This window comes from Balaenoptera physalus (assembly GCF_965194825.1).
Source record: "Balaenoptera physalus genome assembly, chromosome: 5".
NCBI lineage: Eukaryota > Metazoa > Chordata > Mammalia > Artiodactyla > Balaenopteridae > Balaenoptera > Balaenoptera physalus.
In genome coordinates, this window is record NC_138884.1 from 137,946,623 (window position 1) to 138,190,415 (window position 243,793).

General features: G+C 37.1%; 1 long non-coding RNA gene across 2 annotated transcripts; it reads right to left on the reverse strand.

Annotated features, from left to right (window-relative positions):
* Window positions 1–118,926: 118,926 nt before the first annotated feature.
* Window positions 118,927–243,577, reverse strand: LOC309661022. 2 transcript variants are annotated; one of them, XR_014263801.1, is made up of 4 exons: window positions 243,503–243,577; window positions 235,457–235,516; window positions 157,302–157,368; window positions 118,927–121,978 (listed from the first exon to the last, which is right to left on the reverse strand). It is a non-coding gene; the product is annotated as an uncharacterized lncRNA (long non-coding RNA). The 2 variants fall into 2 exon arrangements; XR_014263802.1 differs by lacking the exon at window positions 118,927–121,978 and having other exon boundaries at window positions 154,341–157,368.
* Between the last annotated feature and the right edge of the window lie 216 nt (window positions 243,578–243,793).

Consider the following 243,793-nt stretch of genomic DNA (forward strand, 5'->3'; position numbering starts at 1 on the left):
GATGAAGCTATACTTTTCTCATACATTAATCAACGTAACAACCACGTTGGAAATTCTACTGCCAAATTCAGTGGCTCTGCATTGCCTTGCTATACAATTTAGATTAACTTGATAACAGACATTTTTTTGGGGGGGTTGTGGATGCAGGTCAGTCTTGGAACTGGTTTTAATTGCTAGTTTCAAATTATGAAGATACTGAGTGAGATTTTCCTGCTGACCTAGAATAGAGGATTAGTACTCTGAGATTAGAACAAAGAGGTATTAACCCCCAAGTTTAAAGAGAGAGCATCTAAGAGCCAGCAACAACTGGGGCCTGAAACCTCCATCAAAGATTATTAGCTCATGAAGCCCAGCCTTCACTCCAGCAGACTGTAGAAAGGAGAACTGAGAAGGCAAAGAGAGCAAGAGCAGCCTCGAGGGCTCGTGTTTCTGTCCTGCAGAATTCCCCTCCTCTCCTCACCGGATAGCTGGGTGCTTGTCAGTTTCTACCCCAGCCCTCTTGTGGTACGGGGGGTCAGGAGCTGAGGGGTTTGGGAGATAAGACCAGATCTAGCTTGCCATCTCAGAAAACTGAGCTGTAGAGAGGCTCCCTAAGGTCTCCTCATAAACTCTGAAAGGCCACCCCTCAGTCCGCACTTGGACTTCTGACTTTCGGGGGGCAGAGATGGCCATTCAAGGTGAGCCAGGAAAGTACTGACAAGCAGTGAGAAGGAGGCTACAGTCATGGTGTTTAGCTTAGAGAACTTTGCACCTCCTTCCCATCTCTTCTCCCACCTACTCCAACCCCAAAGAGGTAAAGCCTTGAAAAGGGACAAGGAGGAATTAGTGTCCCGTCGCCCCTGCCCCCTCCACTCGAAGATGCTAAGAATGAAAGCGCTGATTTCACCCTGCTCTCCACACCCAAGCTTTTGGAGCTGCAGACCTGGCCTTGGCCAAGGGAGGGAGGGCTGAGGCAGAAATCAGATTTAAATGGGATATGAGAGCAATTTTAAACTGGAGAGTGTTCTGATCATTGAGAGTGAACTGAAATGCAAGAGACTTGCTAAAATGTTGGGCAAAACAAGGTTGAAAGCAGTGATTGGGAAAAAAAAGTGGTAGTTTATACCCAAAACGTCAGTTCAATTAATTGTTTGGTTCCTTTGATGGCCTTTGATCTCTTTTTGTAATTTTCTTTTGATTTTAGGACAAAACCACTGAGGTTATCCCTCTTTAAAAAACTAAAATTAAATAAACACAAATGCTGAATTTTTTTCCCAACCCAAAACCTTCCATGTTTCCTACATTTAATGCCACAGTAATAATTTTCCCAAGAAAAGAGTTTTCTGGAAAAAGAGAGCAACAGAAAGAACAAAAAAACTGCCCACGAAACCCACAACATTGTTTTGCCTTCTGCATTCTTATCAATCATTTGAAACAGCTCAAAACCAAGTAAATAGTGTTATAATTAGTTATCTTTTTAGAATGATTAATTTTCTATTTTAGCTCTGGGTAATAAACTCCTTCTTAGCTGTTTGTCCCCGGTTGGGTTTTTCAGGAAGCGGTCTCTGCGGTAGAATTTTGTGTGTGGGAGGTTGATTAGAGAGTGCTTGTCCGGGTCAACAGTGAGGGAGTGAAGGAAGCAGGAAGGAGTACAGGGAGAAATCCAACCATGATGCAGTTACAACAAAGAGCTGTCCTGAATTGGGGCCTGGGGGCTGGGCCTTTAATACTCTCTGCCTAGACCAGTCTTGGATGCAGGATGTCCTTAGGAAGGGGATGTGACCTGACTCAGCTGGGGGCTTGAGCTACCTATACTCCCAAGAGTGGCGCACTGGTAAACCAGCTCTCCGGAAAAAAGAAAAACGAAACAAAACAAAAAACAACCACAAAACCCTTATTTTTTGTTTGTTTGCTGGTTTCTATTGTATAAGTAGTTCCATCATGGCTGATTTCAAACTGCTGTTATGATGCCACTGAATGAGAGTTGGGAAGAGATGATCGCAATTGGCTCTCACGAAGCAGTAAGAGTGGCCCCAGCACATCATCGGTTCCGTCCTCGGGGGAGGGATCTTGGTAGTGCACCATGGCACCCACCACACTGACTTCTTTTCATGTAAAGAAATACTTTTAAAACTTTAAAAATTTTCAGCTACATTGGGCACTCCATAATAAATAGTTGCAAGTTTTAATTCAGTGAAATTAAATCACCCGGAGTGAGAAAGTCATTTATATTCCATGATATCCCAACAGCCTATTCTTATTTGGCAGTCTCAGGCTCTGAACCAACAACAACATCTGCTGGCAATTTATTCTCTATTATCTTCTGCCTACTACTTAACCTACTGGATCAAACAATTCTATGTTCACTGTTCCCTATCCACCTGTAAGTTGGAGTGTTCACTTGTAAAAATTTAAATGTAGCTTTAGAAAATTTTTCATACCCTGATTGGAATGTCGTTTATAAAAATTTCAAATATGTAATCATTATTTTGCCAAATCCACTGCTCCTTTGGCCAATTTATAATTTATTTCCCTACGACTTCAGCCTGATTGACTTTCTGAAGGCTATTGACTTTCTGAAGGCTTAGGAAGGGCAAAGAGTATACAAGGACTGTTGAAAACAAAATGGAGAAGTGCCGAAAGATGGTGCAAGCTGTTGACGTTTTGCTTTACTGGAACCCAGTGAGATCGCTGACCTCAGGGCTTATTTCCTTTTCACACACATTCATCAACGATTGGCCTGTCTTCTCTCTGGGACTCTCTCTTCCCTTGCCCACTGTGGAAATGAACATAGTAATCCAACTTCTCTCATTCTTGTCTCTAAGAAAAGATTGTGCGCTTGCAATGTAGGAGTTGCACACTCAGTATGTATTGTTTTGTTGGATTTACTCTAACAAGTAAAGGCAAGCAGGCAAGGCCTGTGAAATAAGACACAAAAGGGATTTTCAAACCAGGAGGATATTTTCACTCTTTGTAACAATAGTTATCTCTAGTCTTCATTGAGATGTAAAATAGATCCCAGTTTGATTTTTCATCCATTTAATTTCTTAGTTTATTTCCTATGAGTTGGTAGTTTTCTTTACTTCTGGGGATAGCTCCCAGAATTGTCCCACCTTAGACAAGAAAGCCATACAGTCCCTATAAAGGGGAAGAAATGTGGATGTATATTAGCTATGGCAAAGGCTAAGCTGTTATAACAAAGGGACCCAGAAATAAAATAGCTGGATTAAGATAGTTAGCTTTAGGTAACACTTCAGCCAGTTCAGGCCTGGGTGATAAGGGATCACGAAGGACAGAGTCATTGGGGAACCCAAATTTCTTCTCTTTTTTTCTGCCGTGTTCGCCATCCTCTAGATTGATGTACTAATTGGCAAGGCCCTAGGAGGGATCTGGGACGCTAACATGGCCATGCTCCAGTTCACAGGAAGGGCAAGAGCAAGAGATCACTTTTTAGCCAAGATACAATTTACTTTTAAGATGCAAGTGTTACTTCTACTCACATGCCACTGAGGGCTGGAAAATGTAACTTCTAACTGGATGGCCATGAAATTATGCGAGGACAAATTTTGAGGGATGGCTCGCAGTCTGCCACTCTGGCCCCCTAAATATCCATGTTGACATTTCTTACCATCTTCCTGTGTCCCAAGGGAGACAGTCCAAAGTCCCATCCATTTCTGCATCAGATCAAAGTTTAGGAATTCTGGGAGATGATGGATAGTTCTCTTCAACAGGTCCAGTTGAAGTTTTTGTGGCCTGGTAACTATAAACCAATAGACAACTTATCAGCCTAAAATATGATAACTACAATTTGAAACTCTCATTCATAAAATAGAAGAATTGGAAACACAGCAGTCCTTAGTTTTTACAAAGACTTCCTGCCCTAGCAGGGGAGTACAGTTTGTAATTAGCCATCTGGCCACCTCTTTTTGTGCTTTCTGGGAGAGCTACCTTGTCCATTTTCCTCTGTGGACCCCAGCTTTATCCCTTGTAAGAGTCTCACATGTTAGGTTTTTCTCTATCTGGAGTGGGTGTTGAAAAGTAAAGTTTTTGCACGCTGCTGTGCTGCAGGCCTGGGACCTAGAGTGTTGCCAGACTTGTGATTTCTTTGGTAATACAATTTCCTAAAAATTGTACGCCTTCAATCTACTTGCTTCCATTCATTCCTATCAGCAGGTGACTTTAATAAAGGTTTTTTCCTAGACATAGTCCTTATGCCTACTGATTCTCTTTCACTGCTGGCATCATCGCTCAGTCCACCCCCCAGTTCTTCACTTAGGCTTGGCTTGGAAGATAAAGCTCTAAAGATAAGGCCTAACATAGTGTAGGTATCTCATGCCAAGGCATCTTCACAGGAGGTGTTTGAGAGAGGCTCCAGGTAACATACTTATGTTCTGCTGTTCTTGGTATAAACCAATCCAGTTTGTGTTTCCAATTCTGTGAGTCTCCAAATTTCTGGATTCTCAGGTGATTTAGATTTCAGACTACAGGCAGAGAGTCTCACTTAGCGGACTTGTGATTCCTTACATGTCTGCTTTCAAACTGACACATTTTTGCCTGAGTGTATCTCTTTCTCACGTATCTTATTAAAAGTAGCAAGAACAGCTAACCTCTAAATTTCTGGGTGTTTCCCACTACTTCCTCCAGAGCTATAGGCTCCCTGGGTGTGCTTTCTGAGTTGACACAGGTGAGAGTTTTGCTAAATGCATAACAAGGGTTACAGAAGGCCAGCAGGCAATGTCTGGCTTTTCTCTGCCCACCAGATAATTTCTAAACCAGTTTAGAAATGTATTTTAGGTTTTGTTATTTTCTATACTGCTTCCAGGTGCTAATTTCTGTATTAATCAAGCTAAGTCGAGGTAAAGGTTATGTTGCTATAACAAAGAGATACCCAAATATGACTTATGTAAGAAGTTTTAGTTTGGTTGATCCAGGATCTTAAGGCAGTTCTGCTACTCAAGATGACCGATAGACCTAGATTCCTTTCATTGTGTTGTTCCACTAACCCTCACAAATGCCTGTTTTTATGGAAGAGAGGAGAATGGATTTGAGGGTACCAACTAATAGTTTGCCAAACTCATTAGGAAATAGGCCCAAAATGTTTCAATAAGATTAATTAATATCTTAGCAGTCACTACACTTTGCCATCAATCTCATTGTCTTCTTGTTTCACAAATGATGAGACTCTTAAGCCATTCTCCCCAAGTATCTTTTTGACTAGAATCATGAAATCATCCAATTGGATGAAATCATCTAATCAGCTCCTACAGAGGGCACTTGTGGGATGTTTGGGTAGTTGAAATGTCTGGGGACTGTTATTACCATTTAATGCCCAAGAGGCCTGAATTATGATCGAGGGACATGACCTCAAAATAGAGGACTGTCCACTCAAAATGCGTGAAAAACTGCATTTCCTAATTCACAGCCCTCATTTTCAGGTCATTAGTGTCAGAACAGAGACAAGAATATAGATTTTCTGACTATCTGATAGGTTCACTTTCTAAAATCCAATCCTTGAAGAATAGTCTTGAGGGAAATTACACTTTAAAAAAAAGTTTTAAAATGTTTTGCTGTGCTCTTGGCTCCCACCTGTTCTATAGCAGCAGCAACTTACCTGTATAATTCTGTCTTTTCCTACCATATTTGAAGAGTAAAAAAATCTGTTAAAAATAGAATGACAGTTGTAGGGGAAGGAAATAAAACTCTAAATACAGTATCTCTATATGCATATATAAATAGGGATATAAACAGACAAATACAGACTATGGCTATAGCAGTAAGACATTATTCTGGTACGAGGTTTGTGGCATCAGTCTCATTGCTTTATATTCAGGCTTATGTATATGAAGGTACTGTGCTTTCCCTTTTCAAATAAAGAAGGTTGGAGAGTGAAGGTGGAGGCATGGGGATGGGAGCGATCAAGCCCATGGGCACTGGGCAGAAGCCTGCGTCTTGAGTGTCCAGACAGGGGCTTGGTGTCTAAGAGGCTGAGACCAAGGAACCAAGAAGAGGAAACAAGGGAGAGACCCCAAGTCAGGAAGACCTCAGGGACCAGTGCAGAAGCAAGCCAGCCGCAGGCTCGCATGCAGGCAAGTAGGCAGGGAAACAAGCCGTGAGGCACCAGGAAAAGGAGGTCTCAGCCCTGGGACGTTGCCGAGAACCACATAACAGCAACAACAATATAAAGTAGAGACAAAACACGGCCTTATCAGCAACAGTAATAAGTACCGTAACAGGATTCCCAGGGAAAGCCACCTTGTTGCCTGGAAGGGAGAATGAAATAAGGAGTGGTAAACATGTTATCTTGACCAGAGGCACAAAAGTTAGACATAAGAGCAAATTGTGACATATTTATCTTAGCCTGTTGAGTATGCAAAAGAGCATATTGTGACTGCAGGTCCAACAGTGCCACGGAGGAGGGACAATATAACCATTTGTCTTAGTATCTTTGTGTCTTTCCCTTTCACGTATTGTTTAAGCAGTGAAAAAAAAAATCTGATAAAAATAGAGATGACAGTTTTTGGAGAAGGAAATATAAAACTAAATACATTATGTATATTTGCATAAATAGAACTAAAAACACAGAAATATGGAAGAAGATAAAGTAAGAAGACCATGCCACTGACGGTAGAGTCTGTGTCAGGAGAGGGTACAAAGACGCATCGTTTTCTGTAGGTCCCTGAGCTGTTTATTTTAATTTGCTGAGAGGATTGAGAATGTGTGAACTTGCTTGCACTTCTTAGAGTCTGAGACTGTCATATTCTGGAGCTCCTTTGAGTTCCGTATAGTGTTTTGATTTCCCATAGTTTCGTATATAGTTGGGAAAAAAAAAGCATAACTTTTTATTTGCCTCCTTAAAAATCTGTCCCGTCTTTACTGTTACACAGTTGCTGCTAACTGACATTTTCCAGTCTGGTACCAGGGAAAATCACCTGCGTGGACTTTCTTTCTTTTCCCTACTCTTTTTATCAGAACCCTAGCACAACTGGACTTCTGTCTTTTCTCTGTGAATGACACCCTCTCATTCCCAGGCACATAGAATTCTACTTCATTTTGTTTTTTTTTGGACGATAGCTTCAGTTTAACAGCTTACTAGGGGCATGTTTGAAAGATAAGCTGGCTAGCCACTCGCCAACCCACAAAGCACCTTTCTCTTTGTCTGTGTGGTCTATTCTGGAGTTCAAGACTTTAGAATGGGAGGAAGTGGTAAATCAGTAACACAAGATCATTCTTCCTTCCCTCCTTGCTGAAATTTCTTGCTCCCATGAACTGCAGAGCCACAGTTAGCTCGTGACAGCCAGTGTGGCAATAGCTTGTCACTGAAGTCATGTCCATGTCCTTCTTGAGTCTTCTGTGTCACAATTGCTTAGGTCAGCCAGGTATTTCTTTGCCTTCCTCTGGCTGGATTCTAGACTGCTCTGTGTCCAGTGATCAATCTGGCTGCTGAGAGAGAATCAAGAGAGAGAACCTTGGAAAGTTAGAGTTTTTAGGGGACTTACAGCTTATCTGCTTCACCTCTTCTTGTAGACTGGGAAAAGGAACCTCATGAAACACTAGCTGGGGACGCTAATAAGGGCAATGTTAGTCCCGGAAGCCAGGTCTCCTTCTGGTCTATTTCCAACAGGCCATGCATATTTCCTAGCCATAGGCAGGAGTCTACATGATGGTATCCAAGTATTTGCTCTATAAATAGACTTCTCAGGGTGCTTTCTTCTTTATAGTCTATATAATAACACTGTCGCTAGCAGCAATTTTCTGCCACTACACAGTTAGCAAACAGAAGAATGAAAAATCCCTAACCCCTCCTTTTCTATTTTTTTCCTGTTTTGTGACTTTTCTCCAAGGTAGACCTGAAAGTAAAAAGAGGAGGGATGTTTGAATCTCTCTTTTTTGCCCTATATAATTTTTGTTTTTGGAAAAAAAAATTGTAACCTTGTTCCAGTTTCCTGAGAAGACAGTGGATTCCTCTGCCACCGTGGAAATCTCCTTCTCTTCTCTTCATATCAGTATCCTCTTAGATTTAACCTTGAAGTGAAAAATGTTGTCTGACTGCCTTGACTAATATCTCGAGTAGCTCCCGCCATTGTAACTGGAGTCATGGAAATCATTCCTCACAGATGGCTGCGTCCCCTTCTCTTTTTGACAGTGTCTCAGCTGAAGCATTTTCAGGCGTGTTTCCTGCTGGGTGCTTGGGATTGTGACTGCCATAGGCTGTCAGGAGCAACCTCTACATCGATACCTTCTGGATAATAAGGACCCGAAGAACATTTGTTAGAGATTTGTGGGAACCCAAGAGGTCTGGGTGTGCAGTCATAGTGTGCTGTTCTCTCTATTTGTTCATTTATTTGTGCTTTTTTCACTGAGCAGATATTTAGTGAGTTCTACTGTGAGCAGGGTGCTGGTTTTACTGTACTAAATGAGACACAATCCCTGCTCTCCAGGAGCTTAGAGTCTAGCTGGGGAGATGTATAAAAATGTGAATGATTACATAACCTGGTATGATCGTCACTCTGAAAAAAGGCAAATTGAAAGAGTCATAGAGGAAGCACAAAGACATTGCATTTCATTTGACCTGTGAGTGCAGAGAAATCTTCCTGGCATGGTGATGCTTGAGTGAGTGTTTAAGGATAGGTAGGCACAGGCCACGCGGTCAGGGAGGGAAAGAAGCCCCAGCGTGAGTGTTTAAGGATAGGTAGGCACAGGCCACGCGGTCAGGGAGGGAAAGAAGCCCCTGTCAGGGGAGAGAGCAGTGCAATGGCACAGAGGAGTGAGAAAACATGTCCTCTTGGGAAACTGCAATATTTTGGTGTGACCAAGGGGGACTACACGAGAGATAAGTCTGGAAAAACAGTGGAGGGTCCAGATCACAGCCAGCCTTCTCAGCCAAACTTGGACTTTCTTTTCTTGGACTGTGAATTTAATGAAAACTTTTGAAACATTAATATAATCAGATTTATGGATTGGAAAACTGACCTGGGCAATAAGGTAGGTTTGCGGGGAGGTTGTGAGACTGAAGGCAGAGAGATGGGCTAAGAATCAACTGTAGTAGTTTATACAGAAATGTGGATGGCTTGAAACAAGGCTGTAGTAGTTGGGGATAGACAGGGGGGCTCAGAGCTGTTATAGTGTTAAGAGTTGACAGGGCTTGGCAACTGGCTGGATGCCGAGAAGGAAGCAGATTAGAATGCCGTTCAGCAACTGAATTGGTACCATCTAAGGGCAGGTTATCTGATGGGGGTGAGGCCGGGGCTGGGGAACCTGGAGTGAAATGCCTGTGGTACATGTAAGAGAATCTGTCTGGGAGGTAATGGGCTCATAGACCTATAGCCCAGCAGAGACCTTAGACCAGAGATAGAGACTTATTGGTCATTGGCGAATTTTTTGGTGGGTGAAACTCTACATATAGGTAGGGAAACCAGGAAGACAAGCTAAATGAAAACAGTGGGTATGAATCAGGCTTCCTGGATTCAAATCCCAGCTCTACCACTTTTGGGCTGTGTAACTCTGGGCATGTTGCTTCACCTTTCCAAACCTTGGTGTCCTGCTCTGTAAAGTGGGAATAATCATAGTGACCACCTCATACATCATGTGAAGTCCTTAGTCAAGTGCCTGGCACATGGTAAATGCTGATCAATATTGACCGCTATTATTAAACTGAGAGTCTAAGGTTGGAGCTGAAAAGACGATTGCAGATGAGGGAGATTTAGCATTTAGAGAGAAACAGAGTGAGGAATCTCAGGAGTGTTGGAGTAAGCCATGAGCAACTTAGAACCGGGGAGGGGAATACATTTCGGAATGAGTGGGCAACAATGTCAAATAGTACTGCGAGCTCAAGAAAGAGTAGGTTTGGCAAACGGTGTGATACTTTTCGAGGACAAACACAGTAGAGGGTGGAAAGCCTAGTGGACTGAAAAGTAAGTGGAAGATGAGATGATAGAGACTGCAGTATAGAATACTGTTTTAATAAGTTTGGCTGTAAAAATAAAGAAATCTCAGCATTTAGAGCAGGTTTTGAAGAAGAGAGAGGGCTTTTGTAAAGTTGGGAGGAACCTGGCAAGTTCATAAACTGAAGGAAAAGAAATACATGCAGGATGTATAGGTTAGAACTCCATATTGATCTCTCCCTCCTGTGCCAGATAAAGTGTGTTATGTCCCGAAGTCCAAGGTCAAGGGAGAAAGGAGGAAGAGAACAAACTTTAGTTGATTTCCAGGCATTGTGCAAGGTGCTTTCCATTTAATCACTTATTGAAACTTCTTGGAGACTTGGCAAAAAGAGTTTCCTGTTAATAATTCCTATTTTCCTTCGAAAGAAGCTAAAACTTACAGAGAGTAGGTAATTCACCCAAGGTCACAAATAAAAGTTGAGAATTTGGCCATGCTCTGTTGTTTTCAAAACTTGTGTTTCCTGAGCTATTCGGTGGTTTCATTTACGCGAAAGATTTGCGGAGAGTGCATATTTATTATGATGGATGGTTTTAGCAGAGAGTATCAGTACTCTGCCCACATCCCCTTAGATTTCTTCACCATTTTCCTGCACTTTGGCTCTCATTGCTCTTTCCTTGTAGCCAGCAGCTGCACCTCTTTGTTGGAAGGCTGTCCTTGCACTGTAAGAGTATACTTTCCTGTGAAAAGGGCAGGAAATTCTTGGAAAATTAGGTTCACTACTGCCACTGCATACTCCTAGCCCTTAGGCAATGCTTGATGGATGCCATGGTTATAATACCCTGCTCTTTGGTCCCTGATATGAAAACACTGAGGTGTGACTTACACTGTCACCAGATTTCCTGCAGGGAACTGAGCTGGTTACCCTCTCCGGTCCTTTGCTTGATATCACATCTTTATATGGCTTCTGTACTAGTTTCCTATCGCTGTTGTAACAAATCATCACAATTTTCATGACTTAAAGTAACAAAAACTTATAATTAAATAGTTCTGCAGAAGTCCTGTCTGGGTCTCGGTAGGCTGAAAGGTGTTGGCAAGACTGTGTTCCTTTCTGTAGACTGAATGGAGGATCCTTTTCTTTGCAGAAATTCAGTTCCATGTGGTTGTGGTCTTGTTTCCTTGCTGGCTGTCAGCTGGACCCACCCGTAGCTCCTAGAAGCCTCTCTCTGGTCCTTGCATATAACTCCCAACATCTACGAGACAGCACAGGGCATCAGGCCCTTCTCATGCTGCCATCTCCCTGACCTACCTTCTTTCACATTTAAGTACTCCCGTGATTAGATTGGGCCCATCCGTATAATCCAGGATAATCTCCCTATTTTATGATCAGATGATTAGTAACCTTAATTCCATCTGTAATCTTACTTCCCTTTTACCAAAGAAGGCAACATATTCCTAAGTTCTGTGTATTAGGAGGTGGGCGTCTCTGGGGGGAGGTGTTATTCTACCTACCACAATTTCCTCTCCTGTGGTCCCACTTCCCCCAACCCCCCTACTGGTTTCTTCTGAAGACAATTCCGAATAACTCACTTTCACAAGTGATTTATTTGGGGGGGGGGCGGTCTGCTTTTGGGGAATTCAACCCGAGACAATGAGGAATTCTCTGAATTCAAGAATAGTCTTGGTTATTGAATTGGGGGGGGGCCGGTGGGGAGGTTAGGCTAGCACTCCAAGTCCAGGCAGAAAACAACCACTCCTGTGCCTGTGTCCGTACCTGCTGGGCTCACTGGCTTTCTGGCAGTCGGACGGGAAGAAGAGGGGAGACCTCGCTAATGAGATTCTCTCTGCTCACCTGAAATCCTCTGCACATCAACAGTGTAGCACCCGCAGCAGCCCTGCCTACCAGCCAGCGAGTCTGCGCGCGGCATTTCTAAATACAAGCGTGTGGTTCCGCCACAGCTGTCAAAGGCGGCAGCTCGTTAGTGAGCAGCGGATACCAGCCAGGGCTGGCCCAGCCCTGATGCTACGCGGCAAGGCATAGAAAGTGAACATGCCACCCAGTTCAGGGTCAACATGCAAAACAGAAAAGGGAAAAATGGAAGCTTGACAGCCTGTCGTGACGATTATTAGCTGTCTTCCAGAGTCCTGTGGGCTCCCAGCTCCATGTACACACTTAGCCAGTCAGTGGTCTATTACAGCTCTTTAGGACACGCTCCTTTGCTGTGTGTATCCCTTGGGTCTGTTTCATCATGTACCAAGTTCCTTTTCCTCTAGGTACACAGATGCTCCGGTTACACCCACTGCAGCAGGGTCCCCAGTGACGGAGGTACATATATTTAAACTTAGGACATTTTTCTGGTGTTAGCCAGGTTAATCACAGGCTGTGCCAGGTGACAAAAGGAGAGGGGGCTCAAACAGAGCACACCTGCTGAGCAGAGTTTACATCTGGTCCTTGAAAATATCACTTCAGAAACCATTAGTTGGAAGGCCATGACCGAAGGAGGCCCCTGGGTAATGGTGGTAGTAGATGCCCCATGCTTACTTTTCCTTTGCCTTCATTCCCTTTCTTTCACCAACTTCCAGCTCCAATTTATACTTCCCTTTCCCTTTACAACATAATCCTCACTCCCTGAAATTTACACCTACATTCCAGGCTCCACATGAGAGCTACATTCATAATACCACCCATGAAAAGGCTTTTATGATCTTGAATTTTATACTTCTCCACATTTTTTCCCCACTACTTTCAAAATATACATTCCTCATATCCCAACAAAGAGGAGAAGATTAAAAAGAGAAATACCAGGAAATAATTCAGTGAAGACCTAATAAAAGATGCAATCAATCAAGTAAGTGACAGTAGCAGTTTCTTTTAACAGCAAATCTAATGGTTTCTTTTTCTAGTACAAAAGTGCTACATTAACAATGTGAGTCTTTTATTCAGGTAATTCACACGAGTGGTTGCCAGATGTAGTTTATTTTCAGGAGGGCACACTTACAGAAGCAGCACACTGAGCGGAGACAGAGTTATTTCCATCTAACGGACTCTCTAATGACCTTTCAGAGTGCAAGTAGCAGTGAAATCCTAAAAGCGAAGCCCTCAAAATCAGATCCAAGTAGCATTTCACATTTAAAGAGATGGTTGGGTGTCAGGGCTGGTCTGCAAAGAATTGCGGGTGACTCTTTGCCTCGCCATCTGTCCTCAAGGTACAGCCTCGACTTTCCAGAGCCTCCGAGCCCTGTGCAGCCGGGGCCTGGCTCCAGCTTCATCTGTGTTTGACTCCCTTGCTTCAATCAAAACTCACCTTTTGGGCCTTCTTCCCCTCAAACGCTTCTTTGCTACGAGGTACTTCAATCAACTAATCAACAACTAATGTTCACTAATGTATTCACTTTGTACAGTGATTGATAAGCTTCTACTCTGAGTGTCCGTTAGTAAGGGACACCTTTTGAAGATGACGCCTTTAACCCAGAGCAGTGGCTACAACGGTGTCAAGCAGAGGGGGAAGTAAATGGCTTGGTTTCGGAGAGATTTGAGTTGAGATCCAGACTCGTTATGCACTAGCTAGTACCTCTGCATACATTGTCTATGTCCTAGGAGGCTTATGTCTTATTTTGATGAAAGTGTGGATAATAGTGTCTAAATTTTCCTTCTTTCAAAAAAATATGTATTTAGTGTCTACTATTTTTGTTGATTAAATGAGAAGAGGTCGATTAAAATATTTAATACAATGACTAAATGTAATTTCCCTAAAAACATTAAAAAGACGGTGAAAGTTTCTGGGAAGATAGTTTTGAGTTGTGTAACTTTTGTTCTCCTTCAATTCATATCATAAGTTAGTTGGTTAACCAAAGGGGGGCTGGCTTTGGGTGACATGTATCTAAGATGCTTAAGAAGTTGTCTGGGGACATTGAAATCTGATTCTAGTGAAACACAGTAGACAATCCTACCTCAGGAAAAGTTCATCTAAGGTTGAGAAGATGGGCAAGTGCTTTAAGTTCAAGATGACTTCTTAACAGTGAATGAATGAATGGCTTCTTAGGTTAATAACCTTGATGACACACAGATTTAGGGGTAAGAACCGTGTTCTGGGGGTTAGGCAACTAGGGTTTAAGTCTTGGGTCTGTTAGTTAATTATTACATGCCCTAAGAAAAGTCAGTTAAACTTTCCATGCCTTAATTTCTTCATTTGTAAAGTGTTTGGGGTGTAGCAGTTTATCTCTAAGATTGTTTCCATGTCTAGCATTCTCTACAAACTGTGTTCTCGTATCTTCCTTAAACGTCTCATTTTAAGAGCTGCCATTGCACAGATTATATTTGAACCGAGGCTTGATAAAACCTTTGTAAGCATTTCAACTTCTTTCTACATTTCATTTTACTGACTTTTCTCCTTCTCTTCTGTTACCTTTTCTCACTCTCACTCTCTCTGTTAAATCTCTCGTATTGGATAGGCCAAGCTATGAATAGAATTTACTTTATATATGGCTTGCTAGACAATTGCATCCTTGAGGGATTCTGTCAACTGCTTTGTTAGTATAAAGACAAGGAGAAGAATAAATCAGACAAATGAGTGGGATGCATTATGGGAAGAATAGGGAAGGAATGGTTTCTAAGCAATCCACAGTTCTAGGACGAGCGCAAGATATTGTGCTGCACGTTAGCAGAAGGAAAGAGAGCAGAGCAAAGCTATGTGGCTTGTCCAGTAGGGCATAAAAAGAGTAAAGGCCAGTATTTACTGAGCTTTCACCATGTAGAAGGGACTGTGCTTAGTGCTTTACTAAAACCTTAAGAAGAAGATACTCTTCATAATCTGACAAAGATGAGGAAACTGAGGTCCAGAAAATGTAATTTTATTACCCCAAATCACACAGTTCGGAAGTGGCATAATCGGCATATGGATTCAAGCTATGTGGCTCCAAATCCAAGGCTGTTTGTCACTATCGTCATGGCTTTCCAGGACCTAAGAATATGATTTTGGACAGAAATGAAGTATGAACTCTACATGGCGTGGACTTGAATGTGACAGACAGACACAGAGCAAATCAAAAGGAAACTAAGATGTGTTAGATTGGGAAGGACAGTTCTTTCTATTTAATACAGAAGCCTTTTGCTGGGGGCGGGGATGGGGAAGGTTGCTTTATCTGCTGCTTATATTAGAGTAAAAGAGACCGTAGAATATTATCTATACCTTGGCATCCATAGGTTTTCTGAGGTTAGTCACGGGTAGCATGGAAAAACAAAAGGTAAAAATGCATACTAAAATGAGAAAGAATATATGTGTTCATGCGTGTGTGTGTGTGTGTGTGTGTGTGTGTGTGTGTGTGTGTATTTGCTGAGGTGTATTTGGATGACTCACTGAGAAGATAGGTTAATGAATTCACTGAATTTTTCAGTTGTTTAAAGAATAATCTACTCCCTTGCCTTCTGCCAGACTAAAAGGGCTTCCTAAACAGTCACATAAAAAGTAAGATAAAATATACCAAACTGTGTTGTCCTTGAACCTCTCTTCACACACTTGTTTAAAATTAATATACTTAAACAGAATGACCCACCTATCTATGGCACCCAGAGGCTTAGAGCTATATATAACACATATTAATAAATTAGGAGAATGTGGTTCCTGCCACACTCATTTTGTTTTTGTCCTCCTGACGGGGCTCTTGCTGTCAGAGGCTTCTTCTCAGATAATGAAAGGCAATGCAAGGCATGCACATTCATTCCTTCCTCCCCTCAATCCTCTGTCCTGTCATCTCAGAGCAACAGAACCTTCCATTAGTGTTCACTTTATTAAGCCAATTTCTTTGGGTTTATAAGTGACAGCTTTTAAATCAGTGGGGATCCATGCCATTGGGGGTATCTACATGTTGCTCTCTCACAATTAGGTTTTAATTAGCAAGGTAACTGCTAATTTTAAGAGAATGTAGCAGGACCCGTTTCCTTTCCCTCCCTATTTTGGTAATGTCTGGCTGGTAATGGAACCGTATGTTTTATCAGGATATACCTAAATAATGTCAATAAGATCAACAAGGAAGTAAGCCAGAGTGAAGCCCACCAGAACTTCTACATAGATTTCCTTTCTCCTTCTAATTCTGCCCTGTATGTATGTCCTACTTCTGTGACTTACAGATACATATCAAGAAAACTTTGTAAAGTTATGGTTTTTAAACTCATGTTTTCATTTTCATTCCATTTAAGTAGTTCAGAGCTGTTAAGAAAGAAGAAATAAATCTGGGCAAAAGTTACAGGGAAAACCCCAGTTTGTTCAATGAAGACAATCCTTTTTCACCTGGGGACTCAATATGAGGGTACGTCAAACCATGGCTGTTTGCTGGGGCAATGCTGGCCACTCTCATCTTTTCTGTAGAGTAGAGGATGGTTAGTGGGAGCGCTGAGGTTTGCTTTTGTCCTCAACAGCCCGTGTGGCATTTTGTCCCTCCAGTTACTTCCAGAGCACCTGACCATCAGCATCGTTACACCACACGCGCTGTTGGTGGTGGACTCTCCAAATCTCTTTGTCCACAGCCCACAAATCATACGGAGAAGACTTTTGAATTAGCTCAGAGTGGGCTGTGGCGAGAGTATATATCATTACAAACCCCCTGTTTGAAAGCTCAGCTACAACTAGTAAGGGCAGGCCAGCTTCTCTAACAAATAAAAGCAAAAATCTAAAAGTTCGAAAACCATTCATTTCTCTCTTATATAACAGTCCAGGCAGGTGTTCCCAATTTTATGCTTCTTTCAGAATCATCCCATAAAACTAACTTCATGTAAAACTCCTAATTATGAAAGATAAACTACATTTAAAAAAAAAACTTTTCCGCTCTAGTATCATACATACTCTCTTCTTTGAAAGTCCACAAAACACTTGGGTGTAAGACGTTTGAGGTTAATTGCTGTGTTGTTGTGTTGCTTAAAAAATTTGAAGGCTCGGGACTTCTCTGGTGGTGCAGTGGTTAAGAACCCGCCTGCCAACACAGGGGACACGGGTTCGAGCCCTGGTCCGGGAAGATCCCACATGCCACGGAGCAACTAAGCCCGTGCACCACAACTACTGAGCCTGCGCTCTGGATCCCGGGAGCCACAACTACTGAAGCCCGCGCGCCTAGAGCCCGCGCTCCGCAACAAGAGAAACCACCGCAATGAGAAGCCCACGCACCACAAAAAAGAGCAGCCCCCGCTCGCCGCAACTAGAGAAAGCCCACACGCAGCAACGAAGACCCAACACAGCCAAAATAAAATAAATAAATAAAATTTAAAAGATAAATAAATGAAATTTAAAAATTGAAGCCTCAATTTTTTTTGTGAAACAGCAGCAGACTGTCTAGTCTGGAATCCAGCTCTCAGAAATGTGCCCTTTAGAATCAGAAAGGACCACAGATCTAGCCCTGGAGGAACAGAAAATGAGTGAGTGCTACTAGAAAACAAGTTTGTGACTGCAAATTAAAGAATCATTCTGAGATCAGAGTAAATTTCCTATTGGCTATGAATGCATGTTTTCTTATTGGAGTATGATCATCGTTACTGAGGCAATTTTTGAAAATGAATAAAAAAGAATGTGTGTCGGGATTTAGCCAGATGAGTGATGTTCCTGCCTCTCAGTGTCATGGAGGTGGCCAGCTGTTGAAGAGATTTTTGTCAGTAAAGTTATTTCTCATTGAGGTCCCAATCTTCCTGGATTTTCTGTGGCTCCTCCTGGCTGTGTAACTTAGAGGAAGTAGAAGCGTGATTATGTTTTGTCAGGAAAGAAAGCTAGCATAGAATTTCAGCTCAATACCAACAACTTGCACTTTTGACAGTGCCATTCAGCTTTCACTGCAAACTTTCTAATTAATTCAAGCTTCACTGAATTCTGACTTGTATTATTTGGAGCTTGTTTTTGGTTAATTATTTTGCTTTCCAGACCTATGTTGTTGAAATATCAAATGCCTATTTGTAAGTAATGTTGGCAACTTTTCTTCTTTTATGACTGCTAACATTCTTTCCCGTGGAGAGAAGCCACATCTTGCTATCCTTAAGGAAGGCTATCATTTTCTCCAAAGAAGGACTGAGTGTTATTATTACAGATCCTGACTAAAAACTTCGGCAGGAAAAAGTGTGTGGAAAGCAGAAAGCGAAAACACTGCATCTCCCACTGTGGGCTTTCACACTGCTCCCACAGAGCCACTGAACTCCTCCTGAAACTGATCGATTTTATCTGTGAAACAGGTGAAAAATGTATCCCAGCAAGATAAACCCTGAACTGTTCCTGAGTTAAAAAAGCAACACGATATAAGTAGGGCTTTTATTTGAAGGAAAAGAGACACATGAGATAGTATCCAGTGGCAAAGCTGGACGCCAACACAGGCTGAATGCCAGTGCCAACACAGGTTGAATGCCAATGTCAGACCTGTCGAGAAAGCACTTAATGTTGTCGTCTATATAGAGAGACTTTATGTTTACAAGGCAGTCTGGCAAGCTGAATCTTTTTTACTCTATAGCCCTATCGAGACCTCTACGGTGGTAAACAATTAAAGTCAACAAGTAATTATTGAACAACTATTATGAGCAAATCACTGTGTAAGATTCTCCAAGGTTTAAAAAAATAAGCAAGACATTAAACCATGGTGTCAAAGAATTATAAACTTAACAAGAATAGGACAGGCAAACAAATAACGATATAACAAGTCGTAATATGATATGTCCTTAGACTCTATACAAGCATATGTTGTTGGATACTGAAAAGGATTAATGAAAAATATTTTATACAGTTAAATTAAACATCAATTCCTAAGGGGCAAAGGCTATGTTTTACATTCTGTATAACACTGAACACTCAACACAGATGACATAGTTCATAATTTTTAAAAAATCATTGAGGTTGGACTTCCCTGATGGCACAGTTGTTAAGAACCCCCCTGCCAATTCAGGGGACACGGGTTCGAGCCCTGGTTCAGGAAGATCCCACATGCCACGGAGCAATTAAGCCCGCGAGCCACAACTACTGAAGCCCGCGTGCCTGGAGTCTGTGCTCCACAACAAGAGAAGCCACTGCAATGAGAAACCCGGGCACCACAACAAAGAGTAGCCCCCGCTCGCCACAACTAGAGAAAGCCCGCGCGCAGCAACAAAGACCCAACGCAGCCAAAGATAAATAAATAAATAAATAAATTTTTAAAAATTCATTGAGGTTGTATCCATTGGATGTTCATTAGCAACTGTTAACACCAAGAAATTACTGGGAAATAAACGCATCTCATGTAAACCCTTGGATTTGCCTCTGTGAAGAATGCCTCTAGTCATTTCTTTCCCAGATTTAAGTTATAGGGCAATTTTAGGTACTTAAAATATCTTTAAGGGATTAAAAGAGAGTCACTTCTGCTTAGGGATCTTGATAATTTCCTTATGAAGATTACAGTGGAGTGAATTCCAGGTACAAATACGGAGTCAGATTAGGATTCTTAAGTCCTTTGGAATAGTGATATGCCCAGGACTGCGTAGGTCTTGAAGAAGTGGCAAGATTTGGGTATTTGCATCCTAACATTAGCCTAAGGGCAATTAGAGATCCTAGTGCGTGAAAATCCTAAAATAATCTTTGCTGGGCTTTCATAACCATGGATACTTGGGTTACTTCTATTTTTCCAGTTATTCTAGCAGCTTCACCGTGTAATTTTTATTTTTGTTTCTTACTCTCTAAAGTTCTGCTTGAAATATATATCTAGAGGGTAGAGGGGGCACTGGGGCTGGGCTTATGAAATACCCAGAAGGGAGGTGGGGTAAGAGTATTAGCCTTAAGGCTCTAAGTTATTTGAGTGCAAGGACTGGACTTTATATTGTACTAACATTCCCAATGGCATAATTCAATAAATACTCATGTTGATTGAAAATGTCAAAGGTAGGGGCAATCCTGCTGTAGGTATCAAGTCTAGGAATGACAACACTTTGCTCCAGTTTTTAATTAAACTTTTAATTAATTTAATTTAATTTAATTTAATTTTTTACTGTTCAAACAGCCAGTAGATGTCATGCCTTTGAAGGAATCACTGTATTGCATCAGACAGACATTGGAATATGTGTAAGTCTACTTTCCTCACACACTATGTCCCCAAGCTAGTGAGAAAGGCAGATAGCACAATGGTATAATATGGCATTGAGTTCAAATTATAGAATTCAAACTTAAAATATTAAAATATATGTGAAGCTGAATCAGCGTGTACTTATAGCTTGCTAATAAATCACATTTTCCACTTGCTGCTCTGATTTTAAGAACAGCAGTTGGAAACTAGGGGCATAAAAGAATAGGCTTGGAATGAATTTTAAGGAATGATCTAGTTCATTTTTCTGCCATTGGCAGATTTTGGCTAAACTCTTCTTTTATGGGGAGAATCTCTCCTACTTGAAAATACCTGCTGGGAAGGAAATTCTAGCATTCCCTATAATACCATTATGATCCTTGGAAACAACTTGTTTCCTTCAAAAATAAATAGTTTTCTCAGTTATTTTGTTTCTGGCAATACCCATTTCAGGCATAATAAATCCAGTACAAGTGCCACTTTTTTTTTAAGCTTTTAGTAGAATATATTAGTTGGAGAGAAATATGTATTCAACAGAGAAGAAAAAAGTTTTTTCTTCCAGATGAAGGTTAATTCTAATAAGAAAATAGAAAGTCCATTATTAATTCCTTTGCATTAAAGCTCACTTCCTCTCCAGTGATCCTGAAGGATGTTGTTGCATATCAATGTTGTACCAAATGCTTTCATTATCTCTGTGGTTTTGTTTATTCAAATGTTTTCCCCACATGTGATTTCTTCATATATAAACTAAATAGATGCAAATACGTGTCTTTTGAGAAGTCTGTAAATCTTTCTTTAATGAAGGTGCCCTTCAGAGCAATGGGCCTATTTGGAGATTGTTCAAAGATGGGTTTACTTTCATTAATGTTTTTTTTAATTTTACTTTTAGTCAGAGATAGCAAAGTCAGATCAAACAGAAGCAAAATTTCTCCTTTTTGATATTATTCAAGACTCTTCATCTTCATAGTGCTCCAGATGGCTGAGTGTGCTCGATACAGCAAAATTTAGGCCAGTATGGAGAAAGGGTTAGCGTCACCTGATATTGATGACCCAGGAAAACTGACTGAGTTAAGCAGAGAAAAGAACTGTTATTTGGTTAGTTGGCTATATAATTTAAATCACTAACCACATCAGCATGACAATGTGCTGTGACTAAAAAACAAGTAACTCACCCCTGTCAAAAAATGTAGCTTTCTTTTTTCCTAGCAATGAAAGTAACTGTCAATTCATATGCAATCCCAGATAAAAAATGGTGGTGAACCAGATGCACTGGTGCATGAGAATGGAAGTAATTGTTTGTGGTTTTCATAAGAAGATTGTCAGTTTGCAGCATTTAAATTACACACAAACTGCTTTTTACATCTCTAATTGTAGCTCTGTTGTTTTCAGGGAGGGTTGAATTGACATTGACAAACATAGACTTAGAAAGAATACAAAGACATGAAAACAGCACTAAATTTGCCCCAAAAATGATTCGGTGAACAATACTGCAACATTCTGTTTATTCCTTGATATGCCAAAATTTCCTTTTTTCCTCCTAGGAGCAATGCTGATTTTGGTAAGTTGATGAGAAGTAGTAACTGCAGAGATGTTTGGTAAATCAAGCACATGAGTTTCATGAATTATTGTAAGCCTACTTTTTTTTTTTTTCTTAAGAATTGCTTAAATTTAATGTAATCCTTTGCCTGTTCCTTTTCTTTAACTCTTCAGATTCTTCATTTACCTTCAGTATTTAACTCACTGTAGCAGTTTTTCCCCATTCAAATATTTCTGTGATAACATTTTAGCTCTGGGGAAGTATAAAAACAGGGTCCTATTGATATTCTACTCATCACCTTTTGGTTTAATCCCCAACTTTTCTGTAAAATAAGACCACTAACCTCTTGGTCCTAAAGAATGAAAAGCTGGCTTATCAGAGAACAAAACAATGAAACCAAGAGGTAATTTAAATTTTGATTTTGTAAAGCCAATTGAATGTGTGGTGTTAATTCTAGTGTACAGACAACTGCAACAATAAAAAAATGATTTCCAAATCTGCAATTCAGTTTTGGTTTCCTTTGAAAAAGACTTTTGGTTCTTAAAGGGTCATACTGAGTTAAAAATACAGTTAGAAAGATAAACAATAGCTTGGCAAGAGGAAATTCAAGGTACATATGCTGGGGAAAAGGGCCATGTTAAAAGCAGAAAACAAATGAAAAAAAAAATGTAAACTTCTACATTCGGGCATTTCTGCAAGGAAAATTGCCCACATTTTGCTTGGCACAGACTTTTGAAAGTTCATGCAGTGAGAATAATTAGCAGAAACCATTTATGTGTGCACTTCCAGAAGAGCTGGGCCCCTTGCACACGTGCAGAGGACTGTGCTGGGGAAAGAGTTGTCCTTTACCTTTAAAACTTGAAGGAAAGCAAGGAGCCCTTTGGTCCCCTAATGTGCACGTGCTCCGAAGGAAGCAGAGACGCGGGAGACTGACACAGCAAGCTGACTGGATGCTTCTCTAATGATGAGCCACTTGCTGGTTTTCTTTGATTTGTATCTTGATCCAGACTGTGGCTTAATTTGAGTAGCACCAGGGAGTGGAAATTGTAGGATGACAAGCTTTAGCGCAATAAAAGAGACTTTGTGTGTGTGTGTGTATAGGCTGAACAGTTTAAAACTGGAATGGGCTGCCTTGGGGAGTGTGAGCTCTCCATGGGTGCAGGTGCAGGAACAGGCGGGATGGCCAACTGTTAGGGAGATTGACAGGAAATTGAGTGGGAGGACAGACTAGATGACCTATAAAGTTCCTTTCCCTTCCAATTCATACTCTATTTTGGTTTATTTTAAAATTCATTCTCAGCTTTTGCTTTCTTGGCTTTGGGTCAGCTACTATTCCTGGTTCTCTAGGAGCTGTGGAGTGCTGCTGCGTGTGTGGGGTAGAGATGGGGGTGCAGAATCACCAACTGAGCAGTTTCCTAAAAGTTACACTCCCTTTACCACCATCATCCCCTCTTTTTCATGTGTGATTCCAGCAGAGCGGCCACCAGGCTTTGGTATAATGCATTTAAAGAAAGTCACACCGATGTCCCTGGAAACCTAACTTGCCTTTTACTTTTTGGAAACATCTATTACCTGCCAGTCCCACATATGGTTTAGACTAAATCAGCAGGGACTTTAAATTCCAAATTTAATTTGGAAATTATTCCACTAAGTAATTATTATGACCTCTGTGGTTACCTGACAACTCACTCTCTCCTCAACAGAGGATTGTTTCAAGACAATTTGTTTTTCAAACATGATGATAATTCTACTAACCCCTGACTGAAAGGCAGGTGACCTCAGTTTATTTTCCAGTAGATTTTCCAGTAGCCCCTGTCTTTTTTGTTGTTATTATTTGGCTTCTATTTTTATAGAAAAGATGTGGGCTGAGTCACCTGAACTGTCTTGTCTTGGTTTCTTTGTGGCCATTGACACAGGTGACAAGAGACGATTTTTTAACTTTGAGATCTGTGCTTCCCTCTTTTCTTCTCAGGACCTTTCCCCTAGTCAAGCAGATACCTACTTTGTCTCTGGGGAGAAGTAGGATTGTTTCATGGGAATGGAAATAATAAGGAGCAATCAGTCTGGTGTGGTTTTTTTTTTGTTTGTTTTTTGTTTTAACTTTCCTAAGAAGCTTTTGAAAATCAAAAGAGAAAGCCCTGAGGACAGCAGGTTAAAGTGTTTATATCATAACAAGGGTATTGGAGAAATAAAAAGAACCATTCTATCCTAGCCTTCCCCCTACTGTGTGACCTAGAAGGATAACTCTATAACTATATATATATAGAGGGAGATGATTGGATATGACCTGAGGGGAAATCTCTGGTGGGAGATGGAGCATTTCCGGAGACTTTTTGGAGAGGAGCAGCTTAGAAAACTTTTATGAACCAACCTTGGAAGTCAAGCAATATCACTTCCACTGAATTTTACTGGTTAAGGCCGTTATAAAGTTTCACTCAGGTTCAAGCGGAGGGAACACAGATCCCACCTCTTGATGGAGGAATCTCATGGGGAATATGATATATATTGTTACAGTTTTCCATGAAAAATACCATTTACTACAGTGGCTTAGTGTATCCAGAGCACTGTAGATCAATAGAGGACATGGTAGATTCCAACAGTGCACAATGCCCAAAGGAAGACAGCCAATAAAAACTGTTCCATGTTTTATAATAAACTTCTTGGCTATTTTTGTTTTTTAAATTATTTATTTATTTATTTGTTTATTTATGGCTGTGCTGGGTCTTCGTTTCTGTGCGAGGGCTTTCTCTAGTTGTGGCAAGTGGTGGCCACTCTTCATCGCGGTGCACGGGCCTCTCACTATCGCGGCCTCTCTTGTTGTGGAGCACAGGCTCCAGACGCGCAGGCTCAGTAGTTGTGGTTCACGGGCCTAGTTGCTCCGCGGCATGTGGGATCTTCCAGGACCAGGGCTCGAACCCGTGTCCCCTGCATTGGCCGCAGATTCTCAACCACTGCGCCCCCAGGGAAGCCCTCCTGGCTATTTTTGAATAAAGTGACATTCTCCTGAAATAAAGAGAAACTTTCATCAAAACTGACTTTCAATTACATAGACATGTAATTAGTCTTGTAATGTAATAGAGATATTACACATTGTCATGATTTATATCTACCAATTTTATCTCAGGATGCTTTGTTATATTTTTCTACTTTTCCTATTTTTCTTATTTAAATTAATACTTTTTGGTATCTGGGGTGGAAGGATATCTTCAAACTTTTAAGTAAAATTCTTAGGCTATAAGGCGAGAGTCACATTTTATATATTTAATTTTAATACCTATGTGATGAATGCATAAATTATAAAACTGTAGTGTATTGAAATTACCTCAGTGGAAGAAAATTAACTAGTCCCATCTTTTCTCTCTTTCTTTCTGTATCAGCTGGGCTGCTTTAGGCTGTGACCTCTGATAATGGCTTAACCAATGAGGATTATCTATTACCTTAGTAAGAAGAATTCAAGAATCAGGACTTCTCAGGGCATAGTAAGTCAGGGCTGCCCTTCTCTGAGGATCTCTTAGCTCTGCCTCCTCAGTGTGCTGGCTTTATGCTCAGCCCAGTAGCAGTATGGCTGCAGCAGTTCTAGGCATCACATCTACAGACAACAATGAAAAGCACGAAGAGATGATCTCTTCTGATGTTTCCTTCTTAGGAATGAGTAACTTTTTCCAAGAGACCCCCCCCCCCTCTCATATTTCTTTGGCTAGAACTGGGTCACATGCCCACCTCAAACAACTACTGGCAAAAGAAGAGGATAAGCTTCATGGATTTCTTCCAAAAAAGATTTAACTCTAAGAGCTGGGATTGGGTCACACTTCCTAAATCAAGAGATTTACCCTTGGGTCATATCCAGCCTTCTGCCTGTTTCTATAAATAAAGTTTTATTGGGTTACTGCCATGCACATTCATTTACTTATTGTCTATGACTACTTTCACACTAAAACTGTTGAGTCGTTGCAACAGAGACTGTGCCACCTGCAAAGCAGAAAATATTCCTATCTGTCCCTTTATAGAAAATGTTTTCTAATTCTTATCCTAAACCATAGAACAAAATTGGGTTTCTGTAATCAAGGAAAAAGAGAGGATAGGATATTGGATAGGCAACAGGTTCTACTAAATCTTCTGCCTAATTTTTCAAAAAGTACCTTATGGTTAATTTCCACAAACCTCACAGACATTGTTACATGTATATTGTGACATTTTATGCTGTTACCTTATGTCAGTGACCCTGTTAGGTTATTAAGGTTATTCTACTGCTGTATATAAAGGTTTTTTCCTAGGCGCTGGATTTCAGGATATAATCTACTATGACGGGTTAATATCGTACCTTTTCCCTTTGTTGTATAGACTAGCCATGAAGCCGTACTCACCTCTAGCTTTATCAGTAACCAAGTCACATTTTCTACTCAATACTCTACTTGGCCAAAACTTACAGACTGAATTAAGTAGAATGAAACTTCATGAAGGACCTGGTATGTTTAAATTTTAATGTGGGGTTTTGTTTTAGATGTTATTTTTAGAGCAATTTTAGGTTTACAATAAAATTGAGAGGAAGAAAAAAAATCGAGAGGAAGATAACAGAGATTTTCCACATACTCCCTGCTCCCATACATGCACAGCCTCCCGCATTATCAACATCACTATCAGAATAGTGCACTTTTAATCAAGGATGAACCTACATTGACACATCATAATCATCCAAAGTCCATAGTTCACCTAAGGGTTCACTTTTGGTGGTGTATAGTCAATGGGTTTAGACAAATGTATAGTGACGTGTATCCATAATTATAAGCATCAGACAGAGTATTCTCAGTGCCCTAAAAATCCTCTCTGCTCTGCCTATTCAGCCCCCCCATCTCCCACCACTGGTAACCACTGATCTTTTTATTGTCTCCATAATTTTGTCTTTTCCTGAAAGTCATAGAATTGGAATCATGCAGCATGTAGCCCTCTCATATTGGCTCTTTTCACTAAGTAAAATGCATGTAAGTTTCCCTCACATTTTTTCATGGCTTGCTAGCTCAGTTTTTCTTAGGGCTGAATAGTATTCCATTGTCTGGATGTGCCACAGTTTATCCATTCACCTACTAATTTCAAGTTTTGGCAATTTGGTAAACATCTGTGTGTGTGTTTTTACATGGACATAAGTTTTCAGCAAGTTAGGTAACACCAAGGAATAGGATCGTTGGATCCTATGGTAAGAGTGTGTTTAGTTTTGTAAGAAACTACCAAACTCTATTTCAAAGTGGCTGTACCACTTTGAATTCCCATCAGCACTGAATGAGCATTCCTGTTGCTCCACATCCTCACTAGCATTTGGTTCTGTTGGTGTTCCAGATTTTGTTTATTCCAATAGGTGTGTAGTGGTAACTCATTGTTGTTCTAATTTGCATTTCCCTGATGACATACGCTGTGGAGCATCTTTTCATATGCTTATTTGCCATCTGTCTGTCTTCTTTGGCTAGATGTCTATTAAGGTCTTTGGCCCATTTTTAAATTAGGTTGCCTGTTTTCTTATTGTTCAGTATTTAAAAGTTCTTTTTGTATTTTGGATAGCAGTCCTTTATCAGATGTGTCTTTTGCAAATATTTTCTCCCAGTCTGCAGCTTGTCTTCTAATTCTCTTCATGTTGTCTATCACCGAACAGTAGTTTTTAACTTTAATGAAGTCAAGCTTATCAATTATTTCTGTCATAGATCAGATCTCTAGTGTTTTATCTAAAAAGGCATCATGGAGGTCATCTAAGTTTTCTCTTATGTTATCTTCTGGGAGTTTTATAGTTTTTTATTTTACATTTAGGTCTGTGATTCACTTTGAGTTAATTTTGTGAAGGGTGTAAGGTTTGTATTTAGATTCTTCTTTTTTTTTGGCATGTGGATACCCAGGTTTTCCCAGTACCATTTGTTAAAGAAACTATGTTTGCTTCGTTGTATTACCTTTAATCCTTTGTCAAACATCAGTTGACTATATTTATGAGGGGCTGTTTCTGGGCTCTTCATTTTGTTCCATTGATCTATTTGTCTATTCTTCCACCAGTACAACATGGTCTTGATTACTGTAGCATTATAGGTAAGTCTTGTAGTCGGGTAGCATTGTCCTCCAGCTTTGTTCTTCTTCAGTATTGTGTTGGCTCTTCTGGCTCTTTTGCCTCTTCATGTAAACTTTAGAATCAGTTTGTCAATATCCATAAAGTAACTTTCTGAGATTTTAATTGGTATTGCATTGGATCTATAGATCAAGTTGGGAAGAAATGACATCTTGACAATATTGAGTCTTCCTATCCATAAACATGAAATATCTCTCCATTTATTTAGTTGTTCTTTGGTTTCATTCATCACAGTTTTGTAGTTTTCCTCATATAGATCTTGCATATATTCTGTTAGATTTATACCTAAGTGGTTTACTTTTAGGGGTGATAATGTAAATGATATTGTGTTTTTAATTTCAAATTCTACTTGTTCATTGTTAGTATATATGAAAGCCATTAACTTTTGTGTATTAACCTTGTATCCTGCAACCTTGCTATATAGTTCCAGGAGTTTTTCGTCAGTTCTTTCAGATTTTCTACGTAGATGATCATGTCATCTGCAAACAAAGACTGTTTTATGTCTTCCTTCCCAATCTATTTTCTTTTCTTGTTTTATTGCAAGCAAGAACTTCTGGTATAATGTTAAAAAGGAGTGGTGAGAGGGGACATACTTGCCTTGAGCCTGACCTTACTGGGAAAAATTAGTTTCTTATCATTAAGTATAATATTAGCTGTAGGCTTTTGGTAGACCATCTTTATCAAGCAGAGAAAGTTCCCCTCTATTCCTAGTTTACTGAGGGCTTTTACCATAAATGGGTGTTGAATTTTGTCAGATGCCTTTTATGCATCTATTAATATGATCGTATGATTTTTATTTTTTAGTTTGTTGATTTGATGGATTACATTAATTGATTTTTGAGTGTTGAATCAGCCTTGCATATCTGGGATAAGTCCCACTTGGTTGTGGTATATAAATTTTATACTTTTTTGGATTCAATTTGCTAATATTTTGTTGAGGATTTTTGCAGGTATGTTCATGAGAGATACTGGTTTCTAGTTTTCTTTTCTTGTAATGTCTTTGTCTGGTTTTGGTATTAGGGTAACACTGGCCTCGTAGAATAAGTTAGGCAGGATTCTCTCTGCTTTTATCCTCTTAAAAAGATTGTAGAGAATTGATATAATTTCTTCCTTAAATATTTGGTAGAATTCACCAGTGAATTTTACCAAATATTTAAGCACCCATCTGGGCCTGGTGCTTTCTGTTTTGGAAAGTTATTATTGATTCAATTTCTTAAATATATAATATATAGTTCTATTCAGATTGTTTACTTCTTCTTATGTGAGTTTTGGCAGATTCTTTCAAGGGATTGGTCCATCTCATCCAGGTTGTCAAATTTGTGGGCATAGAGTTGTTCATAGTATTCCTTTATTATCTTTTTAGTGTCCATGGGATGTCCTCTCTTTCAATCTGATATTAGCAATTTGTCCTCTCTCTTTTTTCTTAGTTAGCCTGGGTTATCAATTTTATTGGTATTTTCAAAGAATCAGCTTTTGGTTTCTTTGCTTTTCTCCATTGATTTACTGTTTTCAATTTCATTGATTTCTGCTCAAATTCTTATTATTTCTTTTCTTTTGTTTATTTTGGATTTAATTTGCTCTTCTTTTTGTAGTTTCCTAAGGTGAAAACTTAGATTATGAATTCTAGATATTCTTCATTTCTAATACATGCGTTCAAGCAATAAAATTTCCTCTAAGCACTTCTTTTGCTGCATCTCACAAATTTTGATAAGTTGTGCTTTCATTTTCATCAAGTTCAAAATATTTTTACATGTCCGTTGAGAGTTCTTCCTTGACCTATATGTTTTTAAAAGTGTGTTGTTTAATCTTTTTTTTTTGAAGGGGGTGGATTTTCCAGTTATCTTTCGTTATTGATTTCTAGTTCAATTTCTCTGTGGTCTGAGAGCACATATTTTCTTTTTTTTAATTGAGGTATAGTCGCTTTACAATGTTGTGTTAATTTCTGCTGTACAACGAAGTGAATCAGCTATATGTATACATATATCCCCTCCCTCTGTTGGATCTCCCTCCCACCCCCCCATCCCACCCATCTAGGTCACCACAGAGCACTGAGCTGAGCTCCCTGTGAGAGCACATATTTTCTGTTCTTTTAAATGTGTTAACGTAAGTCAATTCCAATCTAAGCAAAGACCAATGCAGAAGAGTCATGACCATTGCCTGAGAATGCCTGGGTGCCCCGGGGGCACACAGAGTCCATTGTTGGAGTGTGTGAGTGGAAAGGGCATTAACTTAGGTATGCATTCCAATTTGGACTTTTTAGATTAGAGAATGTGAAACCTCCCTTCTACTCAAGGATGAACTAGTTATAAGCAGTCTAGAAAACTACTTCCTAGGTAATATTGCCTTGAACATATTGGTCTAAAAGTTTAATTATGAAAAACAATATTAGTTGCTGGAAGATACATAGTCTAGTTGTATATTCCCCAGGAATCTAGATATTTAAAATTTGCATCCTTTTTCAGACTCAAGTCTGAATATCTGAGAACTATATGCTGGGGTCATATTATTTCGACTCTTCTTTGAGTTGTTACCAAAGAATTCTTTGGCATTATGCCCTCATTTGGTACCAAGAAAAGTTGCAAAAATAACCATTTGCAAATCCCTACTGCACAAATTGTAAGGATGTTGTTGAAAATTATGTCAGCTGTACCTCTCTGATAGCTATATGAATTTCAGCATGAAATTGAGCATGAAAATTGTATCTCTCCTCAGTACCTGGAATGTTTTTAAACTTATAGTTGATGAGAGTTTTTTTCAGTATCATATTTTCATATATAGTTACATATAGACTTCAAGAAAAACATGTCAGACCAACAGAGAACCTATGGTTGGAACAGGGTTAGCAGCTGAATATACCCATTCTACCCATCCTTGGAGGCCTGAGACAGTGTTGAGGGAAATCTCAGGTTCTGCTGAGCTAGACTGGAATCTAGCCACAAACCTATTGCATTCCTACTTGGCTTCACCCAAGAAGCTTAGAGTCAAATTTGTAGTCCAGCTTTCAATTGTCTAAGTTACATTAATTGACCTAATGATTTTCCCTCGACTATACCTCTCTTCTGAATTTTATACCTCTAACAACAGCAAAAAGAAAAAATCATTTTTTATGGGGAAAAAAATTATCTCTAGAAAATGCTTCAAATCCTTTTTAAAGAAAGAGTAAGGTATAATTTGATAATTACAAATATTTCTAGGTTTATGACCAAGAGTTTCACCAAGGATTGATAATCAGCTCATTATACAGTTGTTTTATGCAGGGTAATAAGCCCTCTATCAGATTCTTTTTGTAATTTTCTAAACTACAGGTAAACACACAGATTAGCACCTATATTTTAAAAGTGTTTGTTTTGGTCTCCCTGTCACCTGAAAGCACAGCTGATAAAAGGTGAGAATTGTAGGTGGAGACTTCACCTTATAAAAGTTTTTCCTTATTTTTGCATGGACTTTTCTTTTCCCCTTTGAGATTCAGAAATGGTATTCATTCTAGCTTCCTTCATTCTCATGAAGCTAGCTGAAATCCTAGCTGGTAACATGCTTCATCCTTTCCTCTATTAGCTTTTATCACAATGAAAGTGGCAGACCTTTCTAGGGGCTTTCTCGAAAACTCTCTGGGATTTTGCTCCCGCTCTTATAAAGACTCTCGACTTTTGTGAAAGCATTCAGAACCTGTACCATGCAAACCACCAGACACACAGTGTTTGACACTCTTCTATGTGGCATTTCTATATTGCTTACATCTGTAAAATCCCAGGTCTCTTTGGAATCAATTGGAAATAGGAGATATTTCTGAAGACTTTTTTAAAGAAAAGCAACATGCAGATATTGTAGCAAATCCAGCTGTCTCTGGTATAGGCAGTGGGGGAGGTTCAGACACGGTGTCTCTGTGTGATAGTTGGGATGGGAAATAAAATGTGTGTGAGGGTGGGTGCTACCTCGCTGGCATCCTCTCCCCCTGTCAGACACCCTCCCCTACCTTTAAAATCAGGCATTCTGGTGTGGGTCCAGGAATAGTTTCCATGTGTCGGAAGCATTACCTCCCCTTCTCCTTTTAGTTCAGGTGGCTTAAACATTTCTGGGTGTGTAAATGAAATAACGAAAATAGGCTCTTCATTCCTAGATTTGATACTCTCTCTAACTGAACGACTGTATTCAAAGAGTGACAGTTACTAGATAGATTGAACCTGGGCAGATAGATAATATGAAGGGTAATAGAATCCAGATCACTTTCATTTCAACAGACTCCCAGAATAGCTACTCTATCTGAATAAAAAATAGTGCTGGGATTAGCTGCTTTAATAAGGACAGTGATAAACCAAAAAATGTCTAAAGAACAGAATTCAAGATGGGGAAAATATTATAGAAAAATACCATATGAGAAAACGGTGAGGGAACTAACATTTTTACCCAGAGAAGAGGACAAGTGCATGTGTACATGTGGTCTGTGTGCTTGGTGTGTATTGATATGCAGGGGTGACGGAGAGAGAATTTTGAGCACTCTCATGTGGAAGAAGTAGAAAAGATACCATTAGATGGAAACTCAGTGGCTTCAGAGGCTAGTGTATATATGTATGTATATATATATATGTATATATACATATTCACATATATATATTCACATATATATATTTTAGCAATTAGTTGATAACAGATGGAAAGCTCTCACTCAGAAAGGCATGATTTCCTGTCATTGAATTTATATTCACTGACGATTTTTCCAATTATTGTTAAACCCTTCTTAGAGGTGCTGTGGAAGGCATTCTGCATTCAGGTTGGCTTTGGGATCTCAAACTAAAAGTTCCTCCAACTCCAAACTATCCTAATTCTCTAATTTAGAATTTAACTTAGTTCAGATTGACACTTTTTTTCCCTAATTTCACCTAGCCAGAGTTGTGCAGGTTCTAAAATAGACATAACTGTGATACTCTGCCTAGGGTGTTCTTAGATATTATTATACAATTATGAGTGTTCTTTAACTTTTTGGTGATCAGCGGGGTTTCAGACAACTGAAAGCTTCTTTCTTTCATCAGAAAAGAGCTAAACATTACTACTTGTGGCACCTCTTTCAAGGTGGCAGATTGTAGTATTCTTCCTGTGCCTGATTCTTGTATTAGTCACATGTTTCTCATCATGGGCTTCACAGCAACTTCCTTGGTTCTGTAGAGAATTAACTGTTTCCCTAATCATCTAAGTTACTTCCACCAGAGTGGTTCAGGGGATGGAGAGAGCAAGATCTGATACATTCTAAGTGTAAGTATTATTGCCTGCTTCTTAAGGAATACATGCTTAAGTGCACATTTCAAGCAAAAGTACACTATTATTTAGGATATCCAACCACATGTATCAGTCTAGCTCCAAGATACCCACTCAAATTAATATTATTCAAGGAGGATTTAATAAAGATACTTTTTGTAAAGGTGTGGGAAGGGCTCAAAGAAAGTACAAGGAGTAGTGCAATACGCAGGGGCTAGTATAGTGGACCTCTGACAGCTCCTAGGTCTGAAGGGAAGAGAGAGGAGGCAGTTACTACCATCTGGAAGGAAGGAGCCATGCAGAGAGAGCTGTCTTGAGAGGAGATTTGACCTTAGGTTAGAGCTGAGTGTGTAACCGAATAAAGCCTCATGTAGCCACAGCCCAGAAAGCCAAACTCAGATGGTAGGTGTTTGTAGCAAAGTAAGGGTTGATTTACAGGGCACCAAGCAAGGCCATGGGAAGCAAGTCTCAGATCCACTACATCTTGGTCTTTGAATTAGGGATGTTTTAAAAGGGAAGAACAAAGGAACTGGGATTATTGTCTTGCAACATTTCTTTTTTTTAAATTAATTAATTAATTTATTTATTTATTTTTGGCTGCGTTGGGTCTTTGTTGCTGCGCGCGGGCTTTTCTCTAGTTGCGGCCAGCGGGAGCTACTCACCATTGTGGTGCACAGGCTTCTTATTGCTGTGGCTTCTCTTGTTGCAGAGCACAGGCTCTAGGTGCGCAGGCTTCAGAAGTTGTGGCTCGCGGGCTCTAGAGCGCAGGCTCAGTAGTTGTGGCGCACGGGCTTAGTTGCTCCGCAGCATGTGGGATCTTCCAGGACCAGGGCTCGAACCCGTGTCCCCTGCATTGGCAGGCGGATTCTCAACCACTGTGCCACCAGAGAAGTCCCTTGTGACATTTCATAATCACGGTTTCAGGAGTCAGGATGTCTCTGGTTTATGATTCTCTGGCTAGGTGGTCCATGGCTTGGAGGGGGTCTATGAGCTCATCTTGCCCTAGAGAAACAACCTGAGGTGGTATGTGAATGATGATATCTACAACAGCATTTTTAGTACATTAAGATTGACAACAGCAATCTTAGTCATCTGACTCTGGTTGATTATTTCAGTTAGCAAAGGATTGAGGCCAGAGGGAACAAGAAAGGGATTGAGGTCAGAGGAGACAAGCAAAGGAATAAAGTTTTGGATAGAGAGATTAATCATCAACTCGGTAAGGGAACTAGGTTTTAGAGGGACCGGTTTCAAGAGCCAGCCTGAGGCAACCCAGCAGGGAACTAGGAGAACAAATTCCCAGCTCAGTGATCTGTTCTCTGTCCTCTCTACTGCAGGATCCCCAACTGTATATATTGTAACCTCTGAAGCCACAGTGGAGTTTGCATATAATGATAACTCTTCTAATTCTTCCCTATGATAACCCTCAACATTCTCCCTTTGATGTAGTTTGTATGGTCAGGCTCCTGGAACTGAGGAGACCCTGGTGAAGGGTGGAGTATGGATCTGAAGGGGAAAATGGCACATTTTTGACACCCAACATTTGCCTACTCTGGAAGCATGAGTGGATCCTTGGAGGGACCTTGATTACACCTCTTTTTCTTCTTCCTGAATGCCTAGAGAAGACCACTTTGGACCCCTTTCTCCTTGATCCTTTTGTTTTAAATGCCTTCTGAGATAGTATCACATGAGTAATATGAAGGGAAGAACTGGGAAGAAGAAGATTACTTTGTCCCTTACCCTTCTCTCACCAAAATGTCCACTCTCCAGCATAGTGACTTGGGTGGCACCTTTTATTTCCTTGCTGACCTCTGTTGTGACAGTGTTTCACTTTTCCTAAAGGTAAAGTAGAAGGCTATCTTCAGTTTTTTTCTTGACTTTGGATTGAAGACTGTCAGGGGCAGAACCCACAGCTGTCCTGAAATTCTCAGGGAAACCTACTATCCTGAAATTGTGCTAAGAAAATTGACCTGAAAACAGTGCTAGAGCATGACTGTACATCTGCTTCTACTGCCTTTAATGTTATACTGTCCCTTGTGGAAGATTAGTCTGTCTTCTTCCCTTTGTATTCTCATTAGGGAATAAGCATTTTGAAGAGGTGTTGGCTAACATTACTACCTCTGTTTGATATCACAAAAGAGTTTGACATTTGCTTCTTTCTCACGTATTACTGAGTGAGAAATCAGAATGTTCAACTCAGCAAACCCAGGGCAAGAATTCGGTCTATAATGTCGCATAAAATGCCTTGCTGAAAGTCATATTAGGATTTTGAAAATAGAAGTCTTTAGTATATATTTTTTCTAGACTTGAGAGAAACCATGACTTTTTGAGAAGTTGATGGGGATTAATTGTTTAATAAACAAAAATAAAAGTAGTAGGCTGGGAAAGGTATTTGGTAAAAGCTCATTAGAGGTGGCATAGAGCATGTAAGCACCACTCTCTTCTCTTGGTAGAGTTAGATGAAGTAATAATAATTTGTGTGCATTAAAGTGTATATTATTGGTACAAAATCAAAAGTCGAGAGATAATGTACCCTGCAACATGATACAGAAAAATAATCATGCTTGATTTTATATATATATATTTTTGATTTTATATTTTTAAAAGGATTTAAATAGGTCTCTGGCAAATGATTTTTTACTTTTTAACATAGAATTGGGGTTGGCAAACCTTTATGTAAAGGGCCAGATAGTAAATATTTTAGACTTTGCACACCAGATGGTCTCTGTCACAACTATTCAACTCTGTCATTGTAGCTCAAAAGCCACCATATACAGTATATTAATAAGTGGGCATGGCTGTGTCCCACTTAAACTTTATAAACACAGACAAGGGCTGGACCTGGCCTGTAAGCTGTAATTTGTGGACTCTTGACCTAGGTCTATATATTTTTTGTCTGCCATTTCTAAAATTTTAATGGCCTTGGTAAAATTGGACAAAAATTATATATTTTATTAAACTAGAGTTATGAGACATTTCCCAAGAATTCAGAATGTTAGGAGATCATCATATTCTTAGCAGTAAGGACACCTCAGTAGATACTGTCATATTTTAAAGATACTCTGGAACATCTGATGATTTTGTGGTTTTAAAATGAAATGTTCTGTTCTTATTACACACACACACACACACACACACACACACTAATAATAAATAATGAAGGCAGAAGGAAACTTTTGGAAGTGAAAGATATGTTTATGACATAGATTGTGGTGATGGTTTCACTGGTGTATACTTACCTCCAAACTCATCAAGTTGTATACATTAAATATTTACTGCTTCTTTATGTCAATAAAGCACAATAAACTGGCTTAAAAAAACACCTGAGGACTTGTTTCAGGCAAAAAAAAAAAACACAACCAAACAAACAAAATCCCCAAATATGCTCTTGTCAAATAATATATCAATGTGATCCAGCCATGGAGTACATAAAGACATGCATTTCATCTTATTTGAAATGGATCCATCAAAGTACCAAGAAGTTGTATACTAAATATTAATAGGGGAAAATTTTTCTTGAATTTGAATAGAATAAATTTAGTCAATCATGAGTTAAAAACAAGATATGATTTTTCTTCAGTTACTGAATCTCTTTTTTTTTTCTTCTTGCTTTTGGCAATGTCCTTCAGCCAAAGAACACAAGGAACACATCTATAGCTGAACAAGTTGGGTTTATTGTAATTGCAGCTTGAGATAACACACATCATGCGGACTAACCAAGACAAACCTAACATTCCCCTGAGCTTGACTAAACTTTAGATAGGCTTCTTCCTGACTATAGGCCCCTGACCTCCCTTCCTTAGAGCAGTTACTTCAGAAAACTAGCTATTATGAATTCTTTCTCTACCCTTTGAGCTGTAAATCTTCTCCCAGCCTCTTGCCAGTTTTATAACTTTCTCAAGGACCTGGGAGCCATCCCTTTGAAATGGAATCAGCAGGGAAGATAGTGTCCCTATCTCCCAGTCTCTGTGGGAGGGTAGGAGCCAACCCTCGAGAAGCATTAATCAGCAAACACAGATAGTCTAATCACACTGACTGACTTCCAACTAATGTCCTCCAGTACTTTTCCACTAGCTCATCTTGGGCTTAAAAAGGCACCTACTTTTTGTTTTAGTGGAGTTGAACCTCTCTCCCCTATTGCAATAGTCTTGAATAAAGTCTCTCTTGCCTATTTAACTCTATCCTATGCAATTCTTCTTTGATAAGAAATATGGTTGTTTCAATAAAAGGGAGTTAGGACTTACAGGATTTGAGCTTTGGTTGGGCAATTTTGGGGAGGTGGTAAAGAAGTGGGAGCTCACTCTGTGAGAACACAGGGAAATTCTATGAATGAGTATATTAGTAAATCTTATTTATTGGAAGGGAAGACTAGAGTGAGGGCAGAGCTGTAATTGGTAAATAAGCAGGAGTCCCTCATTTAATGAGAGGGGATGATTTGTGTTTTGCATGTTGCACAGTGTCCTTGCTTTTGTCTCACTTTATCATGGTCTCATAGTGACCTTGTCTGATGTTGATGTTCTCTGAGACTATGTCCAACAGGAGAACAAAATGACCTGAATGTGAGCATCAGACCAGCTTGCAATAACATTGAGGGCTAGCTGTGAGTTCTGAACAGCTCCAGAGGCAGAGATCTGCTTGTCTTCTTTTTCACTTTGTTACATAAAAAGAAAAATATTGCTGCTCCATATGTGAAGTTTTTAAGGACAAAACAATGGTTTTGGAATTCATATTTTTAGAAGATCAGAAGAGTCCGATTAGACATATATACAGAAAGATATACATTCTCTCTTTATCTCTTATTCTCATAATAATAGTATCTGATTAACTGTGGTCTTGGTGAACCTGGAGAAAAGCTTTACCTTAAGTTGTGGTATGAATAAAATGGCCTCAAGAAATTACAAGATCAGGGCTATTTTATCTATGCTTACCGTACACCTTTGATTGGTCATTGTTCTTTGAGGTTGATAAGTAGCAATTTTAGGATTTATCTTGGAATGAAGGTCCTGTAATAAATAAATATCCCATAAGTTCATCTGTTTTTGCTGAGTTAAACAATCACTCTTGTGAACAAGGTCTTTGCTGGAGGTGAGATGAAGTTTTCCTGGTTGAATGATATGCCCAAGACTGAATCGTGAGCTGACAATATTGAACGTAGAAGGCCCATTCTTGCTCGGTAAGAATTCACTTGGTCAACTGACTTCAGCAGGTTCACCTTGGTCTTGATGGAATTTTCTTCTTAGCATACTAGATCTTCTATTCATTGTGTAAAAGATACCTAGTGTCTTTTACACTATGAATGGAAGATCACTTCTTCATCTAAGTAAGATTCACTTATTATCCAGAAATATTTACTGAGCATCTCCTGTATAACAGACACCGTCCTAGATACTCATAAACATCAGTTAACAAAACAGACTCTCATGGATCTTAGCATTTATGAAGACAGGTAATGAACAAACAAATCAATAAATAATGTGACAACTATTGTGAATAAAAACATCATAATTGGAAATAATATATCGGAAGGGAGGTGTACAGAATCAGTTCTCTCTGAGGAACTGAATTTAAGCTGAGACCTTAAAGTTGAGAAAGAATTAGTTATGCAAAGATGGAAGTAAAAAATGAGTTCCTTCCTTTCACTCTCCTTCATAATTGACCCATCAACATAGATTTAACTTATAGCCTGATGCTGTTGTTTTGTTTTATTTTATTTATACAATGTTCACTTGTTGGCTGGGTCTGCAACCCTCATTAAATTTTGTTCTTTTACATTACTTTTATACTTAGGTTTTTATTAATATAGTTACTGTTACAGTTTGACCTATAGTATCTCACAAATAGATATTTCCTTTAGGGTTATGGAAGCAGGATACTTAACCTATCTTGCTTTTGAAATTCAGTTAGTTTTCTATGATGTTAAGGACAGTTTTCTTCATCAGAGTTTCTGACAGTGAGAAGTACCAGCCTGTATTTGTAGGTTTGATATATAGATTAAGTTCCAACAGCTTATCACATTTTTATATAGATCAGTACAGCTAGGAAAAACATGAAACCAGGGTTCCTAGTCTGTTTAATCTTTTTGTCATTTCCAATGTCCTGTTGACAAGTTTAGGAGCTGTCTATTGAAAGGGGAGAAAGAGAGAGACACAAAAAGAGAGAGAGATGGGCCTCCTTTGAGGCCTTTTCTTTTCTCTACTGCAGTCTCTATAAGTGGCATGACCATATTTTATTTCCTTCTGATTCTAAATCTTTGTTGTCAATTAGGATTCTCCCTCTCCCTCACTTTGCACATCTAAATACAAAGGCATTGAATTTGTTCACTCAATCTGTTTTTGCTCTCTTTTCTCTGTCATGATCTCTTTCTATCTTGAGTCTGTATTATCCGATAGGATAGTAATTAGCCATATGTGGCCATTTAAATTTCAGTGCAATAAAATTAAATGAAATATAAAAGTTAGTCCCTAAGTTGCACTAGCTACCTTTTAAGTACTTAAAAGTGACATGTGGCTAGTGGCTACCATATTGGTAGAACATTGCCATCACTGCAAAAAGTTCTGCTGGACAATGCTGCCCCAGACTATTACAACAGCCTCTCTGCTTTCACAATTGTGCGTGTTCTCAAGCAAAACCAATCCCATCTTACCCTATAGCTTGTTGCCAAAGTTAATCTTCTTAAAGGGCTGAGTTTGCTTCCTTGATCAAAAATCTTCAATGGATTTCTCATTAACTTCAGAAGTAAATCCAAACTCCTAACCCTTATATTCATAATGCTCTAAGATCTAATCCCATTCTCCACTCATGCCATTAGCAAATATTTTTTGTTAAATGATGATACTCTATTCTGACAAAGGGAACGATGAAACAGATACTCTCACTTGCTGCTGGTAACTTGGCATTTTTCTAGAAATAAATATGGCAAATGTTGCAAGATATGAGAAAGAAGTATACCATTTGCTTCACTAATTTCATTTCTGGTAATCTGATCTTTAAAAACTAGCTAGAGATGTGGTCAAAGATAGGTACAGAAAGGTGCACATTAAGGTGCACAGCTTAATGTTTGGGAAAAACTGGAAATAATCTAAATGCTCAATCAATACAGAAATACTTAAATCAATTATGCTGCATCTATACCAGTGAGCCTCAGCTTTGTAATCTTGATACCACAAAACTATTTATAGCTTCATTTCCTGCTACCTCATTCATTTCTCCATTACTCCTTAACTCCAGGCACATCAAATACTTTTATACTAAACTTTCATTTTTTTTGTATAAACTGTTCTGTCTGCTTGGAATATTTTCTCAGTCCAGATCACCAGATGTCTACTGATGCTTTAAAGCCAGCTCAGATTTCATCTCCTTCATGAATTCTTCTTAGACTTTCTCCATTAGAGATGATAGCTCTTTTCTTCATACTCCCATGTATTCCCATGACACTTGTATAGCATGTATAATGTTATATTTGTAATTCATAGCTTATCTGTCTTTCTCACTCTCTCACAAACTATAAAATCTTAAAAGCTGAAGAGTATTTTTTTTTTAAATCATTGTCTTTTTAGTATGTGACACAGTACCTGGTCCATTTTTGATACTAAATAATGTTCCTGAAGAAATGAATGCAGGGAAAACAAATGTAACTCTAATCACTAATGCCCAGAGGAGTTCAGATCCCCGCCCCCATTTTCTTATGATCGAGTTGGGAAATCAATGTGGGAAAAGAGGAGATAACCATAGAAATGAACTGGAGGAATGTCAAAGGTTTAATTTTGTATTATTGTTAATGTTAATCCTCTTCAGGCTGTGTAAACTTTGTTCAGTTAAGCAAATACTCTGGAAGACAAAGATTTTATATTTGCTGGGAAATTCACAGTTGCTAATGTCTGTGTGTTTTTAGTGTCCTTAGGAACCTTAGCAAATAACTAACAGATTTGCATTTTCCTTCCACCTAGAGTGAAAGGTCTCCAGGTCCCTTACTGAGCAATGACATTAAATAAATACCAGAATATAGGCACTGAGTTGGTAGAAGGGATTTGGGCTGATCTTTGATTTTGGAATAGATTACTCACAGATACTGTAGCCCAGTAAAGAGAATAGAATTAAAATTACATTTATAATTATATTTGTACTCACTCCATATGCACTGTTGACATAAGGTTTTATAAATCATGACTTTTATATATCAGGCAGGTCATGTAATTTTGAAATAAATATTCAACTCAGAGTGAATCAGACTCGTAGAGTCGAAAATAAAGTCCTGATGTGTAACCACTGGTAGCTTAAAAAAATTCATGCATAGTATTTTACCACCAGATCACCCAATTTTATAGCATATGTTTAGGGAAAAGGAGCACTAAATTCATCAAACTTATCTAATTTCGGATGCTTCATAAATAAATAATGAAAGAAAGTCGATAAATCCAAATCTCCTTTCCACATATTTATTTACATAAACTTATACTTTCAAGAATTTACATAATAATTTATATGGGGAAATGTTCTGCAGAGATTTTTGTTATCAATTCTTGTCAGAGCACTTAGACTTTAGCCAAATTTATGAATTTTGTTTTACACATGTTAAAAAGGAGACAGGAAGATAGTGAGTTCCTGAAAGTGACAAATCAAGACACTGGAAACTTGAGTGGAAAAACTTCTCGATTTCCACTTGAAAAGAGGACATCTGAATATCAGTGTTATTGAAGCCAGCAGTGTTATCAATAAGAACGGTGCAGAGAAAGAGGTGATATGGTCCATGGGGTCCTGGGGTCCTAGGGTCCTGGGGTGATACATAGACATGAGCAGTGTTTGATGGAAGGATAGTCTGGCTATTATTTTACAAGCTTTGCTCCATGGAACAAATCTTTATGTACCTATTTCTGATTTTTAATTAGTTTTTAGTTATTTAATTATTTTAAGTGTATGTTTTTGTAGTAAAATATAAGTATGCAATTTTAAAATTTATTTTATTCCTTTAATTAGGTTACCCAATCTTGGGGCCCAGAAACTATTCAGTTTCTGTTCCCAATAACTGGCATCAGCTCACATGTGGTGGCAGCAAAACCTGAAAGATGAAGAAAAACTCTTGACTGGCTTCTGAAAAGCCTAGTTAAGAAGTAGCTCCAGCCTCAAATATAGGGGAGTAAGAATGTCACCGCAGGTCACCACAGAGGCCCTCCCCAATTACACATGACACTGAAGAGCAGGAAGCCTTTGAGATTCCCTTCAAATGGCAGCAGTGCTTTGTTCTGCTGGAGAATAGCCACATGCCTGGAAAAACTCCCTCAGAGTTTGCCTTGAGTAAGTTCAGTAATTGTACTCAGTGGAACACAATTTTCCCAAAGGCACAGGGATTCTCTGAGGGAAACCACTGGGCTCCTTAGAGAGTTTTTAGAACATTTCAGAATTTTCTACTGAGTTTGTATTATATACTCTTGGCCCACTTTAGAAAATAATATAGTATAGTTTTGCCTTTAAATATATTTGATTTTCATTATACTTTCTCTGCCTAGATCCTGGAACTAGGGGACAATTTACCTCAGCAGAGTCCTCTATTTCCTTTTATGCATTACTTCTTTGGAAAGAGGTAAAATCACTTTGCTGACAAAATAATTTCTAAAACTTATCTAAACTGCATTCACTGATGCAACCAGGTTATTCTCATCTCTTAAAATCTTCCCAAATTTTGCTCTTAGTATTGAATAATTTCTTTCCTTTATAACCCTCATCTAGTCTGCATGGTTTGTATTATCTACATTATCTCCTAATGATCCGTTTGTTCTTTCAAAAAACAAACCTCTTCTTTTTGTTCCTTTGTCTGATTCTTTCAACGTGCACTAAATGTCCCCTTTGCTCTTTATATATCTAAAATGAGTGATTTCTCACTCTTCACAGGTACAAACCATCTTCTAAGAAGTCTAGCTTCACTAGTGAAACCAAATGAAGAGCCCTCATTCAATCCACTACGGCTCACCACACTCACTGATCAATTTCTCAATATGACCCTACTTAGCTCCAGGAAATGTTTTCACTCAGGTTTCTTAGATTATTTTTTTAATCTGGGAAGGAAAAAAAGTAAAAATTCTGTTTTGAGTATAAGCTCAGTGCTGTACCCATAATGGTGGAAGGGAGGGGTAGGATAGAACATAGCTACACATCTTATGCTGACTGGTCAAGCATGCACAGGGAAGTCAGACAAATGATCCTTTAACACAGCGGTCCCCAACCCCTGGGCCACAGACCAGCACCGGTCCGCAGCCAGTTAGGAACTGGGCCGCACAGCAGGAGGTGAGCTGCGGTAGAGCGATGGAAGCTTCATCTGCCGCTCCCCACCACTCCCCATCGCTCGCAGTACTGCCTGAACCACACTACCTGCACACCGCCATCCTTGGAAAAATTGTCTTCCACAAAACCGGTCCCTGGTGCCACAAAGGTTGGGGACCACTGCTTCAACCCACTGTTAACTGGGGTGGGCAAAGTGGGATCTATGTGGGATTTCCAGAAAGACCCTTCCATTCTTTAGAATGCCCTCTGGCTCCTTAGAGTGTGCGTCCTTCAATCTCAGAGCTGAGGGCTTTTCAGGGTGGGTTGGAAACCCACTTAGTTCCTGTACCACTGTTCTCTCTTCTCCCAGTCTTCTGTGGTTATCTATGACTCGAATTTATCTGATTCCTCTGTGAATGAGCTGAGGGAGATGGGGAACAAGCTTAGATCACAATGACTGAGTGTCTATCAGACAATCAGAAAATGCACACTGCAACATTGCCTACTTCCCAACACACACCCCAGGCATGAATTAAGCAACGGCTCTGTCTCTTTCTTGTCATCATAAATTGACCCATCCTGCCAGCTTAACTTTGATTTTCATATGCGCCCAACTTCAAAAAGGGAGAAGGGAGAAAAAAAGAAATCCTATTTATAACACTTTTGTAGAGATACCTTTGAACCCTTGAAAGTGGGACTGGCCATTTTCATGTAAATGGGTAGAAAAGCCTGCTGAATTGGGTTCTCATGGATAGATTTAAGGGGTATGTATTACTTCTCTGCTTAAAACCCTCTGACGGCTTCCTGTCACACGATGAAATCCAGTCTTCACCACACTCTACACGCACAAATACTATCATATCCCTGACTTCTTCTCCAATCTTATTTCTTACCACACTTACCTGAACATTCTTCTAGGGCTCCGTTAGCCTGACTGCTGTTCCTTGAATACACCAGATATGATCCTGTCTCAGAGTCTCTGTGCTTGCTACTTCCTCTTCTTAGAACACTTTTCTTCTAAAAGTTTACCTCCCATCTCTTGTCAAGTGTCACCTCCTCAGAGAGGCTTTCCTGATCACTCTACTTAAAATAGCTTTTATTCCTCAGAGTCCTTGTCATTCATTAGCTGAGGTTGTATTATATAAATCATCAGTGCAGAGACTTTATTCTATTCACACTGCCACATTTCCCAACATCTACAGCAATGCCTGGCTCATAGGAGTCAGTCAGTAAGTATTAACTAATTTTGTTTCTATGAATGGGTCACCGTATTAACTACTACTATATCTCATAAATGGGCTATGGTTGAAGTTCGTACTGCCTCAGAAATGCCACCCCTTGGTCCTGAGAGTGATGATGGAATGATGACTTGGAGGCCTATGGAAGATATAAAGAGTAGATTTCACTATAGCACAGTTCTTATCAACCAAAATGGTAGAGAATATTAAAGGCAAAATATGACATGTGGGCTTAATTCATTCAGGAAAAACCATCAAGGTGACACATCTTCAGTCAGTTATAACCTGTGATCCATTGAATTAAGTTTGCATTGATATATTGTCTTTAACAACAAAGTCATCTGAAACATGGGTGGCATACCTTGAGGACAGATTTCTTTACCTCCTCCAGTAACAGTAATTCCTAAGATGAATAATTTTCCATCTTAGAAAGATGTTATAGGGAAAAAAATGACTTATTTCTGTTTCGGGGCTCTCTGCCTTCATCCATTCTGACCAAGAGACAGGTTTAAGAGTCAGTTACTGTGGAAGGTTTTCCAATTATCTTACTGAGGATCAAAAAGTTTAAGGGACTTCCCTGGTGGTCCAGTGGCTAAGACTCCACGCTCCGAATGCAGGGGACCTGGGTTTGATCCCTGGCTCAGGGAACTAGATCTTGCATGCCACAACTAAGAGTTCACATGCCATAACTAAAAAAGATCCCACATGCCGCAATTAAAAAAAAAAGATCCCGCATGCCACAACGAAGAACCTGTGTGTCAGAACAAAGACCTGATGCAACCAAATAAATTAATTAATTAAAAAAAAAAAGTTTAAGATGACTACCTATCATACTCAAATGGATCCACAACCAGAGAAACTTAGTAACATTTATTTAAAAATCAGCAGAGACTACTGTAATAGCAAATAAGCTTACAAAGCTGGCACATGAGTTTCCTAATCCATGCATATGATGGCTTCCCTTTCTTCACGTTTGGACAGAAGGTCTAGATGCCCATTAATATCTACTTTGGGGTAAGGGAAAAAGAAGGCAGGCACAGATGTTTGCTATCAACCTAACATTCTCAAACAGAAAAAGATGTTCTCACATCCAGCTAAAGTCCTAGGAATTGCAGACTGGAAATTACTTTGTCAAGACTGACCTCCTCTTGGCTTATTTCCTCTGCGTTATTATGCTTACAAATCTTTTCTTTGGCTTGAGTTGCAGTACCACATGGCCTTTCTGGCACCATAGTCATGCTCATGCAATGGTAGCAGGTGGAATAGGAAAAGCTGTCCTGCACCACAAAGTGTCCCATGGATTTAAACACATTAAAATTTCTTTTGGCATTCTGATAAAAAATTAATTTAGTTAAATACAAGCTGAAAATAGTACAACTGACTTGAAAAGAAATATTGTGACTTGTATCCCTTTCCATTGTAAGAAGTTTCTTCTCTGACCATGAACTTCATCTCAATAACAACATTAAACTGCCATGTGTAATTTCAATTAGATCCCAATTTTGACTAATATGTATGGCTCTTTATATATTTGAGTAAAAAAACCAAACCCTTTATTTCTGTAAATTACAATCTGCACTGCATCCCAGCAGGTCCAACATTGTTTTGGTCTTTTTCCTTCAGTTGTGAATGTACTCCATATTCTTAAGGTTAGGAACATAAAGCCTGCAATCAGCTCATTAGAGGATTTGGTCATTATGCTCAAATTATACATCAATTTTACCTGGATTACTTGAAGCTAAGTAACAAAAAAAACCTGCCTCAATATCTGCTGCCTTAAAGGTTATTGAATTCAATAGTATTGAGATAATAGTTTTAAATTAACATTTATATTGAACTTTACAGATATGTTATTCTTAAATTACTGAAACCGGTTACTCAAATCATAGAAATGGCATCCCAACTAGATCTTCTTGCCTCCAGCCTTTCTCTTCTCTCTCATTCATTAGCTTGTCACCAAAATTGTTTCTCTAAGTCACAGTTTAGCATATATGTCTTCTTTCTTGGAAACCTGAGATGGTGGCTTCCGAATTACAGAATTAAGTTCAAATCCCTTTGCTTAGTGTTCAAGGCTATTTGTAATCTTAGATCAACCTACTGTTTTAATCTCATCTCCTGCATGCACTCTGCTTCTCCCACATCTACCTCCTATGCTCTGACCTTAACCAACAAACCATACACTTCTAGTCATGTACACACAAACTTTCCTGTCTCTAGAATTGTGTTCATGCTTTTTGCTCTGTCTGAAGTCTGAGATTCCTCCCCTTCTTCATTTGGTTAAACCCAACTCAACCAATATGCCACCTCCTTTATGCAGCCGACTCCAACCCTCTACTCTTTTCCTTACCTCAGAAAGAAGTCATGATTGTCCTCTCCAAGTTTCTGCTTAAAGAGAGAGGTGTTACTAAAAAGTAATAAAGTAAATTTCTTCCTCCTGTACCAGTTGAGTTATTGGACCTATAATATTTTGGGGTGTTCTGTTTATTTTAAACTGAAAAGGCTTCATCAAAGGCTTATGTGTAAAACCTGTGCTCTGTTATTCATGTTAATAGAACATGTCCCATAACTGTTCATGTCGGCTGGGCTGGGCTGTTAGCCCTGTGATTCACCTAAACTGCAATGCCTACCCGTTCATACAGAGGTCGTTCACATAGAGTACTCAGAACTCATTGCTAGGCCGTGTCTGGTTGCCCTGATTTCCTTGGAACTTAGCTATAGCCCTGATCTCATAGACCCATTCTCATCTGCCCATCTGCCCATGTAGAGGAAATGAAGTGTGATTTGTCCTAGGATAGAGGAAGCAAAACGATACAGTGGGATGGTTTTAGAGGGTTAGGGAAAGCTTCCAGAAGAAAGGATCCTTAACTTGAGACTGAAGTAGGAGTCAGTTTAGCAGTTAGTAAAAAAGTTAGGCAAGAGGAATGAGCAAGTCTCAGTGAGACGAGGTAAAAAACACCAGAGAGGCAAAAGTAATTCAGTCTGGCTGGAGCAGTGAGTGTGTAGGTGCATGTGTGTGACTGTGGCCACTCCTGGGGAGAGAACATGAGAACAGAAGAGGCCAAATGTTCTAAGGAACATTTGTATGATAATTATCATACAAGGTAGAAAGTGATAAGTGCCATATGAGAGACAAAAATAAAATGCTAAGGGAGTTCAGAGGAGGGAGAATTCACACATTTATGTGTGGCTGACCTATTTTTACTAACACTTTGATAATCTTAGCTATGTGGCTCATCTCAACCATGGCGATGTTAATTCTGCAACTACTTTGACCTTCTGTAGGGGACAGTCTTTATAAAAACATCCTATTTATAATATAAACTTGGTCCAACTACTGAGTGTCTCCAGGCTGACAGTGTAATGGCATCAAAGCTGGAGAGTTTCAGTGGGTTTAAGCTCTAGATGAGTGGAGGGAACAGAAATGGAGACTTACGTTAATCAGACTTGGGGCTCATAACTGTTAAGTGTGAGCCAGTGTGGAGTTTTAATCACTGGCAGTGGGCAAAGGGAAAAATTGGGAAAATCAGAAAGTATAATTAATGTACAAATGGTAGGCTTTTTTTCTGGGTAGTTGCTAATGCTTTACCTATGGAGGAAGCAAGTTTAATATGTGACGAGACATCCTTCCTTTTACTATAAGACACCTTCTGTGCACCCTATCTGTGCAGACACCACCAAAATAGAGGGACTATACCCCATCAACAGACCCGTGTGCATAGCTGGTGGTCAGCCTCTACTTTCCCAGGCATGTGCAGGCTCAGCTCCCCTAGCTGGTGAGCCCAAATTTGCTAAGCCTGGTAAATGGATGTCCCAATGCACCAGGTGAAGAGATTAGAATTAGTTTTTCTGCTCTGAGCCCAGCTTTGTGCTCAACTGAACTGTGACCATCTCTTTTAAATCCTGCTGAACTCGCCTGGCTTCTAAGACTAAATTTCACATCCTTCCATCTTTAAGCATATCGCGCTATCTTGTCAGCAGACATAATTATTACTTTCCACCTGCCCTGGAAATAATAGTGATCAGAGCCAACATCTTGTACTTAAACCTGAGCCCTCAACAAACATTTCTAAAAGGCAAACATAGCAAATGCAACATAGTGGAAAAGCTCCAGACTTAGAGTTGGAATCCCCAGCTTGCTTTAGTAATTATGATATGCTTTAGAGCATATCAGTGAATCTCTTTGAGTCTCTGTTTAATCATCTGCAAAATGGATTGTTCTGGGATTAAATGTGAAATATAAACATAAGGCTTAAAATGCTGCAGAAGGTAGGGTATTATTTATTGAAGATCAATGGATTTTTGGTATTGAGAAATGCTTTTGCTTTCCCCCCAATCGTGTATACTTGGACATTTATTATAGCCATTCAATCTATAGATCAAAGTGAAGAGTCCATTCTTCCAGACATGCAATTGGAGGCACTTCTATAGAGTGGAGATGAGTGTGATTTTATTTACCTTTTCAAGGCTATAGGCTTGCAAGCTCATTAAAGAAGTGGTCATCTTGTTAAATTTAGTCAGCTGAAAATGAACCTTGTATTCCTTTTCTAAATGGTATATTATTCCATGAAATTCATTTTCATACCTTTCACGTAGAACATGAACATTTAAGTGAAAGAACATTTCAGAAAATAGAAAAAAGGACAGGATAGTAATTACAACCAAACTTTCCTTGTGCTGACAGCAGCCAACTCCTTTATTAAGTCAATGTAGTCAAGTAACAGCAATATCACACTTGATTGAAATCTTGGCCAAGTCTGACAGATGTTCTCTACTCATTGTCAATCTCAAGTATGTTTTAATGTGTTTCAAGTGGCTGGAGCTCCCCTCCGCAGATGCCACTGTTGCAGAGATCATGAACAAATTCTTCAGGGCAATGGGTTTTGTATTTAATAAGTGGTTCGTGGTAGGTAACGGGTAGAAATCATTGCTGGAAATGCAATCATAACTCTGGAAACAGCCGTTCTCAGTCTGCAGTTGACGAGCCTCCTTCAAATCAGTTAAATTCAGAGTAGTGCCCCAAAGCTAGTCTGTGTGTATAACATCTCTGACCTAAAAAGTTGATAAGAGTATTTCAAAACCTCAATCTCTTTGGAGATTTAAGAAGATTCTAACTTTAGGAGACTCACAAGCCATAGAAACATTTTTAAAAATTGCTTCGGTATTTTTTACCATTATTCCTCAATGAAATTGCAATGTCTAAAGGTGAGAGAGAGAAAGAAAGCTTACAAAGTAATTCCTATTTACTTCTATGTATTTCTATCAATACTAGGTTCACTATAAGGTTTTAGATGCTTTTTTTAAAAAACAAGTTTTCAGAGAAATAGTTTGATATTTCTACTGGTTTATAGGTCTGCTCATTTCACTTTAAAAATTATTACCTGTGTAGAGAAAAGCCATGAGGATAATATTTTCTTTGGTCAATCTCTATCTCAAACAAATGGTTTATATATTTTGTATACTATGCCATAAAAATGAATATTGCTTAGCTGCTGTGGTGTATTAGTTTTTTCCACACCAGGATAAATCTACTTCCTATTACTAGTCTCTATCTCCAGTTTAAATGTAATAGTTCATTTCTTTTTTTTTCCCTTATTCTTCTTTATACATCAGATATAAACTTTTTAATGATCTAGAGTGTCTTTACATAATGGTCTGAGTTGAAAAACAATTTCTAAGAAATTACTTTGGTCTTATGATGCAGCAGTTGTTTAAGAGCAGAGAAACTTCTGAGAAAGGTAGGTGTAAACCTCGCTGTAAGTCAGAGGACATGTGTTGAAGTCCTAATTTCATTTATCCAACACATCGTCTAAAGGGAATGAAACTTGCAAATATTAAAGGAGTGTTTTATCAGACTTTTGCTGTTTACAACTTTTCATACTTCATGCTTGATTTAAAATCCAAAGCCTGTTAGAAAGCCAGATGGCAAGTAAGGCCATCTCTGATACATTAATATTGTTCAGCTACTGCAAGGTAGAAAAGGATTTCCTTGTTTTTGAGGAGGTGTAGGGTGGAGTAGAACACCATTGCCCTGAATGTCTTCTGGGGAGTGATGATAGTGAGAGTTTCTGTGAAAAGATGATTTCTTAAAAAATATTTCTGTATTTTTATCTGTTAGGTTTCTATAGCTCCATCCCTACAAGTTTCCAGAGCCTGGTTGCTGCATAGAGCAATTAGCTTGTGCCAGAGAGCTAACGAGTAGTGAGAGAAATCTCTGGGTTAAATGCAGTCTGTGACAAGCACAGTGGAATCTGAAAGAGCTGCTTGTTAGTTAGAAATCAGTCATGGGCTGGCCCCAGGGTTTATGGGTAGTAACTTTAGATTATCCATTCTCATCTTTCTTTGGGCAGCCTTGCCCTTCCCTCAGGCATGGTACATCCTCTGGGGAGTTGTTAATGGCACTGCCAAAACTATAAAACATTTAAATGGAACATCAACTGAGGAAAAAATTCTTTGTGGCTTGGAAAGACAATCAATAAGATGGGTATGGAGGCTGGGAGGAGACCTTTCTTCTCTCCCAAAGAGAAGGGCAGTAAGGGGTGAGGTCACTCACTGTAGGCTGATAACTGAGTGCAAAGATGGTGGGTTGATTGAAGGTGTATAAATAGACCACAGAATCTATTAATTTCGGAGAGATATTTGTGTGTGCTCATTCGAATGTAAAGTTGAAGGGTGGCTTAGATCAACTGTAATATTTAAAGTTATTGTTTACCAAAGCAGCAATCCAGTATCCTTGGCATTCTTTTAATTTGTGGGCAGGATGCATGGGCTGAAAAATTCAACCTCTGAAAAAAGTGCAGCTTTGAAGCTGTAAAAAGCCACTAGCTGCCTTAGCTGATTACATAGCAGGCTCTTTAGACCGCCAATCTCTCGGCAGGCATCCCTGCCTCATGTTTTCCTACTTATTTTTGCTGAAATTCTACCATGGATTTTAAGCTAAAAGAAAAAATAAACATGCAAGCATTTGTTTAAGAAGAATCTGGAAACTCTCTGATACGCTATGTGAGCTGAGAAACACCGGTGTGGTGGTTTATTGTATGCCACCAGCTGTAACCACTTCAGCTGGAGAGCACTTTATATTCTTCTTTAAGGCAATAATTGTTAAGCATATTTTCTGCTTGTAATCAATAGCTTTTATATTCAACATAATATTTCTAAACAAAAAGAGATACTACGTTGAATGTGAAAGCCACTGATCACAGGGCGCAAACGTCACTTCCACATGCCACTCCACATGACTAATACCAAAATTCGATAGCGCTGTACCAATGTGACAAATGCTACTATCATTAATCGGTTCTTCAATCTTTGGGAACCAAGAAAGAAAAGAAATCTCATTCCCAAATTTCCAGTGAAACTTACCGACCCTTTTGAGTAGGGCCCCAACAAGGGTCCTCCTGCCAGGCGTCAAGCCAATGGAAAGAGACTGAGTTCAGTTGGAAGCACAGGAAAACTTTTTTCTTTGATCAAGGAATGGAGAGATGTGAGCTCGTGCTCTAGAGCACAGGCTCCCCGTGAAAGGCGGTGGGCGGGGCTGATTTACAGGGATCTGGGCGGGAGGGGCGGAGTTCTCACCTGTCGGGTGCAGCTGTGCAGCTCACGCTCCAAATCTCGCAGGGCTGGCGAGCGTCTCTGCGCGCGGCCCACTGCCGCCATCTTGAATCGCAGTGCCGTGAGCAGCGCTGCTGCGCGCAGCGTCTGAGGTGCAGCGTCCCGCGCGGCTGTTTCGCACTAGGAGGGCCAGAGGCAAGGCCTCTGCTCTGGGCCCCCTATGAGCAAGGAAAATTAGACGAAGCACAAAGGAAAAGAAAAAAAAAAAAAAAAAAGGTGAGACTTTGTTTTATTACCCAGATTCTATTTTTATTTCCTACGAATCGTTCATGGGCTTTGCGGGTGTCAAAACCATGACTTGAATAGAAAAATAATGTCATGAATGTTATATAAACCAGAAAATATGATTTGAGGTTTTTTTCTAGAGGTAGTGATGAGCTTTCACATACATGTGTGTGTTGTTTGTATGTATGTACATATTTATGAGTGTCTGTGTATGTGTAGGATCTCATGGAACACTTCCCCGGTCTGTTCCAGGACTGACATGAATTGAACTCCCCGTTACATCTACATCTGTATACCATCTCACCCTGTCACGCATATATATGTATATGACATATACGTGACACGTTCCCACACACGTATATTTATACTGACTTATATACTGTTATACCCACTTATCACCTGGTCTTTCACATGACTAAGGAAAAAGATTTCCAATGTAGCTGATTCTTGTCAGCAGTATGGCCTCTGAGTGGAGTTGAAGTTTTTCCTCTGTAAAAGCAAGCTCTGTCATGTTACAGCGTTTGTTTTTTAGCTTAGTATCGCTGGCCAACGTGTAAAGTGGAGGCACCTGGCTGAGTTGGTAAGTGATATGCGGTCCACCTGTAGCTTGCTGAGCTCAAAGCTTCATCCACCTGGAGGAGAGAACACTCTTACCTATGTGAAGATGCCATGGCAGAGATGTGTTTTCATAAAAGGGGAAACCTTTTGATCTGAACATCATTTTATGGTCTAGCAGTGACCTTGCTTGTATCATGACCTATGAATTTAGCTGATGAATTAGGCACTAGTATTTTTCATAAAATTTATAATTCACAAAAAATGATCATTTGTGGGTGATAAAAATCAGACGCAATGGATTGTTTTCAAACTGAGAAAATAATGAAAAGATGTGAAACTTTGTAAAATGTAGCTAAGCCAATAAGAGGTGGAATTCAGATATCAGCAAGGAGAAGTGGAGTAACCAATAATCTTTGAATTAGAAATTGAAAATATAATGCAGCCAATCTTGCATCATAGATTCCATCATGATATTGACCACTGTATACATAGTGAAATCATTATAGAAATTTATTTCTCCAGATTTGATACTTTGGAAATATATTCTGAAATACAAATATGAAGGAGTCAGGTAGATTAGAATGGGGATTCTTTTCCTTATACAAATAGATCAAAGTTACATTAACAGTACATTCTTTTTTTTTTTTTATGAATAGCCCAGTTTGCTTTTTTTTTTTTTTAAAGAAATTCATGTTCTTTTATTTATTTATTTATTTATTTATGACTGTGTTGAGTCTTCGTTTCTGTGCGAGGGCTTTCTCTAGTTGCGGCAAGTGGGGGCCACTCTTCATCGCGGTGCGCGGGCCTCTCACCATCGCGGCCTCTCTTGTTGCGGAGCACAGGCTCCAGACACGCAGGCTCAGTAATTGTGGCTCACGGGCCCAGTTGCTCCGTGGCATGAGGGATCTTCCCAGACCAGGGCTCGAACCCGTGTCCCCTGCATTGGCAGGCAGATTCTCAACCACTGCGCCACCAGGGAAGCCCATCAGTACATTCTTTTAAATGACTCTGTGCCAACAATATTTAATCTCTGGTCTTTTGTCTTAAAATACAAAATAATGTGAAAAACTTAAATAGCATCAATTTTGTACTTTGCTTTACATATGGAGTCCCTGAACTAAATGAAGGTCCTTATAAGCAGCTAATAGCTTATAAGCTGGCCATCTTGAAATTTTCCTCACGATCAGGATTTTTATTTCTAAGTCCACAGTCTCAAAGGCAGGTTCAGTGGAGTCACTAGGGACCAAACAAGATGAGACATCAAATAACCTCTCACCATGAAAGCAGGTCCTTCTCGAAAGGGATACAGAGGAGAGAAGACAGCTCTCTGATTTTACTCGGTACATGAATAGACGAATTCAGTCTCCAAAAGAGACCACCTGCTACCCTTTATAGGTGCTAAGAAATACCAAGCTTAAAATTTAAGAAATATGATACTCTAAATAGAGAAGGGAAAAGACTGGTAATGAACTTTCAGAATAGACAAGTAGATTGCACTGGTTGCTATTAAAATTACACATCCACAGGCAGAGAAATGTTCGCTCAAATTGTACAGGGATGCCGTAGTGCTCTAGGGTAATGCTTTTAACTTATAATGAGGCATTGTGAAAAATATTCCTCTTTTGCACCTGTGTCTATGGGTTTGGGGGCTCACTCATCAGAACGTGAACTGCCTTTGTGCGTGTGTGCGTGTGTGTATGTGTGTGGGAGGAAAATTCATTTGTTTCATAGTGTTTCATTCCTGAGCGAAAGCCGCATAAGAAGAGTTGTTTGTTGTATGAAAGAGTATTTTATACCGTACTAAATCTAGAAGTTTATTATTTTGGGGACAGACTCACATTTCAGGGTAAGACCCGTATGCACCTTAGTGTATTCTGCCCTTTCCCTGGCAAAACATCCTGTAGAGATCTCCAAATAGCAATTACCTCAAGTCATAGCACCAGAAAGTGTCTTATTCTCAGCAGAGAGGCCTTAGTTCCAAAAGACGTTCTGAGCAATCTGATTCAACTGTAAATCTTAATTCTCCTAATGCTCAGGTACTGAGGGGGTTTGTTGATGTTGAATAGAAGCACTAAGTGGAAAGTTATACATTAAATTTTTTTAACTGTTGTACTTGAAAAGTATTATTTTTTGCATAGTTTAGGAAACACATCTAAACCCTACATGCCCCTATTCCAGTGTGATAATCCTAAAAACGTTATTGAACCAGCAGAATGGAAAGAAAATCAATAAGCAAATTAATTAATGAACTGGGTGAATTCATGACAATTTGTAATTCCTTGTACAGACATAATATGGCATGGATATGTCGGTTACAGCAAACTTTGTAACTACCAACCTCATCACAAATATCACGTATACACACGGTGTCTTTTATATTTTTGGAATTTTCTGGTTTTGCACTTCTTAATCTAATCCAAAAAACAACTGTAATTGATTAGAATATGGGAAAAGTACAGCTTTTGCAAGCACTTTAGGGACTTAATTTAATCCACATGGCCAGTGTAAGGTAAAAGTAGAACAGGATGCTTTAAAAACAAATGGCACTTTCAATTAGGGTAAATATATTCCTGCTAATACTTAAACCTGAAAGCTTTCTTAGTTGCAATATGCTGTTTGTGATAACTTGGATTATCACACCTGAGGATGAAACATACTTAACATGTTAGGTGTGCCTCATACGAAAGCTTCACTCTTTCTTTTCAGCTCTGTAGAACATGGAGTTCTAAGTCATCAGGCCACATGCTATGAACTGACTCCTAATGTTTCTCATACTGTGACTCTTGTCTAAAGCTAGTGACCTGCTTTGCATCTGAATATATGTAGTCAATTTATATATACTGATGTTAGAAATGAGAGTTAATGGTTTTTATAAGCGCAGTTGAGAGAACATTCCATCTAAAATGCTGAAAACTCTAATATGTGAAAATGAAGCAGCCAAAAAAGATTTTTTTATATGTTCTAGTCTTCAAGCGGCAGCCTTTCATAAAAAAGGTGAGATGACAGACAGCAGATGGATTTATCTTTTAGCTACAAAACTACAAATCAGTTTCGTATAAACAGATCTCTCAGCCAAAGATAGCTTGACAGTAATTCTCTAAAATTCATCAGATCAAGGAAAATGATTATGTCTGATGACATGAAATAATGTAAAAGTAGAATATATCACGATTTCAATATATGAGACTAGATAATCCATTAAATACAACCATTTTAATGAAAATGCTTTTCATGTACCATTTACTCTTTAGAATGATACATAATTCTAATTATTTTCAGAATAATCTGAAAGCATTAGAATAATCTGAAACTACTAAAATATAGTTTTCAAGTTGCAAACAGTATTAAATGTTTTAAAAATTTTAGGAACATCAGAGGTCAGTGTGAGATTTTAAAAATACTTTTACTTATTAGACTAACATTTGTACTTTGAAACTGTATACGGAATTTAGATAATTAAATTTCTTTTAAGAAAAGATACAAGATGCATTGTGCATAAAACACTTAATCGTTTGTAGTTTAAAGCTTCTTTTACTTCTCTGTAATATTTGGGGGCAGACCCAAACCAACTCCAAAAGTGATGGAGAGAGATTCTGTACATTACAGCAAGGCTCTCAGGCTGCACTTAATTCTGGTATAATGACATCTGGTCAACATTCTAAGATGAAATTTTCAATAAATGCTGGCTGCTAACACAATTCATTATGGTTTCTCCTGGTAAAGGATGTGGGCAAAAATTGCTTTGGCTCTAAAAAAGCTTTCACTTCATTATGAGACTGGATCAATCACCATCAGTAGAAAATACTCATTGGGCTACTTCTTTTGCAGCTGTTATGCACTTTGTTATCAGGGCCTGTTGAAGGCATTAAGAAATTGTTTCTATTAGGCAGGCATTATTGCTAGACTCCTTTAAACTGAATTTGTTTTTAAGTGTATTTCTTTAGTAAAGAGATGGAACAATCAATCTGAACTGAGACCAGTGTGCGATCACCTGCTTATCCCTATAAAAGCAATGCCATTTAGATGGCATTTTATTTGTATTTCTGCACAAAGATAAATGAAAATATATTTTTCCACTAAACTGAGAAAGGGAAATCAAGTTACTCAAAGATCACTATGCATTTGAGACAAGCGGAGAGGTTAAATTTCATGTTCAGCCCCTCTCTCTTTAACTTCTCAAGGAAAATTTTTAAGGAAAATTTAAATGCTGCTATAGATGGAGGTTGCAGTATAAACTAAAGCTTGAAACCATATCTACCTGTCTCATCATTTCATGTCTTTTCCATTGATTTTGTGTCTGCATTTTTGGGATCATACAAGGAAAGAATTAGATAAAACTTGATATAAAGTTTTTCAGACATTGAAATGGGTTTTAATAGTCACCTCACCAAAGAGAATCTGATGTATAAGCATTATTTTGCATTTCACACACGTGGTAAACATAATATATTGTAGCAGATTCCTTTGGACATGCTGTATTTAAATTTTTACTGCTTTCCTCTCTCCTGAGTCCTCTAGAAAAAAATTATAGAATCTTATGTTACCCAGAGTGTCAATCTCTTCAGTCAGATTCCCTTTATTATCAAAGAAAAATTCAAAAGGTCGTCTACCATTTCATAGGTAGTTTATTCTGAATGTGCCTGAAGAAAAGCATATAAATTAGAATATGTGAGCATGTTCAAGGGTTCTCACATGTCAAAGAAGTATGAATTATTGCAAATGAAAGAGATATTTGAAAACAAGCATGCTGCAGTGATTGAGAGTGACAACTAAAAAATTCCAGAATAGAACTTCTGAACCACCCCCAAATATCCAACATGGGATTTTGTTTTGCCACATCTCTGCTAGCAAAATAAGAGAGGAAATTTATCATCACTTGTCAAGTTGCTCAGTATTTCATAACTGCTAAGGCACCAAAGCATTATTGGATAAGCTTATATTATTCAACGTTCTTTAAACTGCTTGGGTATATGGTAAATAATTGGCTGGAAAATATAGCTGGAAAACCTTCTTTAAAGTAGGTGATTCGCAACTCCTCCATAATACCATACTTGTGTTGTATAGGAGTCTTGTCAGAAAATATTATTTTGCTAAATTGGTAGCATATATGGGTTTCTCTACAGGCCCTAAATGGAATAGAACTTTACACGTTTGGTATAGATGAACACCAATTTCACTGTCAGTTCTAGAGAAAAATTGACATTGTTAATGAAACACTTCTGAAGATTTGCTAAGTGGTTAACAAAGAAAATGAAGTAGGTCAGGGAGTTTACATATTTATACTAGTTTAGGTAACATCATGAATATAACAAATCAACATCATATAACAAATGAATCCTAGAATGTTTTAATGGCTCAAAAATATAGAGGTAGTTCCAGTTTGTTGAAGTGCTTTGCCCCACACAGTCATTCACAGATTCAGGCTGATAGAGGCTCTGCCATCTTCAGCTTGAAGCTTTTAGGCTGCCCTGGGTATTGACACCTAGCAGGTAGTAGGGAAAAGAATATGGATGGCTTTAATGGGCCAACACTGGAAATGTGAAGTTTACTTCCACATATATTTTGTTGGCTAGCACTCAGTCACGTTGTCACAGCTAATTAAATGAGGCTGAGAACAGTAGTCTAGATATGTCCAGGAAGAAGAGGTGAGCAGCCATCTGGTCTAGGCAACAGTATTGCACAGTACTCATAGGACCACGGGAAGAATAATAGAACTTTATTTATCTGGATATACAGAGATTGCCATAGGTTATGAGATGGGAATTTTAACTTCTGAGGTTGGGACAAGAAAGTGGAATTAAGCCTGAATTAAAAATTGATGAAAGAAGGCTTGAATTTAATGATTGGCCACCAGCCATCTCATGTTCTCCTTGTTCTCCTTTCTTCTTTTCCCCTCCATTGTGCTGCTTTTTGGAGAATTGTACATTATATCACAAGCTGTAAATACTTTCTAGTTTTATTCAGCCAGTGTTTAGGTATTTTCAGCAATAGTATCAAAACTTAAAAAATATTTATTTATACTTATGTGTTAATATATGGGTCCCTATTAAAATTGAAATATTACAAAGAATCTCAGTTTGCAAATCATGCAAAATTGGACCTGTTTTGGTTGAAGTAGGGACCCAGAGTCTCTCCCATTCAACGTACTCTAATCCCCCTTCCTATCCCATGTCAGACCTTAAAGCATCTCTAGGAGACAGAGTTGAATCAGCTGTTCTACTTTAATATCACCAAGAGTCATATGGTAACAGCCAGTTTTTGTGTACTTAATCCTGAATTCAGCTGCCACTATGTCTCTGAGTTTTCCAACCCATTTGGGTCATTCTGTGATTCAGTTCCTTATCCATCTCAACTTCATATATGGTATACTAATCAATATTTCCAAAGAATATCAGAATCTATTTCTTCTAATCACTTCTTATTCCAGTTTGTTAAGTCTGATGAATTCTCCATTGACCTTTTTCATTTATAATCTTTTATATTTCCTTCTGTTTGTTCTGAGTTGATCCAAATGGGCAATATATATAGCTCCTATGCCACAATTTTCATCTTAATATTCACAAAAGACAATTGTGTGAATAGACTTTTACTGAAGATGAGGGGTCATCTGGAAGAAGGCTGTGTTTCATCAGAGCACAATAGAGAGACAGTTGACTCTGACCATTAACCACCTCCATCCTTAAGTCCTTCAGTGTGGCTAGACCAGCTCCAGGCACTTCCCACTGGCTGTTTCTCCTCTTCATGTCCCAGCCTCCTACCATCTTGCTGGGTTCTCTTCCCTGCTCCTCACATCCCCTCTGGTTTTCCAGGTTCCTAGGACAGCTGTCACCCTCTTTTTATAGGGCAACTAGTGGAAACTCAAATTTTTCCTTTTTTTATTTTGCAGAGTTTTTTGTTTTTTGGTCTTATTCACAGTCTATTCTGGTCATGCCAAGCAAACTATCTATTCATATATAAAATAGCCTTTTAAGCCTATTATTTGCTAGACAATACATTTCTTTACCTAAGAATTTTTCCACCAGATTTTAAAGAAACACTCCCTACTCTTCTCTCCCACCCTAATCTGAGGCTTGTACAAGAAGAAGCTTTAGACCTAAGATTTTTCTCTTTTGCAGCTCATGATTCAAGAAATATATATTGGAATGAACACACAGTAGGACCTGTATACAGAGACAAAGAAATTAGATAAAGTAAGACAATAAAGTCCATGTCTGGATCTCAGTAGAGACAATAAATATACGTGGGTATCATCCTCCACACTGTAGTACCTCCTTTCTCTGCTTTCATTGTGGATACTACCTCTTGGGTTTCAAACTTTCTTTGCATTATTGTACCCTTTGAATGATTAATTTTTAAATAGAGGGGTTGCTCCTCAAATATGTTGAGCAGGAATCTTGACCAGGATGCTTAAAAAGAAAAACTCTTCCTGATATATAACATTTATGATTTTTATTATCTCACTATGCACACATTTCTTGCTCTATTATCGCTTTCTGGGCCCTCCATCTGATTTCCATAATGTATGTTCATAGTGAACATGTTTATTACAACAGATTGCTAAGTTAACTTATCGTGGCTTTTCTGCATTTATATTTTCTCCTGATTCAGAATTTTAAGAGACACCAAGGCAAATCTGACAGTTACCTAATAAAGCTGAAATTCTGTCTACAATGGGAGTACCTTGGGACCCTGACTGCCTTTGGCTCTATAAACACATGCTGTATGCTAGTGTTGCATTGATCAGAATGAGTCTGCCTGCAGTGAGCCCTGGGCATGCTCTGGGCCTTGAAACTTAAGAGGAGTGAGGGACGGTGTAATCATTGTGAGAGCAGCTTAGATACAATCGATCGATGCTCTTGACACCAACAATGAACCACTCTCTAGAGGGGCATATTGCAGTTGTGAAGTCAAGCAAGTATAAGTGTGATGGGGTGGAACTTCAGTTTTTCTCCTAGTAGAGACACTACTCCAGAGGTCACAGCTGATGAATGATCAACTGCTCCATTCTTTGGGTTGTCTGCAAAGATAGGCTGGTGTTTACAAAAACCTATTGATAATTCCATGAAAGGTCTTTCTTAATTCTAAATATACACCTTTCCTTTGGGCTGAGAAAGAAAACTAATAAAAGAAATTTGACTTGCTGCAATCAAATATTGGGAACAATTACACTAAAAAGATCTCTCTTGAAAGTGAGATGCTGATGATCCAGTGGGTTTGGGGTAGAATGAACCTTTAGAAGTTAACATAGCGGCTTCTCCTGTAGTGCTTTGAATGAGTGCTAGTGGCCATTTCAGCCTCCGGGTGGAACATCTCAGTGATGAGGAGCTTACCTTCTTGCAAGACCGTTACAGTGTTATTTCCTTGGAAATTGTACTGAGCTGAAATTTGTCTTCTTATTACTTACAGTTTTAGTCTTAGTTTTGGCATTTGGAGCTACTGCTCAGTTCATTCTAACCTTCTTCTGAGATCTTTCAAATATTTGAATGCAGTTCTTATGTTCCTGCTATACCTCTACATTTCCAGTGTTTGTTAATTCTTATATTCCTCAAATGACATAATTTGTAGAACTTTCATTATTTTTGATAGTCTCCGGATAACCCCAGTGGGTTTTTGAAAATGTGGAATCCAGGACAAAATGCAGTGTTCTGGATTTGGAGGTAAAAATTCACAGAGCAATGGAAGTATACCTTTCCTTTTTTGATACTGATATTTATCTACAACTCAAGTTAATATGAGCTGTTCTAGCAGCCACATCTCATTATTATCTTATGACGGGTGTTTTTAAACAAGAAGTGCTCTCTCACTCTGAAATTGTACATTTGACTTTTTGAGCCGTTATTCACCCATCAAGTTGCATATTGTTTGTTACAATCCACTCGTCTAGCTCAACAAGAATTTTTAAATTTATTGTCAATTATTTCCAATAAATGGATCCATTCCTTAAGTTAGAGTCACCTATGCTGTTAATAAAAATGCCTATCTATTTAGTAAAAATGCCTTATGTGGTTAAGTCAGGTCACTGATAAAAATTGGAACAGGGTAGAGTGAATATATATGTCTCAGCTGATATCAATGTATTATTCACTGTTTGGATATAGTTCATGCAGCTATCAATCCCCTGAATTCTACTGTCATCCAGCCTCCAATTCTCCTAGAGAATCATAGGGAAATTGGTCATATTTCTTTCTGAAATGAATATCTACTCTGTGTAGGTTATTCTTCTTTACTAACATAAAGATTCTATCTCATAGGAAATGAAATTGGCATGAACAAATATTGGGCATTTGTTCTCAGTGGAGCCATTGTAGCTGCTAGTAATTAGTTTTATCTGAAAAATGTCCACAAAACATCTGTTTAAAAGTTTATTCTCAAGAATTTTCAGCTACGGATAAAAGGAAGCAGAGAGGGTTGCAGGGACAAGGGCACTTAGCAGAAAGAACCATGAGAAGTTAGATCTACCTAAAGGACTCAATTCTAATTCTTACTGGTAGGAGAATATTAACGTAATACTTTGTGTCTTAGCTTGAGCTGCTATGTCAAATTACCATAGACTGGGTGACTTAACAACAAATCCTTATTTCTCACAATTCTGGAGGCTGGGAAGTCCAAGATCAAGGTGCTGGCAGATCCAGTGTCTGGAGAGGGTCTGCTTCCTAGTTTGCAGATTGCTGTCTTCTTTTTGTATCCTCACATGGTGAAGAGCAGGGAGAGAGAGGGAGAGAGGGAGAACAAACTCTCCTGTCTCTTCTTATAAGGGCACCAATTCCATTCATTCCACCCTCATAACCTAATTACCTCTCAAAGGCCCCTGCTCCTAATACATTCACATTGGGGGTTAAGATTTAAACATGAATTTTGGGAGACACAAACATTCAGTTCATAATATCTTGTAACAATGAGATTGGTTCTGGAAGGAAGCCTGACCCTGATGGATTCATTGCTGTGTTCTGTGAGGAGCAAGAGTGTAACAGAAAACCAGAGCAGGGAGCAAGGAGGCAAAGAGTGCTGGAGCACATCATGCTAAAATGTCCAAAATCAACTTTCTCTCATTTTTGAATATTGGGGGTAATTTTGACTTTTTCAGTTTTTCTGCATCTTATCCCATTGTCTAAATATTTGCCAATAGCCGTTCCACGGTTGTACGCGGATGTTCTTTCCCTGCCCTTGCATACATTTCATTTCTGCTTGAGACTTAAAGTTAATTTAAAGCAACTTGACTTTCTCTTAATCATCTTCTTATCTACTTTAGACTCCTGTCTTCTGGTAACCAAGTCTGTTCTATCCTTTCCAATTTCAGGATCACTTTTTATTATAGGAAGTGGAAGTAAAGTAGAAATTGAATAGCTTTGCTTTCTCTCTGCTTCTGGTAATCGTTATATCATATATCGTACACTCTGAGGCTGTACCTTGCCTTTTTCCAAGCACTTAAATAAAGCAAATGTTCAGTGTGTGCTGACTCTGTAGCAGATATGGAGCTAAGTGTTTTATTTACATTATTTTTTATTCAATCCTCAAAAACTCAATGTAGAAATATTGTTATTTTCATTTTGCAAATGCAGAAACCAAAAATAAGAGAAATTAGGTAGGTTTGCCAAGACCACACAGTTAAAGAAAAAACAAGCCAGACTTAGAATCAGGTCTGTCTGTCTTAAAATCGTATTCGCATAAGCAGTATATTCTGTGATGTCTTTTAAGAATTTTTAGCATTTTATTTATTTATTTATTTAAATTAATTTATTAATTAATTTATTTTTGGCTGTGTTGGGTCTTCGTTGCTGCGCACGGGCTTTCTCTAGTTGCAGTGAGCAGGGGCTACTCTTTGTTGCGGTGTGTGGGCTTCTCATTGCGGTGGCTTCTCTTGTTACAGAGCGCAGGCTCTAGGCGCACGGGCTTCAGTAGTTGTGGCTCTCAGGCTCTAGAGCACGGGCTCAGTAGCTGTGGCGCACGGGCTTAGTTGCTCCACGACATGTGGGTTCTTCCCAGACCAGGGCTTGAACCCGTGTCCCCTGCATTGGCAGGCGGATTCTTAACCACTGCGCCACCAGGAAAGTCCCAGCATTTTATTTTAAAACTTCACTGTAGGGCTTTTGCCGTCCTAATTATAGTCTTAATCTCCACCCCTACCCCACCCCCCACCCCTCACCGCCGGGTTTGTGATAATGTGTTTTGTCTGTTTTTGGCTATGAGACTTTCCTTCCATTTTTAAAAATACATGCCTTTTAAAAAATCCAAGCTTATTACATTAATCTATCTATAGAAACATTGTTTTCTTTTGATAATTCCCTGTTGTCCTTCATTTAGACTGTATTTTCAGGATGATTTTTAAAATCAGCTCATTCCACTTGAGCCACATATCTAAACTTTAGGAATTGATAACCTTTATAAATTATTTTAGGTCATCAAAGCAAGTCTATACTCAGCTGGAGCCGGTCCCCCCTGGTTCACCCTAGTGCTTTCATTGATAAGATGCTTCATGGGAGTGGAGGCCATTCTAAAGGCATCAAGTAAGCAATGCAGGGCCTGTGACCAACTCCCCCAAAAACTGAAGACTGCATTTACTATAATCACATACAGAGTGGCACACATCTAGACACACTCATCACTCAAAATCACCTATTTAAGTGTACTGGTTACATGAGCATCTACAGGGGGGACGCTAGCGTAATGATAATTATCTGGTTAATTCTGATCCCTGATAGTAATAGTTAGGAGAGAAGAGTGTAGAGGAGGTGACAGATTGTATTGATACTTTATTTTTTAGATTAGAGTTTTGGGGTTGCTCCTTACCAGATTATTACTCAAGCCTCATTTTCAGAATTTTCTAACCACATTACCTAGGCAGAATTTAGGGTTTTTTGGAATCTAATCATTAATAAACTGTTCTGTAAATTAAAAAACACACATAAATTTGCCACTTTTTAGAAATAGCATGACTCTCAAAATTATAATTTTTCATTTATATTAAAGTTTTCTAACTGGAAGAGAACACAATTTTGCAAATATAATCAACAGATACACTTACTTGCTAACCCAATTATTTTGTTTATACCTAAAGGTAGAGTTTTTAACTTCTCTCCCTTTTAAATGGATTCAGTGATTAGTAGTTAGATGTAAATGTATAACTTTCTAATTTTTCTACAGTTGTCATGACAGTAACTCTTTGGGAAGCTCAGGTATTTAGAGGTAGCTTTTTTCAAGCACTGAAACATATATAGCACTTTAATTCCTTAATATCCAAGTGTCCACAATGTATATAAAATGTGACTTATGACACAGAAACAGGCCTGAAGTGAAGCTTCTGCTTAGGATGGGCACTTGACTATCTGACTCTCAGCTGTGAAACAGGAATAATGATACTACTTACTTCACAGTTTAGTGAGGAGTATACGAGAACTCCTTACAGATAAAGCTATAAAGACATTACTTATATAAAATTTGGCCTTGAATTCTGAGCACAACTGATTGCCACTTTAGTCCCACGAAAGGTGTACTGTGTCTTTCTCACAGCCCACATCCAGTGTCTGCAAATCCCTTGCTCTGATGTAACTCAGTAGAGAGTATCATCTTCCCAGTCAGGTATCGAAAGACATGCACAAAGGAGCTTCTCATTGAGAGTGCGTCTCCTATGTAAATCAGCACATCTTGTTCATTAACACAGCTCAGGATAATCAGGCCACAGAGCCAAGAGCATATTGGAAGGGGTCCAGAAAGCTCCAAAGCCAGAGAGATGGAAGCAGATTGGGATATGTCTGGAAACCAGAGTCTGCCTACTAAATACTACCTGCTTTCCCTGCAATCACTGGTTAGGGGAAAAAAAAAGAAGACACTGCCCCGCCCCCCGCCGCCCCCGCTCAAAGAACTTTCAGATGAAGTCAGACAGAATCATCTCCCCTTGCGTTATGTAGATCATAGGAACATTCTCAAATAACCAGCGCTGCATGCAATTTATTTTCTCTTACCCTCTGTTCTTCTGAATGACACCACTTGGCAGGAGGTTTTGCCACTTTCAGAAGGTTCAGGGCCTGAGTGGGTAGCAGGCTGCCTCAGTGGAGGTTTATCATGTAGAATAATTCATTGAGCCATATGTTCCAATGAATGTATACAGAATGTTGTAAATACATCCACTGAATTTCTCATTTGCTACCAGAGGGAATCCATCTTTCACATTTTCCAGCAGAGCACTTGACTGCAGATGTTAGAAAATATTTTGCTTTAAGTTTTGTTCTGACTGTTCCCTCCAGTATGATTTACCTGGTTTTTATTTTCAGCTAAAGTCTAAGCTTTGTGTGAGTATTTCATTTAGAAATGCCATAAGCACCCTTGGGTATTCTTGGGCTGATAATTTCCACCAGAATAATCTCTCCAGGCGTTTGCCCGTCGTAACAGACGCCACCTGTTTAGGCACTTGTTCCGTGTGATGCAGGAAAGGATTTTATTTTAACCCTGAGTTAAAGCAGCACAGCAATATGTTCTTCTAATTGCTAGAGGTCTTTGATACAGATTCAGTCACAGTCAGATAGTCTACTTCATGTGCCTCTTCTATTTCTACCTTCCAGGCCAAGCCTGTGGTTGTTCCCTTTGAATGACATTAACATCAGTTATTTTATTTAGCTAGATCTCAATTCAGTGTCAGCTGAGATCAAACACAGCATCTAAATTTTGATTAGTGACCAAGAGGAAAGGGGGTTGATATTGGAGTGTGGATACTTTTGAGTTTGTCCTAGATAGGGTTGGGCCTTTTGGAGGCAAGCATAATAAAACATAGTCTGGAACTGGGAAGAAATAGAGTTAAGAAGGAGGCAGAGAGGACCAAGGAATAATTGTTTCTGCCTCTATTTTGTAGGAGATCCTAAAGATATAGTTAGTTTCCTAAACATGAATTTGGATGTCAAGACTATTTTAAGGCCTTAAAAATGGAGAACCATTCTTTATTACTTGGTTGAGTCCCTAGTACAAGTTATTTTAATCTTCTGCACTTTCTCAACCTGCTTTATTGATCAAATGCTACTCCATTTTCCATTCAGGATAGATAGAAGAAGATAAATGGAGAAAGTTAAAGCAGAATGAAAAATAGGAGGGTAAACTATTAATGAATACCACAGAGAAAATAAGCCAGTTGTCTTTTTTTTTCCATTTTTACTATGGGACCTCAGCATTCTCTTAAAACCTTTTGATCTTCTTCAAATGCCAAGAGTTGCCAATGCTTCAGAGGAGATTGGATTCATATTGTAAATGAAGAGGAGGGAGACAGTGGAGGTGGAGTGTAAACTGGTTGTGGTTGGAGAGATAGCAAGTTACGTGTGAAACATAATTTAGGTATTTGATTATTCATACCTCATTCCCACCTCTAAGCATGGAGTGAAGACTAAACAACCAAATTAGGAACTAAATAGCTCTCAAGTAGGTATCAGTTATAATTTTCTAATAATAGTTAATAAAACATACCTTTTAATTTTTCACTCTCCCTGCTTCCTTCAACTGTCTAATAACGGAGCATTCCCTCCCATTCATATGTCCCCTGTAGTGATCTGTTAATAACCCAGACCAAAAAAAAATGCTTGCCATTGGTCTACTACAATTGTGTGAAAGAAGCTAGTGACAGCCGACACAGCTGTAACCGAAAAAGACAGTTTGTTGGCAGTCTGACAGCTGTTGACTGAAAGTTTAAGTACCAAGGCCCTGCATGCCCTGCAGTAATCCTATAGAAATACTGGAAACTCACCAAGTTTAAGACACCAAGATGTGACTGTCATGCCTGCCTGTGCCGCCTTTTATCGAATGTAGCTTTATCTTATCAAGTTAATGTCATTTCTGAGGCAGAGAACAGGAACAAAAAAGAAAGTGCCTTCCAGAAAACCAAATTCAAAATAGCACCTGGTTCCCTCATACCACGATTGTCTGTACCTTTAAGTTGCAATTAATGATATGAGATCAGGAACCTGGAATTCATTTAAAAAATCCCACTGCTACTATCATTTAAACCAATTGTAAATGTGCTTTCATCTCCATCTTAAAAATGCCCAGTGCTCAGCATAGTCAAAATAACCATTGTAAAATTTGTTTTACCTTAGAATTTCACAAATGTTCAGTATACAAATGTTACACTATTAAGTAAGAAATTTTATGATTTGTCAAATTATAGGGAAAATAAGAAAATATGAGATTCTGCTTTAGATCTTGAGACCTAAAATTAAGAAATTTATAGATGTGTCTATAGCTCTTTCTATACTTCCATAGAGTAATTGGAAATACCAAATGTGCATTTCTGTAATGTGAGTCTGGTTTACCAATCCTTTGTCACAAGGTTATAAGTAAAATCTATAGTCAAGAGTTGCTAGAATAATATCTTTGTTCTGATTCTGCATCATCTTTTAGTTTCTTGCTGTATCTCAAGCTGAATCAGGCTTTTTTTTTTTTATGTTGTGCTGGTCTCTTTCTTGTAGAACAGAGTGCTACACTAATTGAAAAAAAAATTTAGTTTATTTGCATGCAATTGGTTAATGTTCGGTCTCTAGGACACATCAACTTCAACTGCATTAGCTATTTCTGTGCCTATTTGTTACTACACATAATTGCACGATGCTGGAGAGACAGTTCTTTATGTGCTCTTCAAAATGCATGTAAATGCCTCCAGAAAAAAATGTTTACTGCAGCTGCAATGGGAGGATTTATTTTTTTCAGCCTCCCTGATGTTAGGAGAAAATAAGAATAACTTCTGATTAGATTTCTACCTGGGAGACTTTACTTCATTACTCAGATTTGCGTTTCTGATTGTTTCCCACAATCAGCTATCACACCACTTCTCCACTTCAACCTGGAGTTGAGAGGTTTCCTTGTAGCATCTTCATGATTTTGATACATAATTTAATCCCTGTTGTGTGTAAGTTACATAGAGTACTACATCAAGCATTGTTGGGTAGCCCAAGAGTTAGTTCTTGAAGCATTAATAGGATTTAAGGAGGTTGGAGTGTTGAAAAGAGGAATTATAAGCTCATGACATCTTTCCAGTAAAAGTTCATAGGAGATGAGTGTGGAAGATGATTGTTAAATGGTGAGCAATCCGTGTTGGATGGAGTACAGTTGACTCTTGAACAACACAGGTTTGAATTGCACGTTCACTTATACATGGATTTTCTCACTAAATTCATACTGTAGTACTGCATGATCCAGAGTTGGTTACCCGGATCATGGATACGCAGCTGTGGATATGGAGGGCCGACTGTAAAGTCATATATGGATTTTCCACTGTTTGAGGTTGGTGCCTGTAACCCCTGCGTTGTTCAAGGGTCAACTTATATGTACTTGACAAGGTCAAAAAGAGAAAGCTGGATGGCCGGATGGCTTGTATCATGAAGGGCCTGATTTCGGACTTTATTTAGTCCATTCCATTGGGGATCATTCAGAATTATGTTAGGAAGATTCATTTAGTAGTGGTGCAAACAATGGATTTGAAAAGGAGGGGGACTCCAGCCTATCCTTTCTCTCAGAGAAGGAGCTATCGGAGGTTTCTGTAAATTATGTGAGAGATAAGAGAAGTCTAGGTTAAGATGGTGACACTAGGAATAGAAAGTAGGGGATAAATGTAAGAGGAAACGGGGAGGTATCATTTTAAAAGTTTGACCATTTACTCACAGCCACACAGTTTCCAGCATCAGTGATGGGGAATTTAAATATAAACCTGAAGCGTTCCACTTGTGTTGTTGTAGTGGGGTATTTCCAGAAATAGGCAAGAGAACAATGTAAAGCTCCAAGGACAGAGATAAATAAATTTGTTTTTAAAATGTATTTGAAGTTCCAAGGAAAACATCTAGATGAATATATGAAGCAGGCAGCTGGAAATGTTTGTCTAGGACTTGTGGGGAGAGAACAGAGTTGGGGGTTTGGAAGTGGATGGTGTGGGAGTGAATAGGATTTTCAGGGAAGGAATCAATATTGCTACACATGAGCTATTCATTGGCTTTGATGGTTATTTGAAAGGGCATGTTTTGTTAGGATTAAGTCACTTTGGTTTGTCAATGTCTCATTAAGTAACAGATTAGTAAGTAGGCACATGAAGAGTGTGGGAAGGAGGAAGGGAACATAGGGCCATGTTTTATGGATGGAACCAAATATGCTGGTCTTGAAGACCTCAGCAGATCATTAAAGAATAGTATCCACAGTTTGCTTGGCATTTGTTTGTCTGCTTTTGCTTGCTTGTTTTTGTATTATACTTGGTTTAAATATGAAGAGGATTCTGCTTGGACTGTTATTTAAACAGTTTTTTTGGTTCTACATGAAGCACATGGTTCTGCATGAACTCCTCAAAATACTTAGATCTGGATATTTAATGAATTTTTAAAATTTAGTGGTGTAAACTGAATTGCAACACAGAGTTCATATTTTAGAGTTACTTTTTAGTTTTTTCATATGAGTATAGATAAATTTGGGAGTTAAAAGGATAAGTAGATGATAGAGTATTTGGTAACTGCCTAATATTCACTCAGTTTGATAATTTAAATACCCTAAATTGTTGAAAGAATGAGGTATTCAGAAATTATTGTCATCTCCAAAAATTATTTTTTAGGGACTTCCCTGGTGGTCCAGTGGTTAGGACTCTGTGCTTCCACTGCAGGGGACATGGGTTCGATCCCTGGTTGGGGAACTAAGATCCCGCATGCTGCATGGTGTGGCCAAAATAAATAAATAAATAACTTTAAAAAATTATCTTTATTTTTCTTCATCTTTATTGAAGTACAATTGATAAATAAAAGTGTATATATTTAAAGTGTATAACATAATTTGATATGTGTACACATTGTGAAATGATTACCGCAATCATGTTAATTAACACATCTCTCACCTAACATAGTCACCATTTCTTTGTGTGTGTGTGTGTGTGTGTGTGTGTGTGTGTGTGTGTGTGTGGTGAGAATGCTTAAGATCTACTCTCTTAGCACATTTCAATTATACAGTAAGTATTATTAACTACAGTTACTATGCTGTTCATTAGATCCCCATAACTTATAAGTGAAGACTTCTGCCCCTTGACAAGCGTCTCCCCCATTTCCTCCATCTCTCAGTGCCTGATACTCTCTATTTACTCTCTCACCATTCTACTCTCTATTTCTATGAGTTTGACTTTTTTTTTCTTTTAGATTCTATATATAAGTGAAATCATACAGTATTTGTCTTTATCTGGCTAATTTCACTTAGCATAATATCCTCTAGGTTCATCCATGTTGTTGCAAATGGCAGGATTTCCTTCTTTCTCATGGCTGAATAATATTCATATATATATATCACATCTTCTTTATCCATTCATCTGTTGACAGACCTTAGGTTATTTCCATATCTTGGTTATTGTGAATAATGCTGCAAAGAACATGGCAGTAGAGATATCTCTTTGAGGTACTGATTTTGTTACTTTTGGATATATACCCAGAAGTGGGATTGCTGGATCATATGATAATTCTATTTTTAATTTTTTGAGAAACCACCATACTGTCTTCCATCGTGTCTGCACCAGTTTACATTCCCACCAACAGTGCATGAGGGCTCCCTTTTCTCCACATCCTTGCCGACACTTATATCCTGCCTTTTTGATAAAAGCTATCCTAACAGGTGTTAGGTGATAATGATTTGTTATTTTTAATTGTAAGACCTTGTTGAGGCTTGATTCAAGGGGATGAATCTAATCGTCCATGTTTTCTTATTTCAGGAGGGGCAGACCTGTGCAAGACACAACTTTTTGAAATAACTGACTTTGCGGAGCTACCCTGTGTAAAAGCAAAGTTCTATCTAAACTTTTTGAGTCAAATAGCTGGCGTTAAATACAACCAGATTGGGATTTCTGTTTTTAGCCACTAAACTAAACTGGGATGTGAGGTTTTATAAAATGGTAAAAACAAAATAAACAAAAAAACCTTCCTTACCCTGAAACTTTATTTGAAACATTTTTGACACTTCAAAAATCCCCGAGCTTTTGGAAATTAATGCTTTGGCTCTTTTTCTCCCCTAAGCAAGTGCCTTTGGGATAAACATTTGTGTTCTGTGCTGAATAAAAACCAAACACAAAGTTGATGTATCGCACTCTTAAATAAGAGTGTAGAGTTATGCTTCAGCAGTCCCACTGTTGGGTGTCTGTTCTTGTCTGTTGGCATATGCTTAGCAACCCACTTATGTTTAAGTGATAGTTGTGTGTAACATCCTCAAGGAAAGTTCTGATTGCTACAAAGAAGTAATTGCGTAAGTGACAGTCTCTTCAAAGGCTCAGAATTGAAGTTACATACTCTTTGGTGTTAGGGGTTGTGACGTATTCATGCTAACCACTTACGTTAGCAATATTATGTTTCCTGGCATGGTTGATTTACACTGCATCCTTATAAGATTCTTCTCAACTTTCCATTATAAGCTATGGTGTAAATAAAAAGTTGCTTTTAAATAGATTTATGGCACAATACCATGCTTTCTACCCATGAATCAATCTGTGAATATACACAAAGGTTTTCAAGGAGCTTCACAAATAGGCTCTTGTAAGAAAAGCCCTGTTTTAAGCAGGATTACTGTCAGGAAACCTCACTAAATACTGGAACTATCTGGGCTTTTATTTTTCTACTATAATATCTGTAACTAGAAACTTTCAAACATAAAAATAACAATTATTCAGAGATGTTAAGAATAGCATCAATAATCCAATTATTGTGTAATGTGATAATTTTATTGTTACATTTTAAATCTGGATTATTTTGCTATATATCCTAGTGCGTGGATGAAAATAGGCCTCACTATATAAATTATCAAATGTCTATATTTTCATTCTTTATTATCATTTGTAAGGAAGAGAAAAATGTTTACATCTTCAGAAGTCATTCAGGATTCAATATATTGAGTACAGACTTTTACATTATTTATTGAAAAACCTTTCCATTTTCTGCACTCACTTTGAAAGAGACTAAGTAGAAAGTACAGTATTACACATTAGGAACTTTGCTAATAATATATTTAATCGTGCTACGTTATTGACTTGCCAATATTTAAAATAATACTATGCTCAACTACTTTTCAGTTACTAATGTCTATAGTAAAGTGCCAAAGGGAAGAATTTGCCATCTTATAATGCAGTATTATTAACTTCTCAAGTTCTCTCTGATAATAATAGCACCAGGGTTAATCCAGAAATAAACAAATCTCAACTTTTCAGTGATTTGACTTAACCAACATAATCTGTTGGGTTTGTGGCCAAAAAGTTATTACTTCATATTTTCTCACTTGCCATTTAAATTTAAATCTCAGTTTGGCTACTGCCTTAGCTTGGCTCCCCAGGAAGCAGAGCATGAGACATGACCAGAGCCCAGCAGATAGGTAGTTTACTCAGGAAATGACTCCTGGGAGCAGGAAGGAGGAACAGGAAGAGTGAAAGTGAAGGGGGAACAACACAAGGATGATTACGGGTTTGGTCACAGTGAGGAGTGACATTCTTCTTATCCCATAGGATTTTGACATGTGTCTCAGAACTCTCTGTCCAGGAAATCAAAGGGGTAAGCATTTATCTCTTGGTTCCCATTCCCCATTAGTCAAGGGGGAGTTCTTGGACAGAGGTTAATGCCCTTGCATTTCTGGATTGGACATGTGTGAGTGCCAGTGGGTTCCCATGGGTCTTCCTGAGCCTTGGCCTCAGAAGAGCCCTGGGGCAGGAAACAAGAGGTGCATGGTACACTAGGTGGGTGCTGTCAGGTTGTACCGGCAGAGAGTTGGTGAAAGCCAGTTCTGGAACTGACCTCTAAGGCAGGGGCTGGACTACTAGGTAAAGCCAGTAGGATTAAGTGGTGTCTAAGAGGTGTTCAGTACAGTTGTTTAGATACTATAGCTGATACTGTGACATCATAACCTACTGAGTCACATACATATAAATCTAATTAAGATGTACATGTGAACCATTTTATTATGTTTTCATATTAGCTCTGTTGCCTCTTCCCTAAAGGTGGACAGTTTCTGCTCCTGACTCTCTCTCTCTTTTGTTTATGGCATTGGCCTAGCTGTAAATCTGGGAGTGATCATGGTCTCTCTTCTCCTCCAGTCCCCGTATTCAACTGTCCACCAAGTCTTGAAGATTTTAAGTGCAAGCTACTACCGAAATCTGTTCTCTTCCACCTATTTCTATTAATATGGCTCTCATTAGTGGCTGTTTATTTGGGGCATCTTTCTTCTTTGTTTGTGATGGTCTTGGGCAATTAGACATACAAAATTATTCATACTGTCTTTGCAAGCCTCGACAACTCACCATGATTAGTAGGGAAAGTAAAATCTGTTATGGAGATGATTATTAGAATACGAAACAATCTTCTATTGGGTTATAGGGAAGCCAGCAGACTTGGAAAAATGAAATGAAACAAAGGGCGTGGAAGATAATTCTTATCATAGCATTTCAAGAGATTTTCAAGGTATACACTTCATATTTATCTCCTTCAATGAAACCATCGACCATATATTTCCTAGATACTAAGTTTTCATTTCAATGTATTGGTTACTAAACATTCAAACAGATGGCAAATGACTTTTGAGGACTAAGATACTCAAAGTGTATAAAGAGATCAACATGAAAATTATAGTATTTACCACCTGCATTTTGAGTAAACTAGATGAAAATAATATGCAAAATTCTTAAGAAAAATTCTGTATTATTGGGGTTAAGAACAGTGCCCATTTTATAGGGTTATTTTGAGGATTAAATGATTAAATGAGTTACTACGTGCAAAGTACCTGGAACAGTTTTTGGTACATAGTACATGTTCAATAAATGCTTATTATTATTATATCACTTTTCCTATTTTAGCTGAATATTTAAGATTTTCCCAAGTTTTATTTCATTGGTCAGGAACATATATATTTGAAAATTAGCCATGTGAATCTTTGCAAGATCATCCTCTTTTTCCTTCAAATATGTATCTTGTCTAAAGTAGTCTTTTACTTTGCATGTGTTCGTGTGTGTGTAGTGGGGGGTTGCTCACAGAACTATTTACTATTTAATTAACAAAAGTATAGAGGATTATTCTCTACTTTTTGTATTTCAGAACCTAAAATTGTTAGCTACAATAAGTGCTCAATCCACTGTGGTCATCCTCATGACCAAATTATGAAATAAGATTCTTAATTGGGGTACATAGACATTCTTTTTTTATTCTAGATCTTTTATAATTGGAAATATTGTACACCTAAGTTATGAGGAATTCTCTTTGTATTTTCTAATTTGTTGATATATATATTTTTCTGATTAAACATAATGCTGGTTGAGAAGCATTAGGCCAACTCCAAAACACCCTCATTGACACTTTGCAGAAAAAAAAAAATTTGTGATAGTTGCAGTAGAAAGAAAGCACCTATTCAATTCATTGTCTGGGCAGTTTCCTTGAAGAAGACCAAGAATCTATCTGTCTGCCTACCAGCACATGACTCAAGTCATCCATTCTATTTAAGGTGAATTACTTTCGGTTTCCTTTGGCTGGAAGACTCAGAGGGAGAAGGGTCACAATCATGCTCTGTTGCTCAGTACCACTTCTGCAGTCTTTTCACTGGCACAAGAACATAATACAGTGGAGATATCAATCAATGCACATCTCAGTCCAAAAAGCTTCCCTTGAAAATCAGATAACAGCAAATGCTTCAGTCTAGCAGACTTTTCTACTTACCAGCAGACTGCAAAGGGTGATCACCAAGTGTTTTGTAAATGAAAAGCCTCACGCCCTTAATGCATCCAGGCAGGGGATAATTCTGAAGTGGAATTTAGCAGAAACCATGTGAAACATCACAAAGGATTGTACGATGCCACACAGGTAGCTCCAGGGAACATAATGTGTTACTCACCACTGATGGTATTGCCTCCTGCCTGTCCATTCAACACACGAGCCCAAACAAATAAGTTCTTGCTTCTCTAAAAGAAAGAGGCTTCTGTTTTATTCTTTCCTGATATTTACAATATCAGTTAAAAAAATAAGTAATTTCTAGGAGAAAAATGTGAAATAAAATTATTTTTCATTAGTACATTTCTGATAGTGACATTAACTTAAAGACTTTCAATAATTTGGAGTAGTTCAGGGCAGTGTGGCCTCACAGTGGTCCCATTACTATTAACAGGAATTGTGAGTGTTATTCCATACAAAGTATTTTGAGAATTTACCCCACAGAGTTTGCACACTGTGGAAACAGGAGGTCATTGGTAAAACAGAATCTGGAAATAAAAGTTAACATGAAGAAGTCCATATTTTGATAGGGAAGCAACTTGCGAACAAAATAATATGATGGACTGCAGAAATATGGATGTTCAAATGGATCCTTGATTTCTTAAATATCTTGGGTTTGATCATTATCAGACAGTATTTGATGTCGCCCACCAGAGTGTGGTTTAAGCCCTGTAAAGGAAAAAGCAAACAAGCAAAGAATAGGATAGCATGCTGTTATTGAAATGCAGGAAGTAAGAGCTAGATGTTTGCTAGTCCAATTAAGACTTAAAGTTGAGTTATGACCAAAATGAATTTTTAGTAAACATTTATTGAAAACAAAACAAAGTTTAAAAAAGATAGTAAAAAGAAAAACACTCCAAATTTCAATTTAAGGTTGTTTTAGATTTTCCGTAGTTACTTGAAGCTTTAACCAAGACTTTAAAAGAAATCTTCCACCTATATTATTTACTCTATCAATATTTAATTTCAAGCACTCTTATTTAAGTATTGGTCTCCTCCTCCTTGTAAATTATCATGTAAGGCTCCATATATCTCCTGAAAAAAAATAATCTGTACTGGCTTGAATACCACCCATCGCCCCCACCCCCCATTCATGTTCATTAGCAACCTGTGAGTGTGACCTTATTTGGAAATAGGGTCTCTGAAGTTGTAACCAAGTTACGATGATGTCATAAGATGATTAAGATGGGTTGTAAATCCAATATGACTGCTGTCCTTATAAGAAGGGGGAAATTTGGACATGGAAACACAGACACACAGGAGAATGCCACATGAAGACTGAGGAGGATTACAATGATGCATATATAAGACAAAGAACACTAAGGTTTGCTGAAAGCCACCAGAGGGAGGCATGGAATAGATCTTTTCTCAGAGCCACCCAAAAGGAACCAACCTGCTGACACCTGATTTCAGACTTCCGGCCTCAAGAACTGTGAGGGAAGACATTTCTGTTGGTTTAAGCCACCCAGTTTGTGGTACTTTGTTATGGCAGTCCTAGGAAAGTAATACGGAATCATAGTTTACAGCTTAGTGGGAGAAGTTTGTTCTGTCTTTTTCTTACTGAAAAATTTCAGTCTAAATTGTGACTGCTGACATGCTTTGCTTTGGTTCTTTGAGTTGAATTTCCAATATAATTCCTACTCTGAAAGTCAGAAGAGAAATCAATTCCACTTCCTCAAGGACCATTATAAGAGAAGAGAGTGAAACACATATCTTAGGGTAAGCTAGATGCTGGTATCAACCAGACAACCTTGGAATCAGGCTTTGAAGGGAAGAGATGCTTTTATGAAGCCACCACATTCTCTGTTCCTGCTGCCTGGGACCTTCCTGCATGTCAGGCTTCAGCACTAAGCTTGAGTGTTATTGCCATTTTACCATCTGAGACCAATGGATCTTTTTTACTTTTTGCCTTTTTAGTTCATGTAACAAATATAGAAGTAAGAACAAAGGAATAGTGAAAACAACTTTGTGTGAAATTTTAATAACTAAACAGAGCAAACCCAACTATTCATTCCATATTTTCTGGCTTTTGAATGTATGTAAGCCTGAAATGGATACTGTCCTCTGAATGAAACTAAAGCTTATCAGTTGTTATGCATGTACCTGGAACATATCTGTCTCATAAATACTGATTTCAGATTTCAAATACATCTCTAGTAGATCCTAGCTTATCATCATATCTGTTTTTTCTTGCATTTGCCTCACCAAAATGTATTGCTTGAAGAGCCTTTTGAAGTTTTGACAAGGTAGAATTTTGCTAAAGGTGGCCATCTTCTTTGTTCTCTAATTGAAGAATATTTTCATTTTTAGATTTATGAACATAAGTTATAATGATCAACCCAATTTTTTCTATTTTACATAATTTATATTCTTCCAGTTACTTTTGAATACACATATGCCTTCAGCATTTGTCTACCTATGAACCATAAAATCACAAAAGATGAAAGAATATTGTCACCTGTTCTTTTAGAAAAACAGGATGGTTCAGGTTTTCACTCACCAATCTTGAATATTGTTCACTCATCAATCTTGTTCACTCACCAATCTTGAATTTGAGAAAATTCATATAGAATATCATCATCTGAAGACTCGTAGTCTAGGATTTTACTTATATATCAGCCTCATCATCATCATTCTAGTCTAGTACTGCTGCTTGTCATTTTACATTCATCTTCTGATTCATCTAATAATTGTGAATCATCATTCTCTGTCAGTATTCTTCTCTTGCCAGTATGAGGAGAAAATAAAATTTCTGCATTCAGAATGAAAGAAAAAAGCACTGAAAGCCAAAAGCAGACTACAAAGATTGTCTCCAGGCTTCTTTTATCTTTTCTTAAAAGATAATGATGTAATACTTTGGTCAACTCAGTATGAGAACTTAAAGATGATGCAATAGTGATGATTTTTTTTTTACTTTTGCATCATCCTTCCAGATGATTCCATAATTTTTCTCTTATTTTAATCTTAGCATTGTTGAGGATAATCAGTGATAATAGATGAAGCAATACTTTGATGAAATAGCAAGTTGTTTCGAGATAAAAAGTATCTTAGAGTTATAGAAAGGTTGAATGGACCCATATTGTAATTGTGAGATAGAATGGATTTTATTCCATTAAAAAAGAGTAAATTTTCTCTTTGTTCTTTGCAAGACCTTTAATAAAGAATAAATGTCATGAAATACCAATCCTTACAAATAGTTAGCTCTCATCAAAGAAATTCAAAAGCTAAAATTGGGTTCAGTGGACCCTGGTGGTATATCAAAACTTAAGGAAGTGACGACAAGGGGCCACTAGATAGATGTTTCAATAGATGGCAAAATAAGGATTAAAATTCTTCTCCTCAAGAATGTTGCCGTAGATGTTCCAGACAAAAAAAGGATCCTCCATGATATGGTCTTATACTATCACATACTTCTCCTTAGTAGCACAAATCACAATTAAAACTAATTATTTGGCTAATGCCTGTATATACTCCATCTGTCTGTAAACTACATGAGGGTAGGAACATTATCATGTATTTGTGTTGGTATTCTCAACTACCCAACATAGAACCTGGCCCATACAAATTGCCCAGGAAGAACTGGTAAGTGAATGAAAGAAAAAACTCTATAGGCCATTTTGTTCACCTACACAAATAAGAGGTCATATGGTCAGTCTATGCTTGTCACCTTCAGTAAAGGGAAACATTTTTTTTTTTTTAAGACAATCCATTTGCATTTCAGAGAGCTCAGACTGTTACAAAGTTAAGCCACATAGTTCTGGAGTTCTGGAACAGACTACTGGGCTTCAGTTCTGTCTATGCCCCTCACTAGTGTGACTTTGGGCAAGCTATGTAACATTTATATGGCTCAGGCTCCTCGACTTTAAGTTGGAGATAATATTTGTACCTTCTTTAGGAGTGTTGTAAGGATTAAATGACTTATTATGTAGTGCCTACAAGAGTGTCTAGCTCTTAGTAGGCATTATGTGAGCACTTGCTGTTATTATTATTATCATCATCATCGTCAAGTGTATTATTATATTGACCTGAGTCAGACCACCTAGTACTTTTAACCATTGATTCTCATTCTATTCCTAGAGTCTCCCAAAACTAGTATCTCCAATACAATAGCCATCCAAATACATAGATGTTGTTAGCTGTTTTTCTCTTCCTTAAACTGAATATTCTCCTTGCTTAAGCGTTCCTCAAAAAATTAATGTTTTCTCTTTCTCATTACTCTGGTCACCTGAGTCTGAATGCTTGACCATAATTTGTCTGGCTTCTTCTCAAAATCCAGTGTCTAGCACTGGATGCAGTACTCCAAGGATAGTCTAACCAGCCTGGAATGGGGCCATTCCCTCCTTTGACCCAAACATTTTTTTGTCCATCATCAAAGCTTGGGATTACATTATTTATTTTGGCAGACACAGCCCATTGTTGAATTTTACTAAAGTTACAGTTACATAAAATCTGCATTTTTTCCCTCTTGTATGACTTCTAAGATATATATATTCTATATTCTAAGCTCCCATAATTTTTATTTTAAGTAGGTTATTTTACATTTAATAATAAAAATTATATATGTTTAGCAATTAAAATTTAAATTTTTCACATAAATCATCTTTTTTAATATCAAAAGAAATTCATGTGGTAGAAGTTCTTATAATTTCTATTTTATAGCTGAGGGAACTTGGATAAAGGAAGATCAGGTAACTTTCCCAGGATAATATAACCAAGCAGTGACAGAACTGTAACTATTAACAAAAATAACTTTATTTTTTACTCTATGATTTATGTTTCTATAAACGGTTATTGTTATAATTCATATGATTAGATTTGGCATTTGGCTAGATTTGATATCCCTTCCAGATTTATCTCATCAACTTGGCATCAATGTCTTCCTCTTATATATTATTAAAATGTTGAGCTAACTAGGTCCAGGACCAGGTCAATGTGGATTATCTAGAGGGCATTGTTTTCTTCTTAAATTGAAGTGTAGTTAATTTACAATGTTGTGTTAGTTTCTGGTGTACAGCAAAGTGATTCAGTTATATATGTGTGTGTGTGTATATATATACACACACACACACACATATACATATATACATATACACACTTTTTCATATTCTTTTCCATTATAGTTTATTATAACATATTGAATATAGTTCCTTGTGTTATACAGTAGGTTCTTGTTGTTTATCCAGTTTATATATAGTAATTTGTCTCTGCTAATCCCAAACTCCTAATTTATCCCTCCCCTCCTGCCTTTCTCCTTTGGTAACCATAAGTTTGTTTTCTATGTCTGTAAGTCTGTTTCTGTTTTGTAAATAAGTTCATTTGTATCATATTTTAGATTCCATATATGCGATATCACATGATATTTGTCTTTGACTTATTTCACTTAGTATGATAATCTCTAGGTCCATCCATGTTGCTGCAAATGGCATTATTTCATTATTTTTTTATGGCTGAGTAGTATTCCATTGTATATATGTACCTCATCTTCTTTATCCATTCATCTGTCGATGGACATTTAGGTTGCTTCCATGTTTTTTTTTTTTTTTTTTTTTAACACATATATACATTTTTAAAAAATATTCTTTTCCATTATGGTTTACCCAGGAGATTGGATATAGTTCCCTGTGCTATACAGTATATATATATATATACACACACACACCTATATGTGTGTGTATATATATATATACACACACACATATATACATATACCACATCATCTTTATATATATATACCACATCATCTTTATCCTTTTACCTGTCAATGGACATTTAGGTTGCTTCAATGTCTTGGCGATTGTAGATAGTGCTGCTGTGAACATTGGGGTATCTTTTTTAATTAGAGTTTTCTCCAAATATATGCCCAGGAGTTGGATTGCTGGGTCATATGGCAACTCTACTTTTAGTTTTTTAAGAAACCTCCATATTGTTCTCCATAGTGGCTGCACCAATTTACATTCCCACCAACAGTGTAGGAGGGTTCCTTTTTCTACACCCTCTCCAGCATTTATTATTTGTAAACTTAATGATGGTCATTCTGACTGGTGTGAGGTGATACTTCATTGTAATTTTGATTTGCATTTCTCTAATAATCAGCGATGCTAAACATCTTTTCATGTGCTTTTTGGCCATATGTATGTCTTCTTTGGAGAAATGCCTATTTAGGTCTTCTGCCCATTTTTTCATAGGGTTCTTTGGTTTTTTGTTGTTGAATTGTATAAGCTGTTTGTGTATTTTAGAAATTAAGTTCTTGTTCGTCTTTGAAATCTTCTTGTTGAGTCTCAAACTTTTTTGAAATTTCTTTTTATTTAGAATCTCAGGCCATTGTCCTTTTTGAACTATTTGTAGTCTCAGTTCCAGAATTCTCAGAAATTTGTAGAGAGAATATTTCTTCTCTTTTCTACATCTAAATACAGTCAACCTTGAGCAGTGAATTCTCATAGATTTGCTCATATCATGCTTAAACTAATTGGGAATATACAATGGCATTTATACTCGCTTTTCTGAACACATGTAGAGTGGTAATATACGCAGTGATAAGAACTGTGTGTAATAGAGATATTGTTTGGATTTTTCTCTTTGCATGTGGTGAAAGCTTGTGAATAGACAGGCCACAGAGTCAGATTTTTAACAGTTCTTACATTGGCCTCAATTATTTGTCTGCTTATTAAAGGAAGTTATACTACAGGCTTCTTTGTCTCTGTGGACCCAAAATGTTATGTTTACCCTTTTTGTGCATATGCTGTTAAATTCAGTGTCCCCAAATATTATGTGTACATTATTATTTTTTAAAATATACATCATTAAATCCTACATCTCAAAGAAGTTTTCCTCTGGAGGCCATTTCTGTTTCACCCATCCCTCTGTTACATTTTCTGTACTACCTTGTAATATACCTTTAATTAGCTAGTATCTTTTTATGTATTCACATCACATTTTTGCAAGGTAGATAAAAGAAATTGCTCTCAAGTGATGGGATTTTTACTTGCTGTGTTTCAGCTTAAAACATACTTTTCCCCCACAAAAACTAGTTTTATAAACATTTGCGAAGCTGGCTGCATAAAGGAAATTGCTGACACAACTGCATCTATAATCGTGCAAATGATATGACTACATGCGGAGAGCGAAGAAGATAGAAGCAAAAATTGGGCTGTATTTTCAAGTTAAGTCTCAGTGTGAAAAAAGAGACTAATGCCACTTGTTATAATTTGAAGTATTTGGAATATTTTTACTTTGTTAATACTTGGCCAGAGTGCTCAAAATAGAGATACGTGTCAAATGGAGCTTTGTGTTATATGCCAGTAGATTAAAGGTCTCTAATGATTTGGGAAGAGACAGAACATGCTGTGGTTTGGAAAAATTTACCTAACCTTCAGGTTCATTCTTTCTTTTTTTTTAAATTATGGAAGGAGTATTATAGTGCCTTTCTCTATGGTGCCAAAGGGCTCATTATAATGTCTGCAAATTATATATATTTTTAGATTATTAGACTGTTATATCTGCTCTGTCAGACCTCAGTCTTTAACATAAAATCTATGCATGTGAACAGTTTCTGCAGCTCCAGATATTTATCTCTATTTTTGCAATCTCCTTACGTTAGGATTATAGTCCTTTTGAGTAGCTGTTTAAATCAGGTATTTTTGTTTACTAAATTACTGCTCTAGTGTACAATATCCCTTTCTTCCCCATCAGTATATCAGTATATCTGATTTGTTGGATCTGTAGTCCTTATTAGGTAGAACTGATCTAACCCCAGTCTCGTTTTCACTTACCGCCTGTGTGACTTTGAACAAGTCATTTACCACTTCTAATCCTCAGTTTTTAAGTCTCCAAAGTAATGAGGTGAAACCCAGTCATCTCTCACATGACCTAATCTAACCTCCAAGGATCAGTATGCTGAGTTTCTAAGATTCTGGTAATACTAGTATAACTAATACTTACTGAATACTTAATTGTGTGCTAGGCACTCTTCTAAGTACTTGTATGAAAGCCTTTAGTCTTTGTCAAAACGATGAGATGGATATTATAATTTTTCATTTTATAGGTGAGGAAAATTAGACACAGAAAGGTTAAGGAACTAGCCATGGGTCACACAGCTTAGAAGTGACAGAGCTGGGATTTGAATGCAGAGATCGGGATCCAGAGTTCACTTGCTTACCGGCTGTATCAGAATCCTTTTTTGGTAGCTAGCTATGCTTCCTGTTGGAGCCAGCCTTAGATAAATCACAAAGTAGACCGTGTTCCTTCTACTCCAGAGGGCATTTTCCTTCTTACTTCAAGTTTGTCAAGTGCCTCATGCTGCTCCCCCGTATCCAGAGCTTGCCACTCTGAAACTTTTCCATGTATGGAAGAGGTATGCACTTTTTCTGTTTCCAACCTTGAGTTCTGTTTCTTTAGGATTCTGCTTTATGCTGAAAAACTGCTAAGCAAATTCAAAGCAAGGGCAAAACAACATGTTTAAAGGGGAGAGATGTTTCAGAAAGAAAAATATCTTTCTCTGAAACTAAATTTAAATATATATGTCACTACCTGTGTGATTTAGCATTTGACCCACGTCTGGGTTCTTTTGACACATACCAGTAAAATTAAAAATTTTTTCATGTCCCTTTCTGCCTCCCAGTAAAACCAGAAATGGATGCCAGATGTCTGCCTCTTTTAAAACATCCTGAGTTTTCTTGGGATGTTTTAAATTTCATCTGGATCTTTGGTGCTGCATTGATATGTACCTTGAAAAGAGAAGAGTGTGATTTTAAGCATGCATTCCTTAGAGTCATAATTAGAAATAAAGCTAAAAATTAAGAACTTTCCATTTTAAGTTGTAATATCTTTATAAAAAGTCAAGAAGGAACATTTTATTAAAGTTATTTTACTGAAAGACCTAAGAGGGGTTATAGTTTAAACAAATTTAATATACTTTTAGTCCTTGAGCCTTGTAATTGCAAGCTCACTGAAACACAGTATTAATTTAAAAACTCTTGCAAAACTGTTTGATTTACACCATTCTTGTTTTGTCAAGTTTGTGACTAGATAATCCTTTAGAGACAATTTTGAACTATTTGAACAAGCCTACTCTGAGATCATGTATAAACAATTTATTTATGTGTCATTATACCATCCACACTATTTTCTTTTCCTTTGCTCTTTATTTTTCCAGAGGATTATAGCAGATGTTTTAGATTTTGTGAGAAAGGTCAGGTTGTTCTCTTCTCTAATTGCCATTAGGAAGAATTCCAGTGAAAAGCTATTTGTTATACTATGCTTAGACAGTTGCATTTATACGCTCGAAAATCAAGTTTACTTTGGGACAGTTATGGATGAAGTAATGGCTGCATTACTTAAACTGTGAAGAGTAGGAGCTCTTGATCCACAGTAGAAATAAAAATTGAAGTGCTTCTTTGGTACCTTGTGCACAACTTTGATCTTGGCACTATTCACTCTACTCACATTGCCCATCTCCTTGTCTATCCCTTTGTTACACTGGGAGCTCCTCAAGACAGGAATTGTTTTTACTCATGGGAGCATCTGCCTTTCTCAGCACAGAACCTACAACACCACAAGGTACTCATCCAATGTTTTTTTGAAGGAATGAATAAATAAATGAATTAATTTTTTGCCATTTCAATTAGTAAGTCACATTTATTTTTCTAGCAAACCAGTTACCATATCATGGGTGGGCATGGTGAGATACATTCACAATCTGTTTGTGTGTGTGTGCATGTGTAAGAAATAAAGCATAAGTATTGAGAGGGATGGTGGTTTTGTAAAGGTATAAGATAATATGTAATAGAATACATATGTAATAGAATAACATAATAAAGGTGTATGATAGATTTGGGTGGAGAGAGCACCTGTTTAGGCTATAATTTTCTAAGAAATCAGAAAACGAAGACATGATTTTATATATACTAGTGAAGGCTTGGTTTAGTTTTTCTTTTTTTGTGTGTGACTTTTGAGTATTTTTAGCAAGTAGAGAAAAATCAATCTTTGAGGACCTGTTGTGTTTTGGGAGAGGTATAGCTAAGAAATCAATACCAAATAACTCTAAAGATGTGGTTCCAGTGGTTCTATTGTAGTAAGGATACTCAGGAAGAAAAGCACCCTCAGTTGGTCAAGGGGCTGATGCCTCACTAACACATCTACATCTTGAAATTTCTATGTCTTTTATCTAGCCTGACTTAATCTAACTGGACTAAGCCTAACTTAGTCATCTTAGACAAGCTTTATACTTCCTCCCAGTAAGTCATTTGTTTCAAAAGGAGGGAGCAATTTACGCAGCCTACAGAAGATGTTCGGTTTAATTTATGTTTTTATTTAGTTTTTTATTAATAGAGATAGTCCTCGCTAGTTTTCAGAATTCAACAGGAATGACTGTTGGTGCGGAATAATGAAAGGCATGATGATTAATGGGAAAACTAATAAATCTTATTGACAATTCCCCAACAATTTTATGGTGTCTTCAATAGTACCATCCTCATTTGTAATTGTATTTAGTTTTGATACTTGTCTTTCTCCACTACTAAACAATGAACTCTTTGAAGGCAGGGTCCACTTTATCTTAGCGCAGCGCCTCATTGATTGAAAGGATGCCTGAGGTAAGATAGAACAAGAATATAGTTCCTATTGACAAACTGCTTGAAATTAAACTTAACTTTTGTCTAATGCAGTCGTCTCTAATCATGTGATTATTGCCCATTGCTGGGCTGGCAATGATTGAGACTGCACTTTGTGATACAGTTTAGATCTTGTCAGGTCATCTTAAGGTGAGGTCTGTAAAAATTAAGGAGTTCTTAAAACCTGGAATAGTTCAGACAAACCATGGATCATTGATCCATGATCCTTGGTTACTTCCATAGAAATTCAGTTGGAGGGGTTTTACCAAGTAAACTGGCACATGCTACTCTTCTTTCGCCTTAATAATATCATAGTAAATTCTAACTCATAGCTCCAAGTCTACTTGCTTTCATGCAAGTGAATTCTATAACTATTGTGTGTCAGCTCAGTGACTATAAAATAACCACTGACAGAGAATGAAATTACAACATAGCTATCTCAGCCATTATCACCTGACTTTGTTTTTAGTAGATAACCTAATCTTATTATCTGATAAAGGGCAACCTGGATCCCATGCATTTTTTTCTGAGAAAAAATATTCATGCAGAAGTAGGTCTCAGGGGACTTTTATCATTAAAACTTTTGATAGAAATGACCAAAAAATCAGGGCATTGGAAGGTAATTCCATATGAGATGATTATTTATCTGTGGTTTCTCAGCGCCACTCCTGTCATACTTTTCTCTGCACAAGCTTGGCTCAGATTTTTTTTTTTTTTTTTTTTTTTTTTATTTATTTTTGGCTGTGTTGGGTCTTCGCTTCCGCGCCAGGGCTCTCTCCAGTTGCGGCGAGTGGGGGCCACTCTTCATCGCGGCGCGCGGGCCTCTCACTGTCGCGGCCTCTCCGTTGCCGAGCACAGGCTCCAGACGCGCAAGCTCAGCAGTCGCGGCTCAGGGCCCAGCTGCCCCGCGGCATGTGGGATCCCCCCAGACCAGGGCTCGAACCCATGTCCCCCGCATTGGCAGGCAGACTCTCAACCACTGCGCCACCAGGGAAGTCCTTGGCTCAGATTTTTAATGTACGTTTTCCAGGATCTCTTGCCAGCTTGCCTGCTGCTATGTCTATCGATAGGGGATATTGTTAGAAAATCAGAAGGCTAGAAATTGGGAAAACTTCCCGTTTTGGGCTTCAGTGACATTGTAGTTGTTGCCAGTCCCTGGAATTTTCTGGGAGTTTCTGGAGCAGCAGAAGTGGTGAAGTGACTCTGGACTCCAGTAGCCTGGATAGGAAAAAAAAAAAAATCTTTTCAGTAGTTCCTACCCAGGTCCAGGTGGCACATATTTGACAGATCTGGAACTGACTACAACAGCATCTCTAAAGTGGAGTAGCAGGTCCAGACTAATGGGTTCCAGCCTAGAAGTGTTAGCAGGCTCTGATTTCAACTCTCCTTCTCATTCTTTTCCATCCACCCTTCCAATATAACTCATTCCCTGTATTAACTTCCCTCTGTTTGATATACCTAGAGTGCATTATGGTTTTTTTTGAGCAGACACTGTCCTTCTAGATATCTTTAGATGTCTATTCATTAAACAAAAAATTACCAAATACCAATGTGTACAGTGTGTACAAAGACATATGTATAAGCATGGCTAAATTTCTGTTTGTTTTGAGAATGAATCCCCAGACATGCTGTTGAGTTTTACATATTGTAGAAGCAAATCCCATATACAATTGCATTATTTCTTGGTTCTCTCAATGATAATATCTAACTTCCATCACTGGGTTGTGAGCTTTGGGGGGATGAGAACTGTACTTTATTTTTATAATCCCCAAAATTAACTTAGTGACACAGTGACCCTTTTTCCCCCTTGTAATCCATTCTCAGACTATAGGCAGTGTGGTTTATAGAGTAAATCTTCACTACTTTAAATCATTCCGTGTCTCTTCACTGACGTTAGAATAAAAATCCAAGTTTTTTAGTGTGGCTTGCTTGGATCTTTAAGTTTTGAGCATTGTTTACCTCTCCAGCTTCATCTCTTGCCTCTTGATCAGACTCCAAACTTTTTGTTCTGCCTGGACTGAACAACTTACAGTTCTGCCGAAGTCCCACACTGTGTCTCACCTCTGGGCATTGTCATATAGATGACCCTTTAAATCTGAACACTGTCTTCTCTTATTTCACCCCTGTTTTCCAATGTATTTTTCCTATGTGTGCATAAGTTTTCAGCTTTTTAAGTATTGTTTTTTCTTCATACTTTCCCAAGTCCTCCAGTCTGGCTTAGAAACCTTTCTAAATACTCCCAGTGCATTCTTCCCCTCTGTTATCATAGTATTTAACATACTGCTTTGCACTTTCCTGCTTAATGCAGGGATATCAGATAAATTCCTAAAGGTGAAGAAGATCAGTACACCTGCATTCTAAAGATTCCAGAAATCTGTTTCCAAGCTTCTCTTGCTTTTCAGACTTCCCTGTAATCCTCACTATCAACCCTACTAACCTTTAACCAACCTGCATAAAGAGGAGTCTAGACATCCAGAGGAATGGATGGATGTCTTTTCTTGGTTGGAACAAGAAAGTCAATGAGAGATAGTGTGACATAGACCCAGAAGAAGTACTTTGAATTTTTATTTCTTATTTGGGAGAGAAGTAAAAAGGCAGTCTTTCTCTTTTCAGGCAAATTAAGAAAGTTTGCTGGTTGAGTTTATGTGTCAACTTGGCTGACCACAGTGCTCAGATATGTGGTCAAACATTATTTTGAATATTTTTGTGAGGAGTTTTTTTTTTTTGATGAGATTAACACTTAAATGGGTGGATTTTGAGTAAAGCAAATTGTCTTCTGTAATGTGGGTGGGTCTCATTAAATAAGTTGAAGGGCTGAATAGAAGGATAGACTGACCTTCCCCAAGCAAGAGGGAATTCTGCCATCAGACAGCCTTCAGACTTGAACTGCAGTATTGGCTGTCCTGGGTCTCTAGCCTGTTGATCTTTGGACCAGAACTGCAGCATCAGCATTCCTGGGTCTTCAGTCTGCCAGCCGACCCTGCAGATTTTGGACTTGCCAGCCTCCTTAATCATGTGAGGCAATTACTTAAAATATATACATCTATCTATCTATCTATCTAGATATATATTTATCTTAATCACCTATTGATTCTGTTTCTGTGGAGAAGCCTGATTAATACTGAGGGTTATCAAGGGCTTGAATGTATGTGTAAGCGTGGAAGACTGATATTTCATTCATTGTCTGCATGTTTTCTGTGCTTCACTTGTAAGCTCACCCGAAAAGTAACAGAGTGGAGCACAGCGAGAGAGTTGTTGCCCAAGGAGGTCCCATGGTTCCTGAAGATTAGGGCCACTGAAGAACAGAAGACCAATGCCAACCGCTTTCCTGGAGCATTCTAAAGGCAGGATGTTTGTTGGCTGGAGCAGCCCGCTATGGCAAGAGGAGCAGAAAGGGCAGCAGTGTTGCAGGGTGAAGTCCCTCCATTTGGTGTGGCAAGTATTCCTGGGACTCCTGTGACCATGTAGACACTGTGGAAAAGAACCAGGCTCAAGAACTGCTTGAAGGCGCCCTTCTCAAGGCATTATACTGATGGAACAAGAAGATCTAAACAGTAAAAGTGATGCAGTATACTGTCAGGGCACAGATCCTCTTGCGGTCACTCAGCCTACACTTGTGCAACTCAAAATATCTGTCACATAGGGTTCCTGCCACACAGGGGTGGATTATAACAGTGTCACATAAAACATTTGTTTTCTTTCCTCTTTTTACTCTTATAAACGGAATGAGCCAGAAGCTCCATGATGAGAAAGAGGAAGAAAACACCCTCAATCTAGCCAAGGTCAGGCTTGTCCCAGTGGTATGATAGTAGGACAACTGTTTTGTATTGGATACCATGAGGTTAGCCAACTGTGAGGTTTGGGGGCACAGTACACGCAAGGCTTCTCACCACTGGTACAAATTTTAAATATAAGTGTTTACCTGAACCACTCCCAGTTTCAGTAATTTGTTAGAAGGACTCAGAATTCACTGAAAGATGTTATAGTCACAGTTACAGTTTTTTCCAGCTAAAGAATACTGATTAGAATCAGCCAAGAGAACACGTGCATAGGGAAGAGGAAAAGTACCAAAAGTGGAGGTTCTGTTGTCCTATCCCTATGGAGTCACAACAGCATTACTTACTTGGCACTGATGTGTGACAGTATGTGTGGCGTACTGCCAACCAGGGAGACTCACCTGAGCCTTGTTCAGAATTTTAATTGAGGCTCCGTGGTTGACTATCCAATGGCTGACCTGAATCTCCATCCCCTCTGGAGGTAGAGTGGACACTGTGTGGCCCAAAGCCCTCATCATAAATCACTTGTTAGTCTGGTGGCCAAGGCCCCCAGGTAAACAAAGATATTCTTCTGAGAGATCACCTCCCAGATGAGACAAAGGCAAGACCTCTCTTTGGGTAAGGTTATATTCTTTGCTACACAGATATAAATTTTGATTTAAGAATTTCTGGTCACTGATAGGGGCATGTAGATAGAACATGTTTGAATAAAGGCATTCCTTGAAAGCAGTTTTTACATCTATTGAATTTAGACTTAAGATATACATGCATAACTGGATTATTCTCAACTAGAAGTGAGCTCTGTGAAAATAGGGATGATATCTTTCTTGTCTCCACAGCCCAGCACAGATACTGTTAGTATAGGCCCTAAAGAAATATTTGTCAAATGAATGAATAAAGACCTATCACAAAACACTAAGTAGACTATCACCGCAGAGCGATTCTGGTATGATACAGGTACTCCTGATGCTCATGATAGAGTTATAAATGGTCAGAGCCTCAGTGATAAAGTCACCACCTTCAGTCTAAATAGAATAAAGAGAAAGAAGACTATGATATTCCACTCATTACCTTATTAGCCTTGTAGAGGTAGCAAAAATATCTGGGAGTTACAGTAGAGAGACAACAACTGCTTGTAAGTTTCAGATGCAGCCTTTGTCTCTTCCTTTTGTTTAAAATAATTTATGACCAGAGCCAAGCAGTTAATAACATAGGATTTATGTCCTGGAAGCTTCAAAAGACAGGCGATGCTGCTCTGGAAGGACTCTTTCAGGATGGCTTTAAGCCAGCGTATGTGTGGTGTGGCATGACAAGTGCATTCCAAAGTGTATAGAGTTCACCATTAGGTTTAATACTGACATATGGGGACAGATTGTTTGTAAAGTTTTGACAAAAACGATATTTTATGACTAAGATTCATGAATAATGCCTTTTATTTTAAATAAACTTTCGATTTTAGAATAGTTTTACATTTATAGAAAAGTTGTGAAGATTGTACAAAGAATTCCCATATACCCTGTACCAAATTTCCCTTATTATTTTTTAAAATTTATCTTTGGCTGCTTTGGGTCTTCGTTGCTGCTCGCGGGCTTTTCTCTAGTTGTGGCGAGCGGGGGCTACTCTTCGTTGTGGTGCGCGGGCTTCTCACTGCGGTGGCTTCTCTTGTTGCGGAGCACGGGCTCTAGGCGCATGGGCTCAGTAGTTGTGGCTCACGGGCTTAGTTGCTCTCCGGTATGTGGGATCCTCCCCGGCCAGGGGTCGAACCCTTGTCCTTTGCATTGGCAGGCAGATTCTTAACCACTGTGCCACCAGGGAAGCCCCTTCCCTTATTATTAAGATCTTAGATTAATATGGCACACTTGTCACAATTAGTGAACCAATATTGATATATTACTATTAATTAAAGTTTATACTTTATTCAGATTTTCTTAGTTTTTACCTAATGTTCTTTTTTAGTTTCAGGATCCCACGTTATATTTAATCAACATGTCTCTTGAGGCTCCTCTTGGCTGTGACAGTTTCTTAGACTTTCTTTTCATTCTTTTTTTTTAAATAGCCTTGACAGTATGGCCTCTACACTATTTTGTAGAATGTTTCTCAGTGGCATTTGCCTGATGTTTTCTCATGATTAAACTAGGGATATACATTTTTGGTAAAAGACCACAGAGCTAAAGTGCTATTTTTCATCACATCATAAAAAAGGTGCATGCTATCCGCATAACTTATCACTGTTGACCTTTGTGACCTTGAACAGTAATTTTCAATGAGGATGGAAAGAAACTCACTATGTGCAGTGCACACTCAAGGAGTGGAGAATTATGCTTTACCTCTTTGAGGGTGGGTTATCCGCATATTATTTGGGATTTTTCTAGATGAGATATTTGTTTATTTTCCTCCATGTATTCAATTATTTATTAATATCAGTATAGACTCATAGGTATTTATATTACACATTAAGTTCTAACCCAATCCTGCTTTATTATGTTGCTCTAATTGTTTTCTCTTTAGAAATTGGAACCTCATTCAGTTGCCTTCCATGTCCAATTGACATATCTCTAACATGGTGTTTTTTGTTGAGCACTTCCTTAATTTTTGGCACTGCTAGAAGATCCAGGCTTGTCTTATATATTTCTTGCCCCAGCTCTGGAGCTCCAAGGAGCCCTGGTTCCTTTTACTGGAGGATAGTAGTAGAAACCAAGTGCTTTGTGATAGGTGTGCTTGCTGTTGCTGGTGCATCATTTTTTTTCTGATTTGTCAGTGCAAGGAAATATATGTATATATACCAACCTCTTTATATATACATATCTATATATATTTCTATGTGTATCCATCTTCTATTGATATTAGGCTAAACATGAGTTTGTAATATATCTGGCTCTAATCAATCCATTATATGTTTCATTCAAGCCTTCTTTCCTTGCTTATCACAATCTCCCACTCCAAAGTGAGAAACATGACTTACCTTCTGCCATCTATTTACTTAATTGTCCAGTTCCAGTACAGTGGTTTCAGAATTGCTAACCCATATCCCTATGGAAACAACTTTATTTAGATTACACTGCTTATATGTACTCCTGCCTTTTTACTTATAATCTCTACACTTCTACAAAGTTACAAAGGTCAGCATGTTTTTCCCCCAACCTGTTTAGTGAGATTGTTTCATACACGTGCGATAGGATTAGATCTTTTTGTTATAGTTCAGCCTGGAATACCAGGAACTCCTAAATGAGTTTGCCTATGTACACTACATTGTACTCTTTGTGTTGTAGATTCTATGGGTTTTTACAAATGCATAGTATCGTATAACCAGTATTACATTATCATACAGAATAATCTTACCACCCCCCAAATCCCATGTGCTTCACTTATTCAGTCCTCCTCTTCCCCCGACTCCTGTTCCATTTGCCATTCCTATGTTTTGTCTTTCCCATAATGTCATATAAATGGGGTCATATAGTATGTAGTCTTTTCAAACTGGCTTTTTCTACCTAGCAATGTATATTTAAGAGTACTCCTTTTTTATATATTTTATTCCACACAAATAAAGTCTAGATTTTTTCCATCTGTATTTAGGAAGAAATTTTATCTTAGGGGATATAAACTAGCCCAAAGAAATGTAACACACTGTGAAATTCAGACTATGCTAAATATCTTCTGTTTGCCCTGGCAAATCAACTTTTCACATTTCTCTTCTGTATTCGAATCCTGGAAGGCTGACTTGCGTGAAGTTCATTGATGGCCTCCTTTGTTCTCTGATCTTGAATAGACTAAGCCAATGGGTAGTCCTGCAGAAGATAAAGGGGAGGTGGAGAGCAAGACTATGGTTTTACTATCTTGCTCTCTCTCTGCCTAGCGTCCTGATTACATGTCTTAAAATCACTGTTCTATATACAAGGTGGACCTCAGCACAAAATTTCTCATTCTGGTTTCTATCAATAGTAATCATCTCATCCCCTTTTCTCCTTGGACCTAATGGTGATAAGAGGATAATGATATTGCATTATCTCTTCTGGTTTCTCTAAACCATACCTACCCTTTTATAAACAAATCCTTTATTAAATTCTTTTTGAATTATGCTCTTTTGAGAGTACCATATCTTTACTGTTGGGATCCTAACTGATACATAACCTGATCCAGGCTTTGCTTCATGAATACCCAGACTTGACTTCATGAAACATACCTCCTGAAAAAATATAGGAAGATACCTTGTTTCACCCCATACAACTATGCATGCACTTCACTCCCTCCTTCATGCCCTCACAGATCCAGGATCATGACCAACTTCTCTTAAGGGTATTAACTGAGAGTGAGGCTAGAATACTAGTCCCATCTCAGGCTTTGTCCTTGTAGCACCTTAGTTAAGGTTAGGCACTAGTTGTTCTCTGTCCATTTTTTTACCCTGGTTTTTAATGAGAGGAATTCCTTTGTGCATGAGGCATATTATAAATCCTCAGGATTGAATATTGTGAATGACTGAGGTTCTTGTCTAGTTTATAGCTTGAATTATAAAAGGTTTTTTTTTTTCTTTTTTATAGGGAAAAGGTAGATATCCTGGCTTGATATCCTCTGGCTTGATATCCTCTGCCTTAAGATTTGGAATGCCTCTCTCTGTGGGCAGGGAATGTAAACCCATACTCAAAGTTTATACTGATTCCAATAAAGTCAAATCACTGTCTGCTCCAGAGTAGAAGGTGTCCAATGAAATAGACCTGCCAAGAGGTGATTCACTAATCTTTCCCTCAAATGGTGTCATATCAAGGGCTCAGTTTAATTTTTTCCTGTTGGAATGTTGGGCAGTAGCAGTATTTAGACAAGGCTTTGTGAGGAGGAGCAATAGCTTCTATCTTTGCCATCGTGGTCCTGCTATTCATTGGTCATTATTCAAACACTACAGTGGATGAAGAGTTCACCATAGGAGAGAGCATCATGTTGACTTTGTTAGAGAGAGCCGCCATTGTGGTAGATGTTTTTCTTCATAACATTAACACAAGACACACAGATCTGCATTTTTTATACTCATTTCCATCATACACGTTTTCCCTAAGACTTTTCCCCCATGATTTGCAGCCTTATTTTTTATCAAACTCCTGATTAACTGGCTAAACCATTCACCTCTGCCCAGATTAAGTGCATATTTATACCTCTGGCTATCTTCCTCTCTGCCTTTGAAATGAATATCTAAGTGTCCGACTTGGAGCTCTGTCCACAGAGAAGATTATTATTTACCCTACAGACTCACCACATAACATCCTTACATATCAAGAATACTTCCAGTATCATTGGGTTCCTGAATCAAGGCAGCTTGCTCAGGCTGCAGACTCCTCTACTAATGTGGACAATTCTTTAATTTTTAGCCTTCAAACTCACCATATAAATGGTTAGAGCAATAGTTCCTCAAAATCCGAAGTAATGCTGCCTCCAAACCCCAACATGCTTACTTTTTGCTATGCCTCTTTTTGAGTTGTAGAAAGTTTGAAGTATATTAACTTACCTTTTACTTTATATATAATATCTTATGCTCCAGGCCATTGTAATTCTAAAAACTTAACTGATATGGTAGGCTCCTGAAGGTTTGTGGCGTTGATTTTTTACCCTTCTGCGTACGTGTGTCTTATTAGGACAGTACTATTGGCATGGTGTTGACATCGTGGGCATAGTGTGTGAAATTAAAAGACAACATTCCTGCAGACTGTGTTATGACAAAGAACCAAAGAGTTTAACATAGCTCTAAGGCATTTCTGTGAATGTGTACTGCTGTCCTTGTCATGTAAATGTAAATTTATTCCAGTGCTCCCTGATGCTGTTCATCAGGAAAAGGATATTGGCCATGTTAATATCAGTATATAGGTGTCAGACGTGTTATTGATGTGCTCCATTAAAAATCCACATCTGGCAAAGCAGTTATGATTGAGGCCATCAACTAGTTAAGCATATAATAAATAGTCCACCATTATTTATTTATTCATCCTTTATCTTTGTAGGAATCTAACAGATTAACTGAACAGTTCTTTGCTGTGTGCCATCACCCTATATCCTCAAGCCTTTGATGATGGCATTGAATTCTGTAATTCTTTTCTATTTGAGATATCATTTCTAAGTTACTGCCTTGGTTGTTGGAGGGGGGTTGTGTTGCAGGGATTTCTATTTAATTCTTCCTAATATAACGAACCCGGCTCTACAAACATGAATACAAAGCCAATGTGGGTTCGGCCTGCTTCTAAGTATATCTATCTCAAGTACATATTCAGAGACTGGAAAATAATTTCAGGATGTGTTTTTGTGTCCGCCTTGTTCTGTGCGAGTTAGGTTTGGACCAAACCTGTTTTTCACCTGGCCTCTGTAAGCTCCCATTCTAAGCCAAAAACAGTGTTGGCGGTTTGGATATTCTGGTATTGGTGTCACCTCAGACCTTGGAAGGTATTTAACCTATTTGTAACTTTCGGATATCCTCTCTTCTCCAGTTCTTTGCTGTGAAATGGAAGAATTATAGACTTGCAATCACATTGTACGGGTGTTCCTCAGAGGGACTGGACCTTCCCTTTAGTCGATGAATTCTGAATCTGTAAACTGACTTTGATCTGGAACTGGTGGAGGGAAATTTTCAGTTGTGGGAGTTGCTGCAAGTCTTCTGATCACCAGCTCTTGATTTTTATGCCCATTATTAAGTAGCATTAAGTAACATCCATTAAGCTTTCAAGCTACCTTCCCCCTGGAGCAACAGGATATATTAACTGTTACTATAGATAGCTTAGGTCAAGATATTCCGATTGCTACTCTAGCCTTAATGTCAATTTGGTAATTATCTTCACATTGCCTCAAGTGGTTAAGTTCTGCCAGCACTGACACTTAGGAATCTTAACATTATCACTAATTTTAGGGAGCTCATTTTAATGTCAGTGTTTCCCACTTAACACCAGCCTGCATAGAACAGCCCCTACTAAAGATGCCAGTGCTTTCCTGTGAATTCCTTATCGCCTTAATAAAGGAAGTGTCTTCTGGGTCTTCTTGGAGAACACAATCTAGTGGTTGATTTTCAGATCTTACATAATATCCGTTCCGACAATCTCGCTTCCCTGTGCCTTCTGATCCTTTCTTTACAATTATGTTAAAGACAATTTCAGAACTCCCAACTTATTCAAGTAAGATATGTTCAAGTCCAGGCATGAGGAAGCCATCTCAGGAAACTGTTATGATCAACTCCAAGGGTCCAGACAAGGGAGGCAGTTTTCCTCCAGTAAGTGGAAATGAGCTACTTCTGTTGGCCAGGAGAGTGAGATATAAGGTTCAAGGTTTTCAGGATTCTCCACCCAAAAGTTCCCATCCTAGGTAATAGGCTCCCATTATTTTCCTTCAGAGCCCATAATTTGACACAGGAGATCTTTGAGAACATACTTCTAGTCTCCTTTGCAGCTCTGTCACTTTTATAATTAGACCCCAAGCCTGATTTCCTGCACATTGCACCCTGAAGCTATAGAAGACGAGAATTATTCTGAAGCTTCATAGGAACTTACTGGCTTTGATAATATTCCTTTAGCTGGCAATTAGCTGTCCTGAACCTGTCATTTTCTTTTAGCAAGACCTCCAAGCCATAAAGAGCAGCTGCCCTATACCACAATCCTCTCAATTACTATTGCTCCCATATCAATCACATGCAACTTTATTGTGATACCACTCATTCCAGTGGAATTACCTACTTATCGCCAGCAATGGGGTCTCTAAGATTGATTATGTATTCCAAAAATCCCACCTTGAGGATCAGCTTGGTACAGCCACTCTTGGTACCAATTGTCTTAGCCTGGATTTTCTAGTAAAATAGCCTGAGGCAAAGCACTCAGAGTTAAACATTAATTAATTAATTAGCTAGTTAGTTAATTAGACTTTTTAATCCCAGAGCAGTAAGAGTGAGGGGAAAAACAGAAGTAAGATAAAGAAAAAGAAAAATCAAATATAAGCTAGTGTGTGACTGAGTTGCCATATTGTTTTACAAGAAAATACTACACAGCCAGTTGCTTGGTCACACACAATGTCTCTGGAGAGGTAGTATGATACTACTCTAATTTTCATAAGTCCGTTGTGGGGGAGGGAGGCTGAAGATTTTATCTACTGGCTCCGCCTTGTCTTTATCTCTCAATGGTCAAAGTTCACCTTATAGGGCATTAATTCCCTTACACTGCTAAATTATGTTTCCCTTCCTCTTTGGGGAATCAGAGAGATTTAATGCCAGGTGCTGTGGCTCTTCAACTGAGCATAGAAATGGTGCTAGTAAATAAATCCTCCTTGGATTTATTCAGATAAGACTTGGGCACTGCAGCTGCTCTGCTTCCTGCCAAGGCGGGGGCATGATGCAGGCCAGGCTGTAACCCAGCTCTAGTTACTCCAGTTTCCATCTCCTTAGGTGGTGGCAGCTAGGGCTTTTCATCGAGCGAGTATCAGAGGGTGTTGATTGCAGGTGGGAATGAGGAAATCTCTGAAGACACATAAACTTGCCCTCATACAATACTGAAATAGAAAACTATTAAGAAAATTAATCAATGCAAAAACTATAGTAACAACAAATTATTTTTCCTTTCTGTCTCTTTCAATACTTTCCTAAATTTAGCTAATAAATTAGCTATTTATTGCATATTTATTGTGTACCAGGTATTCTGATAAACCTTTTACATATATTATCTCCTTTCATTTTTTTCAACAATGTAAGAAAGTCCCTACTATTGCCCCCCTTCTAAATATAATGAAGTTAAGACTTAGAGGGGTGAAGGAACATGCCCAAGTTTATATAGCTAGGAAGCAGTGGGGCTGGAGGAAATTTCAACCTAGCTAGTGGGCCTCCAGATCGTCTTTTCGGTAGAGATGTGAGCAGTGCACATGGTTCTTATAGATCTTGTTCACCGTTTGCAGTTTTTCATCTTTATCTTTGTATAAAGCCTAGGAAAAAAACCCTAGAAAGCCTTAAGATAATAAGGTATATAGTACTATAGTAAGGTAAAATTAAGATAACAATATTACTTACATTGTGATAAAGTTGTGGTAAATAAATTAATCCAGGAGAAAAGCTTAGTTTATTTCTGGTAAACAGTAAGAGCTCAGTACCAGTTAGCTATTACTACTTTATTATTGCCATTATTATTACTATTAAAGTTGGTCATTTCTCTTACAGAAATCTAAGCATGCTGTATTAGGTGGACGATAAATAAAGGTCATTCAGAAAGAGTGATGCTTCTTATACTGAGTGATTGATAAAAGCAAATTGTAGATGTTTCAGTCCTAAGAGAGGACATCGTGTTATCCTGCCTGTTCCCGCCCTGGTCACTCTTAACTTGCCTCTCTTTTTTTTTTTTACTGAATCCTAAACTTTCTTGACTCCATTTCATAGAGTCTTGTCCTCTGGCCTTGAGCTTTGTCTCTGTTCCCATTTTAAGACCTGCTTTCTGGGCTCTTATTGCTTGAATGAAATTGTGGGGACTCAATCCTGACCCATTTGGCCCATCAGAACAGAACCCTGGTTTGTACTAGCTCTTGGCTTGGCCCTCCTCTCTTGAGGTTTTTTTCTGTGCATTCCATGCAGTAACATATTGTTCTTTTCCTCTGTGATCCTGATATCAGCAGAGAGGGGGTCACTCAGTCATTCCTCACGCATTACTGTACACCTGCATTTTGACCAGCAGCTTCTAGACTCTGGGCCTTGCGCTAAGCACTTCAGAGGGGTGCTGACACCCCTCTGATTACACCAGTTTTAGAAAAAATTATACTTATTTCTTGGAATCTCGAGTTTAGAACTACACAGGCCCTTCTTGGTAATCTCTGAATGCCCAGAACGTTACCTAGGAACACAGACCTGGGCCCTCAATAGGGTTGTCAAACTTCGCAAATTAAAACACGGGACTCACAATTAAATGTGAATTTCAGATAAATGAGAATTTTTCAGAGTATGAACTAGATCCCAACCATTGCCTGAGACATATTTATACTAAGAAACTATTCCTTGATTATCTGAAATTCAGATTTAACGGAAGTCCTCTATTGTATCTGGCAACCTTATCGCAGAATGGCACCTCCTGTCACATTTATCATTAGAGACAATCGTTTAGGTCCCTGTGACCTGACAACAATTGAGAAATAGTCATTCCTCCTATAACTTATTTTTATCTTGATCTTGACTCTCTATCTCCTTAGGGTGAAACTGTCCTAGGGTGACCTTACATCTTGTTTTGTGTAGAAAGTCTCACTTTGTTTCCGTTGTCTTGACACAATTGCTAACTATCCTCTTTCCCTTTCAGAAGTGTCATGGTTTGGATGATAAATTATATGGTGTCACGGATGCCTCATTCCACCCTCGAATTCCTGCTGACCCTATTGGTAAGTAAATTTTCAGCTTCTTTCACTCAAAGCCACACTCTAATCTCCAGCAGGTGCCACCATTCTGATGAACCCTTACTTCATTTCCACAAAGCACCAGGTTGCACCATGCTGCTTAAGCTAACATAGACAAATAAATGACTCCTGAACAACCATTATTAGTTACAGGATAACTTTCTGTACTGTTTACCATGTGTACAGAGAACAGCAGAACTGAGCAAATGTTGGATGAATTCAGTAAATATGAGCGATAATGCAGATGTCAGGTGAAAAGTATTCAAATGCCATTTGTTTGAAAGTATTTAGGTAATTTGCACTTTCGTTTGTAAACACGTGATGAAGATGATGTCTATGTATGATACACAGCACCAGTTGATTAGACTACATTTTTAGAGTAATTGTGCAGAAGTGAAATAATTTTCTTTATATTGCCTTAGGTCACTATTTCCATTTCACAGTGTCAACTAAACACAATTCTTGTATCAAACAATAAAATATTCAGTCAAATAATAAAGTTGCAGTTTTATTCCTATGAAATGTCAAATAACTTGAATGATTGATTTCTCCCCTTGATTTATCCATTTATATTATATATTCAGGTGTACGTGTGTTTGAGAAAAAGTCTTATAGACACAGACTTTTATGCACACCCATAACAATATGATGCTGAGTCAGAATCATCCTTTTATAAGCATCACATAAATAGAGTCAGGTCCCATCAGAAACCAAAATAACTGTCTCCATCTTTTAACAAAATAATGAGGGAAAAATGCTGCTCTTAGTTAATATGATTTTTTTTACATGTATTGATTTCATATAAGCCAAAATATAGAGTGTTCAAAACAGAAGGAAAAAGAACATCTCTCAGTAAGAATTCATACTGTAAAAATATTTATTTCTAAATGTATCTTTCACTTAAATGTTAAAAAGGTATTTAGAGTTACTAGAGGAAAACAAACATGTCATTATATTTCCTTTATGTTAACTCATCCAATATAAATAAATGAAATGCATTATTATATCTTAGCAACCATGATTGGATTTTATTTTTAGATAGTAAGATAATAGTTGTCTTATTAAATCTAAATCAAAGGCTCTTTAGGAAAGCTTAATCTGAAATATTGCTGCTAATTTTACCAGTATTTTAATGACCTCCAAGGAAAAACTGTGAACATTTTATGAATATTTAGAAATAATGCAGATATTTCAAGAAGAAAAATGGAAATAAAAGGAAAAAGGCATCATGTCATAGTTACTACATCAGTGTAGAGAAGGCATCAGTAAGAAAATTCCAGGTGAATTGAAAATGATCTTATAAGGAGCAAACATTAAGATGACCCCGACTGTAGCATGGAGAATGGATAGGAGGCGGGTTCAAAGGCAGGAGAAGAGAGATCAAATTATAAACATTAAATATACCCAGTCTTTTTGTATATCAGTTTTTTTAATATCAGTTATATTCAATAAAGCTGTTTTAAAAAAAACATTAGAAAGGACTATTGCAGTAATTCTAGTGAAACATGGTTTTGTTTTGTAGCAGAATGATTGTGGAAACGAAGATAGAGAATGATTAGATTAGAGAAATATTTTAGAGGTGGAATTTGTGGGTATTGTGGAATGATTGAGTAAAGAGGGGGAAGTGTAGGGAATGCTGAAGAACCAAGAATGACTTCTAGATTTCTTAAATGAACAGGAAAACAATGCTGGTACCATGTGTAGAAGGGGAAGCCTAGAGGAGGAACACATTTCTGGAGGTAGGAATCAAGAGTTCACTTTTGGACAAGGTAGATCTGCAGCATCACTGATCTTGCCAACAGAGCTGTTGGTTGACCTCAACATACACATGGTCTTTTATATCATGGGGGCTGAAGAGATCACCTAGGGAGAGAACACGGAGAGAGGAGAGAAGACAGCCAAAGCCCAATTCTGAGGAGGGCAGTATTTAGGTGCTGTTAGGAAAGAAGGAATGGATTCAGGAGAGGGAAGTCAGGATGGTTTGGGGAAACCCTAGAGAGTGTGATGAGAATAGAGAAGTCAAGAGGTTGGAAGGCTTCAAAACTCAGAAATCCATCTGGATGGTCTTTTTTTTTTTTTTTTTTTTCCCATCTGGATGGTCTTGTAGGATAAGAGTGGGATATGTGAATTCTTTGGATTCAGGAATTTCAGGATATTGGTGAACATACCAGTACCAGAGTTGGGGGACAGGTTTGACTAGAAACCAGATTGGAGGATGTGAAGTGTGGGTTTGCGGAGAGGAGGAGGAGGTTGCTGTGCACATATAAAGCATGGTCTGTGCTGTCATAGCTCTGCGGCAGGAGCACAGAGAAGGTCTGACAGTTCACGGAAGGCTGCACAGCTGAGGAGGTGACAGCAGTGTTGTGTCGGTACATCCGTCTAGCTTACTATTTTATGTTCTGAGATATACTCATTTAAAATACGTTTATGTGGAGTTGTGAAATGTGTTACACATCCCCTGCCTTCTTCCACTGAGGATGCCAAGCATGATGCAACTGTTGGTCACAGTGACTGCCTCTTTCTTCTCTTTGACAGGCTTCAGGTCTTCTGAGTTAAAGAAAGACACCGAACTTGTATTCTAAATGGTTTCAGATATCTATGCTTTAGATTTCCTGGGTGTGTATTCATATGTATATGCATGTGGGTGTGCACATGTATGTGTGTATGAGAGAGAGAGAGAGGAAAATGCGACCTGGGACTCAAATCCAGGTCTGTCAGCCTCCAAAACCCATGCCCTTTCACTATTCCAGTCCATTTCTCTAACTAGTAATGAGACTTATTCATTCAATAAATATTTTTGATTACTTTCTAAAATAACAAAATAATCATGACAGCTAACCTATATAAAATCTTACTTATGTGGGCAGGTAATGTTTTTAAGTACTTTATATGTATTATCTCATTTAATCCTCACAACAATTATATAAGATTCCTTTCTACAGGTGGAGCAAGTGAGACTTGGAATGAGTATATAAATGTTTAGAGGTTCCACATCTAGGGAGGGGTGAAATCAGGTTTCTAACCAGGCTATTTTGCTCCAGGGTTCTTTACTCTAAGATACTACTAAAATGGAAATTTTGACAGGCAAATGGAAAAGGAAACGCAGAAAGAAAGTCATTATTTCTTGAGTGTAGTAAGCTGAGAGAGGTAAGCAAAGAGGCTGCAGAGGGAGGCAATTGGCATTTCATCACTGGCCTTTTAAGCCCTGTTCAAGAGTTTGGATTTTAATCCAAGCAGTGGCAGTGCCTTGGTGAATTCCGAGCAGTCAGTGATGAGATTTGCTTCTAATCTCTGGTTGGCATCGAGCATAAAATGTGAGCAGTTTCTTCTGTAGAAGTGTAATACACATAAGCTTTGAAACAACTATTATAGACATGGAGGCTTTTCTTGTCCTCATCTTATTTCTTAGACCCTCTCACTGTGTGATGTCTTGGTTAAAACGATAATTACGATTCCAACAATACCAAATGAAGCTACAAATGCAAAAGCGGTTAATAATAGTAATCAGAAACTTGAAGGGAGAAAAGTAAAAGAAATCTCCACACAAAGTCAGCTTAAGTCATAGTTTACACATTTTTTTTTTTTAATTCCTCTTAGGTTCTAAATAAATGTTTCATGAATATGTTCAAATGCAACTTCTTCGGTGAAAATCTTAACTCCCCATTCAGCATTAGTTGCTGCATCTTATGTTTTCTCATAATAATCTGTTTGACTTCTATTTAACCAGTTATTATCCTGTACTATCATTTGTCTGTTTACATGTATAACACAGTTTGTTTCAGTTTGGTTCAGCAAAGATTTGTGTTGCACTTTCAGTGAAGTAGTCACTATGCTAAGGTCTCCACCTCATGTACTAAGTGACTTAGAGGCCTATAATCAACACTGAGTTATTGTAAATAGGATATGCAGATCTTTTAAATTTGTTACCTAGCAAAACCCAAGTATAATATATATGAGAAAATGGAACTCTTTATTATCCTCACTTGATGCACACTTTTTAGAAATATTTAATTCAGTCTTTTAACTTTCTCTTATTTGTTGGTCAAATCTTGAATAATTCCAGAGTCAAGACAGTATACTTATAAATGCATGCATACTTAAAAGGGCAAATATGTCTTGACCTTTAGAAAAGCAAATCCCTGAATTTTGAAAAGGAAGACAAGTTTTAACATTGTATTTTATCAGATAGATATAGCCTGTCAGTAAACTGTCAAATAAGCCCTCCTACCCTTGCAAAATTGGCAAGAAAGAAAAATGTGTCTGTAGTGTTGATTGTCTTCTACTGGAAAGTATAATTATATCTCACTAGGCTAAGTGGAACTTATGACTACCTGATTATGATACTCAGGAAGAAAGAGATTGTCTACTTACAAAGTTAAATTGAAGCATATTGAGTCTTCAGTTACAGATGTTGACATTTCTTTTCAAATGCAGGCCTAGAAAATGTTTATGGTATAGGTAATCTGAGAATGAGAATATCTTAATAAAGGGTAAATCATTATAGAATAAATATAGAGAAAAATGGATTACTGACCAATCTTCCAGTGAGTCTGAAGAGTGACTCATCTGATGTGAAAAAAACGAATTCTGAAGACACAGAGTCAACTCGAGATGTTGTACAGCAATTATGCCATTGTGACATTTATTCAGAAACAATTCTACAGAGACAGAAGAAACTAAGTGTTCAAACTTCTGATTTTAAAATTTCAGTTGTATTCAGTTGCTTCATAAAGGTATAATTTGTGTGTAAAATATATAAGAACCATCTTCTGTGGTGTGGAACTTTGTCTCAGTTTATGGGTCAGGGAGTTTTTATTTTAGGCAGAATCCTTGAGATTGGAATTTTAGACTCTAATTCAATCTACATGTTTTAAAATTATGGATATAGATGATATAAAATAGGAATTTTTACATAGTTATTACATTATAGAAGTTATTTTTTAAATTATAATAAACCCTTAGTGCCAGCTTTTCACATAAATGACTAAATTTTACTGGTAACTGGAGCTTAATGTTTAAATTCCCCAAGTTTATGCATTTTAAACAATACTGTTGGAAAAAAGACTTAAAATAATTTGGTTTTTTTCTTTTTAAAATAGAGGCTTCAAATATAACAGCTCTTAGAAACGATTCAGGAACATTGTTAGGAGCATTCACTATTAGGTTATAATACTCAGCAAAATTTATGATATGTTTTTCAGCTTTTCAGTCTCCCCATTTGCTGGCATACCATGGGTTGTCCATATTCCCTTCTATTATTGTGTTTTCCTCTAGGAGAATCTCATTTCCTTTCTATTTTAATCTGATAAGTCCACTTAAGTCTAGATATCAGAGAATCAGCAGTTTGAGAATTTTGTCTTAAGAGAAAAGCAACTGAGTGGAAGGAGGTCAGAATTCCACTATTGGGTAACAATGAATAAGGGACTCTTTTATGACTCTAGGATGTGTGACATTGTCTTTAGTGTTTTTAGTTTTCTTTCCCCATTATATTCCAGAAGTTTGAGATCCAGAAGGCACTTTTCTGGATAGCCAGGGCATTATTAAATAGTTAATAATAATTAGATAGTCAAAATTACTGTGAGAAATATCCTACCTCCACTAATTTAACAGGTAAGTTATACTTTCATCTGTAAGAGACTTTAAAGTTTTACTTGAACATTTCTAAGTTATTGATTAGATGCTTGAAAAAGACTAGGAAAAATAATACAGGTTTGACAAATTACTATGTGCAGTTTCATAAGCAATGAACAAAAAACAGGCATTTTCACCCATCTTCGGGCAGATGGTGAATGGCAACAGCAGACATTTCAAATATAGATGTAGCACATATATATTGCAAACAGCTGTAATAGCTAAAATACATGCCAGAAGACTTAATCATTCTGGAATTTTTTCCAGTACATGCTAGCGTTCAAAAATAGACTTCTCTTTCCTACAATTGCTATAGAATTCTTTGAAATAGGCAAGTGCATCTATGATATAGGAACTTTGCTGTGTGCTGATTAGGCTGTATTTTCAAGGCTCCTTGACAACTAGTTGATTAGCAAAATTCTCATTAGTTATGATTTGGTATGCATAACTCATGACCAATGTGACTTCTTGTTTTTGCTACTGAGTTGGCTGAATCAAGTCTTTTGTTACGTGTAGACCTTGCCAGTACAAATTATCTGGGTGAAAACTAAAGAGCTGAAAAAACTGCAGATTTTATGTTTATCTATCTGTCATCAGGAAGAAAGGACAGCTAAGATTTTAAGAATATATATATATATATATATATATATACACACACACACACATATATATATATACACACACACATATATATTTATACACACACATATATATATACACATATACATATATATATACACATATATATATACACATATACATATATATATTTAACAGTTATATATATTTAACTGATGGTGAACTTACATTAATATTTTAAATTAAGAAAAATTCTGAGTATGTGTCTCTTAGTTGAAAGAGTCCTTATTTTGTTTGGAATGAAAGAAATAACAAAGTTTCTCAGAAGAGATAAGGAAATGTAATCTATATATATCATTTAAAAATTCTGGAAAAAAATTATCAGCAAACAAAGTCATCACTAAAGTTCTTAGACTACAGATATTATTAGCTTTCCTGGAGTCTTCACGGTAACTTAATTGTAAGAGAAGAGGGTACCTAGGTCAGCTGATATCCATTTGGCAGCAGAGTGTGGGAGAAGGTGCATGGGTTGCCGTCCGTGGATCTGGGTTAGTCCTGTCTGACATGTGTGACCCTGTATGAATTTCACCAAGTATCCTCATCAGTGAACTGGGGATGATGAAAATATTATCTTACCCAGAAAGGATTAAAAGAGTTGATGGATGTTAAATGAACTTTGTAAACTCCAAAGTGATATTGAAATGCTAGTTTATGTGTTACCTAGAGGATGTGAGTCACCATTATTTCTCATTTTTCACAGTTTGATGACATTTCAAGTACATAAGAACTCTGGTTAGATATTGGTTTTTGTTTTTTTTTTTAATTTTTGAATTTTATTTTATTTTTTTATACAGCGGTTTCTTATTAGTCATCAGTTTTATACACATGAGTGTATACATGTCAATCCCAATCTCCCAATTCATCCCACCACCCCCCCCAGCCCTCCGCAGCTTTCCCCCCTTGGTGTCCATACGTTTGTTCTCTACATCTGTGTCTCAATTTCTGCCCTGCAAACCGGTTCATCTGTACCATTTTTCTAGGTTCCACATATATGCGTTAATATATGATATTTGTTTTTCTCTTTCTGACTTACTTCACTCTGTATGACAGTCTCTAGATCCATCCACGTCTCTACAGATGACCCAGTTTCATTCCTTTTTGGCTAGATATTGTTGACATTCCCTTTTCTTCCTGTTGCAAATAATTTCTTCTTATTCTGCTCACTCTGTGATTATTGCTTTTCTGTACACATTCTTCTTTCCTATTTTACCTCTCCTGACCATACCCCAGGCATATCATGATTACCATCTTTATCATCTCAACGACCTCAAGATTTTAGGAAAACTTAAAGTCTGTACTTTTAATCATCAAGAAAATAAGGACTCATTTCAGAGTGGATATAAAGGGTCAAACATTAGGAAGAATAGATTATGGATGTCCTAAATCCAGCATTTTGAGGCTTATGTTCCTAAGGATACAAATTAAATTATGTGAGGTAATTATTATTTAAACAACACAGCATTACTGTGTAGTATTGCTTTAGACCAACAAATGACTTAGTAATTCAACAGGATAGACCTAAAGGGAAGAGTGCTGCCAAAAAGGAAATCATTAAATACATTGGAATTTTAAATATAGAGTCATTTCTTCCATAATGTGGTATGTGTGTTCTTAAAAATAAATACATTATGGAATTTCATGAAATAAAAATAGCATTGGGGTGGAACTCAAATCCTATACAATTTTATAAGGAAATAGAGTTAATAAAAACATAAAATACTACAACATCTTGCTAAAGAATCTTAGATTTCAAATAAACACAGGAATAATACAGTAGATATAGATAAGCATTGCAATTTACTTTGAAAAAAGACATTAAGTTTGCTTGGTATAAATAAATGTAGTGAAATGTATTTGTGGTACCTTCAAGAAATGGAAGGAAGGACATCATTATTATGAAGGCAAAAATTGTGTCACTGGAGTTGACAGATGGTTTTTGCTTGGTCCGGCAAATGAGACTAGATGCTGGATAGTGGCTTTCCGTGGCAGCCTTATGTCTGCACCCCGAATCTTCCATAAGCACACTTCAGTCCCCCTTAGAACAGATGATGGCTGTGGTGTATCCAACCCTTGTTTCAGTTATTTTCCCACTCTGTCTTTGATGGTGTACATCATGGATTTCCTTAGGTCTGTTCCTTCGGAGCTGTAACATGCTCTCTCATTTCTTTCAAAAGGTTTTCTTACTTTAACTTCTCAATATCTAAGACTCTCTGATCTTTATCATATTTAGATTGTGTTATTTAATACTTTAACAGGAAAAGTACATAAACCCAGGAGTTTAGCATAATATATACTTATAGGGCAATACATATAGATAAACAGATTAAGGAAGAATGTAAGATATATGAATATTTTGTGTATGCCTCTGCAGATCACTATGTTCAACTGGGTAGTGTGTTTCTCTTTCACACAGTGTTCTTTGTAGTAGGATGTATAGCCCCTTGTGAAAAATCGGTATGAGATAGCTGTTTTGCTGGTTTTATTCTCCTATTTATCCTCAGCATATTAACAAATTCAACCATTACAGATAAGCATTAAAACAGAAAGAAAAACAGTACCATTTTCTAAAGCATAAGATTCCCCAAGCTGAATGTGATTGATTGTAAAGGAAATCCATGCATCATTTAAGAAGTTGGACTAAAATATTTCATTTGATAATTTATCAACAACTCCCCACACTGTCCCTGTAGAAGATGAGGTAAAAATCCTCTCTGGGTAAGATGGAGAGGCAAGAAAGTTAGATGTGGTTGAGGGTTCTAAGAAGATCTGTGCCTTGATACTCACTCCTTTCCTGGTATACTCTTGAGAAGGGAGAAAGAGATGACACCAACTACATCTGTGGATCTAAAAATAATAGTGAATCTGTTCCAATTTTCATTTAGAAACCTAGAGGCACGATGGCAAGAGAGCCAAGGGGATAGAATTGCCTGAAGGCAATTCATGCGGCCCCATCAAATGCCGTGACCCCAAATAGTCATGAAAGAACACCTAAATATGTATCTGCTCCTGGGAAGGTGCAACAGAGTGAGCGGCAGTAGACCTGAAGTGGACGCGTGGCTGCAATGAGGTCTTGGTGGTGGATGGCTACATGGACCTTATAGCCAGAAAGTAGACATCTCAATTGATGTAGGGAAGCAGATATCTCAATTGATAACAATTTGGAGTGAGTGACAACAGCAGACATCCAGATGGGGTGATATTTATATTTCAGTGGATGCTCTACAGGCAGACAGTGGCAGGGGATGAGCTGCCTTCCTCTATTGTTGTTTTCTTTTTAACATCTTTATTGGAGTATAATGCCTTACAGTGCTGTGTTACCTCTATTGTTATTTATTCATTGAAGAATCAAACATTTATGGAGTACCTAGTATGTCTAGGCACTGTCAGAAAGTGCCTGGATCTACATAAGCCTTTAGATGGCATCCCACAGAGAAAGCATTAACTTCCTGTCATGCAGCATACCATATATTACACATATTTATTTTGTATTATCTGTGTCCCTTCCACTAGAATGTGTGCTCCAAGAGAGGAGGAATTTTTAAGCATTCCTATTGCTTATTACAAAATCTAACACATAGCAGGTGCCCAATAATTACTGATTGAAACAAACTAATGACTCAGGAATAATGAAACTATGTAAACAGATATGAATTATAGAAAAATAAAAACTTTTTTTTGTATATCTGAGTTGATGGCCGGAAGATTACTATCTTCTATAGAGTCAAATAATACCATTAAGTCATAGAACTATCTTTATGTATCTGTCTTTATGTATCTGAAGTAAGTGGCCAGTGAATGAAGGCAGAAAACTTTTCTATAGGTGTGCCCACCTAGTGTTGGGGAACACTAAGGAACACAGTGGGGAACAATGTGCCTCACATGAAGAGATGATGATAATAATGATAATGATAATATAACAACAACTACCTTAACTGTCTTTCCATAGTCAACTCAATATTTATACATACATAAATCTGTGGAAGGATATCTTCGTTTGGTGTTAAGGTGGGAAGATGTTGTGTGTGTATGTGTGCGCGTGTGTGTTAGTAGTTCAGTAAGGAGGAACATAATTAGTATGGGTGGTCTTGACTGTTATCTAGACCTCTGCCACCCATTAGCCACATGCAGCTATGAAGTACTTTACAGGTATCTAATCTAAATGGAAATATGCTCCAAGTGTAAAATGTACACTGGATTTCAAAGACTTAGTACAAAAATATAAAATATCTAAATAATTTTAAAATATTGATTACATGTTGAGATAATATTTTGCATGTATCAATATTTGTTTAAATAAATATATTCCTAAATTAACTTCAACTGCTTCTACTTTTGACTACCAGAAATTTTAAAATTATGTATGTGGCTTGCATTATGTTTCTACTGGGCACTGAACAGAATGGTCTAGACCATTTTGCTCAGACACATTCACTATTCTCACCTTCATACCTTGGACAAGAATATATTCCTGTCACTTGGTCTGACACTGTTGCGCAGTAACTGCCTACTTCCAGTTTGACCTTCTTTTGCACTGGGGAATAAAGAACTTATGTGGACATATCATCTAACTATTCCAGATAAGCTCTAATTACTTCAGGAGTTCACCATTTCTGAATCACAGTTCAAAAAATAAATTAATTGAATGACTAAGTTTCCATTTTATATCTAGGAATTATATATGCTTCTTTATTCTTTAAGTTACTTATTTTCACTCTGGTAGGCATGCATTCTCTGTCACTGTATTAAATATAAAATTAGGAATGAACTCACTAAAAGACAGATGCTTGCTTTTTCCTTGGGCATTTTTTTTTTTTAACAAATGAAACTTCAATTTCAGAGAGAATCATACATGGGTTGAGTATATTATAATTAATATAGACGGTATTCACTTCCACATGGTTTCAATGGCAAAAGTAAGCAAATGAGGGGGGTATAAAGATAGGACTGTAGATACCACAGGAAGTATAATTAATTCAGACGTTTATAAAAGAAATGTATTTCTAACCGTTGCAGGCAGGGCAGAAGCTTACCCTCTTTAATGACTGAACTGCTCTGAACTCTCTGATGCTATTTATCCAGAGTTAGTTGAAAGGATAGTTTCAAGAATTACATGACTAACATGCGCATTTAAAAATTCTATTTAGGAAAAAAGAGTTATGTTCACACAGGTCACCTAGACAAGCAGACTATACTAATCAAATCACTTGGATCATTACTGTAATTTCCACATCTTTGAATTTATATTGTGAAAGTTGTATAACAAGAAAAGTGTATTTGGAGAGAGTTATCTGGTGTATGTTTGTTTTAGCAAAGATGAAAACTAAAGAGGCGAGGTCCAGTGTTGCACGTTGACTAAATGGAACCTAGATTAAAACTAAGGTTTTCTGGTCCTTAGATTTTTTCCTCAGTAGAATCTGAAGGCAGGAAAAAAGTTCCAAATGTCTTATAATCTCCACTGCTCCAAGGACCAAGTTATGTTAGAAAGATTAATTTCTTGTTAATTCTTATTTTTCTCTTTGGCCACCAATATCATGGTTTCTACAATTAGAAACATTCTGAAAAATGAAAAAAAGTTTTTTTCAGGCAGCAGTGTCTCTATTCATTTTACATCCCATTAGCTACTGCTTCCATTGCAAAAAGTATCAGAACCAGATTTGTGTCACATAGATGTTATGTTGTCAGTTTTTCAATGCCTGTAATGGAATTACAGAAACCAACAGGTCTTGAATTCTAAATTTTATTAGCAGTATTCACTTGGTTGACTCTGGTTTTTTTCTTCCTAGTCAATGAACACTTTCTCTGTTAAATATGATTGTTTTCATATTGCTTCATTAATAATTTCTCATTTTCCTTTAATACATACTATAACGTTAAATTTTCTCAAGTCACTGAAATGACTGACAATGGCTATTGTTTTTCTGTTTATCCATTTGTGAACTTTTAAAGTTTTAATTCTTACGATTGTAATTATTACTATTTTCTCATAGGACCTTCCTTCTGATTTAGTTTTCTGTATGGCTTCATAGTTTTCCATTCTCTTTCCTTCCCTGCTCCTAGGAGTCAGTGTATTTGTTGTCATTGTCACTGGAATTAGAAGAGGAGAGGAATATAATTGCCTGAATTTGCCTTAATGTTTGCTCTGAGAATCAGATAATTTATATTTAGTTCTGTTTACCAAATATACTAGCTGCCTATTTTGTGCAAGACACTGTGTTTGTTATGAGAAGGTATAAATGTGAATGATGCTATCAAAAACTACAGATTTATGACAGAAAAACAGAATCTGCATTTTCTTTGCAGAGGCTGAAAGCCCATAACTTGTGTTTTTATTTCTTTTTACAGAAATTTAAACAATTTTCTTAGAATGCAAAGTGAATAGCATTTTTACTTTAAAGATATATTTTTGTGCATTAATACTTAACATTTTTCCCAGTTTTACTGAGAAATAATTGACATGCATCACTGTGTAAGCTTAAGGCATACAGCATAATGATTTGATTTACATTTGTGAAGTGATTATCACAATAGGTTCAGCTAACATCTATCATCTCATATAGATACAATATAAAGGAAAGAAAGAAAATTTAAAAAAATCTTTTTTGTGATGAGAACTTTAGGATTCACTCTCTTAACAGTTTTTCATATAGTATATAGCAATATTAACTATAATCATCATGTTGTACATTACATCCCTAGTACTTATTTATCTTATAACTGGAATCTTGTATGTCTTGACCATCTTCCTCCACTTTTCCTTCTCCCCACCCTCCTCATCTGGCAATCACATATCTGATCTCTTTTTCTATAAATTTATTTATTTATTTATTTATTTATTTTTAAATTATTTTTGTTTTAGACAGTCACATGTATTTTTTTTTTTTAATTACACTATACTAGGTGTGCTTTATTTATTTATTAATGGCTGCGTTGGATCTTCGTTTCTGTGTGAGGGCTTTCTCCAGTTGTGGCAAGCAGGGGCCACTCTTCATCACGGTGCGCGGCCTCTCCTGTTGCGGAGCACAGGCTCCAGACGCGCAGGCTCAGTAATTGTGGCTCACGGGCCCATTTGCTCCGCGGCATGTGGGATCTTCCCAGACCAGGGCTTGAACCCGTGTCTCCTGCATTGGCAGGCAGACTCTCAACCACTGCGCCACCAGGGAAGCCCCTCTATAAATTTATTTGTTTTTGTTTTTAGAGTCCATATATAAGTGAGATCATATAGTATTTATCTTTCTGACTTATTTCACTTAGCATAATGTCTTCAAAGTTCTCCATGTTGTTGCAAATGGTAGGATTTCCTCATTTTTTATGGCTGAGTAATATTCCATTGTGTGTGTATGTATAACTTCTTTATCCATTCATCCACCAGCAGACACTTAGGTTGTTTCCATGTCTTGGCTACTATAAATAATGCTGCTGTGAATATGGGGGTGCAGATATCTTTTAGAGTTAGTGTTTCTGTTTTCTTTGAATATATTACCAGAAGTGGAATTGCTGGGCCATATAGTAGTTCTTGCATTCCAACAACAATATACAAGGGTTCCCTTTCTCCACATCCATGCCAGCATTTGTTATCTCTTCTTTTTGATGAGGGCCTTTCTAACAGGCATGAGGTAATATATCTCATTGTGGTTTAAATTTGCATTTCCCTGATGACCATATTTTCATGTACCTGTTGCCCTTTTAATATATCTTATTTGGAAAAATGTCTATTCAGGTCCTTTGCCATTTTAAAATTGGGTTATTTGGGTTTTTTTTGCTCATGAATTGTGTAAGTCCCTTATGTATTTTGGATATCAACTCATCAGATACATGGCTTGCAGATATTTTTTTACCATTCTGTAAGTCTTCTTTTCATTTTGTTGATGGTTTCTTTTGCTCTACAGAAGCTTTTTAGTTTGATGTAGCCCCACTTTTTAATTTTGATTTTTATTGTCTGTGCATTGTTTCAATTCAGTTATTGTGTTATAAAATTTCTGTTTTTATTTTCATTTTTTGTTGGTCTCTATTGCTTTGTCAGTCTTCTCAGTTTTTGCTCATGTATTTTTTTTCTTAATTTCATTTAGTTGTCTGTCTATGTGTTCTTGCAGGTCATTAAACTTCTTTTTTTTTTTAATTTTTATACAGCAGGTTCTTATTAGTTCTCCATTTTATACATGTTAGTGTATACATGTCAATCCGAATCTCCCAGTTCATCCCACCACCCCCCCACACGACATTAAACTTCTTTACGAGGGTAATTCTCAATTCATTTTCTGACAGGTCATAGATTTCCGTTTCTTTAAGATCAGTTATTAGAGCTTAAGTAGTTTCCTTTGGTGGTACCATATTTACCCTGTTTTTCATGATCCTTGATTCCTTACATTGATATCTGCACATGTAAGTAATGTGGTTCCTTTTCCAGACTTTACAGGTTTGCTTTGGCAGAAGTGGATCTTCAGTAGTCCGTTCAGTTTGGGTTTCTGGGTGTGTCTGCTGGTACTGTCGTTGGGCAGGTGGGGCCTATTATTATGGTCTGTATTTTGGTGAAACAACTGTTCAGACTCAGAGGTTGGGGACTGGGCGTGTGCCACTGGCTGAGAACAGTGGGACAGGACTGCTGGCTTGGTTCCCTACCCAAGTGAGGCTGCAGTGTAGGCTTTGCAGTTGCTTGGATTCTCTGGACAGGCTTACTGAATGGTTGAGGCTGGGTGCTATATTCAGTTGTAGAAGGAGCTATGAATTAGATTCTCTGCCCTGGCAGGGGAGCAGGATGAAACCCTGGGCCTGTGCAGCTCGTTGCTTGGGGACTCAAATCAGGCAAGAGTGTGTACTGAATTCCTTGGTCAGGTGAGGCCACTGGTTTTGCTCTGCAGATGGGAAAAGCCATGGGCTGTTCCCTGTTCAAGTGCCACTGTAAGCAGGGCTGTTGAATGGACTTTGCGGTTTCCCATGTGCTCTGGTTAGGTGCCCTGCTCAGACATGCTAGAGGCCATAGTGTGTAACGAGTGGGGCTACAGATTAGTTTCCCTGTCCAGGCACAATAGAAGCAGCAGCAGCTTCAATGCTGGTAAAGCTCCTTGTTGCTTTGACTCAAGCTGATCTGTGCCTCAAATTCCCTGGCTGAGCAAGTCCACTGGTTTTGTTCTGCTAACCTTCAGCTCTGGCTGCCCTTTTTTGGCTTGAGGGCTGCTGAGCTGCACAGATTCCCCATGTTCTTACCAGCCCTTCCGATCAGATAGGGCCAGGAGCCACAGAGGGTAATTGGAGCTATGTCTCAGCTTCCTTGCCTGGGTGGGAAGGAGAGGGGCCGCTCTAGGAAACTCTCGATTTCTCAAATAGGTTCTCTGGATGGGAGGTTCCAGGAGCTACCCTCAGCCTTGGCTATAAATTAATCCCCTTGCCCTTGCATACCATGAAAATTCTCCACACCCAGTACTGCCTTTGCTCTGCGGGCGATCAGCTTTGCCCGTCTGCCTCTGTGCTTGAGCGCCGCTGGGCCGCGCACTTCCCAGGTGTTCTCACCAGCCCCTCTGGCCGGACAGGGTGTGACTTAGTGCCTTGCCTGGACGTGGGCTCTAGGGATGGCAGAACTCCTTGTTTGAGGATCTGAATCAAGCAGCTCTGCACACTGCTGAGTGCCCTGGTCAGAGTGTGCCGCCAGTTTAGTTCTGCAGATGAGACAAGTTGCAGGCTGGAATTACTGCTTGGACAGCGCAGGTGCAGACGCAGTCCGTAAGATCCCTGTGCCGGTTGTTGCATCCCTGCTCCCTGCTCTGCCACAGTCAGATTCCCCTGCAGTCCCTGTGGGTAAGACCGGAGTGGTGGCTCCCACACAGCCCGGGCAGGGCTGATTGTTCCCCGGGATCTCTTTTCCCAGAGGCTCAGGGGGGACCTCTCTGTGGGTGCTGCAACTGAACTGGGGGAGGGGCAAGGCAGTCAACATTTAGCTGCTTCTCTTACCTTCTAATGCAGTCTGGTGTCTTGTTCTTGAATAGTGGTTAGTTGTTCCTCTTGTGAGGGGGAGTGAAGTCAGGAACAATTTACGTGACCATCTTGGTGACATCGCTCAAAATTTCTTTAACACACACGCATGCATTCCCCCACTCCACTTTTCAACTTTCAGTTTGTGAATAACGCTGATCATTCCAATAACTTACACTAAGAAAACCATTACAGCTAAATGTTTGTCTTATACCTTATGAAACAAGCATGAATGAATAAAAGAAAGCATGGAAATTTAAGGGAACACTTGAAAATATCTGATTTATATTAAAAAGTCATCACAAAGACTGAACATGCTATTCAGGAATTACTCAATGCTTTCACCCCAGGTGTAATTTGCTCTTTTAAAATATAATAAGACATTTTAATTTGCAGCCAGGTCTGAACATGTTTTGTTTTGTTTTGTTTTAAAACCATCGCCATTCCCTGCAGCTAAAAGATAAATGATCAAAGATGGGAATAGTAATTTTTATGACTTCCTTTTTAATTGAAGGTTGCATTGAGGCAGCTTAGTAACTGTGCTTAAATGTGAAGTGGAGTTTTCCATCTCCATCCTAAATCTCCATTTTACCCCTGGTAAATAAAACCATAATAGTATATAGAGTTGTTGATAACCAAAAATTAAGTTTCTAGTTTTGCTTCCCAAAGAAAATATATTGGCTATGGTTATATCTATTCATATAGAATGAAATGGACAACTTAGACACTTAAATGGGTATTTCATTAAAAGTCTTTTTAAAAAATTAAACAATAGTAAATAGCTAAATTGTAATAGCCACAGTATCTTTTTATAGATGATAGCTAATGCTGTTTCATACTTTCATACAGCAGGTGTAGCAGAGTCATGGTTCATCCCTCTGCGGAGTATGTTTTAGATCAGACTTCAATCAGGCAGCTCTGTTCTAGACCCAGAATATAGTATTTCCCTTCTTGGCCACCAGGGCAGAATGAGTAACAAGCGTTTTATTGAGGAAAGCAGGCAGGAAATGCAGAGTGCCAAACCTAGACTTGGAAAGCTATAAGATCACTCACTGCTCATAAGTAACCAGCGGCAGTCATTTTTGAGAGCAGAAAGAAGGAAACCAAAGTCTCCTTAGAAGTACAGTTGGTAAAAACTCTGAACCTAAAGTGAAATATAAGCAATCATCTTTAGAAGAAATGATTTTGCAAGTAATAAGTTCACTGATATACTAGTGAAATGACATACTAATGCAGGTAAAGGTGGGACAAAATGCTATTGAGAAATAAAATGAAAATTAAAAAGTATAAGTGGAACCAAAAGGTTTTTAGCTAAATTCTTTAGCTGAATTAAGGCATTTCATTAGGTCTTTACGAATAGAGATAGGATATTTATTTTATATTTTATAACCCCATCTTCCTTATATTGAGTTTTATGTAATTATGCTAAAGCCAAGTGGTTAAGTGTATAGTAAATTCTACGTGGTTTTCATTTCATAAAAGGATTTCAATCACTCCCGTACCTCCATAAAGTCCTAACTCAAACAGCCCTCTAGAGATGGAGTAGGGTCAGATAACTACAGCAGTTCCCAGCAGACAGCCAGTTAGGTCTGAGTTACTGAGCTAACTTACAGCTTTTTAGCACTGAACCCCATTTATTGTTTCCTTTCAACCTTTATGGAGCCGACCAAATTAAATATTTGACACAGAAGCCTTTAAAGCAAAAACCATTTATTGGATGGCAGCAGTCAAAACACGAAAGGGAAGCTAGCCCTTCTGGGATCCAGAGATATGGTACCTCTCAGAGTAGAGGTGTCTCTAGGTTTGATACAAGGAAACAGCAAATAAATTGGAACGAATTTGTCTTTGACTCATTGTGGTTGCCTGACCAGCCTGGGTCTCCATGGTGGTTTTCCAGGAGAAAATATGTGAGAGTGGAAACGGGTCTCATTTTAGTATCAAGGGAACCCTCACCTTTTTGGTTTTCTGCACTTAGCCTCAAACTGCACAGCAACGCACCTGGGCCCTGTGTATACAATGGAGTCAAGTGTCAAACTGGCCACTTTATCCATTTACCCTAATGTTGAAACGCTCTGACTGTGTCCCTTTGGACTTCGTCTTTGCTTTATATTTGTTGGATGAAATTACTTGACGTTTTTCATGGTGACTTAATGTGGACCCTTGCACACACGCAACTCCCCAACACACAGTTTTACCCAAGCAGGGCTCCTTGACCTTTATTATATCCAGGGAAGACTTCTGGGTTGTCTTCGTCTCCTTCTAATCCGAGGCAGGCCAAAACATGTAATGTTTCCCTGATGTTTGACCAACAAAATTATTTAATTCATCTTTTCTGATTAGATAATTCATGCACAGTGTATACATTTCAACAGACATAAAAAATGTGTATACTGAAAAACATACCTTTCTCTCGTTCCCATAACCCAATTTCCCACATTCCTCTTATAAGAGCAGGTTCTGTCATAGACTGATACGTCACTGACATCAACTTCATCCATAACTTTCTAGAGACTCTATCAACTTTCTTCTTTCTTCTCTCCGTCCCTCCCTCCCTTCCTTCCTTCTTTCTTTCCTACCATAGCATTCTCTACATGCTGCTCTGCAACTTGCTTTTTGTTTAACTTAACATTATGTCTTGGAAATTGTTCCTTATCAGTTTATAAAGTGGCCTAATTCTTTTAACGGACACCGTATTCTCTTGTATAGATAAACTTTAAAGTATTTATCCAATTTCTTACTGATGCTCATTTATGTTGCTGGCAATATTTTGTATTACAAATAATACAACGCTGAATATTTCTGTACATGTGTCTTGTAGCTTTTGTACCTCTAGAGGTAAGATGAAGAAGTTGGTATATTTCTATTAATACTACCTTCTACCTTCTTTTCTCCCAACTTTTAAAATTTCTAACATTTCCCAATACTGGATTTATAGTATTTACATTTGCTTCAGTAATAATAACCTGTCCATTTGTTCTAGTCTTAGTCTTACAGTTTAACAGACTTGGTGTTCACCATCAGTCCTTTTGACATTGTTTCTTCACTTGCTCCTTATTTGACTGAAGTTGGTTCTTTAATAGTTTCTTCAGGAAGGCATCTTGAGAACTATATTCCCTGAGGTATTGTGCATTTAGTGTTGTTTATTCCTTTTATATTTGAGTAACAGTATGAATGCTAATTAAATCCTTGGCTCACACTCTGCTGATCTCTTCAAAGACTTAATTGCTCTACTAGATTTTAGTATTGGATTTTGCCATACAGAAGGAAATGTGACACCAATTTTACTTATTTCTGATTTAAGTGACTTGACCTTTTATTCTGGATGTCCAGAGAATTCTTTATTTATCTTTGATATCCAGTAAATCTATAAGTCTTTATATTATTCTTTATCACTTATTTATTTATTGGTTTATTATTGGTAGGATATGATGCACTCTTCAAACCTGTAAATTTAAATCTCCTTTTCTTTTAGGAAAGTTTCTTGAATTTTATTTTTGTATATTTGCTCTGTATATCATTTAACATTTTTTCTTTGAGGACTCCAACTATTCAAATGTAATATATCCTTTGCTTTTCCTCCACATGTAGCATTTTTTATTATCCCCTTTATCATTTTCTTAATCCTTTGTCTTCCATGTCTTTTACTGCATATTCACAATTGTCTGATATCCTTCTTGCTACTCCCAAAGTAGCCTTCATTTCCATGATAAGCTTAGTTTTTATTATATCCCTTTCCTAAATTGTGCCAGCTTATTTTTTTTTTCTCTTAAGTTGTCTTGTCCTTCATGTTTCCAATCAGATATTTATATGAAGCACTTAATATGTGCCAGGCACTATTCTAGGGGCTAGCGATAGAACAGTGTAAAAGGAGACAAAAACTTATCCTCTCACAGAGCTTATATTATAGTTGGCTTTTGTATCTCTGCTATGATTCTGTCTTATATATGTGATTACCTCATTGAATTTCTATAAAATTCAATCCAGTATTTTTATCTGCCCCGTGAAAAATGATTCTTTTGAGTACAGTTTTTCTACCATCTGTTTTTCCTTTTTCTTTTTAAATTTTTAGTAGCCCAATCTTATACAGATATCTGTCTATTATGGGTCCTTTTATCGCTCATCTTTGACTGACATCATTAATTCCTTCTAGACCAATTATTTACATAATTTTTTTTGAGGGGTGAGAGAGATATCAGATCCATGTTTTAGTCTAGGGGTCAGCAAATTATAGCTTTAATATGGCCCATATCCTTGTTTTGTACAGCCTATGAACTAGCAGTGGGTCTTATATTTTTAATGGATTGGAAGGAAGAGAAGGAGGAGGAGGGGGAGGAGGAGGTTGTTACAGAGACTGTATGTGGCCCACAGAGCATAAAATATTCATTATCTCATCCTTTGTCGAAAAGGTTTGCCAGTTCCTATTTCATGATAACAGCAGTTCTTGTTGTGAAACAAAATAATGTGTTAATGAGTTTGTTAGCCTTCATTTATTCCAAGAAATTGAGATCAGCAGTGCAAAGGAGCTCTCACCAATCTCTCCTCTAGCTTGCCTCAAAAACAGTCTGCTTCCTTCAAGTATGGCTCTGTGTGTGTGTGTATGATTTATCTTTCAGCCTCTCTGTTATTCCCTGTTTTTAGAGACAATGCTAAAGTTGGTCAGAAAATATTTTGCTACCAGCCCATATATCATATACAAATTTCATTTATGCAAATGAAAGATTATTGGTATTGCTTACAAGTATATGTCACTTGCTTTGGAAAATAGTGCTCCAATGCCTTTATCTGAGACCTACAGCCATGGGTGTATTCTCAGCGATTGTTCCTACACTTCTTTTGTACTTTTTCTACATTTTGCAGCCTTCACTCATGTATTGTGATTTGACGTACAAATGTTAAATCAGAGGTATACAATGGATTTCTATTTCTTATTCTCTTAGTTGTATTTATATGATTATTCAGTGGAGAAAAGGAAAACACCTAGCTTAGTCCCATATTTTAAAATGTCTACATTTTTATAAATATACGATATCTTTACTTTGGAATATGTTGTCAGAAAACTTTCAGGAATAAAGATAGTAAAGTGAAATAGTAAAGATGATAGAAGTGTAAGCTGATATTACCGTGAATGAACAGTAAATTCTTATCAGACTGCCTCATAAATATCTAACAAGCACACAATGCTATTTTGGTTGCACACCATGGCAAATCCTTCAAAGTCCTATGTGGTTGGTTAATTAAATTCCACGTAATGATTTAAGTGATGAGAAGGATAATTTAAGAAAAATGTGAATGAGTTGAATACTCTAAAGATCAGAGTTAGAGAGACTTGTTCTGTAAATCAGCAAGTCATCAGTACCTACACTGTTTAAGGCACTGTGCTAGATGCCAGTTTATTCTATACTTGGCATCAAGCAGATCATTACACTCTACCAAAGGCAAGAGGAAATGGTTTCAACTAGAGATGTAATTGATATAAAATGAATCACTTAAAGTGAGAGGTTAAAAAAAAAGAACATATACAGGGAAAACTCTGCAATAGTAATCCTCTTTCGTCTGTAGTTTAATTTTCTGTGGCTTCAGTTAACTGCAATCATCTGTGGTCTGAAAATATTAAAAGGAAAATTCCAGAAATACTTTTAAATTGTGTGTCATTTTGAGTAGTATGATCAGATCTTTGCTGTCCTGCCCGGGATGTGGATCATCCCTTTGTCCAGCATATTCTGCCCATTAGTCACTTAATAGGTATTCCAGTTATCAGATTGACTGGGGTATTGCAGTGCTTGTGTTTAAGTAACCCTTATTTCACTTAACAGTGGCCCCAAAGCGCACGAATAGTGATGCTAACTACCTATCGATAATTACTTTAAACATGAACGGATTAAATTCTCCAATCAAAGTGCTTCCTTTAAGTGAAAAGTTAAAAGTTCTCAACTTAATAAGGAAAGAAAAAATACCGCATGCTGAGGTTGCTAGGGTCTATGGTAAGAATGAATCTTCTATCCATCAAATTGTGAAGAAGGGAAAAAATTCGTGCTAGTTTTGCTGTCATACCACAAACTGCAGAAGTTAAGGCCATAGTAAATAAGTGCTTAGTTAAGATGGAAAAGGCATTACATTTATACAGAGAGATATTTTGAGAGAGGGAGAGAGAGAGACCGTATTCACATTACTTTTATTACAGTATATTCCTATATTCTATTTTATTATTAGTTATTGTTTTTAATCTCTTACTGTGCCTAATTTATAAGTTAAACTTTATTATAGTTATATGTATAGGATAAAACATAGTATATATAGGATTTGGTACTCTCCATGGTTTCAGGCATCTACTAGGGGTCTTGGAACATATTCTCTGCAGATAAGGGGAGACTACTGTATTTGAAGTAATGAGGACCCTGGGAGTAAATAAGATAGTGAAACTATCATGACCATTAACTTTTCTTCTAAGGCTCTTGACGCATAGGGAGAAAAAATTAAGATAGCTAGATGAGTCCATTTGAAAGTGTAAATGGAAAAAAAAAAGAATGAAATTAAGTTCATATTGGAAGTTCGTTTTAGCTGTTCTTCACACATATTAACCTACACAGTGAAGTTAAAACCCTTTAAATTGCAGATTGTGGATCTTACTTGAAATCAACTGGACTTTGATTAATTTTCAACATTTTGCAGTTGCAACGTGTTTCCAATATAATTAAAAAGTAAATTTGTTCTATGTTCTCTCTCCCACCCTCATTTTCATGGAGGACATGAATTCTTAAAAAATTTGCCTGGTAACATTTACTTCTTTTCTGCTCCATGAAGGAATATAATTAAAACAGTGAAAAGCATTGAGCTTATGGTTCATAATGCACTAATTCATGATCATGTATTAGCATTCTGATTAAAGTAAAATACCTAAAGAAACTGGAGAAAGATTTCATTCTCACCCTTCTCTTTATATGTATGGTGAGTTCTGTGATTCAGGCAATGTTGCAGCCGAGAGGCTATCGTAAGTGAATGCTGCTTAGAAAGCTATTCAACGGGAGTTTTTAAACAGCTGTTCCCAAGCTTCATTAAGACTCATTATGAGTTGTCATGTAATGGAGAACTTATATTTTTTGATGATCTCTGCATACCAGTAAAGATAAAAGTATGTCTTAAGGCAGAACTAAAAAGAACAGAAGTTGGTACATATTAAAAATAGATTACTAAAATGCCCTAGTTAGCTGGCACAGACCTTAAAAGCTCAGTACAATCATTCAGATTTAAAGGGAAGGATAAAAAGTGACTAAACTCACTGAGCTTTTAATACATCAACTGTTATATTTTTGGGAAAAACTCTATTCTTTTATATGAAAGGTACCTGGGGGCCCCAAAGATTGATCTGCACCTCTCATGATGGGAATTTAGAGAGCTGGCATGGTCACGGCTGAGAAAGGCATCCTGATGGCTTTTCTAATTGTTACCTTGGTTCCAAATGCAGGTAAGAGTCACATCTTCCCTCCATGCATCACACCCCAGACACCTTTCTCACACCACACAAAGTGAAAGGTGATTTCAATTCTTGGTCAAAGCATGAGGATCATTGATACATCTAGTTCTGTATCCACAGGGATCTCCAGAATGAATATATACATAGAATGAACTTGGCAAGATGCATTTGCAGGGGCAGGAGATTAAGGATATTGGTTTGAAGTTTCAGAGGTGTTTTTTATAGAGCAAGCACACTGTTTTTTACTTACATTGTCAATAAAAGTAGCAAAGATTTTAAAGGGATGTCTTTACAGTTTGTGAAAGGTAAGAAAACACCAAGTATCCATATCAAATGTAAAAATTGCTATTAATTTGAGTAAGATGGTAGGGGTAATGAAAATTAATGATGGTTATTTTAGCACTCCAAACCATTACCTAGAACTGCCATTCTTCCATCAAATGTAGCACTTTCTCACAACAAGCACTGTCACCGTGAGCAATCCTGTCAGGGCCATCTGTGTATCCAGGTCTTCATGGCCTAGTGTCACCTGCAGCCCTCCTTCTCATACCCAGTCACACTCATCCAAAACTCAGTATCCCTTAGAAAAATCAAGAAAATGCCAAGCAAACGTTTTCTTTTGTGAAGAGGAGACAATGTTTAGCAGGTCCACTGCACACTTGCCAGTAGCAAACAGAAGAACCGATTGCCATGAAGTTCAAGACAACTTGGAGCTGCTCAGAAAAAACATTCCTTCATGACAGAGAGCCAGACACGCAAGTGATTTTAGGAAGAGTGCTTTGGGAGCTAACAAGTGCATACAAGTTTATGTAGCCACAAATGCTGCAGAAAGCTGAGTATGAGGGTACCATCTAAGAAAGCGTGCAGAGGCAGAGTAAGAATAAGCTAGATCTGTGTGCACAGCAGTGTAGGAAAAAGTGTCACGTCTCTTTTACTCCAGATTAGTATGAAAGGGAGAGAGTTGGTGTTATGTGGAGAAGAGGCTGGCTCCCCGCTAAGGAGCAAGGTCAATAAAGGGAGAGTGGGTAAGAAGAAAAGAATATTTCTCTCGGTTCTTGAAATGTGCTCATATTGTAACCATTTTGTTTCTGAAAATCTTTCCAAGGTAACTAATTATCTTTTTCAAGTGTTGCAAACCAGATTACTGAACAGCTTCATATTTGATAGTCTTCAAACCAGTATCTTGATATCACCAGTAGGTGTGTTAAGAGTTTGGGGACACGGGAGAATTTAAGGAGCATTTGCCTATTTAATGTACTGAGGAGTTATCCGGGAAGTATAGGAGCTTCTTATTGGAAAGTTCTAATTGCTGTTGAGACTGCTCACAGATTAATTTGAAGTGGCAAATGGCAATATTATTCTTTTCCTAATCCCAGTGCAGCAAATCTAATGTTCTCCCTCACAACAGGCTTTCTCTTCTTTCTATTCTCTCATCACTGCAGAACTTTGAATAGTATCTGCAGTTTCAAACCATGCTTTCATGCCTATTATTTCACAACCCGGTGAAGAAGGTAGGACCAGAATTACAATCCTCATTTTATAGGTGAAGATACAGGTCAAGGAGGCTACGGGAATTGGGCAGGCCATGCAGCTAGTTAGCCACTGACCTGGAACTTCAACACAGGTGTCCTGAATCTAATCTTGAAAGCATGTCCTTTCCAAGATTACACACTGCCACACACCCAATTATAGAAGAGGAGATTCCTAAGGAAGAGATGATCTGTTTTTGTTCAGTCTGTTTTCCAGGATTCCTGAGAAGATTTTTGAGATCAAGCCTAGAATGATAATGATTAATTCTTGCCAACTGAGCAGACATATTTTGGAAGTTCCTGCAGCTATTTTTTGTAGTTGTATTTTATTTTTTTTCAATTATTCCTATTATAAAGAAATTGCCTGTTAAATATACAGTGCTTTTAATAGTAAGGCAATGTCTGCATGACTAGCCCAATATGTGAAAAGATGACAGGCAATTTAACTTGGCTGTGTAGACTCTGGTTCTGTCTTGTGATGGATAATACTACCTTAGTTTTATGCTGCATTTCTCAGTGTTGCTAAGGATTTAACAAACTGTGCATGGCTATGTGAACAACTTGTTCTCCCCATGAAAGGTGGCAAGCATGCTGTGATGACAGTACCATGCAATCAGTTTTCAGGATGGATCCTCTATATTCTGGAAGCAGCTACTGAAATAAGAATGGAACAAAATGGAAAGGGCTTTGTTAAAGTAAAATGGGACTCAGATGCACGGAGTCCCATTTTGCGCATAGTCTCTTTTACTTAGTAAAGAGACTATGACCTCTTTACTAAGAGGTCATAGTCTTTCATTGTATATTCTTATAAGGTTATCCCTGAAGGTTAATGTACAGGATTTTTGTTGCTTTAAATAAGTAGCAGTGGAAATGTTTTTCTTATATATCATGCCTGTGTTTCTCTAATGAAAGTGAACAATTATTTTGCCATGCTTTTCCAAGCAACCTTAATTTCTCCACATGACAAACTCTTTCTTGTATTTCCCAAGTAATTCAGGCTTCCGTTTTGATAATCCTTGAGTTCAGAAGGAGATGGAATTCAGATAAATATCATTTAAATATAGTTTGTCATGGGCTATTCACCGGAATAGGTTTTATGTCCTGTCTGTAGTATTTGACTCACCATCAAAGGTGCAATTTGTTCTCTGTGTTTTCAATTTAGTGTATCCCGAGTATTACATGGTGTGTTAATTTGAAATATGAGTACCACAGGGTATGGCAGGAACCACAGAATTTAATGTGAATGAATTGGAGTCTTAGGACCATGAGTCAGACCAGCCTTTGCCAAGATGTATTCAGTAGAACAGATCCTGTAGTATGAAGAAGGTGGGTAGGGATGAGAGGGAGGAAGGATATTTGAGAAACGCTATATGCCTCTCTTTGCAATTAGTAATACCATTAGCATATTAATGGCCTTAAGAATTCCTAAAGTGGATAATTTTGTTTAACTTTGTTTAATTCAATATTTCTCAAATTTATTTCAGTCAGTCATAACTATTTCATCGAGTTTTTATTACAGGCCAAGCTTTCTTTGAGAAAAACATGTAAAAATCCTTGTCCCTATGGAGCTCACATTCCAGTGGAGGACACAGACAGTAACAAATAAATATGAAAAATAAAAAGTACGTCAGATAGTGCCAGGTGCTGCGGAGATTAAAGAGAGAGAGAGAGGGGATGAAGGAGTGGGGTTAGAGGTGGAAAAGTTGGATATTTATTTAACCAGAGAATCTGTATTATAAATGAGTAATACTTATTAAGGCCTGCAGAACTAGAGTCTGCAGAAAACACTCTGAGAAGCAGAGTTGTATCCTCAGTCAAGAACCTTGGACAGCTCACTTTCTAGGTGCCTGTTTCACGTTTCTTTATAGAACATGATTTCTTTAAAAAGTACCCTATATCCTAAATGTATTTTTCTAAATTTGGCTAACAGTACCTGTGATATGTGAGCTAGTGCTGACACAGTACTTAAACATTTTAAAACCAGCTTTGTCCTTTGAGGGAATAAAATAGGTAACCAAAAGTCAGATTAATAACCACTAGATGTCGGTGTTACCATTGGGTAACAGATATGATCTTAAACCTCCTTAGCAGGCATGGTTGACCTAGATAATTTACTGCATAAGTAGATATTAAAAATTACCTTCCGAGTTTGTTAAAATATAACTGCACAACTTTCACAAACAGTTCCTAGATGATAAAAACAAATAATTTGGAACAAGATTTAAAGAAAACATAAGAATGTAGGCATATACCTGTTGCTCAAGCTAAACAGTTAATTGAAACACATTTTGTTCACATTTCCTCAGTGTCAGTTAATGTATTCAGGAAATCTCTCCTGAGCAACTATAGTATGTGTCAGGTTCTCGACTAGGCACCAAGAAGGGTAAAATTAATAAGCTAACGTCCCTTAAAACAAAGGTAGTTAATGACATAATGTCACTTATATTGGTCAATATATAAGGTCAGTACATTTTTAGAGATACACATAAAGCAGAGGGAGAAGGATGAAGATAAAGGAGTGACATAACCAGCTATGTAGACAATTCAGTGGCAGTAAGGAGGACTGATTTGCAGGGGACAAGTCTGGGGGCATGAAGGCCTTAGGGGGCTTAGGTTGGCAAATGTTTATACTGACTTACTTCACAGACAAATTAGAAGCCGTCAGGTAGTAACTCTGTCAACATCCATCAACAAATCTGCAAAACTACCTGCATATTGACTATTCTTCTTTCCTCTCCTTTTACTATGGCATAGGTACCTCTTTTTCTATGGAAGGCTAATGTGTCTACCTGTCCTTTCGCCCTCATACCCTCCATCAGGGGCCTTGTGGCACTGAGCCTCCTTAACCTTCAAGATCTTCCTCTTTCTCAAGTTCCTTCCCTTCAGGATTTATGCTCTGTCATCACCAATCCTAAAAAACAAAACAAACCAAACTACTCAACCCACCTATCCGTGAACTTCCGCTCTTTCCACAAAACTCTTACAGTTGTCACCTAAAGGCACTGATTACACTTCCCACTCACTCACCCCTCAACCAGCAGCAATTCACCTCTCTTCACACAGACTGCTCCCACCAATGGCTACCATGTCTCCAAGTTCAGTAAAGCACTTTCATCCTTTACTTTGATGGTTTCAGAGCATCTGCCACTGTTGAACATTTCTTACTATTTGAAACATCATTTTTTCACAGCACTACATTTTCCTGGTTTACCTCCCTAATTATTAGCACTGTTTGTCAGACATTTCATTGCCTTCTCTTCCTCTCAGTTATTTAGTTTAGGCTCCCTTCCACCTCCCGGCCCCCATTCTCACTCTTTGCACTTTATCCACAGGTCATGCTTATCTGCCTTGCGTCCAGCCCAGTTCTCCGTCATTTCTCTCCTAGTGTCTTCAGATCCAACCTATTACAAATTAACATCATTTTCTCTTAAAACTTGCCTCTTCACCAGTACATTCCAACTTTCCTGTTGTTCAAATTAGAAAGTTTGACATCATCTTTGATTTTTCTTCTTCTTCTATGACTACATCCAGTAAATGCACATACGCTTAAACTTATTTATTTACTGAGTGCCTACTGTGTGCCAAGTGCTCTGGATATGGTGGCAAACAAGGCATTGCAGATCCCTGACTTCATAGAGCTTACAGATGAGTGGAAGAAGCCGAGAACAAATAGGACAATAAGTTACAGACAACAAGTTGTGATAGATATTTTGAAAAATATGTCGTGAATAAAAGTATTTAGAGTCTAACACTAAACAAGGTGTTCAGGGAAGTGATATTTAAACTGAGACCTCAAGGATGGTAATAAATCAGTTATGGAAATTGGGGAAATAGTGTTTCAGGCAGAGGGGAAACGTGTGAAGGCATTAAGGTGGGAAACATTTACCACTTGTTTGTATCTCTCTGTGCTCAAGCCTCTAAATGCTTAATATGGTTAGTAAAGCCCTTTAGGGTTGTGAGCCTGACTTGTCCTAGCCCTACTTCTTGCTCTGGCACTTCAGTCAGTCGCTTTGTTCACATTGCAAGGGGCTTTGTTTAGTCCCCTCAATATGCTAAGCTCTCTCTGACTTTGAACCCTCCCACAAGCTTTTCCCTTTGCTGCTGGGAATGATCTTATTGGACTCTCTCCTTTATTTGGCTCGTTTAGACTCATTCTTCCGGTCTTCTCAAGGGCTGGCCTTGCTTGACTGGCAGCTCCACCCCCATCTCCTGGTAAGAGACTGTCTCACAGAAGCCCCTATGCTCCTCTTTCATAACTAGTTTTGCTCTTGTTTAGTGTTAATCTTCTACGTCACACTGTAGACTCGATGAGGACAGGGACTCTATCTGTATTTTTTAAAAGTCTTTATCCTCAGTGCCTAGTACTGTACCTGCCATATTATAAGCACTCAATAAAAATTTGTTGCATGAATGAATGAATAGAATGAATGAAAAGATATTTAAAGATAGGCAGATGTAGGGGGTCAGATGATCACCCACAGGTGCTACCCAGATTGATGGACAAGTTTATGTGGGAAAGATATTTGGATCAGTTTGAGAAATTTTGGATTTAAGTTTAGGAGTCAGAATCTTCATGTGTAATATTCTCATTAAAAAAAATACAAAAAAAAACTCATTTGACTCCCCCATCCTTCCTCAGCCCCCATTTCATTTCTACTGTTCTTCTTGGAGAAAAAGTCCTCAAAACAGCTATCTCTAATTTTCTTCACTTCTGTTGTTCTATTAACCCATTTCAGTGAGGCTTTTGTACCCACCACTCAGCAGGACCTGCTTTTATCATTGTCTCTAATAGCCTGCTTGTTTCAAACCCAGTGGCCCATACATCTTACTTAGGAGCACTGATACTGTTCATCCTTCCTTCTTTCTGGAAACACTTTCTCCTTTGGCCTCTGTGTTCTCTTCACACCACACTGTTCTTCACTTTTTTGCTAGATTTACCTCCACTTCCCAAACATCAAATATTGAGGGACCCGAGGTCTCCATCCTCAACTTTTCTCTACCTGTGTGTTTTATCCAATGCTCCAAATGCTTTGAGAAGCATCTATTCCCTGGTGAGTTCCAATATCATATGTGTAGCCCTGATCTCAGTCGGGAACCCCAGACTCACCTATTCAATTTTCACCTTGACATCTGCACTTAGATGCTAGTTAGACATCTCAAATGTAACACAGCAAACGGAACTTTTGAATTTCTTCCGAAGTCTGCTCCTCCAGAAGTCTTTCTCATTTCAGTAAATACAACACCTTCTGCCAGTGGCTTAATCCAAACATCTTAAAGTCAATTCTTGACTCCTCTCTTGCTCTCACATCCCGCATTCCATCTATCCCAATCCTAAATGCTCTGATTGTGAAATATGTCTCCTCACCATCTTCCGCATGGTGAAGTAGGCTAACCAGTCCCTTGATTCTGTCCATGTCCCACAAAGCCTGTTTCTGCACAGCAACCAGAGTAGTGTTTTTTACAGAAGTTTACCAGATCATAATACCTCTGTTTACAAAATCCTCCAGTGGCTTCTTAGCTCACTTTGCCCTTACCATGGCCTTCAAGGCCCTGTATGATCTATCCCCAGTCTACCTTTCTGACTTATCTCATTGTGTTTTCCTTCTTGGCAAAATGTACTCTAATCACGTTGACTTCTTTGCTTCCCTTCAGTACTCCACAACAGCTCCCACTTCAGACCCTTCGCATGGTCTGCTCTTTTGCTGGGGACACTCTCCAGATATTTTAACATGGCTCACTCCTTCCTTTAAGTCTCTGTTCAAATGTTACTTTATCTGAGAGTCTTTTCTATTAATACCTCATCAAAAAGAGACTCTTTCCTCACTTTCTGTCCTACCCACCTTAATATCATAGTACTTACCATGTTTGACACATAATATATTTCTTTATTTTAGATAGTATGCACATAATAGGCACCTAAATGAATTCAATCAGAATTCTGACTAGAATTTAGACTTACGGTTCAGATTTAGACAACCTATTATGTTTCCTTATACATGATTCAAACAAGGCAAGAAACTGAAAGCTTTTTCATATGTGTCCTGTTCTTCAGATGGCATGTGGACTTCTAAGGATAACTGATTATATGATAGGATTATGTGGTTCCTCATTTTGCGAAAAATTTAAACTCTTTTCTTCCATGTCTGTTCCTGTGCTTTTTCCCGAGGTTACCCTGATTATTCAGACTTATTTAACCTTCTGAGCTCATTCTTCTTATTCTTTCAGTTTGGGGCTCCCTGAAAGTTTATTTGCATAAAGAAGGAGCAGCAGCCCTGTCAGTAACTTAGTTTTCTAAGCTAGTCTGATTCTTCTAGAAAAATCCTAAAAGGGTTTACCTCGCTTTTTTAACCTCATGACATTTTCAGAACAACATAACATAGCAGAAATAATTTGTAAAGAGTTACGCAGTAATTTCCCAACACCTCTCAACACCATGTGCCAGCTGGTGCTCTCAGGGTGAATGGCTGGGTAATGGCTCAGTTCCCAGGGAAAAGGAAATGAATATCTAAGCAAGTTTTTTGTTTTGTTTTTCAGTGCAATTAAATTCCCTTAAGGCAGACACTTTGTTTTGTTCCAGGCTTCTTTTTTTCCCTGGGCCTAGGATTGTGCCTTGCATTTTGTGGATATGCTAAAAATAAATCTAAGTAAATGAGTGAATAAATGAGTTAAAATTAGCAAAAGGAGTTCACATAAATAGAGAAGCAAGGTTGTTTTCTGGAAGGAGTCTTAAATATGATGTGTGAGATATGAGTTTTAAAACGTGGTCAGGATAAGTAAGCCACAGGCTTTTGTTCACTCATTTGTGAGATGGAGACAATGATACCTCATAGGACTTGTTGCGAGGATTAAATGAAATAGCATGAAATACGTGGCACATACCGGATACTAGATAAAAGTTAAGTTTTTTATTCAGTCCCCACCAGCCCCCCACCTTCTTATTCTTTGGGTCATTATGTAACAATACTAAGGAGTGGAATATTTATTTTATTGGGAAGAATAATGGGATTAAAGATAGAATTGAACAGGAATAATTATTTTCTTGGGCCATTTCTTCTTTGGTTACTTCATAGTTTCTCGACCTTATTTTGGGCTGGATAATCTTTTGTTGTGGTTTCAGGTTGTCTTTTGCATTATAGGATCTTTAGCTGCATCCCTGGCCTCTACCCATTAGATGCTCAGAGTACCCTCCCAGTTGTGACAACCAAAAATGTCTTTAGATATTGCCAAATATTCCCTGGTGGGCTTGGGATAGAGGTGGTGGGAAATAACTCCCAACTGAGAACACTGATTGACTGCGACCATGGGATGAATTAAAGAGAGTTTCCCAATAAAAGGGTGTCCTACCAACCTTAGAAGAAAACGTGATGTAGGCTGGACCCTAGAGTAACATAAGTAAGGAGGGGGCTATCTGATATTAAGTCATTTTTCTCTCATTTCCTCCTGCTTAGGGGCAATAAATGCAATTCGTGCTTATTGTTGACTTTGGTTCCAGTTTCCTGAAACCGGCAGTTTACAGTTGATATTCTGGTATAATTATTAATAATGCTCCTTTTTATTCTCGGAAGTGTTCCTGTTTGGACAGTAAGTTGTATGGTCACTTTAGCTTATGCAGTGACCACTATTCTAGATGCTGGAAATGCAGTGGTAAAAACATACCCATTTGGAGCTCATATTACAAGTGGGGAGGAAGAAAATAAATGTGTTGTGCGATATTGGTTAGTTACAAGTGTCATAAAAATGCAAAACATGGAGCGAGGGAGTGCCAGGAGTGGGCTAGGATAACCCTTTGAATAACGTAGTTGGGAAGACTTCTTCCAGTAGTGCCGTTTGAGTAGAGACCTCATGATGTGCGGATGTGGATCAGAGTTCTTACGGCTCTCTCTAATCTAGACTTAAGTTAAAGGGGCAAAACCTTCACTTTAGTTTTATTTTCACATCATGCACATGAATCTCCTAGGCCAATCCAGGTTTTGTATGGCGTTAAGATTATACAATGGAGCACTATTAAAAATGTAAAGTTACAAATGGCAATCAGATGAGAGGCCCTAAAGCTTAAGCTTCATTAGTTTGATGCTTAATCCACTTCTGGGGTCAGAGCTAATCAAGGGACTGGGGGCAGAGCGCTGTCTGGAAAAAAGGAATGAAAATGTCCCTGAGGGTTTGCATCTCCTCCAGCAAGCAGGGAGAGTGGTGGGCCTGGTGAGAGAGGGGAGGGTCCTGAGGCATCACTAACACCCCAGATACCACGTTTTTGCATAATATTGACTATTTATAATTTCTTATGGCTGGGTTATACTACCCCTACCCCTCACCAGTTACCCACAACATTTGATTGTGGGTCAGCAATTGTTTGTCATTTTGTGAGATAGTCCACAAAGGAAGCTTTGAGGAATAAGTGATTTTTAAAGTGTCATTAATGTCTCTAATGATAGCTGACAAGTAATTAGCCTCAAAAATATTCTAACCAAGTGGGTTGAGCAATTAAACCTGTCCAGGAAAAGTAAAGGATGTCTCATTTGATAAGAAAAGAGTAGGTTCCATGCAGTTCATTCCATTAAATGAGCTACTTCATTGTAGGCAGATTCAGAAGCTCTTTGTTCTTTCTCTTAAACCCCATAGCTTCGCACTGTGGTCCTATTTGAAATCTGTCAGCTGAGGTCTTAACCATAACACCAGTCTTATCTTTTCAAAAGGATTGGATCAAAATAGCTTAGTTTTCATCTGAGTTTAACAGGGATAATGGCCCGTGGCTGTCACTCTATAATGAGAACTTTCCCTAGTGGCCAGCACTAAAGAATACAGTGATGTGTTGACCTCACGTTTATCATCAGAAATTCTAATCTCTAAATATGTAAAAAAAATCATAGCTCTTTAGAGAAGTGATATGAGTTTGTAATATAATTCACTATTTCACCTGTGAGAAGAGCTTAAAGAGAACTAAATATTTCTTCAGACTAGGTCAAAATCAAGAGCAGTGGCTCATGTCATATATCCTTAAACATCAAACGCTGCTCCAAAGAAGCAGTGTATCATGGAACGAACAGTTTATGTTCATGACAGACTGCATTACTAGATATTATATTGGGAACAAAACAAATCAAATTTAGGCATTTGTACAAAGTTTGAATAATGGAATTTTCCTATGAGCTCTGAATTAGTATTTCAGCTACCAAACCGGAACTACAGTCCTTGTTTTCACATTTTTTCTTACATTATCAACAAGCGTAAAAAATATTAGTAGTTTTTGATTTGAATTTTTCCCTGATGGAAGTATGTCCTTTAATATGCAAGGAAGGTGTTTGTGTTTGTCTTCTTTCTGTCTGAAAACTTGGAGAAGCTGAGTTTTTATTTTTACTTGGTAGATTATTTTACTCTGATATTTCAGTTGGCATTTTTTCCCTCTATCTTCAAATATGTTAGCATGTAGAATTTTGGAAATATCTTGTACCAGTGCAAGTATTGGTTTCATTATGACACTGTGCATATTTATCTGAGTGAGAAATGGATCTGAAAATTGAATGTGATTAGAATAATCACTTGTAGTAGTGTCAGTCAGTCTGCCTAGATGGGAATATAAAACAGTTTGGAATTTCTATAAAAAATGTTTTAAACAAATTGTGAGCAAAGCTAGTATGTGGCTACATATATATACATGTGTATATATAACAATTATAGACAGGAACTACTTCTATATTTACTGATTGTTTCACAATTCTTCAGAGAATTAAAATATCATATAATGGTACCAGGTACAAAATTTACATTTGGTTCTCTATTTTGACATACATTTTCCCTAAAATTAAAAAAAAAAATGAACCAACTCTTTATGATTTAATATCTATACTGAATTTTGAGGATTTCAGTATAATTAGGATTACCAGGTGGTTTAGATATGAAAACACATTTAAAAAAATTGAATATTACATAATAATATATATATAAGCAAAAATTTAGAAGAAAGCAACATATTTAATAAACAGGGCTTTTGTTAAATAAGTTACTCCTTACACATAAAACTCTTTGAGGCACAGACTCTTAGCTCCTTCCCTTTATCTATTCCTCCCTTCTCACTTTGTAACAGAATCCCAGATACTAAGTGCATACAAACACATAGCTAATAAGTCGACATTTCTCAGAGTACCTTAAACTGGTGTGACTAAGTTCTTGCCAATGAGGTGTAAACAAAGTGTTCTATGGTGCTTCTGGAAACTTTTCTTAAAAAGGTGGGGCCTTGCCTCTTTTCTACCCTTTGACCAACTCATTCTCTGTCATATACATGTGATGATTGGTGTTCTGGGATCCATCTTGGTTGACAAGGCTGAAAGCAACATCTCAGAAATGGCAAAAAATTGAGCTTGAAGGGGTTCAGGGTGTTTATGGACTTTACAGAAATGCTCTACCAACCTCGAGCTATCAACCTCTGGAATTCTTTTGTGTGTGAGAAAAATAAACTTATATTTTGTTTGAACCACTGTTGTTATTATTTTTTGCACGTGGCCCAATCTCTTCCCAAATGGTATGTAATATAATCATGTAAATCCTGTTTTTAAAGAATATTTAATGGCATGGGGAAATTAAGGTGGTATGTTAAGTAAAGTAAATAAATTAATTTGTTAATTAACAGACAAATAAACCAAGCTGCTGACAGCTTTTATCATTTTTACTTTCTTATTTATACTTTTCTGTATTATTAAAATTTTCTAAAATAAATATGAATAAGTAACGCTGTGAAGAACATTTTGGTACATAAAATTTATATACATTGTTGCTCACTTCCTTATAAAAAAGTAGTCCACTCAGAAGTGCAGGGTTAAAATGATTTTTTATACATTTTGGCAAATCAGTATCTACAATGATTTAATCTAATTTGCCCTGAAGCCAGTAACATAAAGAAAATGCTATTTTCTTGCTTTATAACAAAAGAGTATTATTCTGAAATGTTAAAAATTTGACTATATATTAGGCTCATGTTTTTTCACGTTTTTAATTAAAATTTGGATTTTTCCCCTATAAAAATTATTGGTGAAGCATTAATAACCTGAACTAGTTGTGTGAAAGAAATAGAGGAGTCAAGGACGATTCCAGGGTTTTCAGCTTGAGCAACTGGAAGTATAAAATCTGATGGAGAGTGGTAAGTGTAGAAAGAATCCTACAGACTAAATTTGGGAAGGATATCTAAAATTTAGTCCTTTTTAAAAAATGGAAGTATAATTGACCTACAACACTATGTTAGTTCCAGGGGCACAACATAGTGATTCGCTATTTCTGTACATTACAAAATGATCATCACAATAAATCTAGTTACCATCTGCCACCATACAAAGATATTACAATATTATCGACAGTATTCCCCATGACTCTAAAATTTAGTCTTGAGTATGTTAAATGTGAGATGTCTTTTAGAAATCCAAGTGGAGATGTAGCATGGGAAGATAGATATGAGTTCGGAATTCAGGAGAGAGGCTTAAGCCAAAGATATAAATCTGGGATTCGTCTGCTAGTAGATGATATTTAAAATCATGAAGTGGATGAGATCATCATGTCAAGGAGCATGTAAAAAGAAGAGATGAGAAAAAATGAAGCAAGAGAAGAATTAAGAGGCTGTGGACTCCTGGAAGTCATGTGAAGGATTTGCGTTAGGAAGAAAGGCATGATAAAGTCTTTCAAATGTTGATGACAGGGCAAATAAAACAAGGGCACAGATGTATTCAGCATGTGGAAGTCATTGGAAACTTAATGAGTGGTTTGGTGAGGGGTGGGAACCAAAGCCTAATAGAGGGTTTAAGAGAAAATTGTAGGAGAGGAAACTTGGAGAGAGTGAATATAGACTGCTCCTGCATGGAGTTTTGCAGTAAAGGAGAGGAGAGAAGTGGGGGCAGGAGCTGGCACAGAAAGTGAGGTCTAGAGAAAATTTTTCTTTGTTTTGTATTAATATGGGAAAAATAACAACATGTTTTTATACCACTAGCGGTGATCCAGGAAAGACAGTAAAATGAATGAAGCAGGAGATAGAGGGAAGAAGGGCTGGGAGTATATCCTTGGAGAGAATGTGATTAAGTATGCATGTGGAAAGACTGGCTTTAGAAAAGAAGAGTTCACTTATAGGAAGAGGCAGAAGGGCAGGTTAAATGGGTGCAAATACCAGTAGGTGGTAGATATAGGGGTGCTTGTTAGCAGACTCTCCTTACTGATTGCTTCAATTATGTTCAGTGAATTGAGAGGCAAGTTCATCAACCGGGGAGTGAGGGTAAGCAAAGAAATGTTTGAAGTTTGAGGAAAAAAGATCAGTGTGAAATATGAGCTGGTGATAGCGGAGAGTGAATGGACCAAGGAAACACAATATGAATGACAAGAAACATTAAGGGTCCACCTGAGGTTTGTGGTCATAAATTTAAAGTGGAGCCAGTCAGCATGGTTATGTGTTTTTCTTGAGTCACTTTCATCTGCTTGGGTGCAGGCATGAAGTAGGCTGAAAATTGGATTTAACCTGGGTTTTGGTTTAGCCAAAGGAGTATGAAGAAGGGAGAAATGACCGAAACAATTTTGTGAGAATTCGAGGAGATGAATATAGTGAATGTCCATGGAATTAAACGGAGTAAGGAGAGAAGGAGGCATGTTGAGTGGGTGAGATAAAAAGAATCAATGAATTGAAAATCCCATTTGGATAGAAAGATTGTAGGATTTAGTATACTAAAGGGAATGAATTGGAAAGGTAAGGGATGGTTACCTCAGGTATAACCGCAGGAGTGAGTAGCTAAGGTGGGGTGGAAGACAGGACAATAAGAGGAGTTCAGGGAACTGAATTTTAAAAAAAAATCTTGAAACTTGATTATTTTATAATTTCATAAACTTTTAATGATAAAATTGGAAACTTCTTTAATATCATCATGTATGAATTAAGGAGGTAAGGCTGTAAATTTCTGTTAGCATCAGTTTAGGGAAAGAAATAGGATATCTGGATTTTTTTCCTAGAAATGAAGAGCTGGAAAGTAACACTAATTTTGATGATAGTTTGATATTTTATAGGGTTGAACCGTACAAAATTGCCGATATTCAACTATCTTTAACCTATAAAATGGCAATTTCCTATGTTTAACGTATTATATGTATATGTATGCCTACAGTTATGTACGTGCATCAGTAAGGTAGAATTGCTCAAACAAAAGTAAAAGAAAAACAGGTCTGAGATTCTGTTTGTAGAAATAGACTTTCTGAAAAAGAAACATGAGTTTCTCTTTTAAGAAGAAGAAAAATTAAGGCAGAGCAGGCAGACAAGAAATGATTTTCATTTTGTATCTTTACAGTCTTCCTCTCTGGGCTCATTCTCAGCAGATTCATTATCAGAAGCTAGATGTCACTGATATTTTTAATATTTTGGTTATAAAAATAATACATGAACACATCTTTATTTTCAAAAGATGCAGACAGTATAAAAATTTATGTAGTAGAATATGAAAGTTATTCTCTCCCTTTCCTTCCCAAACTTCAGCTGCTTTTCCCAGAGGTAACGTCTGCAAAATGCTTTTAGTCTCCTTTCTATGCGTTGGTCTGTATCTAGCTATATATATAAACACATGCCTCCCCCCTCCTCCTCCTCCTCCTCCACCTCCCCTTCTCTTCTTCCTTCTCCTTTCACATAAATGGAAAAATAATACAGGCATATTTTTTAACTTGAATTTTTCATTTAGTGATATATTTTATAGATCTTTCGACGCCAAAACGTATAAATCTACTTCATTTTAAATGGTTACATTTGTACAATAGTATTAATGTATCATAATTTATTTAACCACCTCTATTTATGGATTTTAGTTTACTAGAAATAAATGATAATCATAATCCGACTTTCAAGGAATATTGTGAAAGCTGAAAATGTTAATATATGTAGAACATTTATCAGAGTACCTGGCATGTAGTAAGCACTCAAGCTAACACTTGACAAGGAGAATTTCTTGGCTTAAGAACACTCTCCTGTGCCAGGACACTTGAAGCCCATCTTATATGGTTCTAGTGTGGCCCCTTGAAACTTAAACATGATGATGGTCTTCAGTAAATGAGTTGGAGATGCATTAACTATCTTGTCAGCATATTGAAGAAGGGGTCAGAGGAGAGGGAGGAAAGAATATTAGAATGTATTTTTTTTTATGGGAGATTAAAAAACCCACTACTTTACCAAAAAAGTCCAGAGGACCCTTCCTTCAATGAAGTAATGAAGAATGGACTTGTGAGGAGAACACTAATACGGTCTGGGAAGCTCAGTGTTTGTTATCTTCTGAAGGCTGGTACTAACAGTGGAGTAGACTGCCATGGAACTGGACTCACGATGATAGATTCGTGGGAAATCAGGCTAAGAGGTATTTCTTAGGCACTGGAGGTGAGTGGGATATAATTACTATGATGGTCAGCAGGGTTAGAGTGGTAATCTGGTTGGCTTAATCTACAGTGATCTCTGGTAATGACTGTTAGACCCTGGTGTTTCTAGGGTGAGAGAGATGGGCAATCAATTAGGGTATTTCTTGACTTGTATAAAATATAGTAATAAAATAAAATAAAATAAATAGCAGGATGGAACAAATCTGTTTTTGACACAGTGAAAAATCCAGTGCCTCACCCTGGTTCAAAGAGTGGGCCTGTTCTCACTCCTAGATGTAATCAATTGAAGAAAAGGCCAGGTCTCCTTGAGGAGGATTTTGCAACATCATTACAAGAATATACAAAAAATATTCCCTTATTTTCCAGTGACACCTGTGGCAATTAACCAGGTTGACTGCATGTAGGAGGAAGGAGAAATTCCTAGGTTTTTGAGAGATGTGGGATGCAGAGTTTCAGTTGACACTGATACTGAGACATCCAGAATGCTATCACACCTCTCTGGTTAGAGGTAATAAATGGACTCACTGATTAGTAAATCCAAATGAGTCTATAAGCCATCCTATCCCTGGTCCCCAAATGGAATTTCAGAGATTGACACTTCCCTTAAACTTAAAAGATACAAGGGTGGTGGTTTTAACATAGTCCTGTTTAGTTCACCTGTGTGATTTATACAAAAACAGATGAATTATAGCATATGTGGGTAAATCACTATAAGCTTTACCAAATTGTATCAGCAATTGCTGCTGTTGCACCAGATGTGGTATTTTTATTGGAGCAGAAACATAACCTCTGGTACTTGATGTGTGACTATCGATCTGATAAATATGTTCTTTTCAATCTGTATCTTTAATGAGGATAAAAATGGGAAGGACCACAGTACATATTCACTTTGTTTCTCCAGGGCTATGTTATATACGTGGTTCTCTGCCACAACATAGTCTGAAAAATCTTTGATAATTTCGACATTCTACAAAATTATCACTATATTGATTATCTAAAGAATCAGACCTTATAGAAAGGAAGTCGCCAGTACCCTGGATGCTCTACTAAAACACGTGTGTAAGAGAGGATGGAAGATGAATCCTGTAAGATTCAGGGACTTGTCAAATAGGTGAAATTTTGGGGAATGGTTTGGGTGGGTGGGGGGGCGTGTGAAACATCCCATCAAATTAGAGAACAAATTGTTGCACCTTCTACTCTTCAACTCTGAGAAAAATGGACAGTGCTTGGCTTGGTACACTTGGACTTTTTTGAATTTTGGAGGCAACACCATACTTGGGAATAATCCCTCTAATGGCTATTTGATTACTTGGAAGAATGCTGGTTTTGTGTGAGGTCCAGAGAAAGAAAGGCTTCTTCACCAGCTCTAGGCCATTGTATAAACTGTCCTGCCCTTCAGAGTGTATGACCCAGCAGATCCAATGGTACTAGAAGTAAAAAGCCCCATGAAAGAGCTGTTGCAATTCACCCAGACACCTAGAAGAAGGTGCTGCCTTCAGCAGCAGAAAACTAAAAATCAGATTTTGGGAGGCTATTGAGCCCTTTTAGAGACTGAGTCCCTTTTCATGATGCATCAAACAACCATGAGACTGAAGTGACCTAGTAGAAGGGTTTGTCAGATCCACCAAGTAATAAGGTCTGGCAGATACATAGCAATTTATTGCATGATGGAAATTTTATAGTAGGGATTAGACCCAAACAAGATCAAAGGACAGGCAAACTGATGCCTCTTCCTCCTCTTATACTTCATGGAACATTCCTTTTAGCTAGCTGATGGAGTAGCGGAGAAATTTGGCCCTGTAGACTGGCTCAGTAGTTTATTGTGAACCAAAATGGATACTGGTGCACTACAGGCCCACTCAAGGGTAGTTCTAAAAGACATTGATGCGAGGAAATTATTTCATTGGGCAGAACTGTGAGGAGTATACCTAGTTTTCCACTTTATCTAGAAAGAAAACTGGCCCGAAGTAAGACTATGATTTCCCCTGCAGCAGAGCATGGCTTTGATTGTTGGTTCAAGGCAGGGGTTGGCATGTCCCGAAAGCTATACCTGCTCCATTGTCTGGTTTTACATAGCCTGTGAGTTAAAAATTGGTTTTATATTTTTAAATGGTTGGAAAAAATTCAAAAAATAATATTTCATGATGTGTGAAAATCATATGAAACCCAAATTTCAGTGTCCATAAATAACATTTCATTGAAACACAGCCACACATTCATTTATGTAATATTTATGGCTATTTTTGTGCTATGGAGGCAGATTTGAATAGCTGCAACAGAGATTGTATGATTCAACAAATCTAAAAAATTTACTATATGGACCTTTTATAGGAAAAGTTTATGGACTCCCTGGTCAATGGCTTGGGAGAAGAATGACTAAACTATTACAGGCAAGGATATTTTTAAAAGAGCTATATGGATGAACTCATGGGGATGGATGCATGGATGTGTCATGCCAATGCCTAGCAAAAAGAACTCACTGCGGAGGAGACATTGAACAACCAGTGGACAGGATGTTTCATCTGATAGATGTGTGCCACCCTTTGTCCTCAGGCACCTTATTGCTTACCATAAGGGCCCATAAATTGAATAGCCACGGTAGTACTGATGAAGGCTATGCATGGCGCCAGCAGCATGGGCTTTTACCCAGGATGCTGTAGCTGCTGTCACTGCTAAATGCCTGATCTATCAGCAGCAGGGATCAATTCTGGGTTCTTGACATGGTATATCACTGAGCAGACAGCTCTCCATTTAGTGTCATGTTGTTATAGAAGATCCTTTCCAGCCTGGTGGGGGGAGTGATTCATTATTACTAAAATTGACACTCAGTCCCTATATGAATTTACCTGTTCTGTGGTAGTGTAGTGTACTTGTAGTGTAGAACACCACTACGTGAGTTTGGAGAAAGTCAGACTTACTGATGTGGGATACATCAAAACAAATCCTCAGACATGACTGTGGGATCTCTTCATCAAGCAGCCAATCTGATGAGTAGATCCTGCTCTTTGAAATAATCTATTTTAATCTCAGCAATGGCTGCTTGGAAATGATGTACTGTGTAAAATTAAACTACTGTCCTTCAGGATGCATTATATGATTTGACCAAATATTTGAGGCCATATCTTCAATGCCTAGAATATGTGGATTCAAGGACAAAGGGGAGGATGTATGATTGATCCTTCTCAATATGACTTCAGTGACCCACTCTAGAAATTTGTGCTTTTTTCCCCCACAAATCTAAGGTCTGTGGATTAGAACTTTTGGTTCCCAGGCTTCTACCAAGGATACAGTTAAGATTCTACCTTCACTAAAGTTCAGACTATCGATGGACAATTTATAATTCCCCTTTTTAGGGCCTGACAAGAACCCTAGGATTTAAGCTTGGGAATTCTAGAATTGGTGGTAGAGAAAGGAGAATATTATGACTTGCACTTGGCTATCGCTCTGGGTGCCATAACTTATTCCACTAACTCTTTCGTATCAAGCATTTTTTAAAGACTGTGGCTAACCACCAGTTTGAAAAGTTAGTGACAGAGTGGTTTTAATGTGGGACACCGATGACTAAGAATGGTACAAAGAGTAGACTGCAGCCAGTGCTTCAGTGTGCTGTCACATCTCATTGATCTACATCTGATTTCAACCCTAGCATGTTGGAAACTTCTGTGCACACTCAGACTCACATGGACTGCTTTTCTCCCTTCTTTCTGAAGTCATTGGAACGCAGTCAGTGTGTAAGTCAGCCCAGAAATATGGGGAACTTAGTGCTCTGAGGGTGACCCTCAACCAAAGTGGGGCAGGAAACGGTATATAAATGTTCACTTTCCTATCTTTTTTCATGAGCAGTTTGGGGAGGCATTATGGGAAATTGAGACTCCATTGCCTACCACATCAGCCTCCAAAAATTCCATACCCTTTACAGTCACTTTTCCTCATTTTCTGTGTCCCATTTCCTTACTCCTGTTCTCTGTGATAACTTTCAACGTAAATTACCTACATTGAAATTTCTTTCTCATGCTCTCCTTCGCAGTAATTCAAACTAAGACAGTATCATCTGAAATATTAAAGTTTAAACAGTTTTTATGTGTTCAAAACTATTATTCTTTTCCTTTATGGCTTCTGTGTGTTGTGCTTTGCTTATGAAGCCCTAATTACAAAAATATTGGTTATATTTCCTTTTAATACTTTTACAGTACATTGTCTAACCACTGATCGATCATGTACTTTTGTCTATTTTATGAGATATGAATTCAGTGTTATTCTTTAATAAATATAGTCAACTATCCTCTCACCATTTTCTGAACAGTTCATTCCCTTTACAAATTGATTTTGAATGTCACTTGTATAATATACACGATTCCTACATAAATTTTATTATGGTTTATTAGTCTATATTTATATCACTGTGCTCATATCACAATATTTAATTATGTATAGTATATTTTGATATCTGATTGGGCAAGTTCTAGTTTTAGTGCTTTATTTTTTCACAATTGCTTTGACCATTTCTGTACACATTCTGTTCAATATAAACCTTACTATCAGCTTTACAAATTCTATTTAAAAATCCCTTTGAGGTTGAGATTATTGATATCGCATTGAATTTATATATTGATTTGTGGATGTATAACATCTTTACTGAACTTTCCCATTCAGGAATTAATCTACTTAGGGTTTCTTTTTGACCCTTAGTACAGTTTTACTCACTTACTTATTTTCTTACTCTACATACTTATATTTCTTGTAAGGTTTATGTGTATTTTATAGGTTTTATTTCTTTTTACATAGTTTGTTAATGTGATCTTCTTTTCTATTGCAGTTTCTAGTTGTTGGGGAGTGTGTAGGAGATGTGTACTAGAGAACTATTGCTTTTGTAGGTTGACATTGTATCAGGCCGTCTTACTGAAGTCTCTTATTTTATTATATTTTTTTGTTCATATAGGTGGATTTTCAAGGAATATAAATTATATCATCTGCAAGTAATGAGAATTATTTTCTTATTTTCTATTATTTTTACACAAGGGAGAGTAGACACGTGTACTAAATGGACCATTTTCCTCACTGACTTTTAAAAAATATTTCCAGATATGGACCAAGCAAATTTTGAGTCTATATGAAGATAAATCCTGTGTTCAGGAAGACTAAAAACTGAAGCTAACATATAAGAATAGGAATCCAGACAGGAAACTGAGCTGGGGAAGAGCCAGGAGTCAGAGAGTGACCAGAATCTGGTCTCAAGACACAGTAAGAATCAGCAGGGATCAAAATCAAGGAGCAGAAATTCAAGCCAAGATACAGGAATGCTGAAAAATTATTCCTTTTCTGTGACAGAGTGTTTAATTTGAAAGGCAGATATGAGGTGATCAGAGGTTGGAATGTACTAGCTGGGAATTGAGGTATTGCTAGAATCATAACAGTGGAAATCTATAAGGGATAAAGAAGGTAAAGGTCCAACTGAAACGTTCAGAATGCTCTCTACTTTTGTGGGATGTCCTTTTTTCCCTAGTCGTCGTAGGGGCTATAAGCATACTGCATATGTAAGTTTTGCTTTTTTCCCTTTCTGTGAAGAGTTTGCACAGAGAGTCTACCCAGAATTGCTATTGGATGGCTAAGGCTTGGATTTAATAATTGACTGCTAGTAAAAAGCAAAGTAGAAACCCTGTAATTTTTCGTCACTGTTAATTATCATTTTGAGTAAAAAGGTGAAATCAGTCTTAACCTCCCTTCCAAAAAAAGATATGATTTTTTTTTGAGAAGTAGAGTAATATAACTAACAATCAGCTTCCTTATTTCCATAATATCAGGTGATATCTGTCAACTCCCAGCTTGAAGTGTAACTCAGGAGCCTGTGACTACACTTAAGTACTAGCTTAAGAAAATATTTATAATATTCCTATTACTATATATTAATAATATAATTTAGAAAATATTATTTCATATATATTATCCCCATGTTTATGTTTATTTATTGCAAGCATAGAGATAGACAGGGTAGACCATATTAAATGTTCAGAAGAAGAAAAAATTCTTACACGTGGATGAAATGATAGGAATGAAGTAGTACCAGCCATACTAATTAAACTAATACAAATGAGTATAAATAAAAGTATGAAATAATAAGGGTATATTTTCTGACATGGCAGTATAGTCAAAGAGACTCTGGGAAAAGTGCCATCAGCCCCATTAAATATAAAACCAGAAAATAGTTTCAGTCACCCTTGACAGAATAAGAAATGTATTGGGAAAAGCCAGCTGCGTAGAAAATTTGAAAGGAGGAATTGATGAATAGAGAGGACAATCAATGAAAAACTATTATATTGAGCAGGTGGTTCACTAGTCTGTAATAAGTAGAGTGAGAATAATAAAAATGTTTGTATTCAGTATTAACAAGAATATGGCTGCGGCTTCCCTGGTGGTGCAGTGGTTGAGAGTCCGCCTGCCAATACAGGGGACATGGGTTCGAGCCCTGGTCCGGGAAGATCCCACATGCCATGGAGCAACTAAGCCCGTGCGCCACAACTACTGAGCCTGCGCTCTAGAGGCCGTGAGCCACAACTGCTGAAGCCTGCATGCCTGGAACCTGTGCTCCGCAACAAGAGAAGCCACCACATTGAGAAGCCAGCACACTGCAGCGAAGAGCAGCCCCCGCTCGCCGCAACCAGAGAAAGCCTGCGTGCAGCAATGCAGACCCAACGCAGCCAAAAATAAAATAAATAAATAAATTTATAAAAAAAAAAAGAATATGGCTATAATGGAAAATGATCTGAAATAGAAAATCGTAGAGAGAAAAATGAGGAGCAAACATAGATAAACCTTCATGTTTTATTATATTGAAAAGATGAGTTTTAAATGAAATATTAGTAAAAATAAAAGGGAGATGACTGAAAAGTATTGATATTATAGAACTGTAAAATTACAAGTATATTTTAGTGAGAATGAAATTCTAGAAAAAAGTTTCTGACCTGAACACATTACAAACTGATTCATCATTGTTAATTCTGCTATGATAAATACCACCATGAAAAATTATGGTTCATCCATTATTTTAAAGCTTTTGGGAAAAGGTCTTATTTGTATATCAAGTATGTAATGTGGATCAGTATGTAATTGTTGCCAATACAAGAAAATTTAGGGTCAATTGTAACAAATAAGTTTAACATTGACCTTTAATGCATTGTTTTCTTTAGCTTATTCAGGAAAATCTGTGTACCATACATTTGAGTATAGAGAGGAATTTATTCTTTTATCAGGAAGCATTAAAATATTTAGTGCTTTAAGGTTAGAGCCAGGGCCAAAATTAATGAACAATTTGCAAGTTTAGCAGTTGTAACAAGATTCAAATTTCTTTTCAAAAGATAGAATTGAAATGATCAACACCTATGAATAATTAGCTTTTATGCAAAATAGTAATTGCCAGAACTCTCGGTATTTGGGAAATAACTGTTTCTCACTTTGACAATGTGAAATGTACATAATTGGTCATGCATTGCAATTTACTTCTCCAAGAATTTATCTATGTCTATTTATCATATCTTCTTTATTCCCTGTCAAATGCATTATAAAGTTATACTAGCTTGATCATAATTGGTCCAGAAGTGACATTTTATTTTATTTTAGTTTTAGTTTTTACTTTTCTAGAAGTTTCATCAGCTCTGGGAGGGATGTTTTTTTTGTTCAGATAGAGGTGAAATCTGTGGGGCAGAAGCTCCCAGGACTTTATCAAACAGAAGGACCTCATGTTTTCTGCTGGTCACTTAGTTGCTACCAGTGAAGGAATGAAAGGGTACTTCCTCCTCTAGAATTGGGCCATAGTCCTGCAGTGTGGAAATTTTAGAATGTCAGCTACATTCTGAAGTGTCCAGCATCTCTAAGCTAATTTCACCACCGTAAATATGTATCTTGTCTGACAAATTTTCAACTCTCACAAACACGTGTATGTTCAGTACTCAGAGATATGTAGGAAATATCACGACAACAAAAGAGGTAAGAGAATGGTAAGCACATAATTGAGAAAGGCAAATCATAACATGACGTTACCAAACTCCTCTGAAAGATTTAACAATATTTTATCGAAACTATCTATGAGAAAATGAAAATCAATGCTTTCCTCTCAGGTAGTATAGGAATAGTTAATAAGTGACACCACTGCAAATCAATGGCAGAAGCAGAATTAGAAATAAGCCACTCATTCTTATACTTTGGATATAAGCAGAACAAAGATAATGAAAAATAGTCTGTTCTTTCATAACACTGTAGTACATTCCTAAGAAACCACACGTTATCAAAGTTGTGTTATAAAAATTTTAACAAGAAAAAAATGATTATGAGATAGAGTTTCAGATTTGAAATACAACTGTTTAGCTTTTAAAAATTAAGTATAATTTGTGGTTCTATTTTGTTATCATAATTTACAATTAACATTCTGGTTGATCAATACTGACAAAAAATAACTTAAGCGCCACTAAGAAAATCCTGAAAATAACTCTAATGAGGTCTTTGATCAAAAGTAATGGGCATTTCATAACAATGGGGATGGGTACAATTACAAAACAAACAAACAAAAACAAAACAAAACAAAAAATCTCCGAAAACAAGTGTTGGTGAGGATGTGGAGAGGTTGGAACACTTGTGCACTGTTGGTGGGAATGAAAACTGGTGCACCACTATGGAAAACAGTATGGCAATTCCTTACAAACAAACAAATAAATGAATTTACCATATGATCCAGCATTTTCACTTCTGTGTATATCCCAAAAGAACTGAAAGCAGGGACTTGAAGAGATACTTATAAAGCCATGTTAATAGCCGCACTATTCACAATAACCGAAAACCAGAAGCACCCTAAGTGTCCATTGTCATATGAATGAAAAAACCAAATGTGGCATATACATACAATTAAATATGATTCAGCCTTAAAAAGAAGGAAATTCTGACACATGCTATAGCATGGATGAACCTCGAGGACACTATGCTAAGTTAAATATGTTAGTCACAAAAGAACAAATACTGTATGATTCCACTTATGTGAGGTACCTAGAGCAGTCAAATTCATGGAGACAGAGTAGAATGGTGGTTTCCATGGACTGGGGGAGGAAGGGATGGGGAGTTTTCTAATGGGCATGAAGTTTTCAGTGTTTCAAGATGAAAAGAGTTCTGGAGATTGGCTGTACAACAATGTGAATGGAATTAATACTACTGAGCTGTACACTTAAAAATGATTAAGATGATAAATTTTTTGTTAAGTGTATTTTACAAAAATTTAAAATTTTAAAAAATGTTACAGGTTTTTACGATTACCATTAGCACAAGCATAAATACATCATTGCGTATATGCATTGTCATTACTATTACAGCAGAGTCCGCACTCAAAGGTAGACAAAAATCATGAATTTACAATTTGATCGCTCAGCCTCTCATCACCAATGTTCTCAATTATCAGGTAATGACTAATAGCAGCCTCTGTAAAACAAATTCCAGTTCAGAATTAATCTATTTTGTTTGGGGCAATTTGTATTATAAAGACTTTTACACTATAGGAGAAATATTTTGGCTGAAGTAATTTTGTATCTGGGCTTTCATTTCAATGATACGTAAAATGTTTATATAAGAATACTTTGGTATGTGAATGGCTACTTTGTAACTAAATACTCCACTCTGATTTCAGTACCAGCATTTGCTTTCATGTTTATGATTACACTGGGACCCAGTGGTTACCTGAAGTGACAGCATTTTTACTTTTATATATTAGAGGACATTATTGGCTGCCACTAAATTGATATATCCTAAAATTAAAAAGCTAATACATATTCTACATCTACTATTGTATTCATATCAAATTATTTTGACCAGTTATTTGAAAACCTTATTTTTTTGGCAGTAATTTACAATGGGTAGTCATCTTCATAGACTATGGCTTGATTTTTAAGTTATTCAATCAATTCAGACTTTGATTTAATACCACAAAAATAGCATAGTATAACAGAGTAACTGTAACAGGCTAATGAGTAAAGAGAGGCAAATTTGATCTAAGAAATGATGCATCTGAGCCAGAGAAGTCCAAAGAGCTCCACAAAGAATTTTATAAAAGGACGTTTCACATTTGTTTGAATAGTGAAAAGCAGTGAAAGAATAACTAGAGAAGTATTAGTTATGCTGAGCTCAGAAGACCCGTGCCTTAGCGTTTAGTACCACATTTGCCTTGCGTGAATTCTGTCTTTGTGGGTACTCACCTATATAATTGTTCTATTATCAGTAAGTGTAATAGCATATTCCCAGTGAAGAATTTTTGAGATGATATTTTGAACATTTCTTTCAGAATTTTCATGTGTATATTTTGGTGTACATTCTCAGATTGGTTCATCATGATATTGAATTAGTATATAAAAGAAGCTCATTGTTTAGTTTCAGCAAAACAATATTGTCCAAAATATTAAACTAGTACTATTAATTTAAATTTTATTAGGTGCATTATTGTGTTTGTATTTGATTTTCATATTTTTATCTATGAACTATAAGCACTAGAAAATTACTGCTGGCTTTATGTTTATATTCATTTAAGAAATATTATAATAAAAATAACAAGTTAATACTGGCAGCCCGCCAGAATTTTTACTTTTAAAGGGTGTATGCATTTGTACACGAACTAGGATACAATGGAATATTCTCATGTTTAATGTTAGAGAATATCATCCCTGTGTCTTTTGTGTTTTTGTAATGTAAAGTTACTTTGTCTTTGGGAATCACAGTGAACTTATTCATCCAGAGCTATGTTTCATGATTCTTAGAAGAAAGACTAAGGAAGTTACAACAATATGAAAATAGATATGCAATTATATTGATACATAGAAAAGACTACTAGGATTTCAGCCAATCGATAGATGATTAAAAGATTCATCTATGATGAAAGGCATAAGTTATTTGATAAAGTACTTCTTTGCAGTTAGAAGTGACATTCTAAGAAAATCAGTAGTACACTCATTTTTAAATTTTGCATTTAAATGATTTGGACAAAAGGTTTCTCTCAACCTATTAGCCATTTTAAAAGGCTTGGAATGAGTTTAAATATTTTGAACAGATCTAGATTGTGAAATAGGTCTTCAGATTTTGCAGCCAAAAATAAAAGATTGAGGCCAAAGGGTAAAGGACAATATGGCTTAGACTTTAAATGGAAAGAGAACAGAGACAAAGAGAAAATGATCTGGCATTATGTGCTCACATCAGTGGCAGTAATTAAGCTTTTCAGTATCATTAGATATGATGACAATAATTTATAGCCTTTCATGGTATTTCACATGCTAGGCATACAGAAGCATATGATAGCAGGACCCTTAATATTTCTCATTGTTATTTTTTCTATGGAAATAATGTGATTCAATTGTCATGAATTGGGGAGATACACAACACAAACTTGGACCCTTATCTTCAGAGGAGAAAAGATGGAATGTCTTATGCCTTTTAACCATCTGCAAAATATATGGCAGTAGTAAAATGCTTACAAGATATTGAGGTGAATATTTCTAAGAGTACAGTATTTAAATTTATTAAAGTTAATTTGGCATTATATTAAACACTGAGTTAATGTACCATCAGCCTAACAACTGAACTATAGCGTATTATGCCATAGTGTTAAATTGAACCAAGATATTCCAGGTTTTGATTGTGGGAAATCAGTCATGAATATTTTCTAATGCTGTGGTTAGTGCAGAGGAAAATCCCTGCGTGGATACTTTGGGAATTCAGTCCCAATGACAGGAAAGAGTTAAATATTGAATTTAAATGAATATGATGGTCAGCCTTAATGGATAACTATGTTTATTTTCTCTCTTGAACATTAACTTAAATTGAAGATCCAATTTTTATTTGGTTTTCAAGGCATATTTACAAAGAACTTTATAATAAGTAAACTAGATTTTTTTTCCCTTGGTTTTGAGCTGAGTCTTCACTTCAAACGACCAAGTTGATTATAGTGAAAAGGCAATTGCAATTTCAAACTTGATGTTTGAGTCCAAATGTTATCAGTATAGACAGATTCTTTTTTTTTTTTTTTTTTTTAACATCTTTATTGAAGTATAATTGCCTTACAATGGTGTGTTAGCTTCTGCTTTATAACAAAGTGAATCAGTTATACATATACAATATGTTCCCATTTCTCTTCCCTCTTGCATCTCCCTCCCTCCCACCCTCCCCATCCCATCCCTCTAGATGGTCACAAAGCACCGAGCTGATCTCCCTGTGCTATGCGGCTGCTTCCCACTAGTTATCTATTTTACATTTGGTAGTGTATATATGTCCATGACACTCTCTTACCCTGTCACATCTCACCCCACCCCCTCCCCATATCCTCAAGTCCATTCTCTAGTAGGTCTGTGTCTTTATTCCCGTCTTGCCACTAGGTTCTTCATGGCCTTTTTTTTTTTTTTTTTTTTTTTTTTTTTCCCCTTAGATTCCGTATATATGTGTTAGCATACTGTATTTGTTTTTCTCTTTCTGACTTACTTCACTCTGTATGACAGACTCTAACTCCATCCACCTCATTACAAATACCTCCATTTCATTTCTTTTTATGGCTGAGTAATATTCCATTGTATATATGTGCCACATCTTCTTTATCCATTATAGACAGATTCTTTAGCATAGTGCTCTGCAGTTTTGAAAATCTGTCAGATACCAGTTTTTGAGGAATTGCTTTAGAGAGAGTTGACTCACTAATCTCAAAGGACATGACACAAGAGCGCAAGGTCTTGTACATTTCACAGGGTTTAAATATATTGTAAAAGTTATAAAAGGTCATGTAGCTAATTTTATCTTGCAAAACAGATAGCTAGAGTATAACCTGTCCTTGGGTTATGCTCAGGGGACATTTTTGTTCATTCCATCCAACAGTTTTTGTTCTCTGGCTGTACTTGTAATTCAGGTAATCTTCTCTTTGAGTTTAAGCCAGAAAGCTAGTACAGAAGCAGGAGAGCTACTCTGTGTCATCTAGTTGTTATAATAATAACATAAACACTACTTTTAGCCACATTTCAAGGTACCTTTCTACTTATTGATAACTCTCTAAAAATTTACATTGATAACATCTCTAAAAAGTGGTATATAAGTGCCATAAAATCCCCTTTCCCCAGTTGCTGAGCTGACAGACTCTTTTTTTCAAAATAAAGCTTTAAGTTCACAGACGTTAGTCATAAACAGGTCTAGTATGTCCAATAGAGGCTTTTATTTTTTTATTTGCATTGGATGAGACTCAGTTTTTTGTTGTTTTTTTTAAAATTTTTTATTTATTTATTTATGGCTATGTTGGGTCTTCGTTTCTGTGCTAGGGCTTTCTCTAGTTGCAGCAAGTGGGGGCCACTCTTCATCGCGGTGCGCGGGCCTCTCACTATCGCGGCCTCTCTTGTTGCGGAGCACAGGCTCCAGACGTGCAGGCTCAGTAGTTGTGGCGCACGGGCTTAGTCGCTCCGCGGCATGTGGGATCTTCCCAGACCAGGGCTCAAACCCGTGTCCCCTGCATTGGCAGGCGGACTCTGAACCACTGCGCCACCAGGGAAGCCCCAATAGAGGCTTTTAAATGAGGGATGTAGTCACAGGAGCATCAAGAGCACCTGCTAAATAAGGAGGTCGAATGAGAATGTAAAACAATACACTTACTCATATTTATCTGTTTGGGACTTCCAGACTTAGCAAAATAAAATCCTTACTCCCCAAATGACTTACTTTTCTCAACAGACATATTTAATTCTCACATCTAATGCTATGCAATCTGATGATGTATTCAGCTAATTCTTGATATCTCAGGGACTAAGCATATAAGATGAATATTATCCATGAATTCCCTCACCTTGTTCCCAGTTAAACCTTTTAATATTTGTTCATTAAAGTATAATTTTGGGGGGTAAAAAATGGAGTACTGGGAGTGTTGATATTAATCTGAATTCCAATGATGGCTGTCATGATGGATAGACTAAATGGAGATATTTGGGAGGAAGTTTAGGAGGATTTGGAGACTGATTGGATATGGGAGACGAGGCAGACACTAACTGTTCAGCAGTGAGGAAAAACAGTGTAATTTAGTGAGATGGAGGATATAGAAGGAAAATAATAGAGAAGAACAGAGGAATAGGGATAGTGGGAGGAGGAGGAAGAGGAGTTCAGATTAGCATGTTGGCTTTGAAGTACCTCTGCCACATTCAAGTGGAGATTTCATAAGCAGTATGATATACAGACTTGGATTTTAAGAAATGGGTCTTGGTTAGAAGAATAGATTTTGGATTTGTGAGTATAGAAAGGAACTGAGTTTCCAAATGTGGGAGAGATTGACCAAGTACAGTGTGTAGTTGGCAAAAAAAAAAAAAAAAAAAAAAAAAAAATTCTGAAGAACATCGTCTTTAAAATAATGGGCAGAGGAAAAAGAGTATCACAAAGGAACTGAGGAGAGACCTCCTGAGAGTTCCTGGCTACAAGGGAAGTATTTTCCAAACTCAAAGCCCTTAACAGTCAGTCACACCTTAGCTTTCTGGATTTATTTCTGGAAACCTTCCTGTTCACTATTCACTCCAGTAGGATAAACTCTTTGTTGTTTCCCTCACATGCCATGTACTTTCTTTCTCTTTTTTTATTGTGGTAAAAAAAACAAAATAAAATCAACATATAACATGAGGTCTACTTTCTTAAATTGTTGTATACAGTACCATATTGTTAACTATATGAACATTGTTGTAAAGCAGATCTCTGGAACTTTTTTTTATCTCGTATGACTAACAGTCTATATCCATGGAACCATAACTCCCCAATCCCCACACTCCACTCCCAGCCCCTGGCAACCACCAGTAGTCTACTTTATGCTTTTATGAGTTTGTCTACTTCAGATATTTGTATAAGTGGAATCAGGCAGCATTTTTCCTTTTGTGGCTGGCTTATTTCACTTAGCATAAAGACTTCAAGTTTTATACATGTTGTAGCATAGAACATGATTTCCTTCTTTATTACAGCTGAATAATCTTCTAATGTATAAACTTACCACATATTCTTTACCCATTTATCCATCAATGTACATTAAGGTTGTTTCTACCTCTTGGCTATTGCAAATAATGCTGCATGAACAAAGGAGTGCTAATATCTCTTTGAGATCCTGTTTTCAATTCTTTTGGATGGATACCCAGAAGTGACATTGCTGGATCATATGGTAACTCTGTTTTTAATTTTTTGAGGAACCTCCTACTGCTTTCCATAGTGACTGCACCTTTTTACACTGTCAATCGCCATTGAAAGTGCCAATTATCAGGGGTTACAATTTCTCTACATCCTTGCCAACACTTGTTATTTTCTTTCCTTTTTAAAATATACATAATGGCCATTCTGATAGGCGTGGGGTGATACCTCATTGTGGTTTTGATTTACATTTCCCTGATGATTAGTGATATTGAGCATCTTTTCAAATACCTCTTGGCCATTTTTATGTCTTCATGGGAGAAATGTCTATTCAAGTCCTTATCCCATTGCTTAATTAAGTTATTTGTTTTCTTGCTGTTGAATTATAGGAGTTTCTTGTACATTTTGTGTATTAACCCCTTATCAGATATGGTTTGCAAATATTTTCTCCTGTTCTATAGCTTCCTTTTTCATTCTGCTGATTGTTTCCTTTGCCTGCACAGAGGTTTTTCTTTGATGTAGTTCAGCTTATCTGTTTTTGCTTTTGTTGTCTGTGCTTTTAGTGTCATATCCAAAAAATAAGTGTAAGACCAATGTTATGAAGCTTTCTCTCTGTTTTCTTCTAGAATTTTTCCAGTTATAGGTCTTATATTTAATTCATTTTGAGTTGATTTTTGTATATCATTTAATATAAGGGTCCAATTTCATTCTTTTGCATGTGGATATACAGTTTTCCCACACCATTTTATTGGATAGACTTTCCTTTCCCCATTGAATATTCTTGGCACCCTGTCAAAGATCATTTGGTACTATATATGTTGGTTTATTTCTGGGTTCTGTATTCTATTCCATTGGTCTATAGTTTGTCTTTGTGCATTACCATACTGTTTTAATTGCTATAGCTTTGTAATATCTTTTGAAGTCAGGAAGTATGTGACCTCTAGCTTTATTCTTTCTTCTCAAGATTGTGTTGGTTATTTGAGGTGCTTTGTTGTTCTATATAGATTTTAGAATTGTCTCTTTCTGCCCAAAAAAATTCCACTGGGATTTTGATAGAATTCCATTGAATCTGCTGTTTTGGGTAGTATGGACATTTTAATAGTATTAAGTCTTCTAATCCATGAACATGGGATATCTTTCATTTGTTTGTGTCTTTGAATTCTTTCAGTAGTGTTTTGTAGTTTTCAGTATACAAACCTTTTGCTTCCTTGGTTATGTTTATTCGTAATTATCTGATTCTTTTTGGTGCTATTGTAAACGGGATTGCTTGCTTAATTTCTTTTTCAGGTTGTTTATTAAGGCCTCCCCAAGTACTGTCTTTACCTTACTAAAAGAAGAGTTTAATGGCTCAATAAAAGTCCTTCCTTTCAAGATATTAAACCATAGATGAAACATGATGAATTTAGGTACTTTTCATAGAGATGAAAGCAATGTAGATTGCTTTAACATTATTGTTAAATTACCTTTATTTACCTTTAAAAACATCATGAGGTCTCATAGTTAGGCTGAATTGCATAGGGCTCTCAGATACCACAGATTTTCTCAGGAAAGAGGCTCATGTCTCAGCACAAAGGCTCAGAACTGAATATTCATAATTGGGTAAATGTGGTTTACACCAATGACAGTGAGGAGATCATGAGAGAAAAAACAGAGAGAGATAGACCGAGAGACAGACAGAGACAGAGAGAAAGAAAGGAGATATATGATAGTAAATATTTTCCCAGTTAGAATTTTATGGCTTTGAGGGGATTATAAGAAACTACTATGAACAACATATGCCAACAAATTGGATAACCTAGAGGAAATAAATTCCTAGAAACATACAACATATCAAGCTCGAATCATGAAAATAGAAAATCTGAACAGACCTATACTTAGGTGTAAGGAGATTGAATCAGTAACCAAAAACCTCCCAAAACAAGGAGAAGCCCAGGGATACATGGCTTTACTGGAGAATTCCTTCTCAAACTCTTCTGAAAAAATTGAAGAGCAGAAAACACTTTCAAACTCATTTTATGAGGCAAGAATTGCCCTAATACCAAAGCCAGAAAAAGACACTACAGAAAAGAAAGCTATAGGCCAATACCCCTGATGAATACAGATGTAAAAATTCTCAACAAAATACTACCAGACTGAATTCAACAACACACTTAAAGACTCATATACCATGACCAAGTGGGATTTATCCCTGGGATGCAAGATTGGTTCAACATAGGAATATCAATCCATGTGATAACAGTACATTAATAGACCAAAGGATAAAAAGCACATGATCTGTCTTAATAGGTACTAAAAAAGCATTTGACAAAATTCAATATATTGAATATTTTTAGATTCAATTTTAAATATTTTAAATGTTTAAAAACAAATTTTTCAGAATATCTGAGTATGATCAATCTACAACACTTACCTCACTGTCAGTTCCTGATAGCCTGAGAACTAACTCTCTGAGGGCCAAGACATTGCAGTATCCTCAACTGTAAAATAGAAATATCTATATCATGGTGTTGCTGTGACTATCAAAAGAGACAGTATGTGTAGGGACTTACCTTGGCATATATCAGGGGCTCAAAATATAATAGATAATAATAATGATGGTTATTTACTCGTCTTTGTAATTTCAGGACTTCAAAGATTCTCAATAAATTTATGGATTTGAATGGCAAAAAGTTCAAAAATAATTGATATGTAATCAGTCATAGTAATCCATTCACTATCAGAAACACAATGGTATTTTCATGTAACCTGGATACAGAAGGTATTAATATTCTTCAAGGCTTTTAGATAACTACCCAAAGATTTATAACTTTTTTCCACTGACTTTCCTAAGGTGGTGAGGTTTTTCTTTTGTCAGGCAGCTACGTCTTCAATAAACTGCAAACATAGGATTAATGTTAGTGCTACTGAAAAAATAGATACAGGTGAAGACAGCTAGCTGCATACTCAGAAAGTCAGTATTCCTATCTGAGGTTATCTTCCAAGGGAGTAAAAAGGAAACCATTTAGATATTCCTATAACTTTGTCTTCCTTCCAACCTGGCTTACATTATTTTTAGATCTTTCTACATAATGAAAGTGAGAAAAAAATGAAAGAAAAATAAAACATTTAGGAAGCACCAGAGTATTTTAAGTGTTTGTTTTCAATTCCATGTAATTCCGAGTATGTTATGTTTCTTAATTGTGTATTTTTCTCCATTGTTACTAGTGAGGGTTCTCAGCATTACTCAGGCTATATGAATTAGCACACAGTCGGGGTGGGTTGATTCTTCCTTAGGTTATTTATTATAAGATGGTGTGCTTGCAGTGCTGACTATTTAAGTTGAAAAATTATATTTTCAAAACATGCAGGGTAATTTAACAAAAAAGAAAAACTTAAAAAAAATTTACCATCAATCTAAACTCCAAGTGTGTCTTGAAAAAATGTCTGTTAGATGAAATTTTTATTGGACATAAGAGCTGATGAACTTGTTTCTGTAGCTGGGATGTTAAAATTAGAAAAAACCTGAAGCCAATTTTCTTTGATGGCTTTGAAGGGATAAATCTGATAAAAAGCCTTTTATCCGAGAAAAATATTCTTTGACAGAGAACATTTAGCTTGTATGGTTTTATAATTACTGGTGGAAATTAGGAGAAAAGGAAGAGAGTAGTATACTGCTCAGACTTTACTCTGGCTCTGTGGTCCCCAGACACTCCTGGATGAGATTGCTTATGAAAACTTATATTTGCCCTGGTGAATCCACTGTTGTGACAACTGAACACAAGCCTCAGGCACTCTGTTGTTAACTAAACTGAGGAAATGCCACTGTGATTCCAACTGTAATCACTGGAATGTGGAGCAAAATGAACTGCAGCTGATTCAAGTGAGCCATAAGGAAAAAGCAGTTTATGCAAAGCAGGAGGGCTGCTGTGGTTTTGTGTGTGATGCATGTTCATACATATGGTGGAAGAGGCTATCTCCAGTCCCATCTAACGAAAATGGAATGAGGTTCTGAAATCAGGGTCTATCAGCCATGTCCCTGTACAACACAAACCAACAAGTCAGCCTCAGAAACCAGCTTCCTAGGTAATGTTATACTTTACTTTGTTCTTTTCTTTTTATCCACAAAGAATATGCATTATTTCAAAAGAGTAGATAGGGAGATGGGTTTTAACCTATTATGCTGATACCCTTTTTATACCTGAGAATGAGTTTTGCCTAGCAAACCACTTATACACTTAATAAATGTATGACATTTGGAAAGATCCTCCTTCTGTTTACTTAAAATTTTTATGCCACTCTCTTTCCTCACTGGACACACACACACACACACACACACACACACACACACGGTCACGATAAACTCTAAGTTTGAATATACATGTTGGGAATGGTAGAGAAAGGGTATACTCAGGGGATCATAAGTATTGCTGGCCTAGAAGTTCATGAAGGTCTTGACATTGTTTATAAGAAGCATAGTTAAGAGAATGTGTCTACAGTATGGAAGAGTGTTGGTTGTGAGCAGCAAACATATCTATTTATTATCAAATCATTTGAAAAGTTGTGGCAGGTTTGATAACCTCTCTGTGACCTTTCCATAGCCTGTAGGGTTCACTTGGATTCCTCTTAGGGTTCAGTTGAGATTTAGCAAATTGGCCCAAGTACCTCTACCATCTGATGAATGAAGCATGAAATGGTGACAATACAGAAAATACTTGAAAACTCTATGAAGTGGAAAATTTCTTCTATGATGTGATCTCTTAAAAAATGAAAGAGGACTACTGTCTTCCTGTTTAAAATGCTTCATTGGCTTCACAGTTCTCTTTAAATAAACTCCAAACTCTTTACTATATCCTACAAAACCAGATACTTGCTCTGGTCATTAACCTCATCTACTGTGGATTTATTTCTCACATGTTATCTTTCAGATGCAAGGCCTTTGTATTAGTCATCTCGGACTGTCATAACAAAAATACCACAGTCTGAGTAACTTAAACAACAGGCATTTACTTTCTCACAGTTCTGGAGAGTGGAGGTATGAGATCAGGACGACCAACATGGTCAGGTTTTGGTGAGAGCTGTCTTCCTGGCTTGCTGATGGCCACCTTGAGAAAGAGAGAGATCTTTGTCTTCCTCTTCTTATAAGGCCACAGTCTTCTAAAATTAGGGCTCCACAATTATGAACTCATTTAACCTGAATTACTTCCTACAGACCCTATATCCAGGTACAGTCACATTGGGGGTTAGGGCTTCAACATATGAATTTTAGGGAGACACAATTCAGTCCATAGCATTCCACCCCTGGTCCCCCAGTTCATGTCCTTATCACATGCAAAATATATCCATTCCATCCCAGCAAGCCCCCAAAGTCTTAGCTCAATCCGGCATCAGCTCTAAAGCCTAAGGTACAAAGTCTATCCAAATATCAATCAAGTCACATATGGATGAGATTCAAGGTATGATTCCTCTTGAGGCAAAATTCCTCATCAGCTGCAAACCTATGAAACCAGACTATTTATATGCTTACAAGATACAATGGTGGGTCAGGCATAGAGTAGGAATTCCCATTCCACAAAGAAAAAATTGGAAAGACGAAAGGAGTGACAGAACCCCCAAGTCCAAAACCTAGCAAGACCAAATTCCAGTAGATCTTAAGTTGATCTTAAGGCTTGAGAATAATCCTCTGTGGTTCGAAGTTTAGCCCTCCAGGCCCTCTGGGGTGGCAGCGTCACATCCTTACTGCTTCAGCTCTCTGCAAGGGCCTCTTCCTCTTTGCTCTCTGAGGCCCCTGCCCACACAGCTCTCTGCCAAGACCCTGCCCACACAGCTCTCTGCAAGGGCAGCCCCATCCCTGAGGCACTGGGCAAAGTCATGCTGGCTTTCTGGAAGCCTGAGATGTGGTCCCACCCTTTGAAACTGAGAAGGAAGAAACAGCCTTGCCCCCTGAGCCTGTGATGGGAGGGGCAGCCCTGATGATCTCTGAATTGTCTTCAGAATCATTTTGCACTTTCCTTGAAGAATAGCACATGTTTATAGTAGAATAGCTCTATGGTCTGGTCCTGTAGAAGCCAAGGGGTCCAACAGCCTTGCTTCACTCCATCCCACTTTCTCTGTCCCCTTTAGTTCAAACTGGTAATGTGTTTCCTGGTATAATCCCACCTCTATTCCTGGTTTCTGCTATGATGATTGATTAAGTCCATGAGTTGCACCCAAGATCTCTTTATCAAATGGTTTGTCAGCCACACCCTTAGTGTTCTCTTCAAAGCAAGCTTTCTCATTTTTTATAATTTGGATAGGCCAAGAATTTGCTAAGTCTTTGAGTTTTGGTTCCTTTGTGCTTAACAATTCCTTCTTCAGTTCATCTCTCCCCTTTTGCATTTTACTCTAATCAGTCAGGAGGAACCAACCCACTCCTTTAAGACTTTGCTTAGAAATCCGCTCAGCTAAATTTCCAATTCTGTTGCTCACAAGTTCTACCTTGCATAAAACACTAGAACAGTTCAGTTGAGTTCTTTGCCATGACACATTCCTCATATTTAGCTGGGATCTCACCAGAATCACCTTAAACATCCGTGTATCTAGCATGCACCTCAGAGCTCTTCCAGCCTCTACCCCTTACCCAGTTTCAAAGCTACTTCCACATGTTTAGGTGTTTATCACAGCAGCATACCACTTCTTTTTTTTTTTTTTTCACACACATACACTGTATTTTATTTTTACAAGAGATAAATATACTGACACCAAGCATTGTACATGGATGACCACAACAAAAGCAACAATGATTGCAATTACCAAACATGAAACACACTCATACTATGTCATAATATTGACATTCAGTCCAGTAATCCTCCACTGTAACAGCTCCTTTACTTTGCAGTGAAAATTGATTTGTATATTCTTTGCCTCTGAGTCCTTGTGGGATTTTTTTTTTTTTTTTTTTTAAATTCAGACAGAAAGTCACAAAAATTATACTCATCCTCATCAGTTCACTCAGTCCCATGTAATTAATTGTTGTTTTTTTTTTCATCTTGATCTTTTGTTAGCACTTTTATGAGTTCATCAGTTTTTCATCAGAGTTCTGAAAATGCTTATTCATTCAGTTCAGCAGTACAGTCAGTTACCAGAAACCTGTACTTGTCAGAGTCTTTTCCATGAATTTCTTGAAGATGAAACCCTTTTATAGGAACATATTTGCAAAATCAACAGAGTACACCCAGAACTGTCTGTAAATGACAAAAGACTTAAAAATGACCACGGTAAAAGATTTGATGAAAGTTCATAATAATGCAGTTGACAAGAAAATTAGTTATTTCTGAGATATACATTTTAAAGTAATAACTAGGATTATTACTTATAACATTATACCAGAACATATAAGATTTTTAGAAATTTCATGTAATGTCTGAAACATTTATATTAACATATTTCCATACATATTTCCATACAAATACAAATATAAGATTTTTAGAAATTTCATGTAATGTCTGAAACATTTATATTAACATATTTCCATACATATTTCCATACAAATACAAATATAAGATTTTTAGAAATTTCATGTAATGTCTGAAACATTTATACTAACATATTTCCATACAAATAACCCAATGAAAGTTTAGTATTAGTTGTTTGTTTTTTTATACTGCAGGTTCTTACTAGGCATCAATTTTATACACATCAGTGTATACATGTCAATCCCAATCGCCCAATTCAGCACACCGCCATCCCCACCTCACCGCAGTTTTCCCCCCTTGGTGTCCATATGTCCATTCTCTACATCTGTGTCTCAACTTCTGCCCTGCAAACTGGCTCATCTGTACCATTTTTCTAGGTTCCACATACATGCATTAATATATGATATTTGTTTTTCTCTTTCTGACTTACTTCACTCTGTATGACAGTCTCTAGATCCCTCCACGTCTCAACAAATGACTCAATTTCGTTCCTTTTTATGGCTGAGTAATATTCCATTGTATATATGTACCACATCTTCTTTATCCATTCGTCTGTTGATGGGCATTTAGGTTGTTTCCATGACCTGGCTATTGTAAATAGTGCTGCAATGAACATTCGGGTGCATGTGTCTTTTTGAATTACGGTTTTCTCTGGGTATATGCCCAGTAGTGGGATTGCTGGGTCACATGGTAATTCTATTTTTAGCTTTTTAAGGAACCTCCATATTGTTCTCCATAGTGGCTGTATCAATTTACATTCCCACCAACAGTGCAAGAGGGTTCCCTTTTCTCCACACCCTCTCCAGCATTTGTTGTTTGTAGATTTTCTGATGATGCCCATTCTAACAGGAGTGAGGTGATACCTCATTGTAGTTTTGATTTGCATTTCTCTAATAATTAGTGATGTTGAGCATCTTTTCATGTGCTTCGTGGCCGTGTGTATGTCTTCTTCGGAGAAATGTCTATTTAGGTCTTCTGCCCATTTTTGGATTGGGGTGTTTGTTTCTTTGATATTGAGTTGAATGAGCTGTTTATATATTTTGGAGATTAATCCTTTGTCCGTTGATTCGTTTGCAAATATTTTCTCCCATTCTGAGGGTTGTCTTTTCGTCTTGTTTATGGTTTCCTTTGCTGTGCAAAAGCTTTGAAGTTTCATTAGGTCCCACTTGTTTATTTTTGTTTTTATTTCCATTACTCTAGGAGGTGGATCAAAAAAGATCTTGCTGTGATTTATGTCAAAGAGTGTTCTTCCTATGTTTTCCTCTAAGAGTTTTATAGTGTCCAGTCTTATATTTAGGTCTCGAATCCATTTTGAGTTTATTTTTGTGTATGGTGTTAGGGAGTATTCTAATTTCATTCTTTTACATGTAGCTGTCCAGTTTTCCCAGCACCACTTATTGAAGAGACTGTCTTTTCTCCATTGTATATCTTTGCCTCCTTTGTCATAGATTAGTTGACCATAGGTGCGTGGGTTAATCTCTGGGCTTTCTATCTTGTTCCATTGATCTATGTTTCTGTTTTTCTGCCAGTACCATATTGTCTTGATTACTGTAGCTTTGTAGTATAGTCTGAAGTCAGGGAGTCTGATTCCTCCAGCTCCATTTTTTTGCCTCAAGACTGCTTTGGCTATTCGGGGTCTTTTGTGTCTCCATACAAATTTTAAGATGATTTGTTCTAGCTACGTAAAAAATGCCATTGGTAATTTGATAGGGATTGCATTGAATCTGTAGATTGCTTTGGGTAGTATACTCATTTTCACAATATTGATTCTTCCAATCCAAGAACATGGTATATCTCTCCATCTGTTGGTATCATCTTTAATTTCTTTCATCAGTGTCTTATAGTTTTCTGCATACAGGTCTTTTGTCTCCCTAGGTAGGTTTATTCCTAGGTATTTTATTCTTTTTGTTGCAATGGTAAATGGGAGTGTTTCCATAATTTCTCTTTCAGATTTTTCATCATTAATGTATAGGAATGCAAGAGATTTCTGTGCATTAATTTTGTATCCTGCAACTTTACCATATTCATTAATTAGCTCTAGCAGCTTTCTGGTGGCAGTTTTAGGATTCTCTATGTATAGTATCATGTCATCCGCAAACAGTGACAGTTTTACTTCCTCTTTTCCAATTTGTATTCCTTTTATTTCTTTTTCTTCTCTGATTGCCGTGGCTAGGACTTCCAGAACTATGTTGAATAATAGTGGTGAGAGTGGACATCCTTGTCTCGTTCCTGATCTTAGAGGAAATGCTTTCAGTTTTTCCCCATTGAGAATGATGTTTGCTGTGGGTTTGTCATATATGGCCTTTATTATGTTGAGGTAGGTTCCCTCTATGCCCACTTTCTGGAGAGTTTTTATCAGGAATGGGTGTTGAATTTTGTCAAAAGCTTTTTCTGCATCTATTGAGATGATCATGTGGTTTTTATTCTTCAATTTGTTAATATGGTGTATCACATTGATTGATTTGCGTATATTGAAGAATCCTTGCATCCCTGGGATAAATCCCACTTGATCGTGGTGTATGATCCTTTTAATGTGTTGTTGGATTCTGTTTGCTAGTATTTTGTTGAGGATTTTTGCATCTATATTCATCAGTGATATTGGTCTGTAATTTTCTTTTTTTGTAGTGTCTTTGTCTGGTTTTGGTATCAGGGTGATGGTGGCCTCATAGAATGAGTTTGGGAGTGTTCCTTCCTCTGCAATTTTTTGGAAGAGTTTGAGAAGGATGAGTGTTAGCTCTTCTCTAAATGTTTGATAGAATTCACCTGTGAAGCCATCTGGTCCTGGACTTTTGTTTGTTGGAAGATTTTTAATCACAGTTTCAATTTCATTACTTGTGATTGGTCTGTTCATATTTTCTGTTTCTTCCTGATTCAGTCTTGGAAGGGTATACCTTTCTAAGAATTTGTCCATTTCTTCCAGGTTGTCCATTTTATTGGCATAAGGTTGCTTATAGTAGTCTCTTAGGATGTTTTGTATTTCTGCGGTGTCTGTTGTAACTTCTCCTTTTTCATTTCTGATTTTATTGATTTGAGTCCTCTCCCTCTTTTTCTTAATGAGTCTGGCTAATGGCTTATCAATTTTGTTTATCTTCTCAAAGAACCAACTTTTAGTTTTATTGATCTTTGCTATTGTTTTCTTTGTTTCTATTTCATTTATTTCTGCTCTGATCTTTATGATTTCTTTCCTTCTGCTAACTTTGGGTTTTGTTTGTTCTTCTTTCTCTAGTTTCTTTAGGTGTAAGGTTAGATTGTTTACTTGAGATTTTTCTTGTTTCTTTAGGTAGGCTTGTATAGCTATAAACTTCCCTCTTAGAACTGCTTTTGCTGCATCCCACAGGTTTTGGGTCGTCGTGTTTTCATTGTCATTTGTCTCTAGGTATTTTTTTATTTCTTCTTTGATTTCTTCAGTGATCTCTTGGTTATTTAGTAACGTATTGTTTAGCCTCCATGTGTTTGTCTTTTTTACGTTTTTTTCCCTGTAATTCATTTCTAATCTCATAGCGTTGTGGTCAGAAAAGATGCTTGGTATGATTTCAATTTTCTTAAATTTACTGATGCTTGATTTGTGACCCAAGATGTGATCTATCCTTGAGAATGTTCCGTGCGCACTTGAGAAGAACGTGTAATCTGCTGTTTTTGGATGGAATGTCCTATATATATCAATTAAATCTATCTGGTCTATTGTGTCATTTAAAGCTTCTGTTTCCTTATTTATTTTCATTTTGGATGATCTGTCCATTGGTGTAAGTGAAGTGTTAAAGTCCCCCACTATTATTGTGTTACTGTTGATTTCCTCTTTTATAGCTGTTAGCAGTTGCCTTATGTATTGAGGTGCTCCTATGTTGGGTGCATATATATTTATAATTGTTATATCTTCTTCTTGGATTGATCCCTGGATCATTATGTAGTGTCCTTCCTTGTCTCTTCTAACATTCTTTATTTTAAAGTCTATTTTATCTGATATGAGTATAGCTACTCCAGCTTTCTTTTGATTTCCATTTGCATGGAATATCTTTTTCCATCCCCTCACTTTCAGTCTGTATGTGTCCCTAGGTCTAAAGTGGGTCTCTTGTAGACAGCATATATATGGGTCTTGTTTTTGTATCCATTCAGCCAGTCTATGTCTTTTGGTTGGGGCGTTTAATCCATTCACGTTTAAGGTAATTATCGATATGTATGTTCCTATGACCATTTTCTTAATTGTTTTCGGTTTGTTTTTGTAGGTCCTTTTCTTCTCTTGTGTTTCCCACTTAGAGAAGTTCCTTTAGCATTTGTTGTAGAGCTGGTTTGGTGGTGCTGAATTCTCTTAGCTTTTGCTTGTCTGTAAAGCTTTTGATTTCTCCATCAAATCTAAATGAGATCCTTGCCGGGTAGAGTAATCTTGGTTGTAGGTTCTTCCCTTTCATCACTTTAAGTATATCATGCCACTCCCTTCTGGCTTGCAGAGTTTCTGCTGAGAAATCAGCTGTTAACCTTATAGGAGTTCCCTTGTATGTTATTTGTCGTTTTTCCCTTGCTGCTTTCAATAATTTTTCTTTGTCTTTAATTTTTGCCACTTTGATTACTACGTGTCTCGGCGTGTTTCTCCTTGGGTTTATTCTGTATGGGACTCTCTGCGCTTCCTGGACTTGGGTGGCTATTTCCTTTCCCATGTTAGGGAAGTTTTCGACTATAATCTCTTCAAATATTTTCTCTGGTCCTTTCTCTCTCTCTTCTCCTTCTGGGACCCCTATAATGCGAATGTTGTTGCGTTTAATGTTGTCCCAGAGGTCTCTTAGGCTGTCTTCATTTCTTTTCATTCTTTTTTCTTTAGTCTCTTCCACAGCAGTGAATTCCACCATTCTGTCTTCCAGGTCACTTATCTGTTCTTCTGCCTCAGTTATTCTGCTATTGATTCCTTCTAGTGTAGTTTTCATTTCAGTTATTGTATTGGTCATCTCTGTTTGTTTGTTCTTTAATTCTTCTAGGTCTTTTTTAATCATTTCTTGCATGTTCTCAATCTTTGCCTCCATTCTTATTCCGAGGTCCTGGATCATCTTCACTATCATTATTCTGAATTCTTTCTCTGGAAGGTTGCCTATCTCCACTTCATTTAGTTGTTTTTCTGGGTTTTTTTCTTGTTCCTTCATCTGGTACATAGCCCTCTGCCTTTTCATCTTCTCTATCTTTCTGTAACTGTGGTTTTTGGTCCACAGGCTGCAGGATTGTAGTTTTTCTTGCTTCTGTTGTCTGCCCTCTGGTGGTTGAGGCTATCTAAGAGGCTTGATGGGAGGCTCTGCTGGTGGGTAGAGCTGACAGTTGCTGTGGCGGTCAGAGCTCAGTAAAACCTTAATCCACTTGATTGTTGATGGGTGGGGCTGGGTTCCCTCCCTGTTGCTGTGGCAGTCAGAGCTCAGTAAAACCTTAATCCACTTGACTGTTGATGGGTGGGGCTGGGTTCCCTCCCTGTTGGTTGTTTTGCCTGAGGCAACCCAACACTGGAGCCTACCCGTGCTCTTTGGTGGGGTTAATGGCAGACTCTGGGAGGGCTCACGCCAAGGAGAACTTCCCAGAACCTCGGCTGCCAGTGTCCTTATCCCCACGGTGAAACAGAGCCACCACTCGCCTCTGCAGGAGACCCCCCAACAGCAGCAGGTAGGACTGGCTCAGTCTCCCCCAGGGTCACAGCTCCTTCCCCTGGGTCCCGATGCACACATTACTTTGTGTGTGCCCTCCAAGAGTGGGGTCTCTGTTTCCCCCAGTCCTGTCAAAGTCCTGCAATCAATTCCCACTAGGCTTCAAGGTCTGATTCTCTAGGAATTCCTCCTTCCGTAGCCGGACCCCCAGGTTGGGAAGCCTGACGTGGGGCTCAGAACCTTCCCTCCAGTGGGTGGACTTCTGTGGTATAAGTGTTCGCCAGTCTGTGAGTCACCCACCCAGCAGTTATGGGATTTGATTTTACTCTGATTGCGCCCCTCCTACCGTCTCGCTGTGGCTTCTCCTCTGTCCTTGGATGTGGGGTATCCTCCTTGGTGAAGTCCAGGGTCTTCCTGTCAATGATTGTCCAGCAGCCAGTTTTGATTCTGGTGCTCTCGCAAGAGGGAGTGAGAGCACGTCCTTCTACTCCGCCATCTTGGTTAATCAGCATACCACTTCTTGATGTCAAAATCTATCTTAATCAGCTAGGGCTGCCATAGGAAACACAATAGACTAGGTGGCCTAAATAACTGAAACTTATTTTCTTATAGTTCTGGAGGCTGCAAGTCTGAGATCAGGGTGATTGTGTGGTCAGGATCTGGTGAGAGCCCTCTTCCTGGCATGCATATAGCCTCCTTTTTGTTAGGTTCTCATATGGCGGAGGGAGAGATCCCTTTCTGTTTCTCTTCTTATGAGACCATCAGTCCTATTGGATTAGAGCCCAACCATACACCCTTTAACCTCAATTACCTCCCAAAGACCATATTTCCAGATACAGTCACTTTGGGAGTGAGGGCTTAAACATATAAATTTTGGGAGGACACAGTTCTGTCTATAGCAGCTCTCTTTAAGTTCCCCACTATGGGATCTTGGCATCTACTCTTTCTTTTTTTTGTCCTGCCTGGAACACTATTTTCCCCATGCTTTGCACAGCTGTCTCCTCATTGTTCAGAGTTTGTGAGTCTTTTTCCTCTTCTGAGAATTTATCTTTGACCCCTTCAGTCAAAGGGAGGTTATCTGATACCCATTAGTCATACTCTGTGAACTCACTACATGTGTTTCTTTCAGAGAACTCATCGTAGTTAAAATGTGTTTGCTTCATTTTCAGTTTTCTCTTTCCCCCATTATGAGGGCAGAAACGTTATTTCATTCACCATATTATGCTTGGCAGAGTGCTTGGCACATAATTGGCTTCAGTAAATTTTTATTGAATTTATTAATGAATGATTAATAATACTTGACTACATATTTCATCTTGCAGTCATGTTGCAGTAATTTTTTAAATAGAACCTGTTGGATTCCATCTTTACAGGTGTTAATGGTCTTTCTGTTAGGGTGAGTCACCTTTGGAAGAAAGTGAAAAGATACGATAGATGCCAGAGAGTGGAAGGATGCCTAGAGTCCTTCAGATCTGGGTTAGCTTTATCACTGTAGAAAGTGCAAAAATGTATTTAGCCTTCTCTTTTAAGTATATAATTGAATAGTTAAATTTAGTTTGCAGTTCAGGATAATTGGGACACCTGCCTAAGGTACTTAACTTCCTAATAGTAGATGGTCTACTGGAAATTTGATATAGGGATAATGGTTATCCATCTTGATTCTTGATTTAATATTTCAAAATTGCTAACTAAAGAGTTTTTTATCCATCAAGATGTGTTCAGTTTCAAGTAACAGAAAATTCAAGAAATAGTGTCTTAAATCATAAAGCTCTTTATTGTTTACATAGTAAGAAATGCAAAAGCAGGAAGTCTCAAGGTTGGTCTTATGGTTCAATAACATAATCATGAAAAGCTCTATCTTTCTTCTTCACCTATTTTAATGTGTTGGCTTTTTATTTTCATGTCTTTCACTGTTGGGTCACAAGATGGCTGACACAGCTTCTTGGATCACATCAATGTTTAAAGGAAGAAGAAAGAGATGACACCAACAGTTTTCTTCTTACATCTGTCCTTCAGATAAAGTGAGGATAAAAAAGCCTTCCCCAAAATTTCACAGAAGATTTTCACTTCAGTTCCATTGACTGGGCTGAGGCACATGACTGTATTTAGTTGCAAATAAGCCTGAAAAAGAAAGGATATGAACAAAATAGGATTTATTTTGACAGGCTTACATAAATAATGATTTAATTCCTGGGCTATGGGAGAAGGCTACCTTTGCTGAGAGACAAGTCTCTCTGTCTACTGTTGATCACAAAATTGGGGTTTTGTTGAGAAGTAAACAAGGGAGAGCTAAGGAAGGGACTTCCCTACCTGCTAAGAATTGTGTCATTTAACAGATTAAGAAAAAATAGCAGCAATTATTCAGGACCAAAAGAAAATTTTTTTAAATTTGAGTAACAAATGGTTCAGACTTAACATTATATATAGATGAACATTTTGGGGGATGACCATTGAGAAAAAAACTTTAGCAAGACTGGGCAGCCAAATAATTAAAAGATATTTGCATTCTTTTAATTTATTTATTTTAAACACTAAATGTATACAGAATGCATTTTATATCACAAATAGTCACTATTTACATTTGAATTGAGATCTTAATATTCTGTTTTACATATATACATTTTTTTATCCATTCATCCGTTGATGGACACTTGGGTTGCTTCTGCCTTTGGCTATTGTGAATAATTCTGCTACATATACAGGTGTACACATTTCTCTTTGAGTCTCTGTGTTCAGTTCTTTTGGGTGTATAACCAGAAACAGGATTGCTGGCTCATATGGTAATTCTATCTTCAGTTTTTTTGAGGAACTGCCATACTATCTCCATAGTGGCTGTACCATTATACATTCCCACCAAGAGTGCACAAGGGTTCTGATTTCTTTACATCCTCAATACAGATTAATTTCAGTTTTATATAATCAAAAAATTTTTTTTATTGTAGCCCTCCTTGTGGGTATGAGATAGTATATAATTGCGTTTTTGATTTGAATGTTCCTAATCATTAGTGATGTTAAACATCTTTTCATGTATTTATTAGCCGTTTGTATATCTTTTTTGGAGAAATATCTTTTCAAGTCCTTTGCCCAGTTTTTAAATCCAGGTTTGTTTGTTTGTTTCTTATAGCTGTAAGAATTCTTTTCTTCATATATTCTGAATATTAACCAATTATCAGATACATGATTAGCAAGTATTGTCTCTCATTCTGTGGGTTGCCTTTTTTGCTCTATTGGTTGTGTTCTTTGATGCACAGAAAATTTCAATTTTTATATAGTCCAATTTATCTTTTTCTTTCTTTTGTTGCCTGTTCTTTCAATGTCATATCTAAAATCGTTGCCAAATCCAGTATCATGAAGCTTTTCTCCTATGTTTTCTTCCAAGAGTTTCACAGTTTTAGCTCTTAAATTTCAGTCTTTAATGCATTTGAGTTAATTTTCATATATGGTATAATATAAAGGTCCAACTTCAGTCTTTCGCATGTGGAGTTGAATACACATCCTTTTAAAACTTCGTGAATAAAATAGAAAGTATATATATGTGTATCATTTTGACTGCATATTGTAATATGATGGTCATCTTCACAGCCATCAAAAGTGGATAGTACCACTTTTTTGTGACATATGATTTTTATTTGAAAGAATGACAGTAAAATTTCATTGTTCAGATTAAAGTATTGGCAAAGATTTTTCTTGAAAATAAATGAAGTGATCTTGCTGCTTGAACATAAACAACTGTGGTAACGATTTCTTGCCAATGATAAAATTCAAACTTTGACATTAATTAGAAATTATAAACTTGTGGAAAATTTAATTATCTGTCATCCACCATTGTGATAGCTTTCCAGCTTGACCTCTCTGTCAAAATTAGTAGTGATATTCACAAATGTATTTTTTGGTATTGTATTATAAAATGTGTCAATACTTAAAAGATCTCCTTAACTCAATAAAGCAATATATTTCAAATGACCAATATTTAAATGGTGTTACAAAATCATACATGATTGAAAAGCTTACTTAAAGTGCAAATTAGACCAATGGATTTTAATGAAACAAAATACAGAAATTCAGTGAGAGAGGTTCAGATTCCACATTGCAACTATTCATTAAGAACTAACATGTATTGAGTTTTGGTATAATATCAAAGAAGAATATCTATAATTACCTGAAAAGACTATCAAAATATTGCTACCGTTTATAACTACATATCTATGTGAGGCTGGATTTTCATCACATTCTTAAAAAACAATAACAGATTATAACAGATTAAAAGCAGAAGCACATGTGAGAAACTAGCCATCTTGCATTAAGCAAGACATTAAAAAGATTTGAGGAAATTCAAACCATGCCATTGTGCTTCTATGCCCTCTCAGCGAACAGAGGTAGGAAATATTTATATAACATTCATACATGTAAACATCTGACCAGTATGCATCTATAATATTTCTGTGTGTATCTATGCTATTGTCTGAATGTTTGTGTCCTCCTCAAGTTCACATGTTGGAATCCTAACATCCAATGTGATAGTGTAAAAAAGTGGGGCCTTTGGGAGGTGTTTAGTTCATAAGGGTAGAGCACTCATGAATGAGATTCTGGCTCTTATAAAAGAGACCCCACAGAGCTCCCTAGCCTTTCCACCATGTGAGGATATGAGAAGTCTGCAACCCAGAAGAGAGCCCTCATCTGACCATGCTGGCACTCTCGTCTCAAACGTCCAGCCCCCAGAACTGTGAGGAATAAATTTCTGTTGTTTATAAGATACCCAATCTGTGGTATTTTGTTACAACATACCCAAATGGACTAAGATAATCTGTAATATATGTGTATTATAAAATCATGAGTTTATACCAATACTTACTATTCTAGTCCAGTACCTCAGAGCTCTTTTCAGCCTTCCCTCTTTCCATGTTTACAAATATCTTCTCTGCTGATGAGAACCTTGACTCCCTTTATTCTTAATATTTTATTTATTTGTTCAGTAAAATCCATCTGTAAACCACACTGGCTATGTCCTCCCTATAACCTTGTCTACCATGCAATTGCGATAGTCTTCTCTCAAACAGTTTTCCCTCTGGTGAGAGAAACAGGTAATAAGCAAGGAAAAAAAAAATATACACACACACACACACACACACACACACACACACATATAGTTTCAGATAGTTACAAGTATAGTGAAATGAAAAAAAAGGAATGTGATAAAAAGCTAGAAACATTAAGTAGATGATTAGGGAAGCCATATCTGGGGGGATGACTTTGGCCTAGAACTCCAGTTTTGAGAAGGAGCCAGCCTCCTGAATACCAGGGGTCCTGTCAGTGGGAAGTGTGAAATTAGCAAAAAGATTGAGGCAGAAAAGAATTTAGTGGGTTAGGAATGCCTAATGTATTCATACAAGTAACAGAACACTTGACTAAGTAGCTTGATCAAACCTAGGTTTACTTTTTGAGATAACACAGAGTTTGGAGTAGACAGATTTTAACAGGGATTTGGTGGCTTAATATACTCAGGACCAAGTCTCTGGGATTCTCTTGAGTAGTGGTATGCTGGAGCAGCCTGTAAGAGCCAGTTGTTAAATTTTCAGAAATTGGTGAGCTGGTGGTGAAACAGGCATCATTAAAAATTAAATTTTATGAACAATTACATTACTTTAAAAAGGCAACACATACTCAAAAACTCATCACTTCCTAATTATTTTACTACATTTCGCTATTATCTATGCACTTAAGGTTATTTATATCTATTGTAACTGCATGGTGGAAATACTATTTAATGGTATGCTTACTGCATGTATTTCCTTAAGTTGATGTTAAGTAATGTCTCACTGTGGCCTTTACATAGAACAAGATGGGAGTATTTACACCAAGGAAGTCAGCAAATGTGATATATAAGAACTCCCCCCACTCCCCACCTCCTGCACAAAAAACTGGTTGTTAAACATTTAATAACACATGATTGCTCTTGAGACTTTTCTTCATGGTAGCAAAATGTCTGCTGCAGATCCAGGTATGAATTCCAAAAGGTCAAAGAAAAGGTGAAGTGTTGGGATGGGGGTGGAAGGAAAGAGATGGTCCGGGAAATGTGATTCCTGAACTAGAAAAGCAAATATGCCACAAGCCACTTCTAGCTGGGTGATATCTGGGAGTCGGGCTGGAAGTGTGGGTTGCCTAGGCCATTTAGGGGCTGCCCCAGAGTTTGAGGGCTACAGAGGACTCTGAAGCACAGGGAATACGGAAATAATGGAAGAATGATGCAGATGGAGTGGTTAAATGAACGTTACTAGAGAGCAGGTGGTGTTTTGTAACCTGCCCTCCCACTTAATACATGACAAATCTTTTTACATTATTAATTATTCTTCTACAACACAGTTTCTAAGACTAGAGAGTATTCCGTTATTGAATTCTTTCCCTAAAAAAAATTCAATTAATGACTTAGAAAATCTTAATATTATTTAGTGTACAGTGTTTACCCTTCATGGTCAATACCCCAGACCACCTTTACTTGTGTTTCATGGGAAAAAGAAAGGGACAAGAGGTAATCTGGTTAAATGTAGAAATTGGAAGTATTGTCAGGGGAAAAAATAACTATTTTCAGGTTTTGATTATGGTATTCACTTGGTGAAGTATAAGAAAAAAAATTAGGAAATACAAGACAATTTTGACACCTTAGCCTTAAGCTTCTGCATTAAAATAAGAGGAAAATAATGTTCATATATCAAGGGAAATAGGTTACATGCTGAAGCATGAAAACCTCTTCACACAATTAGATGTACTGCCGAAAAGGAATTAATGGTATTCTACTTATTTTCATTGAAATAAGGTTAGAGACTCCAGCTCTGGTAAAAATTTAGCAACTAAGGCCCCAATTGAATTAGTTGAACTTTCCCAGGAAGGAGAATTCTAGTTATTGCTTTTCTATTTTTCCAAACTTGTTGCTATTAAATTACAACAGGCACTTACAGCCTGTGAAAGCATTGGCTTTGGCACTGAAGTTCCCTAGGCTGTTCGGTTCCTGCACGAACTTCCTATGAGGAAAGATCTGTGATGTAGCTACATTTAAAAGTTGGAGACTCCATCCATTTTAGAGCTTTTAGTTTCCAAAGAAGAATGAAAAATAAAGGTTTTAATGTGGAAAATATGGGACCTTTTTGTTTCAGAATACATTTTTTCCCCTTTCCTATAAGACTGGTTTCAGAATTGAGTGCTGTGAAACCTGTCAGGGAAGCAAAGATAATTTCTAGCCTAAGAGAAGACTGATTTTAAATGCAAACCAGGGGAATAATGGGGCATCAAAAATCAAAATGAAGGGAAATATTGCTAATCTCTTTCCATTGAGGAAAAGTGCAGTGTAAATTAAGGAGTTTTTTTTCTCCCCTTCTTTCAATGAGATGTCAAAGTAGGGCAGGCTCTTCATATCAGACAAAAAATGTGCTGGAGTTGAGATTTTCTCCCCTGTTGTCACCAACAAGTAGCCTGAAATAAATACTGTATTTTAAAAAGAAATTTGACTGATAGCTCCTGTTTGCTTTTCAATTATCATTTCATTTTTATTTCCTATGGTTCAGCATTTTCATTCAGAGAGCTACATTTCTGGTCAGAAAGGGAAACTTCAAGTGGATTCAAATAGTGAAAGAATGAGAGACAAAGTACGCCTGTACATATTCCAAATGACAGAATTACAGATGATGTGTTAACCTGTGACATGCTATTCTGTTCTTACATTTTTTGATAAGTCAGGAACTCTAAGAATAATAAAAGTGTGAAAAGCATAGATATTGTTTCCTGAGAGAGCCTCCTTCCATCTATCTAGTTGCACTGCAAAGAACACGAGGAACCTCAGAGGCTGCCGCCTTTTTGAAAAGCATCTTGACATTTCCAAAAGGAAAAGATTGGCTACATTTTAAATTCTTTACATGACTTCTCCAAAGAATTTATTGGATGCTTATAATGTATCTGATATTCTTTCAAGCCCTGTATTAGTATTGTCTTGTTTAATCTTCACAATAACTTTATCAGCTAGTGATATTATCTCCTTTTATAGATGAGAAATTGGGGCTTGAAGAGCTTTAGTAACGCTATACAGCCAATAAGCAGTAGAATTACAGAAGAGCCCATTCTTTTAATCATTACAATTAATTGTTTCCCAACACAAAGCACATGGCAAAATGATAGTAAAAAGGCAGCTATACTACAATAAATGGAATATGCTTTATCCTCACCGTCTGAGACCTTTGTTTGTAACTTGGTACGGAGAGGCAGAGATGGGGATGGGTGGAGCCAGTTAGCCATACTGTGGGTTTGTGTGTTCTTAACCAGTGGCAGACTACACATAACCCATATTCTTAAGGAAGTTTTGCATGCTAGAGTTATATTCATGGAAATGATGCCTTAAATTCTAGGACAAACTAGAGACCAACCACTTTTCAGATTAGGAAGAATGGGCTATAATGGCAAATTACAGGAGGGTTACTGAGGAGATATAGAATATAACAGATGAATTGAAAATTCTGACCTGACTTTGGAGATCGTTATTGTGAAAGTAGATGAGTTGATTTCTTGAGAAATGTCCTCTGGCAGTATATTGATCAGGCTTTTGACAACATATTCCACTGAAAAATTCTGAAATGTTTCATTTTCATGAATGGTCTAAGTTTTAAAATATTTAATCTACTTCTTACATTTATGTATGGCTTTCTTCATAGGAACTAAAGTTTTTTTTTTTTTTACTAATATAAGTACTAAAATGATAGATTACTTATATTTACTGTGAGAACTTGCTGGAAGTGGAAAGTATGTACATATGTATGTAAATTATATTTTTAAAAAAACCCAAAACAAAATCCACAGTTGAAAACCATATTTTTTATTGATTAATTACATGTTCAAGCAGGTATCAGCCTTCTAAAAGAATAGTGGAGTTTTCCAAGGAAAAGAATGATGAAGAAATTACCATGAGAATTTTACAGAAGAAAAGGGGGTATTTGTAATTTTAACCTATATGGCAGTTTCTCATTACCTGAATAGATGCAGTTAATAAGAAGGCGTTTCAGTGAGATGTACTCCCCTGTTGAATATGTTCCGGTGTCTTGTGTCACATGAAACCAGGAAGTGGGTATATAACTTTTATGAAATCAGTCATGAAATATTTATGAACATTCAGAAAAAGATAAAATGGACTTAAATGTCAACCAGAATATAAAAATAGTATGGGTTTTTTTTTCTGTTAATCTTTGTGGAAAGTTTATCTTCTTTCAACTGTAAATGCTATACTTCCAGTAATTCTGCAGTATCATAGTTCTTCTGTTACATTTTGCAAAGTCTCAAGAAAAATTCTTTAGTTATGCAATGCATCTTACTGATTTTCATATAGTCACAAATTATAAAAATTCAATAGAACAAATTTGAAATAGCAAAATATAAATTATGAATATATTTCTATTTTAAGCAAAAATGAAATTCTTCAAATCTCTCACTTAAAAAATTTAAAAATTCATAATTTCAAAGTTAGCATTCTGAGTAAATTATAAGCTATATTTATGTTTTTGTCACATGGCAGATATATTTTCAAACTGTGTTTATGTATATCAAGATACCTGTGTTTTTGCTATTTGCTGTTTTTAAAGCAAAGCTATTATAATTTAAGAGCATTTTGAAAAAATGGTTCTGAAGAACCTAGGGGCTGGACAGGAATAAAGACGCAGACGTAGAGAATGGACTTGAGGACACGGGGAGGGGGAAGGGTAAGCTGGGACGAAGTGAGAGATTGGCATGGACATACATACACTACCAAATGTAGAATAGATAGCTAGTGGGAAGCAGCCGCATAGCACAGGGAGATCAGCTCGGTGCTTTGTGACCACCTAGAGGGGTGGGATAGGGAGGGTGGGTGGGAGACGCAAGAGGGAGGAGATATGGGGATGTATGTATATGTATAGCTGATTCACTTTGTTATAAGGCAGAAATTAACACACCATTGTAACGCAATTATACTCCAATAAAGATATTAAAAAATAAAATAAAAGCATTTTGAGAATATGCTATATAGCAAAGCCATAAAAGCAGTCATTAAATGATGGTACTAGCCCAAGTGCAGACATTTTTTTTTCTGAAAAATCAATAACTTTAGAATAAAAAAGATGATGAAATATTTTTGTGAATATATTATTATTTATTAATATGTTGTACTTTAAAAGTATAGTTAAAAACAAAAATATGCTATAATGGCTGCAGAATTGTGATCCTTCAAACAATCCCTTTACTTTATTTTTTTTTATTTTATTTTTTAAATATATTTTTATTTTTTAACATCTTTATTAGAGTATAATTGCTTTACAATGGTGTATCTTTGTATGTTTCTGCTTTATAACAAAGTGAATCAGTTATACATATACATATGTCCCCATATATCTCCCCTCTTGCATCTCCTTCCCTCATACCCTCCCTATCCCACCCCTCTAGGTGGTCACAAAGCAACGAGCTGATCTCCCTGTGCTATGCAGCTGCTTCCCACTAGCTATCTATTTTATGTTTGGTAGTGTATATATGTCCATGCTACTCTCTTACTTAGTTCCAGCATACCCTTTCCCCTCCCCATGTCCTCAAGTCCATTCTCTAGTAGGTCTGCATCTTTATTCCCGTCTTGCCCCTAGGTTCTTCTGACCATTTTCTTTTCTTTTTTTTTTAAGATTCCATATATATGTGTTAGCATACGGTATTTGTTTTTCTTTCTGACTTACTTCACCCTGTATGACAGTCTCTAGGTCCATCCACCTCACTACAAATAACTCAGTTTCGTTCCTTTTTATGGCTGAGTGATATTCCATTGTATATATGTGCCACATCTTCTTTATCCATTCATCTGTCGATGGACACTTAGATTGCTTCCACGTCCTGGCTATTGTAAATAGAGCTGCAATGAACATTTTGGTACATGATTCTTTTTGAATTCTGGTTTCAGTAGTGGGATTGCTGGGTCGTATGGTAGTTCTATTTCTAGTTTTTTAAGGAATGTCCATACTGTTCTCCATAGTGGCTGTATCAATTTACATTCAATTTACATTCCCACCAACAGTGCAAGAGGGTTCCCTTTTCTCCACACCCTCTCCAGCATTTATTGTTTGTAGATTTTTTGATGATGGCCATTCTGACCAGTGTGACATATCTCATTGTAGTTTTGATTTGCATTTCTCTAATCATTAATGATGTCGAGCGTTCTTTCATGTGTTTGTTGGCAATCTGTATATCTTCTTTGGAGAAATATCTATTTAGGTCTTCTGCCCATTTTTGTATTGGGTTGTTTGTTTTTTGATATTGAGCTGCATGAGTTGCTTGTATGTTTTGGAGATTAATCCTTTGTCAGTTGCTTCATTTGCAAATATTTTCTCCCATTCTGAGGGTTGTCTTTTCGTCTTGTTTATGGTTTCCTTTGCTGTGCAAAAGCTTTTAAGTTTCATTAGGTCCCATTTGTTTATTTTTGTTTTTATTTCTGTTTCTCTAGGAGGTGGGTCAAAAAGGATCTTGCTGTGATTTATGTCATAGAGAGTTCTGCCTATGTTTTCCTCTAAGAGTTTGATGGTGTCTGGCCTTACATTTAGGTCTTTAATCCATTTTGAGTTTATTTTTGTGTATGGTGTTAGGGAGTGTTCTAATTTCATTCTTTTACATGTAGCTGTCCAGTTTTCCCAGCACCACTTATTGAAGAGGCTGTCTTTTCTCCACTGTATATTCTTGCCTCCTTTATCAAAGATAAGGTGACCATATGTGTGTAGGTTTATCTCTGGGCTTTCTATCCTGTTCCATTGATCTCTATTTCTGTTTTTGTGCCAGTACCATACTTTCTTGATGACTGTAGCTTTGTAGTATAGTCTGAAGTCAGTGAGCCTGATTCCTCCAGCTCCGTTTTTCTTTCTCAAGATTGCTTTGGCTATTCGGGGTCTTTTGTGTTTCCATACAAATTGTGAAATTTTTTGTTCTAGTTCTGTGAAAAATGCCAGTGGTAGTTTGATAGGGATTGCATTGAATCTGTAGATTGCTTTGGGTAGTATAGTCACTTTCACAACGTTGATTCTTCCAATCCAAGAACATGGTATAGCTCTCCATCTATTTGTATCATCTTTAATTTCTTTCATCAGTGTCTTATAATTTTCTGCATACAGGTCTTTTGTCTCCTTAGGTAGGTTTATTCCTAGATATTTTATTCTTTTTGTTGCAGTGGTAAATGGGAGTGATTTCTTAATTTCACTTTCAGATTTTTCATCATTAGTGTATAGGAATGCAAGAGACTTCTGTGCATTAATTTTGTATCCTGCTACTTTACCAAATTCATTGATTAGCTCTAGTAGTTTTCTGGTGGCATCTTTAGGATTCTCTATGTATAGTATCATGTCATCTGAAAACAGTGACAGCTTTACTTCTTCTTTTCCAATTTGGATTCCTTTTATTTCTTTTCCTTCTCTGATTGCTCTGGTAAAACTTCCAAAACTATGGTAAATAATAGTGGTGAGAGTGGGCAACCTTGTCTTGTTCCTGATCTTAGTGGAAATGGTTTCAGTTTTTCACCATTGAGGATGATGTTGGCTCTGGGTTTGTCACACATGGCCTTTATTATGTTGAGGAATGTTCCCTCTATGCCTACTTTCTGGAGGGTTTTTATCATAAATGGGTGTTGAATTTTGTCAAAACCTTTCTCTGTATCTATTGAGATGATCATATGGTTCTTCTCCTTCAATTTGTTAATATGGTGTATCACGTTGATTGATTTGCGTATATTGAAGAATCCTTGCATTCCTGGGATAAACCCCACTTGATCATAATGTATGATCCTTTTAATGTGCTGTTGGATTCTGTTTGCTAGTATTTTGTTGAGGATTTTTGCATCTATGTTCATCAGTGATATTGGCCTGTAGTTTTCTTTCTTTGTGACATCTTTGTCTGGTTTTGGTATCAGAGTGATGGTGGCCTTGTAGAATGAGTTTGGGAGTGTTCCTCCCTCTGCTATATTTTGGAAGAGTTTGAGAAGGATAGGTGTTGGCTGTTTTCTAAATGTTTGATAGAATTTGCCTGTGAAGCCATCTGGTCCTGGGCTTTTGTTTGCTGGAAGATTTTTAATCACAGTTTCAATCTCAGTGCTTGTGATTGGTCTGTTCATATTTTCTGTTTCTTCCTGGTTCAGTCTCGGAAGATTGTGCATTTCTAAGAATTTGTCCATTTCTACCAGGTTGTCCATTTTATTGGCATATAGTTGCTTGTAGTAATCTCTCATGATCCTTTGTATTTCTGCAGTGTCAGTTGTTACTTCTCCTTTTTCCTTTCTAATTCTGTTGATTTGAGTGTTCTCCCTTTTTTTCTTGATGCGTCTGGCTAATGGTTTATCAATTTTGTTTATCTTCTCAAAGAACCAGCTTTTAGTTTTATTGATCTTTGCTATTGTTTCCTTCATTTCTTTTTCATCTATTTCTGATCTGATGTTTATGATGTCTTTCCTTCTGCTAACTCTTGGGTTTTTTTGTTCTTTCTCTCATTGCTTTAGGTGTAAGGTTAGGTTGTTTATTTGAGATGTTTCTTGTTTCTTAAGGTAGGCTTGTATAGCTATAAACTTCCCTCTTGGAACTGCTTTTGCTGCATCCCGTAGGTTTTGGGTCGTTGTGTTTTCATTGTTATTTGTTTCTAGGTATTTTTTGATTTCCTCTTTGATTTCTTCAGTGATCTCCTGGTTATTAAGTAGTGTGTTTTTTAGCCTCCATGTGTTTGTATTTCTTACAGATTTTTTCCTGTAATTGATATCTAGTCTCATAGCGTTGTGGTCGGAAAAGATACTTGATACAATTTCAATTTTCTTAAATTTACCAAGGCTTGATTTGTGACACACAATATGGTCTATCTTGGAGAATGTTCCATGAGCACTTGAGAAGAAAGTGTATTCTGTTGTTTTTGCATGGAGTGTCCTATCAATATCAATTAAGTCCATCTTTTTTAATGTGTCATTTAAAGTTTGTGTTTCCTTATTTATATTCATTTTGGATGTTCTGTCCATTGGTGAAAGTGGGGTGTTAACGTCCCCTACTGTGATTCTGTTACTGTCGATTTCCCCTTTTATGGCTGTTAGTATTTACCTTATGTATTGGGGTGCTCCTATGTTGGGTGCATAAATATTTACAATTGTTATATCTTCTTCTTGGATTGATCCCTTGATCATTATGTAGTGTCCTTCTTTGTCTCTTGTAATAGTCTTTGTTTTAAAGTCTATTTTGTCTGATATGAGAATTGCTACTCCAGCTTTCTCTTGATTTCCATTTGCATAGAGTATCATTTTCCATCTCCTCACTTTCAGTCTGTATGTGTCCCTAGGTCTGAAGTGGGTCTCTTGTAGACAGCATATATACAGGTCTTGTTTTTGTATTCATTCAGCCAGTCTTTGTCTTTTGTTTGGAGCATTTAATCCATTTACATCTAAGGTAATTATCGATATGTATGTTCCTATTACCATTTTCTTTATTGTTTTGGGTTTATTATTGTAGGTCTTTCCCTTCTCTTTTGTTTCCTGCCTAGAGAAGTTCCTTTAGCATTTGTTGTAAAGCTGGTTTGGTGGTGCTGAATTCCCTTAGCTTTTGCTTGTCTGTAAAGGTTTTAATTTCTCCATCAAATCTGAATGAGATCTTTGCTGGGTAGAGTAATCTTGGTTGTAGGTTTTTCTCTTTCATCACTTTAAATATGTCTTGCCACTCCCTTCTGGCTTGCAGAGTTTCTGCTGAAAGATCAGCTGTTAACCTTATGGGGATTCCCTTATGTGTTACTTGTTGTTTTTCCCTTGCTGCTTTTAATATTTGTTCTTTGTATTTAATTTTTGATAGTTCGATTAATATGTGTCTTGGCATGTTTCTCCTTGGATTTATCCTGTATGGGACTCTCTGTGCTTCCTGGACTTGATTAACTATTTCCTTTCCCATATTAGGGAAGTTTTCAACTATAATCTCTTCAAATATTTTCTCAGTCCCTTTCTTTCTCTCTTCTTCTTCTGGGACCCCTATAATTCGAATGTTGGTGCGTTTAATGTTGTCCCAGAGGTCTCTGAGACTGTCCTCAATTCTTTTCATTCTGTTTTCTTTATTCTGGTCTGCGGTAGTTATTTCCACTATTTTATCTTCCAGATCACTTATCCGTTCTTCTGCCTCAGTTATTCTGCTATTGATCCCTTCTAGAGAATTTTAAATTTCATTTATTGTGTTGTTCGTCTCTGTTTGTTTGCTCTTTAGTTTTTCTAGGTCCTTGTTAAACGTTTCTTGTTTTTTCTCCATTCTATTTACAAGATTTTGGATCATCTTTACTATCATTATTCTGAATTCTTTTTCAGGTAGACTGCCTATTTCCTTTTCATTTGTTAGGTCTGGTGGGTTTTTGCCTTGCTCCTTCATCTGCTGTGTGATTTTCTGTCTTCTCATTTTGCTTAACTTTCTGTGTTTGGGGTCTCCTTTTTGCAGGCTGCAGGTTCGTAGTTCCCGTTGTTTTTGGTGTCTGCCCCCAGTGGCTAAGGTTGGTTCAGTGGGTTGTGTAGGCTTCCTGGTGGAGGGGACTAGTGCCTGTGTTCTGGTGGATGAGGTTGGATCTTGTCTTTCTGGTGGGCAGGTCCACGTCTGGTGGTGTGTTTTGGGGTGTCTGTGGCCTTATTATGATTGTAGGCAGGTTCTGTGCTAATGGATGGGTTTTGTTCCTGTCTTGCTAGTTGTTTGGCATAGGGTGTCCTGCACTGTAGCTTGCTGGTTGTTGAGTGAAGCTGGGTCTTGGTGTTGAGATAGAGATCTTTCGGAGATTTCCGCCATTTGATATTACTTGGAGCTGGGAGGTCTCTTGTGGACCAGTGTCCTGAACTTGGCTCTCCCACCTCAGTGGCACAGCCTTGACGCCTGGCTGGAGCACCAAGAGCCTGTCCTCCACATGGCTCAGAATAAAAGGGAGAAAAAAAAGAAAGAAAGAAGATAAAATAAAATAAAGTAAAATGAAATGATGTTATTAAAATAAAAAATAATTTAAAAAAATTTTTAAGTAATAAAAAAGAAAAGAAAACAAAAAAAACGGACCGACACAACCCTAGGACAAATGGTATAAGCAAAGCTGTACAGACAGTATCACACACAGAAGCATACAAATACACACTCACAAAAAGAGAAAAAGGGGAAAAATATATATGTATCGTTGCTCCCAAAGTCCACCTCCTCAATTTGGGATGATTCATTGTCTATTCAGGTATTCCAGAGATGCAGGGTACATCAAGTTGACTGTGGAGATTTAATCCGCTGCTCCTGAGGCTACTGGGAGAGATTTCCGTTTCTCTTAGTTGTTCCCACAGCTCCTGGGGTTCAGCTTTGGATCTGGCCCCGCCTCTGCGTGTAGGTCGCCTGAGGGCGTCTGTTCTTCGCTCAGACAGGACGGGGTTAAAGGAGCAGCTGATGCAGGAGCTCTGGCTCACTCAGGCCGGAGGGAGGGAGGGGTACAGTTGCGGGGCGGGCCTGCGGCGGCAGAGGCCGGCATGACATTGCACCAGCCTGAGGCGCGCCATGCGTTCTCCTGGGGAAGTTGTCCCTGGATCACGGGACCCTGGCAGTGGCGGGCTGCACAGGCTCCCAGGAGGGGAGGTGCGGATTGCGACCTGTGCTTGCACACAGGCTTCTTGGTGGCGGCAGCAGCAGCTTTAGCGTCTCATGCCCGTCTCTGGTGTCCATGCTGATCGCCGCGGCTGGTGCCCGTCTCCGGAGCTCCTTTAAGCAGCACTCTGAATACCCTCTCCTCACGCACCAGGAAACAAAGAGGGAAGAAAAAGTCTCTTGCCTGCTCGTCAGCTCCAGACTTTTTCCCGGACTCCCTCCCGGCTAGCCGTGGCGCACTAGCCCCCTTCAGGCTGTGTTCACGCAGCCAACCCCAGTCCTCTCCCTGGGATCCGACCTCGAATCCCGAGCCTCAGCTCCCAGCCCCGCCCGCCCCGGCGGGGGGAGCAGACAAGCCTCTCGGGCTGGTGAGTGCTGGTCGGCACCGAGCCTCTGTGTGGGAATCTCTCTGCTTTGCCCTCCTCACCCCTGTGGCTGCGCTCTCTTCCGTGGCTCCGAAGCTCCCCCCTCCGCCACCCGCCGTCTCCGCCCGCGAAGGGGCTTCTAGTGTGTGGAAACCTTTCCTACTTCACGGCTCCCTCCCACTGGTGCAGGTCCTGTCCCTATTCTTTGTTATTTCTTTTTTCTTTTGCCCCACCCAGGTAGGTGGGGAGTTTCTTGCCTTTGGGGAGGTCTGAGGTCTGCCAGCGTTCAGTAGGTGTTCTATAGGAGTTGTTCCACATGTAGATGTATTTCTGATGTATTTGTGGAGAGGAAGGTGATCGCCACGTGTTACTCTTCCGCCATCTTCAAGGTCCTCCCCCCCTTTATATCAATATTTTTTCTTTAGGAAAATTGTCAGGTATTAGTGCATTTAAATGATCATTCAGATTAAATATAGCTGATCTTGATTTTTTAAAATGAAAGACTGATACTATAATGTGTAAAACACTGGGCATTCATGTAAGGGTGTGCATAGTTATAATCTAAGGTAAAATCCTGAAAGTTCATTAAAACTATATTTAAAATGACCTGAAATCTTTGCTTCACTGTGATGAGATTAAAGTTTAATCAATTCCTGTGACGGTAAATGGGACAGCCATAGTTGAATTACATCAACCATAATTCATTCCTGGCTTGGGCTGGCACGTTTCTTCCCTGAAAAACATGGTGAAGTATATAAGAGAGTAGATTTCTGTTAAGAAGGGAAAATGAGAAATTGGTAAACAAGCCATGTCTGTTGGAAAGAATATGAGAAAGGGAAGATAAAGTTAAATGTGCAATTGGGGTTGCAGAGAAATTGCCTTAATACCACTAAAGCTTCTATTTCTCTCTGTATAATATATACATACACACACACACACACACACACACACACACACACACACACACAGCTTATGCATGTTGGGAATTTCACAAAAAGTAATTTTTCCATATTCCTTAAGTAGGTGTATGCATCCATTGTTCTCTTCACACATACCGAGGAGACCGAGTTTGAGATTTTTCTTCAATGGCGGATTAGCTGTGCAAGTTCTGCTTTCTCAATGGTGATGAAATTCTTGACTTTTAATGATGTTATGACTGCATAAAGATCTCATTTTATACGCTAGTGTTAGAATTACCAGGGTCTCAACACCAAAATGTTAACTATTTGAATTTTCTTCAACTGTATCCCTAGTTTTTATCAGACTGAATATAAAGATAGGAAGAGTACATTTTAGGAAAATATCTGACTTTTCTTCTGCATTCATCTGTTCTAATAAGACCTCGCTGGATATGTTTCACTCCAGTGCCCTGTTAAAATAGTGTCAATTTTATTTCATGCTTCACATACCTGACTTTATTTTGTAGGTGGAGGTCTCCAGAATGGCCGAACTACTCTTTGGAGTCACACAGGGTAAAATTCCAGACCCATGCTGGCCTGTGTGCTTGTACCTCCGTTAGAGTCAATCATGCTGAGCCATAATTTCGACTAACATTTTTGGCTTGATGACATGCAGGTTTACTTTTTCATCTTAACGGACCTGGAGGAGGGGGAAGAGAAGCAATTTTTGGTTTGATGAGGTGCCTAGCTGACACTTAGGCCTGGATTTCTAAAATGTCCTGAAGCTAAATTCAGAAGAAATGGAGTTGATTTTTGGTAGGTCCCTGCTGCCTTTTGAATGCCACTTTATCCACTGCTATTGGTTTTGATAAGGCTATTATATAACCTGTTATTATTAAGTTCTATGACCTTGGGCTGGCTGTGATTGTGAACTTTTTCTTGATAACTGGCTCAGATGCCTTTTACTATTTTGGTTCTGGGGCAGACTCGGGATAATACATATCTATAAGGTTCTGCTTTATCAATTTGTATTAATTGCTTTGAATTGCAATTAAAATTTATTTGGACATGGGAGAGGCTTGCACATTCCTAAATGTCCAGTTAAGGCCATTTATTAATGGTTAAAATGTCATAGGATGCCAAGAGTAAACAAGAAGAAGATGAATACCTCCTCTCCTGGTAACATTTTCTTCACCTTTCTGTCCTATCATATAGATTAATGTGTTGTTTTGGGAAAGGGCTGAAATTGGATAATACTCTGAAAGGCTGAGTTGAGGAGAAAAGGGTTTCTTGGAACCCATATGTCTTCATAAAAAATGCTGACTTTTTAGACAGGCTGAGGTGTAGTATTGTCTGTTTTGCAGATGGCTGATAGGCTGCAAGAGGACGATAAAATCTCCAAGGTTACTCCCATCCAGATTGATCTTTGCTTTCATTTAAGTTGTCCTAGAATCACAAGTGTGTAAGCAGTGGTAACAGAAGAGTCTCAATGTGATATGGAAAAGAGAATCGAAGTAATAACCAGCTTAGCTACAAATTTAAGGAAGCAATATAAATATTAAGCAGAAAATGCCTACAGTTCCTCTTGCTTTGTTAATGAAGAGCTCAGAGTCAGTAGGAAATGAGATAGGTCTTAATATGTGTGACAGTAGCACAACAAAATTTGTTAAAACTGAATTATAGAGTGACAATGAACTGGAAAAGTTGGCAACACGTGGAATAATGGCAAGATATTCTGAATTGGTTGGAGTCAAGTGGTAGTAACAAATGAAGGAACAAAGAAGGCTAAAGCTGGCCTGGGTGAGCCTTGGAGGGAAAACTGGCTTCATCTTGTGCTGCAAAATTTCAGTGAATAAATGGAATAAATGTTCAGGCTAGAGCAAACAAGTCTTATGAGGGTTGTCTGAAAAGTACTGGTGATAAAAATGACTGGATAGCTACCTATCATTTTAGAAAGCATGGGAGATAAATACTGTTTCAACCAGAGTTAGACATTTTGAGGGAGGAAGGAATTAGGACATACGAAGAAATGAAAATTATGCTAAAGACAGGAGCATTCTATAAGAAAAATCTGACTATGTAAGGCATTTTATTGAGACTCTAATAGTGTTAGTTAGCAATGTATGTATGTATTGGTTGGGATGCCTTTCGCTACAAGTAATATAAAAGCCAATTTTTTTAAACTGACTTTTAAAATAAAGACATTTATTGCCTCACAAAATTGGTAGTCCGGTGTTAGGCCTTCCTAATTGTCTTAATTAGGAACATAACTCAGTTTTACTTCTTAGATGTTCTTTAATCTTTAAGCGGGCAGCAAGATGGATTTAGTTAATCTGGCTTTATATCCATGCATAGCACAGCCCACAGGAAGAAAAGTGTATTTGCTTTTGAGATCAGGCATGATTTCTACGAAGTCTCTAGAAAACTTCCTTTCAGGTCACACTGGACACCGTTGCATCTAATAAGCACCCCAAATGGATGCAGGATGGGATGAACATGAGATCAATCAGATCTACTCCATAGATGAATTCCCTGGATTCACTTGTGACAGACAATAAATAAACAAGTTTGTAGTAATTTGGAGCAGTTAAAGTCTGTGATAAAAGACAACTCTAAAAATCTCAGGAGCTTAAAGCAACAAAAGTTCCTCACTTGCTATCTCCATATCATTTTGGTCTACTCATTCTGGGAGTCAGGCTAAAGGAGCATCTTTCCTATCTGGAAGAGTCTATTGTGAACTATATTAGCTTTTCCATCAAACCCTCTTGACCCTGTGTAGTCTACCTCTCCCTCCACTCCCCATGTCCTGCAGAAAACTGATCTGTTTTTGTTAGTGTAGATTAATTTGAATTTTCTAGAATTTTATATAAATGCAACAATGCAGAATGCAATTTTTGTGTCTGGCTCTTGCATTTAGTAGAATGATTTTGATGTTCACCCATGTAGTTGCATGTATCAATAGTTAATTCCTTTTTGTGCTTAATAGTATTCCTTTGTCTTGAGGTACCACATTTTGTTTTTCTCTTCACCTTTGAGTATTTTCTGTATTTATCTATTTTGTATAAAGCTGTTATGAACTTTCATGTGCAAGTCTTTGTATGGATATATGCTCTTTTTTCTTATGTAGATATTATAATTTTGTTTGTAAACATTCTAATGTATTTAAAAGAAATTAAAGGTAAAATATGGCTTTATATTTATCCAGATATTTGTTATTTCTGTTGCTTTCCATTTCTTCTTGATAATCCAAGTTTCGCTCTGATATCCTTTTTCTTTAGCCTAAAGAATATCCTAAAGTATTTTTTTCTTTTTCTGGTACAGTTTTGTTAGTGAAAAATCTGCTTAATTTTATTTTACTTGAAAATATATTTACTTGCCTTTGATTCATAAAGGAGATTTTTGATGGGTATAGAATTCTGGGGTTTCAGGGGTTTTTTGGTTTGTTTTTTGTTTTCTGTTTTGTCATCACTTTAAAGATATCCTTCCACTGTTTTTTGGCTTCCATAGTTTCTAATGAAAAGTACATAGTAATTCACATCATTGATTCCCTGTATACAGTGTGTTGATTTTCTCTGACTGCTTTCAAGATTTTCTCTTTGTCAGTAGTTTGACTATGAAGAGCCTAGCTTTGGTTTTCTTTGTATGTACATGATTTGATGTTCAGTGAACTTCTTCAATAGATAAATTTATGTTTTTCAGTAAATTTTGAGGAGTTTTCCACCATTATTTATTCAAATATATTTTTTCATTCCCATTTTTTCTCTTTCTGTGACTCAAATTACATGCATGTTAGACTTTGTAAATACTGTCTCACAGTCCCTGCAGTTCTGTTTATTCTCTATTTTCTTTCACTTAGATATTTTATGATCCATCTTCATGTTTGAAGTATTTTTTTTCTTCTGTCATCTCTATTCTGCTTTTCAACTCATCCATTAATTTTTTCTTTTAATTTTAGATCTTGTATTTTTCAGTTATGAAATTTGGTCTATTTTTTTATATTTTATTTTTCACTGAGAATCTCTATTTTTCTATTTATTGGAAGTGCATATTCCTTTACCCTATTGCTTACAGTCATCATATCAATAATAGCTGCTTTGAAGACTTTGTATGATGATTTCAACCTTTGGATCATATCCATATTTGTCTGTTTTGTTTTGGTTTTTCTCCTTAAGAATGGGTCTTGTTTTTTTTTCTCTTTGTATTTCAAGTAATTTTTTATTGTTTCCTTAATAGTATAATTGCTATGTTGTCAAAACTAGACGCTGTTGTATTACTTCAAAAATGTTGATTTTTTTTTCAGAAGATAATTTTCATGTACTTAATCAAAAATTCTGTCTTGTTTTTGAAAATTTGGGGCAGCTTGAATTTTAATCTCTTATTTTAGATTTCAGTATAGACTCATAGATTTGAGTTTATGCTGATCATTCATGGTTCAAAGATTAAACAAAGATTTGGATGGAATTTATTCTCAGAACCTAGAGCTTCCCTTATTTGTTTCTCTCCTTCCCTGGATTTGTCTTTTACTTTTAATTGTTAATGGTTGGTCTAGGCTCTGTCCTCTGGATTCTCAGGCTAGAAAGATTGTGGGTTTTCTCTCAGAATTTTAGCTTCCTTGTATTTTGCCATGACTGTGTTATGCCCTCAATATAAAGCCAGAAAAATGGGGACCTACCTGATTGTAATCCTTTCTGTTAAGTTTTCACTCCTTTAAAATTTGTCTGTGCTTTCCCATTCTCTAGAGATTTTAGTTAATTGTTTTTTCTTTTAATATTTCATACAGAGTTTTAGAAACTTACTCCATCATACAGAATACAAAATCTGCCCTGGCTTTTAAAGTTTCTGCTTGACAGTAACACAAGTGACTTTCATTCACATTTCTTTGACTTAATGTAGGTATATGGCCATGCATATCTCCAAGAGGGCAGAGATTGTAACCCTATAATATGTCCATAGATGAGACCCTATTTGTAAATAGTCTTGAAGACTACAGACTAACACATCTCAGAATTATGGAAAGGAGAAATAAACCTAAACTTTACTCAAGACATCTGCTTTATGACATGTTCTACAAAATGGTAGATAAACTTCTTTCAAGAAATTGGGGAAAGATTAGATATGGTGGTTAAGGATATTTTAATCCTTATGTGTGAAGTTTCAATTTTGTATATATAGAACACATTCATGTACTACTTGAATAATAAGACCATGACTTTTAAAAGAGATAAATTTGAGTACTTGGAGGAAGAATGAAGAGACAAATGGTTGACTGCAAAAATATTTTCTTTTCTTTTTTTTGTATTATGCTGATCTTAGATCTTATGATTAGCAATATCTTCTTACTCTTCAGGCTGCTAGTGCAACAAATAGTTGATAAATAAGAGATATAATAATATCTAAATGATTATGGTATTTGTTACAAAATAAATTTTTGTTTCAGCAGAGATTCTTAATACTTTTATTTAGAAGATACTCTCCATAGAATTTAACTAAGATATACTGCAGATGTAATTTAAAGTTTATTAGGAATTATCAGTTAAGTATGAAGGTCAAAGTTTAATTGCGTAGTAGTTATTAAGTAACTTATTTGGGTTTCCAAAGAATAATATAAATATTATTCAGTAATTTATAAAAAAATAAAACCTAATATTTAAGCGTTAATAAATATATACACGTTAATAACATATAATATGCAAAATCGATAATTAGGAATATAAATGCCATTATTAGATAAGACAAATTTAATCATTAGTTTCATATATGTTTCACTGATATAACTCATTGAGTAGAAAAAGATCAGTATATTTACAAAATACCCAGTTTTGTCTATATTAAATAAAATGCAACTAGTTCTTTTTCACAAGAAGATATTGATCTTACACAATTTTTAATGTTTTCTATTAAGATGCCAATGATCACCATTTTGCCTAAAAGGAAAAATTATGTCAGTTCAAATAAATAAATTTAATCTATATAGTTTCCCAATTTCAGCATATGTTTCTATTTCAATAATTCCAAATGAAAAATCCATTGCATAAAACTAAATCTCAGGCAGAAATTTTTCTGAACTAAAGTTTTCCAAATTGGCCAATCATATGGGTCTGACAAAGGATCTCATTGTTTATCATTTGCATTTTCTTGGCGTCCAATGAGATTGTCTATCTTTTTATATCTGTATCAATAAATGGAGTTGTATGAATTATCTGGTCTCATCTTTTGCCCACCTTTCTATTGAATTTAATTGTTACTTAATGATATGTAGAGATTCTTTGTATATCTTTAGTATTAATAATTTCTCAGGATCTGCATTGTTACTATTTTCATCCTCTGTGGCATGTCATCTTATTTTATTATATTTGATAAACTTTATCACATAATTGTAGTAAATTTAATTCAGTATACTTTTCCTTCATAGATTTTTTTCTATGCACTCCTACTAATGAAAAATTTTAAAGATTTTCATCTATAACTTTTATTAAATTTGTAAAAGTTTTCCTTTCCCTTCTTGGTGTTTAATACACCCAGGATTGATTTTTTTGGTGGGCTTTAAGTAAAGGATATACTGTTTTCTGTTTGGATAAGCAATTGCACAAGCAACATTTCTTAATATGTATATCTTTTCTTGTCCCCTGGCGTGGGATATCACCTCAGAGTATACCAAGTACACATATCTTTCATATGTTACTCTTTTATAATTTCTTCTTTTTTACTATTTCCTCTTTTTTTAAGTCTTGGAAATGATTTTGAGGAGAAATGCACCTCTCACTATTTATACTCTTGTGAAATATCCTCCCCTTGAGTGTGGGATGTATTTAATAACTTCTACTAGAATGCAGCAGAGGTTATTAGGTTGTAAAAAGTCAGGGGCATCTCTCTTGGGCACTCTTTCTCACTCACAGATTCCTCACTCAAGAGGAAATAATCTGCATGTTGTAGGGAACTTTAGGGAGAGCCCTTGGCAAGGAACTGATGGCTCCACCCAATAGCCAGTGATGGTCTCTTAGGTGAGATTGGAAATGAGATCTTCTTCCAGTTGAGTCATGACGTAGCTGCAGCTCCAACCAAAATTTTGCTTGTAGCATTTAAGAGATACTGAGGCTTGTAGGCACCCAGCTAAACCATTCCTGGATTCCTGAGCCAAAGAAACTGTGGAATTATAAATGTTTGGTGTTTTAAGCTGTTAAATTTGGGGGTAATTTGTTACCCAGCAAATATAACAAATACAACCTCCATCCTTCTTTACTTACAACCACAACCTTGATATTCAAAGTGTAGTCCATGGAACAGCAACATCCAGGATTTTTTTAGAAATGCGGAGTCTCCGGCCCCTCCCACGACCTACTAAATCAGAGTCTGAATTTTAATAAATTCCCCATGTAATTTTTAGACTAATAAAAATTGAGATGTTATAGTCTAGAAAGAATTGTTCTTTTAATCAGAGGTAGGGAATAGTTATCAAAAAATGATTGCTGATAAATAACAAAAAGGACTATTGGTAATAACTAAAATCTCTCAGAAAAGGATTAAGATTGGGCACAAGCATGCTACAGAAAAAAATTTCCTGGAGATATGAGAATCTCACATCATTAATTACTAGCCATATGGAATTTGAACTTTGAAATTCAAAGAAGCAACAATGATGAAATCATTGGTTTACTTTCTTAAGAAGTGAACTTTGACAAGATAAATGATAGGGAAAAATAGATCGGAAAGCTTTTGATGAAAAGCTTTGACCATTTTACTGTGACAGCCAACATTTAAATGTGTTATATTCCATTATGACATGAACTACAAACCATTACTCTCCAAGGATGTTGTGCCAGTGTATTTTTCTTAACAGCAACCTAATCAATTTTGAGGTATTTTTGATGTTCTCTTTTTCTTAATTCAGAATTGCCTATTGTGGGATCTTATAAGTAAATAACTTGCTTAAACATAAGCCTTGCCTTCAATCTGGAACAATTCCTCAGTCTCTTCTTGACTTACATATTTTTCAATAAACTAGTTATTTTGTAGAAATGTCCCTCAATTCGATTTGTCTGATGTATCCTTATGATTAGATTCAGGTAGTGTCTGTTTCTCAGGATATCATGATGCTGTGTTTTTCTAATTGAATCCTGGTTGGTGACGTACAATTTCAGTGTGTTCTATTACTGCTGAGGTTAACTTTGATCACTTGAGGAAGGTGATGTTTGCCAGGCATTATGAAGTTACTCTTTTACCTTTTGAAATAAATAAGTACTTCATGGTATAGTATCTTGAGACCTTGTGTATACCTTCAGACTTTCATTTATTTATTTATTAAATTTAATATGGACATATGGATTTTAATTTTATTTGATGAGTTTTAAGTCTTTACTATTATTCATTTTGACTCTCAAGTTGTCTCTGGTTTGGCCAGTAGGAGCCTTTTCAGTAATGGTGTATGATTTTCTTACTTTTTAAGCACTTCCTTCCTTTCTGGAACAAGAAAGTATTTCAGGCTCATCAGGTACTTTCCCTGCTCCAACCTTGGAATCGGTCCTTTCTCCAATGAGCTCTCATTCCCTTTATTGAGAATGGTGTTAGACACCAATATTTGGGAACCAGATGTGTTTATTTCTATTGCCATGTTCTGCGAACAGGCAGTGAGAATTCTGGCTCCCATTATTCTCCATATATTGAATTTTGAAATCAATCTCCATATATTTTACCAACCTCCTGTCGCTGTCACCACATCTCAGTCCCTGGCCAAAGTGTGAAACCTACACCTCCTCACTGTGCTTGGATTCCAACACCTCATCCTGAGCCATTCCCTTCTATAAGTGCCCTCTATACTTAGTCACCAAAACCATGTTTGGAGACATGCCTGGGATACCTGCCCACACATGGACTCCCTCTTCTCTCTACTTAAGCTCTAAACCCTACATTGGGTTGGTTCTCACACCATCCACCACTCCTTCATGGATACTCTTCTCATGTCACTCATAATTTGGTACCTTGTATGGGTCACCCTCCTTACTCTGCTCATGCCAGAACCCCACTCCTCCACACTGACAGCTTCTCACTCTTGCTCAGGTTGACAGCTCTTGACAGCTTCTCACTCTTACTTCTCTCCTGGGCCAATGCCCACCTCACCCTATTTTGACACCCTATACCAACCCCCCTTGCTCAGCATTAAAAATGGCTTTTGGACTGAATTGTCTGGGAAGGAAGAGAAGGGGAAAGGAAGAAAAGGGGTAAAGGCAAAGGAAGAGACAATATACTTTTAGCAAACTACTCTTTTGCTAAATCAATCAGAGCTATTTTATTCTTTGCAAATAAGAAACCTGACTAAAATACACTGTAAGAAAGAACTTCCATTCAGGGAAGGCCTTTTGTAGGCAATTTATACAGCTGCTGAAGAAATAAGCCAGCTATCTCTACTATATCCTATGTTCTAAAATCCACCTCCTATTTTTATAACAAATAGTCAATGAACAACAGATATTTGAAGAAATATGATAACACGATTAAAAAACAGACAAAGCTAAACAGAAAACATGACCTTAGAGGAAACAAAGTGAAAAACAAAGAGAAGATAAATTTTTTAATCTAATTTGTGACTGTGGAGACAGTTGAGGAGATACTGTATGCATAAAACCAGAACAAGATGCTATGAGGGAGGAAGGGAGGGAAGGAAGGAAGGGAGGGGGGGGGAGGGAGGAAGGGAAGGAAGGAAGGGAGGGAGGGACGGAGGGAGGAAAGAAGGGATGGAGGGAGGGAAAGGAAAAGAAGGAAAGGAAGGAAGGGAGGGAGGGAGGAAAGGAAGGGAGGGAAGGGAGGGAGGAAGGGAAGGAAGGGAGGGAAGGGAGGGAGGAAAGAAGGGATGGAGGGAGGGAAAGGAAAAGAAGGAAAGAAAGGAAAAAGGAGGGTGGTAGGGTCACCTCCTAGAGCTTTACCCAAAACAAGTCATTGGTCTCCTCAGTTCTCTGATGGCTAAACATTTTTGGAATTCTTATATTATTATTGTTTTTCCTCAGCCGGTAGAGAGCTGGGGCAGTGATCAAGTCCTCCCTTCGGAGTATGCATATACTCTCTTTACATATAATACATATGTATGTATATGGTTTCTACCTCTATGACCTTTGTACATGAAGACAGTGTGGCCCAGTGGTAAAGAATACAAACTGTGGAAGCTGGAGTCTGGCTGCCTGGGTTTGAATCTGCTCTGCCTGTGGTAGCTACGTGACCTAGGCAAGTTACTTAACCTCTCACTGTAACTTGGCTTCCTCATCTGTAAAGTGGGGATGATCACAGAATTGTAGTTAAGGTTAAATGGCAATATCAGTAAAGCACTCAGATGAATGCTTAGAATGTGACAAGTTCTGTTTTATTATTATAACAATATTTATTTTATATATACATCTACTGCTACACACTTGCTCTACGTGTTTAAAATTACGTACACAATAGAACTTTTAAAAGGATATCCTAAAACATCAATGCAAATTGAAGTTCTGGTATTTTATTCCTACATGCTGGAGGCCATCTTGTACAAGCCCTGGGATGAGCGTCATTTGGGAACTGGTGATCTAGAGCAGTAGCATATGGGAATCCAGTGAGACGGGTACCACCAAGGAATTCTGGGAAATGAATAGGAACAGGCTAAGAATGCAGGCAAGAACTCTGTACTACAAGTATAAGCCGCCAATATCAAAGAAGACCTGTACCTGGATTAGTTTCTTTTACGATAACATGTTTCCTGTGAGGAGAGGGACAGATTGTCAGGCTTGACTCACCTTGGGCGTATAGGTGGATGAAAGAGGAGAGATTAGAAATAATAAGGAGTTGAAGGGGTGGAAAAGAGGAAACTTCTGGTAAGAGAAACTTGACTGACATATCTGTCACCTCCCACGTGGTAGAAACTGTGCTGAGTGATGTTTCACACATCTCTTTGGACACTCACAGCAACCCTGTGAGATTGATTTTGTTTTTCCCATATATATATATATTTGAGGAAGTTTAAATATTTTTCCAGGATGGCACAGCTCATAAAGACCTGCACCAAAGATGTAGTTTAAACTCAACTTGCCTAATTCCTTGTCTACCAATATTTTCATCACACCCAACAGTAAACTCCCGATTTTGTTTGATTACATTAGAGTAATATTCTCTCGCACACACACATACACACATGCTTATAAATTATGGTTTCATTGAGCATTTAATTCTTAAAAATTTTTACTTTTTATCATTTCTAGTAAACATAATGGTGGATATATGATGGTTTTATAATTAATTGTTATTGTTGGATTCACACAATTTGTAGTATGTTTCCCTTGCTATTCATTTGAAACCATCTTATGTCTCAACATTCAGTGCATTCAACTTTGAATTAGAAAGTATTGGTTCTTAACCTTATTTTGGGACTTTGTCTTGTCATAAAATCATAAAATCTCTCTCATACATACACACCCACACACACACCCACACGCACCCATAATTTTAGTTGAGAAAAACGTTGAGACAAAAAACTTGGGCTATTAATGGAAAATAGTATTAGAAATAGTTTCAAATTACATATGTTTAATTTATCATCTCTCTCACAAACCCCTGGATTCTTTTGGTTTCAAATGATGGTCATTTGCTTAAGGAAAGGGCTGATCAAGAAGGAGGAAGACATGAGGAAATATGTTCTTCTTATATATTTTATACTATTATTCTTTTGAATTCCTAGATTACTATGGTGATTATTAATTTGAGTCAATTAAAAATTGTTATTCATGTTTCTCTTTTACATGTCATAGTGCATTGCTAATTTATAAGCATCAAACTACTGTAATCTGTTTTTCCACCTACAATATCAATAAGATTTCATTTCTGACCTTACAAATGGAAAGCACAACTTAATTGGTTGAATGAAACAGCAGCTCCAATACCTCAAGTATTCTGTCAATCTCCTTTCATTCAACTACAGGTCCGGAATATGTACACACATGCAAATGTGTTTTTCACATTGGGAAAATAGGTTAAAGTGATGCAGTAGTTAGGAATGTTGAATATTGACAGTCTAATAAAAAGTTACTAAATATTTAGTAAATATTTCATATCACCTTCAAATGATAGCCATATTAATAGGATTTAAGGCAGTGATTAATGTCTTTGTAATCCATTTTATCAACTTTAATGTAATACTCATAGAAGAAATAAGAATTCTAGGGGAAAATAGCTATATCCATTTCAAGTGCCTGTGTGAGCATGTGCTGAATTCAATTTTTGTTTTCATTTCCTTTAACTTGATTTAGTTAGTTGACCGTTAGGTGACATACAATCTTAATGTTTGCCTGAAACTAATCAGTGGTAACCTTACTGAATATTCATAGCTAAAAAACAACCACAGTGGAAGGGATTATTGATTCTCAATATTCATGTTGCTTTTAAATTTTTATTTATTAATCTGGAAATTTCTAAAGTGTGCAATACTGTATGTTTGCTTGCTTTGGCGATTTAGTGCTGCATATTTCAACACATTAGTTCACATATTAGAAATCACAACTCTTTTATAAAAAATGGTTCAGTATCTTGACTCGTGTAATGACCAAGTCTCACATTTCAGAGACCATGAACCTTGTTGCTTCTTCACTCAGCCCTTCTGATGTGTCTACCCAAGTATACAGTGCTATACATAGTGCAAGGGACACAGAGATAATTCCTTCCTGAGTCCTGCAGGCAATCAGTTTATACCCTGAAGCATGAAATTTGATTGCTCTTATTATCTGAACTTCCATACCTAATACAGTTGTCAGTGCTCACAAAATCAGCCAGGCCTTTGTAAACATGCAGCTCTAGAATTGGACTTAGTAGCCTCTGGTTACAGCAAATTTCATAGACTGTCTTTATCCTTTGCAAGATGACATTACATACTTCAAGATTTTATGAACCTGAGATCTGGCAGTTAGCGGTAGCCACTGGTCCTTCCTCAAAAATTAAGCACAGAACTAAAAAAGAAAAAATTCTAGATAAAATTCTAGATGAAATTTCAAAAAGTCTCTGAAACTTAATGCAAGGTAAATATGATTTTGCCTGATTTAATAGACAGATTCACTTCTCCATCTTCTCTCCTATTTATTATATACTCACAAAAACTGATCTACCAAAGACCTCCATATTTCTAAGTCATCAAACTACATTCATAAGCTCCCACCCCAACTCCAGCAAAATGCCCTGCTAATGACCTGTGTGTTGCTAAATCAAATGATTTGTGTTATGTTTCTCATCCTATCTGACCTCTCAGAAGCACTCAGCACAGCTGTCTATGCCATCCAATTTGCAACACTGCCCTCTCTCTCTTGGTTTCCTCTACATCATATCGTCCTGATTTTCCTACCACCTTTCTGACTGTTTATTCCCCAATTTCCTTCTCTCATCCAATACCTAAGCATTGTACAGTTCGTCAAGGTAGTACCAGGTCTGTGTATATTTTGCCAATAAATCCATCTTTATTTTGATGACTCTGGAATTTCTAAGTCTAACCCAAATCTTCCTCTTGGTTCCAAAACTGTGTCTGATTATCTGCTTGACACCTTCACATCCAAGTGTATTCCAGGTATTTAAAATTTAATATATCCAAAACTAAACTCTTGATGTCTCCCCCATACCACCACCCCAACACCTATTCTATCCCCCACTTTTCCCTATCTTGAGGGTTTACACTGTGCCTGGTATAGTATTGCTAAAAATCTCAAAGTCTTGGGAAATAATAATAAATAAGTTGGACATCATCCTCCCCCTTAGAAACTCATTTTCTAAAGGGGAGACAGACAAAATGAAACAGGAAAATAAAACAGTTGAAAGTCATAATTCTGTGAAGGAAAAATTAAAGAATTGAGTCGATAGCTAACTTCTACTGAGCATCATTTTAAACTGCAGAAAGCTTCTTCACTCCTAATTTTTTTCTATTACACAATTCCTAGCCTCTTTCTACCCTCTCTCACTCCTCTTAGGGGTGATTGTTGAGTTCACTCAGGGCATCGTGCATAGTGCATCTCCTTCCTTTTTTCCTTCCTCTCAGAAGTGTACTTGACTCTGCCAAGCAAGTACTAATGCTGTAAGTTTTTAGAACCCATGTCCTGCACCCATGGGGAAAACCTACAGTCCTTTAACTGTTTCCTCTCCTTCTTCCCTCTTGAAATACTACCTGTCTATCCAGAGAATATCCTCTCAATATCTCACTTCCTTCCCATTGATTTTAAAGGTGTTTCTCTTGCTCTTCTGGATCACAAATCGATCCTTCAGGGGTTTTGAAAGGCTTTAGATTTGTGACTATGACCTCAAAGACCTCAACATCTAGAATAGGATTGGCAAACTATGATCCAGGCTTAAATTTGGTGATAACCTGGTTTAGTTTTTAAAGGTTGTACAAAAAACACAGATGAATATGCAACAAAGAATGGTTTGCAAAGCCTAAAATATTTACAGTCTTTTACTTTACAGAAAAAATGTTCGCTGACTCCTAATCTAGAACATGGAACCAGGAGTCTTGAGAAATTAACTGGTAATAAAATTTTTGGAACAATAAAATATATATGGATAAATTTAGGCTTCTTGTTATTCTCTCTCTGTCTCTCTATCTCTTTCTCTCACTGTCTCTCTTCTTCCCTCCCTCTCTCTCTTTCTCTTGGCAGTACTAAGCCCTGGGATCAGGGAATGTCATTTCATCTGGGATAACTCTCCAGGGACTTGAGTAATGGTTTGCTTTCTCTATTTGGTGGTTTTGGAATTCCATTAACTCTCAGCCTCTTCAAATATTAGGCTTTAAGCATGTGTTCTAATAATGCAATGATTCTCCTTTCATCTTCCACGAGTTTTGTTTTTTGTTTTTTGTTTTTTTAAACAACACATTCTAGCACTGTTCTGTGAGTACAAGTTTCCTTAGGACATGAAAATGCATTTAGTGTCAACCTAGTTTTTACATTACAGAATGATTCCTAAAAAGGAGGGAGAAGGACAAGGAATGGAGAAGAAACATTTACAAATAATAGAATTACATGAAGTATATCTGACTGTGCTGAGCTTTCATCAGAGCTAGAAAAAAAATGCTATTTACTAAGAATTCTAACATTTTCAAGAAACCACTTAAATCAGAGCATGGGTTAGTGCATATTTTCAAAGGGATTCTATTTCCAGTCAGAATCAGAGACTTTTTTTCTGACAATGGGCAATTACCTTACACTTATTCAACTGCCATTTCAACTGTTATCATGGTGCCCAATCTTCAACGCATTTTAAATCAATTTCAAGCCTCTCACAATTTTCAATGATTTAATTAAACAAAACAGCCTAGTTCTATCAGAAAATTATTTTTCTCTAAATTTTCAACATATCAGTAATATTAAGATTTCTTTGGATACCTTTTAAGTAAACTTCCTGGATAGTAAATGAGCTGCCTGGTTTTCTGTCATCTAGTTCCTCAGAATCGCACTATTAATTTATCAAAGAACTTCTGGCTACCCAAATATTATCTTTCAAAAAAACCACATTAATTTCATTATTTATTAAATTGTAACCTCTTGACTCTCTTCCTTTTAGATGTTTTAATTTAGTGGTCTTCAAATATATGTTGCTCATATACCACTGAAAATAATTATGAAAAAAATATTTTTCATACTTTTTAAAGTTAACTAAAATTATTTGTTATAAATTTAAATAACTTCAAAATATGCAGTTCTGGCAAAATTTATATCCTAACATTTTTAAATAAAATGGTTAAATCATTCTTTTAAATATCTCCAATGGAATCTAAACAATCATAGTGATTTAATACTACATAATCTTATTAAAAATACATGAACAAGCTCTTCTTATGTAATTAAACATTTACATCATTCTCTTTTCTCCTGCATTTTCTACAACTAAGGCTATAAAGAAAAGGCCACATTGAGATGGGTAGGAGGGGCAGAGATGCAGTCTAGTCAGAACCCACACCTCTGATGTGGCAGCCCACAAGCAGAAGGGATATCACAACTATGGAGGTTCCCCTGAGGAGCAAGGGGTCAGACTCCCCAACCTGGGGACCTGTACTAGGCAGACGAACCCCCATAGCCTCTGGCTTTGAAAACCAGTGGGGCTAATGTCTGGGAGTGGTGGAGGGATGTGGGAAACCAAGACTCTGCTCTTGAAGGACTCACATACCAATTCACCTGCTCTGAGTCCCAGTACAGAGGCAGCAGCTTGAAAAGTGCTTGGGTCATACGAGAAGGAGACTCGTTGACTAATTTTAGGGTGTTTGCCAGAGAGGTAGATGTAGTGCTTTTAGAATGTGCTCAAACTTAAGCAACCATCAACTTAAAATGGACATATTTATACATAGGTTGTTCTATGTGAACCTCATGGTAGCCACAAACCGAAAGCTGATAACAGATACACAAAAAAATAAAGAGAAAGAAATACAGAGATCTGGGGGAACTTTCTCTGAGGCTGGAAGCACTAGCAGGCAACACCATCTTTTTTTTTTTTTTTTTTTTTTTAACTCTTCTTCCATCTAGCTGGCCTTAGTGATGGCAGGTACCATTTTTGTCACCCTCCTAGCTAACTCCGTGAGTCCTGCCCCATTGTTTTCCTGAAGACCAGTCCCACCCAACCCAGTCTCCCTGGTTGGTGCTCCAAAGCAGCTCCCACCCCATCCTACCTGGCAGGTGACCTCAGCTGGCACAACACTGACACCCCTCTAAAGCATCTCCCATTTTGGGGGGCCAGCCCCACCCACCAGTGCACCTGCAGCAGTTGAAGCTGTGCTTTGGAGCCAGCTGGCCTGGGGGCCAACTCTGTATATCATTGTGCCTGTAGCAGTTGTGGCCCAACCACAACAAGAGGACACACAGGTGATACCCCTGGAGCACCTGACTCTGGTGACTAGGGGGTATTGTGCCACTGGGCCCCACAGGGCACCTTCTACATAAGGCCACTTTTTCAAGACTGAGAGACGTAGCTGATATATCTAATACTATACAGAAACAAACACAGAGAATTAGGCAAAATGAGGAGACAAAGGAATACCTCCCAAATGAGAGAACAAGACCAAACCTCAGCGAAAGAATTAAATGAAACAGAGAGAAGCAATTTACCAGATAAAGAGTTCAGAGTAATAGTCATAAAGATGCTCACTGAACTCTGGAGAAGAATGGATGAACTCAGTGAGAACTTCAACAAAGATAGAAATATACTTTAAAAAATCAGAACTGAAGAATATAGTAACTGAAATAAAAAATACACTAGAGGGACTCAACATCAGATTAAGGGGTGCAGAAGAATGTATCAGGATCTGGAAGTCATGGTAGTGGAACTCACCCAATTGGAATAACAAAAAGAAAAAAAGAATTTTAAAAACGAGGCTGGTTTAAGGGACCTCTAGGACAACATCTGCACACTAATATTCATGTTATTGGGGCCCCAGAAGAAGAAGAGATTAAAAGGGACAAAAACTATTTTAGGAAATAATTGCTGAAAACTTCCTTAACCTGGAGAAAGAAACAGACATTCAAGACCAGGAAGAACAGAGAGTTCCAAACAAGATGAACCCAAAAAGACCCACACCAAGACACATTATAATTAAAATGTCAAAAGTTAAAGAATATTAAAAGGAGCAAGAGAAAAACAACTAGTTATGTACAAGGGAACCCTCATAATAGTATCAATTGATTTTTCAGCAGGAACCTTATAGGCCAGAAGGCACAATATATTCAAAGTACTGAAAGGGTAAAAACTTGCCACCAAGAATATTCTACCAGCAAGGTTTTCATTCAGAATTGAAGAAGAGATAAGTGTTTCCCAAACAAGCACAACTAAAGGAGTTCATCACCACTAAACTAGCCTTACCAGAAATGTTAAAGGGACTTCTTAAAACAGAAAAGGAAAGTCCAAAACTAGAAACAAGAAAATTATGAAAGAAAAAATAAATCTCACTGGTAAAAGCAAACACATAGTAAATGTAGTGGATCAGCTACCTATAAAAGCAAGAATGAAGGTTAAAAGACAAAAGTAGTAAAATTATATCTAAAAGTATTAGTTAAGTGATAAAAAAAATAAAGATGTAAAATATGATGTCAAAAACATTAAAAGTGGGGGTGTAAAATGTAGCGCTTTTAGAATGTGCTCAAACATAAGCAACCATCAACTTAAAGTGGACATACATATATACATAGGTTGTTATATGTGAACCTTATGGTAGCCACAAACCAAAACCTGATAACAGATACACACAAAAAAAGAGAAAGAAATACAAATATAACACTAAAGAAAGTCTTCAAGTCAAAAGGGGAGAGAACAAGAAAGTAAAGGAGTAGAGAAGAACTACAAAAACAACCAGAAAACCATTTTTAAAATGACAATAAGAACATACCTAGCAATAATTACTTCAAACATAGAGTAAGTGCTCCAGGGTGGTTGAATGGATGATAAGACCCGTCTATGTACTGCCTACAAGAGACTCACTTAAGATCTAAAGACACATGGAAACTGAAAGTGAAGGAATGGAAAAAGATATTCAGTGAAAGTGGAAACAAAAAGAAAGCTTGAGTATCAGTACTTACATCAGATAAAATAGACTTTAAAACAAAGACTGTAACAAGAGATAAAGAAGGTCATTATATAATGATAAAGAGAACAATCCAACAAGAGACTGTAACAGTTTGGCATTCTTATAAAGCTAAACATGCAGTTACTGTATGACCCATCACTTTTATTCCTGGACATTTATTCTAGAGAAATGACACATATTCACACAAAAATCTGTATACAGATTTGGTAGCAGCTTTATTTGTAATAGTCAAAAACTGGATTCTGTCCAAATGTCCTTCAATAGTTATACAAACTAGTAAGTACATATATACCATAATCTGCAAAAAAACAAAAAACCAAAAACAAAAAAACAAAGCCAATCCTAAAAGGTCACATGCTGCATGATTCAATTTATTTTACATTTTGAAATGGCAAAATTTTGTAAAAGGAGGAGAGATTAATAGTTGCCTTGGTTAGGGACAAGGGGTAGGGTGGGGTCAGGAGAAGGATGCCAGTAGGGTTATAAAAGGGCAATAGATTGGATTCTTGTGTTGATAGAACGGTTCAATATCTTGACTATGGTCATACATACACAAGCCTACATGATAATATTGTATAAAACTAAACATACATGCACAAATGAGTGCAAGAAAAATGGGAAATCTGAATAAAACTGGTGGCTTTTATCAATGTCAATATCCTGGTTATGATATTATCCTATAGATTTGAAAATATTACTATTGGTGGAAACTGAGTAAATTATATGTTGGATTTGTCTATTATTTTTTACAATTGCATGTGAATATACAATATGCTCAAGATATTTTTTAAATTAAAAAAATCACTATGTTCTGTGTTTAACCCAGGATTGCAAGTATGATTAAAGAGTAGAAAAACTGTTAATGTAATTCACTATAGTAAAAGATTAAAAGGGAAGGATTCCTATCAAACTACCAATGGCATTTTTCACAGAACTAGAACAAAAAATTTCACAACTTGTATGGAAACACAGAAGACCCCGAACAGCCAAAGCAATCTTGAGAAAGAAAAATGGAACAGGAGGAATCAGGCTCCCTGACTTCAGACTATACTACAAAGCTACAATAATCAAGACAGTTTGGTACTGGCACAAAAACAGAAATATAGATCAATGGAACAGGATAGAAAGCCCAGAAATAAACCCACGCACATATGGTCACCTTATCTTTGATAAAGGAGACAAGAATATACAGTGGAGAAAAGACAGCCTCTTCAGTAAGTGGTGCTGGGAAAACTGGACAGCTACATGTAAAAGAATGAAATCAGAACACTCCCTAACACCATAAACAAAAATAAACTCAAAGTGGATTAAAGACCTAAATGTAAGGCCAGACACTATGAAACTCTTAGAGGAAAACATAGGAAGAACACTCTTTGACATAAATCACAGCAAGATCTTTTTTGATCCACCTCCTAGAGTAATGGAAATAAAAACAAAAATAAACAAATGGAACCTAATGAAACTTAAAAGCTTTTGCACAGCAAAGGAAACCATAAACAAGATGAAAGCACAACCCTCAAAATGTGAGAAAATATTTGCAACTGACAAAGGACTAATCTCCAAAATTTACAAGCAGCTTATGCAGCTCAATATCAAAAAAACAACCCAATCCAAAATTGGGCAGAAGACCTAAATAGACATTTCTCCAAAGAAGATATACAGACAGGCAACAAACACATGAAAGAATGCTCAACATCACTAATCATTAGAGAAATGCAAATCAAAACTACAATGAGATATCACCTCACACCAGTTAGAATGGGCATCATCAAAAAATCTACAAACAATAAATGCTGGAGAGGGTGTGGAGAAAAGGGAACCCTCTTGCACTGTTTGTGGAAATGTAAATTGAAAAAGCCACTATGGAGAACAGTATGGAGGTTCCTTAAAAAACTAAAAATAGAACTACTATATGACCCAGCAATCCCACACCTGGGCATATACTCTGAGAAAACCATAATTCAAAAAGAAACATGTACCACAATGTTCAGTGCAGCTCTATTTACAATAGCCAGGACATGGAAGCAACCTAAGTGTCCATCAACAGATGAATGGATAAAGAAGATGTGGCACATATATACAATGGAATATTACTCAGCCATAAAAAGAAAGGAAATTGAGTTATTTGTAGTGAGGTGGATGGACCTAGAGACTGTCATACAGAGTGAAGGAAGTCAGAAAGAGAAAAACAAATACTGTATGCTAACACATATATATGGAATCTAAAAAAAAAAAGTGCTGAAGAAACTAGGGGCAGGACAGGAATAAAGACGCAGATGCATAGAATGGGCTTGAGGACACGGGGAGGGGGAAGGGTAAGCTGGGATGAAGTGAGAGAGTGGCATGGACTAATATATACTACCAAATGTAAAATAGATAGCTAGTGGGAAGCAGCTGCATAGCACAGGGAGATCAGCTTGGTGCTTTGTGACCACGTAGAGGGGTGGGATAGGGAGGGTGGGAGGGAAACGCAAGAGGGAGGAGATATGGGGATATATGTATATGTGTAGCTGATTCACTTTGTTATAAAGCAGAAACTAACACACCATTGTAAAGCAATTACACTCCAATAAAGACGTTTACAAAGTAAAAGGGAAGGATTGTGATATCTTTGCAAAATATAGAGACTTTCATATATTTCTAATAATAAGTTCTTATTAAAATAAATGAGCAAAACATCAAAACAAACCAACCTCTTGGTAACTAAGCTAAGGATAAAAATAAACTTCTTAACCAGGTGATAGAGTGTATATGCAGTTATTCATAGCAAGTATCATGCCTAATCATAAAATACTAGAAATATACCCACTGAAGCAGACAATAACACTAAAAACTCCAGCTTCTCCTCAGTATTGTTCTGTAGATCCAATCCAATGCTACGAAAATAAATATAAGATTTAAAAGTAATGAAAATAAGACATAAAGCTGTCCTTATTCGCAACTGATATGACTAAGGAAAAATAATATTGAACACAATCAACTAAAATCTATTAGACCTAATAAAAGAAAGGTGGTCAGAGTAAAGATAAACTCACAAAAATCCATAACTTTTCTATTTAGCAGAAATAACCAATCAGGAAATAACCCAAAATGAAAAAAAAATACTGCATCTAGAATAGCAACAAAAACTATAAGTACTTGAGAAATAAGCGTAAGAAGTGTGCAAGACCTTTAGCAGTCAAACTCATTGAAGGACATAAGAAAGACTTTAATTAATGGAAAGACATTCCACGTTCTTGGATAGAATGGAGTTCTGGATTGATGGAGAGATTACTAAATTACTGGATGGGAAGACCAAATTTTTTTTTAGAAGTCAATTTTCCAAAACTTAAGTTATTCATTCAGTGAATATTCTGTTGAAAATCTCAAAGGAATCTTTTCTGTAACCTGATTTTAAAATTCATTTGGAAGAAAAACTTTAGCCAAAGAGATTTTGAAAAGAATACTAAAGAGAAACTTATCCTACTGATATCCAAATATTCTACCAGTATTTTTGTACACATTATATTAAAGGGTACATCATTTCTATGTTTGGAGAGCTGCTTCAGGACACAGAGACGTATGGCCATTTTCTCAACTTATTTGTGAGAGTTGCATAACTCTGATACTGGATGTAGTGCAAAAAACCCTATAAAGACAGTAATTAAATGATAGTAAGAATACTAGCTCAAGAAGAGGCACATGGATTAATGAAGCAGAATTGAGCTGAGAAGCATATCCATGTGTATGTGGGAATTTAATTATTAACAGTTGTGGCAATTTTAACGAGAAAGAACAGTGTTGCAAAATGCATTTGATAAAAGTTTTATCCCCTCCTTCACTCCATACATAAAAAAATTCTATGCAGATTAGATAGTTATGTGTAAAAATTTTTAAATATGTAGGATAATATTTCTACAAACTTGGAGAGAAGAAGAACTTCCTAATTAAGTTATCAAGGGAAATACTGAAAGAGCTGTTTACATAAAATTTTAAACCTCTAAATAAACAGTGTCAAAATATAAAAGGCAAATGTTTCTGGAAGAATTACCATTTGCGTATATATTTCAGACAAAGTATTTTTTTTTATTGCTGTTAAAAGTTCTTCAATATGTCATTTGTTAAGAGAAAAAAACCAAGTTGTCAAAATAACATAGTGACAGTGTTGACTATGTAAAAATTATACATTCTATGCATAAAATTTACTAAACTACAAAATGGTTATACATATATACATATATCTATGAGAAACTGTGATAAAGAAGGCTTTCACTTTTACTGTACATAGTTCTATATTTGCTTTTTTTTTTTTTTTACTGCTGTAGGAAAGTATTCATGTATTACTTTAGTAATTAAAAAAACTTACGTCTGACAGGATAAAATCATTACTGTCACTTGCAGCCCTTTCATTCTTCCAAACCTTATCAGCTAAAGCCCTGATACCTTCCACCTGCAAGTTGCATTTTGAATAGTATCTGGAACTATTTTGGTCAAGGCGGTTTGTGATTCAGCAGTTTCCGTTTACCTGTAGCACATCCGATACCCGCTTGCCTTAGATGAGCCCTGAAAGTCCTTGTGCTTGCTGAATTAATACTTTCTGGTAATCTCTGTTTCAAATAATTTTTCCAGGTTTGGTAGCTTTCCCTTTCGCAGTTCAGTTCCCTATCAGCCTGGACCCCTGCTCCAAGGCAGGTGTGCTAGAGCATCATCTCTGCCCTAGGAGTGGGGCGTGGATGAGATTTGCTTTATTCCCAGCTTTACTTTATTCCCAGCTTTACTTTATTCCCAGATTTGCTTTATTTATCACTGTGAGTGAGTTAAATACCAACTCAGGTCTCTCTGCTTCTCTACACTTGTTTGATTGAACTTCTGAGCCACGCAAAGGAAACTTAAGGTTGCTGGAACCTTTTAGACAAGGTACATCACACTTACCTTCCTGGCTGTTGGGTGGGCTACCAACCCCAAAGCCTAGGTAGTTTCTTTTGCTATGCTTCTGTCTAGTACCAGGCTTCTTCCTTTCTTCCACCAGTCAGGTCTAGGTTGTTCTTCACTTGTCCTTCAGTGTTCACTTTCGTACATTTCCATCTTGTTCTGTGTGTCCTGAGAGGTTGACCTTTGTAGACTGTGTCACCATTGGGATGCTCAGAGGGCTGAAGGAAAGAAAGTTCAGGGTATTTATTCCCCTGCTGGCTTCTCCCCACAAAGCCAGAACTCCTTTCAAAAGGCACTCTCCCACCGCAACGAGTCTCACCAGCTTCTGCAACTGCCCCTCCCTTTATCCCTTCAGGCCTGGAGATAGTAACTGTTGCTTGTACAGGATTTTTAACTATCCCTAGTTTTCCTTAATGTTGCCTATGCCTTTGTTAATAGATTCTTTCTTAAAGTTTCTCCAGCCACTGTTTTGAGTGTGTATCCTGCTAGGACTCTGATGCAAGCCTTGCTACTGCAGCTGGTAAGGCTCAAGCCTAAGCACTTTTCAGTTGCGGCACTTTAAGTTGTATGAACACTTGTGATTTGACTCGATTTTAAAAATCTCTTTGCCGTTCAAGACGAATCATATTCACAAAGTAAGAAAAGTAACGATTCTTCTCTAATCACAATTGTGGAAATACTAAAGGCACTTGTTTCTTTAGCCCATGGTTAAAAAAAAAAAAGAAAGGTATTTTAGGATTGATATCCATGCTGATAAAGTGGGTTTTCAATATAATTACTTATACCCATGAAACCAGTATTAACAACTGTGAACTTAGAAAACTCTTTTATGTTCATGCGTAGTCTATTCAGCATTATATTTTCATTTTTTTCTTTTAATTATTTTATTTCCTACTAAGTGTTAGGCCACATATTTTTGTGTGTGCCTTCTCTCATTAAATCATAATTCCTTTTTAGGTATGTATATCAAAGCACTTTGACCATTATATATGTTCAATTGACTGTTTATTTAACATTTGATTAGAAAGCAGTCTTATGTAAAGTCATTGAAGCTCTGGTTCAATATAACTGCTTTGGCCTTCTTTTTGGTAGTGTACACTTATTCAGAGAATATTTATTGAGCATTTATTATGTGCAAGGCACTATTTTAGGGGCAAGGTTTTCATGTAGCAAAAATTAACGGCGGAATAAAGCCAAAGTACTTTTTTAGCAAAAATAAAAGACCACAATGGAAAACATGTCGTTTTTAAGAGTTGCTAGCCATTGCCTTTCTCTTTTTAATTTAATTTTACTTTTTTATACAGCAGGTCCTTATTAGTCATCCATTTTATACACATCAGTGTATACATGTCAATCCCAATCTCCCAATTCATCACAACACCACCCCCACCCCCCGCCACTTCCCCACCTTGGTGTCCATACGTTTGTTCTCTACTTCTGGGTCTCAATTTCTGCCCTGCAAACCGGTTCATCTGTACCTTTTTCTAGGTTCCACATATATGTGTTAATATACGATATTTGTTTTTCTCTTTCTGACTTACTTCACTCTGTATGACAAGACTCTATGTCCATCCATGTCTCTACAAATGACCCACTTTCGTTCCTTTTTATGGCTGAGTAATATTCCATTGTATATATGTACCACATCTTCTTTATCCATTCGTCTGTCGATGGGCATTTAGGTTGCTTCCATGACCTGGCTAGTGTAAATAGTGCTGCAGTGAACATTGGGGTGCATGTGTCTTTTTGAATTATGGTTTTCTCAGGGTATATGCCCAGTAGTGGGATTGCTGGGTCATATGGTAATTCTATTTTTAGTTTTTTAAGGAACCTGCATACTGTTCTCCATAGTGGCCGTATCAATTTACATTCCCACCAACAGTGCAAGAGGGTTCCCTTTTCTCCACACCCTCTCCAGCATTTGTTGTTTGTAGATTTTTCTGATGATGCCCATTCTAACTGGTGTGAGGTGATATCTCATTGTAGTTTTGATTTGCATTTCTCTAATATAGTGATGTTGAGCAGCTTTTCATGTGCTTCTTGGCCATCTGTATGTCTTCTTCGGAGAAATGTCTATTTAGGTCTCCTGCCCATTTTTGATTGGGTTCTTTGTTTTTTAATATTGAGCTGCATGAGCTGTTTATATATTTTGGAGATTAATCCTTTGTCTATTGATTCATTTGCAAATATTTTCTCCCATTCTGAGGGTTGTCTTTTCCTCTTGTTTGTAGTTTTCCTTTGCTTTGCAAAAGCTTTTAAGTTTCATTAGGTCCCATTTGTTTATTTTTGTTTTTATTTCCATTTCTCTAGTATAGGAGGTGGGTCAAAAAGGATCTTGCTGTGATTTATGTCACAGAGTGTTCTGCCTGTGTTTTCCTCTAAGAGTTTTATAGTGTCCGGTCTTATATTTAGGTCTCTAATCCATTTTGAGTTTATTTTTGTGTATGGTGTTAGGGAGTGTTCCAATTTCATTCTTTTACATGTAGCTGTCCAGTTTTCCCAGCACCACTTATTGAAGAGACTGTCTTTTCTCCATTGTATATCCTTGCCTCCTCTGTGATAGATTAGTTGACCATAGGTGCGTGGGTTTATCTCTGGGCTTTCTTTTTTTTTTTTAATGTTATTTATTTATTTATTTATTTATGGCTGTGTTGGGTCTTCGTTTCTGTGCGAGGGCTTTCTCCAGTTGTGGCAGGCGGGGGCCACTCTTCATCGCGGTGCACGGGCCTCTCACTATCGCCACTTCTCTTGTTGTGGAGCACAGGCTCCAGACGCGCAGGCTCAGTAGCCGTGGCTCATGGGCCTAGTTGCTCCGCGGCACGTGGGATCTTCCCAGACCAGGGCTCGAACCCGTGTCCCCTGCATTGGCAGGCAGATTCTCAACCACTGTGCCACCAGGGAAGCCCTATCTCTGGGCTTTCTATCCTGTCCCATTGATCTATATTTCTGTTTTTGTGCCAGTACCGTATTGTCTTCATTACTGTAGCTTTGTAGTATATTCTGAATTCAGGGAGTCTGATTCCTCCAGCTCCTTTTTTTCCCCTCAAGACTGCTTTGGCTATTCAGGGTCTTTTGTGTCTCCATACAAATTTTAAGATTTTTGGTTCTAGTTCTGTAAAAAAAAAAAAAGCCATTGGTAATTTGATAGGGATTGCATTGAATCTGTAGATTGCTTTGGGTAGTAGAGTCATTTTCACAATGTTGATTCTTCCACTCCAAGAACATGGTATATCTCTCCATCTGTTGGTATCATCTTTAATTTCTTTCATCAGTGTCTTATAGTTTTCTGCATACAGCTCTTTTATCTCCCTAGGTAGGTTTATTACTAGGTATTTTATTCTTTTTGTTGCAATGGTAAATGGGAGTGTTTCCATAATTTCTCTTTCAGATTTTTCATCATTAGTGTATAGGAATGCAAGAGATTTCTGTGCATTAATTTTGTATCCTGCAACTTTACCATATTCATTAATAAGCTCTAGCAGTTTTCTGGTGGCAGTTTTAGGATTCTCTATGTATAGTATCATGTCATCCGCAAACAGTGACAGTTTTACTTCTTCTTTTCCAATTTGTATTCCTTTTATTTCTTTTTCTTCTCTGATTGCCGTGGCTAGGACTTCCAGAACTATGTTGAATAATAGTGGTGAGAGTGGACATCCTTGTCTCGTTCCTGATCTTAGAGGAAATGCTTTCAGTTTTTCACCATTGAGAATGATGTTTGCTGTGGGTTTGTCATATATGGCCTTTATTATGTTGAGGTAGGTTCCCTGCATGTCCACTTTCTGGAGAGTTTTTATCATAAATGGGTGTTTAATTTGGTCAAAAGCTTATTCTGCATCTATTGAGATGATCATATGGTTTTTATCCTTCAGTTTATTAATATGGTGCATCACATTGATTGATTTGTGTATATTGAAGAATCCTTGCATCCCTGAGATAAATCACACTTGATCATGGTGTATGAGCCTTTAATGTGTTGTTGGATTCTGTTTGCTAGTATTTTGTTGAGGATTTTTGCATCTTATATTCATCAGTGATATTGGTCCGTAATTCTCTTTTTTTGTATCTTTGTCTGGTTTTGGTATCAGGGTGATGGTGGCCTCATAGAATGAGTTTGGGAGTGTTCCTTCCTCTGCAGTTTTTTGGAAGAGTTTGAGAAGGATGGGTGTTAGCTCTTCTCTAAATGTTTGATAGAATTCACCTGTGAAGCCATCTCATCCTGGGCTTTTGTTTGTTGGAAGATTTTTAATCACAGTTTCAATTTCATTACTTGTGATTGGTCTGTTCATATTTTCTATTTCTTCCTGGTTCAGTCTTGGAAGGTTGTACCTTTCTAAGAATTTGTTCATTTCTTCCAGGTTATCCATTTTATTGGCATAGAGTTGCTTGTAGGAGTCTTTTAGGATGGTTTGTATTTCTGCGGTGTCTGTTGTAACTTCTCCTTTTTCATTTCTAATTTTATTGATTTGAGTCCTCTCCCTCTTTTTCTTGATGAGTCTAGCTAATGGTTTATCAAATTTGTTTATCTTCTCAAATAACCAGCTTTTAGTTTTATTGATCTTTGCTATTGTTTTCTTTGTGTCTATTTCATTTATTTCTCCTCTGATCTTTATGATTTCTTTCCTTCTGCTAACTTTGGGTTTTGTTTGTTCTTCTTTCTCTGTTTCTTTTAGGTGTAAGGTTAGATTGTTTATTTGAGATTTTTCTTGTTTCTTGAGGTAGGCTTGTATTGCTATAAACTTCCCTCTTGGGCTTCCCTGGTGGCGCAGTGGTTGAGGGTCCGCCTGCCAATGCAGGGGACGCGGGTTCGAGCCCTGGTCTGGGAGGATCCCGCATGCCGCGGAGCGGCTGGGCCCGTGAGCCACAGCTACTGAGCCTGTGCGTCTGGAGCCTGTGCTCCACAACAGGAGAGGCCGCGATAGTGAGAGGCCCGCGCACCGCGATGAAGAGTGACCCCCACTTGCCACAACTGGAGAAAGCCCTCGCGCAGAAACAAAGACCCAACACAGCCAAAAATAAATAAAGTCAGAAGACATCTTAAAAAAACCCCAAAAAACTAGCTTTAAAAAAAAAAAAAAAAAAAAAAAAAAAAAACTTCCCTCTTAGAACTGCTTTTGCTACATCCCATAGGTTTTGGATTGTCGTGTTTTCGTTGTCATTTGTCTCTAGGTATTTTTTGATTTCCTCTTTGATTTCTTCAGTGATCTCTTGGTTATTTAGTAACATATTGTTTAGCCCCCATATGTTTGTGTTTTTACGTTTTTTTCCCTGTAATTGATTTCTACTCTCATAGTGTGTGGTCAGAAAAGATGCTTGATATGATTTCAATTTTCTTAAATTTACTGAGGCTTGTTTTGTGACCCAAGATGTGATCTATCCTGGAGAATGTTCCATGTGCACTTGAGAAGAAAGTGTTATCTGCTTTTGTTGGCCGGAATGTCCTATAAATATTAATTAAATCTATCTGGTCTATTGTGTCATTTAAAGCTTGTGTTTCCTTACTAATTTTCTGTTTGGATGATCTGTCCATTGGTGTAAGTGAGGTGTTAAATTCCCCCACTATTATTGTGTTACTGTCGATTTCCTCTTTTAGAGCTGTCAGCAGTTGCCTTATGTGTTGAGGTGCTCCTATGTTGGGTGCATATATATTTATAATTGTTACATCTTCTTCTTGGATTGATCCCTTTATCATTATGTAGTGTCCTTCCTTGTCTCTTATAACGTTCTTTATTTTAAAGTCTATTTTATCTGATATGAGTATTGCTACTCCAGGTTTCTTTTGATTTCCATTTGCATGGCATATCTTTTTCCATCCCCTCACATTCAGTCTGTATGTGTCCCTAGGTCTGAAGTGGGTCTCTTGTAGATAGCATATATATGGGTCTTGTTTTTGTGTCCATTCAGCAAACCTGTGTCTTTTGGTTGGAGCATTTAATCCATTCACGTTTAAGGTAATTATCGATATGTATGTTCCTATGACCATTTCCTTAATTGTTTTGGGTTTGTTTTTGTAGGTCCTTTTCTTCTCTTGTGTTTCCCACTTAGAGAAGTTCCTTTAGCATTTGTTGTAGAGCTGGTTTGGTGGTGCTGAGTTCTCTTAGCTTTTGCTTGTCTGTAAAGCTTTTGATTTCTCCTTCGAATCTGAATGGGATCCTTGCCGGGTAGAGTAATCTTGGTTGTAGGTTCTTCCCTTTCATCACTTTAAGTATATCATGCCACTCCCTTCTGGCTTGTAGAGTTTCTGCTGAGAAATCAGCTGTTAACCTTATGGGAGTTCCCTTGTATATTATTTGTCATTTTTCCCTTGCTGCTTTCATTAATTTTTCTTTGTCTTTAATTTTTGCCAATTTGATTACTATGTGTCTCAGCGTGTTTCTCCTTGGGTTTATCCTGTATGGGACTTTCTGAGCTTCCTGGACTTGTGTGGGTATTTCCTTTCCCATGTTAGGGTAGTTTTCAGCTATAATCTCTTCAAATATTTTCTCGGATCCTTCCTCTCTCTCTTCTCCTTCTGGGACGCCTATAATGTGAATGTTGTTGTGTTTAATGTTGTCCCAGAGGTCTCTTAGGCTGTCCTCATTTGTTTTCATTCTTTTTTCTTTAGTCTGTTCCACAGCAGTGAATTCCACCATTCTGTCTTCCAAGTCACTTATCCATTCTTCTGCCTCAGTCATTCTGCTACTGATTCCTTCTAGTGTAGTTTTCATTTCAGTTATTGTGTTGTTCATCTCTGTTTGTTTTTTACTTCTTCTAGATCTTTGTTAAACATTTCTTGCATCTTCTCTATCTTTGCCTCCATTCTTTTTCCGAGGTCTTGGATCATCCTCACTATCATTATTCTGAATTCTTTTTCTGGAAGGTTGCCTATCTCCACTTCATTTAGTTGTTTTTCTCAGGTTTTATCTTGTTCCCTTCATCTGATACATAGTCCTCTTCCTTTTCATCTTTTCTATCTTTTTGTGTGTGTGGTTTTTGTTCCACAGGCTGTAGAATTGTAGTTCTTGCTTGTACTTAGTGTACTGCTAGTGTTGGAGGGTCTCCTGCAGAGCTGGGGGGTGGCTCTGTCTCACCATGAGGATAAGGACACTGGCAGCAGAAGTTCTGGGAAGTACTCCTTGGCATGAGCCCTCCCACAGTCTGCCATTAGCCCCACCAAAACGCTATTGCCTTTTAATATGTTACAAAGCACACTCTTATTACACTGTTTCTATGGAAAAATGCATTATAAATATTAACCAACTTTAACGGGATGCCTGGTTTTCAGTCTGTTTAAATTGAAAACTGTTTCTGTATGACTCCTTTTAACATTTAGAAGATGCTCTGAAGGCTTATAAATCTAGGTTAACAGAACTATAAAAAGTAATTTAAATCCTTGCTTTGAATCGGTTTTGGCTTTTCTCTTTCCCTGCAAATGATAATAAAAAACAAATCAAGACTTAGAAATTAATTAAATATAGACCATTATGCCAAAGAAGGTTTAATCATTACCCTAAATTTCAAATCAGAAAGAAATAATTACGTTTGAATGGCACCCATCTGGGGTTGAAGCAAAAACTACAGTGGGAAAGGATGCTTATTGACTTGTCCTTTTTGGGAGTTGTTAGGCCTCAGTAGGTGATAGTAACTGTGCTATAAATGATGATGTCACTCATTATTACATCAGGAGGAGTTCATAAGTTCCCAGAAATGCTGACCATCTGTCCTGAAATATGTTCAGCATATCATTCATAGTACAAAATCTTCTTTCCAGGCTGTTTAATTTGGTGGCTGTATCCATTTTTAAGTTTAGCTAGGTAAAGGATTTCTGTTCTTGTAAGATGTGTCATCTGTCAAATCCTAGTACAGATTTTGTCAGAAAATTTTAAATGTAATTCTTAACATATGATAAAAATGCCTTTTTATTTAGTTCTTTTAATTGTTCCATGCTTTCTTTACCTTTATAATTCTATTTAAAATTGAAGTTATGAGTCCTGTAATAATTTGATATATTTTGCATCCAGTCTATCCACTCTCCTTTTCAAAGACTTCAGAAGAGATATAGTAGTTTCAGTCACTTTGTGTCTAGTGGAAGAATGATAGAGTTATCTAATGGGTCTTTTTCCAACTTCAAAAACTTCATTTTCTCAAAGGAATGATGCACTTGCCATTTGCTCTGCAGTGTTTCCAACATTTATCACTGTCATTTAGAAGCCTTGCCTTCAATCCTGCTGAGGGTGTGCATGTGCTACTTCTTAAAAAGTTGTCATGTTGATACCCTTATTTTTAGATCTAGAGTGTGTTGGTTTGTATTTGTTTTTCACAGCCGATCAACATATAGATAGATGGCTATTGTTTTTCAGCCAGACTTTATTGATGGGGTTGCCATTCCTGTATTTGTATTAACGCTAGAAAAATTTCCTGTGCATAAAAATACTTGCACTGTAGGTAAGACTGTACCTGTGAACTATGCTTTAAAACTCAGCTTTAAAAACAGCCCTCTTGGGGCATTATTTACAATGAATCAATACTTTTAGAGCTCCTGTGTTCAGGATGCCTTTAGCGATAAATTATTGTGTTAGTTGATTCTTAGATTGTTTGTGAACATTTATTTGTTTCTAATAGGCACCTATAAATCTCAGGGAATACACTCTATTGGATAACTAGTACCTTTGATTTGCAGATATTTGGGTCACAAAGTATAACTTCAATTTAGAAAGGAAGCAACTGATAGAATAATTCATTTTCTACATGCATCTCAGTTACTTGATATTAAGCCTGAATAGAAACTCCTCTGTAGTGGACAATGTGATTGTCTTGCAAACATCCATTTTACTCCTTTTCCAATGTGAAGCCCACTCTCTAGCCCCAGTGTGTAGAGTTGTGTTATTTGGGTGAAATTAACTCAACCCTGATTGTTAATCTCTATCTCTTGACACAGTGATTAGTTCAGTGATGGGTGTGTGACCCTGTTCTAAGCCAAAGGTTTCAAGGTGCTCTCCTGGCTAGAGGGCTTCATTCAAGAATGACCCGATTAAGCATGAACATCAGCACTTGTATTCCTTAGGTATGGGAAGCAAATGGATTTTCCCTGTCTAGGACCACAACCGTCATGTAACCTGCATAAAAAGGCCACATTGAGAACAGTGTGCCCTACAGTTACGCAGTGTACAATGAGCATAATCATATCTGGAAGTCCTGATTAAGCTCTGGTTGCCACTGGTGGCAGTCTTTTGACTATGAATGAAGCCAGTCTGAGGACAAAGCTGACATGAGAGTAGAGCTTAGAGTATTGTAGAATAAGGCAGTTGTGTGTGCAGACAAATGATTTCGTAACAATGGCACCATGATATTCATGGTATAAAAGTTGATATGTATTTAATCTTATTTTTTATTTCAATTTATCTGAAGAAAAGATAAATGTAATTCTTAACATGATAAAAAAGGTAATTGTTCAATGTTTTCTTTACCTTTATCATTTTATTTAAAACTAGAGTTATGAGTCCTGTAATAATTTGAGAGTTTTTGTACCCAGTCTATCCACTCTCCTTTTCAAAGACTTCAGAAGACAGACAGTTGTTTCAGTCATTTCATGACTGAAGAAAAGACAAATTGAAGAACTTGAAAGGAAGCTAAATTTCAGAAAAAAGTTTTACCACTAGGATTATTGGTTATTAAAAATACCCTTAAAATAAACATTTATGAACATAGTTTAGAGTTTAGGATCAACATGTTTTATTCTAATTTAATGCTCCAGTCTTAAGAGAGTAATACTATGAAGGAGGAGACAATTAGCATTGTTCACTTTCTTTTCCTCTCCTTGTATTTTTGAGTTTGAAAATATTCATAATATTTACGTTCTTTTCTGCATCATAATTCCTATTATTTTTTTTTTTTGGTCTTAGTTCTACATGTGAACGGATTTACTGCTCACCACCATCTCCCTTCCTGTAGCTTCTCCATCCCTGACTTCTTTATTTGAGTCATCTTGTGGTCTGCTACATTTCCTTGTTGAGAACTATTTTTATCAAGGAGGGCTTATGAGTATTATATTCTCTGCCATTGTAGAGAATATATGTCCCCCATTTTTATAATTAAGTGACACACATTAACAGGACATATTTTGATAACACTCTCTTTTCCTTGGAATTTCATAAACACTACTTCAATTTACTGGCACTAAGGAAGTCTGAGGCTGACCTCATTTTCCTCCTTTATAGGTGACCCTTTTTTTTAATTGAATGAAGGAATAGTTGTTCTTCTTGAATTTCTGTTATTTAACTATGATTTATTTCTATCTCAGCCACTCTAAATCAAATTTTCCAAATAAAGCATATTTCTTTCAGTTGCAGATTTAAGTCTTTCTATACTTCAGAATCATTTTCCTGTATGAATGATTTTCTATGAATGATTTCCTAAGTTTCCTGTATGAATGATTTTCTATGAATGATTTTCTATGAATGATTTTCTGATTTTTCTTTTTATTTCTTGTTTGTTTCTTAGGAGTCTGTACTTAAGAACCACAAATTACCTTTATGGTGTTTCTTTCTTACTCATCCTTCTTATCCATCATCACTACTCTGGTTGTTTTAATCTTGTTGCCTCTATCTCTGTATTCATTTGATTACTTGAAGCCTTTTATACAACATTAGTTTTATTTGATTTTAGCCAGGTCTTTCCTGATTTCTGTTATTTAGAGTTTGCTTATTGTATCAGAGTTGTGTTTTAGTTCGCTATCTTCTTAGCTTTAGCTCATACTCTCTCACTTTATATTTTGTTGTTATAACATCTCACCTTTGAGCTATCATATTTCCCCTTACCTTAAAAAATTTAATTAAATTTCTTTATTAAGGTTTTTTATAGTGTAAAACATTGGTAGGAAATCAGCCAGTGTTCTCTGTGTTATGTGTTCTACTGAAATTATTTTTTCTGTAGTGTATGTGTATAGTTTTTACACCATTTCTTTTTATCTTGCTCATGATGAATTTACGTAGCTCCATCCAGATCCTGTTGTTTGTGCAGGCTAATTCTTTCTGATATTTGATGTCCTTCTGACATAAATACATTTATCCTTCAGCTAATTTTTACTCTCTCCCTGGCACCATGAGGGGAAAATAATTTCCTGCTATATTGGTTTTGGACTTCACCATCTGACATTGACATTGGACTTTGCATTTTGTGGCTAATGGAACGTGAGCAAAGATGTCATGAACAGATGCTTTGAATGTGCTTGCATTATAACTTGTCCTGGACTTCCACCTTCTGCCATGAGGGGAATATGTTCTGGGTAGCTGCTAGTTCCAGAATAAAGATATATGTGGGGCAAAATTAAATCCAGTCCCATCCTTGAACCAATCCAAGACTCTCTCAGCTAAGCTCAGGAGTATCAATAAACAAACTATTTCCAAATAAAGTGAGAAGATGTATTAGTCAATTTATGTGGCAGTAGTGCTGAATAACAAACGTGCCCATGATCTCAGGGACAAAAAAGACATTTATTTTTCTCACTCATGAGTCTGTGAAATGGAGATATTCCACTCTTATGGCTTCAACAACTTTTCAGTTTTTAGTACAGTGGCATGGAAGATGTTGAATCTTGGTGGCTGTTTTCACTGACCTATGTCTTTGAGGGGGTCTTGCCTTGATGTTTGGGGTTTAAGAGTTTTCTCTGATCTTTTCCTGGGCTGTTTAATCTGCTTGCCCTCAATCTCCCTTAATCTGCTTGCCCTCAAATTGGTAGATCAATACAAATTCTTAGAGTATTACTGAGACACATATTCTTTTCTTGTCACTAGCTATGGTGAAAGAGAGTTAAAAAGCCGTGCCATGTCACCTACTTCTAGACACATCTGGATGTTTAGTTTTGGCTTTTGTTTCTCCTTATATTTATGAAATTGTTTATTTATTTGTTTAATATTTAATGTATATTAAATGTATAATATTTAATGTATTAATACATTAATATTAAATGTATATTCATCCTATTAGGCAATGGAGATGAGAACTTCTTCGTCCTACTTTATTTTACAATCCTAATATGGAATTCATTTATATATAACATAGAAATGCCACATGGCAGACTTAAACAGTTCATAGACACAAGTTCAGAATGTATTCTTGCATAGGAAGTACATTGCCTGTTTAAAAGAAAATCTAGCTAAGAAATTTTTCTTTCTAAAAATATGTTCTAGTATATTATATATCACAGTGTATTTTAGTTCAATTTGAAATAATACTCCTTTTAGTATTATAAGAAAATGTAAAAGATTAAATATAGATGGTTGGACAGATGAAAACATGAAAAAATACCATGGTTTTGGTGTTTTTGATTTCATTCTATATATTTCATATGTTTAATAACAGGAAGTCTGCTAAAAGTCAATAAAATGAGGTATTTCTTTAACATTTGTCACTGGTATATTACACTAGGCATAAAAATATTTAAATTTGCTCATGCCACTCTATATGCACGAGTCCAGTAATTAATACTTCCTTATGCCTGCTAACTTTTTATATTATAACAGAAAATGTTATTTTTTGCTTGATTTAAACCTGACCTAATTTATTAAGGAGATATGCTAGTGCATGACCTAAGAGTTTTCAAATACTCCATTAGGAATGAACTTAAGTATTTTTTATATTTAGTGCATCTGTAAATAGAGAAAATGGCTTAGCACACCCATCTTTCATCTAAAACTGGTAAAAGGATCTATATCAATATTTGCTGGAATTATCATGTAGTAGATTAGGTTATGTGTTATACAATGATAATATTTATTTTAGAAATTGGTCTTCTGTGTAAAGTCGAGCTTTAATGGGGAGGAAGGGAGGAAGGATAAGTGATTATAATGCGTATCAATTTTACTAGTTCTCTTGTAGTATCCCCCAAAATTTATACCTTAAAAAAAAAGACTAAAATTTATGCAGCAAAATGCAGGCAATCGAACCAAAATGAAAGTGATCTGAGTAGCAAGTTATCTTGCTTATAATGTGGAATGGAAGCAAATAAGCATGAGTAGAGGAAAAACACCTCTTCTCGATGGCTGGCATGGGGTCGTTTAGTATTTAAATCAACTTTAATTACTGGCAAGCTGAATTGTTCATTAATGGTTTGCCTGTAGCAACAAGAATAGCACATTTAACAGTGTTGTGAAAATACTGGGACAACATCATCTTCAGTCATAGGTATTGCCTGGAAGTTCAATTTAGGTTGATTTACCCGAGATCATTTATTAAGTCAATGGCAACAAAGGTTTCAAATTCTTAGCTTCTGAGTTTCTTTTTGTTGCTCCTACTTTCTGAACTATGGTCTCTTATAAGTTATTAATTTACCATACATTTTTGTGATTTCTTAATTAGCAATGGGGAAGTGGTGTGTTTATGTTATCACTACTGAGTGGCTGGCTAGGATTGGGAGAGACCAGATATTGCAAGAAAATTCTCCGTTAGCAGGATTTCTAGTGTGTATTTTGATTCATGTTTTGAATTGGGGTCACATATGTTCCTTTTAGGTCAAACAGAGAACACTATGTGAATTATTTTAGAGCATTAGTAAAAATTTCAGATTATTTAGATATCTGATACAAAGTAATTTGTTTTATTTCGAGACTTTCTAAACACAATATTTGATCCAAGTTCGAGGGATAACTCAGAAGTGAAAATAAACCTCTGTTTAAAAGCTGTCCTGTCTCTTCTGAACAGGCAGTCTTGAGGGGTGCTCACAGAGTGGAGCTGTCACGGCACTGAGTTAACTGTGACATTTTGAATGATTGTGGTTGTAGAACTTCCTGCAGGCAGTTGCTGCTTGCTTTGTTAAATTGCACATATTTTTCAGTCGAACATTTTCCTGGCTGCATCAAAGGTGTTGAGTAACTGTGTTAACCTTGGTGTGTTTTGGCAATAGGAGATCAAGTAGAAGTCAATAAATGTCTCCCACAGCCCTGATAAACTCCAAGGGCACAAACAGAGGTGTTTATGAGCTTGGGGGACAATTTGGTCAAGTATACGTTTCCCTTCAAATTGCTTATTGCCATTTTAGTGTTAGCAGAACATATTTTAAGTCACTTCTTTGACAGAACATATTGGTTGGCATTGCGTAGGCTTCTGTGTTTTTAGGAGACAGATGGCAATTACCCATTTCTTTTTTTTTTTTTTTTTTGTTGCAATTACCCATTTCTGTGCACTGTTATCTTTTAGCTTTTAGTATCCCATTTACTGGTGAGTTGGACGTTGCTCTAATTTTTTTCTCTTCTCGTCTTGAGCAGTCCTATATTGTAATATCTCTTTACAAAGAATCATTAGGACAGGTGCCTATGAACTCATAACATTAAATAGTGTAAGAAGGAAAAGACTTTAAAAAATGAGTTTAAATCTGATGGAGTTGCTTTCTTTGAATATATTGTTTCCATTTCTCTTCTGCCTTAGGAAGATTTTAGAAGGATAGTCCTGGACATTATAAACATAGGTATATACTAACTAGAAAAAACCTTCCATGTTGTTCTTTTAGCTTTTCGGAAGTAAAAAACATTTAAAAATATAACAGGATTTTACTTATATTCACGTCACTCTTCTGAGAATTATGCTGTCTTATATAGAATTTATAAAGAATATAAACATCTCTAAAATTTTAAAATTTAGATATTGGTCAAAATATTACCTTTGGAAATGAAAGTTAAAATCTATGCTCCTTTGAAGTGAATATGAACACTGGCATGTTTTAAATGAAGTAAAATATAAAGGGTTAAATAATTCATGATTCACCTCTTTCTCTCAAGTTCTTCTAATGCAAAGGAAAAAATGATTTTGTTTAAATTTTGGCATCATATTTTTGTACTTTGGTTATAGAGACTGACATGTAGTAAGTAATAATTTTACTCTCTGGGGAGAATAAAAGAGAAGTTAATTAATTAATTGAAATGTACTTAATTTAAACACGTTTCATATATTTAGTTATTTTGGAATATATTTAAATTGTTCTCAGGATTTCTGATAGGTACAGATTACAATACAATCTGACTTTTTTTTTTTAATATAGCATTTTTGTAGTAATAAAGCTTGTTATGTGACGGAATTACCACTCCTTTAGAAACTGGACTACTTTGTGCAGTCCAGTTTCTAGACAAGATTATATGTAGCTAGCCTGGGTTGCAGACAATCTTTATTCTAGAATTCATAGCCTCTATTAGTGCCTTGATCAATCTCTTAAGAGTTTCAGAAGTTCTCCCTTGAATCTAGCTCAGGACTGTTACAGTTCTGGGTTATTCTACCACCACTGCTTCCGCTTCTGTCCCAATCACTTCCTAATCTCTTTCATTTTCTTTCTTTTTTTTTTTTTTTGTCTTTTTAAAACATTTTAATATTATCTTCAAGTTCACATTCCCTTTGTCTCGTCAGGTGCTCCCAGAATTGTTGTCATATCATTGAATCTGTTTCACTAAGGCCACAAATAACTTCCTATTTGCCAAAACTAATGGCTTCTTAGTGATTCTTATCCTCTTGCATCTTTGCACCCTGTGAGGCTGTTGACGACTGCTTTCCATTCCTTCCTTCTTTGGCCTCAGTGACATGGTTTTCTCCGCTGAGCCCACTCTTCTTTAGTCTCCTCCAGGGACATCTCGTCCTGTGCCTTGGTTTCAGCTCTCACTATATGCTGTTCCCTCCAGAATTTTTATCTCTATTGCTGACAGCTCTTTAATTTTAGATCTCTAGTCCCAGTGCTTACTTGATGGACATGGGCTCTTGAATGTCCCTTAAGCATCTCACACTTTACAGGCTATCATCATTTCTAAACTGCCGTTTCACTGCTCTTCACTTTTGCTTCGGGCATTCATTATACCCCTCCACCAACATTTAACCCGGAGGCCAGAAAGCTCTTTCTATCTCCTTTCTCTGCATAACAGTACTACCAACAATCAGTCAGTCATCATATTTATCAGAAATGTTTTTCAAATGTTTCTCAAATCTCCCTTTTACTTTCCATTCATTTGTGCAATTACAGTACTCATTCCCTCTTGCTTGTCTTAACTGCCGGCTAATTTATCTTTCTCCTTTCTCTATTACTCCCACTCTAATTTAAACTCTACAGTATCTCTCAAAAATTTTTAATTTTTTAAAGGACCAATGATGTCACTTTTTGGATCAAAAACTTTGGCCATACCTTGTTTTAAAGAAAAGTACTTGTTCTTTCTTCCTGGTATTTGAGGACCTACACAATCCATCTTTACAACTAAGATAACTGAGGTTATCTCCTAATACCTTTCTCCAAACTCCATGTCTCTTTTTCACCTTTTAACACCACGCTGTGTTTTAAACATTTCATCCACAGTATTTTGTTTGGGATAGCATATATATAGCTAGTTTATTGAGAAGTCACAACTCATTGGTATATAAACATGAAATAGTTTTATAACTTTATCTTTTTTCCCCAGTCATGATCTCAATTTTTCTCTGCCAAACAATCTTTTCTCCAGGGGTATCACATCTTTTAACAACATTAGCCAGCTTCTGAAATGATGTAATTTTGGTTTACAAACAGTCTTATCTCAAGACTCAAACCTGATTCAAAGTTCTTTCATTCTCCCAGTATAAGTTAGAGCCTTGGCTCTAGTGACTTGCTGGGGGAGGTAAGGATTTGTTTGTGGACTGCTTTTCATACACCTCACCCTCTAAATCTTCCCTGCACTGGCTCCTCCAATGTGGGGTGGAAGAGCAAGAGGAAAAAGGCAGACCTTCTCTTGTTTGCTTAGGAGAAGTTCTCGGCTTCTCCTTATTTGGCTGTCTATGGGTTGCTGGTATCAGGTGGTGGCTTCAGCCAGCCCATCAGTGAGGGTCTTGGAAGCTCACTTTATGCCTCTACAGTTCCTTGGAAGGTTTGGCCAAATTTTCTGGTTGACTTCCAGCTGTTGGAATCATCATCACACATTCTTTTGATATGTGAGCCTTTCTTTCACAGCTCTAGTGCTCTCAATACCATATGCCCTCCGAGGTCAAATCTCAGGCTTGTGGGTATCTGTGGGAACAAGGATTTCATGGGAGAGGGGCCTAGCCCATTCATTTCTTGACAATCTTCCCTTGTACCACCTCTCTTCATTTATTTTTCCCCTGTTGGGTAGTAGAGGGAGACTGGCAGGTAGCCTAGATATTCCTCAGATGGCTGTTAAGGGAAGAAAAACCTGTGTCCATTTCTTATGGGTCCAGGGTAAGATTACAAGGACACTGGCATCCCCAACGTTTATGAGTTAGAGCTCCTTTCTCTAGCTCTTTGATAGCCTCTTTTAATGAACCTACTCTACTAAAAGAGGGACCTCTTTTTCCTAATCCTGCACTGTCTATTATGCTAGCCACTAGCTACATGTGTGTATTGAGTACTTGAAATATGACAGCTCTTAATCGATATATACTGGAAATGTAAAGCACACATCAGATTTCAAAGACAGGATAAAAATCAATGATATACATTTTCTCTGTTTCAAAATGTATCACATGTTGAAAATATTTTGAATATATTGTTTAAATACTGTGTTATTAAAATGAATTTCACCTGTTTCTTTTTTTTTATTTTATGAGAAAAGTACATTTTTCTCATAAGCCATATTTTATACTAATAATTTTTTTCTTTTTATAACTTTATTAATGTGAATGAGAAAATTTTAAATTATGTATATGGCTTGCATTATATTTCTATTGGATAATGTTGATATAGGGGATGGGAGATGTCAATTAAACGCTGTAGGAAGCTGCTATGAATTGTGTTAATTTAGAATGTGGACACTTAGCATCTTTTGTGTTTAACTTTTGAGACCACAGGAGTAATCCCACCAACAGAAATTTGGTAACAGAAATTTGTTCTTTTTAAAATCTATTGAAAAGTTTCTATTTATTTGTACTATTCAGTTCTGAAAACATGGGTCAAGGATTGATTTGATTTGTATATTGGGCCAACTGTTCATACCACCTAGGTTATAGTATTAGATGAAAGCAAAGAGATATTTTTGAATTTGCAATCTTAATGAACATTGAAATGGACAGGAAAATATATACTATAATGAAAATCAACCAGTGTTAAAGCTAGAAGTCAGCATATTATTAGGAAGTTTTGTACTAAATTTCTTTTTATTTTAGAAATTTATGACCTTTTAGCACCTGTTTTGATTTTTTTTTTTTTTTTTTTTTTGGCTGTGTTGGGTCTTTGTTTCTGGGCACGGGCTTTCTCTAGTTGCGGTGAGCGGGGGCTACTCTTCGTTGTGGTGCGCGGGCTTCTCATCACGGGGGCTTCTCCTGTTGCGGAGCACGGGCTCTAGGCGCGCGGGCTTCGGTAGTTGTGGCTCGCGGGTTCTAGAGCGCAGGCTCAGTAGTTGTGGCACACGGGTTTAGTTGCTCCATGGCATGTGGGATCTTCCTGGACCAGGGATCGAACCCATGTCCCCTGCATTGGCGGGGTATTCTTAACCACTGTGCCACCAGGGGAGTCCTGTGGTAAATTGCAGTGAAATGGTACAAGTTGTTTTCATCATGCTTGTTACTACTACCAAAATATTGCAATTATTTTCCTAAACTAATCTAAAAATACGTCCTATCCTGCAATTAAGTCTGATTTCAGGTTGAGCACTACTTACTGCACTAAAATAACATTATTTAAATCTACTTATATGAATGGGGTGATAGATTATATGACTAAATGGAATGAACATGTTTCTTTTATTTAAGTTAAAATGAAAACATTTTAAACATTTATAAAATAAATCATCGTTAACCATAGAATTATATGAATTTATCTCTTTAGAAAGCCATACAGAATTGCTATAAGAATATAAACTCTATCAATGTAACCTTTATTCCCTTCTTATAGTCATTATGAAATCTTTAAACACTTATTAAAATGAAGTTGTCCTTTTCCTTCTGCCTAGATGTCATATCTTCTTGGTGAAAGAAATGTCTAAAAATATTCTCCTTCCCTATCTAATTAAGTTTATATGAGAGTATGCCATAATTGGTATTCTGATTGCACTCAGATTCCTCATCATATCCATTTTTGTTTCAATACTGTCATTATCATAGTTTTACATTATCATACTTATGATATATGCAGAGAAAGTTGTAAAAGATGAGAGTTGTAATTGTGGGTCTCAGAAAAAATATACATGAGGGTTTCTGAGAGGACATTTAACCATAAAATAATAAAAATAGAAATAACTAATAATCATAAATGCTAATTCAAATAAGAAATGTAAAGGAGATTTTCCAAATCCAAAATGGAAGTTTGAAATTTTAATATTATTGACCTAATCTATGTCATCTTTCTGACACTAGTAGAAAGCTCTATGTTTTTATATTTCAACTAGATTTCAGATAGCAAGCACGAAAATAAGAAAGGGCTCAGGTTTTGTTTTTTGTTTTTGTCTTGAAGGATTTATACTATAATGGGAGATTCTTTGAAAGAATAAAGCACATGATTGAGGCAGCTCTTTCACTCCTTTTCGGCTGCTATTTTAAGCTGCTGACTGCTGACCACAACACACTGCTTCACATTAAGTCGCTTCAATTTAAAAAGAATATTTCTAGGGAAGCTAAAATCACCTTAAAATATATGTAATTAAAATATAAGTACATGGATTTAATTCACAATAATGCATATATATATATATATATATACACACATTTATACATACATACACGTATATAAACATTCTTCCAAATTAAAATTATTTTCAATTCTAAAAATTAATCCAAAATTGTTCATAAGCCAAAGCACCGTAGGTTAAGGTAAATTGAGCATTTGTTTTAAAATGGATAAACAGGATAAAATACTGAGCTTTTTAGATATCTGAGATTGAGATCTCCATGATTATTAAAAATCATCTTCATGAGCTTCCCTGGTGGTGCAGTTGTTAAGAATCTGCCTGCCAATGCAGGGGACACGGGTTCGAGCCCTGGTCTGGGAAGATCCCACATGCCGTGGAGCAGCTAAACCCATGTGCCACAACTACTGAGCCCGTGAGCCACAGCTACTGACCCTGCATGCCACGACTACTGAAGCCTGCATGCCTAGAGCCCATGCTCTGCAACAAGAGAAGCCACCACAATGAGAAGCCCATGCACCACAATGAAGAGTAGCCCTCACTCGCTGAAAGTAGAGAAAGCCTGTGGGCAGCAATCAAGACCCAATGCAGCCAAAGATAAATAAATAAAATAAATAAATTTATTTAAAAAAGTCCTTCCATGTTTAAAAATATAAAAATAAAAATCATCTTCAGTTTCCTTTTACTTACCAAATAAATATCCTGACTGTTTTTTATGTTCTTAGTCAACCTAAATATCTTAAAATGTTACCTTTTCATGAGGCTCATTAGATATTGGAAAAAGTTATAATTTATGCTGTAATTTAGTCTTCTCTCAGAAAAAAAATCTTTAAAATGGGGTACTCATTTGGGAGAAATAGTGATTGATGGTTCTCAAGATAAATTGTTTATTAGATTTTATATTTATTTCCACCCTTCAACAATTTTGTATCTCAGGTTGATGATCCTTTAGAAGTGGTTGACAAAGATGCAGATTCCTGTTCATGTGTACCTGAATTGGTGGATAGGCAGTCATAGGTTGGATATCAGAATTATCTTTGTAAGAAACAGATTTGATATTAATTCTTCACAGTTAAAAATCAAACACGTTACACCACAAAGTAAGAGTGCAGATTCCCTGGTGGCAGCAGCTCAGGGAATGAACCTCCAAAATCTGTATTTTAAAATGCTCTCCAGGTAAAACTGATGTAGCCAGTTGAAACCAGTCCTCAATCCACATTGGGGAATCAATCCTACAGGTACTTTACATACTAGCCTTATTTTAAAAAGTGGCTCATTAGAAATTTACATACTTAAGATTTTGCTTTCGATCTTGGCATGTATGGACTATAATAGACTACATTATCTTACTGGGTAACTTCAAAAGCTGATATTTATAGTTTTAGTTTTAATATATTTAGCGATAATCTCTTCATGCTTGATACAATATATTCTCTTGTTTCTGGAGTGCTTTGAAAATCAGCCAGGGTAATTTAGGCACTGGAAACTATAAGCAAATAATAGCTTCTGCATTTAAAGAGATACCATCAATTCTAACTTATAAATAATAATCCTTTTTCTCTTCTCTGTTCCCACTGCTATCTCCTAAATAATTCCAACCATCTTCTAAGGACCCCCTGTCCTGCCTCAAGTATTTCATTATATATTATGGTTGATTCACAAAATGTCTTTCTAGGGGGTGTGAGGGAAAGGGGACTGATCCCTTTAGTTGAGTAAAAGATTCAACCTTGATACCATGGCACTCACAAACCTTAGTGATATGAATTTAATTTACCTATCAGCCCCATGTCTCAACATTCAATTCTCCCAACTCAACATGCTCAATTAAACATCCATGCTTTATTCACACTGTTCTAACCATCTAGCATGCTCTTCTGGTTTCTTTCTGCTTCAGATTTACAAGAACCAACTGAAATGCGTTTTCTTCTTGAAATTGTCTTCTGATTTTACCAGAAAGACCTGTCTTCTCACTCTCATATGGTATTTTGAAAATACATAGATTTTAAAGTATTCACATTGTATTGTGGTTATTAGTTTATATGTATTAGGTGACCCAGAACTGAGCATCTTCTGTAGTAGAATGACTTCTTCGGTCTTAGGTAAAATACAAGCAAAAGACAAGACATTTACAGACCTCATGATGTCCACTGTGTCTTGTGATTATATAGCACCATGCTCTAAGTCTAGTTTGAAGAAGTTGATTTCACAAAACTTTTATTTGTCCCAATGTTACAATATAGGCTCCTTTCTTCTCTCAATTTAACACTTCCTCCTCATTGTAACTGATCCAGTTATTTGCAAGGGAGACTTTTATAGTCCTAAATAAATGGAGAAGTATTCTATCATTACAGATAGAATGCTTCCCTATTTTAAAGATTCCTCACATTAATATGTAGGGTCAGTTCAACTCCAAGAAAGTCAGAATAGTATTCCTCACAGGACTTGAAAACTAATTCTGAAATCACATGAATAATATATATGCAACAATAACCAAAATACCTAACAAGCAAGCAGACTTGTTGGTAAGCATGCCCTACTAAAATCCAAATATTGGATTAGCCAAAAAGTTCATTCGGGTTTTTCTGTAAGATGTTGTAGAAAAACCCAAACGAACTTTGTGGCCAACCCATATTTTGTAAAACTGTATAACTGTAGAGTTTTTGATGCAGCAGTATACAAATATAAGTCTAGAAATAACAAACCAAATAAAATGGAGATTGACTATATAATGTAGATAACCCTTCCAATGACTGAAGAAACACATACTAGTCTATAAATAGTAATGGGGCCATTTTCCATAATATAAAATGTATTCATGCAAGAAATTAAGGAAGTTCTTAATAAGGAAATTATGAATAACTCAACAGAAAATTATAGAAAAATATAACAAAATACAGGGGCAAATATAAAGGGCAGTATATGAAATTAAACACTATGCAATAGTTGAGGAAATACAAATTGAAACAACAAGAAAACATAATTCTTCTGCTTGATCTTCACTGTTTTGTCAGGCTTTCCTCCTGTTTTGTGGTTTGGAGTTTTAGATAGCTTCTTGTTTCACCGAAGTTAAATATGCATTTCTGTTTCTAAATTCTCCTTGTAGGTTTGAGAAGATTTCTAAAAGTGCAAGAGAAATTGCCAAACTTATTCCACCTTTTAAAATTGGAAAGTCAACACATTGTTCTTGGTCTTTTAAAGTGGATAGTTAAATATTAGTTAAGAATTCAATTATTAAAAGAAAACAAAACTGATTTATGGATTATGATTATGTTTAGGTAAAGCGTTAACTAAAGATTTGGTAGTCTTAATTTGAAAGTAGGCTAGACTATAAATACAAAAGTTAATTGTGGTTTCATTTGTGAAATTCCTAAAAAAGTTACTTCTCTCAAATTTTAAATAACTCTTTTATATCATATTAAGTTATAATATAGAAAAAGGAATGCATTTATAATAAAAATTAGCCTACTTCAATGTATAAAACTGTTTTAGTGAGAGTATGAAGTTTATCTTTAGAGCTTATTAGTGATCAGTCTTTCTACACTTTAACTCAGATTTTTTGCACACATTTAACAATATGGATCATCTAAAAATCTCAAAGAATTCACAGAAATCCCATTATAGGTGATTCAGAACATTCATAGAAAGTTTACTTCCTTTTGGTAATAGCAAGAGAGCAAAACAAACTAATAATAAGGTGTCAGGTAGTAATTGCCTTTGCCACCAAATAAACCATCAAGTCCCAATAAATCATTAAACAATCAGTCTTTCTCAAAATGCAGTAGTTAGGGAGCTGTGATTATAAAAATTTCTAGGAGTCATTATTAGTTTATTTTTTATTGTGGCAAAAATCACATAACATGAAGTCTACCCTCTTAAATTTTTTAATGTACAGCACAATATTGTAGATGATATGCACATTATTATACAGTAGGTCTCTAGAACTTTTTCATGTTACATGACTGAAACCCTAGACCAGTTGAACAGCCACTCCTCATTTCCCCCTCTTCAGGCGATGGCGACCACCATTCTATTTTCTGTTTCTAAGAGTCTGGTACTTAAGATGCCTCCTATAAATGGAATCCTGTGGTATTTCTAACTTCTGTGACTGGCTTATTAAACTTAGCATAATGTCCTCATAGTTCATCTATGTTGCCTTATATAACAGGATTTCCTTCTTTTTTAAGGCTGACAAATATTTCGTTGTATGTATAGACTACATATTCTTTACCCATTCATCCATCAGTGGACATTTAAGTGTTTCTACCTCTTGTCTATTGTGACTAATGCTGCAATGAATGTAGGAATACAAAAATCTCTTCAAGATTCTGATTTCAGTTATTTTAGGTAAATATCTAAAATACATAAATAACTTGATTTAAAAATGGACAGAGGACTTTAATAGACATTTCTCCAAAGAATACATTTAAATGGCAACAGGTATATGAAAAGATGCTCAACATCCTTAGGTCAGTGCAAATCAAAACCAAAATGAGATGTTACATTACACCTGTTAGAATGGCCGTTATATAAAAAAATTAAAATGGAAAATAACAGGGACTTCCCTGGTGGTCCAGTACTCAAGACTGTGCTCCCAATGCAGGGGGCCTGGGTTTGATCCCTGGTCAGGGAACTAGATCCCACATGCCACAACTAAGAGTTTGCACGCTGCAACTAAAAATATCTCACATGCTGCAACGAAGATCCTGCACAGAGCAACGACGATCCCACGTGCCTCAACTAAGACCCAGCATAACCAGATATATAAATAAATAAATATATTTTTTTTAAAAAATGGAAAATAACAAGTGTTGGTGAAGATGTGGAGAAATTGTAACCTTTGTGCACTGTTGGTGGGAATGGAAAATTTGGCAGCTACTATGGAAAACAGTATGGAGGTTCTACAAAAAAAGTAAAAATAGCATTACCATTTGTTCCAAGCAATTTTTCTGCATCTAAATGAGATGATCATATGATTTTTATCCTTCCTTCTGTAATGTGGTGTATCACATTGATTGATTTTCGTGTGTTGAAGCATACTTTCATCCCAGGGAGAAATCCCACTTGATTGTGGTGTATGATCCTTTTAATGTGATTTTGGATTTGGTTTTTGGTATTATTGAGGATTTTTGCATCTCTATCTATCAAGAATATTGGCCTGTAGTTTTTTTTGTTGTTGTTTGTCTGTTTTCTTGTAGTATCTTTTTCTGGGTTTGGCATCAGGGTAATGTCCTCAAAAAATTAGTTTGGAAGTGTTCTCTCCTTTTCCATATTTTGGAGTAGTTTGAGAAGGATTGGCGTTAAGTCTTCTTTAAATATTTGGTAGATTTCTTAAGTAGAGCCATCTGGTCCTGGCCTTTTACTTGCTGGAAAGTTTAGTTTACTGATTGAATCTCCTTAATAGTCATAGCTCTGTTTAGACTTTCTTTGTATTCATGATTCAGTCTTGCTAGGTTGTATGTTTCTAGAAAGTTTTCTGTTTCTTTTAGGTTGTCCAATTTGTTGGTGAGTAATTGTTCATAGTAATCTCTTATGATTCTTTTCATTTTTCTGGCATTATTTATAATGTCTCTTTTTTCATTTCTGATTTTATTTGAGTCTTCTCTCTTTTTTTCTTGGTCTAGCTAAAGATTTGTCAATTTTGTTAATATTTTCACAAAACTGACTCTTAGTTTTATTGTTCCTGTTTTTTCTAGTCTCTATTTCTTCCCTAATCTTTATTATTTCATTCCTTATGATAATTTTAGACTTAGTTTGTTCTTCTTTATTTTTTGAGGTTTAAAGTTAGGTTTATTTGGGATATTTAATGTAGATGTTTATGTGAACTTTCCTCTTATGTAAATTTCCTTTTTGGTACTGATTTTGATGCATCCCATAAGATCTGGCATGTTGTGTTTGCAATTTTATTTGTATCAATATTTTCTTCTTTCCGTTTTGATTTCTTCTTTGACCCATCGGGGGTCAAGCAGAATGAGCTAGAGAGAAAATAGTCTGTATCAAAGTGTATGTTTAGGTGGGGAAGGGATGAACCCAAGACCTATAGTGAACCACGTTATGTTCATTCCACTGATTTTGCATTAATATGTAGAAATCAATCAGACATGGCTTATTCAACATAAATGATTATCCAGTATAAAATTATCTAATTCATCTGCAGTAAATCTCTCTAATACACACATTAATCACATACTTATTCCTTTGGAATGGTGATAAACAATCACACTGTACCTTAATCTCTAGAAAGTTACTTGAAAAGTTTCCTGCAGGCATGGATGCACTCTCTCTCTTGCTTATGAGATTACCACTGTACATTACATCCAGTATGAGGGATCTTCATGCCCTTGAACCAGCAGGCAAACAATCAATCAATAAACCAACCAACGTACCAGCCAGGGTTATTATATTGGCTTGGATGATTAATTTTGAATATCAAAGGATATTGGATTGCTAACTAATAACATACCAGAAATGACACTATTTGGAACTCTGGTAACACAAGGTAATTCTGGGGTACCTTGTGTTACATTCATGTCATATAAGATAGGGAACGTATCACAACCCAGAAGCAGTTGAACCACTGAAGATTCCTATCCTTCATGAACACAGGTTTGACTCACCTCACAAGGTAAAGAACCCCAATCAGCTGAGTTGTTGGTTTAGGACCAAGGGACCATAAGCTGTGTAGAAAAAGATAAGTTATAAATATCAACTATGGTAACCATTACAGAGCTGCTGTTACCTGAAGCCGTTTTGAATATGTTACTTCTTGATGTGTGTGTGTATATATATATATATATATATATATATATACACACACACACACACACACACACACCTTTTTCTGTCTCTCCCTTTTTCTCTTTTTATTTCATGATGTTGTTCACGGTTACGTTTAAAATAGCCATTAGTTTTCAGAATATTCATATGTGAATGTGGCTGAATTTGAGGAGCAATTAACATTGCCAAAAGATGGGTACCATGGCTATGATTTCAGGAATGATTAGAAGATTGCTAGGAATTCTTGTTTCCCGTTTTTAGGGATAAGGTGAGCCTGACCTTGACTGTATGAAGGATAGCTGCATCTTGTACAGTGCTTTATTGTAGTTGTACTGAAGGTTAAATATGTGAGGAAGGGTGTTTACAGATGCCAAGTAACTAAAAGAGTTAACTGACTCAGTTACTAAGCTATTGTTCCTTGACTCCAAACACTTCCTTCCAAATTTTGTTCTGTGATGCTGGGCTGAGACTGAGCAAGCTACATTTTTTCATTGCCAATTGGCTTCTCTTAGATTCTTCCAATGCGATAGAATAAAGGAAGTGGGAAGGTAGGAAAAGAGAGAAGGGAATTACTCCTTCCTATTTAATTGGTCCTGTCACATGCTCCATCAATTGATTTTTACCAAAGACAGCAGAGATTGGTTCCAGCAGTAGTTGCTTGCAACTTCTGCCTTTTCTCACACTTCTAGAGCCATCCACATCCCTCAACCTATGAAGCTTCAACCACAGTCAGGCTACCTTCTCCTCAGAGGGCTGAATCTCTGCCTCTCAAGCCCCTCCTCAAAACACTTGAGATAACCGCTGCCACTGGGCAACACTTGCTTCTCAGAGATGTAAGTCTCGGTTCTGGGAGGTCCTTCTATTAAGTCTGAAGCACCACCAGAGAATGCCTTTCCTCAAAGGTCTGAATCCAATTCCACGAGGTCCTTTCTTCAAGCTTCTGCAGGCGTCCAAGTTCAGAGAACCTTAAGTCTTTCTTTTAGTCTCTCAGCCCTAAGGAGAATAGCCAGTTTCTGTACATATTACCTACATCTTACCTTAGTATTTTTTGCTCTTTTGACCCTCGATACCTATTTATACAACTATCTATAACAAATGATTTCTATTAAAATAAGTAGGTTTTTTCTTTCAGTGGACATTATTACAATCACTGAGAAGAGTATGCTCAGTCTTCTATATTTACACATCTGTTTTTTTAATTCTGTCAATTTTAATATTGATCCAATGTAATTTTTCACAGATGTATTTAGAATTGTTTATATTTTTCTGTTCTCCTACTTTCAACCTTTCTGTATCTTTACACAGAAGGGCTTTTAAATATTTAAAATTTTTATTATTTTCTCTCATTTCAATTAGTGTCAGGAAAGGAAGGAAATAAACATGGTTACCAGTCTTCCATCTCGAAATTAAATCCCAACTTAATTTGTTTTATTATAGCTTCCCCCAATATAATTAAAGTAATGATTATGATCCTATAGTTATTAGAAGAAAGTTTAATTGCATTGCAGAGCAATTTTATTTTGTAATTTATTGTTTTGTAACTTGGTAATTTATTGTAGGTAAAACACTGTGGTTATGGATAAATAAAGTTTTTAATAATTGATTCTTCTAACCAAAATTTCTGAAGTAATAGAAGTTGTTTTTTTTTTTTACCTTGGAAATAGATTGTTTCTGTTTCAGGAATAAAAAAAGCAATAAGCAATCTAGGGCCTAGGAATTATATTATTCTCATAAAAGATTCTTATATGAGGTTCGTTGATCAAGGATTCCACCTGTTATTTTATAAATGTAATGGATGGAATTGTGAATTTTAAACAATAAGAATTTAAGCTTAGATATAAGCATTACATTTTTACTTCATTTTTATATTTCAGTGAGTGTATATTTCCTTTGTAAACTTAAATTACACATTAAACATTGGCAATGACATTCTATTTTTAAAATGATAACCCTTTTTCAAAGATAGAATATAAGTGTTTCTATCGGTTAGATAATTGGATTTTGGTTTCTACCTCTGGCAAGGGTTTGATACTTTTTTTTTTTTTTCCAATTTTGCGTAGGGAAGAGTGCAGCTCTATGAAAAGTGATAACAAAACTAATAGTGCAGTGCTGGTTGGGAGGGAGCATTTTCTTTTTCAGAAATCAATAGGCAGAGAGAGTGATCCTATTTTTCACCGGAGGCAAATCACCATTACAGAGCAGACGAGTGCTCATCTGGTGGGGCTGCAGTGACACACACTTCCATCAGCCACTATTCAAGGTTAGGAGCAGAACCTAATACTGGGGAGAGGCTAATTAAGTTAATTCTGTGGGAAAGTGACAAGATGACAGAGTGCAATCCAAGTGCTCCAAAGCCTTTCCCTTTACCCTCCATTTTCGGTATTGTTGGGTCTCTTCTCTCTAGCATCTCACTCACATACACAATACCTGGTGTGGGATACCTGCTTCCTTTCAGTCTTGTTTAAGCTGCAATGTGAATATCTGGCTTGTACTATGACTGATGAGTGCAGCAGGAAAGAGATGTAATTGCTTTGACTCTGCAGCAGTAAATGGATACTCCCTTTGGAAACTCAACTTTCCTCATTTAGACCCAGACATGCCAGGCAGATGCAGATGATCAATTCACAGCATATGATACAAGTGAATATCTTTGTCTTTATGTTCTGTTTTTAATGTAATAGCAAACTAACATCTGTTGTTCTGAGCATCACAAATCTGTTCTTTTCAGTGTAAAGGTTTGCTGAGCATTGGTATTTTACTAAGAATAGGATGTGACTACACAGTATTTTTATGTCAAATTCAAATGTTCTTTGGAAAGGTCACTGTTGTGTGTGAGTGACCTACTGAGCTGTATTACTATGATAGATGTAGTTACAAAGTAAAACTATTTAACTGGTAATGTTCTGGGAAGTGAGTAAAGGAATAGAGAAGAGAGGAAAGGTAGCTAGTTTTTAAGGGATAATTCTGTATTGCCAATAACATCTCGTACATTCTTTGAGTCTGGTCTTTTTAGAGCACTTATGCTCCAGATAAGAAATGCTATTCAACACCCTGTGAATGAATATATGCTATGGTATTATTTGGTGTATCTGTACGCCTTTTCTAGCTATCAAGATAGACATGTGAATGAAAAGTAATAGTATTAGAATCTTTCTATGAACCACAGACTCATAGGGTTGGAAGTTTCTTAAGTGCAGTAAATATTAGAATAAATATAATAGGAAAAAGCAAGGGTTTAAAATTTTTTCACTTTAATGTGACTAATATTATTTTTAAGTTTGTTAGCGCTTATGTTTAGATAGTGGTATAAATAAGTCTCCATAAGGTACATCTGTTAATTTCTTTTTCTGATGGAAGAACTTTGGTTTCAGTGCATGTCTTCATGTTTTTCTGGCATTAACATTGCTGGCTACAAAAAGGACATGGTGAAACAGTGTGACTTAGAGATACATAGCATCACATTTAAAAAATCCAACTCAACATGCATCTTCTGCATCTTCCATGTGATATCTTTTTCAAAAACATCAAAATAATAGAGAAAAAAACATACCTACATATGAAATAAGATACTAATAACAATAATCTATTATTTTTGGTTCTAATATTTTATCTCAAATGAAAACTCTCATATTTTGAAGCCCATTTATGACAGAACATTATTTTTAATGGCACAATAAATGATATATTTTTCAGCTGTAAGGAAAAAACTATTACTCAATAGGAATTTTTAAAAATAAGATCTCTCATTAGTTATAATGCCCAAAGCTGTAGCTTTGGGTATTATGTCCTGCTGTCAGTCCATTTTGCAACACTACAATTCAATAGCTTTTTGCTAAAAATCCTTTTTTATCTAATAGCTTATGTGTTGAGTACACATATGTGTACCTACTCATATACTCTGGAGAATTGTAAATTATAAACTTTATAAAGAATTTGAAGAATTAATCTAAACAAGAAAAAGTTGAAAAATTGAAAATTTCATTGTTTGATTTACTCAGTAAAAATGAAGCAACTGTTATGGCATAGTATAAAATAATAATAATAAAAACTTCAGAATATGGCACTGTATAACTGAGGTTTCTAAAACTATCAAGCATTCCTGTTGAGAATGATTGGACCTATCAAGATATAAAAGAGCAGCTGGGGACATTTGAAGTGACGATTTATATTCTGTGCAACCCTAGCCAGAGATGTGAGCAGCAGCATGAAATAATAAAAAAGATGTTTAAATCAAGCCAGGATGCTCAAAAACTATCAAAAAGACATATTAGTAAAAAATGGGTATTTTAATACTATTAAAGGTAACAGCTGTTTGAGATATTGACAATTTCAGTTAATCAAAAACTAGAAATAACACTCAATATTTAGATTACTTTTATTTAAATTAATTTGGAAATAGGTTATTAGTGTATATTATATTGATTTATGTTTTAAAGATGACCCATGGTTTAAGATAGAAATTATAGCATTGTGTAAATTAATGTTTATTCAATTGACAAGTGCTCTGTTTGAACAGATCATCTTTATCTGGGGTAAATAATTCACAGCGGGTGAAGAGGGGGAAGGGAGGAGGGAGGAAGGGAGTCTTTAGTTTTAAAAGCATTTGCCTATGGGGAGTGGTAGAAATTAATGACCACTGTGGAAAGTCAGTTTGAAGAATATATCAAGGTTCTTATCTCTGGGCATCCTTTTAAAAATTCAAAACCAAATTTAGCAAGAATACTTAGCAAGAATTTAGAAAGAATACTTTTCATTAGGGTACCCAAATTCTGCTCTGTTTGCTCTATATTTAAATATTTGGTGTATTAAGAATCCAAGTTGCTGTCTAGAACTTATCTGATCATTTAATAAGTATTTCCATAGTTACTTTGAAATGTTGTACAATTCTTTTTTCTTCAATGTGAGCTAAATAATGTGTATAAATAATTCTGTTAGCTCTCATTCCACTTTTACAAATGATAATCTGGAAAAAAAGTTAGGTAATTGAAAACTTTTCCAAAACATCAATTTATTACATACAATTAATATCTGATTTAGTAAAACTTCAGCTATGGTGTATTCAAAACAGGCTTTTATAAATCTGATTTTAAAGTAGAGTAAATTCTCGATTACCTTGAATGGATCATACTTGGAATTGTTTCTTCCATTACCCCTCTTATTGGTATTCCTGCAGAGTAACTGTGTCAAGGAGTAATTATTTTATGAACTATGAAGTAGAAGATAAAGACAAATTGAAATAGCTTTTTAATTTTTAAGATTCCATTTTCTTCTATTAATTGTTCTGCAGTGGAATCTGAAAGCATTCTAGCCTGTATGTATCACTCTATAGTTCAGAGGTTTTCAACCTGCTCTCCATCATGACATAGAATATATCTGACTGATGAATTTGTAAACTGGGGTTGAGGGCAATGCTCCAGGGCAGAACCTGTATCATCAGTCCCTTTTTGCCATTAAAGAAAGCAAACCGAATGCAACCAAGGAAGGGTGATGTACAAAAATAACCTTGAGCCATGCTAAAACAATGTTTTATAGTAAAGTAAATCATCTCACAAATTTTGGTGCTTTTAGTATTATTAGGGACAGATAATTTACAGCATACTATTGCATTATGACACTGGATGAGAAGATCTGATAAAATTGTCCATGGTTTTTCCTTTGACATTCCTATGTCACTTTTGATTCTTGGATGCTATGGTTTGACAGTGGTATATCTTCTAATTTAAAATAATGGTCAGACACACGTTTGAAATGGCCTGGTCAGCCAGAATATGCTGCTGTCAGAATACTTCAGCTGAAAGATTCCTTTTTATTGTCCACTAAGGTAACATTTAATTCACTGTGGCTTTTCTGAAGGTTGCCCAAGATTCCTCCAAAAGTGAACATGTGTCTCAGAGATCTGTTATTCACAGGAAGAATTTAAATGGTACCAAATTTATAGAGTAACTGCAACTGAGTGAATAAATTCTAAGAATTCCTGAACTTGGGAGAGTCATAGTCTATTGTAAATAAGCATAATATAAGGTATGACACAAAATGTGTGTTGGAGGAGGTCATAAAGAGGACATGAGGGCTGGTTGACTCTCCAGTTGGACCCAAGCAATGGGAGGCTCCTCACCCCCACCCCTGTCCTTGGAATGTAAGCTCTGCCTACTGTTCCCCCATTGGGAACTATTCCAAGGACACAGCCTTAAGAGAATAAAGTATTGTTGAGACCATCTGGACTGAACCCAATTAAGGCCTCTAGATAAACTTTTAAGATTCTGGTGGGCAGGTGTGGAGATCTGCTAATAATTGTGTGGCTGCCCAAAACAAGCCTCATATATACCTTTCCTTGCTTACTAAAACTAACACCTGACACCTACCAATTGGGAGTGGTCTGCCCCTTTCTTTGGTCTCTCCTTGCCCTCTAAGACTGGGGCCCAGTTTTAGAGTTCACCTGGGGAACTCCTGAGGTTGTGAACTAACAGTGTGCTTCAAGAGTGTAGGTAATTTTTATGTTTAATAATTATTTTTCTGTTGTGTAAAATTTTCTATAAAATTTAAATAAAATTCTAAAAATTGATAAGCAAATACTATTTTTCTTCATAAAAGTAACACCCCACTCTCCAAGTTTACCATCAGAAAGGACAGCTCTTTTTTTTGTGTGAGAAGATAAAGAACCTTGAGATTGGCTTTCTCATTGGGGTTTTTCCTGTAATTACCTCTTTCCCTATTATTGAGCTAGCATTAGTGCTGATGGATGAAGACAGTGAAAGTGAGACTGAGAGGGTGGAAAGTCCAGTCACTCTTCCTTATTTATATTAACATTAATGAAGATGAGAATAATGATAATGTTAAAGGAATTAGCTTGTGTTTATTGGTTGCTTACTGTGGACCAGTTGCTCTGCTCTAAAGATACGATTTCATCTTATCCTTATAACAATCCAGTAGGTTGGGCACTGTCATTTCCAGTTTTGGATGAGAAAAGAGAAACTTAGAGAGTTTGCTTAACTTTCCCAGGATCACAGAGATAAATTTGAATAACCAAACTAAGATGTGAACCCTAATACTTCAAATTAAAACTGAAAACTTTAATGATATATCTGTAATATATATTAAGAAACAAGAAGGTGGAGTCAAGATGGCAGACTAGGAGGACATGGAATTTGCATCTCTGCACAACTAGGGCACCTACCAGGCACTGGTGGGGGGACCACAGACACCTAAGGGAACGGGAGGAACCAACAGTGACTGGGTAGGATGTGAGGTGTGGGGGGAGTGAAGGAGGAGGAAAAGTTGAGGCGGGACGGGACTGGCGCCCTGAGGGGTGGCTGGGGGAGGGGAAGGGATCCCATGCCTGAAGGGGGAAATTGGGGAACCGCTGGGAGGACAGAGGATCAAAAGGGAGTGTGGCCAGGTTTCCCCTGCCCACTTGGGCCCCCGGGAGACTGCTGAGATCCTGGGCCTGATCCTCTGCCCACTGAGGCCCCCACCAGCTGGGCAGGTCCTGCGGGAGTGGGAGGGAGGGAAGGGGGAGCAAAAGCAAAGGCCAGACCTATGGAACCGGCACCCTGAAGGGGGGCTGGGGGAGGGGAGGAGTTCCTACACCCAGTGGGACCCACCCATGGTTAGGGGTCCAGGGGGGACGGGGGAGACCCTGGGGGAGACGGTGTGGGGGGTGGGGGCGAGGAGGAATGGCAGGGAATGCGCCCAGTGCTTTCCGTGTCCAGTTAGGCACCGGGGAGCTTGTTGGGCTCCTGGGCCTAATCCTCGGAGCCTCCCTCCTGCTGCGCAGAGCCCAAGCCCCACCTCTACACCCCCACCCAGGGCCCCACCTCTACACTCGGAGACTCCCTCCAACACACTGGGCCTAAACACCACCCACACACCCTCATTCAGGGACCTACCTCCAAACTCTGGAACTCCACACCCCAGAGGCCCTCCTTTCCACGTGCTGCCTCTCCCCTTTTGCGCAGGTCCTAAGCAGAGGCGCTGCCCCACGCTTGAGCATAGCCCCGCCTAGGCCTCACACCCAAGGCCTTTTCCTGCTGCCTGGGTCCTGAGCCTAGACCCCGCCCCACGCTCAAACGTCACCACCCCACTTGCATAGGTCATGCCCCACCCTAAACCATGCCCCTGCCTAAATTCCACCCCCACCTAAATTCTGCCCCCATAGCCAAGGCTTTCTTTTTTTTCTT